General features: G+C 47.7%; 1 protein-coding gene across 1 annotated transcript; it reads left to right on the plus strand.

The window, feature by feature from the left end:
• Positions 1-29,726: 29,726 nt before the first annotated feature.
• Positions 29,727-218,162, plus strand: Tcerg1l (transcription elongation regulator 1 like). The gene is made up of 12 exons (XM_074078038.1): positions 29,727-30,068; positions 32,063-32,209; positions 32,959-33,139; positions 68,344-68,532; positions 153,809-153,903; positions 157,225-157,313; positions 169,163-169,317; positions 178,862-178,931; positions 198,400-198,535; positions 209,718-209,807; positions 213,855-213,973; positions 217,262-218,162. Exons 1-12 carry the CDS (start codon positions 29,730-29,732, stop codon positions 217,416-217,418), a joined length of 1,767 nt encoding a protein of 588 aa, XP_073934139.1. The 5' UTR covers positions 29,727-29,729; the 3' UTR covers positions 217,419-218,162.
• The last annotated feature ends 70,196 nt before the right edge of the window (positions 218,163-288,358 follow it).

Raw genomic sequence — 288,358 nt, forward strand, 5'->3', positions numbered from 1 at the left:
TAGTCTCAGGTAGACCCCTCCGCCCCACAGCCCCTGCACTCCTCATCCCACCACGTCTCACTTTCCCACTTCCAAAACCAGACACTGGCCTGAGAGGCCATGAGATTTCACCGAGACATCTCCTTCCAGCAAGGACAAGTGAGTTTGTTTCTTCAGGATTTATGGACAATAAAAACTCTCACACAGGAAGAAGGCCTCGTGAGGGCCACACGATGTTTCTGCAGCAGAAAAGTCCTCGAGATGTTGATCGGTTAGCCCGGCCCCTTTCACCTCCAGGTGGGCTGTTTTCACCAGTGGTACAGATGTAAATACCCTAGCCCACCATGCCACGGGAGAAGGACCAGAGAGCTCTGGAGGGGAACTGCCACTGTCAGGACGAAGCACTGACAATATCACTTCCAATGGCAACCACGGGAGTGCCACTGATGGTTGTGCAGTGAGGACTAAAGCAAGGTTTCCCTCAAAGGTGACTTGAGCAACTATGCTAACGTCGAACTGATTTCCCTGCTGCAAAACCACGCAGATGAGCACAATTTCACATGGACCTGGCCCAGGCCTTGGGGTGCTGGGAGTGGAAGCTGCAAGGCCCTCTGCTCTGAGCTCAGTGCACCCTTCCCCACTCCCTAGAGCACGAGGCGAGAGTTCAACACCCACTCTGGGGCCGTACCATCCAGGTCACACACCAGAACCCAAGCCCACGCTGGACCAAGGAGCATGCCGGCTACTTTGTCTGGTAGAGCTGCTGCGGGAGACTCCCTGGGAGAAATGCTGCCTCAGAGGAGGGTGAGGTGTTGGCCTGGTCCCTTTGTGCCCTCTTCCCACAAGTCTAAGGGCTGCCTCCTAGCAAGAAAAGCCAGGGTCTGGGGTCTGAGAAGTGGAAGGGACAGACAGGCAGCTGCAACTTAGGGAAGGCTGAACCAGGGTGTCTCTACTGTGATTGACCAGAAGACCTGGCTGCCAAGTGAAAGGGGTTGAGAGGTAGCTCTGCCCTGGAGTTTGGGGGTGGGCAGGTGAGAGAGGCTGGCTTTGAGATCCTTCTTGAACCCAAAAGGCCACCTCACAAGGCAGCATGGAAAGACTGGTGAGAATTTCTCCTAGGAAACAGAGGGTGGTTTGAGATTTTCAAGCAGCAGGAGCTTCTGTGGAATCCTACATTTGGCTTCTTCCAAGGGCTCCCTTCACTCACTCCTACAGAAAGAGCTTCTGCCAGGGAGAACAGAGTACTGTCATATAGGTGACCCACCAGGTGAGCCCACAGGAGGCACACACAGGTGAGCACATAGGTGACATATACTGAACAGGTCAGCATTCCAGAGCTCTCCTTTGACTGCCACATGGCTTTCTTGGCAATACTCCACAGCTTCCCCAGGCCTTGGGGAGGGAGGCTGGCAGGAGAGCTCTGCCCAGATATTTCACAGTTGGGTTGTTATGATACAGCATTGTCATAAGTCTGAGGATCATTTACCCGAGACTTAGCAGATCTCTGTCAGGGTCCTGAGGGACAAAATACCTCCCCTCCCAGGGAAGCCAAAGCAGGAAGCTTGGGCCAGGTGTCTCTCCTGGCCATTGTTTCAGCACACAGTACTGTTAGGGACTCTCTAAGGAAGACCAGGCCCTGATCACAACAGGCATGTAGCTTGAGTTGCCCTCTCTCCAAACAGGTGAGGAGCTGCAGGTGAGCACCAGTGTACACAGTGAGATTGCTTACTGTGCTCACGTTCCTCTGCCCTGGCAGCACAGGTGTGTGCCTCCCAAATCTGGCTCCTTCTCCAAATCCTGTTCCCACAAGCTCACGCAGCTAGGTCAACCTTCTTGGAGTTTTGCCTCAGTTTGATGTTTATACTCAGTAAAGTAAGGGGGCAAAACAGCCCTCCAACAAAGCTTGTGAATGACAGAGACAAAGGCCATAAAATAGTGCCGGGCAGGTGCAAGACTTGTATATACGATTATCTCCAAATAGCTCACCACAAGACTCTGAGAATTGAGTTGCAGTCTCCCTGTATTAAGTGATTTTTCTCTCTGTGGAGTTGGGAAAACGCTGTACTCAAAGCCAGGTCTCTGCACCCTGGGGGTGAGAAAAGCCTCTTTGACTGGCCTAAATGTTAACAGGCTTGTTCATTTTCTTGTGAGTTCATTTAGACCCGGGGAAAGTGGCACAGAGACATTATGCATGGAGATTGCCCTGGTCTTATTCTCACCCTGGCACTTTAAGCTGGTCGAGTCATGTCTTCTTCTTTCGGTTCCGTTTGCACCAGTCATTTTCTAATGCGTGCCTGGTTGGAATACTTCCTGTAATGAGAGAAGGGGACTGTCCCAAGGTCCAGGAAGAAGACTTCTGACTGCAACTCTCAAAACTACAGAAAACCCAGCAAGCAATGAACATCCTGGGGCTCTGAGAAGAGTAGGCTGGGTCCAGTGACACCAATACCTTCAGTCCCTCGGGCCAGTGGGCCTCAGACTTGAGCAGCATCTACCCTGGTAGCTGCGGCCCAGGCCTGAGGCTGCTTTTCCAGCAAACTCCTAGGGGCCCACCGGAGCCCACCAAAGCCCACTTAGAGAACCATTATCCCTGGTTTCTATGGGTTGAGGCTGGTGGGAAGAACCCCAATGGACAATCGAGCTCCACTCGGCTCTGCTCTGGTGGTTCTGGCTGTGCAGGAAGCTGATTTTTGAAGACCATCTTGCTCTACCATGGTGATGTCCTCCTGGAATGTCATGAACAAGAGTGGCAGGAAAGCAGGGTGTTCAATGAACTTTTTATGCCTAGACACAAAGAGCTCGGTCACTTTACCTAATGGCCCGGTCTGTGCCAGTCTCAGCTTCTCCATGTTTAATTCACCCAGGTAACTTCACCTGAACTTCTTAAAGGTTTCAATACTGCAGTTTGACGTTTATAGACTCACATTCACCATGTGCAACAATCAGAAACTCACCTCTAAAGAATATTTCCATCATCTGACACGTGGCTAGGGAATGTAGCCGCAAATCTTAAAGGTAAAATCCATTTAAATGAAGAAAATGTTTTGTCCATCCATATGGTCATTGCGGCCTGCTTGGTCTCTCCTCCCTATTGTGGTCTCAGTGAGCTCCTTCACTCTGGGCAGGGTCTGGTCCCCGGTCTTAGAAATGGTCTTCGGAAGGAAGGAAGGAGTTTGGGAGGGAGGGAAAGGGGTTTGTTAACTGTGGTGAATTCACTGCCTGTGACCTCTAAGAATCTGGTCCCAATCTGATATCCCAAATAGGGTTCAGTAAAGAGTTGTTGAATGATGATATCTGACTGTTCATGAATTGACTTCTCTGTCCCACACTCTGTGCAAGGGCCAGCGTAGGATGTTAAAACCGTCACAATTCCACCTTCTGTGGCCTGGCTTAGGGTCCCATGGCCTGCATCAGGGCTCTCTTGATTGGGAAGACACAGTTTAGCAGGCTTCTGGAGGTTGAGCCTGTCCTGTCATCCTGAGGCTTGGAGCAGCCCAGAGATGTCCCACAGAGGCCCTGGGGCACTGGGCTTGAGAAGGTGGCTGCATGACCTAGGGTGCCCAGATGTCTTGAGCAGTTGTTTTCCTTGGGTCAACTGTGGACTCAATGTGGGGGTCAAAAAATAAGGCAGAAACACAAAACCAGAACAAAATCCAGCAGCAAGCTTCATCCTGTGCTCCTGGAGTGCTCTGATTTGGAAAGTTATAACCACATGCTATTAACATTTTATTTGCTACATACACACATCCATGCACACATGTATTTCTCACAATGAGCCTAAAAATGTGGGATTTACCACTTCCCCTTGGAACTGGGTTAAAATTTTACATGATTAGTCCAACAACTCATATTGAAAGAGCTAGAATTAAAAGCGAGCAGCTGTTGAACCCACAGGGAATTTTCCTCACAATACCAGAGGGCCCTGGGAGCACTGCAGGACACTTGGGACTGCAAGTTCAGTGGGGGGATGGACACGAAGCCTGGTGCTGTGCTGAGCCTCTCTGCAGCGTGCTGCTGACTGGAACGGTGTCTTCACCAGCTTGTGCAGCTGTGAGCTCAGGCACACCCGGTCTTCAACATCCCAGAGGGCAGTGTTGGCTGAAGCTGAGGACGCTCCTTCCTGGGGTTGCCTTCAGGGAGGGTCAGTCCCAGACCACACGAGTGGGCATAGAAGGTCTGGCTTCCTGACTTCCCCCAGCCCAAGACATCCCTTCACAATCTTAGAATGCCTGCCTGTCCTATATTTCCATCCTCCCACTCCTGGTCTTACTCCCCCTGGGGTCTGTCACTCCACAGTCCCTGCTCATGCTGACTGGTGTGACAGTGGGACAGGCCCATGGGAGAAAGGGACCATGACTGTCGTCCCACTCTGGTCTCATGTGCTCTGAAACCACACCTAAGGGCACACGAATCCCACCTGTGGGTGGGAAGGTGGATTCCCTGCTGTGAGGATCTCAACCCTCCCTATGAACCCAAACTGAGTCACAACCAGTGGTGGCAACAGGTCTGAGCAAAGGGGCCGAAGCCAAAGCCCAGTAAGCACTTGCTGGGCTCAGCATCTCAGCCTGAGACGCAGGGAAACAGGCCCCCGCCAACTGTAGGAGGACCAGACATGTAGAAGAAAAACAGATCACTCCCGGTGTTTAGACCCACCTAGTGGCCACCCAACCTCCAGGCAGATGAATGTCCATCCAAGACCAAAGAACCACTTGACCAGCCCAGGGGCCCACTGGATAAGTGAATGTCCACTGTTTTGAGCCATAAGTGTGGAGTTGTTTGTTGCACAAAGTCCTATGACTGATGCATCTGTACTGCAGGTCCAGCACCCTTCTTTCTCTAGGGTCAGGCTGATAACCAAGGTCAGGGGAACTGGGGTGAGGCAGCTACTACTGGGTCCCTCTAGAGGCATCTGCTCCTCCTTGGTGTAAACCCCACCTTGCACAGGCTGTGAGCACTCTGCTTATCGAGGAAGCACCTTTCAGATCTGAGCAGACTCACCTTATGGCGTGTAGAGAGCCACTGACCCATTTGTGGTTTGGAAGATAACATCAAGTGCTCTCTGGGGAAAAAGTGGCCAGAGTAGTAGATCTGCTTCCTCTTGGGAAATGAGTGTGGTGCCTTTCCTGGGGAAAATTGCACTTCCAGGGAGATAACAGACCATTGTCCTAACGGAGCTAAGGAAGGTGCCATTTTTCTTCCTGATGTGCAAGGTCTTACCTCTCTGTAAGTGTGGCTACGTGATTTGATGCAGCTTTATGGTGTGGGTCTATAGTAATCAATAGTAAAGAGATAAAGTGATGCATTTGGACAGTGATGGGCCAGTGAGGAACAGGATTGGCAGAATCAAATTAAACAAAAACCTGAAACAGAAGCAAGATGCTGACTTCCTATTATTTTAGCTATAGAAAAATTCATTTCTGTAAACATTTTTTAAGAAGATTTCATCCGGTTATTTCAGGATCTCAATCACTCTTGAAAATGAGACAACAGGTAATTTAAAAGAGCTTTCTTTTAACTATTCAGCGCTGAAGGAAAGCATGAAGATGACGCCCTCTGAATGAACAAAATGCACAGGCACCGTGACCTTCAAAAGACCTTTGTTCCTGTGAATATACCCAATGGGCATTTTCCTTTCACATAGTTGGTTAACATTCAAACATATCTCTCAGAATCAAGAAAACTATCACATTAATCTTACTTTTCCAAAGAAAGGATGGAAAAAACAAGCAAATGGTGGACATTTCTCATTGATGAGGAACATGAAGTCACATTTCTCCCAGGGCCAAGATCACAGGGTAGAGACCTGTTAAATCAGAGATGAAGTTTCTGGAGATTGGGATTCTTGTGGAGAGTGTGCACCCCATAACTTTCAACATTACTGAAGATTCCCAATGAAAAGGGCCAGGGAGACCTTGAGCAGCACTGGTCAGCCTTATTAAAGGCTGGGATGCTCTAGGCAGATGGGCCACCAGGAGGCAACCAGGGGACCTATGCACTGGGGGAATAAGGGTGTCCCCTGACTGAACCTGACTGTGACTTTGCCTGTGAATGATGATGGAACGATGGCTACCAGGCTGGGCTTTCTGCCTAAATGTGACAAGCAGTCAGTGGCAGCTTTCAGCCAGGCTTCATGCCCAGAGAAGTTCTTGTTTTGTTTTTGCTTGTCTGGTCCAGTTTCTTCCTCAGTCCTTGTGTAAGGCTGGTCTCCGAATTCTGCCTCAGATTTGCAATGCAAGGTCACTGACCGGGTTCCCCATCTCCTCCATGTAAGAAGAACCATGTAGCCATGCTCATTGCCTGCTACAGACCCGTGAGTGATAAGGCAGGGCTCAGAGCCATCAGCAAAGCGCAAATGTATTCATTCATTCATTTGTCCAAGGAACATTTATGGAGTGCCTGCTATGCAAGGACGGAATGATATGAAGTAGTATAATAAAGACATACAATGAGCTGTGGGAGTACACAAGGTATGGGATTAGAAACACCACAGAGGTAATAAAACCTTTTTCATAAGAGAAGACACTTGATTTACACCTCAAAGTGAGGAGCAAAAAATTGGTGTAGTGACCTTCTCAGACAGGGTTTGCATGTGAAAGAGGCCTGTGACATGAAATAGTGATCAAGGGGACATCAACCTGCAATTCACAGCAAGAGACACAGGTAGACATTAAGCCAATAAACATGCAAAAATGTTTTTTTAATGACCCAACCTCAATAAGGATGTGATATTTGTAAATTAAAACTATAAGAAAGTATTGTTGCAAGCAGGTGAGAGGGATTTAAAAATGGTAGCCCTCCATGAGGTTGAGCAAGAAGGGCTGACTGTGCTCATTCCCTACTGACTTGGCAGACGTATCAGGAATTTTAAAAGGGTCTGCACCATTTGGCCTTCTATTATCTAAAGCAAAGACAAAGATCCATACTCAAAGACTGTTATCCAGTACTGCATATATTAGCAAAGATGGAACCCTAAATATTTAACACAAGGAAGTTGAATTATGCATGAATTATTATGTGATAGTGAGAAATCGTGTTTCTAAGAAATGTTTAATGACATGGAAAACGGTGATGGATCAAATAAACATTTACCATACTAAGTGCGGGACACCCCGTTAGCTGTGTGTGAGGCTTTATTCCAGCAGATTGAGTAACTGTGTCTAGACCTCCTTCGACCTCAGGAGTCTATTATCACCCACAGTGAGACACTGGGCAAAGTGTGCCAGAATGAAGACCCAGGACCCCCATGCTGCCCCTTGGACACTTTACTGCTTGGCCTCATCCTCAGGCTTGGTGCCACCTGCTCACAGGATGAATTCAGCATCTTCACCTCACGTGGCTATGTCAGGACATCAACCAGATGTTAAGCAGTTCACAGCTGCTCCTCCTCACCTGTTCTCATACGAAACTCTTTAACCAGCTCCTGGGTGGAGATCATCCTTATAGTCAAGTCTCATTGGCCTTGACAACAATGTATCCCTGCCAAAGTCATTTCTGGATAGGAATGGACAAGATATACCCTTTTTGTCCTTCCTTCTTTTCTTTCGCTTCCTCCCTCCCTCCCTCCCTCTTTTCCTCCTTCCTCTCTCCCTCCTTCCTTTCTTTTCTCCTCCTTCTCCTCTTCTTCTTCTCTCTCTCTCCTCTCTTTCTCTTTGGTTTGTTTTGAGACAGGGTCTCTTTACTTATCCCGGGCTGGCCTTGAACTTGCAATCTTAATCTTCCTGCCTCGTCCATCTGAGTACTGAGATTACAGGCTTGTCTTACCAAGCCAGATATTCTCTTTATAAAGGGAAGAGGAACTTACATGGTGTGGTACAAATGTCTTCTATGCAGCAGTGTAGAGAGGTGAGACCTTTCAGAGTCATGAAGATCTCATGAATTGCATGGTTGATAGACCTGTGGATTAATGGGTTAATATTGAGGAAGTGGCTTTGTTATAACAGTGGACTGCCTCTAGCACTTGGTGTGTCACACCACGTGATGTTTTCTGCCATGTTGTCTTGCAGCAAGAAGGTCCTCACCAGACACCAAGCTGACATCAATGCCATGAGCTCCGACTTCCCAGCTTCCAGAAAATAAGCTGAACAAACATTCATTCTTTCTAAATTACCTTGTCTCAGGTGTTTTCTTATAGTAATATAACATATTAACATGGGGACTAAGACTCCATGCCCCACTAATGCATTACCACCTAATACCTGCATAAGCTTGTATGAGACTGCTTGGGCTGCTGTAACAAAGTAGCACACACTGGGCAGCTTAAGCAATAAGGCATGTACTGTCTCAAAGTTCTGAAAATCCAAGATCAGGCAGTTTGCAGACCTGGTTCCTCCTAAGACCTTGCTCACTGGCTTGCAGATGGACGCCTTCTCCTAACCTCCTCTTACAAGGCCACCAGGGACAATGAATTAGGGCCCCACCTTAGTCACCTTTCACAACCATAATTCCCTCTTTAAAGAACTCACCTTTACATGCAGTCACACCACAGGTCAGAGCTTCAACCTGAAAAACTGAGGGGAGTACAATTCTGTCTACTGCAAAGATCAAGAGCTTTGTCAGCAAGAATTCAATAGAGGGAACTGTCCCCTGGGTTGACATGAGCAATCTTACACAGTAGACCTGGAGTAAAGGAAAAAAGACTCCAAAGTTTAACTGCAATTATCTCTGCATTGTTGTCAAATTAAAGTTTAGTCTAATTTTCTATTGTATACAGTTGCAATTTGAAGAACAGAATGGAGGAAGCTGTATGAAGACCTCCAGGAACTGTCATAGGCCACCCTTTCATATTTTCCTGGACATTAAACTGCAAACGCATAGCATAGAACTGTATAAAATCAGTGAAGGAAGAGATGCCATGTGGCTACAAATTTCCTGAGTCCCAGAGCTCAAGCAGAGCTGGCACTGTTTGGGTTCAACTAGCTGAACAAAGGAGAAGGCCCAATTTAACTTCAGGGAGTTCTCCAAGACAGAAGAAAATAAAAACTTGGAAAAAATGTGCTGTGGAATTTGTCACGTGTGCCAAAGTAAGACAGATGACAATAGCACACAGGTTGGGAGGTGAAAACTGAAGGATGCTGTTGTAGGTTTAGACAGATAAGATGCAGCTGGAGAGCGGTTGAAGGTCGGTTGCATATTTTAATTATGCATGCTTCCTATAAGGAATAATATATGATTATCAAGTGGTAATTATTACCAGAATACTAGAGTGGTTTACATTAAAAAATCAATCATTTTTCTGTGTTTGGTGGTACACGGAAGCCTAGCATGCAAGCGGCTAAGGAAGGAGGGCAAGAGTTCAAGCCAGCCTGTACTAAAAAGCAAGACCCTGCCTTGAAAATCAATCAATTTAATTCATTATGTTAAAACAATGAGAAAAAACAGTAACTTCAATCTATGTGAAAAATACCTTTGATTGGATTCAGCATCTGCCCTGGTGTTAACAAACCACAGACAGAAGGGCGTCTCACCTTGAGTGTGTGCAGAAGATGGGGGACCTTGGATTCATTGACATCACCACATTTACGTATATATTGTCTAATGTTCTTTTTAAAAATTGTTTTAACTCTTCCAGGTATTTTTAATTTTCATCTGATCATACTATCTGATTTTAAAACTTTCATGATAAAGCTATCTTAAAAAACAAAATACGTGATTTGCATAGGGATAGACCAATGGGATGAGAACAGATGAGATGTCGAAGAGTCCTTGAGATGCCTCTTGCAAATGGCCCTGGCTCCAGAAATCTGCCACTCAATGGAAGTAGGGAGAACCATGAAAGAACTGTCAAAATCAATTTTTTTTCAGGACTCTGAAAATTAACTATAAACTTGCAACCATTTTAGCAGCCTTTATTCAAGAAAAAATAGCTGACTCTTGAAATTGCATCCAAAACATATGACTAACTCATATAACTTGATAAGCAGATAAACAATCTGATAAAAAAATGGTAGAAATATTTGAATAGACACGTCAATAAAGCATTATGCTATACACTTGAATTATACACTTTAAATAAGTGCTTTGTATTCTATGTAAATTAAATCTCATTGGACTTGATTTCAAATTTTAATATTAGAAGCTCAGCAAAATATTTGCAGAGACACTTGACAAGGGGGTACATATGAAAGGCCAATGAGCACAGGAAATGTTGCTCGACATCTTCAGTAATCGTCCAGGGACGAATGAGAGCCCCTTTGAGACAGAGCAAGGCCATATTAGCGTTGACAGCACTGAGAATTTTTGGTCAACATGAGAAGCAAATGAAGCCTTTGCAAACTTCTGAGGAAATTAGATCGCTACAACTGCTTTGAAAAACAGTTTGACAATGTATTGCCAAGTTAAATGTGCACTTTTCACGCAATACAGAAATTCTACTCATGATTTACTGAAAAGGAATGAAAGCAAATGTCAACAAAAGCATCACACACAATTATAACACTTGTATTCACAGAGGTCCCAACTCAAAACAACCGAAAGACCACCAGTAGCTGGATTGATGGCCACTTTTGAGCAGTGCAGCAGCGCATACTGACCAAGCAGAATGCGACTTAGTAACAGAAGGTAATGTCCTGCTTATCCTCAATCTCAAAAACATTACGCTGAGCAGAAGAACATGATACAAATATGTATCTATCGAAAAATTGCTTTTGTGTGAAATTCTAGAGCAGCCTGTGTCCCTGTGACCAAGAACTGTCCGTGGTCCTGTCATGGACAGTTGGTGTGTCATGTGACGGCCTGGAAGGACCCCTCCCAAAGCAACAGCTAGCACACACAGAACAGACGAAACATCCCTTTCAGGAAAGTAACTAGGAAGGGGACAGTCTTGAAAGCTAGCCAACAAACGTGCCGGGAGTTGGATAGACAGAGCTTTTGGAGGTGGAGTCTCTGTATTGACTCTCAACCCCTCATTCTAACCTCACCACAAAGCCAACCGTCCTTCTGTTAGTCCATGTGGACACCCAGGGTGGACACCCAAGGTGACATGGGTGGACACCCAGGGTGACAATCTCCTGACCTCAGTTTCACTTGGCGCACAAGACAAAAACAGTGCCAGTCTGAATGTGAGGGCCTACAGCCACCAGCATGGAGCCTAAGGACCTCGCTGGTGGTCTCACAGTGAATGACAACTGGAGTCAGGACCCCAACTCAGGCATCTCCCAGTTAGTGTCCCCCAAGAAGAGCAGTCCTATCTCACACAGATGGACAAGGTACCATGCTGCTCTCTACCATGCCCACATGAAACCATCAACACAGCTTACTGTAATTCATTGAGCTTTATTTTTTGTGAGGTGTAAATTTGCAAGGAATATTCTCTACAGTTGAGATTACCAGCTTCCATCTCAAGCCTCTCTACTTCTCCCAGAGTAGAGAAGTCTTCAGCCTTGCACTCCCACTTCACTAAACCTCAAAACTGCATTTCCCAGACTGCATTGCAAATAAGTGTGGTCAGGTAGCTAAGAGAGGCTCCAAGTGGCTGTGACTGTGACTGCAACCTTCCTTACAGAGCAGCAGGTGCACCTGTTCACTTTTCTTCCCCCTCCTTCATCTTGCTCGTTCCTTGACTGGAACTCCATCTGGGACCCTGTAGGACACTAGTAGTGCTGGGTCCTCAGGGCACCCAGGAGCAGACCCAGCCTGGACTGTTGTCCTCAACACTCCTACTTGAGAGGGACAAAACTCAAATATGAGTGCTAAACCAAACAGTCACATGGGGTAGACATTTGGTTTTGCTACTTGTTTGTTGAAGCTAATATCAACAATTGATGTGAAAATATGTGCAATTTTATTCCTTGGGATTATCCTGAGCTCATCACCCTGTGCAGTGTGGGAAGGACTCTGAGTGGGAGCATTTGCCCAAGGCTGCCTGTGCCATCGGGCACCACAAAGCCAGTGGTAGCATAATCACTGTACTTCCCAGGGAAGAAAATCAAGTTGCAGGTGTTCAATGCCTCACAAAATGTTGCTCAGAAAGTGGTTAAACTTTGATTTTCACCCTGGCAGTTAGACCCAGATTGCATGTGTCCAGAAAGCCTGGTGCTCCACAGCTCAGAAATGGCAAAAGAGAGAATGACAGAGCAGAGGAGCAAGGAGGGGCAGGACATGAGTGGAGGTAGCAACAAAGGGAAAAAAATGGGTAAACCTGATCCCACCAAAATAAAAATCTCTGCATCAAAGGACACACACCCAATAAGTAAAAGGGCAATCCACAAAATGGAAGACATGTTTGCAAATTATATATCTGGTAAGTGGTTATTTCTAGAATGAATAAACAACTTTTTCAACATATCAATAACAAAACAAAGAAGTCTACTTAGAATAGGCAAAGAACTTAGAGAGGCAATTCCTAAAGAAGAGGTACTAACAAACATGTTTTAACTTTAAAAACTGGAGGTGTGTGCCCAGAAGTGCAATTCCTGGGTCATTTGGCAATCCCTTGTTTAAATTTTGGAGGAAACACCACATTATTTTCTGTGATAAGCACACGTGCTCAGTATCACCAATATCAGGGAAATGCCAATCAAAACCACATTGCCCTTTCTGGTAGCTACTATAAAATAAAACAAAAAGAAAAAAAACCCAGTAAACAGCTCATGTTGGCTATGACTTGCAGAAATTGGAACTCCTGTGCACTTTTGGTGACATGCAAAATGATGTACCTGCTACGGAAAAAAGCATAGCATTTCTCCAAAATTTAAGCAAAGAACCACCATGTGACCCAGGAAGTCCACTTCTAGGTTTTTAAAGTTAAAACAAAATGGACGGAGGTACACGGAGACATCAGACCTGGCATTTTCCCTGTGGAAAGATGTCGCAAGAAAAATAAAGCAAGTAGAAAATGCCAAGTTGAAGAAGAACGAGGAGGCAAAGTCACTCTCTTTGGAAGTCTCCAAACTCACATGCATTTTGCAGAGGTGGAATTGGTCAACGAACGCATAGGAGTAACTATAAAAAGGATACGCAGGTACATATACCATTTCTCGGTGTCGTTTGCATCCCACCATCCACCCCCATGAAATATTCTAAATAACTTCTAGTGGTCCACGTACCAACTGTCCTTTACTGCTGAGGCTTTGCACGGCAAACCCTTCTCTGCAATTTGTGAGAAACGATGAAGCAGTGTGTGGGATGATGGTAATTAGTGCCTTAGGAAAAGTCTGTCCTTGGCATGGATTAAGACTCCCTCCTTGCCGGTGGAGGAGCGCAGGCTCTTCTGGGTGCTGGCTATGCAGGGGTGGGTGGGTTTGGCTCGCTTTGAGTCCTCCCACCTAACACCTAGAGCAGCCCGGGGAAATGGCTTTTGCTTTTGAAGATGCCTCTGGCTGGATACTCCATGATATGGTTGCGACAATGTGACTTATGTTTGCTGGAAAGGGTTTTGCTTATAAATTGATAGACTGAAAAGTAACAGGGCCATTTTATACTGTATTTGTTGACGGTCTGTTTTAGATATTTTGTGTCTTCTTGTTTGCTTCTTTTTACATCAGTAATTGTAATTGGTGTGATAAGGGTGTTTATTTTATTAGCCGGTTGCATCCCTTGGCATCTGTTACCTGCATTAGGATGACAATAGCGAACTGCTCCATTCACTCATGCATCCCTAGTCTCTCTGTTTGGTGAACTGCATATGATACTCAGGCACTGCATGGAGTGGGGGGAAATTAAAAATCTTTGGTCTGGGGAAGAATGACCAACACTCTGAGATATTATGGTTACCTGTGTTGAAGCTCTGTGAGCACAGAGAAGATGGTGGCCAGCCCTGGCTGGAAAACCCAGGTGTACAGGAAATGATACCTGGGCTGAGCTTCAGAGGTAGAGAGAGTGCTGACAGAGATGGAGAAAAGAGTGCAACCGACATAGCAGATGGCAGGTGAAGAGGATGGCAAAGTCAAACAGAACCCAATATCCTGCATGCTTGGGGAGGAGCAGGTGAGCAGGAGGGCGGGATGGGGAAATTGCTCTGGAATGCCCCCCTCCCAAGGACCAGGGGACCTTGCTCAAGTTCTGCTCCATGTCTCCCTGCCCTTGGCAGAGCTGTCCTCCTCTTCTTCACTTGACCTCCCTGAGGCTGGTTCACCTCTCAAGGATGCTCAGCCTCTGTTTGCTGTGAGCTCCCGGTTTCACTTGTATTCATGGTTCAAATGGAGTGGGGGTTCTTGTCCCCTGGAAAAAGCCTGTGTTCCTTAGCTTGGGCTGCTGAAGCAAAGCACCACAGGCTGAGTGGAGTAAACAATATACATTTATCTCTCACTGTTCTGGAGGCTGGAAGTTCAAAACCAAGGTGGCAGTAGGGATGGGTTCTGGTGAAGGCTTTCTTCCTGGCTTTGCAGATGGCCACCTGCTTGTTATGTCCTCTTATAAGGACAATTGTCTTTATTACAAGAGTCTGCACCCCCCCACCAGAGGCCCTACCTCTGCGGCCCCACCGGAAGCCCTGTCTGTAAGCACATCACAGGGAGGAATAGGGCTCCCACCAATGGATTTTGGGGAAACACTAGCAATCAGTACACATAAAGTCTTTGTAAGAGGAGAACAGGAGGAAATGATGGCTCTGGAAATCAAATTGGGCCACAGCACTAGTCTTAAACTTACCTACTTCTTGGTGACCTCTAGGGCAGGTCTGCACACAGGTGGCGACCGCACTTCTCTATCAGCATCTTCCTGAGAATTTCACCACCACTTTGTGTTTAGTGAGTGAATTTGTTAGAAAGGGTCTGGGATGAGAGATGCATCATAGACTTGGTCTTGAAGCAACCTTTCCTTCCCAGCAGTGTTTGGGGACATTTCTAATGACTGGGACTGGCAGGGAGAAGAGGCGTTGGTGCTCAGTGGGTAGAGGCCACAAACACTGCTGAGGATCCACAATGGCTGGGTGTTTCCACAGCTCAGGACCGGCCAGTCGGCCACATCAGTAATGCCAAGGGTAAGAAGTCATGTCAGGCTGTGTCCTGCCTTGGACACCAGGGTAGCAGCAAGTGAGTGGGGGAGTTAGGTGAAAAGCAAGTTGAGAGTCATTTACCAGGAACTTTGGTCACACCAAGAGACAGCTGCATCTTACTTTGAAGTGAGAAACTGGGTGCACGGTGCATTATAGAAGTCCCTGCTCACGAATGGAGCCATTTAGGTTGACAATAACCTGGTGGAATAAAGGTTAATTAGCCATTTCATAGCTAAGATAGTGGAGGGTGACGAAATGAAATACCCACAGGAAATATTGTATCAACACAGGCTGTGACATCCAGCTGCTGCTCCTTCTTGTGACCTCCCTCCTTCAAGGTAAATTCCATCATCACCTCTGCTCCACAGAGGAGGAAATGCAGGCTTTCAAAAGCTAAGCCACTTGGCCTGGGGACCTAGCTCAAGTGGTACAGTGCCTGCCTAGGAAGCATGAGGCCCTGAGTTCAAACCTCAGGACTTCCAACAACAAAAACTAAGCGACTTGCCCAGAGTTATGCAGTGATCTTCTGGGGGTGCTGGGATCTGAGCTGGCAGTTCTGTAAACACATTATAGCTTTCTGTCCCTCTTCTAAATGCAGCCTTCCTGCAAGGGGTGAGCAGGTCTCCTTTAATCCCGGTTTCCCTGCACCTAGAGCCCTTGTGTTTAGGGATTCCACCCTCACATCTCATGAGCAGCCAGTGTCTGGCCAGAAGGACTGCGCCCTGACTTCTCAGATGTCACAGTCTTTGACCATCCCAGGGCTCCCCACAGCTACTGAACATTCCCTGTGTGGACTCCAGCCCCAGCCGGGGTCCATCTTGGATGACAGAAGGATGCAAAGTTTCACTGCTCTATTTAATCATCTTCTTGAAAATGTCTTTTGTTTTTTTTTTGATTCAATGCACAAATTGAGTTGTTTATTTCTTTTAAAATTCTTTAAATTTTTAATTGGCACATAATAATTGCACATACTTATGGGAGTAGTATGGCTTTCTGATACATGTATGACATATGCAATGATCGGATCAGGATAGTGGGCATACCCATGTGCTTATCACTTCTTTGTGTAGGGAATATTCAAAATCCTCCTTTAGTTACTTTGAGATATGTGAGAAGTTGTTGACCACAGTCACCTTGGTGTGCTGTAAAACCTAGAACTAACTATTTTCAAGCCTGCTAACCAACACTTCACTATCTCGTCCTCTCCTCTCCCACTCACAGCCTCTGTAACCACAATTCTGGTCTCTTCTTCTGTGAAAGAGTTGTTCCACTTTTATTACTGATTTGTAGGATTTCTTTACACTGGTGGAAGTCTAATGTGTCATATATGCCATAGCAGTTTCCATTATATTTGGAATTGAAAGACAGAGAAGAGCAATACCCAATCCTAGTAAAAGGGTAAATACACCAAAAAGGAAAAGAGCAGAGCCTTGGAGGTCACTGGGACTATGACAGGACCTGACATTCATGGCATTGGAGTCCCAGACAGAGGGCACTAGAAACTTCTCAGTGTGACAAAGTATCTAACATAACAGGCTTAAGATGCTGAGAAAACCACCTGATATGACAAACTTAATGTGCACAAAGACACCTCATAATCAAACCAAAGACAAAGAAAAGAATTCTTGAGAGCAGCTAGGGAAGACCAGCCAGTCACCCACAGTGCAAAAAAAAAAAAGTGACATTGTAGACTATTTGTCAGCAGAGTCCAGGGAGCAGTTGTATAGCATTCTTCAAGAACTAAAAGGAAAGAAGTGTCAGCCTAGAATTTTATATCTGGTGAAAATATTCTTTAGGGATGAAGGAGAATCAAGACATTCACAGACGAAGGAAAACTAAAGCCATTCATTGTCAGGAGATGGATCCTATAAAACAGCGAAGATGAATTCTCTAAACAGAAAGAAAATGATAAAATAATAAACTTTGGAACATCACAAAGGAAGACTATGATAAGTCAATATATATAAACAGTAGATGTTTGTTCCTGCCTTTAATTTTCTAAATTATGTCTCATTTGAAGCAAAAGTGATAACATTAAATTATGTGGTTCTCGATGCATGTAGAGGAAATATTTAAGACAATTGTATTTAAAAAGGGTAAAAGGAATGGATATAGGGAGGTTGGGATCTTTAACACTCATCTGCAGGGCAGAAGAACTCTGGGTGCTTCAGTCTTGCTGGTGTTTGGTTTTGTTAGTTTTCGGTTTTGTTAATTTCAGGCAAAATAGTAGGTATGAAATGATATTTCCCTGGGGTTTTAATTTGCAATTTTCCTGTAACTAACCTTTTCATATGTTCAGTAGTTCATTTATGTACATTATTTTATGGAATGTGTAGTAAGGTGTTTGTTATGGATCTATGGAGCTCTTTGTATGTTCTAGGGATTATGGTCTCTTTGTTAGATCCATGAATTACGAACTTTTTCTCAGTTTGTAAATTGCTTTTTCTATTTCATAGTGGTGTTTTAGGAAGGGAAAATATTAAATACAGTATTTATGGACACCAATTTACCTATTGTTCTTTATACATTTTCTGTGCTCTTTACAGTTTTTGCCTACCCATAGCTTGGGAAGATTTATATGCATGCTTTCAGTTTTTATGTTCAGATCCATACTGCTTGCATGAAGGGAGGGCACAGGCTTGTTCCATTTGCATGGTGCTTTATACTTTAGCCGGTAGTTCCAGTATCGTTTATTGAGGAGTCCTCTTTTCTTACTGACTGGTCATGCTGGACACTCTTGTCTTTTGCATTTATATAATGTATTTTAGAACCAGCTTATCAGGGTCTATTAAAATACCTTTGATTGCATTAAAATTCTACATACATTTGGGAAGATTTGGCAGTTTTAAGATATTGTCTTCCTATTCATAAATACATTCTTTCTCCACTTGTAAGGGCTTTACTAAATGTCTCAATAAAGTTATATAACTTTATCCATAAAAAAGGACACATTTTTGTTAGCTTATTTAACATCTTCTGCAATCTATTTTTTTAATCTATTGTAAATATTATGTATTTTTAAGTTATGCTCTCCACTTACTGCATGCATTATAGGAATGCAAATAACTTTCATATATTGATTTTTACAAACTTGCCAAATCTTATTTTTATTCATTCGGTATTCACTGTAGAAATTCTAACATGCATATTTAATTTGACAAAGTTAAATTTTAATAAGTATCTTTACTTCCCTCCAAATTTACACTCTATTTTTTTCAAGAGCTTCAGTTCTAACTTAAGTTTTCAACCCCACGACGTGTTTTTGTGCTTTGTTATTTGCAGGACAAGGCAGGTCTGTGTTCACGCCTTCTCCATGCCTCCCTTACAACACCTTGGAGCTTCCTCCTGGGATGGTTCGCCTTCCTTCCCCAGACGATGTCACCATGCGGTCTGTGAAGTGAGGGTGTCTTCCTTGCTTTCCACCTGCTCTTGTTGTGTTCTGACCTTTGGATTCCCCAGGTGTTGGGTATTGGGTTCTATTGTTAGTTATCAAAGAAGGTGAACTTGATTCTCTTCCTTTTTGTTTTTTCTATACACTTTCCAGCTTCTTTATTCTTCTGGCCACTGTTTCAGTTACTAAGAGAGATGTGTTAAAATCACCCATCGTGATTATAAAAATGTTTGTACTATCTATCTTTTACTCTCAAAGGTTGTGGTGTTGGTATGTTCCCATACAGAGCTGTTGTATCTTCTTGTTTCACATGCACAGCCCTGTTCATTGCTAACACTGGTCCTTGCCTGGCAGGGTGATGTGCACGGTGTGAACAGACACAGGCCAGCTTTCCCTTGGGTAGAGTCTGTGCTCACAGTGTCAGTGGGGGCCTGGGCAGATCTCTCATGTGGAGCCCTGTGTAGAAATAATTTGATGTTAAAATACAATGAGCACTGCAGCAGAGGTGTAGTGACTACCCACGAGGGGTGGAACCAAGGGCAGGGAGGAAAAGCTTGCAGTCTGGTGGCTTCACTTGCAGATCCTGTGTGGTCCCAGATAGATTTCTTCCTGTTCTGGGCCGTACGCTTTCTCTTCCTGCTCTTTATCAATACATGTGCCTCTTCTGGACAACTCACACCTCCCAACGTGTGGCAGGCAGTGGCACATCCCTTAGGGACTTGTTTGCAGGGAGTCAGTGAGGGGTCTCCTGGCCTTGAAATTTTAAGACCATGTGTGATGCATGGTGTCCTTAGCCCCAGAAGACCCTCCTGGTCCTGCTGCCCTAAACTCTGGCTCTTTGTGGGCTCTCCCTGGAGTTCCTGCATTTCACTGATGGCAAACAGGACACAAGCAGTGTCGCCTAAGATCCAGGAACTGAGTACTTGGGATTTCTGTAAATCATGGAAAAATGGTTGGCCATTGTTTCTCTCAATGTTGCCTGACCCTTCAACTTTCACCCTTCTAGCCATGTGCTTTTCCTACATTTCTTACCCTCTCATCCTAGTGGTCGTAGGTTCTGCCCTGGCGACATTTCAGGGGAAGTCCTGCACATCCCTCTTCCAATCCTATGGTATTCTTACCTTAGTCTAATCTGCTGTTCAGTCCACACCTTGCGCTTTAAAACTCAAACCCTGTGTTTTTCACTTCTTAAAGGCTTGTTAAATTAATTTACAAATTTACCTAGCTATTTTTTTATGATTTCTCATATTTTAGCCCCTACTGTAATACGCTAAAATTCTCAACAGAGCACACTAACATATTTAAATTTTATTTAAATACATCAAACACAGATTTTATGTTCAGTGTCGTATAATTCCAACAGCAGCTTTCTTTCAGGATCTCATCCTTTTGCTTAAATTTTTTTCCTTCAAACTTCAGGCGTTGGGACATGTTCCCCTGATCGTTCTCTGTGGCAGCTCTTTGGGCACTGTGTTTACAATGCATCCCTCCAGAGGTTTCATATCCCACAGTGTTGTCACTGCCCATAAGAGGTAACTTCAGACTCTTCTCTGTCCTCACACTGGTGCCGGGTAGAATTAGTTCCAGGTGTGGGTATCAAGGCTGCATGTCACCAGGAGGCTTTCTTCTCCTGCACCTGGAGTCAGGTGCCCCTGAGACCTGTTCCTGACATCTTTTGTTGCACAACATCATCTCTGAGCCCACCCTTAGGATTTCGCTGTCTGGGGAGCTTTGGTCTCCCTGGAGGTCTCTCAGATGGCCTCTTGGTCTTTATTCCCACAAAGGAAACAGCAGCCTTGGGCACCATAAGCTGAGGAAGGCCCCCAGTCAGATAAGGACCTTGTCTTAATCACATCTCCCTATTTGGGATTCTCTTGTCATTTTTGGTTTCTCAGGATTTTACCTGATTTTTTGACTAATTCAGTCTTGTATTTTTAAAAATGTGTTCCATACAAGGGAGGTTTATTAAAACATAGTTGACAAGTCTATCACACCTCAGGTTCCCAGCACAGCTTATCCAGAGGACTTATGCCTCCTTCCAGGTGAGCCATTGCCCCTTCGCCAGGTGCCCGGGTCCTTCTTGCTGGGGCAAGGAGAAGACAAGAGTTCCATCCAAAGAAGGACATGGCGTGGCCAAGCCAGTTCTAAGAAACAGCTCTCAGACAGCTAGAGAAGTAGATCTGGGTCGGGGTTAGAGAAAATGACTTTGGAAGCTGTGTGACCAGAAGGATAAAATATCTTAGTGCTCCTCTCATGCTGCACAGGTTTGGGGAGAAGTAGGCACTTTGACATTGAGCAGAAGCTGTGGGGTTCTTGGACAGTTGGACACTGTGTTAGTCACTTTTTGTCACTGGGACATAAATAATTTAAAAAAGGAAAGATCTGGTCCATGGTAGTGGCTCCATTGCCAAGGTAGCACATCATGGCAGAAAGGTGTGGGAAGGAGAGCAGCCAGGAAGCTGAGAGACAAGGTGTACCCTTCAAAGGCACGTCCCCAATGACCTACGTCCTCCAGCCAGGTCCTACCTCCTAATGGTCTGTTCAGCGATGAACTCATAAGAGATGAATCGGTTGATAAAGTTACAGCCTTAAGATCCAGTCACCTCTCAATAGCACCACCAGCTGGGGACCAAGCCTTCGACAAATGAGGGGCTCACACTTGAGTTCAAGATGACTCACCAGCCAACTCCCCTGACCTACCTCTGTGTATCTGACCTTACCTGTTGGGACGGCACCATGCTGTCCACAGGTAAGCTATGCAGATGCTGTAGATGGTGCTGGGACCCAGGTGGTGCACATCGGGTTATTAAAAATCAGGAAAACGTGGCCCTGCACCAGCATGCTAAGGGCTGCTCCCAGGTGGCTCTGACAGTAGTTCAATGTTTACTTTCTGCCTGGAGCTCAGAGATTTGAAGGGAAGCTGTGGTAACTACAGGGATGTCCTGTGTCTACCTCTTTGGCCCCAGTACTTTGATGTGGCTGGGCTGTCACCTTGCATGAGTATTTAGCTTCTCCCAGCTCAGGCAGTCATCTTTGCAGCTTCAGGAAAGCAGGAGCGACAACAGAAGTACCTTCTGTGGAGTGGTTTTGCAGACCCCATGCTGGGCAGTTTGGTGACCCTGGCGGCTGGATCTTTTTTTTCCCTGTGGTGGCCCTGTGTGTACCCTCTCTGGTTCCAAACCAGCCTGTCCATCCACAATTGGTCTTTGCTTTGCTGATAGCAGAAAGAGCAGTGGGCTGAGCCAGGATGTTGGCCTTGACAGGAAAGCAGCAGACCTTGGTGAAGAGTGGGTGGCTCCCAGAGACCCTGCAGCCTACTGTCTTGGGTAGGCCAGAGCCCCTAGTCTCCCTGCCCTGTGTGGCTCTTGCTGTCCTAAAGTGAGGCCTTGAGGGTGTGCGGGAGGCCCCAGATCAGGCTCAGCTCTGGACTGCAAATCTGGGTCTGTGGGTGAGGAAGGAATTCCTCTCTGGACATGAGGGGGCCTGAGACCCAGCATGCTTTACTCTCTTCTCCCCCGCAGGACTTTTTAAGTGTTTTCTCCATTCTTACTGAACTGTGTTGAGTAAACATATTCCCTTCTGAGGCCACAGGGAAGCGACCTGTCCTGCACCTGCCCATGGGCTACAGGCCCATGGGTGATTTCAGACCAGGCTCTAGAAGGTTTTGTACGAGCTGCAAGTCCATCCTGCAAGCAGTTGTTGAGGATTCGATCTGGGCGGGGGCACAGACATGGAGGAAAGAGCCAAAGAGCCAAGTATGTGTTGTTAACCACGGGAGACAAGATAAAAGTGAAAGTTTTATCCTCATCAGCCCTCATCAGCTTTCACAAAGCCTGATTACAGCTCAGCCCCTGGAGACCACCCCATAGGCTTTTCCTCTTCGCTTTCATAACAGCCCTGCTTCCATCTCAGGAAACTGAGCCTATGGAGGCAGCAGGACTAGACCAGAATCAGCTGGACCCCCACAGGCAAGCAGGGCCCAGGGTGAGCTTCCAAGACACTGCACTCAGTGTGACAATTGCTCACTTGGTGGTGATGTCCCAATGCCCCTCCATCCTGTGCCAGAGGCCTGACCCCAAACACCCACAGGTGTTGGCAGGTCCCTACCACCTACCTGCCTGGTGGCCTTGGGGGTTGGGCCATAAAGCATTTGCCCCAACAACCCGAGGACATCTCCGAGGTGACTTTGCCTCTTTGGTACCATCACCCCACCCTCTCAGACTGTTCTGACCATCCAACTGTCCTGATCAGGTTCCTCTGAACCCTTCACTCCCCACAGCCCCATGGTCTCATGTACACAGCTCTGCTTTACCCTTAGCTCTTTAAATACTCCAAACTTACGCCCCATCTAATTCCGAACATGGAAAAAGGTTAGAAGCCAGGTGCGCCAGGGTTTGTCCTAAGGTAAGAATATTTCAATATATTTCTTAATGAGTTGGAAGAGTCAGAGAAAGGGTTAAATGGTAAAATTTGCTGAATGTAAAGAATTATTTAAGCTAACTGCCCAGGGAAGAAAAAACACAGACTATCTTCTATGAAACTGTGTATTTTCTTACCCGAGGACCATTTTATCAAGGTGAAAACTATTAAGACAATCAATGGTGCAGAGACCACATTTAGTCTCCTCATTCTTCTCTGTGGAAATAGAATTTACTATTGAGGGTAGAGAATGTGGATTTAAAGGATTATGATTGCTGAATTCAGAGTCTCTGCCTTTCAGGAGTGCATGCTGCTCTGAGATCAGAGGTGTGTGGAGAACAGCTGCCCAGCTCAAGACTTCTCCATAAAGAAGGGACCAAGGAAGGCCATGGCCTCTAGTAGTCACCAGGTGTCAGGCTCACGGGTCTGAATTCCAGCTTGGGGGTGTTGGACACATTGCCAAGTTCTCTCTGACTCAATTTCTTGTCCTTTCAACAGACACAAAGACACTTTTCATGACACTTGAGGGTGGATTTAGTGAAAGGATACTTGGATAGCTTGGGATAATGTCAGATTTATTTCATGTCCAGTGACCAGGTACCTCATTGTTATTCATCTGCATTTACTGACCAAGCTCTCCAGGAATCCTGCACAAGAACTGTGCCCACGCCAGCAATGACCACCAGCAGCTGGATCTGCCAGCTAAGCACCACTCCAGCCTGGTCTTTTCTCTGGACTCAGAGCTCAGGCGTGCAGCCTGCCCTAAGACCTGAGTTTGGGAATTTCTAACATATTGTACAGCAAGCCTGTACTGTGGGCACCACACCATGCTGACATAGGTGCCACTAGCTGGATGATGTGGGTTGGTGAGTCCTTGGTGTCTGGGCAGGTCAGACGCCTACTGCTCAGCTACGGGGAATGGTCCAGACTGCTCCTTTCCGGTAGTCTTGCTCTTCTGCTGCCTCTGCTACATTCTGGACCAAGTCTTGAATTCAGACCTTGGACTTGGAACTTGTGCCAATTTGAACTTAGTTGGAAACCACCACTTCACTGTTTTGGGGACGGCTGATGAGAGGGCTTACTAAGCCAAATGTAACTCCTGTATAGAGGAGGCTGGTCAGCCACAAAGATGAGCAGGTGCTTCTCAATTTGGTGATATCCAGAGGCCCATACCACAGGGCCTCCCCTTGGGTGCCCATTATGCTCCAGACAGAATTCTCTTAGAAACATACTTGCAATCTACATCTTTCCCACTTCAAACCAAGCCACTTCTGAGTTATCTCCAATTGGCGAGTTTGTGACAAGCGTTTCCTCCTTTTAGCCCCACACTGGCCAGCTTCTGTGGGGCACCCTCTGTGTAATTAGACAGAGAAACAGCAGAATTTGAATGTGCTTCTCAGCAGGGACTTGGGTGCTCAGCGACCCCACTCCCTTCTCATCTCCAGCTAAGAAATCAGGAAAAGAACACCTTTATGTCAGACAGATTGGAGCAGGGTTAACAGTTGCTTTCTCTGCTACAAGCTCAACACTATTTGGCATAGTGGAATAAAACTGCACGTGAATATAAATGTTTTTGTCAAAATGGGAAGTTTCTGTGTCTCCCGACTAGCAAAAGTTCTACTTAACACCAGTCACTATGGCTTTCCAGTTGTTGGTGTTTGCTAGGGCTTTGTGGAGAAAATGCAAATGATTTCATGCCTCACAAACCCACAAATCATGTCAACACGTGTGCACTGAGAACAAGGCTGAGAAGTCACCTGGCTTCTGAGGACACTCTGCACCGTTTGCCCTTCATTTCCTTCCTTGTCGTGAGTGCCCTGTAAATCATCTTCTGATAAGATTAAGGACCCCTGTCCCCTCCCCAGCAGCAGGACCATAAATGGCATAGAAGGCTGCGAGGAATAGGGTGGGCTGTGAGTACCCACAGTGCTGGCCGCCTGTGCTGTGCCTGGGACCAACACATAGGCAGTCTGCATGCTAGGATCCTCCCTGAGCTTCTCCACCCCAGTCCACCCTTTCTTCTCTTCAGACCCAGGAAAACAAAACCTAGGGAGGCCGGGACTGCTGTTCCCTCCCACCTGGGCCCAGACAGCTTAACTGAACCAGCAGCCACACTGACCCCAAGATTGCCAGGGGGTGTGGCCTCTCACTGCTGATGGGGCTTCTGCAGAGGCATCCTGTCTGTTGATCTGGTGTCCAGAAGAGAGTGCAGAGAGTCCATGACAGGGAGTCACAGCAGCAAGGCAGAAACCCTGCTCTCATCCCAGACTTCTACAAGTCCTGTGCTACTCAGGGACCAGAGGGCAGAGGCACTCTTTTCCTGGGGCAAGGGCAGGGCCACCGTGGTAGGAGTTAAGAAGGGGCACAGAGGTGGAGCCAGAATGGATGCCTCAGGTTCCTTCTAAACCAACCTGAGTTCCAGCCAGTATGGATCCTGCTCTCAGGGTTGAGGTCCTACAGCCTATCAGATTAATATACAGACTTTTGGGTGGTTTTTCTAATCCACCCCCTTATTGTCCATGACACAAAGGAGAAAGGGGTTGAGGGGGAAGGGCAGAGGAAGAACACATGCAGGAGTCCCCATTCTGGGGGCCCCATTCCTGGAGCAGGCAGGGACCCAGGACCTGCTAAGGGGAGGTCTGTCTGGGGAGCAGTCCTATCCAGACAGATGGTCAGGCTGGCAAGATGTGACACAGTGATATGAATCCAGTCTCCTCCCAGTCCCCTGGGTCTCGGTGGGCTTGCTCTTGATAAGTGGGCTCATCCAGACTTTCAGTAATATGGTATACTGAGTGAAAAACAAGACTATATATGCATAATTGGATTAAAACTACTTGTTATAAAATGCAATTTAATATAAATTTCAATATTACAAAATCCAATATGTTATACATCAGATATATTAAATGTATCTGTATACACGTATGTGTTCATGTTATATGTAGAAGGAAGTTAGCAGGAAAGTATACTGTTGAGGGAATGGTGACACTGCTTTGCCCTGAATAGTTTTGATTCACAATGCTTTTCTGTATTTTCTATGGTAATCCATTTATTGTAATAATAATTATTATACCATTTATCAAAACATAGCCCCACCTGTCCAGGATAGTCCATCCGCCCTATGTGCTTTGTGTTTCTCCCTGATTATTCGGGAGACTCATCATCCCCTGTCACTTGATCCCATGACTGGTCTCTCCTCTTCCCTCTGTGCTCACCATGATGGCTGTCCACATCTTCAACTACCACTCTCAATTCCAGCTCCATCTGACACCTTGCTCCTGAACACAGACTACACTTTCCAACCATGACAAGGACAGATCTTACCGGGTGTCTCCAGGAACCTTCAGAGTTGTTAGCCAGTTTTCAGTGTGAAGGACCTGAGGATCGTGATTTGGTTTGGGAAGATGGCTGGCAAGTAGGTGTGGGCAGGAGCTGCCAAGGGAGGTCTGGGTCCTGAACTGTCTTCTTTGCCTGGTGCTTATTTTAACTCTGCAGGCCTGGAAGTGTTTTCATCTTTCTCTTTTTTAAGATTCATTTCGATCTTACTTAGAGAAACAAAATCTATTTTTAAAAAATACCTTCTCCACCCTGCAGAATCCTTTTCCACGGGTCTCCTGCTAACATCCTCCTTATTTCTTCCTGAACAGTAATACACAATTCAGAGCTCATTAGCATATGTAGATAATTCACATTCTTTCTATGGCTGTGGATGTCGTCCTGCTTACACAGGATTCTGTTCCACCTTAACTGGAAATTGCATTGGTTTTGTCTAAATGTAAGGACAGACTTCAGGTGGTTTTTATTGGACAGAGTTTGAGACTAGCTTGCACACCTTTATAAAAGAAGCTTCTCACTGACTTTTACAGGGAGATAAAGGGCGTGTGTTTATGTGGTGCTAGAGACCTCACCCTCCCTGGGGTCCTGACCAGTAAGTGGATATGCCCACCCTCTGCTCGTGCACATCTCCCTACCTGTGGTCCTCAGCTCAAGGAGGGGGTGTTCTGGCAGTTTCTGGTCTTCAAGGAGGGTGTGGCGGTCAGATTCCTGGCTTCCTGGCTGCACCCACTTGCACTGCCGTCCATGCAGCTTCTTTGCCCTTGCCCTTAAGCCATCCTCATGACACATAAGTGACCTTCACAGGGCTGGCTCATGGAGAGTCCTCTTACACAGTCATTGAAATGACAGTGTCCATGAGAAAACCTTTTGCTATCTATGGGGGTGCAAGGTTGTTGTTGGGTTGTGGGGTGAGGGGCAAACTGCAGTGAGTCCCATTGAAACAAGAGCCAGCAAGAGGGTATCCGCCCCTCTCCTGAGTCCAGCCCCCCATTGCAGTTGACTAGTGGGAATTGCTTTGTCTGTGTCACCCAGTGTCCAGCATGGAGCATGGTGCAGAAGGGGGGCTCAGGGCATTGAAAAACATGGATACAACCGAGCCCGGGGCAGGAGAAAGCAAAAACATGTTGGCCACTCTGAGGTTTTTTGACAGTAGTCTCTTGAATTTTCGCAGCTCAAGAGCTGCCCATGGCATCTTGAACTCAGGGCACCAGGCAGCCCAGGAAGAAACTTGCTGCAGATCCAGTTGACTAGCATAACCACTGAAGGACAGCACTGTGCAGAAATGGGGGTAAGCCTCTCCTCAAAGAAACTGTATGGCTGGGCTTAGTGGCTCACATCTGTAGCAGAGATCAGGAGGATCATGGTTTGAGACCAGCAGGACAAAACATTAGCAAGGTCCCATTTCAAAAAATAAGCTGGACCATGGTGGCTCATGCCTGTAATCCCAGCTATTTGGGAGGCATAGGTAGGAGGATTGTGGTCTAAGGTGCTGGTCTGCACCCCCCCCCCAAAAAAACCTCAGACTCATCTGGGGAGAAAAGCTAAAGTAAATGAGGCTGCTCAAGAGCTAGAGTGTTCAAAGGCCCTGAGTTCAAACAGCAGTACTAGAGAGAGAGAGAGAGAGAGAATCAGCAAAGCATCCACAGATCTCTGCTGTTACCCCGCCCCTGCCTTCCAGGAGCCTGGGGACCATGCAAATAGGCTTTGCTTTTGCACAGGGCAGCATGAAGGCCGGACAAAGCCACTAGGGGTCTTCTGTCCACAAACTCTAAACATCAGAGAAAGGATGACTAACCCCTGCTCAAACAGGACGATTTAAGGGGCACACCAGTCTGCCTGGAGGTGACTGCCTGATACCTAAGTCTGACCGTGCACTTCCAGACAACACGGTCACACTACCTCACACGTGTGCACAGATATACACACATGAATTGAGGTGTAAGGAATGGTACCAAGCCTTCTAATCTGCACAGCGTTCTGATTCTAGGTGAGAAAAAAAACATCTTGCCAGTACTTTTGCATCAAAGAGAGAGATAAACTTGCTAATTGAAAAGTGGTTTGCACCGAAGAAAATAAGGACATGCCAGCCATGTAAATTAACATATGCCCCCATCTGAAAGAAATCACGCCAAGCCAGGAGGAAATGAAGCAAATCAGGAGAATGAGGGAATGACCCTACAAGCAAACCGAAAGCACTTGGGTGCTTCAGTTTTTATCAGGAAGGCCAAGTGGCTGGCCGTGCAGAAGGCGGCCCAGGGCATTGATGTGAGAGAATGCTGCTTGGATCACCCAGGTGTTGTCTGGCTATAGATGAATGGGGACTGACTGCCCCTCCACCCAGGTCAGGCGGGCCTTCCGTTCAAGTTCTCCTAGGCATGGATCATGACACCTTCTTCTGCTTGCTGTGCCATCAGCACTGGTTCATGCGGCTGGGTTTTTCCAGCTTAGTGACCTAAGGAGTCCATCAGCACATGTCCTGGTGTCGGCATGCATTGCCCAGGGTGGCCTATGTCTCGAAGCCAACATTGTGACTGATGTCAGGAGCAGAAGGAGGAGACTGGGCATCCAAGGGACCTGAGTCTGCAGCAGGAGCATGGACAGCTCTGCAGCCCAGACGAGCGCCGCCTGGCGGTGACTGCGTGTGACCAGCGCGGAGCCAGGCTAGGTTCTGCTGGGACCAGCAGTGTGAGCTTTGGGTGGGGCGAGGATCCCTGATGCAAGGGTCTGTCCTTGACCCTGAGCAGCCCAGGGTGCAGCGGTAGAGGCCTCGTGTGCAGAGAACAGTTCTGTGCTTGGGCGAATCCACAGAGGGCGAGCCCACCCACGAAAGGAACGTCTTGTGCTAAGGTCCCCTGGCCACCTGCCTGGTGTTGTGCATCAGAGCGAGGGTGAGGACAAAAGCCGCCAAGGCAGGGGAGAGGCAGAGGAGGGCACTGAGGTCAGCAGACATCTGGGATGCAGGATCTTAGACCTGGTACCAGTGGTTCAATTTTCAGGCTATGGGGTATCCGCCAGTGGCTTAGGAAAATGTTTGGCGTATTTGTACCAGAAAGAAATCGACCCGTGCCAAGTAGTGTCCGGGCGTCCGTCTGGCGTCGGCATCTGCAGCCCAGTATACTCCCCCCACCCCCCGCGCCCTGCGCCTTAGACAGGGATTCAACCAGGTAGAGAGCGCTGCACCGCCCCGCGTGCTGGACGTACCCAGTTCCACCGGGCTGAGCCACCTCAGCCTCGGCTCGGGAGCCGGGAGCCTCCTCGGCCGTGCGCACCGTCCGCGACACCGGAGGCCACCGGCCACGGCGTCGGAGCCGGCAGCGGGCAAGGGTGGTGGGATCCGCGGGACCCTGCCGGGGCGCACCCTCCGCCCTGCGCCCTCGCGCGCGCGCCGCAGCAGGTCCCGCACAGCCTCGCCTCCCCGCGGCCTCCGGGGGTCCAGGGGCGGGGGGCGGGGACTGGAGCCGGGCCCGGGGGCGGCGGCGGCGGCGCGGGCGGCCGCGCTCCGAGGGGAGGGCACGGGCAGGGGGAGGGGCTCCCGGCGCGGGGCAGGGGCGGAGCGAGCGGCCGCGCCGCGGAACCAAGTGAGTTCGCTCGGGAGCCCGCGCCGCCGCCGGCCCGCACCTCGGGCGCCCGCCGCCCCCGCCGCCCCCGCCGCCGCTCGCGCGGGGATGTAGGATGCAGGCGGGCGCCAGGCTCCAGCGGCGGCGGCGGCAGCTGCAGCGGCAACAGCAGCCCCGGCGGCGACAGCCTCTCCTCTGGCCGATGAATGCAGACCCGCCGCCGCCGCCGCCGCCCTGGGTTTGGATGGTCCCCGGCTCGGCAGGGCTGCTCCGGCTCGGCGCCGGGGTCGCGCCCCCGCCGGTGCTGCTCGCCTCGGTCCAGCCCGCCGCTGCCCCGCTGCTCCCGGGGCTGCCCGGCTGGCAGGCGCCCGGCGAGCCCTTGCTGCCGCTCCTGCCGCTGCCCTCTGCGCCAGATCACGCCGCCGTGCACCACTACCCCCCGCTCCACGGACAGGTAATGGTTCTCGGTCCCCTCCTGTCCCCCATCCCGGGCGCGGCCCTCGCCAGGCGCAGGGCGGCTCTGACCCTCCGGTTCGTGCTCCTTCCTCCCCGCGGTGGTCCTCGCCTCCCCCAAGCAGCCAGGACGCAGCCAGACAGCCATGCATCAGCAAGAAAGTTCATGCTTCGACGTCCCGTTTTGCCTTGCAGCAGTTTTTGCAGTGTTTCTTCCCGGGCTCTGCACAGCACGGTGTAGAACCCGCGACCACCCCAGGCCAGAGTCTGGACAGGTTGGCCACAACTTTCGCCCCGGCCCAGGTCGCTGTCCAGAGCGCGGTGCTGAAGTCGCCGCCGCCAGAGCTCAGCGTTGCAGCCGTGTACCGTGGTGGCTGACATCGCCTCTCCAAGTTAATACTTTGACGGTGTCTGCTCGACTTGAAAAGCCGGCTGGCAATCAATCGCGATTGCTGATGATGGTCTGCTTTCCCTCCCCCCGCCCCTCCTTCAAGTAGATTCAGAGCAATGCCTAGGAGAACCGGAACCAACGGAAGTCAGCGGGGAATCCCGGTCTTTAATGCGGAGAAATGCTACCCTGTGGTCTTCCCCTCTGCCCTAGGCCTCCCCGAGCCCCCGAATTCGCTAGCACCATATTCCACTTGAGAAGAGTTTGGCGTTTGAAGCCTGGAATCAAAAAGAAAAGTGGCTGTGCCTTTGAGTAACGTTGCAAGAGAGCAAGGCAGCTTGGTTTGGGCAGGATTCCTTGCTGGCCGCCTAACTATGCAGATGTGTTTAAGTCAGGGGACAACACGTTTTTCGTTCCAAGGATTACCTCATTAGCATATTCAAATGAGTGTTGTGTTAGAATACACCTTTTTGTTAATTTAACTCCAGTATTATCTCGTGAGCGTTTCTAAAGGATATCCTCGATCTCCTCCTGCGTTGGTATTTAGACTGAAGAATACATCGCTGTATGTATGTGGCACTGGATATCATATTTTGATGTGTGATGCGGTTCCTATTGGGTTTTATTGGATAAACGCTGGTGGTTTGTGCCTTATTTTGGAAGGTTGTCATATCCCAGTTCTGCCACTAGAGGTATATAATGTCAAGGAACTACCTTTTTTTTTTTTTTTTTTTTTTTTCTGTATAGAAAGCTGCATTTTCTTCTTTTATAAATTTTAAAAGAAATATCCAGAAAAACTTAGTGTTAGTCTTTTAAATATTTTGTGCTAACCTTGTTTAAGGGACAATATTTAGAACCAGAAGGATATTGTTCTGCATCAGGAAGGTAAACGTGCATTATGATTTTAAAACAATAGATTTTAAAGTGGTCCACGTCATTGAGCAGTCCTGTTCAGTCTGTCCTGATAAGGACTCAGTCGTTTTAACTAGGGAGACTGTCTCCTGTGCCGTCTGCACCTTCCAACACTTGGGGTTTATTCTCTGCCCTGGGGTCTTCAGTTCCGTGATACATGTATTTTCTTTGCTCTAGAATCCATTTGTATTGATGAACCTGGGAAACTTTGAATGATAACTCCTTAGCTATTTTCATTTTGAAATATCAGTTAAGTGTTTTCAAGATGATCAGTGTAATTAATATGGAAAGTTCTATTGAAAAGAATATCATAAAACAGTTCTATGCTTCCTCATGAAAAGAATTACCTGATTTAAAAGAAATAGCAGGTGTTCCTCCTTCCCATATGGTCCCTATATCCCCGGGTAGACCCCCATATCCTACTCTGTCCTTGGTGCTGGGCTTAGAAGCTCTTTCTCAGTATTGAAGAATGCAATGTTGGTAACACTTTGCAATGTTTAAGATGTTAAAGCTTTTATAAGTTTACATTTTTATAGTTTTCTTGACTGGGGAATGAAGGGGTTTTCTCATAATCAAATCCATACATGGTAAGCTCCCCTTTCCCAAGCATTTATTCCAGTATCTTTTGGTACAAAGTAGAGTTGACTGATTTTGGTTAATGAATACTCCCTTCTCTTTCTTTTTGGTGGTTACAGTGGCTGTTTGGCAGTCATTCTCCATCCATAGGACTGACCCCCTCCTCTACAGTGGAGCTGGTGCCCATTTTCCCACATGTCTGTCCTTCTGCTCTACCACTTCCTGTTGGGAAAAGTTGGATAGATAAAAGGATGCCTAATTACAAGGTAAAAGCAAGTGCTTTAATTGGATAACTGTACTTTTAATTACCGTATTACCATGTTAACAGAAAACATTAGGTAGTTCTGATTGCCATAGTTGACCACTGAGTTCTAGAGAGAAATCATTTCAGAATGAGACTGACCTGTTCAAAACCACCAGAAGACAATGGAGGAGGGATTGGGTTATAACTTAAAACTCTTGGATTCCATAGAAAAATCTAACATCTCCAGTTTCTGAATCAGTCTACTTTTTAATTTTTTTCATTTTAAGAATCTATCACCATTTATCATGTGATCATTAAAAATTATATAATTCAAGTTTTAAACTTTAAAAGTGAGCTTTGCTTGCTATGACTGCTTTGAATTTTCATCTTTCTGGTGGTAGTTTATTTTGTCTGCTTAGTTCAAATTTACTGACTACATTTTGCTTACTTGAAAACTAAAGACATAGTAATGTGCTGAGTTGTTCCACAATACATGGAAGTAATGATCTGGTTGGTGATTCTTTAATCCATGAACTGACTGTTAGGCTGGACTTACCAGATCGGTAGCTGAGGAGTAGCCCAATCTTGAACTAGAAGTGATTAGCTAAGAGATGACTGTTATGGCAGCCCCTTTCTTGAAGGTTTAGAAGAGTGTTTCCATAGAATATCCAATAGCAGGATGCCCAGTATGTGACTGTGTAAGACAATATGCAACTGTCTCTTCGTGGTGTGCTTTGCCTTAAATTCAGTGCTTACATTGTTTTTGGACAGATCTTTTTAAATAATTCCTTTGCTCTGGACTCGACGTGGGTACATCCTGAGGAATCAGGAGTGTTCCATGGGCACGAGAAGCCTCACTTGCTGGCAAACCAAGTAGCTCTATCTCTGACCAGGCCAGCTCCTGCCTCCAGGCCCCTCCCTACCGTGGTGTTAGCACCCCAGCCGGTACCAGGTCAGTGCCCAAGTCACAGTGACACTGTGTCTTGTGTGTTTGCTCGCTTTAGTCATATGTTAGTTTGAAAACTGTAATATCTGTTATTTTAATGACATAGTTCTCTTAGTAAATTCCCCTATAATTTATTTCATGCCCCCCCATGAAACTTATTTTAAAAATTAAGTCATGAGAAGCTTATCCACTGTTGTCTTAGACCCTAGGGTCTATTTTTAAGACAAGGACATGACTGCAGGATTTGCAGAGAATTGTACTTATGGTGCTCTATTTTTAGAGTTGGATAAAGTTTTCTGCTGACAGCTTTTACTAGGGGCATTAATTGTTCAGTCCACTCATTTAAAAATGTCATTTATCTGGGATGCAGTGCACACAAGGGTGCTGGCTGGTCTGCATGATGCAGGTACACAGAGGATTTCCACGAGTTTTGCCTTCACGTTGGGGGTGACGGTGGAGATGGGCTATAAAACACCCTGTTTGGAAGATGGATTTTGTTCTATCTTTGGAGTCTAGTGACCTGAAAGAACATTTGTCCTGGAACATACTCCCATGAAACAATTCCTGGATGAAAGATTGTGTAATAAACCTATATTGTAACAGGAGAAGAAAATCATCCTATGAATTTTTAAATTGATTTTTAAAATCACCTTAACATATGATCAGATTATAAAAGCAAATGATGCTGGTGCCAAAATTGTCTTGCAGCCCTTCCATTATGAAATATTTTATGACTTTAGAATGACATTATCTTCCTATAATTTCCTACCTACCATGCTTATCTCAATATGTATCTCTAAAATTTAGTAATAAGGAGATGTTACCATGGATAATACAACACTGGTGTGGGGGATATATTTATTTTCTTCTCTGTCTGCCTACATATTTATCTACTTAGCTATGAATCTTGCATAGCAATAAGTCAGGAAGAACAGGCCACTGTGTGTTTCTCCCAGGTCCTCACAGTTCTTGACTGAAATTGCCTTTCCTTCTCTGTAATTGTGCACCACTGATTAATTGAGCTCTGACTGAGCATTGCACATGCTTACATTTATAAGCATTGTACGTGGAAGGGGTCATGTTTCCTCTTTCATTTAATGGTGATGGACGAGCATTTAATGGCACACGTTATATGAGGCTGCAGTGACTTTCCGTGAGCTTTAGTACGTGAAAGAATAATATGTGAATTTCCTAATGCATTGGCAAGCATCATCACCAAAGTGACTGGCAGGTTGAGTTTTAAAAGTCTTGTGTGTCAACAAAACCTTTGAGTGGACTTCCCTTCTCTGAGCTCTTGGCTGAATGTCACAGATATGTCCCAGCATGCTCGGCCTTCTTCTTAGGAAGCTCCTTCTGGGAATGCTCTGAGCATCCGTGTAGCTGGGACACTGATGGTGACTTTTCCATCCTGTGGGGATTGGTCACTTACTGTACTGGGGCAAATCTTTAATGCTTTTCTCAAAGACCATTCATTAATTTTCCCCTTTCACTTTGGACTAATCTCCTTTAAAAATAAAATTATATTTCTTACAAACATGATCAATAGTAGAATAACCTTTCTTTCCAACCTAATCTACCATTTGTCAAATCTTTGCCTTTTCTCTTTCCTGTTCTTTTTGTTGTCTTGTTTTGTTTCACTTTTGACCTATGGACCACAAATGAATATACCACCTGCAGTTTTTTACTTTCATCTTTTGGGGAGAAATGTATCCACCCCAAAGGCAGCTTAATAACAGTCAAATGCATTTGTTTTCAGATGGAACCTTCTGAGTTGCTTCACTAAAATTTACATTTTTTGGATGAATTTCAGAATTCTTGGAAATTTCCCACTTTTGGAAAGCATGTTTATTGACTGTTCCTCAGTCCAAAGAACATAGTTAAGGTTTTTTTTTTTTTTAAAATAGGTTATTGACTGCTTAACAGAGAGCTTGGGACAGAAGCAAGTAAAGGTGTGAGTAGGGTGAACCCCAAGTCCAGGATTAAAATCATCATCTTAAATGTTATCACAGCTAGCCAGAAAACACTTCATTAAAACATTTGCGGGTAATTTTTCAGATACGTTGTTATTAAAATTGCTATTAAATCTCTATTATTAACAACTTTATTATATTTACATCATAAATTTCTACTTCATAAATGTATAAATACATACATTTATGCAAGTGTGTATTATAGAGAATATATAATTATAAATACACTAAATGATTGATGTATTACATTGATTAATCTTGTTATGCATTTTAGATTCAGAAGTGGCCTGGGAATCAGTGTATTTTATTGATTCCCTTCAAATCAGTCAAAGAAGCATAATTAGAATTCCCGTGGAACTGGAAAAGCGAGTCAGAAGCCCTCATTTTGAACAGGGCTATTAGGCTAGGCTCATTTTCTTTTCTTGGATAGAATAGTAGTTTTCATGGAATACTGATTCTTTAAGTACTTTTGAAATGCACAGGGATCTTCTCGGGATGGTGGCAATTCATGCCCCGTGATGTGTGCCCAGCAAGCTGTTTTGACTGCATAAGCAGGCTGTTTGCTGACCACTTATGGCTCACTGGGGTAGACACGTGTACCCCTCCCCCGCCCTGTTTGCTATTGATAAAGACTTAATTGAATCGCACAAGGGCCCAGATAAAGGAGCATGACTTGAATGGACTTGAAAGCCATCTAATACTTGGTAAATATTACAAAGGACTTTATTTTGATGCATACTGGGATCATTTTTGATGAAAATAATGGTAGACATCCACCACTCTACCCACATCTGGAGAAGCCTGTTAGTGTGGGCACTAGTGGATGACAGTCACATTCTTTCCTTCTTTAGGCAAGCCACCTTTCAGCAGATGTAGTGCCAGGATCCAGGCTATCGGAGGCTCTGCCTTTCTCAGCTCAGGCTGCCGTAATGATAGTGAGGAAAGACAGAGCAGGGCTTGTGTGACTTAAGCAACAGACATTTAGTTTTCACAGTTCTGGAGGCTGAAGTTGGAGATCAGGGTGCCCACGGTTGAGCTATGATGAGGGCTGCCCTGCCTGCCCTGCAGAATGCCCTCCTCTTGCTGTGTCCTCATGTGACAGAAGGGACAAGACAGCTCTCAGGCTTTTACAGAGACCTCCTATCATGGGGGTCTCACCCATGACTTCATTTCCAAATGCCATTTTCTCGGGGGCTTCAACATATAGATTTGAGGGATCACAAACGTCCAGCCACCAATAGCTCTGTTGAGCTCATGGTCTGGTGGGGCCATGCATGTCGGTAGGTAACAATCCTCAATGCCCTAATGTGATCTTTGGAAAGGATGAGGCAATTCCAGGCAGGGCATCCTCAGGGAAGGCCTCTGGGGGTGAGGCCACCTCAAGGCAGAAAGAGGAGAATGGAGTTCTAAACCAAGGGAGTAGAAGTTCAAAGACACAAACACAGGAAAAATGTGTGACTGGAATTATGAGCAGTCAGGAGAGACTCGGCTGCAGAAGAGATGGGAGCCAGATGCTGGAGCAGCAAGTAGGGGGGCCCAAGGCCTCTCTAGCCCGATGCAGCCCATGGGAACCACTGTAAGTCAGTCTCTGGCCAATTTGTGGAATTCTATGTCATCTTCCTGGTTGGGATCGTGACTCCCCCAGGAAAGCACAAATTCACCCCCAGAAACAGAGGAATCTTGTGAAGGCAGAGAACCTTCCACTGACAATATTATCAAGCGCACAGATGCGCATTTGCAATTGTGTTGGAAGCTAAGGTTTCCGATACTAATTAAGAGCCTTTTAAGGTAATTGTCCCTAATGATGGTTTAAATGGGCTGAATCAAGAAATGTAGGACAAATTCATTCCTAGCCCTCAGCAGCTGATTCAGGCCCACCCAGGCAGTAGTGAGGCCATGTGTCCCAGTGCAGTCCTCCTCATCAGAAGCTTTCTGTGTTCTATCCCCTCCATCAGCCTCCCTTCTCCCTGCAGTACTGTGAGTCCCTCTCCTTCCCAGGGATGTGGAGTGGCATTGCATGTTAGGATGCAAGCGAATCACAAGCAGCAGTAGCAGCAAGAATGAGATCAGGGTTTGCCAGGGGCTCCCTGTATCCCACTTCTCACACCAAAAGCTTCAGAGTCCTTCCTGCTATTCAGAAATAAAATTGCTTAGACTGAGAGCATCAAGCAATGGGCAGAGAAGGTCATTAGCTCAGCTTCTGTCTAGTAAAGGCACATGGAATAAAAACACTTTGCTTCTTGCTATACCTGTATGACATTGCCCATTGGCTGAAGATCACATCCTAATCTACTAATTCCATGTTGGGGAAACACAAGCCACCACAACCAACCAAACACTGGCTGTGCCTCTCCTCATTCAAAAAATGACTCACGAGGCCAAAAGGGAGAGAAAACGGAAGGTGAGGTGGGCAACAAAATGTATTCAGCTTCATCTTTGTTCCAGAGGTGCAGGAGAAAGATGGAGTTTTGCCCAGGACCTAGTAGACATTTTGAATAAATCAAGTTTTAATTTACCTGAGCAGGCAAAAATAAATAAGTGAAAGACCACAGACAAGCAGCAAAAGATGAAATCAAATGGAAACCATGAATGGGGAAAGATAATTTGAAGAAATGAAGAAAGAGTACAAGGAAACCTTTGAAAAGTAGCAGTTAAAATCATGGAAAAGAAGAACTGGTGAAAAATCTAATGATAGAGGACAATGTAGAGACATTTCTATATACATACGTAATTGTTACTGTGAAAATGAGATGATAATGAGAGAAGGTGACAGATGTATATGACAGAAAGCAAACAGAACACTCATAGTTACGACCTCCTAAAAATGAATACAATGCAACAGATTCAGGAAAGCCATACATCCTGCTCACTGGGGCCTGGGGCCATTTTGTGAATTGGGGTCATGTTGACATGGCTGAGTAGCTCAGCTCATTCCACAGTATTAGATGTGCTTAGCTTATGGGGAAGATTAGGGTTTAGAGAATTATGACCAAACACATTTGTAAATTTGTGTCCTGTGAGGAGGTTGTACAGGTGCATGAGGAAAGGATGTTCTCAAATGAATAAGGTTTCACCTGAAATTTGATTTTGTCAACACTTGTGTTGGCACCACTCTATTTACAGCTTGCGTTTTGTTTTTCTTGTCAGTTTTTGCCTGGTATTTCAGTTTAATCTCAGGTCCATTGTTTAAAAGCACTATTTCTGCCTTTTAAAAATTCAGTTTAGCATACTTAAATTTTGAGTTATCTGTCACTATTGCCTTACTTTTATGTACTCTTGTTGTTCCCTTGTTTTGTTCCATTTATTCTTTTGGGTGACATTTATGTTTTGTTTACTTTTGTTTATATGGTTACTTGAAATGTGATCCTATTTTCTCCAGCAATTACGGGTAAGATTTATCAAAATCAGACTTGAGGTTATGTTTTCTTAATTTTCAAATTATGACAACACAATTACTTTAGAATCCTTTTATGAAAGCTGAGCTATTTGAGAAAAGTTCAAACTGTAAAATATTTTTTCTCTTTAATTTCTTCAACTAATAGAAATAAAATCTAAGATAAGAATTTGGACTGAGGAAGTCACATTTCACAATGTCTATTACTATCAGCAATTTAAGTTATTCACATGGACTCTATGAAAGCATTTGTTGATTTGATTATGGGAATAAGTGAAAAGCTCCAGCAATTTTCTTGATGGAGAGCAGGTTATTTTAACAAATGTAATAAAAATGCATAACCTCAGATTATGCTGGCCAAGGGAGGAATGTGAGGTGTAAACTTTTTCAAATCCCCTCACCTTTGCTGGCAGAAGGGAAGCAATCAGAAAACTCTTGTCAGAGCTAATTACAAGGTTCCCTAAGACTGAAACTGGACCAGAATCCTTGCCTACTAACCAGCCCCATACCTACCTCCCCTGAGAGGAGAGGAGCTGGGCAACCTGTCTGTGGTGCAGGTGTTTATAATGGCTGGATGCTGGGGCATAAGTACTGATGTTGTCTGACACCCCAAAACTCACCTTGAGCAAAAGTCATCATTAAAGGAATTTAAAGCTTGTGGCCCATTGAAAGCAATCATTGCAACATAATCATACTTATGACATTTTTCTGTTGTTTTACTTATAATGTCTAACATTCTATAAAATGTTGCAAGGCACACAAACCAAGTAGGAAATGGTAATCCACTGTCGAGGTACAAAATGCTCACCAGAACTAGACTCTAAGGTAAAGCAGATGTTGGAACCATCAGACAAGGATTTCAGTACAACTGTGATTAGAGATATGGATATATAAGAAAGTCACTGAAATATTGGAAAAGATAAAACATGTTATCCTTGATTTAAAAATCCCCTTGATAGGCTTATGAGTAGATGTGATACAGTCAAGAGAGGAATCAGTGAAGTTGAAGACAGCTCAATAGAAATTTCTAAAATTATAGCTCAAAGAGAAAGCTAGCTTTTTCAGAGCTGTGAAGTAAGATCAAATGGTTTGAGATGCATGTAGTTGAAGTGCCTGAAGAAGGAGAGAAAATATGGAAGAAAAAGTGTTTAAAGAGGTAATAACAAAATATTCTCCAACTACAGATCCAAGATGTTCAGCAAACCCCAAGACTGAAGAATAGCAAAAATAAAGACAAATTGAATCCAAACACCAGACAAATCATGTTCAAACATCTGATTCAAAGACCCAAAGCAAATCTTGCAGACAGAAAGAGAGGAAAGACCTATTACACAGACAGGAACAAAGATGAGAAGCACTAGGATTTGATTCTTGGAACATGTACAAGCATAACACAATGCAGTGTTTAAAGTACTGAGATAAAAACCTCTCCATTCAGAACTTAAACCAATAAAAAATAACCATAGAAAACGAAGGTAAAATATTCTCCCAAACAAACTAAAACTGAAAGAATTCATTGCCTGGAAACCAGCAGTTGAAATCATTATAAAGAAAGTCTATCAGAAAGAATACAACAGCATAGAGAAACCTCTACACAAGAAAATACAGAGTGACCCATATGGTGAAATATTTATTTTCCTTTTAGCTGGTCTAAAATGGCTGTGTAAAGAGGAAAGAACAGTGTGTAACATTATAGTTCATGAAAAATCAAAGTGAGCGACAACCTTTTCATGAAGGATTGGAGGGAAGAATTGAAAGCGTAAAACTGTCAGACTATTGCACCTATATCTGTATATATTTATTTAATTTATTTATATAAAGACATTGTTTTTATTCATTTGTAGCAGAGCACAGAGCAGGCACCAACATTTGTGAGAAGATAAACTAACAAGTAATAAAACAATGTGGAGGTAGAAATGGAATCATAAGAAATACTCAACCCAACCCCAAAGCTGGCATAAAAAGAGTGAAAGAGCAAAGAACAGATGGAGCAAATACATAAACAAACTGTAAATGGGAGATTTAATGTAAAGGTCTAAACTCCTATTGAGAGGCAAAGGTTTTCAGACTACAAAAAGCTTGCTTTTAAAATGAAGACATAGACAGAATGCAAGTAAAATCAGGGGAAAGATTTACCATACAAACACCAATCAAAGGATAGCTGAGTAGTAGCATTACTGGTACAAAAGTACCACCAGGGATCCTAAGGGACATTACATGACCAAAAATAGGCAAGACAAAATGTACCAAGAAGAACCACAGTTCCAAAGAAAAGCTTCTAGTACATGAGCAAACCCCGGACAGCAGAGCAAGGACCCAAACAATGCCACTGTCACAGAGGAGATTTCAGCATCACTTTCTCAAAGACGAGCAAGAAGACAGGTTTTCAAGTTTTGGAGAGTGGCACAATTCTGTCCACCAACATGACCCGGTCAGCATCTTTAGACACTCCACCCTGTGACAGATGACATGTTTTTATGTGCACATGGAGCATTCATCAGCTCCATATTTTAGGCTATGAAAGAAGCCAACAGAGTCTGAATAATTAACAGCATATACACTTTGTTTTCTGACCCTTTAAAGTTAAGTTAGAAATTACTAACACAAAAAATGTCCAGAAAACCTTCAGACACCTGAAAATAGAACAGAATACTATCAAGTAACACATGAGTCAATGAGACAGAGAGAATTAGAAAATATTTTGATTTGAATGAAAATGAAATTCAACATCAAAAGTCTTGTAGGACACAGCTAAATTGAGGCTTAGATGGAAATTTATACCATGAAAAATGTCTGTGTTGTGAAAGAACATCCCAAGTCAATTATCTAAGCTTCATCTTAAAAAGCTAAGAAAGGAAGAGCTACTTACCCAGAGGGAGTAAAAAATAAAGATAGCAGCAGAAATCAAAAGAAATTAAAAATACAAAAATATAAAGAAAATTGTTGAAACCAAAAGGTTTCCTCCTTTGAGGAGGATGAGTACAACAGATAAATCCCTGACTGCAGAAAGTAAGAAAGCCAAGACAGGCGACATGTCAGGAATGAAAAAAGCATCACTGTAGATCTGAATAAAATGTAGTAAGAAAATATATGAGCTGCTCCATGCCAGTACTTAAACTCTTTGATGAAATAGATAAATTAAGTCACAAATGTTCCCTAAGGAAGAAGTACAAGGCACGAATGATCCATGTCTATCTCAAACATTGAATTCATTGCTGAAATCTTCCAACATAGTTTAAGTTTTTCCTAACCGGGAAAAACTCCAGGACCAGACAGCTCCACTGGTTAGTTCCACCAAACAGTTCAGAAGTAACTCACAGATTTAGATAAACTTGTTTAGAAGAGAAATGGCATGCTCGCTTCTCTTCTGAGGTCACCATTCTTCTGATACAAAACATGGATGTTACATGGAGGAACAGTAACCACCATGGTTCATGAACATAGATGCAAAGTATTCCCAGAAAATGAACAAATCAAATCCAAGAACATATAAGATTGGTAATACATTCTGAGTGGATTTTTTTCTTCTTTGAATACAATGACAAGTCAACATTACAAAATCAATTGATGGTATTTATGGAAAAAGCAAAGAAGAAAAACAATGGGATCCTTTCAGTGGATTCAGGAAATGCATTTAACCCAGTATGGCGACTGACACTTGTAATTCCAGCACTGGGGAGGCTAAGGCAGGAGGATCAGGAGTTCAGGCCAAGTTGTACAACATGAAGTATTCGAGGCCAGCCTGGGCTACATAAGTACCACATTATCTCAAAAACCAAAAGCCACAAATAAAGAACAATGACATCTGAAGGCTTCCTTTTAAAGTAGACAACAGGCAAGGATTTGTGCTCTGAGCACCTCCATGCAAAATTGTACTGGAAGCTGTAGACAGTACAACAAGGTGAAAAGAAAAAAATACAGAAGGGAGAGAGGAAGAGGAAGAAAGAAAGAAGGAAAAGGAAGGAGGGAAGGAAAAACAGATTGGGAAGGATAAACAAAACCGTCTGTATGTACAGACAAACTCATTGCCCTATTTGGACCATCTCAAAAAACCAACAAAAGCTACTCGTACTACTGAGTTCCTCACGGTTGCAGAAGTCAGGGTTAATGTACAAAACTCAACATATCCCTGTATCACTCATGAGGAACAGTTGGACATGAAAATAAAATAACACTACAATTAAAAATAGGCATGAAGTGTGAAATATTTAGAGATTAACAACAAAATATGAACATCCTGAAAAACACAAAGCATTGATGAGAGAAACCAAAGAAGACATTAATATATGGAGAGGGAATTTTTAATCCCAGACTGGATGACTCAGTAATGATGTTAAGACATTGATTCTCTCCAAATATTTAAGCCAACCCAAGCAAAATCCCAGTTTCATAGAAATTGATAAGCCAACTGGATAACTGGTGTGGAAAGGCAAAGTCAGTAGAGTAGCCACAACAGTTTTGAAAAGAAAAGCAAATATGGAGGACTCGAGCATAACTGGTTCGAATGCTTATGATAAGGAACAGAATTAGACTTTTTGTAGAATTAGCAAAAGCATAGAACCAATGGAGAAGTAGACAACCCAGAAGTAGGGACACACAGAGGTGGCCCATTCAGTCATGACAAAGATACAAAGGAAATTCAATAATGGTTTTCTTTTCAACAAGTGGTATGGAGACCTCTTCAATATAATCAATACCTTGTACCATATAAAAATTAATTCAAAATAGATTATAGATCTAATCATAAACCAAAAAAACTCTGAAACTTCTGAAAGAAAACAGAAGAAAAAATTGCGACCTTGGTTTGTGGAAAGATTTCTTAGCTACGACACCAAAGTGTGGACCTTGAAGAAATTTCATTGGTAAATTGAAATTCATGAAAATTAAAGGCTGTTGTTCTTTCAAAGCACATGGAATAAAAAGGCACACTGGGAGAAAAGATTGGTGAACATAGATCAGATAAAGAACCAGTATTCCGATTACACGAAGAACTCTCACAAGTCAACAGTAAAAAACCAAACAACTCAAGAAAAATGGAGAAAAAAAACAAACAAACAGGACCAGACCCATCACCAGCTAAGAAATATGTTCTGCAAATAAGCACATGAGAATATGTTCAACATAGTAGGTCACCAGGAAATGCAAATTAAGTCCCATCCCTGGGAGTCTCTGGTGCCCTATTCACTCTTGTGGTGTAATTAAATGGGGAACTGACAGGACCCAGGCTGTGTGGCTGTGGACATTTCCACAGCTTGCTGGCAGGCAGGCAGCACCATACAGTTGTTTTGGAAATCAATCACCATTCCTATATCGACTTACTACACAACCAGTGACCTCACTCTTAAGGATTTTCCCAAGAAAAATGAAAAGATACCCCCCCCACAAATACCTTTTCACACATTTATTATGGCTTTATTCCTAAGCAGCATCAGCTGTGTATCCAGACTGTGGGCAGTGACGTGGAAATGAAAAGGAAGGAACTTAAATGTGACAACACGATTGGATCCTTAAAGCTTCGTGCTAAATGATAAAATCCAGAATCATTTACTTGATTTACGATTCTACTTTGTGGCATTCTAGGGAAAGTATGGCCTCCAGAGGTTGGGCAGGGAGGACGGCCATGGCTACCAAGGGCAGAGGGAAGCTTTTGGGTCAGTGGGCAGCTAGCCAACTTTGGAGGGAGTTATAGGCCTGAGTTACTTGTTAAAATTCTAAACTATACTCCTGTAAAGAGCAAATTTCACTGTATGTAATTGCACCCAAGTGCACCCAACATTCTTTAAAGAAAGACTTAAAAGATGCCCCTCTCCCCTGCAAAATGTGTGGATTTTATTTGACCTTGGTTTGAACAAACCAAACAAACAATGGAGCTGAGAAGAGAAATCCAAACACCAGCCATGTGTCTAATAAGTTGAGTGGATAAGTGTTAATTTATAGAAGTTTAATATTTCAAAATTTCTTGTTTTAGAGAAACTTTCTGAAATGCATAAAGAGGAAATAAAATGGTGTCAAAGGGTCACTTCAAAACAGTCCTGGTGTAGGGGCTGGGAACCGGAAGTAAAGATGAAGGAGGTGGGCAGAGCTGGCACTCCTGGAAGGAGGGAGAGGGGAACTCCAGCTAGGCACACTATTCCCTGTTAGTGTTGAAAGTTTTCCTCACCAAATTAAAGAACAAAGAGTAGGAAAGTAAAAATGATTAAAACCTGATCCTGCAGACTGCAGCTGTCTGTTACAGTCTGGGATGGGAAGATGTGCGTAGGAGACATCAGTTTTCCTACACCCACTCGTGTTTGCAACATTTCCAGATGTGAGAAAATCATTCCAAAGTGTTGCTCGTGGAATATGCAAGTGAAATTAACCAAGACACGTGCATGTTTGTAACACATGTGTACATACACATCATATAAATGGGATTTAATTTATCCTAAAGTCGCATCAGGTGACTTTATGTGTGTAGTAATCCACACATAGGTCGATAAAATAAGTTCAAAAAGAGTTGTTATATAACAATTTATTACAAAGCTATAATAAAAACATAGACATGAACAGATGACTGCTAGAATGACCAAAAATGATGCTCTCCAGGGAACTACACATTTAGATTATTTAAGGACTAAATTGTTCTTGTTTTGTTTTAGTGTTAAGATTTTAAAAGCGGATTGCAAACTGTGATCAGGAGGATCAAGGCTTGGAAAGTGTGTCCCACGTAGGGACACAGGAACGCTGACACACACGTAGGGGATGGAAGGCCGTGGATCAATGTGTTGGGAGCCTTCATTTTCAGTTGCTGGGACGGGTTAGTCCCTTCATTCCCAACTCCATAATACCTTCTATTTTCCATTCTTAATGAGCAAGTGCTACTTTTATAATCAGAAAAATGCCGTAAATATATGAAAATGCTTCTTTCTCATTCATGTTGTTGACAACCACCTGCTGTCTGAGGCTCCTGTGGCCACTTGGCGCTCACGGAGCAAAGGCAGCTAGTGTGTTTGTCTGTCTGTTCCACAGAGAAGTGGTCTTGCTGGGAGTTGGGGTCCTTTTTCGTGTGTGTGGTACTCAGGCTTGAACTCAGGGCCTATACCTTGAGCCACTCCACCAGCCCTTTTTTATGAAGGGTTTCTTTGAGATAGGGTCTCACAGAACTATTTGCCTGGGCTGGCCTCAAACTGCAGTCCTCCTGAACTCTGCCTCCCAAGTAGCTAGGATTACGGGAGTGAGCCACCAGTGCCCTGTCCTGTGTCTGATTTACACCTAACAGGTGACCCTTCAGAGACTTTCAGGCTTGTGGTGGCTAACTAGGCTTTGCCCATCACCTGCTGCTGTAGTCACATTTCTCTTCAATTCCAGACAAAACTATGGGGAAGCGAATCCAAAAAGTCAATTCTGCCGTCTGGGAGAAGTGAAAAGAAAGATAAAAGAAAACATACCTGCAGAAACATTTGTCCCTCGCCACCGCCTAATCAACTATGCAAGATCATTTTTAGAAAAAAGACACTGCACCATGATGGACATCCTGGGTTCTAAATGGCCTCGGTCATGGGCTAGTCACCTGTCTGGGAAAGTGACTTAACCCCACGTGTAAGGTGGGGTCATTGCAAGAATGAAGCGTACCATTGTTACAATGTTAGTAATTAGAATGGTGATTGCCCACAAAGCACCTCGGGACCAGCCCCTTTTGCGGCCGTTCCCCCCGACACCCCGACCCAGGCACCACTAGACAGGAGGGAGGTGTCTTGCAGATCACCGGGCGGGGGCGCTAGCCATTCGTACCTCGTCTCTGCCATTTCCCCATGTCTAGTCTGCACTTCCAGGTGCCATTTATATGAAAATTGGCTGTGTCCCCACACCCACTGGTAAATTATTCAGCACCCACCTAAACTGAAGTGCCTCCTACATAATTAGAGTTAAATGAAATTATGAGATTTGTGTTTACCAACAAAACTCATCTCATTTTAAAGATCCCGGTGATTATTATTTTCCTGGAATTTATGGGTGACAACCCACAGAATAACAAGTCATTTTGTCAAAAGATGATAGTCCCAACTTACAGCTATGGAGCTGATTCATTGTGTTAGTGCAGGGGTGCTCTTAAGAAGCAACTGAGAAGAGGTCAGAAGCCCAGGCAGCTGCGGGCTTTGATTATCGGTGATCATTCCCCAAACTTCCTCTTACCTGATGTCTACAGATTTCAGTACTTATGTTTAATTTTTTTTTTTGGCAGAGCCTGGGCTTGAACCCAGGGCCTTGCACAAGCTTGATGAGCACTCTACCACGTGAGCTATGCCTCCGGTCCTCAAGTTCATATTCTAAGGCAGAATACAGCACAAATTACACATGGAATTTAAATTTTTCTGATGCTCATATGTAAAAAGAACTTTTGCATATATTAAATTGTACACAATAAGGGGTTCCATCAGGACACTTCCATGCTTGCATACGATGTACCCCGATCATAGTCACCCCTCTATTACTCCCTTCCCGCTCCCCTTGTCCCTTCTCCTTCTGCCTCCCCAGTAGGCTCCTTTTATGTTCATGATTTGGGGTGGGATTTTTCCCTTGGATTCCACATACGAGAGGAAAACATATGATGCTTGTTTTTGTGGGATGGACTTACTTCACTGAACATGAGGATCTCCAGTTCCATCTGTTCTTCCAGCAAATTACATAGTAATTTTACCTAGTAAAATTCCATTGTGTATACATGCCACATTTTCTTTATCATTCATCTGTCGACAGGCTGATTACACAACTTGACTATTGGGAAAGTGCTGTAGTACTTGCGTATATGTGTGTCTGTATAATAAGCTGGCTTTGATTCTTTGGGGTGTACACCCAGAAGTGGTATAGCAGGATCATAAGGAAATCCTATTTTTAATTTTTGAGGACTCTCCATGCTGATTTCTATAGGGGCTGGATTAATTCCCACCAGCAGTGAATAAGGGCTCCTTTTCCCCACATCCTCACCAGCATCTGTTGTTACTATTTTCTTGATGATAGCCATTCTGACTGGGGTGGGCACTCAAATTTTTAAAAGAACAAAATAGCTAAGATTTAATAATTTATCTTATTTAGCTGAATATCCATAACATCATCATTTTAACATGCAATCACTGTAAAATGATCTTTGTTTGGTGCTATCTTTCAATGTGATGTGTACTGACAACACTTTTCAGAAGATCTCTGAAGAGCTGAAAGCAGTACTTGAAGCTAATAACCAGGTTTATTTGTTAGGGTCTCAAAGATCTCCTGCTGAGTGTATTTTAGACTTTCAGTAAGGTTTAAAGATCACCTCTCAAAGAAATTCCCTTAATGTTCACTCTGTGAACAAATTGAACCCAGGCACGACCTCTCTATGTCTCTTATAAGAACAAAGGGTCCACTTAAAACTACATCAAGATCGTGAAATAGTGTAAGCTTGTATGGCGTTATATGCACAAACCATTTGCTTGTTTTAACAAATTTTATTTCCTCCATATAAGAAGAATTCATATTTGTTAGTTACAAACCCTTGGAAATAACTAAAGTATGGAAGGAAGGAACACAAGTCGCCCAGCCCTGGGAAATACAAATCTACTAGTATGTTGGTGTGCTGTCTTATGGAGTTTTGGGGACTACTGCAATGTTTTAGTGTATTTCACCTCTTGATATTAAGAAGTCGTTCATGTCATCTTTAATAAATTTAAGAAACCCAGCTGGTAAATCAGAATTTACTTAACATGAAAACACCAGGGAAAACTATTTACATTCCCTGTACATGAGCACTTTTCAGGAATTTAGCCTCATTTCTTTATAAATCTCCAGGCTTTTAAAACACCTCTTTTTTTTTTCTTTTATTATTCATATATGCATACAAGGCTTGGGTCATTTCTCCCCCCTGCCCCCACCCCCTCCCTTACCACCTACTCCACCCCCTCCCTCTCCCCCCACCCCCTCAATACCCAGCAGAAACTATTTTGCCCTTATTTCTAATTTTGTTGTTAGAGAGAGTATAAGCAATAATAGGAAGGAACAAGGGGTTTTGCTGGTTGAGATAAGGATAGCTATACAGGGAGTTGACTCACATTGATTTCCTGTGCGTGGGTGTTACCTTCTAGGTTAATTCTTTTTGATCAACACCTCTTAATCCAACTTGCCAAAGTATTTCCCGTCTTTTCAGGGACATTGGAAGACAGCTAGCAAGGACCTCTGACATGCTCGTTCAGGGAACGATGTCCTTCTCTCTCTCCATGGTTGAGCTGCTCTCATTACATTTTTTAGACTTCCTGTTACCTTTGCTGTCCAGGGTCTGGGGGATGCTGTGAGCACACCTTGATGGAATGCTGAGTTTTTCACTGTTTTCTTTTTTCTATTAAGATAATCACATTTTTCTTCTTTTGATTGGTTGTTGTGTTGCATGACATTTAAACACGTTGTAACGTTAAATCACTTGCACTTCTAGATAAACCAAAGTTCGTGATGATGAACTGTCTGTCTTTTTTATAAACAGTGCTGGAGTTATAGTTGTTTCTGTGTTTAGGATATTAAATCTCTGTTCTGTGTGAAATTGCCCGGCTATCTGCTTTCTTGTTGTGTTCACATGGCTTAGTGTGAAAGGTACAATGTGAAGTGGGCCCTCCTTTTAGGTTCTTTGGAAGTTTTATGATATTAGAATGAAATGTGTCTGAAAAATGACTTCCAGGGCTTGCCTGGTACAGTCTAGAACCTTGCCCTTCCTTTCTGGAAAGACTTTCATCTACTGAGTTAATGCACTCAAATGCCTGTTCCCACCTTTTACTTCTCATTCTGGTAGGGCTGACAAGTCACACGTGTATATTTTAGAATTCACACTTGCATCAAAGTTTGCAAATTGTCTTTGGTATAAGGTTGTTCGGTATTTGTGTATCTTTTAATGTGTGATGTTATCTATTTTAATACATAGTATTGTTTGTGCCTCATCATTTAAAAATTTTACTTGTTCAACATCATTAAAGGTTTGTCTGCATTATTAGTTAGTTCTTCAAAGAAATGACTTAGACTTTAAAAGTATTTTCTATACATTTTCTGCCTATTGATTTCTGTTCTTGCCTATGTTTTATTTGGGGGGACAGGGTTATTCTGTTTTTTTTTTTTTTCCTTTCTCTAAATCCTGACGTTGTACATTTGCTCATTAGTTCTGGATCTAAAGGCCATAAAGGACCTTTCTCTTTACATAGCATATCACACCTTTCCATAAATTTTAAAATGTGTTGTTTTTATTATCAACCAGTTATGTATATTAATTTTTTTTTGCAGTATTTGGGGTTGAACTCAAGGCCTCGTGCTTGCCAGGCAGGCGCTTTACCACAGGAGCCTCTCCACTAGCCCTCTGTGCTCTTGTTGTTGGTGTTAGGGTCTTCATTTATGTCAGAGCTGGGAGGCTGTTTGTGCTTCCTGTGTAGCTGGGATGCCCAGCATTGGTTGAGATGAGGTTGCTTGAAGTTTTTGTGCAGATTGGCCTGGAACTGTGATCCTCCTGATCTCTGCCTCCCAAGTATCTGGGATTACAGACATGAGCCAGCACACCTGACCTATTTGATATTTTTATTGTAATTTTATAACCTATGGATTTTTAAAGAAAGCTCTCTTTAGTTAATGTTCTCGTTTGTGGGTATGTGTAGATTTTTCTTGTTACTCATTTATAATTTTAACAGTTGTGGTCACATACATGGTCTATAAGGCCTCAGTTTTAAAATGTGTGGGGATTTGCCCTGTGGCCTGGTACATTACTGGTTTTCACCGACGTCTCTGTGTGACTGGTTGGACGTGCATCTGTAAGTGGGGGACTTTACAGTCTCCTTTTGAAAATACTTGAGAATGGCACGGTGGTGGGTTTCTCAAACCGGTCAGTGCTTCTATCTGCTTTGGCAGCACCTCATCGATTTCATCCTATTCTGCATTTTCACAGCTGTATGATGAGTCTTCCTTCTGTCCATCACGGAGTCGTCTGCTCTGGCAGTGCTTTCTCCTACCGTACCCACCCTGCGTCCGCAGACCCCGTCCTCCACAAATCCACTCACACCGCCTGCCTCACTCACATCCCGGCTGCCGACTTCTCTGTGCTGCATCCTTCGAACTGGATATCTTCCCCAATTAGCAATCAATCACACTGATCAGCTTGTCAATTTACACTTATGACTGTCGATGTGTTTTTCTGGTTATTACTTCTTAGTTATACTTCAGTTCCTCCTGAGGTTTCTATTCTCTCTTCATTTCTTTTTTACTTTTCATTTTTGTTCACTTAAAATGTTTAGTGTCTTCTGTTGTTTGTAATTTATGTAACCTGTTTCTATTATTTTAAAAATACTTTAAATTCATTCCATAAGTATCTAGCTAGTTGTGTCTGTAGGTAAGACCATGCTGCTGCACCCCTCCCCCCAAAATAACTCCAGAGTCCTGTGACAATGCAGAAGTGACACCCCACCCATCTTTCTCCACTCCTCCTAACTTAGACACTGGCTCGTGAGATAGTGCCTAAGAACTCTTGTTATTGCTTCTAAACTGACTAAATATTCAGTTTTCTCAGATGATTCTCCTAAGATCACTTTTGTTACCAGATTCGTCAGAATTTCTTTTAGTGAAGCACAACTAGTGGTGAAACCTCTGTTTTTCCTTCATCTGAAAAGGCATCCTTATTTCACTCTTATTTTGAAGGGTGGTTTTCTGATTGGCAGTTACTTGTTCTCAGGCTTTTGAGCAGGACATTTTCCTGGATAAGCACTAATTTCTATGAAGGTTTTCCTGCAGTGTAAATGATGGTCCTGTGTAAGCCAGCTATCTCTTTTCTCTGGGTGTTTTAAAGATTTTAACTTTGACTGTAGGATTTGCAATTTCATCATGCAGTCTCCAGATGTAGACCTTTTAAAAATTCATGCAACTTGTGTGCTGTGCTTTTGTGGGTTGTCTTTCATCACATCTAGGGCATCCTTCAGATGCTGCTTTCCTTCATTTGTCTTTGTTTTCTCCTTCTGAAGGGGGTAAGGTGTATGTTAAACTTTCTTATTCCAAATTCCCTAGCTCTTAGTTCTCCTTTCCCATCATTTTTGTCTTTGCTCTCCATGACTGTTTGGATAATTTCTTTAGCTGTCTTTTCCAGTTTCTAAGTCTCTCTTCATCGATGAGAGAAGAGAGACTTCTCTGAGGTGCTTTTCATTTGAACAAGTATAATTTTAATCGCTAGACACTCCATGATCTTTTTCAAATCCACTTAATCCCTTCTCTGTCTTGACCCTCCCTTCTAAAACATTCCACCCACAATTATTTTGTATTTTGCACTGATGCAAAACTCCTAATGTCCTGTCATTGTGGATGCAGGTTCTCTGTGTATGGTTTTGCTCTCACTCATGGTAATTCTCTTAGTTTGCCTGGAGTTCTTCACCTTCACATTGAACTCTGTCTACCTGCAGAACTGAGGGGCAGCACCAGCCCAGTGCCAGACCCACCCTGGAGGTCCAGCTCCTGCTCAGTCCTAAGTTCCTAGGCTCAGCCCCTGCAGACCCCTGCTTGTCTGCCCTTGTATTTATGGCAGAGCTGTCCCTTCTGTTTGCCACCTGTGGTCCTAAAAGAACTGGAGAGAAGTGGAGTCCTTGGGAACAAGGACTGGCAACCCTTGCCCTGCCTCCCATCTGGACATGCTCTGTATTGCAGTGGAGAGTTACTCGAGAGTCTTGCTCCTAGCACTGTTGAAAACCTCACTCAGTTCTGTTTTTACTGAAAAGACTGGTCAGCTCTGCAGCCTACATGCTTGTCTTTAAATTGCATAGTATGAAATAATTTCCAACAGAGAGTACATTTTGTCTTGAATTATACACACTTCAAGTTTTATACTCTGATATTTTTTTTTTCTTGCACGGAGCCAGAGAAGCAGGTGTGTAGATTCCTCTCAATGCCAGTGATCTCCAGAGTTTTAATTCCTCAGAAAGGGAGGTTCAACACCCGCACAAAATGAATGCATGAGAAGTGATATTCGATAAAAACAGCATGCTAATTGCCATCCCATCCTTTCCTACCTTTGACCATCCAGCACCTGCATCATGCAGGTTCGAAGTTGAGCTCTTGGAGGCAGAAGCCCACCTGTCTTGTTTACTGCTGGTTTCCACACTCTGGAAGAGGGTCTGCTGTAACAAGGGCTTGACAGATATCAAATCAACACATGGTTGAACACCTACCATGTGTCTTGCACTGGGAGAGGTGCTGGGGATAAAATGGACAACACATTCCATGGGCTCACCATTGACTTGATGCTGTTACTGACATGGCATTGACCTGCAGTGGATTGCTAAAGTCATGGAGAAGTGTCCTGTTGGCTGATCTGGTGCTCCCAGTGCTGCAGAGAGGCCCCTGTCCTCTGTTCTGTGGTGGGAAATCAGTTCCCTTCTGCCTCTGGGGTGTCACAAACCTGAACATGCTTTCAGAGATGGCTGCATCAGGAACCCTCAAAGATAATGTCCATCCCTATGATGTCTGCATGTCACCTGCATGCCACATGCCTATTCCCATAGATTATACTGTTTGAATTCATGAGAATGTGACTTCAAATAGAATTCTGAGAAATGTCAAAACTTAATCTAAATATCTGAACATCTGGCTGTTCTGTGTGTGTTAGAGGATGAAGATTTGGGTAAATTTGCTCCTTGTGGCTTTGGAGAAGATGGGTTTCCACAGGTATCAGGAGGTCTTCACTTAATGGGCTGGAAGTGGCAGGCAAGGGCAGACCAGGCTTTTTGGATTCTGAAATTTATACAAATTTAGGGGAAGGCTTTCTTTGAGGATGAGAATACAAAGTTAGCAGCACAGGCCTGAGGATAGAGTCTTGGGAGGTGTCCTGCGGGCTCCACCTCACTAACCTCAAGGTGAACCCGTCTTTGAAGACTAGGAAGCCAGTGATTCCCAGTGAGCGGGCTCTGCACCAGTCTACCCCATAACCACATGGAGGTTTCAAGTTGCACTGGAAACTTCCTGGTTCTCCTGCACCAATATGAGTGCCTTTCCGATGGAGTCTGCTCTCTCTGTGTTAAGGAAAATAAGTACTCACTTGGGGAGCACTGTCTTCAATACAGTGGAGTTTTAAAAATCCAAAAGGAGCTTTGAATCTCCTTTGTTCTAATGCTGTTTATTTACATTCATTCTTCTTGGTGGAGATTCAAACCTGTACATGGATCCCTTTGAGCAGCCAGGGAAGCAGGGGCCCCCTCAGTATGCACTCCTGCAAGGACCAGCACACTGCAGACACTCAAAAAGTGCCTGCATTTCTGTTTTCTGAATAAAGACCAGATGCAATTGGAACTACAGAATGTCGAATTTTACCGTCTGCACTAGAATTGGGAAGGTAGGTAAGTGTTGCTTGTGGATTACTGAGATCAAAAGAGGCACTGATGCAGGTTGTGGATAAGAGGAAAATAATTCCTGCAGAGGGTTACAATGATCACCTGAGAAGTGACTTTTTAAAGTGACATTTTGGGACACACTCTAAAAGGTCAAGATATGAATATGGAGTCAGAAGAGGAAAGTGGGGCCACAGTCTTTCTCAGATAGCTAAGTGATTTAGCTTAACACAACAGTGATGAACAGGCAGGTAGCTGTGGCTCCCAGGAGGGCCTGACTCAAGGCTTTTGGCTGTCACAATGTGGTGGGCTGGGCCACCCACAGTGTCCAGTGTGGTGGCAGGGCTCACTGCTGCCTACCTAAGCCTCTGCGATGCCCTGTAGGGCTGCCTGGGTGTGCAGGTGGCTGTTTGCATGCATCACAGTGATAGGGAGAACGGGGAAAATGGGATGCATTTGTGTACCTCTTCCTGTGCAGGCACAAAGGCCACCTGTTGCTTGATTCTGGACAGTGCACTGGCTTGTGGGGCCCATCACACAAGGAGAGGCTCTCACCACGAGGCTCCCCGAAGACTTTTCAGTGAGATTGGGATGTGTCCACTGAGAGCGGGGAGAGACCGTGCACTGACAGGTGGCAGGGAGATGCAGGACATGGGTTTATACCGAGTCTGCTGTGTTGTCTCTGCCATATGAGATCCACTAAGGCTCTGCACACATTTCTCATTCCTTCAAGTTACTCGGTGCACTTTCCTGGTGCACTCAGGTAAGAGACAGGGAAGAGGAAGGGAAGCAGGAGAGGAAAAGCAAGGGAAGCAAGGCAGGCAGGCAGGAACATCAGTGCTCGGTGTGGTGCATTTCCTCATGGGCATCATTTTAATGAGTGAGTTCATGGCTTCACTCAACCCAGATTCCCCAGAACTCCAGTCACCCTCAGGAGTGGCCCATGATAACCCAGCCTCATTAGGAGCAAAGGGACAAAGTGACATGTGGTTAAACAGACTCAAGCTACAGTACTGATGCTGCCCTGATGGAAAGGCCTCATTAACCCAGAATCTGTGAAAATTCTAAACAGAGGACAGAAAATGGAGGCCAACCCCAGAGGCTCACAGACCACCTAGCTGCTCTCTGATCACCCGGTTTGCTTCCTACTTGGGATGCTCCTGGGCGCAAGAGCAGGCATCCTGCAAGATCCAAAAGCCACTCCTAGTGAAAGGCACCCATGACACAGGTAGGGGAGTGAGGCAGGAGGGACTGGGCAGTGTGGTGAGGTTGTGATCCCAGGGTGCAGAAGCTTTCGGTTGGGCTGCATTTAAAAAGCAGGCAAAGCTCAAGAGCGGTGATGCATTGGAGAGGGACAGCTGCCCTGGAGGGGCGTCTGTCCCATTCCACAGAGAAGAAAGCCCAGCAGGCTCAGGGAGGCGAAGTGGCTGGGCCCAAGGCCATGCAGCTCAGCAGGACAGCAGCAGAGTCCCATCCAAGTTCCCCATGCTCCAAGGGACCGTGAGGCCATGCAGGGCAGACAAGACGGTGGACAGTTACTGGCAAGCCACACTGTGAGCCTCAGGCTCCCTGTGAGCTAGTCTCCAGAGTCCTAACGGGGTTGCTGACACCTTCCATGTGGGCGACTGAAGTCCACATGTGGAATGAAATCTCCCTGAAGTCCCAGGCTCCAGCCCACCAGCCTTTTCCACCTGCTGTGTGGGAGGCCCCTGCACCACTGGCTTATCTGGGCAGTTGACATCTGCACGGCTCATCCTCCTTAAAATCTCTGCTGACCTGACTTCAGAGGCTCACCTGCCTGACTCCCTGTACACAGGCATTGTCCTCAGTGACGCTGACTGTACCTGAGTCCAGGAGGCTGGGGTGAAGTGCCCAAGTTCATGGTCATGGCTGTGGTGGACGGTGTTCCTGGAGGAGGTGGGAGCCCTCTGTGTGGCTCGGGTCTGGGGCAGGCCTGTTTGTTGGCCTGCAGGAGCTCCATCTGTAAGGCTACAGTGACAGGGTCTCTATAGCATTGGGTGTGGACACTGCCCGTTACAAAGGTTCTCCTTGTGACTCAGTGGCTGGGGCTCAAAGGCTGGACTAACATCCCCTCCACACCTTCAAGAGTTTCTTTAGTGTCCATCAGTGTCAAGCTTCTACCGTCCTCACCACTTGCTGCTCACCCTCTCAGTGTTGTACCTGGCCTCTTTGCACTAGGAAGCCCAGCCCTCCCAGCCAGGTCTCTGTGTGGGAAGAGGCACTTCTGGAGCTAGGTAAGGATATTGTTCTCCTAATTCCCAGCCATGCCTTGATTCTCAAGCTGTCATCTCACATGGGGCATGGATTGCCCCAGGACAGACACCACACTGAAGCAGAAAATCAGTGAGGTGCATCCCAGCAGCAGCTGCATAAGATGAAAAATATTTTCTAGCAACTTCTGCTTTTGATTTTCATTCTCAAGAGCTGTGTGTATTCACTGGTGTGTGCATGGTACTAGTCTGGAGGCTGCTTCCTATGAAAGTGTTTGGGTTTTCAGGAATAAAGTCACCGGTGAGGACATGTTTATCTGTGTCCACCATCCTCAGTCTTGAGAGTAAACAGCCATGTGCATTCACCTGGGGCGGCTCGGGAGAGAACCCACTCAGGCAGGTGGTGGAGAGAAAAAACATATTTGGTCTCTCAATTATGAGGCATTCAATCATCTTAATTTCATAATGCAGGTAGGCACAGCAAAGCAGGAAAATTCCTAAAATCTGTCAGCCGGTTGATTGCACTGCTGTCTAAATGTGTCTCCAAAGAGAAAGACACGGACTGAGAATAATTTCCTGTTCTTTATTACTGCCACGGGACATTACAAGGCAGGTAAGAGGTGAACGTAAATTGTGTGTGCGAACATAATGAAGTGCCTAACACAGCTGCCTGATGAGAACCGCATCACTTTGCCTCATGCATCAAAGAACCCCTCACAAAACTTTCGTTGTTGTGCAAACAAATAGGATCTGTCCTGCATCCAAGGTCAGTAGAACCTCCGCCCACTGCCTGTTGGGAATAGAATCTGCCTGCTGCAGCTCCAACAGGGAGAACACGTATGTCAGAGTGAAGGACACTTCTTTGTGCCATTGCATCCTCAGAAGACCCTCTTTTGGGCAGCTCTTTTGGCACGCTCTTCTTTGCTGTTGGGAGCCTCTGTAGATCAGATGCTGCCGGACCCCCAAGAGCCAGCCCTGGATGCCACTTAGCCAGGGTTCGTGCATGTTGTCACATCCTCTCTCCTCCCAGGTACCCGAGCTTGGGCTGCTGCACACCTGGCTTTTGTCTGCCGTGGGGCTGCATTTCAGATTCCAGAAAGGTCACGTCCACCTGAGGTGCTGGCCAGGTGGATGGTGAGCAGACCAAGCTCACTGGAACCTATTCAGAAACCATTGCTGTTTCTTTCTTTTTTTTTTTTTCTTTCTAGATGGGAGGTCTAGATCCTCATTTTTTATTGCAATATATTAAATTATACATAGTGGGGACCTATGTCCCCATTAAGCCTTCCCATACATGCATATGATATGCTTTGCTCATATTCACCCTTCTAACACTATTTTTATGGGGAAAATCATCACCCTACACTTTCTTCTTCTTCCCTTCCCTGACTTGGTTCATTACAGTAATCAGGGTGTTTAGATTACACAATATCAGCGGCAATTTGTTCTTTGGGCTAGTGTAATGAATCTCAAGTTTTAATAAAATGAATATTCAAATTATTGCATACCAAGTTACACGAAATCACAAGAAGAACAGTAAATCAGTGTTCCTGAACTGATGAGTGGAGCTGGTGAATTCTCCACCTTTGTGGCATTAAATAACTCATGTCCTCACCTTGTACACACATGTGGCCAGGGCAGAGGACAGCTTCTGGGTGTGACACAGTGACAGGGCTTTTTGGCTTCTAGCCAGTAGACATGCAGGATGGGATTGGTGCATGCTCATACCCTGTGGACATTTCAAGCTTATGTGATCATCAGCCCTACTCCTTGTAGTTCTTTGGCTCTATGGAAGGCTGTCATGGGGAAAGGGACAGGATTACTCCTGGCTGTGGCCCTTCAACATGAGCTGGGAAAGGTGGGCACCTTTCTTCGTGGGACCAATGACCTGGAGGTGTTCCTTCCTATTATTGCTTATACTCTCTCTACAACAAAATTAGAGATAAGGGCAAAATAGTTTCTGCTGGGTATTGAGAGGGTGGGGGGGAAAGGGAGGGGGTGGAGTGGGTGGTAAGGGAGGGGGTGGGGGCAGGGGGGAGAAATGACCCGAGCCTTGTATGCACATATGAATAATAAAAGGAAAAAAAAAAAAAGAAATGGGTTTACCAGAGGGCTTCCAGTGCCTGCTGGATAAACAACTGCCACTTGCCTGTAGGGGGCGTGCTCTCTGACTTTGAGTAGATGCTAGATGATGGTCGTTCTCCCCACCTCTCCACACAGAGGAAAAGCCAACAGGAGGTGTGAATAGGAGGGTTCTTTCTCCTGAGGCACATGTCTCTACAAATTTTCTATTTGGAAAGCTTCCCATGTGGGGACGTTTTTCCTGTGCCGTTGGCTCTCACTTTGGGGTAAGCCCTGGCAGCTTTGCTTCTTGCCTGGAGGTCCTAAGCAGGGGGCTTCCAGGCACATGTTTTGCCCACGCCCTCAGCACACTTGAGTTTGGTGCCATGAGCTGTTATTGGAAGCTATGCCTGAGCCCGAGGGTTTTTTAGGTCCACAGTGGGAGGTGGCACAGGGACAGGAAATTGTGCTAAAAGGAGACCTGCACTGGATCCCCAACAGGGGTGCTCAGACCACAGGGCATCAGCAAAAAGCCTGGGAAAGATAGACAGTGCAGTCAGGTGTCCATTGCTTTGTGGGCAGGGGACACAATGTGAGGTGTTGGAGAGGCTCTGTGACTGAGTCACATAGGACACTCATATGGTTCTGAAGATGGTGTGGCTCAGTACAAAGGCGACATGGGGGACAGGGAAGGTCTGTGGCACAGTGGATGTACAGTGGTCTGTCATGTGGCAGGAGGATGGGGGAGATCGAGTGGGGGTAAATGTGGGTGATCCAGACATTCCTGAGATCCAGGTGAACCTGAGAAATGCATTGGGGCTGCTGGGAGCTGTGATCATTGAGAAGGGACCCAGGTTGAGGAGGACAGGACAGTGTGCACAGGAGGCAGCCATGAGGCTTATGGTGGTCGTAACCTGAGCAGAGTTGCTGAGTGGAGGAGGCAAATCTTTAGGACAGATGGGCACACTGGGCAGGGCAGAAGTGCCCATGCACTGGTTAGCCAGGGCTTGCTGGGCACCTGCTGTCTGTCTCAACCCAGTGTGAGCAGGGGCAGTGTGCAGAGTTGAGGGGTGAGTGGAAGCTTGTGGGGGTGCCTGAAGGAGAGAAGCAATGGGGTACTATGAGCTGAGAGTGGCCAGCACTGTGTCCCCAGGTGCACTGAGGAAGGAGACCCTGCTGTGGGACCAGGTGTCTCCACAGCAATGGCTGCTGAGGTCATAACAGCAAAACCCAGACACTGGGCCCAGGATCCCCTGGAGGCAAGTGTCTGCTGCAGGCGTTTGGTCAGTGTGGGACTTAAACCCAGGGAAGAGGCTGGGGTGTGGGCAGGACCAGCAAATGGAAACCGCCCTCCACCACTGTCCGGGCCTCCAACCTAGCCACCCAGGCAACACCTGTGGGATTCCCACTGGGGCATCTTCATGGCCTGAAGCACAGACAGTACCTGAGAGTCCAGTCCAGTGATGTCGTTGCCATGGGAACAGTGACCTTCCTAGGCTGAGTCTGGGGGAGGGCAAGCAGCAGAGTGGCCATTAGAGCTTTGAGGATGAGGTCAGGTGGACCTTGGTCATGACCCCAAAAACTATTCTTGTCTGAAAGCCCCATGCCTGACCTTTGGTTTGGGTCCTCCTTTATCCCCACAACTCCTGGCCAGGTCCTGCAGGAAGAGGCCCTGGGGAAGGAGCTGCTCCTGGAAGACCTCTGACCTGCAGAGCCTGTGTTCTGAAAGACTTCAGCTCCTGACCAGGCCTGTGCTTTTGTCCAGTGTAGGACAAGGGTGAACCCTAGGAAGGGGCAGTGAGTGTCATCTTGGTCCACACCTGCTCAGATGGCTCTGGGTGCCTGTGCAACCTTGGATGGAATCTTCCTTTGTCTCCACTTCAGCTTCCTTTTCCTTTAGATTCCCAGACTGTGCAACTGAGGCTCCCAGGCTTATCTCTAGTGTCTTTCCTGGCACACACATTTCAGGGACTAGCTGGCAGTATGCTTTCTCTGAGAAAACCTGCACATACACACCACCAATAGCAGGAGCCACTACTGATCAACACCCCATGACTCTTTAAACTTGTCCTTTTAAGCTCGATCTTGGGCCTCACGGAGGTACAGATGCAGGGAGATGTCTAGAGACACCCACACCATTGGAAGGACCAGGGGGACCCTCAGGGAGAAAGAGGAGGAATCAAAGATGCATGACCCACGCCAGTCATCGAGGGGACAACTTTGATCTCTAAACAGCACTACCTCCACTACTTCACGGCTGGGGAAACTGAGGCCAGGTTTGCTGAGCCTGTTGGGGTCTGAAGCTGACATTGACACCATCCCACACAGCCAGACAGGGCTGGCAAGGCCTGTGATTCCCGCTGGTGGAAGACTGGCTGAGCGTGTGACTTCTACACTTGCTAGGAGGCCACTGCCCACCAGCTTGGTGTGTGGAGCCAGCCCAGGGAAAGGAGGGTCTGCCATCCCTCCCACAGCCATACAAATGGACACACCTTGAGCAGGGGGGCCCCTGCTGCCCCTGGCCCTGGGAGGGCAGGGAAGATAAACACAGGAGTCTGGTGAGATCCGATTATAAAGCAGACTGCTTGGTGAGCGACAGGAGCAGAGCCCATGGAGCTGGCAGATGATCCAGCCCAGATTGTAGGTTTGCTTCCTTGGCACATTCAAACTTGTAACGATACCAGGAATTAGATGTCTCTTTCAGAACAACAACCAGAAAGGAAAAGGAAACATTGGCCACCTTGTTAAGCCACAATTCAAACACAGGTGTGCTAGGTTCCCGTTGGCTTCTCACGCAGACTGAAACCTATCACTTGTCTTCCAGAAAATGCTGGTGGACTTCCTCATTCTTCCTCCAAGCACATAAACACAGTGTTTTTGCAGGATGGGAAGGAAGAAGGAGTCTGTCTGTGATGCAGTCTCCGCACCAGTTCACTTGCACACCCCTCTGCCTCCTGTGCGTCACAGCCCATCAGACTCATCTTCCTGTGACTTCACTGCATGGGTTCTGATGAAGCAGTCATTTGCAGAAATAATTATCAGTTGGTAGAAATAGTGTCTGTAGGATTTCCATCAGAGCAGAAACCATTAGCTAAGCAGATGTCACATTTATGTTTCTTTCTTTGAGTTTGCTCATTGCTCATCAGAGAGAGTGGGACAGTAGGATTTTGCTGGATTCTCCTCTACGGAGGACCCAGCCCAACTATCCTGTTGTGACCTGACACTCGTCTCCTTTGAGTCTTGAAGGTGTGTCCCCATTGGCAGCTATGGCACATTGAATTCTTAACATCTCACCTCTGTCACCCACTGCTGGTTGTAATTCCAAACTTAAGGTCCAATGTTGCCTCTAAGCTTGGGTCTGAGCTGACAATGCCAGCGTGCTCCTCTGGGGGTTGAGCATCCTCCAGCAGAGTAGCAGAGGCTTGGGCCACAGCGAAGTTCTGACCATCCACTCCCTGTCTTCTTCCTGGACCCTCCTCTGCAGAGTACAGGGAAAGACTGAGGGCTGAGGATTTGCTAGGTCTAGAGTATCCCAGAAAGGAACGGAAGGTCCAGACAGCTGTCACTCCTTCATTGCTTTCAGGTTTCACTGCTCAGCCTAATGCCAATGGCTCTGGAACCCCCGTCTGCCCTTCTCTTCCAGGTCCCACAGACATCATCCTTTCTTTCCTTTCTCTCTGGAATCCCAGGAAAGCAAATTCCAGTTGCTGAGTGGGTCCAGGACTTGGGAGACATCAATGGCCATTCTGTCTCCCAGCAGAGCAGGCTACAAAGGGCTGGTTGCCTTCCCTGTGTTGCCACACAGGGACACATAGCTCATAGGGGCTCTGGGGATGCCCAGGAAAGTCTCAGGTGTGTCAGTCAGGGGCAGAGTGTTTTCAGTTAGGGGGTGGGGGGTGCCCCAGTCCCAGCCAAGCAGGAAAGAACTTGGACCTGACATGACAATGCAGCACTGTGGTTTGCCATGGCTGTTGTGCGACTGTCCTAAGCTCACCGAGCTCACTTTCCTTGGTGGCCACCACAGCCCTCAGCAATCTCTGGGTAGCTCTTAGAGGGCTCACTTGAACTAAAACATGCAAGCAAAGCTCCTTTGTCCATTTGGGGACAGAGAAGAAGGAAGGGAGGAATATCCCATCGGGGCAAAGTCTGAGGATGAAGCATTGCGATCTTGAGCCCCTGGTCTCCAACCCTCTCCTCCACCACCTTCAAGGTGGTTCATTACTGTTTTGTTTAAAGCATTGATTCTTATAAGTAATCCTTATGGCTAGCATTTCTGGCTTATCTCTTAGCTGGCTTAACAGGTTTTTTTTTGGCTAGACCTATCTTATCTCACTGTTTATTTACTCAACTAAGGGATTTTTCTGCAGTCCTTCGGGGAAAGCAAGTTATTATCATTATTTATCAGTTGACACAATTTATTGAGTGCCTGCTCATCCTCCAAACTTGGCTTAAGCAGCAGTTCTCAGGGGGAGCAGCTGGTGCTCGGGGCTCTGGTTGGCTCCCTGCACTTGCTGGCTGGTGTCCTCGAGCAGCAGGTACCCAAGGGTGTTTATCTGTTTGCATCGATGCCTCGTGTCCTATCATCTTTCAGTTCCAGAGCTGGGGCAGTCTGGCACGCAGACATACTGGAAGTCTCATTCATGGCTGCAGGCAAGAAGGTAGAAAGGAAAACACAAAGCAGCTGCACCCTTTCATTCCAAGCTGGGCTCACAGAGGGTGTTGCTATATATGCATCAGCCAAAGCCCTCCTCCTTCCAAAAGCAGGGACTTTTGTGACCACCTGCTTTTGTGACATGATGGAGTCTTGGTGGGTCCTGTTGGCCACAGAGGGGCTTCATAGTTAAATGTCAAAAGCTTGGAGCCCTACGAACTTCCACAGTGAGATGGGACCTCTTCTTTCCATTCCATCCACCAATTATGGACACCATGCTGTTGACACTATCAATGCTGTCCCCACTCATCTTACTCACTTGACTTTGTGAACAAACTGGAGAGTGTTGTGTCTTCATATGCCACCAGATGCACTCAAGGAAGGCTATGTTGTCTTCCTGAGCTATTTCTGAGGGAAGATTAACAAGGTGTGTGTATTTTTCATTTCAGTTGACAGGTGGGTGCTTTTTGGTAACAAAAATCACATGATGATAAAAATATTTTCACACTCCCATCTACAACATACTTCCTCTGTCTTGGCATCTGTTTCTTTTGAAACACTTGCTTTCTCTTTCATGGTTAAAGGTCACCTTCATTTTTAAGAATATATCAAGTTTATTGGAAAAAATTCACAGGGTGGCCCATCACTGATCATGAAGGAGAGATACTGGATGGTGAGTGACCACCATGGTGACCACCAGCACACCCACCTGAGACATCCATGACCTCATTGTGCCATCTTTGTACTCATCACAGACCACAGTGTCACATCCCAGAGTGTGGTCAGCCACACTTCTTGACAGGGAAGGCCCCATCCACAGGATGCCCTGTGTCCCATTTCCCATGGTACTTCTGCAGCCAGTGTGGACACCAGGCTGATGGGTGAAGCTCCACATGAGAGGCTAATCCTGTCAGGAGCTCAGGTGAGCAGAACTACCAGGAGTCAGGAACCAGGAACCAGCTACACACACACACACCACACACACACACACACACACACACACACACACACACATACACACATACACACATGCACACAATACACACACGTACACACATTACACATGTGCACACACAATACACACACATACACATGTACACACACAACACACACATACATGCATGCACACAATACACACATGTACACACATTACACACGTGCACACACATGCACACACAACATACAACACACACATACATGCATGCACACAACACACGTGTACACACATTACACATGTGCACACACAATACACATGCACACACATACACACAACACATAACACGCACACACACATACACACAATACACACACGTACACACATTACACATATGCACACACAATGCACACACATACACACAACACACAACACACACACACACACACACACACACACACACGATGGCCTTAACTCTTTAATCTTCTCTCTGGTCCACTACCTCTTCCACAAAACAGTACAAGGTCTAGGGCCAAGTGGTCAGCACAGATGCAGATGTGGGGCCCTGTCATTGTTGGGAATCCCTGAACAGAGGGCTCTTGCCTTTTGCAGACCCTGAGGTGGGGAAGGACAGAGGAAAGGGCTTGGAGTGAACAAAGTGGGTCCTGGGTCAGAATGGGAGAGTGTCTTCAGGGTCACCGTGGTCAGTCCTCCCAGGAGGAGGCCTCAGCTGAGGCCCCTGGAGGTGACCTCTGCTTCAGGCCTTACTCTAATGGAGAGACCGAGGTGTGAAGGTGCCACCCTGCAGGGATGCAGCACACCAGGGGCACAGCTGACCCCCGTGCCTGAGTCCTGGCCCTGAACCCTGCAGAGCCTGCCACACACCCGCCACACTGCCCACAGTGATGTGGGGAGGCAACTGCAGGTACAGTCTTAGCTCAGACCTGAAAGGTCATTTGGTTGTTGGATCAGGAGCTGGGCTCCCTAAGCACCCTCTGTGCACTGACTCCCAGGATGACTGCTCTCTTAACCGTTGAGACAAATGTCTTAAGTTTTCCTTCCTGTGCGTGGGGGCCTTGAACGGCCCCTCCCCACCTGGGAGCCCAGGGTCCCAAGCAGGATGCTGATTCCCAAGCACTTCTCCCTGCTTGCAGGCAGCAGGGTCCACCTCTGGCATGGTGTGGGGGAGCAGCAAGAGAGCAGGGCATTGCTGCAGGGCCATCTCATATGGCTCATGAGTGAGTCATGATGTGAGGACAAGAGTCAGTGACCACAGAGGGCTGGTTCCTGGGGGATCCCTGGGCTGAGCAGGACTTGGGTCCTGGGGGGCAATGGGCTGCACTTTGGTGGCCCGAGGGACTTCACAAATCTCCTGAGCCCAAATTCTCTTTCCAGTGGAGGCATCCAGTATTTTCTGAGATTTAGAGCTCCCACGTCTAACTGCGGTCACCTCCTCTTGGCCAGCCCCACAAGGACTATCCCCTGACATCTACTCCAGAGGCACTGAGCAGAGCACACACTTGATTACGTTCCAGCTGCATTTTCAACAGCTGTGGTGAAGTGGGATAGAAGTAGACCTCCCCAGAGGGAGAAGTCACCGAATAAGAAACATTCAAATGGGGCTGGAAGTGTAGTCCATAAAATTACTGTATTAAACAGACAGCTACGTACACACCTCACAATGCTGACAGTGTGTGCATGCTAATGCATGCAGATGTAACATGTTGACACCGTTTTTTATGCATGGTTGTTTATAGTGGCGACACTGATGCCATGATGGCTCTGGATAAGTGAATATGACACATTTATGTGGCACTTCCCTTCCCTGGAATACAGGACTCTGGGTAATGGTTGGACTTTTGAAAGCCATTTAATGATAAAGGAAGGGTTTATTTTGTAATATCTAAAGAAAAAAGCAAGCATGCTGTGTGACTCATCCCAACACAGTCAACCATGTGACCAGAAAATGGCCACAAAACAGAAGATGGTCAGTGTTGAGGCAGGGAGGCCAGAGGTCATACACTTACTCTTTTTTATAAATTTTCTGTAGCGTGTTTGGTTATTAAGATGGTATATGCTGAGTCGTGCCTTTTTTTCTGACTTTAAAATCTCTCTATGACAACATTGGGATTCCACTGCACACTGAGTAGAATGGAACAGATCCAGAACACTGGTGACACCAAATACTGGAAAGGATGTGGACCAGCAGGCACCCTCCTTCCCTGCTAGTGGGGGTGCAGCATGGAGCCGGCACCTGGGAAGGCAGCCCGGCAGTGTATAAAAGAGCTGACCATCCAGGTAGCATGTGATCCAGCAATTACCCTGCAGTGTTTACCCACAGGAGCTGGAAACATACATCCACATGCAAATCCGCATGCTGATTTTCATGTTTGTAACAGCTTTAATCCTAACTGCCCAAGCACCCAAGATGTGTGTTCTTCAGCAAGTGAATAGAGAAAGAAACTATTTTGTTACATAATTGTAACAAAATATTATTCAGCAAGAAAAAGAAATGTATTACCAAGTCATAAAAAGACATGAAGGAACTTAATGCACATTGCTAAATGTAAGAAGTCAATCTGCAAGGCTACATAATCTTTGGTGCCAGTTATATGACTCCTAAAAGAGGTAAAACTGGCCACAGTGATAACATCTATGGCCATGAGGGTTGGGGGAAGAAATGGGGCAGCTGGAGCCCAGGGGCTTTCTGGCAGTAAAGGCCTTCGGTGAGATGCAGTGATGGTGGAAACTGACCATTCATCAAACCCGCGGGATGTGCAACACCGAAAAAGACAAACCCTGGGCTTTAGTCCATGACAGCAGCTAGTGCAAGTGACCCACCTCAGTGCAAGGTGCTAATAAAGAAACTGTGGAGGGGAAACCCATACTTACTGCTTAATTTTTATGTACATCTTGATAAAATTTAAATTTAATTTTAAAAGTCTGTGTATGCTCGATATAGAGAGTTTAGAAAATATGGAGAGACAGGAAAGAAGGGAGAAAGTCAACCATAATTCTGCCATCTTGATCTATCCATGGTCACGCCTTTCTTTCATTTTTTCATATACTTTTTAAAACTTATCTGATACCATGATATTAAATGCCTTCTGCATTCCTCCGGATTTCTCTCTCCTGTGTGAATGTTTTCTTGAGACCCACATCCAACAGGTTCTGACACTGATCCCATCCAGAACTGAGCCCTCTGTCCCCTACCTGTCTGTCCCCAGACAGAGCCAGGATTACAACCTCATGAGTATCAGACAGGCCCATCCACTCTGCACCCCGCACCCTCCCACAGTCTACCTCACGCTCAGTAAAACCTGTCATCTCCACACCTGTGTCCACCTTCTCAGCCTGCTCATCCCTGACTGGCCCCGTTTCCTCATCTCCCCATGTCTTGTCCCTGTCCACTTCACCCCAATCTCCTTGAAGCTCCTGGAACACACAGGGTACCATCTGTCCCACGGCCTTTGCACTTCCTGCTCCTTCTCCCCGAACCTCTCTTCCCAAGTGCCAGCTTTGCTCCACTCCTTGCCTCTGGTGGATTTTACCTATGTGCCCTTCCCAGGGAAGACTTTCCTGGGACCCACCCACCAGCTCTTGATCCCTTTTCTTTAGTCCATCAAGCAATAACATGAAAAAAAAAAAAAAAAAGAAAGCGACACATGTACTGAGCCTCCTTCCTAGCTGGGAGGTGCACTCCTGAAGACAGACCTGACTGGTTCTCTGCTCTGTCCCTGAGAGCTGGGCCTGCTTGACACCTTGTCAACCACATAAAGATCAGTTGACAGAGTGACCCTAGTGTAGACATTTAAATGTTTTTAGTATATTTTTTCCGGTACTGGAGATTGTTGAGTGAGTGTTCTACCACCTCAGTTATGCTCCGCAATTTTTCTTTTTAACTTTGTTTTGGCCTCGAACTCGTGCTCCTCCTACCTCCATGTCTCAAGTAACTGGGTTTATGGGTATGTGCCAACATGCCTGGCTTTTAAATGCTTTTGAACTCAGGGCCCTTTGCTTGCCAGGAAGGCGCTGTAGCACTTGAGGCACTCCACCAGCTTTAAATGCTTTTAAAATCTGCTTTATTCCCTTACTCTGATGAGCTTTGAGCTCCTGTGTGGCTTTCATGTCCCCTGGGTTCCACATTTGGAGTCTGAGTCCTCACCTGGGATGTTGATTTTTCCTCTGAAGTGGAGGTAGTGGCTGGTCACACCCTGCGGTGAGAAGCTGAGCCCCCTGGCACTCTGGAAACCCTCTTGCCCTCTCCCACTGCTGCCCCTTCCTGCAGACTGTCCCCCATTCTCTGCATGCCTGCCCTTGGCTGTCCCAGGCTCTGCACCGGGGAGTAACAGCACGATCACTTCTGATGATGCCTGCCACACGTGTACATGGAGTTCCCCATTAAGGTGCACTTGTCCTAGTGACTGTCATCACAGCGGCACTCAGACCGTCACATAGCCATGTATTTGTGCAAGGGACAGGCTAAGAATGCCTCAAAAGCATTTATTCAGGGAAGATGGCACCCATTAAAGAGGGCTGGTGCTGCTCTGGCTTGTTTATTGGGAGCTGTACCTTGTCCTAGAGAAACAGGCATCTGGGCCCCCTGCTGACCTCACATTTCTTTTCCACAGGTGGTTGCCATAACAGTCTTAAGCCAATCAGCAACAGTCCCACCATTGCCATCGCCGCCGCCGCTGCTGCTGCCATGGTCTCTGTAGACCCTGAAGGACTCCGGGGCCCATCTCCCTCCAGCATGCAGCCGTGCCACTTTCTGACGTTGACACCCATCAAGATACCCCTCCGGGCTGCCCCATTCTCAGGTAGGCACAGAGTGCCATCTCGGGGCACCATGTGCTGTGTTCAGAATCCATAGTCGGCCGATTAGGCCAGTGGCTATGTGTGTGTGTGGAGGGGGGCGGGTGGGGGGACACGGTTTCCTGGTCACTGACTCAGCCTGGATAACTGTGCTCTGGGATGTTTGAGTCTAGCTCCAGGGAGGGCCATTCAGTTGGGGTTTGCTTGAGGTGAGACTCCATAGGACACTGCTGAGCCAGGAATCCTGGTCTTAGTGCTAAGATCTTGGTAATTTTCTTGTGTGGAGTAAGTTAGAAAGCAAGGGAAGCTCACCAGAGAACACAGGTGACAGAGCTGGGGACACACCAGATCTCAGTGCTGGGCCACAAGAGGCTATCCCTAGGCATCCTGATGTACATGGGACAGTGTGGGATGTCCCCCACCAGACAGGCTGGGTGTGAGAAGGGTGCTGGCTCAGAGCCATCTCATCTCGTGAGCTCTGTGGGTGGTGTCCCTCCTGAAGAATCCCAGGAGAAGGTGTTGGGCATTCTGAAAGGTACAGAGGTTCCACCATCCGGGCTCAGGAGCGGGGTGGAAGGCCAGCCTGGACAGTGGCAGAGCTTCTGCCCCTGAGCGTTCACCACCGGCTGTTGCCTGGAGTCAGCATCCCTGTGCAATGCTGGTTCTCCAAATGTGTCCATAGCAACATTGATTTGGAATGGCACAGAGAAAATCATCTGTTTCTGTGGGGCGGGCGCTGTTGTAGCTTTCGTTATTTACGTAATACGGTAAAACTTAAGTGAAAAATCCATGGATGACCACATTAGTACTTGCTGAACATCCTAAATCCAAAAATCAAGAATCTGAAGCAAGCCAAAATCCAAAACTTTACCACCTAACTTTTCTTACATGACGTCACAATGGGAAATTCCATAAAACATTGACTCCGGCACAAAATTATGAAAATGCTGTATAAAATTACCTTCAGCTAATGTGTGCAATGTGAATATAAATTAATCAAATTTCATGTCTAGATCTGGGTCCTATACCTAACATGTCTGATGGCTATGCAAATAGCCCAGATCTGAAAGTGTTTAAAATCCAAAACATATTCCTTGTCCCCAGCACCTTGGGTCAGAGATGCTCACCCACCTCACTGATCACTGGATTATCACATACACACATGTCCCCATACACACACACACGCACACGCACACATACAAGTCTCACTACTTGCCAATTCTTTAGCGTGGTTTTGCTTTGTTGACTTTGCTTCTGGTAAATTGGATGTGGTCTTTTTCAACACTGGGTCCTTGGCATTTGCTTCCTTAAATCAGCTTGACGAATCAGTCGATCGGCAGGATGTATTCTCAGGAATGAAATCTTATTTCTACTTCTGCATGTCCATGAACTTGGATGTGGATGAAGAGGAATAAATTAGACACATTGCTGGTCTCTGCAGGGAACCCATTTTACAACTGCATCAAGACATTGGTTAAAACCTGTCAGTCCACTAACATTTATGAAGAGTGACATTATTTTCCATGGAAATTCATCTTAGACCTGAAAACTGCACCCCAGGGTGGCTCTCCTTTGCATTTTTCATATGATTTATAAAACAATGTGAGAACTCGGCACCTTTTCACATTTGCGTTTTTTAAGTTTCTGAAGTCAAGTCAGTCACACTGGGCTCTCGTTGGAAGAAGATAAGGGTTGGTGTTGTGCACCTTGTATGTTTCTGCAAGATGGTGGTGTTGGCATTGGTCCACTGACTCTGAAAACCCTGCACTAGAGGACAGAGGGTAAGCTGGAGCAGAAACCCAGTTGGGGCCAGGTCAGGACCAAGCCTACCCCTGAGTTGGTCACTGTATGGACACTGCTGGTGTATGTGGCTCTAGCCAGGGGCACTCCACATGAGGGCACTTCACATACCTTCTTTGGGAGGTATGTCCACCTGGCCGTGTGGTCCTGGGCATCCCCCACCCCAGCCCCTTGTGTAGAGGCCATTGAGGGAGGCTGGTTGTGTCCATGATGAAAACCTGCATTGAATTCCCCTTGAGCACTTTCTGCAAGCCAAGGTGAGGAGAAGCTGAGGGGATGGACAGCTACCTACTGCTGCTTAGGGCATCTCTGACCAGTCTTAGTAGCCTGTGGAAGGAGCGAGATGAAGAAATTGGCTGTTCTAATGAGCAGCTCACTAGGAAATTCTAGACGCCCCTGGAAAGGTTGAACCAGGCTGGAGACAGATGGCGGACAGTGCCTGTGAGGGGAGAAGTGGGTAGTGGAAGGAAAAGAATGGTGTCAGCAGTCAAACAGGCTTTGGTGGGCAGAAAACTCAGTCTTCTGCAGTTTGCTCAGGACTGCAGGCCCAAGATCTAAAAGCCTGCGGCCCTTGGTTTATCTACAGGTGAGAGATTCAGCTTTAAATTGGAAGGTAATGATTCTCATTTTAGACAAGTGAGCTTGACTATTTTGTTTATACCCTTGACTTGGTAATAAAAGCCAGATGGCCTTTGAGTCCCCTGCCCCCATAGTTTGGGCTAATGACTCTCCACTGGGGACAGTTTTCCCCTGGGATATTTGGCTGGAAGTGGTTTTGATTGTTAATGTGAGGAATTGTACTGAGTGGGGGCCGAGGAAGCTGCCTTATGTCCCACGCCCCACAGGAGAACAGTGATCCTGTCCCAACATTTATAGTGCCTCGGTGGAGAAAGCCTGTTTACATGAGGAGAATGCCATTGAAGGGGCTGCAAGTCCCTGTGTTGGGGTGCAGATGAGCTCACCTGGTGGCGGGAAGGGGGCATGTTCCATTAGCTGAAAGAAATAGCTCAGAGCCAGAAGAATTCCAGCCCCTTAATTCCGTGCCCCAGTGTGTCTGGAGTTCCGAGGAAGAACCCTACAGATGGCAGCTGAGTGACCAGTGCCAGGCTGGTATAATGAGCTTGTCTTCTTCACCATGCAGTGTCCTGGCCAGAGCCCCAAGGCTCGCCATAGGCAGGACTCTAGCAGCTTTGTGCTCATGACAGTCTGTCCACATGCCTGTCCCCTCCTGGCAGCACACCCCCCACCTGCAGGGCTGTGTCTTTTTGCCCCTGCTTTGCCTGCATGGAGCACAGAGCTCAGCTGAACTCAGCATGTCCTGGATACAGAACTGCTGTCCTCATGGCAGGGTGGACCACAGACAGTCTGCTCATTGAAGTAATTTCTGATGCTGTCACTTACCTGTCCACTCCTGAATCTGGGTGTGAGGCAGAATAATTTAGGATGGAGGACAGGCTCATGTGAAGACATGCTTGCTGCCTATCCTGCTGACTGTGCAGGCTGGGACAGTGGGACAAGCCCCCAAGGAAGGGAGAGCAGAGCAGGGCCTCACCCATCATTGGCCACAGGCAGGTCTTGACCACACTCAGTTCACCTCACTCTGCAGGGTGCCTCTCTGCCCCAGGGCTTCAGATGACAGAAGGAACTCCTTCAGGGGGAAAAGCTCTCTGGTTCAAGGAGAACTTGTTGTTTATCAAGAAAGGACAGGTAAAAGGAGGAGTCCCCTGGATGGAGACTCTCTGGCCTGCAGTTTGTGGACCATGTTTCTGTTCAGATCCTATGGTAGGAAGGACAAAGTTTGTGCTTTGGTTTGGAGGAAGCTAACATGGTGACAGTACCCATCTGATTGGATAGGATAAATGATGTGGTTCTTCTTTGAAGAGTGGTAGAATTTATTTTTAAAACCTGGCCCACCATTTCTGCAGCAGTCAAGTGAGAAAGGTGAAATATGAGTGAGTAGTTACGGTTTCTAGTTGTTCAAATTACTATCAAATACAAATATTAAAAAGTACCATCTGCCTTGGAGACTATTTGCCACCTGTTCTTTTGCTTCTAGAACTATTTAATGGTTTAAATTTAACATGTTGTCCTGCCATGGAACAGCTGGGGAGTGACTATTTTCTTTTTCTACCAGTAACTTGCCAGCCGAGCCACACACCAAGTCAGGGAAGTCTCGAAGCCAGAAGGCCGCCCGCAGCCTTTCATGTGGCTGACGGCTTCCCTCATTAGCAGTTCTGCAGCCGCTGAGCCAGTTCTGTGACAGCCATCCAGCCATTCAGGGACAAAGCCATCCCTTTTCTTTTCTTTTTAATCCAAAAATCGTTTCCTCCTTCACTATCATCAAACATGTCACAATTCATATTAACATTTTAGAGATTTCTAGATACAAAACTACTGTAACTCTGTAACAGCATAATTACTTACACCCCAAAGTGCCTGGAACTCCGTCTGGCTTCTGAGAGGAAGACATTCATTTCTAACCAAGTAGAAATATCATCGGAACTAAACAAACAAACATGGCTTCTCATCCATGATGAGTGAGCTCATATTCAGGTATCAAGAACTCAACCAGCAAAAACCCTTGTTCCTTCCTATTATTGCTTATACTCTCTCTACAACAAAATTAGAGACAAGGGCAAAATAGTTTCTGCTGGGTATTGAGGGGGTGAGGGGAGAGGAAGGGGGCGGAGTGGGTGGTAAGGGAGTGGGGGAGAAATGACTCAAGCTTTGTATGCACATATGAATAATAAAATTAAAAAAAAAAAGAATTCAACTGCAGGGCTGAGGAGTGGCTCAAGTGGTAGAGTGCCTGCCTAGCAAGTGTAAGGCTCTGAGTTCAAACCCCAGTACCTCCACCAACAAAACAAAACAAAACTACAAATACTCAATACCATTATGACACCCAGGCTGTAAGGGCAGAATGTTTTACAGGGTGAGCCCATGTTGGGATCCCAAAGCTAGAACTGTTTGCACACCATGTCCTTCCTGCCAGTGTGGTCCAGATGGCCCACCTGAAAGGGGTGCTTCTTTGACCTTGTGTCCCCTCGGGCTCCTGTCCCTGCTACCTTCCCTGGGCAGCACCCAGCACTTGCCAACACCAGCCATCTCCACCGTTGCCTCCGACACACTCTTTGCAAAGAAAAACTAGAAATACATCCTGCATCCAAAAGTGTGTACATGTTTACACCAAGCGTAAAGAACACTAACACAAGACATGCAAATGTCCCCCCTCTGAGAGGAGAAAGGAGACGTCCCCAACCCCCTATCTTCCCAGCAGCTTGGCTCCTCCTCGCTCAGAGGCAATCATGCTCCTGCTTTGAAGAATATGTCACGGGATTCAAATGCATCACTGCCTGGTGGTGTGTTGCATGCTTGGGCTCTCATGAATTTTGCACACCCACGCTCTTCCCTGCTTGCCTTCATGCACGCTCATGGGTTTTCCTTAGCATTGTCCCCAGAGGCTTGTATTGCAGTGCAGCTGTGTTCTCGGCTGTGAAGCGGAGATATGGCCCAAGGTCGGGGAAGATGTGATGGGTCCTTCCTGCAGACACAGAGCACCTCCTTTCTTCAGAGGTGCTTTCCTCTCCTGACTCTGGACCCTACTCTACTGAGGCCACTCCTCAGCTCCTTGCCAGCTTGCTAGAGCCGGATCCCTCCATCTTCAGTGTCACTGTGGCCTTCTCCTGGATAATAAATGTCCCCTCCGAGCTCCAGTGAGTCAGTGGGTACCTGTGCCTTCTGATGGGTGCTTCACACCCCACTGCTCTGGAAGGAAGCATGTCCACTTGAAAGACAAAACCACACTCCCACGGTCTCCCAAGTGAGCCTACCCCCAGTGCACCCCAGTGCAGGAAATGCCCCAACATGCTGAGGAGTCTGAGCCCAGCCCTTGGGGTACCCTTGCTCCTGCCTTTGGTCTGACACCTCAGGTGCAGTCTATCAACACTGTGGTCCTTCCTCTACAACCAACCCTTGGGGCCACCATGCCTCGCTGTCCTCTGCCACCTTTCTCATACAGGCCCATGCAGCCTGTGGACTGAAACTGCTGTTCGCACTTTCTCTGCTTCTGTTCTGCCCCAGATCCCATGTCAGTCGAGGCCGTCCCCTGCTTTCCAACTTCAGTGCCTGCCTCCCATGGAACTTATGGTGACCCAGATTCTTACTGAGTCCCAGATGCTCTTTGTGACCAGCCTGTGCTGACCACCCTCTAGTACCACTTCCCACTTGATGGCCAGGTCTCACTCAGGTGATTGCTGCTGCCCTGGCTGTTGTCCCTCTATCCCTTAGGCCTCAGCTCTGAGAGGCGGCCTGAGTATTCCCATTCTCTCATGCCCCTGGAATAAATTCCTCCTCATTGCTGTGCATTCATTTTGGAGCATTTACCAAGGCCTGGAATTATCTTTGCTGTCTATTTCTGACATGTTTCCTCTCCTCTCACTGGAGTGCTGGTCCATGGTGCCAAGACTCCTGTGTCATTCATCTCTGGGTAGAACTATGCTTGAGATTGTCAGCTCTGGCTAGCTCTCTGTAGAATGGACACCACCACAGGAGAGACAGTCTCTTCCCTGCAGTTGGATTTCTGAGTGCTTCTCCTCTGAGATGCATTGGGGCCGTGGTCAGCATATTCTCTGTGAGACAGTGAGGAGGTCTTCACCTTCCTCCAAAGACACTCTTCCTACTTCCTCGCCCTGCCCAGCCCAGTATCCACAGATGAGTGAGGTCATAAGGAGGGAGCACTAGCCTCAAGCCCAGAGTTGTCCTGGGTACAGTGACACCATGCCTTCACTCCAGAGCTGGTTCCTCAGCCAGGTTCCTCAGTGAGAATCTGTAACCCAGAAACTCAGGCAAGGACCTGAGTTTCAAAGCAGTGGTTGAGCCCAGATCACTGTGTTTGAGTGGGGTATGAATTTCTGGGAGCCCAAAATTTTCAAACTGAAAGTCCGGGGGAGCCCATGTAGTCTATGCCATTAGGTAGAGATCAGAGACAGAGTCAGAGGAGGGAGGAGACCCACTCGCCGAAGTCCCAGTGCTGGCAAAGGGCAGGGTGAACCAGAACTCAACCACCTTTCCCTAGGATTGCAAGGATTTCATTCTCAGATAAGAACCAACCCTCTTCCAGTCACAGTTCATATTGAGTGATGGCGTGTTTGCCAAAGTCAGTGGCCCTGTCGCTAGGACTGTGGCTTGCCTGGCCTGCAGGTGCTGAAGGGACATCATTGGCCAAGCTGGCTTAGGCCAGAGCCTGCTAAAAGTTGGATCCCTGTGGCACTGGGGTCCTTGACTGACAGTCAGTGAGCAGCCCAGGCAGGGGAGGCAACCTGGCTCCCACACACAGCTACCCTTGCCACCATCCCTGCCTGGGTCTTTCTGGTCTTCAAGTTGGGTCATCTTTAGAAGACCCTCAAAGGACTCTGAGAAAACTGGGTTGTACTGCAGACAGAGTTGGAGAAAGGCCACCATGGTTGCTGTAACGAAGACAATCCCTGAGAGGGTGTAATGTGAGTCTGTGCCCATAGCCCAAGCCAGGGCCTTTTCCTCACTTACTCCAGTAACAAGAGCAGTTGCCTCCTAGAGAATGGGCCACTCACTTAATCTGTGATAACAGAGTATTGGAAATGGTGTACGTGACTGTTGACCACAAGAGACAGTGACAACGACTTCTAGCAGAGGACACAGAGGAGGAGCAGGGGCTGTAATGGGCACTCACTGCAGGTGGCTGGCCAGTGGCTTGTGTGTGTCTTCACATCTTAACTCTCAAACAGCCACTTTGGTTCATCAAGACCAGTGCCACACTGGGGACTGTCCTGTCCAGGGGCATGCAGACCTGTATTTATACAATGGCCTGAGCTGCAGGGAGTTGACATTTTGCTCTTGATACTTCCGTTTCTATGGCCCATGTGGGAGTTGCTTTGAGCAAACATCCCAAGGCAGCACTGGTGGCTCAAGCCCCTCCTGATGTGAATAGGATAGCTGAATAGCAGGTCTTGAAAAGCTGACCATGAAATTGTCATAAGACCCAGAAGTTTGCTTCTGGGAATTTACCCAAAGGGATTGAAAGCAGTGTCTCAAATAAATATATGTAATCCATTTTATTTGAAGTAGTCAAGGGGTAGAAGCAAGCCAGTGTCTGTTCACAGACAAATGGTGAGATAAAATGTGAATATACATAGAATGGAATATTATTCAGCCTTAAATAGGAATGAAATTCTAACACATGCTACAACACGGATGAACCTTTGGGACATGATGTTGAAGTGAGAGGTCCCGAGCATAGTCAAATTCATAGACACAGAAAGTAGGCTGCAGGGGCACCGGGGGCTTGGGAGGGGCCTGCAGAATTGGTGTTTATTGGGGATGAAGTTTCAGTTTGGGAAGCTGGAAAGCTCTGGAGAGGGGAGGTGGTGATAGCTGCACACAGTATGCCTTTGCTTTTGGCACTGAGTTGTCCACTTAGAAATGGTCACGATAGTGACCATTTATGTTATGTATCTGTCACTACAATTTTTAAAAGGGAGGGGACAAAGCAGCCCTGGGGCTTTGTGACCTGGTGGCACTGGCGTAGGTGGACATCATTGCTGTCCATCTGGGCTCTAGCAGGTCCCTAAGTGATGGAAGCATATTTTCATATGCACAAGCAAGATTTGTAACAGGGAATTTGAAAAGTGCCAGAAGAGCAGCATTAACTCAGACGTGGGAAAAGACTGATCACTGTGCCATCCTTGTAAGTTAAGTTTCTGACCATCCAGCCCTGGCGTCCCCTCTGTCTCAGATCTCCTGATGGTCATCCTTCCCACAGCCACATTTCAGGCAACGTTAGCCATCAGGGACATGCGAGGACTGAGTTGTGAGGAGGGAAGGAGGCCTCTGAGCCTGGTGGGAACAGCTGGTATAGAGTCCTGCACTCTCTTGGGGCAACTGGACAGCTTCAGGTGGGAATTGCCGAGATGTCTAAGCTAAGGTTCTGTGCCTCTGGAGAAGCCTGGCTGTCTTGAGCTGGGATGGGAACAAGACAGCAGGAGGTGCAGAGTGAGGGTAGCCCCATAGGGTTGGAGTTGGGTCTTGGCAGAAAGGGTTAGAGTGATGACCAAGTGGCTGGCGACCAAAGCTGAGGTTCAGAGAAACACCTGTTGCCACCATGTTTTCCTGGCACTTTCTGTACACTGAAGACTGGGATTCCTGAGGTGAAACTGTTACCTGAGAACATAGTGACATCCTGACTTCAACTGCCTCTGGCACAGCCATCAGGAAGCACAGGTGGGAAGTGGAGCTCACTGCTCGTGTTTCATGTGACACCTGAGAAGAGAGCAGGGGTACTGTGCAGGGTGACAGTGCCCTGCATGCTGTGGACCACCCTGGGTCATGAGAAAGAGAAGTGAGTTCTGGGGCTGGAAGGTTTCACAGTGGTTAGCGCTTGCCTAGCATGGGTGAGGCCCTGGTTTCCATCTCCAGCACTGAAGAAAAAAAAAAAAGCAAGGGCTACATAAGAGACACAGTGTCAATGCTCCGTCAACAGCTTGGAGTTCTCTGTAAGTGATGATTAGGAGTTTGAGCTCATTGCCTAATAGCAGGCAAGAGTCTCCCTCCCTGAGAAGTGGAACAAAGGCTGTTCCACCTCCTATTGTAGAGAGAAGAGGGAGGGAGGAGGTTGCCTTGACAGCACCTCCCCTCCTTTCCCTGCAGCCCAGTGCAAATGGGGGTGCTGCTGCAGTTGCAGGTGACAAACTGGTTCTGTCCCCAATGGTGCATGTCTCCCTAGGGTTGTCAGGCTCCTGGGAGGAGATACCGACACCAGGCACACAGGTCACGTTTCCACTTGATAGCTCTGACTTCATGTGTGTGGACCGTTAATATTCTCAGTGGACACTTACCCTGTACTGAGTGAAATCCTGTCTCAGTGTCACTCTGTTCCTCTCCCTTCCTTCTTCCATACAGTGCTGCAACCCTGCAGGCTCTCACAGGATTTGGTTGGGAAGGAGTAAATGCTGGTCTGTCCCCTCATCAGAGGTTGGTCTTGGAGTCCCCTTAGGGCCATGAGGTCCAGACACAGAAGCCTGGGAGTTTCCCCAAGGCCACCTGAGATCTCAGAATGCTTTGGGGACAGAATTGTGGTGGTGTGACCATGAGCTGCATGTGACCATTCAGCCCACTGACTCATCCTCTAGAATCCAAGGGGAAGACTGGGTGGGAGTTACAGAAGGAAAGGACAGCTTTCCTTTTACGGATGCCAGTACTCAGGCCCAAGGCGGTACAGTTATCCTGGCAAGCTGCTTCTTCACAGGTGCACTAGCCATACCCTCTGCCCTGGGCTGGGTCCCCTTTGTTGGACCTGCATGCCCTCCAGTTCTTGGTGCCTGGTGCAGCAACAGTGAGTAGGGCCACCTTGTCTCCCCTATAGCCTCTGTCAGGTGGCAGTTCATGCCCTGTCCTGGGATGTTGAAGCTCCCTGTGCCTTGTCATGCCACAGAGTGGGCCCACCTGCAGGGAAAGGCTGTAGAGTCACCCTGGTATGGCAAGAAACACAGAAAGAAATACTGTAGGAGGACCCATGGAAAGGAACAGGGCGTGATGTCAGACCTACAATGTAGATTTTAACAGATGGTGCCTGCTGCCCCATCCACTGTGACGGCCTTTTCTGGGATTGCAGCCTGGTTTATAGAGTCCACATGGAAGCTGACCTTGGCCCACAAAGCCTGCCTTCATCCCTCCAGTCCAGCAGAGCATTTCTGCCTTTGCGCTCCTCCCCCAACCCTCGCCTCACTACCCACTTCACTGATAGAGAATCATTCAAATGTATTCAATTAATGATCACTGTCAGAGTGTCCACAGGGTGGGGGCCATCATGCTGTTTGTGCAGACGGTCAGGGCTCACCATGGTGCCAAGTGTACCTTATACTGCCAGGAGAAAAGTGTGTACCCCAAGCTGACTCCACAGCTAGAGGGAATGTGCTGACTGCCATTAGCCAAATTAGACTAGATCTTTAAATTCCTAAAGCTTCATAAATAGCACTTCCCTGTCTATACAGTAGAGACCTTCCCTTCTCAGTAATTAAGTGAGTTCAGTTCTGTTGACTGAGGAAAGACATTGCCAAAATCATGGGGTAAGGTTCCTGAAGAAGGCACCTTCAATGTTTCCATTTGGTGACCAGGTCCTGGTCCCCCAGCATAGGTACAAGTGCAAAATGTGGATCCTACTGATCTCCCTACACCCCCACATCCAGCCGCATCTCACTGGCTTTCTGGGGAGGGAAAAGCACAATGTTCCCATGCTATAAAACCTATATGAGAGCTCAAGTTTTGAGCTGGGATATGCCAGGACATTTGGAAGCTGCTCTACAATGTCCAGACAGATGAACCTACATTTTCAAGGGGCTGGCAGGAGGCTGCAGGGTGCTATTTGCTAAAGCAAGAGCCAGTCATGCAATGGGGAAGCACCAGTCCAGATAGCAGGGTGAGGGGAGTGCAAAGCTGGGTGGGCAGAGCTGAGTTCAAGGGGAAGAGGTCTGGGCCCAAAGAGGCAAGGCAAAGGGAAATTGGCAGCTTCTGCCTAGGGAAACACATCTTGCCCTTCTGGAATAAAGTCCAGAGCCCCAGCCCTTGCTCTGCCCACTGTGCCATGCTCACACCATAGGCCTTTCTGTTTTCTTCTTGGGTTAGGTCCACTGTCAGCACCAGCATAATAGGAGATCACTTCCTTGGCCTGAGCAATCTTGGGCATAGTGTCCAGTGGTTCCCTTCCAGATGGCCCATGTTGCCAGCCTCCTTGTCTGTGTAAGATCCAAATCCACCTGACTGAAGAGTGAGGAATGAGGCCATGGCAGGAGTAGGGTGTGTGTGACGGGGATCCATGGGGGGCCCAGTGAGCTCAGCCTGGAGGGGAGCTCTTGGGTCCCAGCTCACCATGCCTCTGCTCTGTGCCAGCCCCAGAGTGGGAAAGCCACTTCTCAGTGCAGGATTTAAGTTGCCCCACAACCATATCCCCTGAACCTTCTGCACAAACTCCCAAAGGTTCATCCATGGGTGGCTGATACGCATGTTTTGAGTTAAAAATCATGTCACATAAAATGCACCATTCACCATTTTGCAGGGTCCAGTTCATTGGCATTTTGTATGTAAAGTGCTGTGTGATGTCCCAACCATCTTCTTCTGGCACCTTCTCCTCACCAGAAGGAAACCACACCTGTGAATCTGTTCCTTCTCCTGCCCCTCCCTGACCCCTGGGCAGTCACGAATATGTCCCTGTGGACTTGCATTGGCCAGAAATTTCATATGAGGGAATCACAGGACCTATGGCCTTGTTTCTGGTGTGTCCCTGGCTGCAAAATTAAGTCAAACTCTGTTTTATTTTGAAAGGCTTTCAATAAGACTTATGTAAATCTGCTTCTTGAAGTCAGAGTCCTTCTGTAATCTCTTTGCCTCCTTTGTTGAAAGATCTTTAATTATTTAATATTTTTTTGCTAACTATGTGGTGACAAGTTTTCTATATTCTGACTCATTTTGGAAAATTTGTTCTTTCTGAGTAATTGTAATGGAATCTGTCCATGTCTTCTAGATTTTCAAATTTACTGATACCACACTACTCACAGGATTCCCAGAACTTTGAATTTGCTGCTGTGCCTGTGTAGACCTCTTCAACAAACAAGTTTTCCTGTAGAATGATCCAGCCCTGCCTTCCAGTCCCCAGGCTCCTCCTCCACACAGGCTCTGGGGACATGCCAGCCCGGTTCCACCTCTGCTCCTCTGTTCCCCTGGCTGAGGCTGTTGAGAACGGGGGTGTGTTCTTCCTGCTTTTCTCTCTACTGCTTAGCTCAGGCTCACTCAGAGCTTCTTTTAAAATGTTTAATCGTCTATATTGAAGATACGAACACGCTGTTGTAAGATACATATTGATAGTAAAATGGTTACCATATGTCCTCTCACAAAGACACTCATTTATCCTCCCTGTCACAAGGCAGCTATAATCTACCTATTTAGCAAAGCTTCTGAACAGAACACTGCCATTACCTACAGTCCTCTTGTTGTACAGTTGATCTTTAAACTTGGACCTGCCTATCTGCTACTTTGTATCCATGACCTATATCTCTGCATTCCCTGCTGCTCCACAGTAACCACAGTTTTATTCTCTATCTCTGTATAGTTAACCTTTTCCTTTCTTTTTGAGATGCCACATGTAAGTAAGGGCATGCTACACCTTTCTTTCTCTGTCTGGCTCTTTTCACTTAGCACAATGTCCTCCCTCTCTCTGTGTATACACACCAGTTTCTTTTGTCATTTAGTCGTTCACTATCTTGGCTATTGTGGACAATGCTGTAATGCACACAGGAGTGTGGGTATCTTTACAAGGTGGCAGCTGTGTTCCTTGGGGTACATTCCCAGAGGAGGCATGGCTAGGCCATGTGGAAGTTGTGTTTTTCATTTCTTTGGGAACCTCCATACTGTTGTCCACAATGGCTGTACCCTTACATCAGCCAGCAGTGAGCAGGGTTCACTCTGCCCACACTCTTATCAAATGTTTGCTCTCGCCTGTCTTTCTGTTAATGGTCATCCTAGCAGGTGTGCTATCCCCTGTGGTTTTGCATTCCATCTCCTGATAATGAGTGATGCCTAGGGCCTTTCATACACCTGTTAGTTATTTGCATGTCTTTTGTGAGGAACTGTTCATTCAGGTCCTTCGCCTCTCCATTAATTGGGTTATGTTTTCTTGCTATTTCTTGTATGAGTTCTTCAAAATTTTGATGACAACCCATCCTTGCACAAATGATTTGCAAAAACTTTCCCCAAGCCACAGGTGTGTTGATTGTCTCCTTTATTTTAACAACTGGTAGAAGGCAGGGAGGGAGGAGATATGGGGTCTTAGTTTGAGACTGTGGCAGTCCTTGTAGAAGGGGTGGGGAACTCAAGGAGGTGTGGGTAGCTTCTCCCTCAATTGCCAGAAGGAGAAGAGGCCAAGAAATTTGGTGGGTATGGGAAGTAGGTGCTGTGAGAGTTGGGGGAAGGCTGCAGGACCAGCAAATATGATTGGTGTGGGGTTTAGCTAGAACCTTGGAAAAGGATGGGATTCCATGGAGCTCAAAGTTAGCCGATGTGCAGGACCATGGCAGCAGTGGAAGGCAGCAGCTTTTTCTGCAGGGTCTGTGATGACTGGTGTGATGGTTGTGGGTCCCTAAGCAAACCAACTGCATTCAGGGACTTCCTGGGCATCTAGTCAGGTGGGAGCAGGGCCTGGTTTTCTTTCTTGATATCACTCAGGAACAAATGGGAATCGGCGAAAAAGCCATGAAATGGGGGTCATGCCAAGGTTTTTGCTTCCTTGAGGCAAACTGACTTGGAATTCAGGCTGCTGGGCTGATAGATTTTTGACATTTTTTCCTTTTCCTTAGTTCTAAGGAAAATTTTAGGGGCAAAAGTCACTGGGGAATGAGTGCCACCTTGCCACTCCTGGCCTTGAACTAAGTCAGAGAACAGGGTCCTGAGACTCACAAACACACACACACACACACACACACACACAGTCACACACAGAAACACACACACAGACAGACACACACACACGAGACACACACAGAGAGACAGACACACACACACACATAGACACACAGACACACACACAGCTTGTCTTTCTTCTCTGTCTCTATCTGTCTCTCTCTGTGTGTCTGCCTTTCTCTCTGTCTCTCTCTCTCCCTCTGTCTCACTGCCCCACACATTCACAGTCTTTCTGTGTTTCGATCTCTCCCTCATTCCCCACCCCCACTTACACTCTGTCTCTTTCTCCCCCACACACTCACACTCACACCTGCCGATGTCAGGGAAGCTAGGGTCAGCCCGCTCAGCCTTGCGAGGCCTCACATTTCCTCACTTTGTAGCTCCCTCTCTTCTTTGCCTCCACCTAGCTCAGGCCCCAAACTGGCTGTGATTCCAGGTACAGCCGAAAATACACACAAAAGATCAGAATGCCTTGGGTCATCTGTCCCTTCATGGCTGCTACATCCTGGTGATGGCCTAGATCTGCAGATGGTGACAGCATCGTCTCTGGCCCCTGTTTCCTTTATTATAGCATCCACAGATCCCCTAGGATTGATGTAACTAGTGCTCCAGTGGACACTGGAGAAAAATGAATTAGACAATTAAAATTACTCCAAGTCCCTCCCTTCAAGCACACCTCTGCAGACCTTTTAAATGTCCCCTTTCGGCATGGGCAAAACAGATAGCATGTTCTGCTCTAAGAACTTGCAATCCCCTTTTACCCCTTTACAATTTTAACTGCCAGGCCCCTTGAAGACACCCCATGAAGTTGACCTGTGTCAATGGCCTTGTGTGGATGTCTCTAGAAGGATTGCATTGGAGCAGGTGAGCTCTGCCAGTGCCTGCTTCACCTGGATCCTGCTTCTCATCTGACCTCCCCTCATTGGATAAGACTGTGTACTTTCCAGGAGCCCTGGCTGCACAGAACCCGTGTTGACTCACTGTGTCTTTCCTGGGTGCTTGGCAGGTGTGTGCTGTTTTTGTAAGCAGAGCTGTCTTTGCTGGGAGAAGGCTCGTGTTTGAATTGTGCACTGAGCAAAGCACAGAGCATTGTTTTCTGTTCCCAGGTTCTTATTTGCCAGGTTGAATGAATGCTTTGCTTCCTGGGATGGTTTAAAAAGGAGGGGAACCCTACCTTTGTGCTCACAATAAACAAGCCACTGGTATGTGTAAGGAAGTGTGTGTGAGGAGGCACCCACGTGAAGCTCCTAGCCAAGCAGAGCTGGGCGAGGGCGGGGCCTGATTACATCGTTTTAGGTTGTGACTGGGGATCTATACAGTTTGACAATGTGCACAATTGGAAAGAAAGCTTACATCTGAGGCTTTTCAAGAAAGAATTGCGATTACAATGTTACCAAAGTAAAGAAGCATGCTTCTCCTGCCGAAAGGACCCAGTGCGTTTGTATCTCCAGAAAGGGTGACACTCATCTGAGGGTTGTGGGCTCCTGGGGTCTTGAAAGCCCAAAGGCTGGGGGTGGGGGAACAGGATAGTTTCCCAGAACTATCTTCCTTGCTGTGCCCTCTGTCAACTGGAAAGTGTCTGTTAAGGTGGCAGGACCATCTGCTTACACCTGCTCACTATAACAGGCTCTTCAGCAGCAAAAATAGGAGAGAGAATCTGTTTTTAAGTAAATCACTCGCTTCTTTACCCACTAACAGCTTAGCAACCCACCTGTCCCAAGCCCTTTTCAGGTGAGGCTCTAGGCACTCAATATTGAGAACAGAGTGGCCACTACTTTCCAGAAGGAGCCAGATCAGGCCCATTTCTACTCATTCCTGCCCTTCTCTGGGGCTGGTCAGTCCTGCTGAGAGCTGGCCTGGTATATAGTCCAGGAGAGGGCTTGAATCTGAGGGACTCCAGGGGCCACACAGGCAGGAGGTGGTGGTGGCTTGGCATAAGCAGATGGTATTAGGTGTTGAGAAGACAGATTTTTGATCTGATTTGAAGGTACAGGCAGGTGGAGTACTTGTGACATGAGAGAAGGGTGGAATCAAGGATGACCCTCAAAGGCTGTGTCCTAGGCAGATGGACTGTCACTGCCCATGGGGGAATCTGAACTGTCAGCCATGGGAGCCAGGTCTGGGTTCTTCTCTGATCCTGCTTCTTCCTGTCACCTGTAGACTGCTTCTCTGTTCTTTAAACAAGACCCTTTGGCAGTCAAAAATCTCTCTTCTACTTTCTTTTGAATTCAATCCTGGCAGACTTTGACCTGTCTCCATTCTTCTATAATTCCTATCAAGATGACAATAACTTGCATGTTTCTAAGTCCAGATAGTACATTCTCTGTGTCCCTATTGGTTCCTTTTGTTGGCATGACAGACTCAATCACCTTCATGTTCTTAAAACTTCATTCATCCCTCTCTTAACCCTGGCTCAGTCCTGGGCTCTTCCTTTCCCAGTCCTCACTCAGGTCCTGCCATGCAATAGCGTGAGCTCTGGGTGCAACTCCCAGGGATGCTGCCCAGTCTCACAGCTCCAGTGGTTACCTCCACATTGCTGCCCCCGGAATTCTGCCCAGTCCAACTCCCCTAACCCTGGGCCTGTGTGTTCAGATGTCTCCATGGCATTCCCACTTGCATATTTAATGTCCACATTGCATTGAACAGATCCCAAGCTATGCTCAAATGTCCCTGTAATTTTATCAAATAAGCTATAGTTTTTATTGTACTCACTTATGTCAAGGTAACATCTGGAGAAAGAAGTACAGAAAGAGATCTCAGGGTGAAGAGTGGAAATAGACACACTGCAGAATGCAGGGTGGGACAGGGGTACTGGTGGTCACACAGGCAGGCTTCTGTCTCAGTTCCTGGACACTGAGGATGGCCTTTGTTCCTGGAAATGGATCTAGAGACTCATGTGAGGCCTGTGTCTAACAGGGTGGAGCTTGTGGCCATTATGCAGCCATGGGAGGGTGCATTGTGGATCTGACGGAGCTGTCATTTCCTGTGGGTTGCATCCAGGTTTATGAAGTCTGTGAAAGATTCATTTGGACTTAGTTCATGGGCAAGACAAGCAACCAGTTAATAAACAATCAACAATCCAAATCAACGTTTCTTGAAGAAGACATGCAGATGGTCAGTAGGCATAAGAAAAGACGCTCAATGAACATTAGTCATCAGGAAAATGCAAACCAACACTGCAGAGATACACAAGTACCTAACATACTAAATAGAATGACAAGTACTGGTGAAAATGTAGAGAAACCAAAGCTCTCACATTGGTGGGAATGTAGAATAGTACAACCCTTGTGAAAAGCATTCTGGCAGTTCCTCAAAGTTAAGCAGAGCTATCATATGACCCAGCAACCCCACCTCTAGGTAAATACCCAACACAGAAGCACGTGTTTACATAAAAATATGTACACTGGTGTTTACATACAGTTCACCATAGCCCAAATGCCAGTCAACTGATGAATGGATGAATTGAATATGGTCAATCAGTACAATCAGTATTATTCAACACAAAAAGAAATGAAGTGCTAAGCCATGGACGAATGTTGAAAATATTATACTCAGTAAAAGAAACCAGTCACAAATCCATATAGTATGACTCTGTTTATGTGAAACTCTGAGAATAGGAGAACCACAGAGACAAAGATGAGTATTTGCGTTGGGTGATGAGGTTGGAAGGGGATGGCTGGGCAGAGAAGGGAAATGCCTGCTGATGGACAGAGGGTTTCTTCTGGATGATGAAATGTCCTGAAATTGATGTGCTGATGGTTGCACAGCTCTGTGAATCTTGTCCAAAATCACCGAATCGCACACTTTAAATGAGTGAATTTTATAGTATGTGACTTGTAGCTTAAACACCCATTTTCCTTGGGCACCCTGCGTGCATATTTGCTGGAGAAGGTGCAAAACTGCAGGTTAGATTGTTTGAGAAAACAGTGGGGAGAGTACTTCAAATCCTAACAATTAAACATCCCTCCTGGAGACAAGAAGGCAAGAGTAGTCCTTCACAGACTAGTTTCAATAACATTCAATTTAAGTACACCTTTAGGTCATTTTCATCTCTGGCTGGCAGCTTAGAAGATCTGTATAACCCATGGCCATGAGGCCTGGGGCCATTCATGTTGGGAGTGGCCTGAGTGGATGTGCAGCATCCCTTGGGCATTTCTGAGCGGTAGAAGGGCATGGATGTGCTGTGATGCCCCAAGGGAGCACTGCAGGCTGACCCTTGGGCAGTGTGCAGCATGCAGCCAAGGTCAGGCTGCTCCCCTCCTCTTCCCAAACATCCTGCCAGCCCCTGGGTCCTGCATTTTGGGCTCTGCTGGAGGAATACGCTTTGCTCTGCTGTGTTTGTCTACCAATCTTGGGGTCCCCTGCCCCTTATCAAGACCAGGTTGGCTAGAGAGGGGCTCATGGGAATCTGCCATTGTGCTCATTTGAGAAAAGAATCAGGGTTCCTGGGAGAAATATAAGAAAGAGTGAAACCCAAAAAGCCATTTGTGGGATCTTGGCGTGGAGTGAGTCTGGAGATACAGCAGAGGGCACAGGGCCCTCGGCTTCACGTTTCTTGACTCACGTGGAAGCTCCATCATCACCAGCTGCTTCTGCTCCAGCCTAGGGCATGTAATAGGTGGGAGCTATGGTGGATCAGATGCCCTCATGATGGTAGACACAGGCTCAACAACCAAGCCCAGGTATCCCTTGTTAGAAAAGCATCGTCTCTTCATGAAGGGGCTTTCCTCTGGATCCATGGCTGTGTTTCAAGGGCTCGGATGCTCATGTGTACATCGTTCAGGAGCAGCTCTGGGAGGTATGGTTCCATGGCCTTCAAGATGCTGAGACCACTGCCCATCAAGGGCATCTATGCCGTTGAGAGCTGCTGAGGAATTCTGAATGCGGCGCCATGACCCCAGACACCTTAACACTGTGAGGGAGGATGACGGGTGACCAAGTGAGGTCGTGATCGGCCATGCATGCATGGAGAGGCTCAGGCTGAGTGGGAAGGGATGGGGGAAGGGAGGGATGGGAGCTCAGGATGAGAAGGGAAGGGATGGGGTAGGTGGAGGGAGGGATGGGGACTCAGGATCAGAAAGGATGGGCTGACTGGAAGGAGCGATAGAGGCTGGCTGAAGGGAGGGATGGGGACAGAAGATAAGAGGGGTAGTCTGGCTGTTGCAAAGACAGGGAGGGATGAGTCAAAGGCCTGGGCATCAGGTCTGGGCCGCTCCAAGAGCAGGGTCAGGATGGACATCTTCCTCAGGAGGAAGATGCTGACCTCAGCATGAGAGCAGTGCTGGGCAGTTCAGGCCTGGAGATGTGCTTTCTCTCCTGGTCTCTTTCTGCAAAATGAGTCATTACCTATTAATGCTAACTGTTCTGGGGTCTCCTACACAGTAGGGTGACTGTAGTTAACAGTATTAGGTTGTACATTTCAAAATAGGCAAAAGAAAGGATTTTGAAATATATTGCCACAAATAAATGATAAATATTTGAGGCAATGAATATACAAATGATTCTGATGTGATCATTAAATATTGCACACTTGCACCAAAATATCATTATCCATAATGTGTAATTATTAGTGCATTAAACAAAATAAGCAAATAAGATAAAGCACTTAAGTAAGAAAATAAGGTAAGAGCAGGGGTGGGGTGCTCAGGAAAGGTAATCCAATACTGGATCGGCTGAGTCTACAGCTCACATGTGTGTGCACACACGTACTCACAGACATGGAGAGAACAGGTCAGTTATGGCTTTAATGTTGACTTTGTTTTTTCCCAAGTGCATATAAATTATTTAATGCTTTCATGCACGTTTATGGTAGTGGCTTCTCAAATCCCTTTGCTGTAGTGATTCCATTGGAGGTTGATTTATATTCTACCTTTGTTTTGGGTTTAATAACTTCCAGATGAATCCTCTGGGAAGTAGAGCCAGATCCCCACTGCCTGACCTCCTTTCCCTTATCCATGTTCCAAAGAAAGGACCAAAGCATGAGAACTGGGGACTTTGCCTTGAGAGAGGCCTGAGTTCACCATCCAGTTTTCGTTTATTCCTTTTTGTTTTTAAGCCGAAGAGTTGCCTGCTCTTGTGTCTCCCTCCATCCTCCCTTAACTAGTGGTGCGGATGGGGCATATGTGCTGTGGGCTGTGGTTTGACTTTCAGTGGCTCCCACTGACCCTGGTGAGCAAACGCAAGGAAGGCGCTCCCAGGGCTTGGACAAGCAAAGACTTTAGAGAGCAGAGCGAGGGTTCAGAAATCACAACCTGCTCTCCCTGAGCAGCACTGGGCTGTCCAAAGGCCTGGGCCAACTGGCTGCAGCCCCTCGTGGAGTGCAATTGTCTCTGAGCATAGACAAAGCACTCTGTGCAGATTCCAAGCAGCCTTTCTCCTCTGGACAACCTGGTGCTCAGTAAGTGCATTTCCTCATGTGTGAGCCAGAATGTGGAGGTTTCTGCTCTTTTAAAGGCTGAAAGGATCAGAACACACTTTCCCCCCAAATTCATCACATTTCCTTGGGTTTGCCTAGAAACTTGCACATGCAAACACATGCGTGCATGCGTTCAAGGTTGTGGGCTTGTGAAGTGAGTGAGCCTGTGGGTGTGAGTGTGAGCTTTATAAGCGTGTGTGACCATGACTGAGGCCTGGCAGGGGCCAGGTGAGAGCGATGGTGTGGCAGGGATGAGGAGATGAGAGCCGTGAGGAAATGGTCAGGGACAGGACTTGTGCCTCGATCAGGGTGGACTACGTGGAGGACAGTCAAAGATAACCTGTTCTAAGTCCCTTTTTGTTGCGTTAGTGTCTTTGAGTTTTTTCATTCATCCATGGTTTTTTTTCCTCATTTTTGTTACATCTTGTCCTTCCCAAGTGGTGAACTCCTCAGCTGCAGGAAACTTGTCTTCTATCTGTGTGCCCAGCGTCCCAGCCCTCAGGGGCCTGTGGGCATTAAGCAACATCCACTAACTGACTGAGACATATAAAGAAATAAACATGACCCATGAATGGCAGAAGACACTCCCATACTCGTGTTCCAGAATTTGGTAATGGTGAGAAAGAACTTGCAGATACCACTTGCGATGGCTAATGCATAAGGTAGATATGCAGCACCTAATTCATTGTAAAAAATGGAGAATATTCACACTTCCTTAACTTCTCTATGGATCTTCTCCAACTGGTAAATGCTGGTTAGGCTTGCCTGTCCTTTTCCTGGCCACTCAGAAATTGCAGTGGCCTGGCCTGCTGGTCTCATGCTCTCCATCACTGGGTCCTGACCTGGCAGCAGACCCTTCTGCTCAGTAGCTGCTCCTCTCCAGAGTGCCCACCACCTCCCTCCTCCCTCCATGCTGTTGGTCCCTAGCCTTGGTCTGTGGAGCTCCCACCCTCCATGCAGCTTATGTCACTCCCAAAAGGCTGTGCCAAGAGCAGCCTGCTCCACTGTCCTTGGAGGTGTACCTAGTGCTGTCTCCCTACTGAGTCCTGAGCCCAAGTTCCCCTTCCGTCCATGCCTGGCACAGGACCAGCACCTGAAGGTATCAGATAGCCTGTGTTTGCAGTGGATATCAGCAAAGGGCACTGTATGCTTTCCCCATGGAAATGATCAGAGGGCACTGTCTCCTTCCCTCCATTCTTTCAGGGGCCCCAGCACTCGGTGACTGCTCACTTCTATTGAAAATATGGATGGTGTCCTTAAACCGTTAACCACCCTGGGGTTGGATCAGGGCCTGGGCCCTGGATCTTAGGCCTTGCTTCTGTGCTGCCTTTTCCTTTAGGTTCCTGCCCTCTGCTCATACTAGGGACACAGAAAGGATGGCTGGCATCCTGAGCAAAGATTGTGGTGACCCCAGCCTTAGTGGGGGCAGAATATTAGCCTAGAGCTGGGGTAGTTAGAATAAGGGGACTAAAACAAGTAGACTAACCATGGCACCCATGACGTGGTGGCTGGAGCCGTTCACTTGCCCATCAGGTAGGGACCTCTAAGCCAGGTCTCTGGGGGATTCAGCCTGGCCCTCTCAACCCTACCACATCAAGCTCCCATCCCAATAAAAATGGCCCCCCATGCTGGGGGCCCCACATTACAGTGGCTCATGCCTGTAATCCTAGCTACTTGGGAGGCTTAGATCAGAAAGATCGCGGTTTGAAGCCAGGCCAGGGAAATAGTTCATGAGATGCTATCTCCATCTGGTTAGAGCAAAATAGACTGAAGGTGTGAATCAAGCAGTAGAGTGCCTGCTTTGCAAGTGCAAAGCCCTGAGTTCAAACCCCAATCCTACCAAAAAAAAAAAATAATAATCCCACATCTTTCCTTCCTTCACACAACACTTCTGCATTCCTTCTGCCAGTTCAGCACACGGACAGCCCTTTATTTGGACAAAATATTTAACCCTTAGCTGGAATCTATCTCACCAGCCCTTAGGAAAGCCTCGCCCTGGTCCTTTCTGTAGTAGGTAGAGGGTGCCGGAGGAGCTTGGGGTCCCTGTGGCTTATGGTTGTCTGGGAGTCAGAGCTGACAGCCCTGCCATGCTTCCCACGTTTGCCCACTGCCTTGGATGGGCTGAGGTGCACACAGGGAGGAGAGCTTTGAGGAAGGAAGGTGCTGATGCATTCCACATGAGATGACGTGGCACTTAGGAAATGAAGCCAACATCCACCTCTTGTTTATTTTTTAATTTATTATTTTAAACCTATTAACAAGCTATAATGTTGACTGCTATTCCCCAAAATAATTTATCATAGACAAACTCAAAGAATTCCAAAGAGGTTAAGCTGGGCAACCCCGCCTAATGAATTAAATGTTGTAATTAATATCGTACCAGCGGAGGCCTGCTCTCATTCGGCTTTTTAATTACGTTTTGCCAACTACTTTTCCAGCCCATGGTGGAGTCACGGTGGCTGCTCTGCAGGCCGGTGGCAGTAATACCAATGAGCCCCTGTGGGAGCTCAGGGCCCTGGCAGGCTTCATCAGCACAGGTCCATCATCAAGAAACTCCTGATTCCTTTGGCAGGAGGATTAACTGCAGTCAAACTCATTTTCAGAGGAAGCATATAATTGAGAATGACACTCCCGTGGTGTGGCCCATTTCTGGGGCTGAGGCATGGGCTTCTCCAAGTGCCACTGCCATAGTCCCATGGGATCCTTTCCCTCCCTGTGTGCTGACTCCTCACCTGGGTCCTGCCACACACCTGTCTCTTTGTATTATTGCTGTGCTCTTCCTGATCCCCAGAACATCTGGGGCAGGATGACACCTGGCCACCCTGTTCTACGAAAGTTTGTGCGCTAAGTCCTTCACAAAAGAGTAGCCGCTGAGTGCCTCCCTCAGCCAGGACACCTGGATATTCGCGTCCACAGGGCGGCTTCATCCAGAGGGAAAGTTCTTTCCAGCTGTGCTGTGATCTCGGTGATCACAAGCTGTTGGGAATCTCCCTGGCGAGGCTAACCCTATCAAGGTGCCCACTGCTCCCCGACACGCCTGAGACCAAGGTCTGACTTCTGCGGGCAGGGTTGCACCACTGTGTGAGCTCACTGCACCCCTGTACTCAAAACACCCAGGTGCCCCGAAATCACCTCTGCAGGCTGCTGAGAGCACCTGCCATCAAGTCCCGCAAACCACGTCCCCACGATGCATAGCCCGCCCTCTAGAGCTCGCCCCCTGCATGTAAACCTCTGTCTCTTTGTGAACAAACTCTGAAGTCCCAAGCCTGTGGCATGGCAGAATGTGTCTGACACTTCCACTGCCTGATAGTTCGCCTGGCTCTAATTTCACAGCTTTTTATTTTATTTTTATTCATGGCAGAAAATGGATGATGAAGCATGAAGGTCTCCTGACCCAAGAACTCCTTACCCCCTTAAGGAGGGGTCCTTGTTCACTTGGTGCTAATCGTATTGTATGTTTTATCTTTTTGTGAGTTAACTCTTCCATCATACCTGGACAGCTAATATCTTTATTTCTTGAGTTTTCAGCTTTCAACTTTGGCATTGACACAGTATTAGTGAACTATTGCTGCACAAGGGGGAGTTAGCTTCCACTGAGTACCAAGCATCCCCAGCAGGGGCAGGGTGGCCTAATATGATGGCCATTTGTGTAACTCCTGCTTTTATGGCTTGGCAGTGTGGGTTGGGCTCAGCCTGGTGGTCCTTCTGCTGCTATCAACCTCAAAAGCTTTGTGAGTTTGTTGATATTCCATTCAACAAAAGCCACCCCTACATGTGTTTGAGACATGCCTCTATTTTAGATTTGCAGCAACTGTAGAGCTAGACTTTTTGGGATTATGCTTGCGAGATTTCTTGGCAGCCATTGTCTCTAGCTGAAGGACACTACCTTGAGTTTTCAGAGATCCTACCCAAGTGTTTTATGAAGCATGTATTTGGCCTTTATCCCAAGCCTCCTTCTACTTTGAGGATCATTTGCCAGTTGAGGAACGCTGTGGTTGGATCAAGGTTTCACGTAATAGTGGTTTGGTTCTCAGTGTTGTGGTGTGAGAGGTGGTGGGACCTTAAAAAGTGGAACCTAATGAATGGGGTAGTTGGGTGCTGCTCTCAGAAGGACTCATGCAGTTACAAGAAGACTGGAGCCTGTCTCTCTGGCTTCATTCTCCATACAATCTCTTGTGATGCCATCCTGCATGATGTGATGTGGGGAGCCATCACCAGAGTCAGCTCCATGCTGTCTGGTCTTTCAGCTTTATCCAAATGTTCTAGGTATTTTGTTATAGCAATGGAAAATGCACAATGACAGAGAGATTAGTAACCCAGCAAGTCTTAGCCCTCTTAAGTATACTTGCAAACTGAACAATTCCTTCTGTAGTTTATTGTGTTCTCCTCAAATCTTATCATGAGCAATACAAGGAGACAAGGCGGCATCCTTGGTATTTTTCTGAAATGTAGGGTTTCTGGGCTGTTCCCCACTCTCCAACCTGCTCCAGCAGGAGTGTGGCTGGCTGTCTCAAGACTGCCTCACATGGAGCTCTTTTCTTACTTTTGGGTTTTCTTAACATGTTTTCAGATTTGCCAACAGTTTCCTCAAATTTCTAGCATTCACTTCCTGCCTGGTCCTGAAAAATTCCTCTACTAACGTCTTAGGTCTTTGCTTGGGAAGCCAGTCACCCACAGCTGCAAAACATGGTTTCTTCCAATTGCCATGTGCTTAGCTCCTACTTGGGGCTGAGCTCAGCCAGCAGTGCAGTTCTCTTGTTGTTTCCACTGCCTTCCTTCATGCTGCAATCAATGTCAGCTGCCATTTTGCCTGGAGGTTGAATGACTGGGATGGTGTCACTTACCAGTGTATAGATTGGCTGAAGGATATACCAAGGACATGTTTCTCACATGGAGGTTATGATACCAAGTGAGAGAGATGAGATCTGTCAACACGGGAACAGTAGAGATGAGACCAAACCAAATCTTGTGAGAAAAAGACAGGCAAAGCTTTATTGGGACTTCAGCCTGAGCCAAAGGAGACAACTGTGATCAAGTGTGGGGGGATTAGACTGCTGCTTCCTGAGCAAAGGAAGCAACAAATTTTTATTGATTGGCTGGGGGTGGGCTGAAACTTAGGAATTTTTCACGGGTCATGGGCATGGTATTGAAAGATATTTTCCTTGTGTGTGCCCTTACCCTGACCTTGAGGCTTGTGAGCTCACGGGAGGTGACTTAACCCAGGATCTGCTGAACTTCCCTTTTGCTGGTCTTGCATAATGTCCTGGATTTGAAGTTGGTCTAGGTCTTATGGTAAGACTTTCAGTTCTTGAGTGGCTGAAGAAGGCGTGAAGCCTGGTAGAAAAGAGCACATACCAGCTCCAACTGACAATAGGTCAAGTTAGCCCTGCATTATAGTCTTGGGCAAAACCTATCGAATCATTAATATGTCTACATGCAGATCGAGGTAGAATCTGACCCAAAAGTAAGGTAGTAAAGGGGACAGAGACAATATAAACATAGAGGTGCCAAGTCTTTTATCCCATTTTGGTAATCTATCAGATATTTGAAGGTCCATGTCAAGTCAGTGTTTTCATCAAAAGTGGTCCTCACATTTCTGCAATGTAACCTAGGCAACTATTATTGTAACCCATCCATCAGAAGTGTTATCCAGCAAGCTATTGGGAAGGTAATAATGTATTGCCCAGCTGTGTGACTTCCAAAATTAGTGATTTTTAGGTCAGCTAAGAGCAAATGCAGTGATTTTGCTCTGACAGAGTGTCTGACATCTGAGTTGATTCTGGAACTTACCAAGGGCATTTTATGAGGTGAGGGCTTTCTTTGGTAACAATTCCCACTTGTCTTAGTTTAATTGTCAGTACTGAGGGATTTTGGAGCTATTGGAGTTCATTTGTGTGGCCATCTTGAACCCTATCAGTTTTAGCTGCTCTAGTCACAGGGATTCTAGTCTGTCAACATTCTGGCCTTGTGGCCTAATCTGGGGCTTTATGGCAGAGCTGTTAGGAGAAACCAAGGATGGAAGAGAAGAAAACACAAATCATGCTTTTAATGGGTAACAGAGTAAGGGCTCAGAGTGTAACTGATATCTTGCTCTTGTGGTGCTCCTGACCTTCTCAGTGCAGGTGGTTCTGGGGGTGGTAAGAGAGGGCCAGGCCTAAGGTGCATGCCGGTTTCAAGCCTCCACTTAGGTAACACGTGCCACCGACTCGCACAGATGTCCTGGCCACACCCAGGTCAATGAGGGAAGGGCAGGAAAAGGGAATGGGCCAGGGGGTCTGAGCATGTTGGAAAATTAGTTAAAAACAAATGTTCTTTGAGTAAATTGTAATGTATATAAAAACTTTAACCTGACGTTTTTCTCTCAAAAAGTGATGAGTTTCTTCCACAAATGGTGATTCTCTTTTCCTAACACTAAGATCTCTAGCGTGAACCTCTCTTTTCTATTATAAATCTGTGTTTCCAGCTCACTTCCTGAGTCTTAACTTCTGTCCACTACATTTTTACTTTCATAGCAAAGAGTTACAGAATACCAACAAATTTTATGGTTTGGGGTTCTACAAGTTAATAAATAAGTAAATAAATTTCCAATGATGCAATTAAGTGGATGTTGTGCCATTGAGAGGCCCAAGCCCCAGGATAGTGTTTCACATCGGGGGACGCCTGTCCTCACGGCTAAGTGCGTCCGTCTGTGTAGAGGTCAGACCAGGGCTTCGCTAGACACTGCTTGTCCTGCTACCCTCTTGTGCATCACCACCACCTCTCAAACTCTTCACAGCACTTTTCCATTCTGCTCCTCTTGCTTTCCTGTCACTCCTCCTTCCCCAAGCCTCTCTGGCTGGCACTCCATGTCCTTGCTCTGCTGACATGAGACACAGTTTTGTGAGCTGTGTGACTTCTTCCCTACTTACAGCCATCCTCTGCTGTAGCACATCCTCAAATAATGTCCTGATCGGGTATGTTTCCTATAACCATTTGATGTTTAAGTCCTGATTTTGCCTTCAAACTTGATTGAGAAATTGTCAAGTTGTACAATATTAGCAAGTTGAGTTGTTTTTCCCTCAAAACTTTGAAGAAATTTTCTACAATCTGAACGTGAGAAGAGAAAGACTCATTTGCATTTGTGTTGCTGTATAAGCGAGTTGTGTTTTCTTTTTAAATGCGCCACAGGGATGGCATTTGTTGAGGCTTGGGTGTGTCCCCAAAGGCACGTGTACTGGGTGGAGTGCACGCTGTGACAGTAAGAATGTGGAACTTGAAGTGGTTGGAACTTGAAGTGGTAGGTCTTGCGGGGAGGTCCTTGGGCCACTGGGGTGTGCCCTTGAAGGTGGTTCTCCTGGGACCCTACGTTGGTCTCCCAAAAGCAGTGTGTTTTAAGAGTGAATCCGGCTCCGACTTTGCTCTCTTGCTTCTTGTTTGGCAATGTGATCTCTCCTCCCTCGCCTCCTGCCCTTGTCTTTTCTTCCAACAAGGTCGTCACCAGAGCCCCCCTGATGTCAGCACTGTACCTTTGAACCCCTCACAGCAGAGTTAAGTTAACCTCTTTTCTGCATCAGCTATACAGCCTCAGGTGATTCATTGTTGAGATAAAAACAGACCTGTATGGTTTCTTTTTGTATTTTCTATATTCCGTGATTTTTCAAGGCTATCAGAGCTTTTAAAAATAGTAAGTCTGTGAAAAACCCTGTGGGCATTTCTAACCCAAAGATTCATGCTCTTCTTCAATTCTGGGAGGTTCTCTTCCTTACTGTATGCAAGCACACGCAGAGTGTTAATATATTGCATATTTTTTCACCATGCTAGCTGCTGTGCTATGTATTGTAGGGATGTTGTACAGTACACATAATACCTTGCACTTCCCCCAGCTGTTACATTGCATGTTATACGGATGCTCTATGGTCCACGTGTGCGCATTCCACCTTCTTCCCCCCATTGCGAGCTGGGTTCCCAGGGTCCCCTATCAGTAGCTTCCCATCACCAGGATTGTCCTTCTGTTCCTCTCACTCTGTTCTCTCTTGTTTTTTCCTCTTTGACACTTTTTTCCACCTCCCGAGTCACTTCCTTTACTTTGCACAGGCTGTCTGTGCTCGTCTCTTCACTCTGGGCTGCATCAGTGTCTCCTCTGCTCTCTGCATGCGCCATTCTTCCCTGTTTCTTTCTCCCTCCTGCGGAACTCCAAACTCTCCCATCACATCTGGGCGGGTTTTCCTCTTGCTCCTCTGATCCTTTCAGTGTCTTCCTTGTTCCCCAAGAACCAGGCTGCTCATTCCTGGTTGGGACAAGGCTCAGGGCTTGTGCCTCCTCTGGTCTGAAGTATCTGTGCCTCAGGCCTCTAGGGCATCTACCAGCCTGCCCTCCCTCCCTGGAGGGGACACTGGTTGTCAGATCTCTGTACCTTTCATTTCCTTGCACACACATCCCCACTTCTCACTTTCCAGAATCCTGAAGAGACCCCTCATCTGATGGGACTCCCTCCCCTCACTTCTGTTCCTCACCTTTCACACCTCCTCTATCTGTGCCTCCAGAATGGCCACAGAGGTCTGGCCAAGCTCACTGCTGTCTCCCCACTGTGAAGGGCCAGGCTGGGCACTGTTCCTCAAGGATGCTTGAGCTCTGTGAGCTCTGGCAGGTGAGTGACTGTGCAGGCACCTGGACCAGCCAGCCTCACATCCTCACTCAGTGGCCCACTCACTAGTCACTCATTGAGGACTTAGTGAGGACCAAGCTATATTCTTCACACTGTCAAATTATGAAAGAGCCCAGAGTCCCAGTTCAAGAAGCTAAGGACAGATGAAAGCATAAACCAATTCCAAAAGTGTACTCTGGAGGTGAGTAAATGGGACAGTGTTGGGTGGGAGGGAAATGGTGATTTCCCAAGGTCACCGAGCCCCTACTGCCCAGAGGGAGGCCATCAGTGTCTGGCCATGTTGCTGTCTTGGTCCGTGGAGTCTGACGTAGGGTTCCCGGTGCCTGCTCTGGGCGCTGTCTGTGCTCAGAGCCAGGCATGAGAAGGAATGCTTGGAATGTGTTTCTGGACAAGGTTATGTGATTCTGCACAGAATTAATGACATGGGGCTGATGGCTGCTGTGGGCTCCAAGGATGGGTGGCTATGCACTAGGTCAGTGTCCTGTCACAGGGGCCAGTGTAGCCATTCATGGTGGCCTGAGCCCTACCCAATTCCAGTGATCCCATTTCCTGACTCCTCTTGGCATGCACACATCTGTTGGGGTTGCTCTCCTCACACTCTGGATTGCTTTCAGAAGATATCACACCCTATTCTAGGACACGAGGACCTGGCAGGTCTTGGCTCTGACCAGAAGCTGGTGCTGACGTCTCTGAACACTAGGGAGAGGACACGGTTCTCTGTGTACAGGAGGCTGGGCAGAGAGTCAACTGGGAAGATTTCCATAGCCCTAGAAGCAATCTCTGCCCAGTGTCCTCGGTGTCTGAGGCCCTCAAGGTCAAGCCTATAAAACTCCTGTGCTTTGCTGCCCTGCCCACCTCCCCTGACCTGTTATCTCTGGCATGTTGGCTCTGAATGGCTGACATGTGCCCTTCAAACCAAATCTGGAGCTGAGAGCCATGCTCGTGATCGAGACCTGATAACCAACAAACTTGTTTCCATCATCTGACCGCTTGTCAAAATCTGCAAAAAGCTTTCTTTAAAGACAACAAACAGACAAACAGATAACAAGGGACACATTCCTTTTTCAACTCAACTTTATTTTTAGGAGATAAGATGCGTGTTTGACATTTCATTCTCATTTTTATTCTGGGCAGTTCTAAAAATGTCTTCTGCAGGAGGTTCTCTTCTATCTGCAGAGCTTTGGCTGCCAAATCAGCAAACAATTTATAGGCTGTTGTTTATTTTTTTTTAATATCCAATAAACTCTGCACCCAAGTGAAGGCATAGAGTTACACTTCAAAAAGAAACTATAAAATTCCTTCTGGTGCTGGGTGGGAAGGAAAGGGCTTGTCCAGGCTCCACCCTCAGTCCCATCAACTGCCAATGTGCAGTGGAAAAAATGCATGTTTTGGGGCTTTGGCTTGTGGGAGAATGCATGTTCTCAGAGCCCAAGTATATGGCAGGCAGAGAGGCAGAGGACAAGCAGACCCGTCCCCTGCTGAGTGGGACATCAGCATGAAGCCAGGCTTTGCCGGGGACAGTCCAGTGACCAGAATGACAGCATGTCCTGGTACGAGACCAAGAGAGGGTTCCAGACCCTTCCGTGCTGAGTCAGAGCTGTGGCTCTGCCCACGTGATGGACAGGAGGGTGGGCCTGTCTGGGGAGGCTGCAGGACTGTTTCCAGCATGACGCCATCAGCACCTCAGAGTGATCATTACCAGGTTGCTAATAGAAGGAGGCTTTTCCCACTCACAGAGTCGGGGGACGCTGAGCACACTGGGACAGTGGCTGTAGAGGTGCCTCCAGGCAGGCACACACAAAGCTTCCAGAAGCCTCTGCTGGGGTGGGACTTTCCCTGTTGCTTCGTGGTGGTGATCATGCATGAAATAAAGCTCGCAAGTGATGTCACCATCTTGTCCTGCATGTGGACAACGGGACAGCTGGCTTTTGGGTGGCTTTGGGCAGTGCATAGGAGATCCCCACCCAGAACATTGCGCCTTCTCTTTTAGTCTTTTGGGGGGAAAGCTGTGTATCTTCTGCAGAACTGTCTCCCAATATTACACCTAGGAAAGCAACCATTGTTCTTTGTACTCCCATGTGGCTTCCTGAATAAGATGACCATGGTAACTGGACGGCATGCCGAGCTAACTGCCACCTCCCATGCTGGGGGAGCCAGAGGGGCAGGCAAAGTTGTTCTGCCCCAAGTAGCGGATGAAATTTGGCTCGAGAGGCCAGAGCTGTGAACACAAAGTGAATCAGCAGATCCTGTGGATGCTGTCACTGATGGTTGCTTGTTTTTTCTCTCTCTCTTTTTCTTAAAAAAAAAAAAGCAGCATTTTAATGGAAATAAGGCAATTATTGCATGGTACTTGGGTAGGGAATGCTGTGCTGTAGAATGTGGGGGGTGGGAGAGCCGTACAAAGGCCAACTGAAAAATCAATGCAATATTTAAACAAGGAGCACAGGAGTGAGCAAATGGCTCACCGCTCAGGAAACCTGACCAAGGACACTGAGACTTGCAAACACTTAGGTGTCACTGGGTTGAAAGGCCTTTGCCACCTGCTGTGGGATTTTAAGGGGAGCAGCTCAGCTGTAGAATTGACATTTTGTACCCCGTTGACCCTTGACTCTTCCAAAGAGGCATCTTTTATGGAAGTTTTTGAAGGTTACTGAAAAGGTGACCACACAGCAACAGGCCCTTAGGAATCCCACCCCGGCTTACTTCTTTTTTCTTCAATATCTCAGAATAAATCCAGGAAGCAGTCGAATCTGGCTGCACTTGCTGTAAGGCTGTGAAGGGTTTCCAGGTGAGCTGATCACTGCCCTTGACCCTCCTCGTCCCTCTGGACTCTCAGGAGGACAGGAGCCCAGCCCAGCATGTAGTACCTTCAGTTCCCCATTCTCTCCACAAGGACTTACTGCCCCTCATGCCAGACCTGTCTGCAGAACACCCCTGGCTGTGCCCAGCACCACCTCAGAAAGCCATCTGCAAGACCCACTTCAAGTGTACCTGAAGATGAACCTGTTCCTTTTGGGATCATTATCATCCTTTTCAAGTACTTTATAAATGATGAAATTTTATGTATATCCCTGAAATTATCCATCTGCAATTTTACAATGAAACTAAGTTATTAAACTAGTAGGTGCACTAACTCACTCTCATTTGCTTTTCATTCACTCTTGCACTCTTGCAGGTGTGAGAAACTCTTTGCTACTTGAAAAATCTTGAGAAAAAAGGGCTTCCCTAGTAGGAGAAGCACATTCTGATGGTGAGACAGGGTATGTGGGTGAATCACACAGGGTGTTAGGCAGTAGAAAATGAGCATTTTGGAAAATTAGCCCTGTAGACAAGAAGAAGAAGGCTGGGGGTGCTGTGCTGATAGGGTCGAGGTGGACTCACTGATGACATGACCTCTGGACCACAGCTTGAGGCGTTCTCTGCATGGCTCTGCAGGGTTTGGAGTAGACCAGACCAGAGGGCATTATGTCCTCCAAGAATAAGCCACTGGGGGTCAGTTTTGACGTGGAGTGTTGATAGAATGAAATGCACGGGAATGAAGAACTGTTGATCCCCACAAAGCAAATGGGTCAAATAAACCTTTCATTCATACAGCCTGTAGGGCCCAGCATGTAGGTTTTTACTTATCTACCTTAATACTTATCTTCCCGAGTGTAAGCTCCTGGCAGAGTCTCATTATAGACACAATTACCTCCCCTCAGGGTCCCCACTTCTGGAAAGTTGGCAGCTGTGTTCCAAGATGGGAGAGGGCTGATGAGAAGACTTGTAGTTCTTGTACACAGTGGGGAATAGGTGGCGTTCTTAATTATAAGCCAGCTAGCAGGAGGACATGCTGCAGGTACAGTGGTAGGTGGACTGGAACTTCACCTTCAAGGATGGCTCTGTAGGCAGTGGTGGCCACGTGGCCAGGTCCTACAGTCCATTGTCATTTCGAGGCTGATTTCTATTCTTGAAGACCAAATGGATATTGTAATTGTTCAAAAACTAGCCATAATAAGTAACCTACTGAGAACCATCGAATGGTTTCGGGTTGAATGTATGAGATCACAGATCCAGGCAGAGGAACATGGTGTTCATATGTGGTCATTGAGGACTAGTGTCCCCTGCCCTGCAGGAATGACAATATACAAAGGCTGAGTTTGCATTTAAGCAAGACCAGTGTCTTGGGAGATCAGAAAGAAAGGACAGTGGAGATTTGGTGATTTGTGTGGCTCATTGCCTAGCACAGTCACCCAAGGGGACCCTACTGGCGATGGAGTGTCTCTGTCTTTTATTTGTTCAAAGCAAGGACACTGTTAGCTCTATAATTGTGTTATAGTTACGGTACAGTTCTCTAATTATAGAAAGACTCTAGATGAATTTAACTGTTGTTTTAAGTAATGTGCATGTTTTCATGTCTTAAGACATACATTTCATGTTAAGACTCACACAACAGAAATTATGTTGTTTGCAAGTAAATGGATGAAACTGAAGCAAAGAAAGCCAGGCTCAAAAAATCAAAGGTGTATGTTTTCTGTCATATGTAGAAAATAGACCTGTAAGTTGAACGCATATATAGAAACATATATGATTATATGTTAGCTTGTTTGTGAACCTTCAAGACAAACTCCAAAAATGGAGTTGTCAGGCCCAAAGCAAAGCTCTTTCCAGAGCTCTGCCTCTCACTCTCCCCACTGGCAGAGAACCCACTTCCCTCCAGTTCTGTGCTTCTGGAACAGTCTGAACCTCATGTTTCTGAGGTCAAATGCCATGGTTTGGTCATGTGATCAGCACTGAAGTCGTCGTAGAAAACAGCTTTGTAAAAGTGAGCTATGCTAGGCACAGGCTTCGGGTGATGATTGTTAGTTTAAATCGGCCTTGGTCACCACTGTGCAATCGGCACATTCAGGTGCTGTGTGCGGCGTGCTGGGCCCTTGCTGAGGCTGAGTTCTCCCCACGGGATGCCCTGCCTCACTTAGCAGCCCCCCTCCCTTCCTTTAGCATGACTGCCTGGAGCTTGGAGGACCAGCAGGGCTTCCCAGTGACTTTCTCCTTTGCCATCCAATCAAGAAATGTGAGAGGCGGACTGCGGTGTAGCTTAAATGATAGAGTACTTGCTCCCATGTGGGTTCAATCCCCAGTACTTAAAAAAGAAGAAAGAAGGAAAGAAAGAAGGAAGGATGGAAGGAAGGAAGGAAGGATGGAAGGGAGGGAAGAAGGGAGGGAGGGAGGAAGGAAGGGAGGGAGGAAGGAAGGATGGAAGGAAGGAAGGAAGGATGGAAGGAAGGAAGGAAGGATGGAAGGGAGGGAAGAAAGGAGGGAGGGAGGAAGGAAGGAAGAGAAGAAGGATAAATATGAGTGGACTCTTTCTCTCATTCAATGACCCAGGGCTAACTTGAAGTCGGTGCACTTGGTCCCTTCAAGCCAGGAATCACACATTTTCTCAGAACTTCCCCAAGGAAGGCTGTCATATTTTTCTCCACCTGTTTTGTATTTAGTCCACCACTTTCAGAATTTGGGTGGCCTAACTAACACTTAGTGAAAAATTGCAAACTCTTTATCTGCTACAGCAAGGAGTCATGAAATTACATTAGTAAGATTGGCTCATTATATTCTGAAGGATCTTTCCAATGGCATCTTTAAGAGGCCGCAGGGATCTTCCAGGTACAGTGACCAGGATTGATTGGTGCAGGAAATAAAACCAAAACACAAACATTGACGATTTGCATCCAAGAAATTTTAAGGAGCTAAGTAATTTCCTAAATGTTTCCTAAAAGTGGAGAAGAAAATTACAGGGTGTCTTTTGACCATAATATATTTTGATAGCTTCACAATTTATGCTTTAATTTAACATTGAAAAGGAGTTTCACTATTTTTAATGAAACATTGAAAATGAGTCATAAAACCAGGCATGGTAGCTCACATTTAAAATCCAAGCCTCTCAGTCAGAAGGACTGTGAGTCTGAGGCCAGGCCTGACAAAAGTTAGTGAGACCCTGTCTCAAACACGAGGGCTGGAGGTGTGGCTCAGGTGGTTGAGTGCTTGCTTAGAAAGTCAAAGCTTCTAGGTTCATTCTCAATATTGAAAAAGAGGGACTATGTAAAAACGAGAACTAACTTCGGAAAATATGCTAAGGAAAGAGGATGGTGAAACTGTAGAAATGAAAGAAAAAAGCCACAAAAGTCAAGACTGAGAAATATAAATGCATAGTCACAGTGTGTATGTGTGTATGTCTGTGTCTTATAAAGATGTAATGTTTGTGGAAAAGGAGTTAAGAGAGAAAAAAATACATGAGTTCATAAAAACACAGAGTGAGTGCATAAGCAAAGGGTGCAAGATGTAACAGTGGAACGTCAGTCTTTTACTGCACAATTTCCCTCTTTCTTCCCTCCCTCTCCCCCGCTCTGTTCCTTCTGTGTGGTGACCCATACTGCAGAACCTGTGACACAAACAGAGGGACAGAAAATGCTGATAGCAGACTGAAGTCTCGTGACTTCACCTGAGTCACTGGCTTCGCACCTGTTGATGTCCTCTGACCAGTGACTCTTCATACGGGAACTGAGCCTTGGCGCAGGGACATTTCCTCTGGGCAGAGCTATTTGTGGTGTGATAGTTGCTGTCAGTTACTTCCCAGCAGCAGCATGTATGTTCCTACTGGAAACCACTGTTCTATGGAGCCTTTGAGAAAATGGTTTGCACAGGGTACAGAGTCATACACGCTGATTCGAATGCACAGCTGTCCAGAGGCAGAGGCTGGAGATCGTGGGGACACTCCAGGCAGGAGTCTGCTGCTGCCTGGCCCTTGTCTTCTGGGGGTTGAAGAAAGCTAAAGGGAGGGTGGTAGTGAGGCAGAACAGGGGCGAAGGGCTTCCGTACCTGCTGTGGTTTGGATCTGCAGTGCCTCTCAAGGGCTCATATGTGGATGGCTTGGTCCCCAATGCACCAGTGTTCATAGGTGGGGCCTTTGGGAGGCTATTGGATCACGAGGGCTCTGACCTCATCAATGGGTTAATCCATTCATGGATCCATAATTCGATGACTTTTTCAGGAGGGGGAACCTAGTTAGAGGAAGTAGGTCATTGGGGAGGTATATGCCCTTGAAGGGTATATCTTAGCCCTGTCCTTCCCCTCCCCCCACCACCACAGCTTCCTCGCCATCATGAGGTAAGCAGCCTCTTCTGCCACGTGTTCTGCCATAAGGTTCTGCCTCACCTCAGGCCCAAAAGCCATTGGCCCAAGTGACCGTGGACGAAGACTTCTGAAACCATGGGCCAACATAAGTCTCTCCCCCTTTAAGTTCATTCCTCTTAAGCATCCTGTCACAGGGATGGAGCACTGACTTGTGCAGGACTCACCTTAGCAGCTGTACCTGGCAGTGAGCTTCCAGTTCTGCACATTCCTGAGAATGGCCTCAGGGAAACAACAACTTGGCTTTGGGCAATTTTTCTACACACTTCAATTTTGAAGAGGAAGAGAAAAACCTATCAAAACTTTTCTCAAGACTCATCAACTCGTGTTTTGTGAACAAAAATTGGCAGTAGACCAAAGCACCTGTGATCGGCTGACTAAGCCTCCTGTTGGGGTGTGGATGTTGGTCCTGATCTCCACTCCCCATGGTACTGTGTGACAAATGGCATGACCACAGTGACAGCTGGCAGCAGCATCTGCCAGTGCATCTCAGGTTAGCTGAGTAGCTGCCTCTCTTGGTGGGGCTTCCCCAGGGAGAAGAGGAGGGGGCATTTGTCCCACCAACTGAGTTATCTGTGCTCATCTTCCATGGCATGGTCCTGTCCATGGGTTAGGCACCCTGAGCACCTGAAGACCCTGCTGCTTGTCACTGCCAGAAGTGTCCAGGTCACTGTGCTATAATCGAGGTGGCATTCATGGGTGGACTCTTTGCAGGGCGCTCACTTTTTGCTTGGATCTAGGGAAAACACTTGGTAGTTAATTTGCCCTGGGTTGGCAGGTCAGACCAGATCTGATGATCATACTGGAGTCCTCTTCTGAGTATACAGTTTTGGGGCCTATTCATTCGTGTTTTGGGGAGTGGCATTTGGGAAGTGTATTTGCCAGCACACAGCCTCCCACAGCACCCTCTGTGTTAGACAACAAGGGGCACACTGCCCCTTAGGAGTGGCTGCAGTGTCCTGCCAGAGCTGCCTGCCTGAGGCTGGTGAAGTGATGGTGTCACTTCCTGATACTCAAGTACCTTAAATGCTTCTGTGAGGTGTGGCTCTGAGTGGCTGCGAGGGGCCATAGATATGTCTGAGGTTTAAGATGGGCTGCTATCCAGCCAGCAGGCATGCTAACAACCAACTGTCCCTCCAGTCCTGATTTCTGTTGCATGTGGACTGTTCTGAGCCATGTCCCTGTCTGTGGTCTTACTCCCACAGGCCTGGATTTGCTGAGATGTGATTTAACATGGCTTTAAGGATGATCATTGAGGATCACGTAGAAAGAAGATTCCTCTGGCTTTTGCCTCCTGGCTGTCTACCCAGAATCCCTTTGTCTGCAGGACTTGCTGCATGGGAGCTCTGGCAGGCTGGGTGCCTTCAGCAGGTTTCAGCAGGTTTGAAATAGTACACACTGCAGAAGAGTACTCATAGTAAAGATGGAGGATGGTCTCTGGATGTGAGTTGAACCACTGTCCCAAGGATACCCCGTGCTGATAAGGGTGTGATGTGCAGCCTCTGCACAGTGTCCTGTGGAGACAAGCACCCCGCCAGCCCTGCACAGTCGATAGCATGTTGTTACATGTTTGGTGTCCAGTTGTACAGAGACTTACAGGTCTACCATCATTGCCTTGGAGTTTGAAGAAACACAACTCTGTATGCATATGGGTCTAGTAGTCTCTGTAGTGATCAAGATCAAGGTTTGATCATGGCTCCATGGATCAGTTTCCCTGCAGCATTTGAGACCGGAGACCTAACCCTATAACCTTGGGTTGTTCCACGTGAACAACAGAGAGTGAGACATACAACCAGTGAGATGCAATTGGTTAAGACTATGTCTTTATGCCTGGCTCTGCTCAATCAGCAGAGCTCTTTTTGTTTTATTATTGGGTTATTAACTAGAGTTAAAGCAGGTCCTATTTGACAGCTCCTAGCTTTGTCAGAAGGCATCGAGCACCGATAGAAAACTGTGCAGAGCCTGTGCCTTAGAGGCAGGAAAGGTGTTTACTAGTTCATAAAGGTGACCCTGGAGAGGATGGGATAGACAAGAGTCTGGGAACAGGACAACATGCAGGTCACTGGGAAACACATTTAGTACATAGCCTGTCACCTGCAGGCAGTTGAGCTGTGACCTACCACACTCCAGCAGCAGCTTCCTGGTCAAGGAGGGTACCTGCTGCTAGCAGGTGGGTCTCCATGGCTCTGCTCTCTGGCTTCCTGGCATTTGGCTGGGGTCCAGTGAGGCGCTCTGGGATGCTATAGATAGAAGGCAGATAATGCTAAAAGCAGCTCCGAGTGGAGTACCATGACCACCACCTCACTGTGCCCAGTGCCAAGCTCCTGGGTTGCCCAGGACTGCTGCTCCCCTCTGGCTTCATAGAAACCTTAAGCTCAGAGCTGTGTCTGTGCAAGACAGCCTGACAACTACTGATAGACTGTAAAATGCATTCACCTCATCCTGGAGTCAGATTTGCACCATGTCAGGGTTACTCAGCCTCTTGCTTTATTGTTAGCTGTATATTTGGGTGTGCTTGGGCTTGGCTGGCCTGCCATCTACCAAGTCAGTGTCTGGAAAATCGCTGGTTGTTTGTGGGCCAGTGTTAAAATCAGTGTTTAGTAGTCATACTCCGTTGACGTGTTTCAAAGCAGAGCCAACTTCTGTGGACAGTCAGAGACCAGGGAGGAGAGATCTGCTTTAACCAGAGTATGTGCTCTCAACACACAAGTTCTGAAACCATGATGCTGACCCCATAGATGCTGGTTAAGAATATTTATTGACTGTATATTGGCTAAGAATCAAGTGAGAGGCCGAATGACCTTGATATGGTACAAGTCTGACTCTAGGGCAAGGTGACTGCATTTTACAAGGCTGAGCAGTAGTTGCCAGATTGCTTTGCACAGAAATGGCTCTGAGCCCAAGGTTTCTTGGCTGATGTATGTTTGTATATATTCCTAGCCAGTATATTTTACTGCGGAGTATCCCCTTATATCACGGGCTCTTCTAGGATTGTATTTACCTCTCATTGTGCTAACTGGCAATTGGCATTGGCACTTGACATTCTGAGCCTTTGTTGTCTCTTTGGCCCTCACAGATGACGCGTGGTTTCGAGGCTGTTGCAGGGGCTGCATGCTGACCTATGCAGTCAGTGATGGGTCTGTGCTAGTAGCAGGAATGTGAGACTGGTTGCTGCTGTGGCCATGGCGCATTCTTCTAAGGACCTTGATGCTATAAACTAAGGTGTTTAACTTCCTCCCGGACATCTATTTGGAAAGAACTGAAATATCCTGAAGTTCTAAAGGTAGATTTGGCCTGAAAGGCTCTGTCTTCCAGGCCTGTCACACTGGAGACATGTGGCCCCGTCTTGGCCTTGAGGTGATGATGACTCAGAAGTTAACCTACAAGTAAACTCCCTGGGGTTCAGTCTCCAAGGATGTGCAAGCAGTGCGTGACACTTTGTGGGATGCCACTAAGAAAGGAAAGATGGATGGAAATGGGGGAGCGGAGGAGGTGGCCTGATAGGAAGAGACCATGGACGATGGAAGTCAGGTGCTGGGAGGTGGGAAGGGATGGCCAGTGGGTGAAGGCAGAACCCAGGACAAGTGAGCCTGCAAGTCACCGAGTGAGAGAAGACTCCAGACTGCCCCAGAACATGGACCTGAAAGATAACTGTGCTCAAGTACAAATTTAAATATTTGACAGAGACCAAGAGAAGCCTTTTCCTTTCCCATTTAAAAAATAAGAAAAGAAGTATGTCGTTTGTGAGTGATCAATGTTTTAACGAACATGACTGCATTCTTCTGTGTAATAATCAAAATACAGCCTGTAGGCTCACATCTGCAGCTCATTCGTCTGTTCAGTCTGAAGTGGCCAATTCAGGGAGGCAGTGGCCTGACTGATGAAAGCACTTTGGTTTGCCTGGTGGTGTGGCTGAGCCACACACCAGCTCCATGGGAAGCTGCAGGGTGTGCCTGGAAGAGCATCCACCGTCAACCTTCTGTGTCCAGGGGACAGCCCTCGAGGAGTCACTCTCAGATTTGCACTGGGTGTGGGGTGGGGGGAGCCGTTCACAGACTCAGGTCCTGCCGCAGCAAGTACCAAGGATGAATGGGAAGTAGCCGGTCTGAGGCTTCAGGGTAAGGCCAGCTGTTCAGCTCATGGCCTTCCTAGCTTCCTCGGCTCTTTCAGTTTGCTGGCTCCACGCCCAGCCAGGGAGCGTGGGGACTAGGTCCCTCATGTACAGGTCCAGAGTGGGAGCTGCCCTGGGGTCAGGCACTGGGGTGGGATTAGACTGACCCTCTCCTCTTCCACCTACAGTAGTTGACCCTTCTTGTGTCCAGTGACCACACCCATGGAAAGTTCTAGAGATCTCTGAATGGCTTTTCTTTCTTGGGGCCTGTGGGAATGGTCACGGCCAGTGTTCAGCCTTGCTGGTGTGAGGAGGACAGGGGCAAGGATGGACCAGGGAGACCAGGCAAACCCCTGCAGGGCCATCCTCCCTGCCCAGCAGCCCTTCCACCACTGGGCGCTGAGTGATGCCAGCAGGAGTGAGAACTCTCTTTTTGCCTTTGTTTGGCTATGTGTTCTTATTTCGAAGCACATAAATTTCCTCTTTATCTTACACAAACATAAAAATACAGCAATTTGTCTGTCCATCTGTCCCAGGCGAGCACAGGATTCCTTTTTGTTCAAAAGGAACCCAGTTTTTGTTGTCTGAGCTTTTAAACTTCTACACTATAATTATTTTTGATTACATGTATTTACTATGTGACTAATTTACCTTGAATGCCTCGAAATTGAATTTGTGGGATGTACTTCCCGCTCTTTCACACCAGCTGTTCCATTGATTACTTCTACTTCCTGTAGTTGTCAGCCTAATAAGACCACGCTTCGGTTCTTTGCTGAGCAGAAAGCCCTCTCCTTCTGCATGCTGGATGTCATGGCTGCAATCCTAATGTTTATACTTCTGCAAGAAAACTGGAAACCAATCCAGTCTTGGATTCACCACCATTCTGGAAGGTGGTCACCTGCTCCTAACACCAACTTGCATTCTGTTGGGTAAAGAACTTTCTAGCCAGTTATGTGGAAAGGATACTGACCCCTGGGGTCCAGTGCGTTGGACTGAGGGTCTGTGCTTTAAGTACCTTCTTTGTGTTAAGATGACTTAAAACACTCACTAATTCTGTTTATTTTTTTATTACTGTTGTACTGGGGAGACATTGTGACATTTACAGGAGTTCTTACAATATATCATAGCTGATCTCCATCATTCTCCTTTATGCCCCCTTCCTCCATACCTGGAACAGTTTCAACAGGTCTCTTTGTCCCATTTTTATGCATGAGTACATAATGTTTTGACATTTATCCTCCTACACCTTTTCCTTATGTCCTCCTCCCTCCCACTGGTACCAACCGCCAGACAAGACTTGTTTTACCTTCCTGTTCTCCATTTTTGAATAAAAAAGACATTCCTGTTTGTTTAAGACAGCTACACAGGGAGTTGCCTTGCAAAGCCACTAATTTTGAAATGCATCCATGAAAGCCAACAGCACTGACATTCAGCCTATAGCTACCCTGGGTGTCATTCCACGCTTGGATCATATGAGGGTGTTGTGCGGTTCTTGGGGCTGTGTGTGGATTGAAATCCCCCTCTGTGCCCACGCTGCCTGAACTCAGGTGCATTGAGGGGAGTACTTTGTACTAGTTGTGAGACTGGGGGTTTGCTTTGCTTATTGACATTAAATGGTGACTGGGTCTTGTGATCCGTTAAAATGCATCCCTGGAGTGAAACAGAAACAAAAGTGTGGGTGTCCCAAGGGCAGTGAAAGCCCAGGCACTGTGCAGTGAGCTGGTGTCCTGAAAGCCATCGATTCTGAAAAGTGAGGAAGCCTCTATTCACTCCTGCTTTGCACATGGGTAGCATGCTTGCAGAGGAGGCAGAACCGTCTCCTCTAAGCCTTTGCTCTTATCCCTCGCCAATGCTGCTGGGTTAGGGTAGATTTTCTGTCTGTTATCTGGACTTACTATAGGACATGCTCCTCTGGTGTGTCCTTTCTCAGAAGACACTCTAGCAGCTGTCGTCATTTTGCTCTCCTCTTAATCCTCTTCCTCCTCCGATGAGCTAATACAATGCATGATGTGGAAAGAACTCCAAGGCCTCACTCCCAATGGCAATGAGTTGGAATCCTGGTTCTGTGGGCCCTGGCCAGGGGCCGTGCACCCCAGAACCCTGTATCCATCTGCAAAGTGAGTTGTTCATGTCTGACACTAATAAGCAGAAGTGCCAGCCCCTCCGGGAGCACAGTGCACAGTTCATTCACATTGCTGTCCTCCGTGATCACACCGTGTTCTCCTTGTTCCACTCAGAATCCGCAATGCCCAGGCACGGTACTTGGGCAGAAAATGTGTTTTCATCAAGATTTGGACTCGCCAGAGCTGGTTATTTTCATCTCTACAGATGGTTGGTGTTTTCTTACTTTTTACCTGGGAGACTTGGGGACAGGGATCATGGCAGCATGGCCACCAGGAACGGGGAGGGAGCTGTGCCAGGTGTTTAACAGCCTGGCCTCCGTGAGTCCTCTCAAGTACCTGGGAGCTATGGCATTGCTTATGCCTTGAAGGTGGTGAGTCAGTGTCGTAACTGCACCATTGTGCTGAGCTCAGTAGTGGCAGAGGACACACAGTCATTTCAATGCCAGTGAACTGGGATATCCACCAGTGAGGTACATGATATCCCTCCCTGGAGTCTAAGGAAAAGCTAATTTAACGTGCATGTCTGGGGCTGTGGGGCTGTGGGGGTAAGGGTTCAAGGAGGCAGGACTCGAACTCAGCTGGAAGTTTCAAGGGAGTCCAGAGGAACAAGGAACAAGGAAAGTAAACGGAGCGATAGCTGGGCTCCAAGTGGCCTCAGACAAAATGCGTGAGGGTGTTTGCAAGTGAGTGTGTGTGCATGGTGATGGTGATGTGTGCAGATGCGTGATGTGTGTGCAAGTATATCATACTTGTGTGTGTGGTGACACGTGCAAGTATGTATATGTGTTGTGTGCAGGTTAGTGTGTGCAGTGACGTGTGCAGGGGTATGTATAAGTGAGTGTATGTGCACACATGTGCTTTCTTTTGTTTTATCTTTGTAGCTGTTGATTTGGAGGTGAAAGACCTGAGAGATGTGTTTCTATGCTAAGACAAAAGTGCTGACAAATAGGAAGAAACGGGGACCAGGGAGGGTGGACCTGGAAGAATATTGAGTAAACATGGGGATGCTGACTTACCCTCCCTGGAGCAAGATGCAAAGGGCACACCATGCTGGGAGACTGAAGGAGCCCTTGGTGAAGGAGACGCAGTTAGGGCGACAACAGGGGCAGGGCAGGACGTGCTCCCCGGGGGCCTGTGGGTGGGCTCTCCTCTGTCTGCTGGGACAGGGCTCTGCTTGCCAGTTGCTGGGTCCTGACATTGCCAAAGCTAAAGGTCATGGAGAGCGGGGGGGCATCATTTGCCGGTGAGGATCACTGACATAGAAAGGGAGTGTCCCCGGGGGTGCCCGCACCTGGTCTGTGCTTGGTCTCTGCTTATGTAGATATGGCAGTCAGTTTCCTCTCCTCTGGTTGATTCAGAGAGAAATAAGAGTTGTGCCCGGGAAGAGGCTGAGCCAAGTCACCAGCAAGCACAGCACTCAGCAGACAGGCCCACCTAGGTCACCACCATCCTCACCAGAACAAAGCTGATGTCTGGCTATTTGGAACGTGAGGGAGTGGAGGACGGGGGAGGGTGCAGCCACCGCCATGATTGATGCAGACTTGCATTTCTTTGTGACTTCAGGAGGTTCTGACACGGGAAGCGACCTTTCCACTCTTGAAATCCCATATGAGAGGAGCCAGGAGGGCAGCAGGGGCATGCCCACATCAATGACAGTGTCCAAGGCTGCACGGACCCTGTGCTGCCTGTGGTGACCCCAGACACTCAGTCCCCACCATTATCATCTCAGGGCGCCTCTGTGGAAGGTCACTGTACCGAGGAGCCAACCTGAGGTCTGGGAATTCTTCTTCCTCATCTTGGAGCCCTTGGGGCCTCCTGGAGCTCAGAGCAGTGCTGAGCTGCCCTCTGAGTTCCATGTCTGACAGTTAAGATGTGCCATTGCAAGGAGGCTGAACGATGGTCCAGTGGCCAAAATATCTTTCAAACTCAAGTCCATTAAGAATAGCAACTGAGGCCAATAGGAAAAGGGGACCAGGAACTAGAGAAAAGGTTAGATCAAAAAGAATTAACCTAGAAGGTAACACCCACGCACAGGAAATCAATGTGAGTCAACTCCCTGTATAGCTATCCTTATCTCAACCAGCAAAACCCCTTGTTCCTTCCTATTATTGCTTATACTCTCTCTACAACAAAATTAGAAATAAGGGCAAAATAGTTTCTGCTGGGTATTGAGGGGGGGAGCGGGAGGGGGTGGAGTGGGTGGTAAGGGAGGAGGTGGGGGCAGGGGGGAGAAATGAACCAAGCCTTGTATGCACATATGAATAATAAAAGAAAAATGAAAAAAAAAAAAGAATAGCACTAACTCAAACACGAATGGCAAGCGGTGTGTGGCTCAAAATGCGCCATCAATGTCCAAACGGAAGCGTCATATGTGGGTGATTGTGAAGCATTTGTCATGCTGGGGCCTGAGGACGCTGGGTATGCATCAATAGTGCGCTCTCTTGATGGATGATTGTGTTTGCCAAGCTAATGCTTCCACGCTGCAGCAACACAGCATCTTAATGGCTCAGAGCTTGTAAGGCCACCTGTACGGATGGTGTAATGTCACAAGGCTTCTTTCTGGAGGGCCCGGGGCCATTCTCTCACCAGGTGTGGACTGCTAAGGATCATGGGTGACCCAGGAGTCAGAGATTTGCTGCACTCCCACCATTTCCTGAAGTTCTGTAAATTTCAGGAAATAAGTGAAAGTGGAAATACCCAAGACCACAGTCAATCTTGTCCACTGCCAGTTGGAGGTAGAGGGCCCCATGAGCTGGGATGTCCAGGTGTGTTCTATGATGCTCACGTCCTTGCCCCAGGCAGGACAGGGTCCCCTTTGATTGAAAAGCAGCAGCACGGTGAATGCAGATGCATTCATGAGCCAGGCAGCGAACCCCAAGCAGAAGCCTGCCCCCTGCCCCGTGGGAAATGGTACTGGACACATCTTTGGGGAAGAGGTCTACTCTGTGTTTCATGAGCTAAAATAACCAACGTAATTGTAAAGCTATGCCTGGCGTATTTGGAAGTGGGTCCTCTTCTGAGTTTCATATCCTTAAATACATCTCACAGCAATCCCCCATTCAGAGCCTCGCAGCCCAGGAAGGAGACCCTGCTGTCTTTCTCCAATTGCCAGCCATGTGCCGTCAACCTGGGGGATGTCTCTCCCTGCTGCCTTCCCTGCCTGTCACCTCAGCTCAGCCCTCAGGACACCCACTTGGCAGTTCCTGGAGAAACACCAAGAGGTCAACCCCTCAGTCTTGTTCGAGGATATTCCCAGCCCAGAACCGCCTCGACAACCAGCAGTATATCTTTGTTAGAATAAAACTATTTCTGGATGTACGACTAGACTAGTTTAGCATAAAATAAGAACCATGGCTAAATTTCAAAAATTAACAAGAACTACATGCTTCGGGAGCCTTTATGAATTAAAGGCATACAAATATACAGTTGGTATCACCAATGAAATTTGCCTCTAAAAAGGATGATTTCTTTGATAAAATTTTAACATGCATTCTGTTCAAATTGTCTTTAAAATGCACAGAATCGGGAACTCTGATGTGTTCTTCCTCTAAACTCAGACAATGGATTCTGGAAACAGCACATTCTTTGGGCTGCAAACTCTGGAGAATTAGGTCAAACTGGACATTTGGGTCTCATTTTCAGGACAAAATCACTCTTAACTCACTACCTCCTCTCCTAAGTGACTTGGATCTCTGACCTCACCTGTTACCTGGACACAGGTAAAGAAAGGAGCCAAAGCTGTGGTCTGAGTCTTCAAACACCTCCCAGCACACATTCTTGCCCACAAACTGCATACGGTCTACAGGCCAGGGTTCTAGTGTCCAAGAAGAGGAGACTCACCCTGAATGGCCCTGTGTTGGTCATTCTCTGGCCAGCCCCAGCCTCAGTCACAGTCTTTCTTTTTGGGAACTTCAGGGCAGCTGATGAAGGTCAAAGAACTTTAGGATACCATATGTGTGTGGCATGCCTCCCTGCCAGGCCTAGCCTGTGACCACACGCATCTCACTTTTTGATAAGTGCATTGATGTCTATCTGACTGTGTTCAATGCAGGAGCAATCTGGAGGCCCTGGGCCAATGGGAGGCCATTGTGTTATCTCTATTTCCAGTCCCTCTCCTGTTCTATCCCTGAGCTGAGCCCAAACAAAGAGGATGAGACACATAGGAAGAGTCAGAGGAGTCAGGTCTGTCCTGCTTCTGGCTGAGGAGACTCAGACCATCCTCTTGGTGATGCAGGAGAATAAAATGGTGAGACTTACTTCAGAGTCCCCAAAACAGGTCTGTGTCCACCTTTCTCCCCAAATTCTCTGAAAGAGGCAAACTATGTTCCAAATCATAGGCGTCTTACAGTGAAAAGAGCAAGAAGTTTCAGTGTCTATGACATTGATGGTGGGAATACCAGGCTTAACACCTCCAGAGTGGCACCACAGGCTCTCTAAACCCCACTGTACCCCAGTCTCTACTCCTCCCTATCACCTTACTTCTGTCACCAAAACTCTATTAGGAAAGAATTCAAGGAAAGACAGAGGAAGTTTATTTTCAAAAGAGTAAACAGTGCCAACTGGGGAGGTTGGCCTTTGGAACAAAAGGAAAACACGCTCTGAAGAATAAAAGAGGAGCTGGCTACCATCTAGAAAGTTCCTGCCCAGGTTCTTACTCAGATCCATATGCAAATGAGGAATGCAGTGTGCTGGAAGCACTGGGCCCTGATTTCTGATTGCAAATCACAGCTCATCGGTCGGGCCTGGGCAGCAAACTGAGTCATTCTGGAGTCTGTTTCCCTTGCAGATGCACAGGGAATGTGGCTCTTCCAGGCTCATAGACACCTGTGAGACCCACTACCAGCCAAGGGCCTCAGGCTCCACTCAGAGTCTAGGCCCAGTTGCTCACCTGGGACCCTTCTTGGAGGTTCAGTTTTCCTTCCAGTTGCATGCCTGGTCCACTCTGCCTCTGCCACCCCTCTGCCCTACTTGGCTGGGATGTTGTTCTATTTCTCCATCTTAAATGAGAGCAGCTTGAGCCAGAACTGGCTCACTGGTGACTCCTGGCTGGATTCACCGGCAAAGAACATCCAGGCAGCTGTGTAGTCACTCTTCCTGACTCTTGCTGGAACACCTCCGTCACTTCTGTATCTCAGGGAGGGCAGACCATAGGCTCCATAGGGCAGGCAGACCATGGCTTCAGGCTTGTATTTCAGTAACTCAAAAAATGCGCTGCTCTGGGCTTTGAGTTGCATCACTACTTTTCTTGGTTGTGTAATTTTCCATGGAACTTGCTTTCATGTTTCCCTGTAACAGAAAAGGGCACTTTTTCAGCTTTGATCCTTCTGGGGTCAGAGTAAACCCTTGGCCATGACTGCCTTCCTTCCCCGTCTTCAGAGGCTTCCTCTAAAACCCTGGGGCTTTGCCTGCTCTGCATGGCCCCCTCTCTGGCCATGGGCTCAGCCAGGCCCTTCTGAGCCTGTGTCTCCCATGCCGCACTCCTGCCAGGCTGCTCTCTCCCCTGCCTGGGATTTGCTCTTTACACACCTGCACAGTGTGGACCTCAGAATTTCCATAGTTCAGGGCCCCTCAGTGACCTTGAACTCAGAGCCTCTGCTCACAACTAGGCTTTCAGAGCAATGCCTGCCTGGTTTTAATCAAGCATTTCTACTTAGGCTTCAATCTGCATTTAAGGTAAATTTCTCTCGGCAGCTGCTATGTTTATTTAGTGGTGAGTTCCCCATTCCCAATGCTGCCTTTGACTTAAAAACGCTCTTCCCTGATAACCATTCACCTCCAGCTCCCCGTGGGGCGATGCAGTTGACCTGGAAGTCATAAGTGTTCAGGTTGGAAAAGAGCTTTGAATAACTTACGGTCTTCAGGTTTTCAAATGATAAGAAGTCAATGAGGGTCAGGACTGCTGACCCTCATTAAACCACGCAGCACCAACTGGGAAATACTGGGGCAGAAGTGGCTCACACTAGGGAAAGGTCAACGCCAGTCCTGGCCTGGCTGCCCCCACTGCTCCCCTCACCCTGTGACCTTAGACAGGCTGCTGACACCAGCTCCGAGCTCAGCTTTCCTGTCTGGGAATGGGGCACGTACCCACGCACACCTGCAAGGCCGTGAGAGAAAGTCACATGATCTTTTTTCGCATGGTACTGCATTTTGAACTCAGGGTCTCACGCTTGCTAGTTGTGCACTCCATCACTTGAGGAAACCTTGTTGCACTGGTTATTTTTGATATTCAGTCTTACCTGAGCCAGCCATCCCCGTGTAGTGGGGATGACAGGTATGCACCACCCTGCCCAGTCATTGGTTGGGATGGAGTCTCAGCTTTTTGCTCAAGCTGGCCTGAGACTGTGAGCCTCCTGATCTCTGCCTCCCAAGTAGCTAGGACTACAAACTTGAGCCACTGTGTGCAGCCACCGATGAGCTCTTTGTAAGGCTTAGTGGAGTGTTTGCCCAGCATTAGTGTTAAGTGTGCTTGTTAAATAAACAAGATAAATTGATTACATATCAGCAAGTGCTTGCTGGTTCCCACTGTCAAATGTCCTTGTCACTGGCATGTGGTCAGCAGGCTTGATAGTCCAGCACCGTCTCGTCCAGCTGGTCATCTGTGACCCAGCCTTCTCAGGAGCTCTACAGAGAAACGGATTCTCAAGACTGCCAGTAATGGAGCCAGCGCGTCACTGCGCTCCTTCTATTGTTTTGTTTTCTTTTGTTTGAGCATGAAAAGCCTTCCCCTTCTTCACATGAGGAAGGACCACTGCCAGGTTCATCAGACTTCTCGGTATCAGAGCTGTGCTTGGTGGAGGACAGACTGACTGTATGAGCACTTCCCCGGGATCCCTACTGAGTGCATCCTCCTGGTCAGGGTCTTCTTTCCTTCCTGCTTGGCCCCAGTTGCTGGATCAGAGCTGGCACACAGCTCTCCACTCTGGTGGAAATGAATTCACCCCTTGGTGTGTCCAGTGCTCTTTCTTTTCTGGAATTTCTCAGCAGAACCACTGGCGAGCAGGAGACCCAGACACCTGTCACCTGTTCTGCTCCAGGCTCACCTGGCCCAGAACCTGGTGTAGGTGCTTCACACAGATGAACCCACTGCATCTTCATCGCTGTGCTGGACACAGCCATCGACATACCCCACCCCATAGGTGTGGACACCGAGGCACAGCCAGTCAGATGGACAGAGAGTGGCCCTGCTGAGCTGGAAACCAAGCTAAGGTTACAGCATTCGCAGACCTGAGTGCTTAGCTGTCCACTGATGCTTTATGGAGAATTTGGAGGACAGAGTCACTTGAATTTCCTCGTGAGTAGGGGATGAGCTCAGTGGTACAGTGACTGCCTAGTGTGTACAAAGCTCTGGGGTTGGTCTCCAGCATCAAAAAAAAGAAGAACCAAAAAAAATAACAAAAGAAAACTTCTTGAATATCTGGTCCTGGTGAAGCTTGATTTTGTAATATGAATTACTGTTCCAGTTATATCTGCTTTTTCTGTTTGAATTTCTGCAGAAATGTCCAGTAAGTGAGCCCCTGGATAGCAAGTCCTCACATTCATGGGAGAGTCTGGTGCAATGCGTGTTTTTGAAGAATCTGGGCTTCCATCTTCCCTCTGTGCTCTGTGCTTCGTCCCAGGGTCGAGACAGAGGGCTGGTGGAATATCTTTCTTTCAGGAGCCAAGCCAGCCACGGGTTCTCATCTCTCCTCTGGAGGGAGGCCTGCATCCAGCCTTCTGCCCCGGTGCCCAGCGTCTGCCTTCTTGTGGCTGCTGCAGCCTGATTGAGGTTGAGTAGGGGACATTTCTTGGCCACCTCCCTCACAGGGACTGCAGGGGGCATTTAGGCTGGTGAATGAGTACAGAGCCTCTGAGTACATACAGGTCAGGGAGCTGAGAGGGTAGCGATGCCTCTGGAGCTTCCATAGAAGCTGTCCAGGCCCTGTCCCAGACCCCTGTCCCCCTCACTTCTCCTGCTGCACACACTGAGGGCCTGCACCATCCTGGCCACCCAGGCCCTCCCTAGCCATTTCTGTCTCTTATAAAATGAGCTTTTATTTGCGTCTGTGCCTGCTCACTTGCATTCACAAGTGAATTAGTTGTTTTATTGGTCATAAAAAGGCCTAATTTGGTAGGCTCAGGTTTAATTAAGAATATCAAACAGCAGCCTTGTGGATGTGCAGACTAGAGTGGACAACTTCAGGGCGCACCAATCCTGCGTGTATTTGTGACATCACCTGGAACCTCACCAGGTTTATTTACCATTCCACTTTGGAAGCTAAATTTAATTACACACTCTTTTGGTAAGGCCCAATCATTTTGGTCATCATTTTTGGTAATCATTTTGGTAATCAAGGCCAATCATTCCAAGTCTAGATGAATGTCGTCCTTCATCATGCGTTTGACATAACCCTTAAGTTCAGGCAAACGATGTGGACGCAAAAAGGATGAAAGGACCATTGCCTTCTAGACCTTTGCATCACAGCTTGGCCAAATGGACTGTGAAGGCAGCGGGGGAGCTGCTTCCTTGCCTTCCGGTGTCTGAGTCAGAGTTAATGTGTAGCCAGCGAGGAAGAATGAGAACAAAGAGGCAGATGTGACCCCCTTTGTACCTGGGCGCCACCTGCACCCAGGTAGGAGAGGGTCTTTCTCATCTGCCCAGAAGACTAGAGTGATGTGACACCCACACAGTCACTTGAGTCACAGTCTCTGTGCCTCCCATCTTCGAGTTCTGCTAGATTTAGGGTGGAACCCAGGGCTACACTCAGCTGGGAGGTTTTAGCAGAAGGCCACTGTGAGCTTTCAGTCTGGAAGTAAATGATTCTAAATTGCTCCCCGCCCCAACAAAATCTAGATTCCCTGTGTATTTGTTATCTTTTGACTAATCCAGTCAGAGAATAATAATAGTAGCCGAAGCAATTACCAACTTGTGCCATGAGTTAGGTGGGGTTCTAAATACAGTGGTCCCCCTTGCTATGGTTTGGATATGGTTTGTTCCCCAAAGGCTCATGTGCAAGGGGGCTCGGACCCAGTGTTGAGGTGGAGGGACCTTTTAGAGGTGGGGCCTAGTGGGAAGTAATTAGGTGATTGCGGATTACCTTTGGAAGAGGTCAATTTAGTTCTTGCAAGACCAGATGAGTGTCCCTGTGAAGAAGTTGTTATGGGAGAGCCTTTTTAGCCTTCAGAACTGTAAGTGAAACAAGCCTCTTTTTATAACATACTAGTCCCTGGTGTTTAGTTACAGAAGCTCATCCACAGGGGATGGGTTTCAAGACCTCTGAAGCCTCAGTCAGTTCCCAACTCTACGCTCACTGTGTATTTCCTCCACACGCACACCTCTGATGAGGTTTAATCATAAATTAGAGATCGTCAATACTAGATAAAATAAAATAGAGTTATAAATGCTCTCAAAATATTTTACTGTGAGACTCTCCCCTCTCTCCTTGGGGTGATGTGAGGTGTTGCAGGCCTGTGTGATGGGGTGGTGTGTGATGGGGTGGTGTGTGATGGGGTGGTGTGATGGGGTGGTGTGATGGGATGGTGTGATGGGATGGTGTGATGGGGTGGTGTGATGGGGTGGTGTGATGGGGTGGTGTGATGGGATGGTGTGATGGGATGGTGTAATGGGGTGGTGTGTGATGGGGTGGTGTGTGATGGGGTGGTGTGATGGGGTGGTGTGTGATGGGATGGTGTGATGGGGTGGGGTGTGATGGGGTGGTGTGTGATGGGATGGTGTGTGACGGGGTGGTGTGATGGGGTGGTGTGTGACGGGATGGTGTGATGGGGATGGTGTGTGATGGGGTGGTGTGTGATGGGGTGGTGTGTGATGGGGTGGTGTGTGATGGGATGGTGTGATGGGGTGGTGTGATGGGGTGGTGTGATGGGATGGTGTGATGGGGTGGTGTGATGGGGTGGTGTGATGGGATGGTGTGATGGGGTGGTGTGATGGGATGGTGTAATGGGGTGGTGTGTGATGGGGTGGTGTGTGATGGGGTGGTGTGATGGGGTGGTGTGTGACGGGATGGTGTGTGACGGGGTGGTGTGATGGGGTGGTGTGTGACGGGATGGTGTGATGGGGATGGTGTGTGATGGGGTGGTGTGTGATGGGGTGGTGTGTGATGGGATGGTGTGATGGGGTGGTGTGATGGGGTGGTGTGATGGGATGGTGTGATGGGGTGGTGTGATGGGGTGGTGTGATGGGATGGTGTGATGGGATGGTGTGATGGGGTGGTGTGTGATGGGGTGGTGTGTGATGGGATGGTGTGATGGGGTGGTGTGTGATGGGATGGTGTGTGACGGGGTGGTGTGATGGGGTGGTGTGTGACGGGATGGTGTGATGGGGATGGTGTGATGGGGTGGTGTGTGATGGGGTGGTGTGTGATGGGATGGTGTGATGGGATGGTGTGTGATGGGGTGGTGTGTGATGGGGTGGTGTGTGATGGGGTGGTGTGATGGGGTGGTGTGTGACGGGATGGTGTGATGGGGTGGTGTGATGAGGTGGTGTGTGACGGGATGGTGTGATGGGATGGTGTGATGGGATGGTGTGTGATGGGGTGGTGTGTGATGGGATGGTGTGTGATGGGGTGGTGTGTGATGGGGTGGTGTGTGATGCGATGGTGTAATGGGGTGGTGTGTGATGGGATGGTGTGTGATGGGGTGGTGTGTGATGGGATGGTGTGTGATGGGATGGTGTGATGGGATGGTGTGTGATGGGGTGGTGTGTGATGCGATGGTGTGATGGGGTGGTGTGTGATGGGGTGGTGTGTGATGTGTTGGTGTGTGATGGGATGGTGTGATGGGATGGTGTGATGGGATGGTGTGATGGGGTGGTGTGATGGGATGGTGTGTGATGGGGTGGTGTGTGATGGGATGGTGTGTGATGGGATGGTGTGTGATGGGGTGGTGTGTGATGGGGTGGTGTGATGGGGTGGTATGTGATGGGATGGTGTGATGGGGTGGTGTGTGATGGGATGGTGTGGTGTGTGAAGCAGGATCCTGTTGGAACCAAAGGCTGCTGCTGACCCGACTCTCCTCTGCTGAGCTCCTGCATAGACTCAGTGCTCTTTCATGCCACAGGCTGCCATCATCAAAACACAGCTTCATTCACTCTTCCACCCTCAAATTGCATCTTAACAAAGCGCTTATTCCTTGTGGTTGTAACTTTTGCAGTTTGAGGTGCACCAGCAAAGCTAGCAGGAATTTCCTTTTCCCTCTTCAGAAATTCAGGGATAAAGGATATGTTCCCAAGCAGACTTGGTATATGGCTTTGTTTTTCTCTTTTCTTTTTTATGTTTTTAAAAATTAGGATACATTCATTATGCAGAGGCGATTCATAGTGACTATTCCGATTAGACTTACATAGTACATTATTTACATCACCCCAATCTTCTCGCCTCCTCAACCCCTCAACCCCTCCCCGCCCCACTTAAAGCAATCATAAGAGGTTTCTTTGTTCTATTTCATATAGGTACATGAAGTCCATCAACCATATCCCTTATCTTAATCTCCTTCCCCTTTTCACTTAAAGGAAGGTTTTCTTTGTGGCTTCTCTTTGTCATACCCAAATTGCCAGCATTATAAATCTTGTACATTGGGGCCATTGCTGAGTAAAATAAGGGCTACCGAGACAAGCGCTGTGACATCCCAACACCCCACCTGACAACAGAGACAGCTCCCAAGTGACTAACAAGCAGGTAGCATTAGCATATGGACAAGGGGTGATTCATGCCCCAGCTGGAACAACTTGCGAGTTCACCACGCTACTGAAAAGGGCTTCCAGCTGAAAACTCATGAGTTGATTGTTTCTGAAGCTTTCTGCTTGACTGTGGATAACTGCACGCAGGGATGCAAAACTGTGCATGTGGGATCGTTTCGATCTCCTGGTGACCCCATGGAGGAGGGACTGAGAGGCACTACTGCGATTCCCTCTCCAGATGGTGAAACTGAGGCACAAGGAGGGTATGCATCTCTCGTGGGGCCACACAGCTAGAGAGGCAGAGTTTGTCCTTGCCTCCTTCGCTCCCACAGAGAGAGAGTGGATCCACACACATGTTCATGAAAGCGTCTGCACTCACCTTGTTTTGCCATTTGCTCTTGCTTCGTAATCTCGAAACACAAAGAAAACTGTCTGGGGTGGTCTCACATCGTCTCAGCCACAAGAAGGAGGATTTACACAGGGACCAGTGCCGGAGATGCCTGTTGATTTGCTGGTCTGCCACTCTTGCTCACGTCTCTTCTGGTAGTGGATGCTGCCAGCTGTGGTGCATTTGGAAGGTGGCTGAGGGCCAGACATCTCTGTGCTCCTAGTGGAGCCGCTACTCTGGCCTCTGTGAGCTCAGGGCCCTCAGTGCTATTGATGCTGGCTGCTTGTGAAGCAAAGCATCCTGCACCATTTGACCATTTTCCTTCTTTGCCTGCAACTTCTGCTGTCCTGGCCCAGGCTTTGCTTTCACATGACTCCTGGTGGGTGATGAAGATGCACTGACTGAGGACATTCCCTGTCATGGGAACTTACAAACAGTGAAGTTCTAGAAAATGTAGCCCCTGCCATGCCATGATTGGGGCCCAAGCACCAGGAGGGGCTGTGGTGGGAAGCCTGTGCCTCACCTAGGGCAGGTGAGGCAGAGTGGAGGCTGGCCACCCATTCAGGTGCCCTGTCATGCCTGAGGCTCAGCGGACAGCATGCTGATCTGAAGCATCTAACCTAACTCTAGCTCCATCTGGGGTCCTGAGGGTCCAGCATGGACTTTTTCTTTCACTTGTGGGTGGGTAGAGGCTGTGGTGCCTCCAGCAGAGAGAGCCTTGTCCTGCTGCCCCACCCCTGTCCCACCATCAGGAGGCACTGATGGACCCTCTGCTGCTGTCCACAGTTGGGTAGGCTTACTGGCAGTGTCTGAGAAGGAATGTTTAAGAGATTCTCCAGTGGGTGGAGGCACAGCAGAGATGGAATCACATCTTTAGATGTTTCATTTTGATTAAAACATTAAAGTGTATGGCAGTACTTCATGGAAATTGTAAATCTTTACTGGAGGAAAATGAGAAAATAGCAACATGGTGGAAAAATGGCTCAGTGTTCCTGTGGTCTGCAATGCTTACTTGATTTTACACGGGAGACCGTATGCTGTCTCTCCGAAATTAATTTTTGGAAAATGAGTTATTGACTGCAGATATAATTTATTACTAATAAGCAAAATATGCTTGTAACCTGAGCTTGATGGAGTGGGTAGCAAAGCAGGAAGATGGAATACTAAGAAGGTGGAGGAGGAGAGGATGGAATGGCAGAGAAGGGAATGGTGGAGCAGGAGGAAGAGGAGTTGGGCTCCTCTGGGATGGATCCTGCCAGACACCCTCTCTTGCTGCAGTGGGCAGCAGCTGTTCCTCTGTAGCCTTCACTGAGCAGTCTGGAGGTTCAAATAACAGCACAGCTAGGTCACCATGTGTGGTCCTGAGTGTCCACAAGTGGCACTGTGCCTAAATAATCCTCTCACCTTGTTCACCCTTGGTGTTGACCTTGAGTGCTGGTCCTTTGGATGTCTCCTGGTGGGGGCACTTTGGAGAGAGGACATGCCAGAGGAGCTCTGCTGCAGCGGGGACCACTGTGAGGGTGATGTGATGGGTGGGTGTGGGAGGCATTGGGAAGAGGACCCAGGACTCAGAGGATTGGTGTGAGAGCGACACTACCATAAAAGGCTGTGATATTGGGGCATGACATCCCTCCCATTGTCAGTTTCCTCATCTATGGAATAGGCATCGATGGCACTTCCCATTGTTATTTCAGACATCATGATAATATGAGAGAGAGAGAGAGAGAGAGCCCAAATGCTTGAAAAATCCACAGTATGGCACTGAATTTCACATCAGAACTTTTTATTTAAGGACTTTTATTTCATTCCAGGTGATCTTTATCTCACTTATGTTTCTTGTGCAGCAAAAAAAAAAATGCATTTTTGTAAAGTAGGAAAAGTATTCTCTAGACTTAATTCTCACTTCTGTTGGAATGGCCACCCCTGTGCAATTACCACAGCCTTGTGATGCGGGCTGATCAATGAATGCTCTGTTCCTAGGCGAAAAATGTATTTGTCATCTTGCTATTTTAGGTGTTGCCTTGTTAAAATTCTGATATATTAACCAATGATATTTTGAAAGCATTTATGTTTGGAAATTAATATTAAAACATGAAGACTTTTGTAAGCTTCAAATTATTTAAGCAATTACATGTATTTAGATAACTATACAATGCTTTATTTCACAACTAATTTTAATGACTACTTAAGTAATTATAAAACATAATTATGGCCCAGCTACGATCTGGGGGTTATCACTGTGGTGGGAAGATAGATGGGGAATTGGGTGCTGGGTCTGAATGAGAGTCAGAATGACTATGCAGAGGAGGTTGGAAGTCTGGAAATAGCAACAGCCATGTTTTATATTTGTCAGTTCATCCACATTTGTATAATATGAACTATTTTATTAGTCATGCCATGTGCATTGTAAGAAGTTCTGTTCATTAACATTCTAACAGTGATCCCTATGGCCTTTAAAACAAAACTCTTATTTTAAACCATAATTTCAGAGCACAAGTATCTACTCTCTCAGGGCTGACTAGAAATTATCCATAAACTTAGTCCACATTTCTATCTAAATGATTCATGAGTTTTCAGATTTTAGATTATTTGCTCAAGCCTGGCTAAGAAAGAATGTTTTTTTGGTTTTATTTTTCTCTTTTTTTTTTAAATTTTATTATTCATATGTGCATACAGGGCGTGGGTCATTTCTCCCCCCTGCCCCCACCCCCTCCCTTACCACCCACTCCACCCCCTCCCTCTCCTCCCCCCCCCTCAATACCCAGCAGAAACTATTTTGCCCTTATCTCTAATTTTGTTGTAGAGAGAGTATAAGCCATAATAGGAAGGAACAAGGGTTTTTGCTGGTTGAGATAAGGATAGCTATACAGGGCATTGACTCACATTGATTTCCTGTGTGCATGTGTGTTACCTTCTAGGTTAATTCTTTTTGATCTCACCTTTTCTCTAGTTCCTGGTCCCCTTTTCCTATTGGCCTCTGTTGCTTTTAAGGTATCTGCTTTAGTTTCTCTGCATTAAGGGCAACAAATGCTAGCTAGTTTTTTAGGTGTCTTACCTATCCTCACCCCTCCCTTGTGTGCTCTCGCTTTTATCATGTGATCAAAGTCCAATCCCCTTGTTGTGTTTGCCCTTGATCTAATGTCCACATATTAGAATGTTTTACTGTAAGAAAGGCAATGGCTTTATCTCTTCCTAAAAAAGGTGGCAGGGAACAGAGTAGAAAGCTATTAGGACACCAGCCCTGCTCTATGATTTGAGTCCACTAAGGAGAATCTGGCAAGTCACAGGGGAGGTGCCACCAAGCAGCAGGAAGTGCAACCTTGGTGGGGTGACCGGGCCCTACCTCAGCACCATGCAAAGCTTGGACTCCAGACGTAGCCATCAAGTTCAGTGGTCTCTGGACAATGCTGTGGCCTAACTGAGAAAGGCCAGGTTGGCAGAGTCCCCCAAGACAATGTGTGATTTGGTTAGTTGGGGGGTGACAGGTGACAGGCACCATTGTGGTTGGAAGGAGAGCAAGACTTGTTACTTGATGGAGGAAAGGCCATGGATTGGGCCTCAAAGGAGGTCAAAGAGGTGATTTGTGAAGGTCATACTCACTGTGTCCAGTTCTGTTCCCTCTTCTGGCCTTCAGGATGGTGGGTAAGGTTGCTTGAGGAAGAGGTGGGCTGTGTGGAGCTGACCCATCTGCAGCAGCACTGTTCAGGCCCCTGTATCATCCCACCCAGTTCCACATCCTTCTGTGTCTGACCTCCTGGAAACTGCCAGGACTCTGGGGCTCTGGGAATAAACATGTCTTCTGATGATGTTGGCAGCTTCTTCTTTCTTTCCATGGGTACCCATCTTTTCCTTGGAAGAACCACTGAGGTAGGGCCTGGTGGACATTTCAGCACTGACCAGTGGGAAGCTGGAGGTGTTTGGCGGGATCCCTGGTCCCTGGGCCTAGAGAGCTCAGGCTGCAGTAAGGTTGGCTCAGATGGTGCCCATTGGGCCACAGGGCACGTGCTGCAGACGAGGAAGAGGATGTGCTTCCCTGGTCTACATAGCACTTTGCCTGGACGCAAAGAGCATCTCCATCTTAGGTTTTGCTCCATGAATGTTCTTAAACCCGATGCAGCTGTTCCTGCTTGAGTGCCAGAGAATAAGAAAGATCCTGTCCTGAGGTGATGCTCTCCTTCCTTCCTGGGTGGTCTGGGGACTGGAGGCCTCAGAGGCAGCTACATATCTCCCTGTGACCATCTCTATCCCCAGCCCTGTGTTCCAGTGGCCTCTCCAGTGCTGGCCTCCTTTGCATTTCTCTGCTCAACGCCACTCCTGGTTGACAGCCTGTCTGTAGCATTATCACTCCTACTACCTTGGAACTTCTTTGTGAGGATTCTCCTTGCTGATCTTGACTAGCCCTTAGGTGGGCAGTTCGGTTGTCACCCAGGGTGTCCTTTAAGTCCTGCTCCTATTTTTTATTCTGGGATTCAGAGCCTGGAACTCCTGAGGGCTGTGTGTCTACAACATCCATCACTGTCCTCAGAGGTTCCCAGGGTTCTTAGACTCCTGCAGAGCCCTCAGGGTGCGTGAGGTGGGATGAGAGATGCTTCCTTGGCTCCAAGTCACCAGCCATGTCCTCGGCTCTGTGTCCACTCTGGGGCTCCAGGGCCTGCAGCCTCTTGTGCAGGCCCTTCTTTCTCTCAGGAAAGCTCCATGAAAGGCTGGGCTTCCAGGACCAGCTGACCTCAGCAAGGTGGCCAGGGGGCTGTGGACTTTCCAGGAAGAGGCCTTTGAGAAATCAGAATGCCCCATGATCTTAGGCCTAGAACATTCCACTGGAGAAGGCCCCAGAGGGGGCATCCAGTCAGGGTTTTCCTCCTAAGAAAAAGCCCTGACTGGAGCCACTCAGGAGGAATTATTTTTCTTTATAAATGTTCAGCCTGTTAAAGAGGTTTGCAGTGAGACACAGGCTGGAATGAGGCAATTCCACAGAGAAATTACCACGGGAATAACTCACATCTCATGTAGTTTTGTGGAGGATGTTTTTTCTAGGATTTAACTTTTTCTCCCTTTTTCTTTCAGTTTTTTATTTTATTGCCATTTTTTGACATTAGGAGAAATTGAAAACCCAGTTAGATCTCACAGCATCACATTTCAGAAGTAAGTGACAGAGGCAATGGCCAGAGTGTGTCTAATTTGTGCTTTTCACAATGACACCTTGACATCCCTGTTTAATTATGGGGCACTCCACAGAGGAGAACAGTTAGGATAAATTGCTAAGATTAACATTTTCTTTCCCTTTGTACGGAACCACTTATCGGTCTTAGAAGGCAATAAAAGCTGATGATGAAATTGGATGGAGAGAGAATGGGTTTGATTTTGTGACGCAGGATGCTTGGATCCTCAGAGCAACCAGAAAGGGCGAAAGGGAAGGCCAGGGTGAGGTTAGACCCAGAGACAGAGGCCTGAGGCCGGGCCTGGCTACAAGCAGAGCTGAGCCCTCAGCCCTCCAAGGACCCTGACTTCAGGCAGAGAGAGCATTGGATTAGAAGCCCGGGATGAGACAAACTTTGCTCTTGATGAACAGCCCTTCCTCCACCCATTGGGAAATGTAGGAAGCAGATGAGATGCATTCCCAGGGTTTTGTTTTGTTTTGTTTTGTTTTTCTAGGATAACAGGCCTAGTGACATTTAAACATTTGAGTATCTCAGTCTGTCCACTTGTAACCATTCTATCCTGTGACTCCCTAGTGGCTTCAACTTGTACCAACTTAGAAGCAGGAACTATACTTTATAGCAACTTCCACATACAAATCTATTTCACAAATATCCCAGGTTGCACAGAATGCCTCAAATTCACTCCACCCCAACCTCATCCTGTCACCTTATTTGGAAATAAGTTCTCTTGCAAATGATTAGAGATTCTGAGATGAGATGATCCTGGATTTATGATGGGCCCTAAATCCAGTGTCTGGTGTCTTTGTAGGAAGTGGAGGAGACCCAGAGGCCAGGGATCACATTCATAGTGGAGGTCCTTGCCTAGGGGCCCCAGGAACTACTAAGAACGAGAAGAGGCGGGAGGACCCTCCTTCAAGGGATGTGCCCTGTCCTCACCTTTGTGTAAGGCATCCGGCCTCCAGAACCATGAGGAAATGAACTTCCGTTGTTTTAAGACATCATATTTGAAATGAGTTGCTGTGGAAGCCCCAGAAAACGAATGCACCTGGCAAGGTGACTTGCAGGTGCTTAGGGCATGGTGCATGACGCCCTCCAGCTCTTACGCACAGGGATCCCCATCCACACAGCCACTGGCTTGCTCTGGACTTGCTCACCCTGGGATCTGAACCGGGAAGGGGCTGATGGAGGTGGCCCTGACCAAAGAGAGGGGGGCTCTTTTCGGAGGAAATTTCTGCCCTGATAAACAAATTCTGCCACAGTCTCTGTTTTATTGTAGGCGTCAGAGGCAGAACCTCAGACAAATGTCCCTTTATAAGGGCATGCGTACTGGGATAGCTAAGCTGACCCTATGCCTGACCCAGAGCTGCTCTAGTTGGTTGCATACCCGAGAGCCCCTAGGGTGCACTAACCGTTCATCCCCATTGTCTGTGGTGCCCATGTAGGCTGAGCAGCAGGCAAATGGCTGCCAGAGTTCTCCAAGCCTGTAGTGCTTGGTCTGGGTCAAGAATAGTGTGCTTTCCTGTCCTCCTGGCCCTTCTCACTTCCCCGATCCAGACCACAGCAGTTCCTCAGAGGAGCTGCTCTTGAGGCTGTGCTAATCACCTATACAGCTTGGACCCACCGATGTCTTCCTCCCCACAGTGAGAGGGTCAGTGACACTCTGCAGCTGAGCTGTTTGCTTTGTTGGGGTGTGGACAGCAGTGACAGTGACAGCTAAGAGTTGGAAATGACATCAAAATTTAAAAGGAAAATGCAATCAGGTAAGACATCCGGTGTGCCAGGAGCCAACTTCATCAAGATATTTCACTCCTCTCTGGGATGGACTGGAATCCACTCTCAGTGGTCGCAAATGACCCAATCAGCATGAATGAGTGTTAACTCTCTCCTGCAAAAACAACAGTGTGTGGGGTCTCTCTGTCTTCCTGAGGGTAATGGTGTGAGATCAGAGTCCTTCAGTTGAGCCAAGGGCCCTCATCCCGGATGCCCAAGGCCCCCCTGGGACTCTGATAGGGAGCCCACAAAAAGTTACCGAGGTGTCGAGAAAGGGAGTCTGGAGGAGCTGCGCACCACCTTGCAGGTAGAGCTGGTCACAGGGCCTTTTTCAGGCCCAGCGTGCCTTGTTAGTCAAGTAAGCCCCACCCTAAGCTGTGCTGCCTTAGAGATGTGGCTGACCACTTGGGACTGGCCACCCCTCCTGAGAAAGTAGGGTTGTAGTTGTAAGGTGCTGGTAGCGTCAGCAAGCATTTCCTGCCCTCTTAAAGTGGAAGGAGGTCTACACCTTGGCGTGAGTGTGGACAGTTCCACCCAGTGTGAAGGTGACATGTGCAGGGGGGTTTCACCCCCTCCCTGTGGTGGTAAGGAAGGGCAGGGGCCGCCCCCACCTCATGGCTCTTAGCACTCTCTGCATTCTGACACTCTGAGACCCTGGGAACAGCAGAGCCCCCAAAAGGAAGTAACCTCGTCCCCAAATCACTGTCAAAGACATTCTTGGTCTTTACACACGTGAAGCTCAGCTTGAGTAATTTAACAATTAGAAGGCTTTCATGGCAGAAGCTAATAAGTCAGACACATGCCTTTCCTGAAACTAGAAATGTCTGCATGTGCTTGGAGCCAACTTGAATATTCTTGCAGAAATGGTTCATCGTCTGTTAAAGAGCAATTCTCAGTGCATTGATCTCACTAGCCATCCACCCTGCACCGGAAGAAGCTGGCAGTGACCAGGGAGCAGGGAGAGCCTCACTGCAGTAAGTGTTCAAAGTCCTAAAGTTGAGCAAACCACACAGGTACAGAGGAGAGAGGTAAGCACAGCACGAGGGATGCTGGCCCAGATGGAGCTGAACACAGTTCTCCTTGTGGCTGCTCCTGCTCAGAAACATGTCACTGCCTTCACTGCAAACCATGAAGGCTGCAGTTCTAAGCTCTTGAATTTGCAAGAGGAATTCTGGCAATCACGGGATAAACCAGGCGTGCCAGACTCAGTGTGGCCTATGACCTCTCGCTACTTAACCTGTGAACCAGAATAAACCTCTTCACCTGGAACTTCCGCACAGGAGCGTGATTAACAAAATCACAAAGCAAGTGAAAACGGTGGTGTATGTTTCTGTACAGACTTAATTATTTAAATGCTTATTTTTTTCTAATTAAGCTGTAAAAAATGAACATACTCTATTTTTAAAACTGGAAACGATTTAGAAGCACATAGCATCTACCTCCTCCCCTCTGTTCTCGCAGAGGAAACTTGTCGTAACAGTTTGGCGTCAGCAATGAGTGTGGGTGACAGTGGGGAGGAGTCTTCCACTGCACATCCTTTAACACTTAATTCTGTCTGGTGGCTTTGTCCTCAGCATCCTGACTTGCAGAGCGAGCTCTGATGGTAAACTGATCTCCGGTCCCAACTGCTCCATGTGCAGGCACACACGCTTTGTTTGTGACTGGGACATTAGGCTGTCTCTAGGGTGAGGCCTCAGGGGGCTGCTAGTGATCCTTCCCCACGCATGTCCATGCAGCTGGTGACAGGTTTGCTACAGTGTTTCTGGGAATAAATGGGTTAATACAAGGCGTGGCTCCCAATTTTACCCAGCAGTCCTGGACAAGAGGCTACATCCCAGAAACACTGTCAGCAACTCTGTCGTTGGGTCTAGATCCCACCAGACCTGGGATGGACCAGCTGTGTCCCCACTCTCTCCCCAAACTCTGGCACTTGTGCATCTTTTCTGGCATCTGGATCCGTTCTTTCTTCACTGCCAGGGAGGACCGATGGGCTCTCTGTGCACCATGGGTTTAGACATCAGAACAACTGGCCACGTAGGTCATTACAGGCCTCAGAAAATGATGCATAAGGACATTCCAAAGAATGTAGCTTAAAATGGGAAACTCAGAAGGAAAAAGTTCTGAATGCCCAACAGTGAGTCTGAGTAAATTGTACTTTATCTGTTTGCAGCCATTAAAACCACGTCCATAGAGAGTTGTGGAGAACATGGAGAATGTGTGTGTTCAAAGACCAAGGGATGCAAACAACCCTACATTTTCAGCGATGGGTTAGACAGAACTCTAGTGGCCTCAAACTCTGAGACTCTTCAGGCGCTCCTGAAATCCCGGGGCAGTCCCAGCATGGTGCTGCATGACCACGCACTCCTGCAGGAGAGAGAACAGTGTCTCTTGCCCAATCCAAGCCACTTCTGCTTCCCCATGGCTGTTTCCGTCCTGCTGAGGGTGCAGTGTTTGTGGGCGGGATCCAGATAGGCGATGCAGGTTAGGGTCATGAAGTTTGTGAGCAGTAGGGATGTTTGTGGGGGTTACTGTCACTTTCCAGTAAGGCATCCCAGCCATGCCAGGGTGGGCGTGGCCTGCAGGGATCCCTCACCCAGTGTCATGATGCAGGGTCCCAGGTTCTGTTGTGACCAGGATGACCCTGCAGCCCTTGGCATTGCAGGAGCAGGTAGGGGGCACTGGGTCATGCGGGGATCAGGGGAAAGTGTGAAGGGTCTGAATCTGGTGGTGAGAAACTCACCCCATCACTGGGTGTGTCACACTGTAAGGGGAAGAGGTGTTTCTCAACACTGAGAGTCTATGTGAAGGAAGGGGGTCTGCAACTCCCCCCCATGCATGCCAGACACAGGCGTGGGAAGCAGTCATGCCCTCCAAGGTCTGTGAGGTGCCTAACCCTAACCATTGTCTATTTCATTTTAGTTGCTTGTAGACACACAAAGGATTATTAGAGTGGTAACAACTTATAGGGTGTCTGGTTCCTGGTTATTGCAATATATTTATTTCAATTTTTGGGTTGGGTCTTACTATGTAACCCAGCCTGTCCTCAGACTCTCCATCCTCCTGTATCCACCTCCATGGCCAATCCATGTGGTGAATGGAGGGGATAAAGGAGGGTGAGTATGGTCAATGTACAGAACACACACACACACACACACACACACACACACACACGAGGAAATCTGTGCAATTCTTTTTGGCCAATGCAACAACGTTTGAGGACCCTTTTTTTCTGTTCTTCTTTTTCCCTTCCTTCCTCCTCCTCTCCTCCCCTTTCCTCCCCTCCCCTTCCCTCCCACTCCCTTCCCTTTCCTATCTATAAACTTAGCCCTCTTGGGTGTCATTTCAGGAGCACTTATTCTGGACAAATGGAGTTCATGGTTCCCCTGAGTGGCCATCCTCATTCAGGCTCCTGTTCCTACGTTGGTGAGCCTCGTCTCATCTTGTAGTCTGGTAACACCACTGGCCACATTTGAGTTATCTCCTGTCAAAATACAACCCCACACATAGAAGGGAGCAGAACTCCTGTGCCCCAGGCAGCGATCTTCAGCAATGACACTACAAACCTGCCCATGTACAAGGCAGCGTTGTTAGGGCAGGTTTTGAGGATATGAGCCAGAAATAACTTTGATCCATGATGCTACAGTAAAACCTTAACTATATTTCCATTCTTCCAGAGAAAATGTTGCAAAGTTGTTTTTGTTTGAAGAAGCGTTTGATGAGAACAAATACCAAAAACGTAGGAGCCAAAGGTAACGTGGAAATATGGCAGGGTGTTCTTATGCTAGTTTTTTTGGGCTTTGTGATAGTTAAGGGTTTTTTTTTTTTGTTTGCTTGTTTTTTAAATATTTGGAATATGTGGTGATTTCTTGCCCCATTTTCCATGAAGGTTCCCACTTGTATCTCATTTTGTTTCTGAAACTTCAGATTGTTTTTTGAGAAGAAGGCTCCTGCCTGTTAGGACTGTGGGCAGCCTGCCTGGCCATCTGTGTAGGTAACTTCTATTCCAGTCCATCTTGTCTGGGTGAGCCCTGCATGTTGGTTGGTAAAGACGGGAATCTAGTGAAACACTCAGGGTTACCCCTGCTGTCCCCTGCTGCTGGCTTGGGAATAATTGTGTTTTTGCTTCATTTTGTAATTTGTTTCTTTACAAAGTTCCTGTAGTTTGTGTCAGAAAAAAAAAAAAAAGGAGGGCAGAGGAGGAAAGGAAACCCTTAGCCCATACATCAGGAGAGGGACAGAGCAGATCACTGGCTGAGACCTGAGATGAAAATTACGATTTCTGATATACAGGGACCACTCAGGAAAGACAGTGTGCAGAATGGGCCATCAGGCAGAACAGGGTTCTTCCAGCCTGGCTGTGCCTTTCACCGGCAGCACCGCCCTGTCTTTCTGCTTCCTTGGGGCTTCCCCTCCTCTTTTGAGGTCTTCATCCCCATCCCTCATCCTGCCTCTCATATTAGGGTAGCTCAGGTGCCCTTTCTAAGTTCCTAATTATCTAGAAGGTTCTTCCTCTTCTCTTTGTACAACTGGGATCAGCAAAAATAAAATGCAAGCTTATATGAAGAGGTGACTGGCAGACAGCTTTTCATAATAGCACAGACAATTGAGTTTTTTGTTTCTAGATTGTTTATTAGTTCAAACAAGTTGCTTGATAGTGGCATCTCCATTTGGGAAGCAGAAAAGCAGAGACACTGGGTAGTGTCCCCAGGTATGAGAAGGTGAGGTCTTGACTCCCTGCTCTTTCTGCCTTACTGCCAAACTACACAGTGAATGCTCACTCCAGGCATGTCACAGCAGTGACAGTGGAGCTGGACCTCCAGTGTTCTAAGACCAGGATGGTAAAGGAGACTCTGCACCTGGAGGGCTTGGTTGTGTGCATGGCATGAGTGTGAAGTTGGCCCAAATGGGAGAGGCTAGACATGACTCAGGCCTGGTTCCTGGCTGTGACCAGTGCCCTCTGACCCTAGTGCTTCATCTTTCTATGGAAGAAGCCTGCAAGCCCTCCATCTACCCTCTTCGTGTGTGCAACCATGGGTCTGCCTGGTCTCTGGCTCAAGGAGGGACAATGTTCACACACTTTGAGACACGGTGGCTTCAGATGGTGCATCACCTACTAAGAATCCCCAGTCCAGGGGCAGAAGTCAGATCTCCATCTGCATTTGACAGATGTTGAACATTTTATCAAGATCCATTCATTTCCTTTCTTTTTGTTTTTGTCCCCTGCAATGTGAATGCCATATGTATTGGGGTCTCAGGGGGAGGCTGATGGGAACAGGGACTTCAGCAGGAGGTCAGGGTGGCTGGTGGAGCCAGCACTTCTTTCACTCACCCAATTCTGTGCACCCCAAGTGCCAGCCCAACACAGGCTCTGCAATGAGCTTCCCACATCCCAGTGACAGGGTTCTTCGAGGAGCCCACAGCCAGTTGAAGCAAAGGAACCATGGCTGCACTTGCCCTTCACTGTGCTGAGCAAGGGGTGACAGAAGTATCTGTGCTAGAATGGACTTGGCCCCAAGTGCAGGAGACTTAGCAGGAGCACACTGCGTGGCTCTACCAGAAGATAAAGAAAACATGTTGGGAAGGGGTAGGACATCCCAGCGGGGTCAACTAAGGATGGGCTGTGTGCCCAGACTACAGCTCCCAATGTGGGGGACTCCTGACATCTGAGGCAGAGGAGTCCCTACCCGGTCCCTGGTCTTTTCTGTAGAAAGCTTTGGAGAGGGTACTGGGGAGGTGCACAGGAGGTGAACTCCTGTGGCCAGGTTTAGAAAGGATTCCAGACACTAATCGTCCTTGGGAAACTCGATTTCCTCCCTTTCTGTTTGATTTCATAAGCTACCTCCTAGACCCTCAGGCAGAGGGGTTCAGTATACTTGGCTTACCCATCCATGCATCTGGTTTCCGGCCTGGGATGTGCCCTGCATAAGGGAGGCAGCCACCCCCAGCATGTAAGGGAAGTAAAGGCTGACCTTTAGGCTTCAGGTACTCAGTTCTGGTTCTAGGCCTGCTTGCTCTTGTGTGATGCTCCATTTATTATCAAAATATGATATGTAACAATATCTTCCTGCTCCCATGTCACCTCTCTTTCTCGTGCCTTTAAGAGCAAGTCACGAGTTTGCTCTCCCCTGACGCATGCCTGTGCTCTGGCCAGCAGCGGCATTTGGATGCCAAGGGATCTTAGTCCAAGCCCTCGGTAAATGGCACATTGAAACCTTCGCTGGATTTTGTCACATGTGTACATCATTACTCAAATGTCACCATCAACCTCCATGGCTCTTTGATGTTAAAATAGCATGTATGTACATGCACAAAAGAGTCTAATCTCTGTAGAAATGTGTGCATACATGTCCAGGAATGGACTCAGAGACTTTCAGGTGGTAGCATGTGACTAGAAAAGCATTTCAATGAAGAAAACACAGCACCCACCTGATGAAATACAAGGTCCAGGTGTCATGAAGAAAATGAAGGAAACCACAAGGCATCATTGCCTGCTGGTGAGTGAGGAAGCCCTTTCCCAGTACAGCAGAAAGTCAAGCCTTCCTAAAGACAGGGATGGAAACCACCTGAAAATAAAGAGACCTGAAAACAAGCAAAGCCAAGGAAAAGAGGCTGGTGCAAGTCCTGTCTTAGCAAAAGGTCCTAAAGCTGAAAGGTGAACAAATGCAGAATCTGAAAGGAAGCTGGCAGGGGGCATGGAATACCAAGCTCATGGAAGAGCCTATGCATGTCCTTCTAACTCTTGGGAACTCTCACTGGACAGTCGGTGAGGTCCATGGGGACAGGAATTGTACCTGTGTGTCTCCTTCCCTAACTCTCCCAGACCAAGAACCATGCCTGACACACAGCAGACACTCAACAAATATTTGTGAAAGGAGGAAAGAAAAAGGCAGTGAATTCTTACTGAGAGATGCATGATCATCTCTTAGATTGACACAGGTCAAAGTTCAATGCGTTGCTGTGTGGCCTGGGTAGGAGGCCAGGCAGACCTCTCAGGTGAGCGTGTGGTCAGGAATTAGGAATGAGAGACATTGTGAGACATCTCCCTCCCAGTTTGTCAAAGGAAGGGTAATCAGAGACCTGTGTGTCTGGACCCCACCATTCTCCTTCACAGATGCTCACAGGAGCTCCCTGGGGTGGGAGATGAGGTGTGCACAGGACTGCTCTTTGCAAGAAGGTCTCTTAAGTTCTGGAAACAATGCTCCTGTCTATTCATGTGTGGTCACATGCTGACCCTCCACACAGGGGATAATGGAAACCACGAAGGAGGGTTCTGTGGCCTATGTTTACCTGGATTTCAGAGATGTGAGATTTTGTAAAAATATGCAAATCAAGTGTATATTACCGTGCATTTGTGTACAGAAAAAACATTTGCTGTAAATCCATAAAACATTAAGGAAAGCCACACATAGATTAAAACATTCATGGCCTCCTATAAGAGTCCTGTGGGTGGATTTGGGAGTGGAGGGGACATTTCATGCTATCTCCATCTCTACATTTGGAGTTTAAATCATGTGAATAGAAAAATATATCTGTTAAAATTTAAATTGATGTTTTAAAAGTATACAGAGTCTTGGCCCAAGTACAAAGTGATTTACACATGTGAAAAAGAAAATCCAAAGTCAAAACTGTTTAAGCATTTGTTTAAACATCTTTGGATCTTTGCAACTTTCTATAATGGCTGTCCTGAGTTAATGGTAATCGTGTGTCCCTGGTTGAAGGTAGCAATTGCTTTGTTTCTGCTACCCTGATTAGGCATTGGGGGGCTGCCTAAAACTTACATTGTTTGTGTGGATTCTTGCCTTTTGCCCAGACTGTCACTTCTCTCACTGCTCTGCCTGTCTATTTCCAGTGTACATTAGGTAATGGTACAGGCAAGAGGGATCTTTGATCTCCTGGTGAGAACTCCGAAGCCCGTTTTCTAGGTGTTCTGCATGGAGACTAGCAGAACATTTTCATTTTTATTGTGTTCTATTGTGTTAGGCAGTACTTTAACTCCTACTATTTCAGCTCATAAACCTTGCCATCAATGAAACTAATTGCATCAGAAACAGCTAGGGAACTTCACAGGCATTTGAAACACATAAATAACACCACCAATTAGCCGCCAAGGCACTGGAGCTCTCCATCTTCTTGTCAAAAGCTGGTGAGCCAGTTGCTCTAATTGTACCCAAAGCAGGGAATAGTGAAGTCCCTTCCACCCTTGCTTGGGAAGTGTGCTGGGGACAGGGAACAGAGTGGCTGCCTTTGGGAGGCAAAGGGCATCTTAGGATGGAGGGCATGCATTCCATTCACTTCCCAGAAGCCTTCTTTTCATGAGGCACCAGGCTAAAGAGGTGAATTAGGGAGTGGGAAGACACTCACACTGCTCCCCAATGTGTTCTTTCTCCCCTCTCACCAGTTAACACCAAGTCCCCAAAGCAGTGTTTGTGAATCAGGACCTCATGGGTGACAACTGCACCAGCCTAGTGTGATAGCTCCATAGAAGACAGCAGTCCCATCCCTGCATCTAGGGTGGAGTTGTGGCTGAGGACAGTAGAGGAGGCACCAGGAACCCTGGGAGATCCCATCACCCAGAAAGAGCAGGTGTTTTTCACCTTGGGTTTTCCACCATGGAGTCACAAGGGATGAAGTATGGCAGTGACCGTGATGTCCTTGCAGATCTTTGCCCTGTGAGCACAGGACTCAAGAGCTGTCCTGAGCAAAGCCATCAGTTTGGATATCAGGAGTGGGGTACCAGACAGAATGCTCCCTGTTGGGGCCCACAGACACCCACCCTCAAGTCTAGGACAATGGAGGGAGACCTCATGGCAGGGCTTTGGATTTGCTGGGACCTCAGGGGACATAAGTATCTATATAGATATGACAGGACACACAAATGTGCACAGGTGTAAAATTTCCTAAAACAGTGCTCTCTCATCATTACTTAGTGGTGTGCTTGTGCCCTTCTCGAATTCCTTGGGGGGCACCAAAAAGTCTCTGAATAGACCTGGTTAGGACAGGGTGTGTTTTCCTAGCTGTAGTAATATGAGGTCCACTGCTACTTGTTGCCCGGTTTCCTGCAACCATCCTTGTTTCTTGGAGAGACCTGCTTTGGTGTCTAGCAATCCTTCCTGCCTATTCACATCTTAGAATGCCAGTTCCCACTGTGGTCTCCATAGACCAGCTGCAACCCAGTTTTCCCTTGAGATTGGCACACCGGGAGCCTGCCCTTGGTAGTGGAATCCTTAGATGACTGGGGGTGGGGGGAAGGCTTTGCTCCGGGATGGAAAAGCCCACTCCAGCTGCTCTGCTCTTGCTAAGCACTGCCTCAGTTCCTTGTTTATTTTTTGGTTTATTGTTTCTCTCTTGCCAATTGCTCTGCCTGTGGGAAGAGCAGATGATAAGCCTGTTTGCCTTGGTTCACTCTTTTATGTGCACATTCAGTCAGCCATACAGCATTTATGAAGCAACTATTTTGTGTCGATCACAAAGTTGATTTCAAATAAATTTAAAGATTAAGAGACATAACTTCTCTTTCCACAGAGCTCACAGATAGGAAATGGAGCATTTAAGTGTGATGTGCTAGAATGAAGGCATGTATAAGGTATCTAAAATCACAGAGGGCAGTGCAGGCTTTGCTTGGCGAGGCAGGCTGGGGGCTGGGTTTGCAGGGGATGGGGTATTTGGTACCCATGATGAGAAGAGGAGAAAGACTTCTCAGGCAGAAGGGGAAGCAGATTTCAAGAATTAGAAGTTTCTCTCTGCGCAAAGACAGAGACGGCGCCAAGTTTTGAGGTAACTACATGCAAAACTGTAGGCCAGCCCAAGGAAGGTGCTCAAGTTCCAACTGTGTGGAAGGATTAAGGACAAAAAAATGCTGGAGATGAGGTCCCTGTCTTCCAAGAAAGGAAGACACAGGAGCCAATAATTTTAGTATGATCTCTTCAGAGATGAGAAACACAGAGCGGATGGCAGAGCAGAGTTCTGCCTTCAAAGCGGGAGTCCAGCAAGCCAGGAAGGATGAGTCCCCAGGTCAGCTTGGGTCAGTTGGAAAGAGAGGGGAGTGTTTCTAGAAAAGTGGGAACATAGAATTGCTGCATGTGGGGTGCATGCTTGCTAAGAGGTGGGGCAGAGCAGTGGAGAATTCCTGGAGAACAAGATACCCTTGAGGGAGAAATGGAAAAAGCTTCTGTACTGCAGAGGATGAGACAAACCAGTGAAGGGTAAGGCAGGGTCCAAGGTCAGGATTGCTAACAGAAGTTCTGGCTTGTGGGCCACAAATTCTGATTTTAGTTGGCAATAAGCTGGCTTCTTCGGGAGAAAAGGGGAAAGGCAAATCCCAGAAAGGAACCTTTGTGTGTGTGTTTCCCAAACAAAGGGTCTCTTTTTACCAGACGCTTCACAGTAAGTGTAGGATTGATTGTTTTAAAATTTTAATACCCTTAAAAGGAAAAGGCATTTTAAAATGTAAGTTCCCTGGAAAATGTCTACTGTACTCTAAGGCAGAGCAAGCCCTTATTGTGGCCAGTGGCAAAGAGAACATAGTTGTTTTGGGCCTCTTCCTCCCCATCGTTTGAAAAATGAGCCTGTCCTTGTCATAAAGATGCATTCTGTGTGTACTTGAGCTGGGCTGGCTTCTTGATGCCTTGGCAGAGGAATCATTCTTTCAAATGATGGGTGGTTTGCTTTGAAGCCAGCCCAAATCGGATTGTGCAGGCTGACATTACAAATCAATGCTGTGCACAGTACATCCTTTAGCACAGACCGGCAGTCCCAAGCCTGTGTTCGTTAAAGGTTATGTTTGCCTTAAACTAATTAAAGCCATTTGTATCAAATGACTAGAATAACTTTCCTTTTGAAAATAGAGAAAATAACCAAAAGAAGTTGGTTAAAAAAGAAAGTCTGAGTTAATTTCATCAACTGAGCAGAGAACTGCACTATTAATTTTATTACATCTAAACGTGAAAATAAATCAGTTAGGTGAGGATTGCATTTTCATGTAGATTAGTCTGTGAAAGTCAGCACTGACTCCATCCCAGCTGTCTGGAGAGCGTGCCGTGCACACCCTGAGGTTTTGTGCGTGGAAATCAAAGGCAGCCCAGCTGAACATGCCAGTTCCTGGAGCTCCCCTGAAGTCGCCTGTTGTTTCAGTCCTGTAGAGAATCCCCACAGTGAAAGTACTCTTTTGTGCATTGGGCACACTCCCTCCCCGTAAGTACCTGCTCATTTAAAACATGCGCATGGCCGCATTAGGAAGAATTCATCAGGACTCATGATTTATGTCTAAGAGAGTGTTACTTACACACACAAAGGACACACGAAGACACTGGCCCCTGGTGGTGAGCTGGCTTGGATGCATTTTGCCCCAGTAATTGCTAGGATCCCATCATCTGAGCCCCCATCTCAGGCAGGTGTTGACGCAGGACTGCAAACCAGCATCTGGAGCCACAGCCCGAATCTTTCACGCTGATGGAGAAACTGAAACTCAAGAAGGCAAGTAACTGTCCCCACACTTCAAGGCTAGCGAGTGCTGAGGTGGGTATTGACTCCCGGCCTCTCTGATCCCAAGCTGCAGCCCAGAATCCTCCCTGAAGCTGACGGCTGATGCCCTGATCCCTGATCCCTGATCTCCCAGACCAGGTGGGGGCCAGGCCACTGGCCACTGTCAGCTGAGCGTGGCTGCAGCTCTCTCTTTCTGGCCTCAGTGGTCCTCTTGCTCCAGGTCCAGGGAGAGACGTGAAAGGGTCATGTCACCTCGGGACCAGGGCAGCAGAGCTTCCCAGACTCTAGGGCCACTTGCTCATGTCCAGTGGGCAGTGCAGGGGGCAGGAGCGGGTAGGTGGTGCTGTGCCTGTCCTGACCTGAGTCCCAAAGTTTCCCAGTCATGGAGTGGTGCACCAGGCTGGTGCACCTCCTGAATACAGCATAGAACCCCAACACCCAGAAACCCCTCCCTTCTAGGAAAGGACAGCTAAAAACCAGGATTTGCTCAGTGATCACAATAACCCTGTTCCAGAAACATGAGTTTCACAAATCTTCTTTTTATGCTACAATTGCTTTTAACATTGAATCCTATTTTTAAAAAGTGTTCCTATTTGATAAAATTTAATGATGTAATTTAGAAAATGAATATTCTTAATCATGCATTTCTCTTCTATAGTTAACCGAAGGCTACACAAAAAGGTACTTTGAAGATAATTTTAAAATATGCAGTTATGAATACTCATGCTAGGATAACTGAATAGTTAAGCAGAGTGGCCACACTTTATTCTAGCATTGTCAATTCACACATGAGAGAGGCCCTGGCCCCTCTTGAAGTCCCCTTTCTTCTACGAAATAGAGCTTTAAAAACTCTCCAATGTGAAAATAAAATTTAATTGTTCATTTCCTTATATTTGTAAAGCACTACAGAAGATGCTATGTGAAATATATTCTGAGCCCTAACACTAAGCACTGTATTAACAACTTAGTAAGTCATTGTCTGCTCATAGTTTTAGCTCTTGGTCTCTCTGGTGATGGGTAAGATTTGGGGCCGCTCACTTGGAGCTGGGCTCTGGTCCTCTCTTGCCCTCTTCTGTCACCTGACCCTGTGTCATGTCACAGCTACCTCAGCTCTGGGACACTGCACCCATAAAGCCTTGCCTCTGTATCACTGTATGTAGAGACAGAAGCATATCTATTCTGCCCTTTCTGATCTCTTCCCCATCCTTGGGTCTCCGTGTAATTGTCCTGTCCCCCGCATCTCAGGTTATGTCATCTTTAGAGTTGGTTGGTCACTAGGCACCCACAAGACCAGCAAGACTGTGATTTTCATTGCTGTCTGTCCCCCTGGCTCATTCCAAGTTCAGAGCAGGCCCATGCTTCTCACTGACAAAGGAGGACAGTTGTGTGCCACGACCTGAGGCAAGCTGCTGTCACCGACACAGAAGGGAGAATGCTGACCTGTCTGTGGTCCTTTCTGTGGGTCAGTCCAGAAGCAGCTGCTGGAGTTGCGGGTATAGGGTCTCCACCTCACAGAAGGACCCCAGTAGCAGTGTGGCAAGACTACAGTGTGCAGCCATCCTGGCACTGTGGAGTGTGGTTTCAGGTTCTGGTCCTCTGCTGTGGAATGGCAAATTTTCACTAACCTTGAAACCCAAGTCACAAGATGAGAAGAAATGACTGGAGCAGCTTCTGCCCTCCATGGAGGTCATGCTGGGGGAGGGGTCTTGCCTGCACTTCCGGGGTCATATGCCAGGCTGGCTCTGTTCTTGGCTGCTGACCAGGCTGGAGAAGGTGGTGCCCAGTGGCCTCCAAGGGATGGTGGGCTTTGCCCCTTAGACAATCTTCAGCCACTCCTCATTCCTCTGGTAGGACATTCTGGGACCAGAAGGAAGTTTTAAAATCCAATTAAAGTGATGTATGTTTTGATGCTTCTATTTTTATAGTTCAAGCCAAGAGACCCCACAGTTTTGTCTCTTACTGTGTCCTAGGTGTCCAAATGGCCACCTTCTAGAGGTGGCTTTGTGCCCAGAGGCCCAGGTGGGGCCACCAGCCTACCATGCAGTGTACCATTCTGGCTCATGCTGCAAGCTCTCGCTCCCCTCATTGTGTACATTTGCTTCTCTCCCCACGTGGAGGAAAGGAGCAGGGGTCCCCAGAGCATGACCCCAGTCAGTCTCTCTGCTGTCAACAGAGGCAGTGAGGCAAGATGTCACCATCATGAGCCAGAACCTCGGATGACAACAGCCAAGCGTGTTGCTCTAATGAACACATAAGAGTTATCTGATCTGTGAATCCAGAGAGGTGGTTAACTTGGCTCTACTGGAATTGCTTGGTTTTCTCATTACACAATTAATTTGTGGCTTTCTGGAGTGTATGGTGACATCCCATCTGTTGATTCTGTTATTTCACTTTATGAAAGAGAAATGTCACTGGTGACTAGTCAGCCCCTGGAATGGGGACTTCCAGAGCAAGTCCTGAGGATCCTGGAGGGCTCCAGAGTGGGGGCAGGTGTCAGTCCAGAGCCATGTGCTGCTTGGGACCACAAGTGTGATCAAGGGTCACTCAGGGGTTGGGGAGACCGCAGATTGGGGTCTGTGGAGACTCAGGTCTCTTCCCCTGGCCAGAGTCACATTCAGGAGACCTCCCTCCTCCAGGAAGTCCCCAGAGCATACACGGTGCCATCTGCTGATCTTTCCAGCTGTCTGAAGACCACGGGGACTTCAGGCTGAGATGCTTATGATCCCATTTCTCAAAGCTCAGCTGAAAGTAACAAGAGACATTCAAATACAAAGCCATGGTTGCCTTTTCCTAAGCTACGTCAAGGGCGCCAGGCTGTCAGCTGACTTCTTTCCTACATTAGCCCAGGAAAATCCTCATTAAGCTGCTGTCATTTTGTTTTAAACACACAATCTTATTCAAAATGAAACATGTGACCTGCAGGGCAGGGTTGAGACACTGCCCCCTGGAGACCACAACCTCACAGCAATTTCCAGAATCCCCTGTCTAAGGCTGTGTGGCACCACGTGGGCAATGTGGTGTGGAGCCCACTGTTCGGATTCCATGTCACCTCCCTGGGAACAAAAGGAAGGGAAGAGGCTCAATAACTGTTCAAGAATGTAGAGGCCACTCAGATGAAAGGGGCCACTCAGTGCCAGGGGCCATTGCTAAGGGTAAAAACTAAGTGGGAACAGATCTTAAAATGCAGCAGGTTGGAGAGGCCACGGGGTGGAGAGGCCTGCTGCTCTGGGCTAGACCTGGAAGTGAGCAGCAAGCAGGGGAGGCTGCACACAGCCTCTTTCATGAGGCTAAAATCATCATTCTATCTGCCTCTGTGTGTGTGTGATGTGTGTGCACGTGGGTCTCCTTGTGTGTGCACATGAAACGTGCCCATTTGTGCGTATGTGTGTGCCTGTGTGTCTGTGTACCCATCTATGTGTGTGCACACAAGTCTGTGTCTGCATGTCTGTACCTGCTGGTGCAGTGTGCCTGTGTCTCTGCGTATGCACACCTGACTGTGTGTGTATGTGCACCCTCAGGCTGTCAGATCTTGGGCACTCAGCCCTCTGGCGTCAGCTCACATTTCAGGGTATACTGTGAGGAGCCCACTGTCCCTTTCATGACAGACTGTTTGGAGAAGTACTGAGTACCAGGTGTACCGGCTCTAGCACCTGCGGGGTGTGGTGGGCGGCTGGGCCTTGTCCTTCTTTCAGTAGTGGTAATTCTGCAATGCCTTGAGCAAGGGGCATGGCTTAAATAATAGCCTGATACCAGGAGGGTTTAGGCTCTTTGGGAAAAGGTGAGTGCTGCACTTTGCCTCCCACCAGAGTCAGAGGAAAATGCCTTGAAGGATTGCCTCAGCTTTATATGAATCTCTTCCCCTCTTCCTGCCCCCTTCCTCTCTCCATCTCTCTCTCTTTGTCCCTATCTGCTTGTCTCTCTCCCCACTGCTCCAGCCCAACTCCATTTATCTGTCTTCTTCCCTGGTCCAAGCTTGTGATCAGGTCCTACATGGCTACCCTGTACCTGACACCAGAATGCTCACAGGATGTTTAATTTCCCATAGAAATTGTCTGATTTAGTGAGTCTTTCCCTCTAACATCTCTACTTTGGGATGAAGAATACAGCTTGGGTTGAAAGGTTTGAAATTGCAAAGTAATTACCAGGAGCTCATTCATTCACTACTGAATGCATGTTCATGGAGGCCAGAGAGGGGGCTGGGACCAAGATCTCTGGGACCCACTTCCTCTGGGCACAGCAGGACACAGCCTGCACCCTGCACTTGGGGTGGGTGGCAGCAGGCTATGTGACTTGGGTGCAGCCCTCTGGGAGGGATACAGCAATGGACAGTCCTTGTCGTGGATTCTGACATGCAGTGGGAGCCTTAGCACACCCGTGTTCTTCTCATGCTGTCCTGTGGGAGCTGTGCTGTGCTCTCCTTCCTGCAGCCAGCACTGAGTGCAGTATTCCTGCTTCTGTAGCCTGAAGTGATCCCACCTCTTCTATGGCCGGCCTGCTTCAGAGGCCAAACTGCTGAGGGTTCTGGAACACTGCAGTGTAATGACCTGTCACCTCAGTGCTTCTGTCCAGCACTAACCTAGGGTCCTCATAACGTCAAAAGGGTCAGCAGAGGAACTGGCTAAGTCAAATGAGTGTATTACAGGGGTGGCACCACCCTTCAGGGCTGGGTAACCATACAGTGCTCACCTATTGAGTGCCCCACCGCCTGCCCTCCTGTCAGAATGTTTTACTGGCTCAGGGGAATCCAGGAAGAGAAAAGTAGGTGGAAAATTAATTTTCTCTTCTGCTTGTCAACTCTGAAATCATGACCTGTGAAAATTTAAGAGGACTCAGAAGTGATTTGCGTTTCAATGAAAATGATTGCCAACTGTGGTGGAGTCCATGGAGGACCCTGGGTTTCGCCTGCCAGCTGCTCTGAGGAGCAGGAGGCCAGGGAGGCCACAAGACCCTTCCACAGCTGCTGGCCAGGAGCTCTGACCTCACCTCTTCAGGGCCTGCCATAGAGCCTCGGCCGGCCCCTTCACATAAGCAGTGGTTATCGTATTGCCTTTGCTCCCCAGGAGAGGCTGTCTGTGGGCACTGCCAGGTGTGGCTGCTGCTGTGATCCCAGTTCTATGTCTGAGTGGTGTTGGGACTGTGTGTTCTGCAGTTGGGTTCTTAGTCAGAAGGTCAGCGACTTGTCCAGCCCTTGGAGCTGTGCATCAGAGGGATTGGTCTGGCCCCTACAGATGTCAGGCTTCATGTCTGCACTACAGATGTCTGGTTCCTTTGTCTTGGCTGCATGTTCTGAGACTTTGCTGCATGGCCCCTGGGAGAGGAGGGAGACAGAGAACTCCAGGCTCCATAGAATCCCTAAGGCATGGCCACCCTCCCCTATCCTGTAGCCAAAGTGCTACACTGTGAGAAGTTTCTCTGGGAATTCATTTCTGCCCTCCCTTTCCTTCCAAATCCTGAATTGCTGTGTGGGAAGCCAAGGACAGCTGCTCTGTTGACCCATCCTACAAAGTTCTCACTGAAGGGCTTTGCCTCTGTGACATTATCCTGAGGACAGGACTCAGTGGGGTCTGAGCTATGATCTCTGCCTCCAGGTCTAGGAATGGGGGAGGGGAGGCTGACAGAAGAAAGGGATTTTAGGAGGGTCCCCATCCACCCTCCTGCTTCATGGATTCCTTCTGCCAGCTGCAGCCAGCTTCCCCTCCCCACCCCCCCACCCCCCATTGCAGTAGCTCTAGGCTCCTGGGCATCTCCTGTCTTTATCCTCAAAATCTGTGTCTTCCAGCTCCCGCCACTGCCGGGGAGGCAACTTCTACAGTTTTCAGCTCAGGTAGCGTTAGGACTGGACTAGCATGTGCCCTCCCCAGGAGGCAGTTCCTTTGATGTTTCAGTTCTTATTGTGCAGGTGATTCCGACATCAATGCGCTCACTGAGTGTCATTAGAAATACACAGAAGATCCCATGTGACGTTTTTACTATCTTACGCATGAACTGCATTTTCCCCTTATTTTATCATCAGCTTTTCAAAGGAGCTCAGTGCCACTTACACCACCAAGCAACGTCAGCCCTCCTTCCTGGATAACTTGTAACCTGGAAAACTGAACACCTCACCTGCCTTCCCCTCTTAGGTGCAAATGAGGTCTTTGTGTCTAATTTGCATGAGCGCCCTGGGTATTAGTTTAGAATGGGGCTCACTGGGAGGCAGGGCACAAGACTAAATGTCCTTGCTAACAGTTCTCCTCAGCCAGTTCTGTAAGTAGGCTAAGCCACTTGTGGTCTCAGAGGAGGAAACAATCATCTGTGGAAACTGAAAACAGCTTCAGAGACTCCAGATGGTCATCCCTACCTCCCACCTGTCTGGCTGGGCCTCCTCCCCAGGGCTGGAGGTGGCTGAACAGAGCCTTGGACTTCCTAGTCCATTTCCCCAGAGTTGCCTCTTCCTTTCCTTCCAGTATCCATGTGGTGCCATGTGGTGTTTAGTGTACGGATTTCCTTTGTAATCCCTTCTCATAATGGCAGTGCCTTCTCCCAGGGAACTCATGTCATCATCCCCTTCTCATCAACTTCCTGAACACCTTGAGGTAGTCACTGTCAAGGTCATGTGGTGGCATCTTTCTGTGGATCGAGGGTCCTCTTGGTCTAAAAGCAGCGGGTTTCCTGGCTAGTCTCAATGTCATTAGAGGAGGTTGATTCCAAAGGTGCTCTGTAGCCACCAATGGCTTTCAAAACAGAAAGACTGACTCTCTGACCTGTCCTTAGAGTCTGTCAGAGCCCTATGAGGTGAGGTGGACATCCTCAGGCACCAGGGTCTAGCCACAGCTTCTATTTCTGTGGGGCACACTCCAAACCAATGCCCCTCACTCTTAGAATGACTGAAATAGAGGAGACTGAAGAGACCCATTCCTTCCATTGAATGGAAACTGAGGCCATGGGGGAAGAGGTCAATATTTATTTCAGTAAAATTAGATTGACTTTCCTTTGAATCATCCTTTGAATTGGGAAATGCTTATCTATTTCTTATATCTTTCTGACCAGGTAGACAATTTTGCCTTTCCTGTGGAAGCTTTGCATTTTGATACATATTTTTTAATTGTTGGTACTTTACTCAATGCCAGTAGCATTTTCTGAAGTTAGGCCACACAGTTTCTGAAAAACCTTGTTGACCAACAGGATTTCAGCTGCCTCATACCGTCTTTCATCCCAAGACTAATACCGGATGACAACAGAAACCTTTGAGTCTTTGAGATTCTCAGAGAACAGGTAGCTTAGGCCTACATTAATGACCAATTTGAGAAATGCCAGAACCCTGAGCCCACTTACTTAGGACACCAGCCAGTCACTTCCCTCTCCTTTCAGAAAACAAGATTGATTGCTGAGCTCCAAGAGTTTGCAGAGCTAAGTCATCCCAGGAGATGGAGCCTGGTTCTCTCTCCAAGCTGTTTTCCAGGGAGACAGTTATGGCCACTGGGCAAGGCCAAGGGTTCTGCTAGTCCCTTCTCATCTACCCATCAGTTACTGCAGCTCTCAGGGAGCCCTAACTGCTCACATTGCTTCCTTCACCTCTCCCTACAAACAACTAGACTGCCCAGGATCCTGTGGGCACTAAATAAACAACTGCCAGTCGACCTCCCCCTTGGCTTTAGCGTTTGCCGCGTTAGTGCTGATCCTCCCAGGCTGCCATGGGACTTCCATTTCTCCTTGTCGCTCAGCACTACCAGGAGGAAAATCCAAGTGAGGGCCATTGGGGAGCACTTCAAATCACAGAGTCAGGCTTGATCAATAGATGGATGGCGGGGAAGATATTACCATCATGCCTTGCACTCAGTGTGGAAATATATCCTGTGCTCCCTCAGGTACGTAGGGGCCTGAAGTCTTACAACTTGTTGATTTTCCTCCATAAACTAGTTCTCTTTGACACTCTGGGGGGTACTTTACAACATCATCAGAGTTTGTGGAGAGGCCCAAAGCAAAGAGTACTTAAGCATGTCAGAGTGGGCTCCGGAAGTGGCCCGTGGAGAGCCCTAGAGTGAGCACTTCCAAGGTGGAATGGCCGAGGTGCAGACCCAATTATGTGTGTGAGCCCCAGAGCCTACCACCCACCTCCACGGGCCTGCAAAATCAATGGCTGCTAAAACGTGCCAGTGATGAAGGAAAACACTCAGGGCGAGGCACAAATATTTGTCACAGGTATTCCAGGGATGTGTGCCTGGATCAGAGGCTTTAACATAATCTTCAGTGCTAGCTTCTCCAAGATGTACTTGAGAGGGGCAAGGTAAATCCGCTCTTTGCAAAAGCCAGGTCTTAATAGCTGAATTTTATGAAGATCAACTCTTTTCAATAAAAGATTTTGTATGTTCTCTCAAGATAATGGGGGATAAACTTAAGCGATGCTACATTCATTCGAGAACAGAATTACAGGCATGTGGCCAAGCTGTCAACTTCCCTCGTGCATTTTTGCCTTGCATATATATTTCTGTGTTCTTGGGAGATGCATACTTGCCTGATGATATGACTGCTATCTTCTGTAGGTAGCCACTGTGCTGCGAGCACAGTCAGAGTCAGCTTCATTCCCTCCCGTCTTCTCCATGGGGCTGGCTCTTTGGATAAAATCCAAATCAAAGGACACCAGGCTTATTCTTGATTTCACTTCCAGTCACAGAATAAATAGATCCCAGGTCTGTAGTTAAGTATGAGGAATCTAAGACAGTAGTCAAAGTGTCCACTTTCTTATGAAGTTTGGGTTTTCTCCTCCTATCCTTAGGTCCACTCTGGGGTGGGTCACCATGGGGGAGGAGGTGATTTTAATTTATTTTTTAACCCCTCAGCATGAGGCAGAGGGTCCTGAGTTCCCTCCTGGCCAGCTCTGAAGCTTCTTTGACGCTGGGCTCCTGGGGCTAGTGGTGTCAGGATAGCCCCCTTCTGTCCCAAAAAGCTGCTTTGTGGCTGCTTCAGACACGCCCTCTTTGTGACTCACATGAGGTCCCCTGGATGTGGCTGGCCCAGACCTCCTGTGGTGACTGTTAACATGCCCAGACTTCACTCCAAACCTCTGCTGGTCCCTTTCCCTGGGCCTCGCCCCTGCAAGTCCTTCCCGGGCAGCCTCTGCTCTGGTGTCTCACTCAGGGTCCGACTGAGCTCCCTGGCTTGCAGGTTCTAGTTGTGTGCTTGTGTTTCGTACAGTGAGTTGGGAAGAAGAACGTACTGTCGACCTAACTGAACACCTCACTCTTGCATTCTGCCTTGTCTCAGAAGAAAGCTTTGTTGCTGAAGGCTTTCAGGGCTGAGTCTGCACTGAGGACGGGAGAGAGGAGGTAGCAGGTGGGGAAGCATGGACAGAAGTGGCTTGGAAGCGGGTGTCAGTGAGCTCTGGACTAGGTGTCCCCACACAGAACATGAGACTTTGGGGAAAGCGTGCATGTGATTCCAGAGGAAACTTCCTCTCCCAAGACCTCTGGCTCCAGAGCCAACTCGTCCCTTTGCCTCCACATTTCCACTTAAGTGCTTCAGTTTCTGTGCATTTTTCCTCAGTGTCATTTGGCAAATGACACTTCTTAACCATTTCCTGTGTCTTAGCCCTTCTCTGTAATGTACATTTTGTGACCTGCTGATTCCACTTTGTGGAGGAAGATGCAGAGATGACAAGGGGACAGAATTGCCCAGCATGGACTCAGGACAGAGACCCTGTCCAGCCTCCTCCACGCACCTTGACAAAGAATGGGATTTGGGGAGTAGTTCCATGGAGTTCTGGAAATCACGATGTGCCCAGCAGCTCTGTGTAGCATCCTGAATGATGAAATATTTCCTCTGCCTTCAAGTTAGTTTCTTGACTTAGGTTTGTCCATCCAGTTTGATGGAAAGTTGATGGCTTCTTCTAAGGCCCACCTTTTTTTTCTTTTCTTTTTTGCTTATACTGGGGAACCAACCCAGGGCCTCCTATATGCTAGGCAAGGGCTCTTCCAGTGACCTGTGGCCAGGCCTGATATGTGTGGTTGTTTGCTGTCCTGTGGTCAGCATATCAGGCTTCTGCGTGGAAGGAAGAGGTCTGGGCAGAAGCTTAGCCTTGGATATACTTGTAGAGATGGAGTGACAGGAGGACACCATGATGTCAGGGACACATGCTTTGTTTGTCTGCCAATAGCTTGAGATAAGGGCAATTACTCTTTCAGTAGCAAGGACCATCCCCTGTTCCCTGCAAGGGCCTGAAGGTCTGGCAGTGGAGGATAAGGGCCCTTGCTATGACCTTGATGTCTGCTGGCTACTCATCCATCTAGTCGTCGTCAGATGGAGGTGATGAGCCAGACATGATGGTTTGGCTACTGCCTGGTCCAGATGCACTGCCTCTGGGGTACAGGGGATTCAGTGCACGTCCAGCGCTGCCCAGTTCTGCTGCTCCGTGTCTAAGCAGACGCTAACTGAGCATGCTTAGTTGAGGGGCTTTCTCCCCAACACTCTGTAGAAGGAAGTCCTGCAGCCATCCACTCTGCAGGTTCAGCCTTCCAGGTGCCCACAAGGGTCATTATGGCAACCCCATATAAGGTCCAAGCCTGTGTGTTCCCTTCCACAAAACTTCACAGAATGTGAGACAGAGGGTATGGGGTCAGCAGTAGGTTGAGGAGGAAATGATGAAAGGTGAAAGGTGCCAGTTTGGCCTCCACCTTTGCCCTTGCTTTCCAAACCCTCCACACACCAATGTGTGGGCTCCAAAGAATTCACTAGATGCCTTTTCTCTGTGTGTGTTTGCATGTGTGTGCACATGTGCTTGCAGGGGTTTGTGTGTTTATGTGTGTGTTGGTGTGCACAGCTGTAAAGTGATTGTCTTGCTATTTCCCCTCCCTCCCTTTTGTGGACCTTCCCAGCTGAGCTGGACACTGGGAGATCCAGGTCCAGTGTTTTCTGCTTCTGAACCATCCTGTCCCTCAAACCCACAGAACACATGTAGGTCTTTCCCTCGTGATCTACTCATTTATTAGGTTGGTCTGTGGTTAGACGGTTTGGGTTTTTCTTTCCATTTCTGGTGTTAAAAGAGTGATCACTCTTGCAGTCTTTCACCAAAAGTGCTGCTACTTGCACCATTTTGAAGGTTAAGTAGATTTTTTGAAAAAAATGAAAACTTAAAATCGTTTCCATATTTGGAATCCCATGCTTTGCCTTTCTCCCCCTTCCCTCACTGCACACACCTACTTTTGAAAACGCTGTCTAGTCCGGCTCATGGAAAAGTCAGTGTCAACTGGCAATGAACAAACCCTGCCTGACCAGCCTGGAGCCCCCCTGTCCCCTACAAGGCTTGGCCAAGGATGCTAATAATGGCTACCAACTGTCAAAGCCTCAGCAAGGCTGGTCCCACTGAATTGTGCTGGTCTCTTGTCCTTCTTGGGGTAGACCTGGGTCTTATCCACTCACAACCCATTGTGGCTTGGCCATGAGGTGTGGCAAAGGGTGATCTATGCTGAGTACAGACCTAGACAGAGCTGGGGGCAGTTTGAAGTCACTGAGGGAGCTCCTGACTGCCCAGGTCATGGGGGAGCCTGGGAATTCAAGAGAGCAGCCAGAGGCCTACAGGTCTTGGCACAGCTCCTCTGCCCTGAGTCTGCCTGGGCGTGGGCCATGAGCAGTGCCTGGCCACTTTCTCCTACCTCCACCTGCTTGCCGAATCAGCAGGAGAACTTTCCCCCATGCTGGGTGGTCCTTGTATGGAGACAGCTAAGTCCCTCCCTAAGCACCACATTCCCTGTGGGTGTGCTCCCTGAGCATCTCCATCTAAGAGGCTGTGGAGTCAGGCTGGAGCCAGACAGTGCTTTTGAAGACAGCACTGCCCAGAGGCACAGGCGTGCACTTTGGGGGTAGACAGAAGGCTGTGTTGGAAAATGGCCCAGGTGTGATCAATACCCCCCCAAGTCAGGAAGAGGCTTTGTCCCTAAATTGCCATCAACAATGCCACAACTTTACAACCTTCCTGCAGAAGGCACAGGGGTTTTCCATCCACTTGAATTCTAAAGCCACATTTTCTCTTTGCTCAATTTTTCCAAATGTGACTGATGTAATAAATGGAGTATTAATGACAATTCTTTTGTTCAACAGATAAAAGCAAAGAGCACAGCCGAGCACCCCACCCTCCTGCACTGATGCTGCATGCTGCAGAGAGGAAGAGCCGGGCTGAAGACAAAGAGGACAAGGTAGGTTTTGGCACTTGGCATGTTGTAGACACAAAATCCCAGGCTTGGAGGATGGGGATCGGGGCCAGGACGCCCTTATACCTGTCTCCTTCATGGATTTGTGCAATGGCCAATGCCTCCCTCCTGCCCGAGGGAGCAGAGGGCCTGGTGGGGCACCACAGAGCATCTGAGAACACAGCCCCTGTCCTCACCAGCTTGGTCTGCACTCAGGTTCCCTCTCTGTTGAGAGGGAATAAGCCTAGCTTCCCATTACCACCACTATGCCCATTTTCAGAATTAAGATTTTACATTCAGATTTTACTGTTGAAAGCAAACCTGGGACACTTTTATTTTTCCTAAAACATTCAAATTTTAGGCCTTTCTCTTTGCCTGTTTACCAAACGGACCTTTAAAGACTGAGCAGAGCAGTGCTGGATGTATTCTTTACAGCACAGTCCTTCCTCTGAATAATCCAAGGGGGCCACTTGTGCTGCCACCTTTGAAAATCGCAGATGGCACGCAATCTGCCCTCACCCGTAAGATGCCTGGAACCTCTGGTCCAACTCAACATCTTGTTAACATCTCTCCTGCCTTACCTTTCTCAGGTCTTCCTGACTCCTGGCGCTGTGAGTTTTCCATTGTCCCTGGCCTATGCTCCCTATGAGCCTTAGCTGAGGACATAATCACCACGGCTCACCTTTTCCAGGGTCAGTGTGGAGCAGTGAACGTCCATCACAGTGTTAGCGCAGATAAAACTCTTGCCTCTGACGTATGCCTTTTCTGTGGGAGATTAGCCTCCAGCCAGAATTACATCTGAATTACACAGAAAGCCTTGCTAGTGCCGTCCACAAATACTCACTTTATCACTCGGTTCTGGGAGTCAAGTTCACTTTTATTACTTTCGTGTGAAGCAGGAGTTTTATGCCATGATTAGCCATTTCTATCACCAATAGGAAATCATAACCCGCGTGCGCCTCACACAGAAGAACTTGGTAATTAGCCGGAGGGAATCCTAGCATTGCCAAATTGAAATGTTCGTCCCCATCACAAATTACACCCTTCCATATTTACGTGAATAATTAGCAGAGGTAATCTGGTACTCAGAGGCTCCTCGTTGAGTTCTATTATTCAATTAACTTCATAGTGAAAATTCCCCCCCACCCCGTTTTCCTAATTGGATTAGTAATATAAACTCTGGTCTTAATGTACGGTTTTTTGAGACGAGTGTTTCTGAGTACTCCCCATTCAGCTAACTATTGATCCTGACCTTATTTTCTCACTGGAAACAAAGATATTTGCTACTACCAGAAAATCCTAAAAACAAAACCACACAAAACTGTTCTTCTTTTCTTATAAACATAGGGATGATTGTATAAATCCCAAATCCTTTATTAAATGCTTTTAATCTGTCAGGATGAGAAGAGGCTGGGAGAGCCCTCAGTGAGACCTAGATGAGCACACAAGAGTGTCTTTCCTTGTCTAGGTAGTTGTCCTTCTCAGGTCCACGCTCCTACAGAGACAACACAGGCACTTTTCTGGCCCTGTCTGATCCCCATCTTGGGACTTCTCATCCTTCTGTCTTGGTGGGGGTCTTCCAGACTGGCTACTCCTCATGGATAAGTGGTCAACAAGAGGCAGCTTCACTCTGCTATCGAGGTTTTGCCAAAGAGCCCCATTTGACAGCATTAACTCCTTAAGATTAGTTCAACTCTTGGCTCTTAAATTTTCTTAGCATTCTTTATCCTCTTTTCTCCTCATTTTATGCTTCAGTGCTTCTGTAATTTAGCGCTTCCTTTCCAACTATGAAAAGTGACAATGAAAATAAACCCTGGCCACAGTATAGACCTGGGACCCTGGTCACCTGTGCCATCTCTGCCTGGCCTTGGTTGGGGCCCCCCACCCAGGGCCTGAAACATTGGCTTCATTTAGATTTGGTGGATCAAATGATTGATTCTCTTCTCACATACACCGTCTCAAAAAGTACTAATATTAATGCTGGTAGGCACAGATTCTAAGATGTTAGGATGTTATTCGGTTTATAAAAAAATCTCAGCTCAGAACTGGATTGTTACTACCCTTTAATGTCTCACCTGATTTTCCAGAGAGAGAGGACACAGTGTCTGTCCCAGTATCCTAAGCTTGAGATTAAAACCATGCAAACAGCTGGCTGTGTTGGTACATGGCTGTTCCCCAACACTCAGGAGGCTGAAGCAGGAGGACCTGAAGTTCAAGGGCACACTCGGCTACATACCGGGACCCTACCTCAGAAAAACGACAACAACAAGCAAATAAAACACACACCCCGCAGCTAGACAGCTGGGGAAAAGGAAGGGCTCTTCACTACCAGAATGTATGCTGTCCGCTGTGCCTCCATTTCTTTCTTGCAGTCAAACTTGTGCTGTTGACTTTTGACCTTTGGAAACTTCCTCATCCTGGTTTTCCACTAGTAGAGACCGGTTTTGTCAGCACAACAGATTGCTTGTGTTTGTCACCCACTGGTGCAGCTAAACACGTCAGTCAGATTCCTGGCTCCGTGTTTAGGGGTTAGCATTGTCCGTGTTTTCTACCTTCAAACAAGGTTTGCTGCTCCCTGCAATCTACTTGTAACTAACACAAATCAAGTGTCCTAATCATAGTTCCTTTTATTGGTGGAGAAATCAAATCTTTGTTCTCTTCTAGGTGATTCAATGTTCAAGCATCCCTGTCTTTCTAGATGGTGACAGACAGAGTGGCACTTTTCAAACCTAGCTGGACACATTGACAATGATGCCCTTGGGTCCTGCCCCAGCCAGGTGCTCCAGAAAGGCAGGGAGAACCCAGAAACTGTAAGGTCCCTGCCCTTACCTAAGGCTGTGGGCTTATCATTTCCTCCTGCCCTAAGGGACCTGGGTATGCCAGTCCCAGCTGTGTGTAGAACCCCTCTCTGCTTCAAGGTTCTCTGCCACTATACATGGGTTTTGCTGGCAGAGTGACTGCAGCTGCTGGTCAGGCTTGTCTCTGGAGATGAATCCATTGGGGTTTTCTGCCCCCAAAGCATTTGGCAACTGAACCATCCCATGACTCTGCACCTGTCTCTGGCTATGGAAAGACAATTCAGGCTAATTAGGGGGTGCCTTTGTCTGAGCTATTCCACACAGTCTGCTGTGTCACCAGTTCTACATCTTTGGCAGGACTGCCCAGCCAGACTGCTTTGCTCTTCTGAGCTAAGAAGTCAGTTATCCAGTGGCTGCTGGCTACAGACAGGTCTCTCTGAGGAGGCTCAGTTACCACTTACTTGTTTGCATAACTATGGATGAGTCTAGAACTAAACAAAGTGCTCTTTCCTTCTCTTTCTGTTGAAAGGAGCCTCCATCCATGCTAGTAAGAGGGGAGGACAGTGCAGCAAAAGGCAATAGACCTGTCGCCTCTACCCCAGTGCCTGGATCTCCCTGGTAAGTAACCCCAATCCCAAGAGCAATGAGAAACAGTGTTGTCTTATCCCAGATTCTGCTGGGAACAAGAGTCTGAAGAGAAAATGCTCCTTAGCAAATAATGCTTTAACAAATGAACTTGAAACTCATGGCAGGTGTAATTCTACACTGATGTAACATTCTGCAGAAAGAAAAATGGCACGTAAGTGATAAGTTCTCCTGCTTTGATAGATTTGTGAGCATGTATTAAAACAGTAATACTGTTGCATATATACCAGCAAGAGATAGTGGCTCAAAGTAATGTAGCATGCCGTAAGCTTCAAAGGATTTTCTTCCCTGTCCTCCCAGCAAAAGCATAACTGAACGGCTGTTAATTAAAGCCATGTCTGACTCTCTCCAGTTGCCCTGTGAGGATTCTGATCTCTGAGTATGGCTTGCTCAAAATACCCTCCATGAGGGAGCTACGGTCTTTGGTTTTTAAAAATGCCCTTTTATAATGGAGTAATTTGGAACCAGGATAAAAAGGTTATTATAGTAAAAATTAGTTTTAGAACCTGAAGATTAGAGTGCAGTGTGCAGCTGGGAGGAACAGCTACTAATTTAAGAAACAGAAATAGCAGCCGCTCGCGTCAGTGCCTCTCACCATCCAGGCAGAGAATGGCCCTCTGATGGTTTCAGCGTCTCATCAGCCTTGCATGCTAAGTGGGAACCTCCCACTTGGCCAGGGCCTACTGTACTCTGTGGCTGTGCCCTGGCCACCTGTGTATGATGGTTGACCTGCTCCTATCTGGAGAGGCTGCCCATGGCTGGGTGGGGATCAGACCTGTGCACTGGCCACCTCACACTGCCCTTTATCTGAAGTTGTCCTGCACCTGACAGTGCCTTCCCCAAACCTACCAGGTCTCCAGAGCTCTGGGTGTGTGTGATTCAGCCAAATCCAGACTCCAGCTACCAGGGGTTATGAGTTGGCATAAGACTGCATGGACTGAAGGTTCAGTCCAACAAGACTGCCCCATGGAGAGGCCAGCCCAAATGGGGGTCCCAGCAGGCTACTGCATTCTGCCTAACTCACCACAAGTTCAGGGGTCCCTCCACTTCCCCTCGGCTATGTTTTCAGGCCTCTCACAAAGGCAGCCAAGTGGAAGAGATGCACAGAGAAAGATGGTGGGGTGCGGGCCTGAAATGTCAGGGACAACCAAAGACACTACTCTCGCTTGGCAAATCCCAAGAGTCTTGGGAGCTCTGTGCCAACATCTGGAAGAAAGACCATCTGTGTGTGAATGTTTATCCACCATAAAAGCTGTTTGGGACCTTGCATGATCAAACTCAAGGCTTGAGTGTGCTGCTAAGGCAGCCAGTCTTGTTGAGGGGTTGGGATGGCTCAAGAACAGTGTGGCCTGCCCTCTGGGGATTATAACTGTGTAGAAAACATGGCCTTCCTCCATATTGTGCCACCATGCAGAATGCTGAGTGAGAAGTTAGCAGGGTTCCTAAGCTGTGGCCCTCCTCTCGTGAGCTACAAATCATCCAGTGTCACCTGATCCCTGATTGTGCCATGAAGGAGCTGCAGCAGGTGCTCAGGGCAACAGAATGGGGCTTGGCCCAACTGGGTTGGAAGGCCCTGACTCAGGAAAAGAGTCTTTTATGGGATGTTGTGGGTTTCTGAGGGTGGAGCAACCAAGTATAGGCTACTTCCAGAAGATGGATTGACAAGGGTGTGGTGCAGGTGGTGGGAGGGCTGTTGGATTAGCAGGGGTGGCTGAGCACGTGGCCATTAGATGAAGGTATAGTTGGAGAGGGCTTCGACCTGGAGGGAAGAGGCAGAGCCACAGAGGCCCCACCAGATGTACTAACATCCTGGTCTTTGGGAGGCTGCTGGTGTGATGGTCCTGCACCTCTTCTCTCTGACTGGCAAGACTGATGGAGAAAAGGAATCCCTGACGTAGCCTAGCTGGGCAATGGCCTAGGGTATCACACCATAGGAGGAAAGCTACATTCCCATAAGTGGACAGAGGAACTCCATCTGTGGAGATCAACACACTGTGTGAATCAGAACCAGTCATCTTGGCTGGGACTTCTGCAGTATCACAGAGGCAACGAGGACATGGCTAATGTTTATTTCTTATGCATTCTTCATTTTGTTATGCGTCTAAGCTCAGTTCCAGAGCTCCTAGCTTTGCTGAGCAGCCCTTGGGCTACGTTTGTGCATGTTGGAAGACCCCCACCAGACCTGAAAAGGGGATCCACACTTCTGAAGGGTGGAGGGGACCTGGACACTGCAGGGTGAGGGACAGGTGTTGCCATGGTGCAGTTGAGAAGGGACTTAGCCTGTGTCTGGAACTCCATCCTCATTAATCTTGGCATTGCAAACATAGAACCCTCAGGGTCCCCATCTCCCAGGGATGTTTCTCCTCCATGGGGACCTGCGACTGTCCCTTGATTAGCTCAAGCATCACTGCCCTGATGCTCCTGAAGTTCACAAGTGTCAGGCTTTCCCCAGCCAAGTTGGTACTTGGGGGGACCTCCAGGGGCTCAGGAGATAAGAACATAGCTCCACCCTCTTCCTTCTCTTCCAAGGCCCATCTGGAATGGCAGCTGGCTGTGTAAGGGCACTCTTGCCCAAGTAAGAGTATTCCAGGGGCAGTGACCACCTTGAACTTCTGCTAATCAACTTCATTCAACAATATGAAATTCGTTGGTGGGCTGTGCACAGAGCCAGCAGGAGTAGTGTTGGGCGGTTCTCTAGCTGCAGATTCTGCTTCCGGGGCAGTTGCCCATGGTGAGCTCTTGGTGTTTAGCTCAGCAACAAGATGGTCAGGATGAATTCACCCCTGTGTCAGTTCCACAAAGCTCATACTTGGCTGGTGGGCTGACTGCTGTTCACCTGTTTGCCCAGAGCTGATGGGAGGAAGTCCTCTCCCCGTGTACCCTGACCCTTTATGCCACTGAGGCCCTGAAGCTGCTGTGACAGGAAGCAAAGCAGGATAAGGTCCTGTACTTTGGGTCAGGCCAAGGTGATCCTTTTGGAAGTGGGCAGAAGAATGGTGACAGAGCTGAGACTCTGGGAGTCACAGTCCAGACACCAGGTTCCTTTGGGCACTGCCAAGAGGCAGGATGAGCAGGAAGATGGAATAGCCTTGATGGCTCACAGACTGTCTCTTTACCTCTCATGGCCAATTGCCTAGAGCTTCCTGCTGGAGTCCAGGGTGGGCTGGGGCGTTCTTACGGGCCCGGGGCAGTTTAGGTCAGATCCCGAATGAGACACTGTGGCAGCAGATTTGAGACCTTGGGCCAAAATTCTCCTAAGGAAACCTGACTGCTAAATGATTCCATGTAGATGGAGCTATTATGGGCTCGGAGAGGATGCCCATGAACTCACAGAGCTGGCTGGATGCAGCTGAAATCACAGAAAGGAGGTAGGAAGTTTGGGAAGCTAGTCAAAACAGGGGAAATGCAAGTCAAATTGTTCCTACTCTTGGTTAACGTTTCATTGTAGCTGAATATTTGATCAAATTGGAGTTGAGAAATGGGATGTTCTACACAGGACCCTAAATCTCAGTGTGCAGTGGAAGGAATCACAGGCTTTTGAAGGTGAAAACTAACAGCATTTTTGTGATTTGCCTCCAGTCTATAGAGAACAACCCAGAACGTGGTAAGGATGTAGAAACTGGCTTGAAAGTGTGAGAGGAGAAGGGGTGTTTTCCCCGTCCTCTGCAGGGCCGCTCTGTGCTAGAGCGCAAAGGGAACCCAAGAGCGGTGACAAAGGCAAGCAGCAGCATCCCCAGTCATCCCCCACTGTGTGATTCCTCACATTCTAACTGCCAAGAGAGGCCAGACGCATGGTCTCCTCGGATGTATCAATGCAATGCTAAAAACATAAACACGAAGTTAACCCTTGACGGTGAACCAAGACAGTGACAGAACCGTCCCCTTGTTCTCTTCACTGTCTGTGCCAACCTGATCATTAAAGATGGCTTCAGAGTCCAGAGGCACATCCTCTACCAACTCCACAGTTCAGAAACACATGTAGCCCAGGACGGTTGGGTGGGCTCAAGTATTCCAGAATGGAGGCATGGCACTTAAAGAGGAGAGGAAGTGGAGAACATCTCTAAATGACAAGGCCAGGCTTGCGAGGCCATGGACGTGCAATGGCCTTCATCTCTTGAGGCATTTCTTCTTCTTCTTCTTTTTTTTTTTTTTGTGGTACTGTGGTTTGAACTCAGGGTCTACACCTTGAGCCACTCCACCAGCCCTTGTTTGTGACAGGTTTTTTTTCCATATATGTCTCAAGAACTATTTGCATGGGGCTGTTTTTGAACTGCGATCCTCCTGATCGCTGCCTCGTGAGTAGCTACGATTACAAGTGCGAGTCCCTGGAGCGTGACTCCTTCTTCTTTCTATAACCTGCATTTTTTGACCCAAATGGTACTCTCATTGGGATGTAATTAAAATGTTTTCTTGGAATTGTTGATGACGTGGGGAGATTTCAAAGGTAATTTGTAAAAATGTAAAGTCTAGGAGCTTTTGATTTAAATGGCAATAAATGTCAACATCAATGATTACTTAGTATCTTAGAGGGTTTTTTAAAATATGATGGATTTATAAGTAATAACTGTTCTTGTGAATTTTTTTAAAATGTATTTTGAACATTGGTTTTCCCATCACATCATTATTTTAGAAGGTCCAGATTGATGCCACAAGTCACCTATTAAAAGCACAACACCACGGTCTTTGCCAGGTGACTTGGGAGAGATACATTGTTCTTTCAGGAAGACAGTGGATGTCTCCTAGAAAGATGGAAACTCCTAGCAAAACCAACTCACACTTTTGTCCTAAGAAGGAGAGGTATTAAATGGCACGAGGCTCCTGTCTAAATGAATGTGAGGCATTCCTCAGGTGTGGGTACCTGGTGTCACCGAGGGCACCAGTGGCTCATTGCTCATTTCTGCAGAGGGAAGTGGGCAGGATGGGCAAGCCGTGGCACATGAGAGATGGGCATTGGTAGAACCACGGCATATGTTGAGCACGGTGACATCCTGTGAGCAGCAGGGTAGTGTTCGAAGTCCCAGGCATTCTCCTTGGTCCCCTCGACTGTATTTGATATTTTCATACGTGTTGATGACATCTGTTGGTTACTTTGTAACTATTGACTTCCTGGGTATAAAGTAGATTCTCTGGATTTGTGAAAATACAAGCACCGAGACTGACTTGAAGGGAATTTGTATCAAAGCATGCTCTTTGGAAGGTGGCAGAACAGTTCCAGAGAGAAAGGAACAGTTTCCTGAGGCGTGACACAGATGTGATGCTTGACAGAGAAAGGTGATTAGGCATCAGGGTTTTTAAGAGACGTGGGCTCGGCCACATCAACCCATGTCTATTTGTCGTGCTGTTGCTTGACATGTGGCCATACTCGCTAAGCTTAGAGACAACACCACATCACTCTTCTTTGAGTCCATATCACTGAAAGGAAACCAAATGTCACTTTGTCCCCTTTGCATAATTGAGTCTTTTATTATGTCAGGGAAGGGACAGGTGAGGTGTTACTACCAGGTGGGGAGAGTAATTCTGAGTTAAATGTCAAAGTGCTTAGTTACAGCAGACAGAGGAAGAGGTACAAGTAGGCTGCCACTTAGACCCATGCTTAAGTGGCCTCGGAGGTGGCAGCCCTAGGACAGATGGAGAAAGGAATGAGCCACTTCCAGCTCACTTGTTTTATTTGTCTCCTGAAAGCCACACTTTAATCGTGAGACAGTGCCAGACCTGGAGGATCCACTGTTGGTGGCTCACCTGTGATTCTGTCTCTCCCAGACCGAGGAAAAGAATCAGAACAGCAGAAGAATCAGGCTGGAGCTGTTGTGATTTGATGACAGCTGGGGCCCTGGTGAGCGAGAGCAAAGCCAAGGTGGCCTCATATCTCCACACGGGCAGATCCTCCAGGAGCTTGGCCTCAGGCTCCCTGGAGCCTTTGGTTCCTTGGAGATGATCTGGGTAGTGTATTAACACTGAGGGTTCTGCATCCACTCTTGGAAAGTCTGAACAGACAGTAGGACAAGGCTGAATGTGTCCATCAGCTCTTGCTGATAATGGACTGTGGTTTAGGCTACGCAGTATTTGAAAATGAGAAAATAAGAGGACATGAAGTACCTAGAGATGGACAGCTGCAACTACCTAAGGGTTTATGCAAGGAAATAAAAAGGCCAATGCCTAGGCTCAGCTGGGTGCACCTTGGGGAGTGGCTCCCATCACCTTCCGGGTGCTGCAGTGAGAGCACAGCTGAGTGGCAGGCAGGCACACCCAGCCCTTTCTTAGCATGTCTATCCTTTGACCTCTACTCCAGAGGGAAGAAGTAGGGACACTGGCAACATGAAGGGCACCCAGTCACTGCTTTCAGGAGCTGAGGCCCTCACACGAGGGGATAAGATGCCCATGTCCTGAAGCTGAGGGGTGTTGCCCCAAAACCTAGCGCACCCTGGGCACAGTACTGCTGACAGTCACGATGGCTGCTTCCATGGCTGGTCTGCATCCCTGTCCATTCATCAGACAGAATGTCCTTTACCCATGTGTGCTTCCTGGAATAAAAGGTGGTGAAGGAAGCTGTGGCCGGCAAGGCAGGTCTCTCCAACTTGAATCTTAGGGAGTCTGCAAGCCCCATGGTCCCCTTGCCCTACCTGCCAAGTGCGCTAGATAGGACCGCGAGCCCTGCCCAGGTCAGCCCCTTCTGAGGACCAACTCCTGGACAGAGCGAAACAGCGAAGTGCACAGGGGAGCTGCCTGTCCTTTCTGAGGGGTCTCTGCACAGGCAGGTGTGACCCAGTGCACTCTGGGCTTCACCCAGTGTTCAGGACTCCTGGGACAAGCATGCAGGGGCAAAGTTCAGAGCCACGAGCCTCAAAGTACCTTTGGTAGGAGCAGATAAGTAGATGTGAGAGGCCAGGCCTGAATTCGTGCCCCCGGTGGGCTGTGGTGAAGTTTGAGAGCAGAGACTGTTCTACCCCTCTGAGCTTGTGGACACAGAAATGTGCTCTTTGAAGGGAGATTGTGACAATCCTTTTCTACAACAAAGCAATGGAGCAACTCCCGGCTTTCATTTGATAAAGTCTGTATCTTCGTGTACTAGTACCAGACTTAAATAACGGACACACTAATTACATCCTCTGGGATATGAGGACATTTAGAGACAAGAGGAATTATGGCAGCCATCCAGGAATTATGCAGCATGATTGAAAAAGGGGAGCTATCCGTGTTACTTAAAATGGGCATAAAATGATACATAAAATTAATTTTGCATGTTATAGCTGGCTCCGTCTAGTTGAAACCGACCGTGACAAGTGGATGGACAGATTTCTCTTGGGAACCAAGTTTATTTACCTGCCACCAGCCCTGAGGTTCAATTCCTCTCACCTCCCCTGGGCACAGGAACTGTTTTTTTGTAAGTTGGTTGTAAATGTGCACTGTGTTAATTGTCCCCTCCCAGTCCCCAGCACTAATGCCCTATTAAGTCCCTAATTAGCTGCTCTCCTCCCTGGCTTTAGAAGTTAGGTGTTGGCAATGTTTCCTTGCCTTACGGCATACCAGAGAGCCTACTCTTCAGGATTAAGATGCGCCTCTCTGCACCTGAGCTCCAGGAAGTAGAGTCAGTGATCGAAGGCCGGGGATATGTGTCCAAATAAATATCAATCCTCAGATATAAAGCCTTTCTCTTAAGTTAACAGCAATGCTGGGAGCCAGAGGGGAAGTGCCTAGGAGTGCAGTGAGGAGTGGGGCTTCCATCAGACGATTTTGTAATATCACCTCCCAAGGTCTCCACACCTCTTACTTTAGGTAAAGAAGCCTCCCAGGTACAAGACCTAAGGCCACCTGCAGAACTTTGTGGAGACTCTGGCTCCCTTGACTTGCTCTAGTCTTTGGTGAATGTTTGCTTCCCCATGGAAAACCAGGGCACCTGGAGTAATTCTGGCCACAAGAGGCCAGTGTAACCTGGGAAGCCCTGCCTTCCCTCCCTCCTCTACAGGAGGTCACATGCCTAGCAACAGGTGTGTGAGAGGCCTTCTGTGGAACTCCTAGGCCATCAATGCACAGCTTCCTGGACCACCTGCACTGATCTGCCTGCCAAGATGCCCCTGTCCAGACCCACCTTTTCAAACCCACCTTTCAGATCCACCCGTCCACCTGTCTGCTTTCCCAGACTCACTGACTTGCCCTCAGCTGAGTATCCAGTTGAGAGGAGAGCTGGAAGTTATTGCCTGGAGCCCACAGTTGACATCTGTTGCTCCTAAACTAGCAGTACACCACATGGCTCCTGCCCATCCCACACCAAGCCTGTCCTCGCTCACCTGTTCTCAGCTTCCTATTCCCCTTGGCCCTGTCCTTCCTCTGACCAGAGCCTTTTCAGAATTCAGTGTGCTGCCTCAGCTAGCAAGCAAGGTATCACAAACCACCTAGGGAGGCCCATCTGTTCCGTATTAGGAAAGCCTGCCAGTGTCTGGTGGGAAGGACTTGGATTAGGTCAGGCCGAGTCCATCTCTGCCTCTGAGGCGCTGACTCTATGCTTCTTCTGGGTCCCAAGCCCTCCCCTCAGCATCTGTGTGCCACAGGCCTCCAGCATCTTAACAATTCTCTCATGAAACACCTGTCCTTGGTGGCATAAACATGCCAGCAACTCTCAAATCAGTGATTTCAATTAACTGGGCACTCCTCAGAGAGCATTTCTTATTATTACCTCTGTCTTGCCAACGGCAGGCCCTGCTGGGAGGGCCTGGTTCTTGTGCGTGAAAATCCAGAGCACGGGTATTTGGTAAGACACGCCTCATTCCCTCTAGGCTCCTGGAAAGCTTTCTGCCAGTGCTCTGTACACTTCCCTTCCACCAGGCTCATCTTTGGGGGTTCCCCCAGACATAGCACCTGAGACAGAGATGCAGATGTCTGCAAGTTACTGTCCCTGAGGAGGACCCCGGGAAAGAGGAAGGAAGGGGACCAGACTGCCTCAGTGAGGGCGGGTAGTCTCAGCTGGAACCCAGCTGTGCTCTGGACCATGATGTGCACCAGGCACTTAGCAACCCCATTTACTGTCCTCAGACAGTCAGGGCCTGCAGGAGCCCAAGCAAGCCAATCTAAGACCACCATGATGGATGCCCCTAGAGGGTGAAGTAGAGGGGCCCCAACAGTGACCATGACCAGGGTTCTGACACCTGATCAGGGACCAGGAAAATTCAGAAAGAAGACTACAGCATTAGAATTAAGGTTGGAGGGGCTAGTCCACCAACCTTCTTCTACAAACGAGAATGCTGAGGTCCATAACCATTGCTCCATTCCCCCATTTTTTGCAGAATCAGGAAAAAGCTCTCCAAAGCTGGAGTCCTAGCCAGGAGCCCTCTGCCTTCAGACACTCTAGAGGAGGGAAGTGCTCATAGGATTGGGGTGCGGTGCCCAGGTCACAGGTGTCTGTGGATGCTAAGGTGGTACGGCCTCCTTACAGGACAGTGGTACCCATCCTGCCTGTCTACTGTGGCTGGACCACGAGAAGCTGCCCTTTGTTCTGCTGGGGACCTCAGACTCCACATAACAGTTCTCAAATCTTTAGTGGACAGACAGTGTTGCAGAGAACAAGAGATGCTTCCAGAATTTCCCCACTCAGGCCAAGTTCAGTCAAACATTATGAAGAAAAGATAATCCAAGCAAGACTTGCAAATGGACCACTAGCTACCAGAGCTCCAGTCTCAGGCCATAGCCCAGGCCAGGAAGCCTCCTGAACTATAGTCTGCATACGGAGGCTGGGGTGGAGCTTGCTTCTGTCCCAACAGCCTGACTCTAGGCAGGAACCACCACGTATCAGTCCAAAGAGTGCAGTTTCAGTCGAGTGTAGTCAGGGCTAAGAAGAAGCTCTGGAGTCCACATAGGAAGCCCTCCATCACCAGCTCTGTGTCCCAAGGGAAGGAAGGCAACTCCCAATAGGGGTCTATGCTCTCTGCTGGCCACACTTGGTCTGGGGAGTCCATGGAGCAGCTGAATAATATACAGCATGGCACAATTACCCTCAATTTTTTTATGCCAGTGGCTGCTGTACTAAGCAGGCGTGCAGCCTCCCTCCAGGCCCCCAGAGGATAGAAATCTCCTGTCCAGGCACCTTGGGGGACAGGAGGATTCTTAGATTTGAGCAGGGAAGGGATCTGACCTCCTTGGCAGGGATCCTGGCTCAATTAGCTGGCCTTCCCTTTGTCTGTCAGCCCCTGGTACAGGCCTGGGCGGTGTGAGGGCAGAGCCCTGGCATGGACACGACGCTCTTCTGTCCTGCTTCTACTTCCTCTAGTAAGGTGGGCAGTCAGAATGAAGCAACTCTCAATTGCTTTCCCCACCTGCAGGATGGTAGCGTAAGACCTTCTTAGCGTTCCCAGAAGGTCAAGTCATGCCCAGTGCTGGAGGTTATGCCAACCAAGAAGACAGGTCACAGTCTTCTTCTAGGAGTTATGGCTAGGCCACTGTGGTCAGTGCTCCTGGCACACTGACGAGGGTTTAGGGCACTGCTATTGGCTGCTGACACCCCACCAGACTGAGGTGTGATGCCCATAGGTTAGTGTACACAGTTTGACTCCCTGAGGTTCTGAAGGTCAAAAGTCCTTAGCAGTTGCTGGACAAGGTGGCTATTTAGTATTTCAGCTGCTGGAGAGTCATGACCTGTGGACTTAGGTGTTCCTTGTTAGCCAGGCATGGCAGAACCAGAGAGGTTTCGGGAAATAGTTTACAAATGAGTCCATCCCTAGATCTGGGCCGAGAGATGCCCCAGAGGGCCAAGGTCTGAACTCAAATGTCCATGTTAACACTGGGATAGTTGGAAGTACATGAAAGAAATCCGCCACTGGGAGGTTGGTTCCTTCAGGAGAATGAAGGGGAGACTGTGTACTGGTCTTTCCCAGTTCTGGAGGGAAGCTGCCAGTGACACTCTCTGCCTCTCTGTGTCTCCTCTGATTTCATCCTCAGGTTTTCTTCACAGCCTCTGGTTCTTTGCCTCCCTCCTATAGGGATCATTAAGGTCCTACCTGGATGGTGCAGGCCATCTCCCCTTCTCAATATCTTAATCAAATCACATTCACAAGTCCTGGGGATTTGGATGTGGACATCTTTGCGACCATCATTCTGTGCACCACACCCCGGACAGGACAGCAAACGCAGTGGACTTTCTCAGGGTCATTTCTGAGAAGGGTCCCAGTCAGTCTCTCCAGAGTTGCCAGCATGCAGAGGCCCAACCCTTGGGCCCTCTGCCCATCCCAAGGAACGTAGCTAGCTGGGTTGGGCATGGAGTGATTTTCTCTGTGCAAAGTAGAGTAACCTATATTAGCACAGACCATACAACTGCAGGCGCAGTGTGTGGCCTTCTGGGGTGGGATATGAGCAAGATGTTGGGGACATGAGCAGTAATGAAGGACACTCCCACTGCTCAGTGATCTTCTCTTAGAGGGAAGCAATAGCTGAAAGTTTTCTGCATGTGTGTTCCTGCCCATTGCCATGTGAGAAGAATCATGGAGCTAGAGGGACCCTCAGAGGCTGCTGCCAGAATCTGAGGTCCAGGGAAGGGGGCCTCAGAATCTGAACTAGAATATCATTAAATTGACATCAGAGCTGCAACCTTGTGTGGCCTCGTTGAGGTACTTAGCTTCTCGAATTTCAGTGTCGTTGCCAGTAAATGGAAGGTCATGGTAAGTCAGCCTGTTAATCAAATGAGATGACAAAACACCACAGAAGCACTGGTTTGTTGTCACAAGTGACCTTTGTGACCTGGAGAGTTCAGTTTTGAAGGTACCTTGAGTGAGGGGCACATGAGTGGCTTTTAAACCAAGTGTCTTCGGGAGTGACTGAGGTCAGTTTTCCTCCAACAGGTGCGTGGTCTGGACGGGTGATGATCGGGTTTTCTTCTTCAACCCTACAATGCAGCTGTCAGTCTGGGAGAAGCCCATGGACCTAAAGAACCGTGGGGACCTCAGGAGGATCATGGAGGACCCGCCCCATAAGCGCAAGCTGGAAGCCTCAGCAAGTAACGAGGGGCAGGCTGTGTGACGCTCTTTGAGGGTTTACACTTGCTATTTCTAAGGGGGCATGGAGTGGGAGCGTGCTTTTTCTGCTTCTGTTGGAAACTGATTAAGGAGTCATGTTCACCACTGTAGAGTCAGTAACTAAATTTTTGTACCACTTTCTGCCCAAATCTTGACCTTGCCAAGCAGTGGGTTTGGGCTTCCCCTTGCATCATAGGTGAGGCCATAGGTGCAGGAAGGTGCTCATTGTCTGACCACTTGCACTTCCTGTCCATATGGCCTCTAGCCAGCCCTTTGCTTCAATTCCAAATGTCTACTCATCTCCACTTGAGAGGCAGATGTGCACAAATGGGAGTGCATTTCCTTCTACCCTGCAGCTCTCTCCAGCCCTTGGACCATGTTGGTTGGCACATGGCTGTGTTTGAATGGAAGCCTGTGCAGGAGGAGCAAGTATCCTCTTGGGCTATAGAGGAATGAGCTGCTGGGCAGGGAGGCAGCTGCTTCTGACTGGGGCTGTAAATCTTGTCTCACCAAGAGTCAGAGAAGAGCGTTCCACCTTCTCAGAAAGGCTCCCTTCCAATTAGAGCCGATACATTTTTTATGAGCTACTTTGAGGGGAAGCCCAACTCCCCCTACTCTCTGAGCACTCAGATTAAAATAGCTTCGCTCCACCAGAGACATGTGCAAGCAGCAGCTGTCTCCACCTTGACAGCAGCACGTGTGACTGAAGGGCCAGGCTGGTGGACATGGGATCTTGACTCTTTCGAAGAAGGTGTTTGTTTAATTTTGTAACAATATTTTTGATTTCATATTATATAGGACTAATCCAGGATGACATCAGCCTATACTTCCAGTTAATCCAGAGGCATTTAGAAGCTGGTGCAATTAAAGCAACAGCGCCAAGAGTCAGGGAAATGGTTGCTCTTGCAAAGCTGGTATTAGTCTTTTAAGACGGAGAGATGACAAGTTCAATACATTTATTTCAGTTCAGATAATAAGAACATTCTCCAGAGAGCTTGGGTCAACTGATGTTGGGAAAAGAAAATTGTTCTATGTGCATTTTTAACTATAAAATCTATAAAAATGTTCCCCTGTTCAGAGACAGTAAGGGCTGGATTTGGCAATTTCATTTCTTCCTTGGATCAAATGGTATTCTAATGTATATTAAAAAGATGCTTTGGAAACCATTGCAGAAAACAGTCTCTCAAGGTCCCTGGGCAGCAGAATAGTGCACAATTTAGGAAGAACAAGAGAACTTGTAATTCTACAAGACGCATTAAGGTACAGTTTATCCTGACAGTGACTTTGTTTGCTTGGTAAAGGCAAATAATGCAGTATGTGCCTTGCTCCTTTCCTTACTGGTGTTCTTTCAGATGATTGGTTGCTATGTCTTTTTTTCCCAAAGAATTAGTAAGAATGTGAAAGAAAAGAAACTTACTGAAAGTTAAATGCACAACTGCTCTCCCATTTCCATTGTGTGGAACACATCGGGCCAGGTCTGAGCAGAAAGAGGGAGCTGTCCCCAGGTCCCACAGGGCTGGTCATCTGCTCTCTCGAGGCCTGGGGACTGCAGACCAAAGACAGGACCCCGGATTGTATGAATCCCAGGTCAATTCTCCACTTCACTGTACAAACGAGAGTCTCATTTCGTACTGCCAAGTGCAGGGACTAAAGTCTAACAAACGCAACAAAAATGTCTGATCAACTTAATTTAACCTATCATGGTATTTTTGTCTACCACCAACTTTAGTATGTAGAACTACTTACTCTAGGCAGATAGACATGTAATTAAAAAAATACACACAATTACAAAACCATTTTTACTTTACTTCTCTTATAAAGAGAAGGAAAGATGGTCTTAAATCAGTCAAGTTTTTATATAATTCTTCAAGATATTCGAATGAGTTCAATTCTTGATATCTAGTTGCCAGGGTGGAATAAGAACATAACTCCTAATTTCCTGAGATCTACCCGGAGAACTTTACAGACAGACAATTAGAGAAGAGGGTATTTCTGGAGGACTAATTAGCTACAAGGGGCAGAGTGGACAACCTCCAGCCCTCAGCAGCCAGTGGCATTTTCCCTGGCTGGTCATTCATCGTGACCTATCAAATGATTTTGCCCTCATTATTATAACAGGGTCCGGGGAGATTGCTCTTGGTTGGGAATTTTGTTTTCTCATTTTGTTCAAGTGTGAGCCATTCTAGATTTGAGCATATTAATCCCTGTTTCTAGTCCGAAATGGGACAATTAAGTATTCCAATTGATTCCCATTATTTTTCAAGAGGCAAATGCAACAAATTGATGTTGTAAAGTGGCTGCCCCATTTAACTGCTGTTAGGTCCTGTGTGCGTGGGTGTGCGTGCGTGTGTGTGTGTGTGTGTGTGTGTGTGTGAAGCCATGGAAGTGGTAGCTTATAGTGTTAGGGAGTTTACAGGGTACAGGATACAGAACTGTCTAAAGTGCTAAGCCATTCATCACTCAGCAGATAAGGAGGGAGGCTGCTTTTTCATTCTCCTAGCATTGCTGAGGGGTACGAGTGAAAGCCTGAATTATTTTCTAATTACCTTACAATGCATCCAGATTTTTTATGGCTCTGTAGCTTTGCCGTTAGTTGGGAATAAGTGCCTGTTGAACTGAAGTGAAATGAGAAGCGGCAGTTTCACCCCAAGCTCATGCATTACACACTGACATTCAGGGCGGGGGGGGGGGTGCTATGAGCTCTTCAGTTTAGAAGATACTTGCTTCTGCCTCTCCATCAGGTTCTGTGTTCCTCAAGCCTACTAGGGGTGCGTCCTTTTTCCATTTTTATGGTAGCGGGAAGATGGCTCTTCCTAGAGATGGGGAGGACTGTCTCAATAGTCTGGCTCATGGACCTGCAGCTTCATCTCCTTGAACCCTGCCTGCACTGTCCTCAGAGGTGCATCCCATTCCTGCACTGGGAGGCCTGGTGCAGCCTGGTGGGAAGTACAGAGGTGATGGGGTACCCAGCCATTGGGTTGTTCCTCTGGGGTGGAGAAAAGAGGCAGAGAGAGGTAGGCAATAAACACCCCACCTGCTGTCTCCTCCTCCTCTGTCTCCGGCCAGTGCTTCCCAGTGGCCAAGGAAGACAGGAGGCCTGGGGATAGAACTGAAGAGGTGGGTATCCACCCAGCTGGGAGGGTGGAGCAAGGAACTGCCACAATTGGCTCCCTGAGATCCTCCCACAGCCCTGCAGGTGGCTGCCATGAGTATTGGGTACCAATTGCTGGTGTAATGAATTGTCTAAAAGGAGGCCTAAAACATGACCAATGGACTGGCTCACTTTCTGGAGGACAGAAGTCCAAGGTGAGTCTCCCAGGCATCAGCAGGATTGTGTCCTTTCTGAGACCCTGGGAGAGATTCCCTTTCCTCACCTCTTCCAGATTCTAGAGGAGCCGACTGCCTCTAGGGACCCCAGACGCTCCCTCTATCCTCAGAGCAGCAGGGTAGCATCTTCCAGCCTCTCTCTGACTCTGGCCCTCCCTCCTCTCTCCTGCACTTGCAAGGGTCTTTGTGACTATACAGGGCCACCTGAATGATACAGGATGACCTCTCACCTCAAGGTGAGGCTGCTTAGTAACCTTGATCCCTCTTGTCAAGTAAGCTAGCACATTACTAGGCTCCAGGTTAGGATGTGACATTGGTGGGAGGGAATTTCTATTCTGCCCCCCACAGTCTTTATTCCCACTTTACAGAAGAGGGAATTAAATAACATGGATGAGTCAACTTGCTAAATATCATACTTCCATCACGTGGGGATTTGCAGCTCAGTGAACCTGACCCCAGATCTGAGGAGGTCAACCTGGCCCAGCCTCCTGATGGCTGCTCCTTGGGCCTCCTAGGAAGAAGTAGGGACAGGCAGCCTTGGCCTGACACTCCCTCGTCCCCAGCCTGTGATGGAGATGGCAAAAGCTCACTTGGCTTCAATTGCTTTGCAAACATTTTAGTCATTTATATTCATGACAAATGTGAATTCATAATGACATTCATTTTACTAAGTAGGATATAAAATCATCCCATGAGTAAACACAGCTGTGACTAGTGAATGGGTCACTTTCCCAAGCCTTGTTTGGCTGAGACAGTGTATACTGGGGTCCCCACATCACAATGGGACCAGATGGCTGGGGCTCAGCAAGACTGGGGTCTCTGAGATGCAATACCAGAGCTTTCCTGGGTGTGCAGAGTGCTTCAGGTCAACCTGGCAGGCTCTCCCCACATGGAGTCCGTCCACTGGGGCTCTGTCCTGGGGGACCTGACCCTCACCTGGGAGCTATTCTCTGTGTTGGGTGCCTCCAATGGCGCCAAGGCCTCAATCTGCTCTTTGCACAGCCATGGCACTAGGCGCTGTGTTTTCTAAGCTCCATTCCAGTGTCCACACTGGCCAGTCTCTGTATGTGACACCAGATGATACAGGTGATCCTTCAGACTCGTGCCTGTACCCAGGCAGGGTGCTTGTTTGATGCTGAAGGATTTGCTGGGTGCCTCTTGCTGGGAAGCACCAAGTCCAGTGTGTGCTGGCCAGAGGGGTCTTGAAGTTCCTCTCTGTCCAATGCTTAGTTGTCCACCTAGGCTTCAACATGGTGGAGGTGACATCCTTTGAGGAACTTGGTATAAAGGCCACTTAGCCCACTGTAAGCCTCTTCAGTGACCTCTGTAGACACCCAGAGCTCCTGCAAGCTGCACATCCATGTTTGCTCAGATCCCCGGATCAATCCTGTGTGCTCCTGGGAGGGCTGCTCCCAGACCCTAAAGTGGAGCACGAGTCTGGGCTGCCCAGCAGAGCCTGTGGAGGTGCAGAGTGTGGTCACCACCCGAGAGGGGGCCTCAGCCTGAAGGAATGAACTGGGGCTTTCTGTCCAGTTCCTGGGTGGTGAGTGCTGCTGCTCTGGGAAATGTTGTGTCCTGTAGGAGTTACTGCCCTCTGACTTTCCAAGTCGTGCCCACCTCGGACTCAGGTGCACCCACACACCAAGGATCTCACCTAAATGTATGCTTGCCTCACCCAACACAACCCACCTCCACGGTTCCTCAGGAAGTTTCAGCCATAGACTTTGCCCACCCTTCCTAAAGGGCGAGGCTTGAATGGTGTAACCCTTTCCATGTCTGGAAAGGAAGATGTTAGGCTCAGAGTCTCAGGGGACTTTGCACTGGCTGATCCAACCTCACTCCACAAACTCAATAACCTAAAAACAACTGTGTATGTTAGTGTATATGTGTCTCCACATTTTTGCAAGCACATCTATTGTGTAATTTAGTGTTACTGGAATTGCCACATCAAAAGGTCCATGCGTCTTGAATTTGTGACCAACACTGCCAGTCTTCCTGTGAAGGGACGAAGCAGCTCTCGCCCCCACTGACGTGCGCCACTCATTCCTTGTTGCTGTTGGTATTTCTTTAATTTGGAGTGAAATGGAACTGTTTTTCACAGGTTTCTTGGGCATTTGCTTGCTTTGTGCTTCGGTGAAATACTTTAGCACTTGTCTTTCTATTGTGTTAAAAGAGCTCTTGTAAGTCAGGACATCAGTGTGTTTGGGCTTCCGGTATTTTTCCTTGCCTTTTGATTTTTTTTTCTTTTTTCTTTTTGGTCACAAAACAAGTTGTTCTTGAATTTTTTCTTGCTGTGGTAAAATATAAATGACATGAAATTTACCATGTAACCATGCTGAATTGAAGTGTGCAATTCAGTGGCAGAAAGTGTGTTCACAGTTTTGTGGGTCCCTCCCCACTGTGTACTCCTAAAACCTCAAAACACCAAACAGAAACTCCCTAGGCCTCCTCCCCGTGGCCCCTGGCGACCTGTCACTCACCTCTGCCTCTGTGGACTTGCCTCCTCTATTACATGCCTCAAAGGAGCAGAAACAGACCATCCAGGCTATTTCACGAAATAGAGTTTCTGCAGGATTTATTCCTAATGTAGCCGGTATCAGCAGGTCCCTCCATTTTTGACTGAGTGATGCTCTGTTGTGTGTCCATTCCACATTTTGTTCATCCATTCATCTGTCCATGAATGAGCAGATGAGCTATTTGATAACACTTGAGTACTTTCCAGGTTTTGGATATTGTGACTAAGGCTGCTATAAACATCGGCACACAAACACCTGTCAGACACCCTGTTTTAGAACTGCTGGCTTATGTGCTAATTCTTAACTTTTTGAGCAGTGGCCAAAGTGTTTTTCACAGTGGCTACAGTATTTCATGTTCCCATGGGCAATGAGCAAGGCATTCACGTTCCTCACCTGCTGGATGACATTCGGGTTTTCTGTTCTGTGTTGTCAGTGTGTGTGTTAATAGCCATCAGAGAGGATGTGAGGCATTTGATTTACTTCCCCTTAATAACATTGAGCATCTTTTCCTGCATTTCTGGGCCACTTTGTATTCTTCTTTGGAGAAATGGCTATTCAAATCCTTTCTGCGTGCTGTGTGGCTTAAGTTGTGTGAGTGGTGGGAGATGATAGATAGATAGATAGATAGATAGATAGATAGATAGATGGATAATAGATGATATATATAGATAGATAATAGATGATAGATAGATAGATACAGACAGAGCTCTATCTATAGATCTCTGGGTCTATATCATCAGATATATGATTTGCAAATATTTCCCATTATATGGGTAGTCTTTTCCCTCTGTTGGTAGATTTTTTGAGTCACAAAAGTTTTTCAGGTTGATTAAGTCCAACTTACTAATTTCCTAGTTGAATGTGTTTTCAGTGTCATATTTAAGAAATCTTGTGAAGTCCAACATCTTACTTCTCTTCTAAGGGTTTATAGTCTTAGCATTTTAGTCTGTTAGAAGCCTATTTCAAGTGAATTTTTTTGTGTGGGCTTCCTCAGGGATGGTTTCTGTTCGGTTCTGTTTACCAGGTGAGTGGCCATACTCTCCTGTTTCTTTGTATTTTTGGAAACTTTTGTTCAACTAAGCATTTGGGGCACTGTAAGGTGAACTGTGGACCTCTTTTTCCTACTTCATGGTGATTGCTGACTTGGCATGTTGAGGGCTGGAGTCATCCACTGTGACTTTTCAAGTGGCCTTTATGAAGTATGTCGTCTTTGTCATGTGTAGTCTCACCTGTTTCTGTCCCTTCATCCCTGGGGGTCAGCATGATTAGAAGTGCCCAGCAGGCCCCAAGCTCTGAAGCAGTGGACTCCAATCATCATTCTAGCTCAGTGATGGTTGTAGTGGAAGGACTGACCCTGACAGCTCCATTTCCTCTCTGGCCTTATAGTTTTAAAGTTAGTCAAATTTACAAATGTTTTCCTTCATGGTGTCTGGATTTTACATCTTGACAAAGAAGACTCTACTCATGTTGAGATTATTCAAAATATTTTTTTAAAAACCTCTTTAAATAATAACCAACATTACAAACAAATTTCTTAAATATCTGTGTAATTGTATGACCTCATTTTTCACATTTCAAGAAACTTTCATGTTTCCTGTTTGACCTCCCTGGTGTGTGTGCTGGAGTATGGCAAAAGGAGGGATTTGGCTCATGGCTTGTCTTTGTGTTTCTCATCTCCTACTTCATCTGCCTGGAAGACAAGTAGATGCCAAAAACAATTCCAGTCACTCTTGAAAACCAAACCAGAATGTCACGCCTCAGAATGCACCAGCAGAATGCTCACCCAGGGAAGGATTTTCAAGCCATGAGGTGTGGCAGGAGCAGGGGGGATATGAGATCCCACACTCCAGGATTAGGGGACAAAGCAACAGTGAGAGTGAGTTTCTGGAGTGTCACATGGAGGCACACACATGGACATGGAGGTTGAGACAGTGCACAGAGGTGAACCCAGTGTGACTGTGCTGGACTGGGTACCTGTGGAACCTGAGACATGGGGCTAGACAGGAGTGGGGCTCGGGGAGCAAGGGGACTGAATTGGGTCTTTGGGGGGTCTCTGGCATAGAAGGGTTGAGGTGGTCCTTGCTGGAAGGTTGTAGACAATGAGGCATAGACTTTCTGAGCTTCCTCCCCAGTCACCTAAGTGGTAGAAAATGTTTTCTTCACTAGTCCAGTGGCTTTCAACTGGGGTTGGTGCTTACACTTCTGGGGACGTTTAGCAGTTTCTGGAGACATTTTGGTCTTTAGACTTGGAGGATGCTGCATGTGGTGCACTGGTAGGATCAGAGACACTGCTAACCATCTTCTAGGGCCTAGGACAGCACCCACAGTGAGGGGTGACCCACCTGGATGCCAGCAGGGCCAAAGCTGCGAGTCATGATCAGAACCCTGGACACACCTGTGGCCTTCCACCCACCTTCACTTTGGAAAGACTGGTGCTGCCTGCGACACCTCTTCTGGTAGATACTCTCCATGATGTGTGATGGAGAACTGATGGCCGCCCTGGAAAATTCCCAGGCAGTCTTGCCCATAGCAAGGCTTAGGAAGCCCCCGGTGGTCCCTAGGCCAATGGATGACTGTGCGTGTGTAGGAAGTGGGATGGGTAGGCTGTCAGAGGAATAAGGCTGCTAAAAGGATATACGGTAGGCTTAGAATGAGCTGGAAGCCTCCAGAATCTGTACATCTCATCTTACCAACAGCCCCACACCCTACTAGAGAGCAGAACCATAAACAGATTGAGTGCCTGTAATTGAGGAACTAGGATTCCAAACACAGGACATGCAGAGAAGTGTTGGGTTTTAAAAGAAAAAGCAAGGAAGTCTACATGGTGTGGAATTTGCTGTCTTCCCACAAATGCCACACTCATCATGAGTGGATTTTTAAGCCTCCCAGGAGGGAGATTGGAGACAGCAGCCCTGGGAGGGTGTGACACTGGTGGCAGGTCTCGCAGGCATGCTCTGTCAAGCCCCTTCTTTTCACCACTGACTTAGGAGCAGGTGGCTTCAGAGGGAGGCAGACACAGGAGTACAGGCTGAGTGGCTCTTAGGATGCTAGGATCATTGATCAGCCCTTCGGTTGACAGGTCACGCGTGACGAGGCTCCAGGACCATCTCATATTCCTTCTTCTTTCCATCTTAGAGCCGTAGGAAACATCAAGGCACCTTTCTACATTTTCATTCCAACATCTCATGAAATGTTTGCAGGGCCACCATCTTCAGGATGGGAATAAAGGATAGGGTGTGTCTTCTAAACAACTTGATTTTGGAGCAGATGCAGTCAGTGTAAAGTGCACACAGCAGGCAGAGGACCTATTACTGCTGCTGTGGATGGAGAAAATCCAGGAGCACTCGGGCCATTCTTGATTTCAGGAGCCCACTCTCAAGAATCTCCCTCTTCACTATCCAGTTAGCATCAGGACAGCCCAGGAGGCTCACCCAGGAGAAGGTGTGGCAGACGGGGGAGGGAGGGTGCATCCCGAGGGCAGGTCAGAGAATTAGGGTTTCTTTGCTACTGAAATATAAAAGAATGTGTGCCAGGAGAAAGCCAGCTATACAACTGATACCAGTGTTTAAGAGAAGTCTGTTTTTGTAATTGCAGATGAGCCTGCTCGAACGTGAGCTGTCTGGTGGCTTGTCACAGTACTGAGCACTAACTCTCAGTTGTATTAATTTGACTTTTCTTTCAGCCGACAGCAGTGATGGATCCAGTTCAGAAGATGGCAGGGAAGACCAAAACGTGAAGACCAAGAGGAATCGGTAGGTGGTGGTGTCCTTTCCTAGCTTCTCTGTTCTTAATGGATACTTAGCTGGTGTAAAAAATTGTCTTGACTACATTGATTTTGTGCAAAGAACTAATTTAACCACTACCAACAGCAGAAGACCTTGGATTTTGTCTTGGCACCTGTTCTGGGCACCTTGTTTTTAGATTTTTTTGTGTGTGACAATGCTGGGGATTGAATCCAGGGCCTTGTGCATGCTAGACAAGCACTAATTTCCCACTGAGATAGTCCCCAACTGTGAGCACCTTTTCAAAGCAAGTGTCTGTAGGCTCTGCACTCAGGGGGACACTGTAGCCAGTGTTGGGCCTGTCGTATCCTCTGGATGCCCCCACGTTCAACCCAGGCTCTGCTCCTGTTGTCATGTTGGAGTGGTCAAGGTGGTCTCAGAGCTCAGAGCAGCCCTAAGTTTGGGGAGGGCATTCTGGCTTGATGTTGCAGCTCTGTGTCTTGCTTGCTCAGTGACCTTGGGAAATTAATCCAGCCCTGCTCTTGGGGCTCTCACTTGTAAATAAGATTAAATGAATCCTAACAGTACCATGAGGGGCTGGCTACGTGAGATGCTGAATAACTGCACATGATCCTCTGTGACAGGAAGCTCTTCACCCACGCTGGCTCGTCACTGTGGGGCAGTGGTGGTTGCAAATACAGGATGAGAGAGTCCTCTTAGGCTAGGAATGACTTCCCCTAGTTTTTCCCACAAGGCCACTGGTCTGTTCCACTTACACTCTGCGATTCACATAAAGAGACAACATAAGTGTTTAGGTTCCTCAGAGCAGGACAGATGGAAGGAAGCATGTGGCAGCTGGTTACCATCTTTGGAAAAGAATGGTGAGTTTGGATCTAATGGCCAACCCGACAGCATGTCTCCCAGCCTGTGTCCTGAGCTCAGTTGTTGGCCCGGGCGGGACCTGGATGATCGTGTGGTTGGAACATGGGTCTTGCCTCTACCTGGCAGGTGTGTGTCTACTCGTGCACCTGACTCCTTTATAGGGCCTTTCACAAAACTCCCATTTCTATGGCAGAAATCCCACTGGTCAAGCATATTAGCAGTGTAGGCATTTTCTCTTTTAAAAAATGTATTTTAGAAAAAGTATTGCTTTTGCTGGGGCACACATTTGTTATAACAAAGAACAAAATGAAATTTTGACTCAGAACTCATATCCATTTTCACCTCCTCAGTCCTTCACTCTGTGCTGTTTTAGCTGAAGACAAAGGTGAGACCAAGAGCCAGGCTAGCATGTGCCTGACCGTGGAGCTTAAGGTGGACTCTTCTCTCCAGTGGATGCCCCAGCTAGGCAGCAACAAGATTTAAGTGAGTTCAGAGCCAAGCAGACACCCACAGAACTTTCCAGAACATTGTGGAAGGCTAACTGCTGTCATCTCCAAGGTCTAGAGACTTCTGGCAAGAAGTAGGGTCTCCTCCTCCCTGGGCTTCTGCCACCTTGGCCATAGCACTCTGGAGGCGGTGACCCCTGTGTGGAGGACTGGCTGCCACACGGCAGGGGTAGGGATCTGTGTGGTGCTGTGGTGAGTCCTTCTAGCCAACCTCAAGGGCATCCTCTCTTGCTGCCCCACATCTCCTTAGGAGGTCACTTTGGAGGGCCAAAGGGCACTAGTGTGGTTACAAGGAATGAAGATTGAATGTTTTTGATATGGGCAGGGGCTCCAGGAATAGGCAGAAAGGGCTGCCTCTTGGCTTCTATGTCCCCGCCATGGACATTAGCCTGTACACGTCGACACTGAGGGGAAAGGGAATCAAAACAGTGGCTTGATAGATTGAGGCTTGTGTAGAAAGAAAAGCTCTGTGGATCCAAAGCAGCCCATATGTCTCCTACATCACCCAGCCATCCCAAGGGACTGCCTTCACATTCCCAGCTGATGGCATTTAAATTACATCAAAACATTAATTTTGTCTTTAGTCATCTGAATGACTTGCAGAATTGAAAACTGACTTTGGCACAAGCACAGGTATTTTGCACAGAGCTGCCCCAGTTTGGGCAGTTCTCTGTGTCCATGTCTGTCACACAGCTTTGAAGAGTGTGTGAAAGAGGGATGCATGAGCACATGCAGGTGTCCCTCCGTGCTCACCTGGCACTCACCAATGGCCGCTGTGGTGAGACTGCTCTTCTAAGAAGCTCTTGCAAGAAGATGCTCTGCAGTAGCTACTCAGTCAGGTGCAGGGCCCCACATGTTCCACCAAGTCCTTTCTGTTCGTTCGCGAGCCATCGCACAGAAGCCAGGCCTATTCCATTTGGGACCTGCACCATGGAATGGTTTTCCCAAAGCTTGCTCTGCAGGGATGATCTGTTACTCCTGCCTCAGTGAACCCCTGGGCAGACCAACTGCACTTGACATTTTGACTCATCTTTGGGAAGGTTATTGTCAATGAGGTCAAGGCCTCTCATGCTTCTGAGAACTTCATGTATTTTATGCAACAGAATCTGGCATACATAGTAGGGAACATGCCTCCACAGCGTCTGCTGAGATCAGTCCACTTTGACATGCCCTTTCTGTATAAATAACAGATTTTTTTGCTCATCACAAAGCACTTAAAAATCCCCCTGTGATGTATGACTGCTGGGCAGCTGTTTTGCAATGTTTGAGAAACAAGGGAATGAACTCTGAGGACAAAGGTTCTGTATGCTAATCTCCACTCCTGTATTTCTTATGAGCTCTGGCACAGTTAACACATTTGGGGCATTCATACACATGGAATTACATTGATTTTTACAAATAATGTATGCCCAAATGATAATTTTCCTAAAATTCCCTTGGAGGAGAAATATGTCAGAACAACAAGCTTTCAAACCATGAAAATGTTTTAAACTACCTGATGAGTGCCACTTCAGAGCACTCATTATTTACTATTTAGTGGAATGTGTTCACAATGCAAGACCATCCATCTTCCCTGGGACCTGAAAATTGATTACCTGTTGCTTGTCCATTTTCTGAGCAGTGCCTGGAGCCTCAGCCAGTTTCTGAAGTGAAGGTCTTTTTATAGTTCGGGCTGCATTTTGAATGTGCATTCTATTTTGGGGAGTTGGGCTTTTATTTCAAATAATTGAATTATTTTAGGGACTCAGCAAAAGTACGTCGTTCGGTTTAAAAATAAGAATGAACGTATCCACAAAATATTTTAGAGAAGAAATCACTGTGAGTATGCACCACTTCTAGCCCCTTCATGAACTATAAGGTGTTACCAGTTATGGGTGAAAAGCTAAATTGAGAGCTTTTCATCACATCAGAGAGTGAAGTTGCTCTATCATGTTTTCAATTATCGTTGGCCCAATGACCATGTTAACATATTTATATCTCCATAACATTGGTGTGGACTTCTTGTACTATGAGTGACCAAAACACCTCTCCTGGTTTGGGTTGTTGTTTATTATGGTGGTTTGTAAATTGGGGGAAGTCAATTATTGGCTATGATGAGCATGGTCAAGTTGACCTCCTACCATAAAACCGGAATGTCAACTAGTCAAATAGGCTGGTTTCTTGGGGTCATATAGGGCTCTTGCTGAAGACCCAAGCAGCTGGAATGAGTAAGAGGGGCCGTTATGCTTTGCCCAAACCTGCCTCCATTACTCTACTCTTAGCAAACCAAGGTGTCTGCATGATGCCCTGTGCAGACCTTCTGGGGCTGGGATGTAAGGGAATTTCAGGCTTCCCTGAGGAGGTAATTCCCACAAGAAGTTCCCCTTTCCTGATGTCTACACTGCTCCTGAGATACCCTCCAAGGAACTTTGTGGTTATGACCCATCTACCTGGGGTTCTGCACTCCACCTGGGCACATTATAGGGCAAGGTGGGTCCTTTCAGAGCAAAAGAAGAACATGACTATCCAAAGGACAAATGCAAGGATTTAATGCTAGTATTTGATCCTTATAATATAAGACCAAGTGTGGAGGCTTTGCAGCTACCACCCCCAAGACTATCCCCAAGTAAAACCCACATCTGCATAGAGTCAGCTGTGGGAGAAGAAGAAAGGAGACACCTCCTGTACATCCAGAAAGCTCATCACCTGTGAAGAGGAAAGTAATGGTTAGTGAGCAGGCACGTTCAGCAGGCAGGAGGGTCTGCACATTCAACCCCTGTTCTCACAGTGCAAGATGAGCCTTTCTTCCTACACCAATGGTTTCTAGAATGACAGAAAAATTAAGAATTGAGAAGGTGGGAGACTTGAAATGTTATAAGATAATGTAATAATACAAGTGTACTCCAAATTAAGACTTATAAGTCACATCTTTAATTTGTCCCTGGATAGCAACAGAATTCTCTCCATCCTATCTCAGCCCCAGAGTTTTGTCTAGTTTCTGGGGACATTATGAGACAGGAGATGCAAAGGACAACAAATCACTAACCTTCACTTTTCTTTAAAGTTATTCTTTGTACTTCATTCATTCTTTTCGGTGATCAGTTGGTTCTACATAGAGACCCATGGCTTTAAAAATGGTATTGAGTCTGTGCCATATATCATTAGGGCATTTTACACAGGACCCTTCATTGACATCTGTCTATGAGAAGACTGAGAGCAGGAGCAGCGATTTGTCATAGGATTTTAATTTGTCTTTTCAGGCTGAAGCATGGATACTCCCAAACATTAATTTTTTTTTCAAAAATGGTCATGAAACTTGTCCATCTCTGAGAGGAGAGAGCACAGTTAGGAGAAGCACAGACACAGCAGAGGCTGCTTCCTTGCAGGTGGGGACAAGCGGTGTTCTCTTCCAGGCTCCATGAAGCATTTCACTCAAATAGAGAGAAGTCTTAAATCTGGCTGCCAGGAGGCCAGTCTAGAATGAGGTCTGGAGCACTTGATCCAAGTGTTCCTCAGTGATCTCTGTCTTCCACTTCACTTGACTCCATTGTGTAGTAAGGCCTTGGCCTTCACTGTCATCATATCTTCACACAGTGCAAGCAGGAGCTGGTGAGCCTCCTGGGGCCCATCCTGGCTGGCAGCAGGCTTGAGAACCCGTGAGAGAAAATCACGATGTCCACAACAGTTCTGATGCTCCTTTTCATGAAGGCGAGGGCCTGTTGCAGAAACTCCTCCGTGAGGGGGCGTCTGTTCACCCTGTCCATTCATGCACCCCAAGTGCCCAGTGTTTGCTGGGGAACCTGGGGCCTTCCTGGGCTCTGAAGCACAGCCCCCCACATGTAGGCAGGTCCTTCCCTGTGGCTGAAGAGCAGCAGCAAGCCACTCTCCAGTGGGAAGAAAGGAGGCCATGTTTCTTGTCCACCCCTGAGGTCTGACGCACCATCTCATCAATGCTGTGTGCAGAGCCCCTGTGTGGTTCGGATCTGGGCACTTCCCATCCCCAGCTTGCTCGTGGAATGGAAATATCTGGGACACCGTGAGGTCCACATCTCCTGCCAGCTGACTGTGCAGAGGAGGCTCTGCCCTTCCATGAAGGAAGGGTCAAGCTGTGGGAAGGCAGGCAGAGTGGACAGACGAATAGCTACATTCCACAGTATGTGAATTTTGCCTTCTCAATGTGTCATGCACCGAACAAATGTCTATCACTACCCAATGTTTGCGGGTCTCGGGGCCACACAGACCACAGAACAGGTGCCGTTCCATGTTTCTGGGAGCTGTTTTCCAAGACGAAGGGAATGTTAGAACTGGGTCAGGTGATCTGTGGTCCTGTACTCACTCTGCCCAAGCATCCTAGAAACTCACAGGCCACAGTGCCGCCATGCATGTCTGTGGGCCAGGCCCCTTCTCTCCTTGGTTTGGTTGCCCTGGTGCCAGCCTATTGCAGTCCCAATGTCTATGTCTCCTTCCCCATGTCCCATGGTCCCACTGTCCCCATCCAGTCCTTGTTCTGTGTTTGCACCAGCTCTCTCACTCTGCAGGAGCTCCTGACCCAGAGCAAAGCACATAGGAACCACAGCAAACAAGGTCTCTCATCATAGAGACCTATGCCCACCCCAGCCCTCAGCTGGACCAATCCCAGTCCTGTGTGGGATCACGGCCTCTCCTTAGGTCCCTGGGTGGACAAGCATGGGTTTCTGTCTGATTGGGACTGCAGTTGCTTTTCTGTTTCAGTTCCTGTGCCTGGATGAGGAGGGCCCCAGAAGTCAGGTGTCATTGAGTTGTCACCACAGCTGTTGTGCACCTGTCCACATTGCACTCCATAATAGAGCAGTGTCTATTATGATGTTTGTCTTGGGCTGAAATAGAGAGTGGGGCCTGGACAGGCTTTTCAGGGAGTTGTTGAGAAGGAGGGGCGGAGGGGACGTGTGGATCTTGGCTTCTCCTGAAGACAAGCCCCCAGAGTCCTCTTTAGATTAGAGCTGGCAGGCAAGAGCAGAGGCCACTGACCCACCTGAGAATCTGAAGTGCTTCCACTCTACATCTAGAGCTGGCCCCAGCTCTAGTCCAGAGTAGGACAATGAGCCTCTCTGGAAATGGGCTTTAATTTCAGCTGACAGTTTTAATTTCCAAATCTACTTGATATTCTCACTTTTGGAGTCTGGGGCAAGTCCTTTCTTCAGAGCTCCTCCATCCCAGTTGGCTGTTCATGCCGAGAGGAATTACAACTGCCATTTATCTCCTTCCCCTGGGAAGGAGTTGATGGGCCATCAAAGACCCGAAATGGTGGCCCACTGACAGCTATGATTTCTGAAACTGCTGCAGCTTTTGAAGTGGAAAGACATTTTCTTAAGTCACTTGGTTGCTCGAGAGGGTGTGCCTGAGGGGTGTGAAGCAGGTGTCGCCAGCATGTTTAATGCTCACTCTCTAGAGTACTCGATCACCTCACTTCCTGTCCAGAAGGAGGTCCACATTCAGCAGTCTTCTCACAGAATTAGGTTAGCCTGTATTTGTTGTGTGATTATGTCTCTCAGGGGCTCTATACATGTCACCCCAAGGATACAGAACAGTCTTGCTGGGTGGGGGAGGAACATCTCAGCACCTTCTCCATGAGTCTAGTTATCCACCACGGAGCTCCTCCACCCTGGAGGCATTAGAGCAAGGCGAGGTGGTTTTCTCCTCTCTCCCTGAAAGGCAAGGCTTTTTTCATGTGTTGATGATAGTAATCATTTGGTCTGATTGTTATGAAGACTGCTGAGCTTGGATGAGGCAGGTGGAGCTGGTTCAAGGAGACCAAAGGCCAACAGGGAAAGGAAACATGGTGCCGGTTCCTGAGGGGTGAACCAGGGTGAGATGGAAAGAAAGCCAATAGGTGAGGAGAGTGTGACGGAGGTAGACCAGGTACATTCAGAACACCCAGTTCAAGTGAAGTGATTTCTATCTAAGCAAGCGCGTTGTAAGCTGATGGAAAGAAGAGGACTAAGCACTTACCTAGCTAACACTCTGTTAAAGAAGGTCCAACACAATGGAAAAAACAAATAAGTATACACAATTGTGAAGTCATTGTTATTTTAACTATTTTAAAACTTTTTATTATAGAAGAGCACAATATAAAAAAAAAAACAGCCTACTTAACCCTCAGTACCCATTCATCTCTGGTCTTTAGTCCTCCAAGATTATTTGAAACAAACCCCACCTTATCCTGTACATTTCGTTTGGAAATATTTTAGGATCCTTGATATTATCAAATAGGCTCCCAGCCATTTCAAGTTTCCTGGACTGTTTTATTTCCTCTTCCTGTAATTTTTGGAATCAGCATCCCAATCAGGATCAGGCACTGTACTCTTTTGGTGTTTCTCCTAAGTCTCTTGCAAGTTTCTCTTGTTCCACTCTACTATTTTTAATTTATTTGTTCTTAAATGAGAATTTGTCTCTCTCTTTCTCTCTTTTTTTTGGTAGGACTGGGGTTTGAACTCAGTGCTTTGTGCTGGCAAGGCAGGTGCTCTATCACTTGAGCCACAGCTCTGGTCTACTCTGATTTGGTAATTTTGGAGATGGGTCTTAAGCTCTGTTTTCCTAGGCTGGCCTCAAACTGCAATCCTCCCAATTCCAGCCTTCCAAGGAGCTAGGATTACAGGTGTGAGTCACCACTGCCTGGCAGAAATGAGATTCTGTTTATAGCACAGAGTGTCCCATGGTTTGGTATATATCACTGCATCCCTGTGGAGTGGTTATTCACCATGTTTTTCTGTCCCCTGTAGTTTTTGTAAATTTGTGATACTTTGTAGATCAGTTAGGTCTGATTCTTGTAGGGCAAGAATATTCCACAGTGGTGATGAGTTCCTTCCAGCGGGAGGTGGACCACAACTGGCCCTCTGTCTTTCTGCAATGTAAGCAGGTGATTTGCCACCATCCTTTATTTCTTTCCAGATTGCTAAATGCATTTCATTTGCATTTTCTATCGTAACTACTTTTATAAAGAGAAATTTATCCTCATAAATGATTTGATTCCCTCAGGATATAGTTTGAACAGAAAACAGAGGATAAATGCTTGATTCTTTCCTTTCAATACCAAATTCCAAATGATGTACTGGTTCCCTAGCACCCTCCAAAGAGAAGCACTTCATTAAGAACTCCTGGACTTAAAGATGGTTGAACTGTTTTAATTCATGTGAGTTACTACCTTTATCCTTTAAAAGTAATGCTAGAATGTGTGCCATTCTTAGATGTTATTGGATAATTATCACAGGTGTGAGGTACACCTTAGCAAAATGTAGGTGAACATCTTTTTTATATAAGGAAGTTTTCTGGAGTTATGTTTTACTGTTTCTTCTGTTTTATTGTTTGCATTTTCTTGTTGGGAGACTCAAAGCTTACTCTTTGACTCTTCTTTTTTCTGTACAAACAACAATTTTTAAAATTTTTTTTAAGAAAGGAAAAATACAATGACAATATTTCATAATATATGTTATTAATGTATTAAAATTTTCATAACATAAAATTTCCAGTATTTTCCTGTAAAAAGTCATATGTGAATTAATAGAAAGATTTACTTCAAAGCAGTTCTTAAGCTTTAACCTTTTCTAATAAGCACATCATTTAAGCATTGTCTTGGATATGGGTCTATGGTGGTGTGGGCAGGACAGGTCTATGGGGCAGGAAGAGAGAGACGTGAAGCACTGTTAGTGTAATCATAGGTTACTTATGGCCAGGACATTCCCAGAGATATGTCAGTCTTCTTTGTCTTTGTACAACTATCATGGGCATACTTACACAAACCAAGATGGCTACCATGTCACCAGGCAATAAGGAACACAAGGGTGTATCCAGTCCTTCGCCAACTGAGCATTGTTACTCCGCAGGGGACTACAAGGGTTTTTAGTCTTTGACTCTTCTTTACCCTTCTCTCATGCCATCTCCTGTGGATTCCCAGTTTCTTCCCTTCTCCCCTTGTACTTCCGTAAGATACCTTTTGTGGCATCGATTCACTCTTGGTCTTTATACTTTAGCTCTCTTCCTGATGTTTCCCTTTTGTTTCTAATTATTTCCTGGATTTTCTCAGACCTTTTCTTTCAAGTCTTTATTTTGTCCAATATACTTTTTTTTCTCAATTTTTCTATTCTGAAACATGTTCTTTTGTAGTATCCCTCGTGTTCCTTAAAAAACTGAGCTTATTTTCAAGAATTAAAATTTGCATCTACTTTGGGGGCATTTCTGTTGGCCTTGCCTCTGCTGCTGCTGGACACATCACTTGGTCCATTATTCTATTATTTCTATAATAGTTGTGCTTGGCACTGGGATGCAGTTGTCTTGGTTACCCATGTTTAAGTGAAGTGGTGATGAGGGGGCGGGGCCTGGGATTGTACTCCTGGATGCTTGGCCCTGGTCCCCTTTCAGAAGCTGGGGTGATGGGGTGCTGTGTTTTGGAGATCTTTGCTCCAGAGCCTCACTTTCGTGTAGCCCTTTCGCTGTCACTGCTGTCCCTACCTGTTTAATTTATGTTATGTTCTGGTTTTGCTTTAATGCCAGGCATTGCCTTGGAAGGGAGAGTTCAGAGGCCTCACCTCTCCACCCTCCATCCCTCCTACATTTCCTGGATTCACCTGAAGATTGGATCCTGGAAGACCCCCCGCTTCAGCTGCTGTGCTTGTGAGCTTCTCAGTGGTGAAGCAGGGTGACTGCTAACCTTGAGACCTTGCTCACAGTGGCATCTGTTGGCTTGCTAGTGCTCAGAGCCTTAGGCGGTGCCTTCTCTGTCCCCTCTCCACTGCCTTGAGCAGGTGCCAATAGCAGACAATCTGTTTAGGTCTGCGGTCTGCTGTGCCCACTCCCAATTTGAGATCTTGGGGATGCCTCTTTGGCGTGAAGATGTTGTCCGAGGCATTTTGTTCTGTTATTATTACAGCTCTGTTTGCTTTTGCCTGTGGGTCTGTGGAGGTTAAAATAGCCCCCTGTCTTTGTTTTATTTAGCACCATGAGGTTTGTTTTTCTTTTAGGCCTTAGAATTCCTTGGAGTCCTGCATGCTGAGATGTATGTGACTGGACTGATTTCTTTCCACTTGGAGGCAAGAAGAAGGTTTTTTGTTGTGGGATCAAACCCAGGGTCTCGAGCATGCCAATCAAGTGCTACCACTGAGCTAGGTCTCCAGACTGTTATTACTGGTTTGTTTTTTTTGAGTTACTAATTAGTAACTACCAGCCTCATTTCAAATGCTGAGGCCTGAGGTTCCTGATCTTCCCTGGCTCAGGTGCACTCTGGTTGAGAGCACCACTACTCCTATGAATGCCCCTAGAATCTCAGACAGGTTGGTACATGTCCTCTCAGGCTGGAGGCCTAGAGAGCCCATGCTGCTGGCAGGTGGGCCAAAGAGGCGTTAGCTCCTTGGAGCCACCATAGTGAGTTCCCAAATGAAGACCTTCACCAGCTATGGTTCAGAAGCACCTTCTGGTGAGGGGCTCAAAGGCCTCATAAACACTGGGGGAAGCTTCCAGGTTTGGCCAAGCCAAGCACTGAAGCAGGATGGACATGACACCTGGTAGAGCGCAGGTGCTATGGCCAGTGCCCACTGCCCAGTCAACAACAAGGCTGAGCTCCATGATCCTTAGGATTCTGCCCCAACCAGAAGAGCTCATCTACCTTGAGCAGCAAAAACACCTTTGGACAGGTGCTGCACTGCCCAGGTTACCGTGGCCTCCTGAGAGGCAGAGCTGGCCTCTGAGAGACGAAGGCTTCAAGCACATCTGCCAGTGGGCCATCATCACAGTGCGAGAGTCCAGGACTGCGGTAGCTAATCTCATGGCCCCATTGCTGCTCATTTGCTCTCCTCTACAAGACAGTTCCTAGCATGTGATTTTTTTCCATAACCACGTGGACAGCAAATACAGGTAGACATAGGTAAATGTGACCCCTTTGAAGACACGCAAGGAGCCAATCAATGTCATGGCCTGATTGTCCTTGGGCAGAGGAGAGAAAGGGTTTGGTGAACATTCCAAGTGGGGACCATCCACATCAGGGACCAGTGGGGAGGCCAGGGCAGAACTCTGAGGGCTGAGGACAGCAAGGCAGGAGCATAGGAGGCTGGTGGACAGTCAGAGGTCAGTCAAGCGGAGTTGGAAAATAGCAAGGTTGAAGCCAGTGGACAGGCACCTGGAGGTCCTCAGTCAGCCCAGACCTGCTATTGCAGGTGGATGTTGAGCCCTGCCTCTGTTCACTGGGTAGGCTCATCTCTGTGCAAAGGCGGGGGGCAGCTGTTGCTGCCAAACTCACCCAGCTTCTTGCACCATTCCTGCTTGGGGCCTGCACCAGGACCCCAGAGTCAAGATTTTGCCCATGGCCATGGTCCATCCCAGGGCAGTATCCATCCTGCTGCCAGCATTGACTTTGAATTCCCACCTAAGTGGTGCAATGTGGGCAGAGCCAAGGCCCCTGTGCTCAGATCTTGCCCAGGGACCCACAGCCCTGACTGATGTGCCAAAGTGCTTTGCAGTCACTAGAAGCATCCCTCTGCACTGCACAATGTAGAGGCTAAAAAAACCAGACAATACCAATTTTTCAAAGTGTGTCTCATCTGAGATCATTTGTTACAACCACACAATAGGATGTCTGAGGCCCCATAAGGCAAAAAGACTCACAGAAACTTTGATTCCTGCAGAATTTTATATTGTGTCTAACACCAGAGTTACAGGCTGGTGGTATTCTGATGATAAATTCCCAGCTCTCTTTGCTGGAAGACAGAACAATTTTCCCCTTCCATTAAATCAAATGAAAGATGGTATGTCCCCCGGATGAACTGGGAAGAGCTGGTGTGGATGAAACCACCACAGACAATGAGAGCAAAGACTGAGTATCAACATCACTGTCACCACATTGGTACTGTTCTCATGCCAGCCCTCATGCTAAGCAATTTAAATGCATTTATCTAATTTCGAGGGGTTGCAGCACAGAGCTGTAAATGACTATCAGGTGTCCTTATTTCATTTAATTCTTAACAAACAAATCCTAAGTGGAAGGTGCTGTTATTATTTCAAGTTTACATATGAAATAAATGGAGAGGCAGTGAAATGAGGTCACTTGCCCCAGAACACATAGCACCTGAGTGCAAAGGCCCAGGGTCTTTGTGACTGCAGAGAGCAAACTTTCAATTAGTGCCAGCATCCTGCATCTATGTTCCACGATATAGGATCCTATTCTTTTTGCTGCCATTCTGTGGATAAAGAGTGAGGTTGGAGGGGTTGGTGCATATCCATGACAGACAGCTCTTGCGAGACTGATGGGGCTTCCAACCTTGCTTGAGTCCCAAGGTCTCACTCTGGATCCCGAATGTCATAGAGCAGTGATGATCAGAACCAGAGTACATGTGCAAAAGCAATTTCCCGTTATAAATGCCTTTGGCAACCCTGACCAATGAGAACAGAACTCCATGGCCATACATTCTGAAGCGTTTCACAAATGTGGCATGCTTGACAAATTCTGTAGTCACCAATCTGCAGTGCCCAGGGAAAAGCTGGAATGGGGAAAGACCGTGAGTACTAGGACTTGTGGACACTGTAGGAAGGACAGCTGAAGACTGTGGCCCCTGTTCCCTTAACAAGGGAGACCTAGACCTCAGCTACCTTTAGTGCATCTCCAAGGAAGTTGCAAGAAATAAACTCAACCACAAAATCTAATCCAACAAGCAATTACTCACTACTTTTCGGGCACCAAAAGTAGTGCCCAGTACTGGTGATGGGCAACAAATAAGCCCTTCCCTTAGCTGCCGTCAGGGACCTAGCAATGCAGTTACTCTCAGAGGCATATCTGAGAGTGACTTTTGAAGAGATGCTTGGAGCATTGCTACCACTGTGGGAAGAACATGCTTTAGGAGTTTAGTGGCTGGGCACTCAGGGTGGGTGCCACCTCTCAGGGAGACAGGTGACCAGGCAGAAGTTAAGGTGGCTCTTGTGGGTGGACAAGGGGCAGGAAGCCCACATGAGATGAGAGCTTCATGGCAAAGGCACAGAGATGCCCTGGAGGAGCAGGAGGATAAGATGACAGAGTAAGTTGTACAGATCAGGTCAGTGGGAGATGAGGACGTGAAGAAGCCTGTGGTTCTGCCAAGGCTGTCCTGAAGGCATGGAGGAGGGATCAAAGACCTGGCTCACAAGGCCGGACCACCGGACATGGAAGGCCTGTGATGATGCAAGGGCAGAAGACACCAAAGGGAGGCTCCAAGGAGCCTGCAAGCAAGCAGAGACCATGTTGTGGAGAAGCAGAGACCTCACATAGCCAATGGGGAATGTGCCCCAAAACCCCTTTGGGGAGGGACGGCACTGCCCTAGTGGGACCAGAAATGTCCTGTCCTGAGTGCTACACCCAGCAAACACTGGGCTTCTGGTTTACAGCCTCACATCTCTCGTTAACCACAGGAAGGAGCTGGGACAATCCTGAAGATGCCTGGCTTTCTTGGCCAATAAAGACAGACCCTGTTATGGTTTGAGCTGCTATGTTGAAGGAGGGCAAGTTGAATGAATGTGACACTATCATTTCCTAGCTGGCTTTCCACAGCTTAGTGTGACATAACAGGGCCCTGAAAATATAGTCTTGTTGGTATCCTAGAAGTCAAAGAACAGGGTCAAACATTCACCAGAGGGAGTAGCATGCTATGTCAATGTGCACTGACCATTTAATGTCAGTAAGCCAAAGAAAGAGAAGTGCTCTGGGTTTAGGACGCATGACCGAGAACGGCATGCCTCACCCCCAAGAGGGCTTCAGCTCAGGCCCAAGGCTGTATGACGTGCTCCACATGCAACCCTCAGCTGGCTCTGTGTGTCACTTGGGATATGGATGATTGATTTCAAACATACATCAGGAAATGGTCAGTCAGGAATCACTTCATGTCTAGGAAAACATGTCAGAAATATGTTTGAGAGATGCTGAGTCTTTGGACAGCATTGATGGAATAGCCATATGCCCTGTGCAACTCTGGGAGCCCTCAGAGGCTCCCACAGGTACCGTCAATTGCTGACTCTATGCTGAACTCATAGCTCCCAAGTGGGGAGTCAGGGCTGGGACAGTCCCTTATATAACAGAGCCCTGGGTCTGGGATGTTCTCCTGCGTGCCCGTGGAGTTCCTTCATCTTTCTCCTGCATTTGCTCTTGGTGTCCTGTGTGTGCAGAATAGCCCCAGATCCTCCTCTAGTTTTCCTGGGTTTCTTTTTTAATATCTTAACTATATAACCCCTCCAAATACATCATCCAATTTCTTATTAGCTGCTTGTTGTTATTCTCGGCCCTCCTTCCAGTAAGTCAGCCTGGGTGGGGAGGGCCCGTAGCCCAGTGTCCAGAGCAGGATCTCCTGCAGACACCAGCAGATCATGCTGAAGAGGGTCCCATGTACCCCCTTGCTACCCCTTTCCCATCAGGTCAGTGATCCTGGTCAAGACACAGGATGGCTGTGTTGGTTGGGAAGGGGCTCTAGAGAAGGAACCTGCAGCTAGCTCAGAACTGAAGCAAGCTGCCCAGGCTCAGGAAGCCTCCAAATGTCTGAGGAATAGAAGCAAATCACTGGATCTGAGTCCTGACATTTCTGACACCAACTGAGTGCTCCATGGTTCTGTCCAATTCTGCTACCAACTACCTTGAGATAGTGCAGGTCCCACAGGTCCAGGGCTCTGTCCCTAGATAGCTACATGTGGGTTTCCACTTGTCTTTGTCCATTGCCTGTTGTTATGACTGAAGACCACTGACTCCGGGGTAATTAATAAGGCATAGCAGTTTATTCAGCTAATGGATGCAGGTCTAAGGTTGACTTGGTGGGGCCTGCCTGCTGGTGCGGACTGCAGCATCCTCAGGGGCACAGGACTTTTCATGGGGAGGCAGAGCAAGCCTGTTAACTTGGGTCTCTTCTTATAAAGGCACTATTGCAACCATGAGGCCCTACTCTCATAACCTTCTCTACCCCTAATTCCTTTTCCTTCTGCCTTTTTTTTTTTTTTTTTGGGGGGTGGGACTGAAGTTGCTTACAAAGCAGGTACTCGATTGCTTGAGCCACACCTCCAGTCCTGAGCTTTGTGATGGTTTCATTACAGAGGAATGATTGATTAATCATTGGCTGAAAGACTGAATTCTGTGGCAGCCCCTTTCCATGGGGAGGGAAGCAGAAAATCCCAAGCCTCTACTCACATGGCAGGCCAGCCAGCACTCCTGAGTCACCTCATTAGCAATACCTCAGGTGAGGTGTGGTCCCAGCTATGGAAAGGGTCTCCCTGTGAATAACAAAGAGTCTCTTATCACTCAGAACATTCCAAGTGTGTTCAAAGCTCTCTGCCAGGAAGTGGGGACAAAGACTGGATAATGTGCTTTGCTGTATCACAGGCCTAACTCTTGGGGTTCCAGGCCACTTACTCTTTCCCACACTGCATTTCTCATGGGCTCTGGAGAGGCTGGCAATGTGTGGTCCTGTGCACTCCAAGTGTGACAGATCAAGAGTAACACATCTGTGTGACACAAGCTGGTATAAGGGGCTGCACAGCCTCTGGATCTCTTTCTTCCCCCCACCCCCTTGCTGGTGGTTGGCAGGGCCCCGGGAGTCGTGTGGCACCTGCAAACTGACACCTGTGAAGGCGGCCAGGGTGTGGGCATCTCTGGCACTGTCCTCTCCAGCCAGGATGAACTCACTGACTACCTGCAGGGCCCTGGCTGGTGGGACCTGCTGGAGGCTTCTGCTTTTGGCATTTCCTGCTGAACATTTTTATTGAAAAAGTTGGATAAAGACACAAGAGGCCTGTCTATCAAATTTATAGGAACTGCAAGCTTGGGAGGCAGAACTGATAAATTGATGGCAAATGAAGATGTTCAAATATTCAGCAGGGTGGAATGAGTAGAATTACGTGGGCTCGTGGCACAGTGCTACCATGAGGCATTTTCAGACCATCTTGTCCAAACCATGTGTTTTACTGCAGATAAGGTCCAGAGACTTTCCATAGTGTGGCTTGTGGCAACTGCAATTCATCTTAACCTGTGAGGCTCAGGAACACCTGAGTTTGCCATGACGTGTTTACAGTGGACCTCTCTTTAAACACGACACATCTGAGGTGGAGCTCCTCCTTGAACCTGAGTGGCCATGGTAGGCCTGTCCTCTCCCTGCTCAAAGTGGTGCACCATGGCCGCAGGACCCTGCTCTGCCTGAGGCAGCCTTCATTTCTATTCTGTTTCGTTCTGCCTCTGGGTACCTGCCACCCAGAGTGCCTTCTATTCCTGCAAAGCTGCTTAAATGATAATTTGGTGGGACTCCAACTAAAAGACCACCCCAAGAGGACCTGCTACTGCCCTGCTGCTCAGGGACTCAGCTCTGACTCTCTGGCCACAGCTGTAGTTTGTGTGCATGTGCCACTCTTCAGTCCAGACCCAACCAGAATACGCTGCAAGGTGTTTTTGTGTGTGGGGCAGGGGGCTCCTGGCTTGGCTGAACCTCCCCTGTGCTTGGTACAGTGCAGGTCATATTGTACACATGAGGATGCTGGGAGGAGGAGGCAGGAGGAATGGGTCTGAGAGAGTGACTTGCACCACCTCACTGGACCCTCCCACAGATTCATGACATTGGTGTATGGGAGCCCTGGCCTCCATGGTTTGCCCAGCTGAGGTTTGAACTGTGATCCTTCCAGCTCTATAATCTGTGCTTCCTCCTATGTGGGTAATACAGAGATGACACACACAGGCCTTGCCACTTGAGGGGATGGGTGGATACCTTGGACTTGAAGTGAAAACTGAACAGGAAAAAGCCAATTTCTTTTCTCTCTTGTCTGCAGCAGGGGGCTGGTGGAGAATTGTCATGTCTGGGCCAGGGCACCCCACCCCCGCCTCTGGATGGCTCTGTGTGGATGGAGGCATGTCTAAGAGCTCAGCATATCCTCTGGGCTCAGGCAAATGTGCACAGAGGGCTGGGCTGTGGGGCAGAATTGGGAGAGAAGAGGCCGTCTGCAGGGGTGGGGATGGTCACCACAATGCCTCCATATCTTTAGGTGGGTGGGGGTATTGAAGACAAGAAGTGCACAGTATCTCACTGTGAGGAGGTCTGGGTTTGAGAAATAACTGCTGTGAGTGACAGATTGGGCAAGACCAATCCCTTTCAACCTCTAAGCATCAGATTAGAAAACTTCCCAAGGCAACGCATCGATTTACAAAGGTTTCTGGAAAACCATGGCCCACCCTGTGGGCACCAATCGGTTGCCCTTCACCTCACCAAAAGTTGGGCTTGAACTAGCTTTACTTTTAACAAAAAAAGTGTTAGAATTTGCCTTGTACTTATAGGGTACAAAAGTCATTAAGCCAAAAGAACAAAAAATATACTAAGCAAGTTGACCTCGCTTCTGTCCAATTCCAACCGAGCTGTAACTGAGCACTCTGGAAGGCATTTGGCAGCTCTGAACAAAGTATTTTGTTGGATAAGCAATAATCTGGGCTCATCAATGCACCTGCGATGTTCCTGTTTATCTTATTTCACGTGACAATGATGCAAGCCTTGTATCTACACTTCTGTTTTCACCTAATGAAAATTTATTATACAGAGACCATAATTCTCTATCTTTGCAGTTTGATACAATTGCAAATCCACTGGTAATCTTTTTTTTCCCCAAAATTCCACATAATTGCAAGAACAAAGAATGTAAGTTCTCCTGAAAATAGTTGGCCTATAAATTAAATTCACTAATGGACAAAGCAACTCTTTTTGTTCCTTTGCACATTTTGTGTTAGTGTGGAATTCTCCATTTTACAGCCTTGGTAGGCAGAGACCCCTGTGTTAGACATAGAACATTGGTTAGTCTCAACATGGGCTAAAAATGGAAACTGACATATTTCCACAGTACCTGGGTCAGTGTGTCTGGCCTGAGTGCTGTCTGTCAGGTGCAGGCAGTTTGCAGCTGTTAGCCACATGGCTCCTCTTCATGATCATGAGTCAATTTGACCGAGTCCAGTAGAGACAAGAGTGTGCAGAACAGTGGCTTGGTGCTGGAATTGCCTGGGAGCCCCGACCACACCTGTTGCTTTGAACAGTCACTGCCGTGGGCCTGGCCATGGGCACGTGTAGGACAGGACCAGGCTGAGGAGTCACTGTGGCCAAAGCAAGCTCTTTTCCAGGCAACGTAGGCTGAGTCTGCACCACAGGGAAGACCAGATGCATCCTCAAGGTTGGGTGGCACTGACCCAACCCTGGACCAGGTCAGAGAGAAGGAGCTGGCATTAGAGTGACCATTTCTTATTTAGCAAATATTTTCTTGCAGCTGTAACCACCTAGGATATTAGAAGGAGGCTTCGAGATACTTCTAGAATAAGGCAGAGAGCCATGAAGAAATTTGTCCAGAGTCAGGTTACAGTGATGCACACATGGAGTGTGATTCGGAAGGGCTGAACTTTCTCCTTCCTTCCTGGAGAGGAAGGGCCCTTTCACCCCATGGAAGCCGCACAGGGAGCTGTGGTGAGCCACTCAGCCTGGCCAGGCCGGCTCCACAGGTCCTCCCACCATGCCTTACTGGTGAACCCCCTCCCATACACCGTGTGCTCCCTCCAGTTGCAGCAGCTGTCCTGGGGTCATGGCTGCACCATCCCTCTGCTGGAGACAGACTTCTCCAGGGACCCAGAGGTTCTGCTCTCTACTGTCCATGTATCCTGGCCACCATCTTTGTCACTAAATATGTATTATGGGCTTGATTTCAGGACAGGGATTTCTGGACCAAGGAACCATTTTCTACACATATGTCCAACAATGAAGGGAATCAATGAAAGGAGCCATAAAAGTGCTGTTCCCCACCACTCCCCACCCCTCACCACATCTGTGCAGGGACATGTGAACCTCATGCCTCGTCTTGTGGGCTGTGATCAACACAAGGACCTGATTGATGTGAAGGTGCCGTCTGCAGGCACCCATCGTCTTCTGCAGCTGGTGACTGAAGTCCACTAGGACTTCAATATCTACCTCCCCACAAGACACAGCAAACAGTTTGTACCCCAAGGATGTAGACTCCACCTTTGCCACCAACCACATCTGACTGTATTTAAAAAGACACTTTGTTTATTATCTCAGAAGAATTTTAAAGGTTGCAATGAAACCTTGGGTCTCCCCAGGCATGGGTAACTCTCTGTATCTTGTGTCCCAAAGGACAGAAGGCTGTGAGTGTCCTGAGCCAGATGAGGCACAGCAAGAGGACAAGGACACGCGGACACCGCCTCCCCAGATTCTCCTGCCCCTGGAGGAGCGCGCGACACATTTCCGAGATATGCTTCTGGAGAGAGGGGTAAGGAAACCAGAGCGACCGCCCAGGCTCACCACCAAGAGGGGCTTCCTTTTTCCTGGTGGGTCTGTAGTCAGGCTGAGTGACAGTAGGTGCTGAATGATTTGAGGACATAGAGCAAACCAACAAGAAAAAGGAGCTGCTTCCAGTCTTAGAGGAGAGGAGAGTAGGGGGTCCACAGGATGGAGTCAGCTGTAGCAACGAGCCTGCCTGTGTGGGGAAGACTTGGGCTAAAGTCAGGTGAACTCTGCACAGCCCCAGCTGCAGTACTGAAACCTCAGAGATGTCCCCTATGGATTAATGTGACTACTTTTAAATAAAGTTAGGATATCTTAATTGTGGTTGACTTCTGAGACCATTTTGAGTGGAGGAGGCTCTATTTGATTCTCCTTCCAATGACTTTTATTTCTCGCTTTGGCTTTTGGGTATAAAATGAGCCAGAGACAATATTGTGGCTTAGTTGGATTTCTTCACAAAATGAGGCTGAGCACAAAGGTAGCGAAGGAGCCTCTGTGTGAGAATAATTATAATGGGCACATGGCCTCATGAATACAAGAGCACCCTGGGCTCTTTCCTGCCCAGCCCAGGGCTGTGGGAAGACAGCAAGTGTGGTGCTGCCCTAGACCCGTGGACGTCCCTCCGAGAGCAGGCCAGTCTGAGCTGGACTCACCCACAGCCAAGCTGGATGCTGGCTCTGGGGACAGGAAGAACCCAGGCAGTCCCACTTTTTTGGGAGTCCTACAGGAAGGAGTTCAGGTCTCCACTCAAAAGACCTCTTTTCCTTCCCACCATGAATTTAAATGTGCACATGAAACAAAAGCAAACACTGCTATTAACGTCAGGAACTAGAAGGGGGATGTTTGAACTGAACAGTGGTGTCAGGTGAGAGTGGGCTTAAAAAATTTAAGCTGGGCCTAGAAACAGCAAGTCTGTTGCACATGTCTTCATCAGAGTACTTTCCCAGAAGGCCCTCCGTAGGCTGCCCTATGATACTCTGAGTGGCTCCCATCCTGCCATGTTGCTAGTTCTCCTGCCAGGCCAGGCTCCCTGGGCTGGGACTCCCAGAGCCAGCTGAGTCCTGGAGGATGCTCCAGATAGGGCTGGCGTCTCGCTCACGTGCCCCTGATCTAGCACCACACTACTTCTAGAGTCACCCAAAAGCACGAGGGGAAGGGTCTTCTAGAAGCGCTGCTGTTTGCTTTCCCTCCCTTGTACTCCTGCTCTCACAGACCCCTCTAGGGCAGGGTTGATGGATCATCAGGGAATGAGGTGGCACCACACCTCTCTTTCCAGAGCCAAGGGTCCTGTGCTGTGCCCTGGTGGGTGGAGTCCCCTGGGATTCCTGGAGGAGGGTTCACTGGCCCTTAGACTGCCTCACAGAGCTCCTTCACGACAGCTTCCCACTGCAAGGATGTTGTAGAAAGACACATAACCGAGTTTCTGCACTGACCTGGCCAGTCTGGTCTACTTGCATTTTATGGTAGACTTCTTTCTCTCATGAAACCAGATGTCATTATGAACTCTTGAGAAATATGAGCAAAAGATTCACTTCATCCCATTGTCTAACTGTTCCATCTCTTTATTTTGGAAACCAGCAAGCCCAATTTACCAACACAGTTTATACCTAAACTGCAGTGGGGATTAGTGCTGCCTTCCTGGGCAAGGAGGCTGGCAGGCTAAGCTTATAAGGGCTCTCGAACTTATTCAAATGGTCTTGCTTGACGGATTTTACTAATGAGATTTGCAGTGCATTCTTGACTCATTGGGGGTGGGCAATTCATTTCATTCTTTGATTCTGAGATTGTATATGAAAATCAGCAAGGAGAACAGGCATAGAGAGAGCAGTAAACACAGTGCCTGGCTCTCCCTGAGTGTGCCCGCACACTGGCCCCTGGGGCTTTTAGGAATCATATACAGCTCCCGGGTAGAGAAGCCCAAGCTACCATTACTACCATGTCATAAAGCAATGCCACTGCTTGCAACATCTGGACTTTGTAAAATATGCTGGCAGATTTCATAAGTTGCTCGTGTTCATAAGGATTTGATAGCTGAACTCATGAGATTTCTAGTTGCTTAAAGAATGAGACTTAGAAAGGTCACTTTTCATGGACTGAGTGATTAATAAGATTTTATATTGCATTTGCTCAGGACTTCAGTTCAGAAAACCATGTCGTTATGAAGGGTGAAGCCAGGCCCTGGGGATGTATAGTAGTTAAAAGGACAGAATTTGAACTATTCCAGGAGATTGTGGATGGGAAAGGGTTGTGTGTTGCTGTGGCAGGTAAGAGATGGGACAATGTGAGTTTCTGTTTCATTTATTACTTTTTGTACTCGTACAAAACACAGTGGACTTTCTCTGAAAACTTTCATCTACAAAAAGACAAATTTAACTGTATAGAAGTCATTAACTTAATTCTGCCTGTTGAGTAAATCTGCTGGGAAGAAGGAATATGTTCCTTCTTCAGTGTCCTTTGAAATAGGTAGGGCTTATCCAGGGGTAGGTAGCAAAGTCCTTTTGAGAACACTCGATTTTATTCAGGAACTCAGGAGCTGCTTCCAGATCCTCTCAGGTTCCCCCAGACTGACCCTTGGCCAGTTTTCCAACAGGGATGAGCCTTGGGGACACTGGTTGACACTGTGACCAGCTCTATGAGAACCCCTAGGGTTTGGACCCACATCTGTGTCAGGATGAGGAAGAAGTTCACAAACCATGGTGGTCTGTGGTCTCTACCTGGACAGAGACAACCACAGTCAGCACATGGTCAGCATGAAGCTGGTACAAATGACGCAAAGACTCCCTATTTGGGTCCTTGGCTAAGAGGGCAGAGGGCACCTTCACCCAGCTGTGGGAAGAAAGAGTGCCTTCCTCCCCTCAACACATAAGCACCATGACCCTCCCTGTTCTAGAGCTTTGGCAGGCAAAGCTGGCCATGCACTGGTGGCCCTGAGGTCCGGGCACCTATTCTGTCTGCTCTGTCCCCTACTCTTCCGGGGGAAGCTTATTTTCTCTATGCTCCTCTGGCTGTTCTTCCAAGTCTCCCAAGGCACAGATTGACAATTAAATGAGATAGTATTGCAAAAGTAGTCCATGCTTATCAGATAGTCTGCAAAGCATGAATACACAGTTTTTATTTGTTAATGAATGAATTAATCAATTTACACAGATATTAGAAGAAAATCACTGCAAATCCTACCCCAAGAGGCAATTATTAACACCAATGGGGTGCCTTTCCTTCCACACCTTTTTAAAATAGATTTTTAGGGAATGAGGGTGTGGCTCAATTGTGGAGGACTTGCCTGGCAAGTTTTAAAATTAGTATAAACTCTTGGAAAACACTTTGTGTGTGCGCAAGTGTGTGTGTGAGGATGTGTGTGTCTGCATCTGAGTGTGTAAGGATGTCTGAGTGTGTAAGGATGTGTGAGTGTGTCTGTGTGTGTGTATGGTGGGAGTGGCCAGCACAAATGCTGATCAAATGCTCTTCTGCTGAGCTATACTTCAGCTCTTGGAAAATAACTTTGATTAGGGTCCAGTATTCCATTCATTATCAGTTTAAAAATCCTACATTTCAATCACTTATATATTTCCTAACTTTGCTATTTTAAATAATACACTGATGATCTTACATGTTAGTGTGCGTATGTATGGGATTTGTTTCCTTTAGGCTATAAGCATTTGATTTCAAGTACCACATTGTTTTTGAAACAGTTGTTTTAATTCAGTGTATTCTCCCACCAGCAATGTTTGAGAATATCTGAGGGTTTGTTTTGGCAACACACTCTACCAGCACTGCATAATAAGAAGGTTAAATATTCACTGCTTATTATTTTTTAAATCACATTGCTCTTTTCTTCCATTTGTGGATGCTCCATGCCAGGAGCACGGTTCTCTTTCCCAGTTAGCACTTGGGGTGTGACTCTGGTCACTTCTCTAGCACAGAATGAATCAAGTTCTAACCACAGAGCTGTGCCTTCCCTTCTGATTTCTAAATGGGATAATAACTGTCCCTAGTGTGAAAGTAATGCTCAAAAGCAAATGAAGTCAATTTAGCATGGTGTGGAATAACAGCTTAAAACTATATTAATCTACGAAAATAGAAAAAGTGTTGAAATTGGCAAAAATCTTGGAGCATCAGAGTGGGTATGTACCAGGGAGGACAAGGCTGGTGACAAACACACCTTGTGGCCTCCTGGCTTACTTTGCATTCATCTGCAGTTCCTCTGGGCTCAGCTAGGCTCAGGCCACTTTCTGCATAGCAACCACTCCCATCTCTAGTGCCTGAGTGCAGCCCTGACCCAAGAAGGGTCAGTGTCAGAAGGGAGGACTCCACTTCATCATCCTTAGTGAGACAAATCTTGGGCAAATTTGGGTGTGTTCTTCGTGAGTATCCCACATAGCCACCATGGTCACCTGCTCATCTATGCACTCTCATTGGCCCTTGTCCTTCTGTGTGACAATTTCTGGTACTGTCTTGAATCACAGTTGTACCACCTGTATGTAAGCCCATGTTGCATGGCTGCTTCTGGGAGATCTGAAACAGTGACCATGGCCTCACCTCCAAGGATGAGGTAGGGCCTGGCCTTCTGTACCAGCCTGGTTCCTTCACCCTGGGGTGCGGCCACCTTTAATCACCAGACACAAGAGCCAGAAAGAGAAGTCACATCTGTGTGCACCGAGGAATGGGGTACAGAGGGAATGGGGCCCCTGCTCCCCACACAGTCTGAAGGCCAAGTCAAGGGGCATCAGAAGGGTGGGAAGAGGATGTTGGAGAGGGATAGAAAACAGCCAGTAGCACCCCAAAAATGAAGCTGTTCACAGAGAACTGGGATCTCTGTGATTGGTGAGAGACACCAATGGGGGCCTGGGAGCTGAGAAGGAGAAAGTTCTGGAAAGGAATCAGTAGGGCGGGGTGGGGTGGGGTGTCTGGTCTCAGAAGGCCTCGAGGAAGCAGAGAGTCCTCTCCAAGTGCAAGTGTGGAAGAGAAGCCGGGATACAAACCTGGACAACCTCTGGACAAGGGGCAGTCAAAGCCTCAGACACCCAGCACTCTAGAAGCCGAGGTCAATGGGCTCAGCCCCAGGGAAATTTGTGAGCCCTCCTCTGTGTGGCTGAGTGTCACCTGCCCTCAGTGGCCTCTGCCTACCACCTTACCTCAAGGAAGACAGAACTTCCACGTCCTGACTGAGACTGAGGCTTATGGTCTGCTTCCCTAGATCATGGGGACAGGCAGGGACAGGGGAGATGGACATGCAGACAGCAGAGAGGGTGCCCACATGCTGGGCAGATGCTAAGAGGGTGAGGTACACATCAGTGCCAGGGACCCAAGGGGCTCTCTCAGCAGCTACCAGGACAGGCCACTCCACATGCATCCTGAGATGTCTCACCTGTCTCTTTTAAGTGTGTTCTTAACACAACGTAATACAATTTGAACTATTGTAACATTACAAACGTATTCATTTGTTTGCATTAATAGAACCTAGGAAGGGACCAAGATGATCAATTGTGTCTTGTCCCCACCTCTGTCTGTGGGACACAGGCTGCAGGGAGTCTGTGACAGGGCTTCCAAGTCCAGTGTAGGGTCAAGAGATACAGTGCACTTGAGAGACATTGCTCCTTCCATAGGAAGTTTGCACTCATAGAAGGAAACATCACTTCTAATTTGATTAACAGTTGATGTTCAGGGTTTAATATGGCCGTTTTAACACACCAAGGAAGTAAGAGAACAAACTCATTTTGCTCAAGTTTAGTGAGAGTGTTAGCTTCTGAAGTAATTGAGTTTATGTCTGAGATGGAATTCAGCCACGTGGGGAGACCCTGTTGAGAGCCAGCTCCCGATGACTTGGCCGGACAGCAGCTGCTGTCCCTGGGACATCCTGGGAGAGCACAGGAGCTCAGGCACTAGCCCTGAGGATGGCAGAGAGGCTAGTGCAGACAGACAGAGAGATGGTCACAGACTCTTGCAGGGGCACAGGAATGATGATGTCCCAGATATCACAGTGAGTAGATGCCAGAAGCTCTGCATGACTGTGAGGAGCTCTGGACTGCGCTTCCTCATGGGTCTAGGGACCTGGGTCAGGGATTTGTCCTCAGGGCAGGGCTTGGCATTCAGCCTTTCCTCTGGCCCAAAACCTCTGATCTTTTCATGATTCAAGGATTGAAAATACACAAAAACTGCTTTTCAGATTGAAAAGGTGGTGGGGGGGAGGGGCAGGTAATGGTGTCCCTGGATCCTCCTGTCTGCCTGCCCAGGTCTGGCCGGGTGGTGGTGGCCCCAGGTGACTGCCAGCCATCCTGTGCTGATAGGGCTTGTGTGTCATGGTCCTTTGAGCCACCTCTGAACTCTCTCAACCACTTTACTTAAATGAAATCCACTTGTCTCGAAGCTGAACTGTCCCCTGGAGCCACACCGAATCCTTTTACCTTAGTTCCTGGAGAGGCTCTGGAGAAGCCGGGCCTGAAGGTGGAACAGCTCTCTCTGTCTGTCTGTGAATGGCCACCACCCAGGCAATTCTTAATGCACAGGACCTCAGTCACCTTCTGGAGGGTCTGACAGAGGCTCACCTCATCTCTTCACAGGAGGAGCCTGACAGCTGCCATGTATGGAACACACTTTGGGGACTCTTCCCCTCTGCAGAATCCCTCAGCCCAGTGTGGATGTGGATGCTCGGAGGAGGGTGGGAGTCTCGTGGGGAGCACCTCAGAGCCCAGCTGGCCAGAGAGCAGCCACCTTAAAGCTGGGAGAGGACCTAGGGCACAGTTGAAGGGGTGAAAGAGGAAGAAGGGCCATCCCAGACCAGTTCAGGGGACCACTGTCCACACTAAATAGTGGGTTAAATGAAGAATGCGTGAGGAGGGCCAGAAGCCCTCAAAGGGGCTAGTCCTCAAAGTGTCCCACTGAGAACACAGCGACATATCACCTGGGTGGTGGACAGAGACAGCCAGGTGTCCTCTGGTTGTCAGAAGGTGCTACAGGGATAACAGAGCAAGACTGGGGAGGGGTCAGAGCCCACAGTGACAGACAGCTGCAGGGGAATGACTGGCTTCTTCAGGAAAGGGTCTAAAAGTGACTGAAGGATCCAGTCAACTGAGGACCAAGTCACTAAATAGATAAAATGCCAGCAAGTCAAAGAAGAATTAGGTGAGCCCTGCCAGGAAAAGCAGAGAGAAACATTGGTTGTCAGTCTGGGAACCTGGGAATCTCAAAGGTGGTCGCACATCCTGGACAGCCCCTCCCTTGGATGTGGGCGGGGCCTTGAAGAGGGTGGATGTCTCCCCCTGGAGATGCTGCAGTGTCACATCCTCTGTGTGAATGTGGCAGGGACTTTGCTCTGGTGGAGGAGCTACAGGTGATCTCTCCTCTCTGGGCTGAAGAAATGGAAGAAGTCAGTTCCAGAACTCAAGAACCAAATCCTCTGACATCCAGTGAGCCTGGAGGAGGAGTGTCAGAGGAGCCAGATAACTCACGCTTAGACCTAGGAACCACGCAAACAGGGATAATCGATGGGAATCACTTTTACCTGCCATCTGTGAGCACTGATTCTGCACTGAGGGAGAACCTATGTGTGAAGTGGGCTCACCGTGCCCTGGTTACTGGCTTGCCTGAGTCCAGTGAGACTAAACACCATGATGCTCAATGCATGAAGTAGGTTTTTTACCTACAGAGAGCTGGCTGGGGACCACAGAAGACTTAGGACCCATGCAAGCCCAGCCCTTGGGCTTAGGACACTGTCTGGGCAGATGGAGTCTTATTTGCATGTGTCCCACTTGTAGTGAAGTCCCTGCCCAGAAGGCAGCCACCCTGGGCTTTCTACCCTGAGCGACATACCATGCTGGGCTAAACTTCAAAGGGCACCCTGCTTGTAGGGCCGGAGACAGTGAAGTGCCCAGCTGTTCTGGGCAGCTCCCTCCTTATCACAGGATTTCACACTTCCACACCAACAGCTCTTCTCAGGGAAGTGAGGGTGAGGAGGGGGAGAACTGGAGCCCGTGCCCAAGGCCACCTGGAGAGCCATGCTGCCACACAGCTGCCTACCTCCTGGTTAAAGGAGACAGCACACTCGCTGCTTACCTGATCACTCTGCAGTGTTGATGTGTGTCCGCACACGTGTGTGATGATGTGTCTTGTGTATTTGGTGCATACATGTGGTGTACATGCGTGCCAGTGTGTGTCCATGTGTGTGAATCCACACACATATGTGTGGTGTGTACATCTGTGTGGGTTTCATGTGCCCCTGTGTGCCTGTGCGTTTGTGTATGAGAAATATATGCGTATGAATGTTTGGTGTGCGTGCTTATGTGGAGCGTATGTGTGAATATATGTGTGTTTATGTGTGTACGTGTGTGCTGTGTGTGACTCTGTTTGTACACACAATCTGACTCCTAGAATGGAACTTCTGGGTAGTGACTGTAATGCACAGGCTGAGGGAGGTCGGGGACTCACAGGATCCCCTCTGGTCTCCTCGTAGGGTGCAGCCTGAGTCCACCTCACCTGGAGGGTGGTACAGGACTGTTCCACACACGACTGTCCAGCCTTCCCTTCAGCTGTGGCCTCTGTCCCAGTCCCACTGGACTCCCTCCAACCCCTGCACTCCCTCCTCCACCGAATTCACGGAGGCCTGTCAGCATGAACACCGGTCACATGACATAGGTAGTTTATCACTGTAAATTGTATGGGCACAGATGTCTTTTCTTCCCTTCCATATAGATCATAAGTTTCTTTAGGGACAAAGTTTATGTAGTATTTTAAAATTTATTTTATTATACCTCTAGACTTTCAAAAATTCTGAAAATGCTGGTGGAATTAGTTATATGACACCAATTCCCAAGCATCAGCGGCCCTCCTCCCAGCCTTCACAAGTCCCTTCTGACTGAGCTGGGCAGGGGCGGGCCACAGCTTCTGTGCATCATGGCTCCAGTTGCTTCTGTGGGCAAGTGTCCTCTGTTGAAGCAACATGGGACCATTCTGCTCCAGCACTTTCCCCCAGGCCCCACCCCCACAATCCACCAAGCACTCACCTACCCGAAGAAAACTCCTGAGTGGAGCCCAGGCTATCCTACCCAACAAAGGAGCTCATGGGTGTTACAAACAGGGCCTTGATTTTGACTATTAAAGACAGAAATTGTCAATTAAGGAAATCCATCTGTGATGATGTACTAGATAAGCGCTTTTATTGGAATGATGCCACCCCCAGGAACACTTGGAATATGAATAGAATTTTGGTTTTGTAAACTTTCAGTTAGCTTTGCCTCCCCTCCCTGTGCAGGAAACCATCCCCTGCTCAGATCCAAGAGTGGCCTTTCTCCTCCCATTGTACTCAGGACAGTGTCCAGACTCCTAACCACGTCTTGGACCTTCCTGCATGTGCCTCTGTCCCTCCGCCCCTTCCCAGCTACACCATAGGCGCCTTCACCTCCAACCCTCACCCTGCACATGCTCAACTCCTTGTGATGACTGCCTTCCCCACAGTTCATGAATCTCCACCTTTGTACAGATGGACAGCTCATCCTAGAATGTCCTTCTAGGCCCCTTCCAGAGCCAGGAGAAGTACCTGTGTTCCAAAATGGTCAGCATCCCAGACATCTTCTTCCGGCTGGGATGCTCTGAGTCCCTCAGCACCTTGGTGTGCCTGCTATGAGGCAAATACCCTCGTGAGTGACCATTAGTTCCTTCATCTGTCTTACTCTCTGCCAGGGGCTTCCAGATGTCAGGGCCTTGATTTATTTTCTCTCACTCTTCAGCACCCAACATGGGACCTGAAGGCATAGTTAATAGTAAGCCAATGATTTTAGTGAATAAAGTATTTAAAATGGGTTTCACGTTCCCTTGCTCTATCAGCTGAGAATCTGGAAGCAGAAACACCTCAATAGCAACAACCCAATTCCCAGCTGATGGGATTCTGTTTGTCTTATAGAAGGAGCCAGGGCTTCTTGGAGGGTTGGCTGAGGGGAGGGCTAAGGCAGGGAGTGCATAGATGAGCCTGCATTCCTGAGAATAGCCAGAAATGAGGAAGTACTCAAGGCAGGACGTGAGCACAGAGTTAAGCAAAGAGCAACCAATAGCTGAAAAGTGTATAAAACAGCACTGAGTGATAACCCAAAGCATCGACAACATGTGTGTGTGTGTGGGGGGGTGCAATGATAGAGAAATGGTGGAGTAGAAAAGTCAAGTAGGTTAGATGGATAAATAGCCCGTCAGAAGCCCGTCAGAGCGTGCTCTCAGCTCCTTGCACGGAGTTGCACTTTGTCGCCTCCTTCCAGCATGCAGCATGCAAAGGGGAAAAGAGAAACTCCTGAGGAGATGCCTGACTGACATGCACCTTAGCCAGGGCCCAGGTCCCCCCTCAGTGGTGAGTTGTGGGGATAGTGTGGCACAATGTGCTCAAAGTGACACATTAGCTCTGTGGTCATCTTCCCCAAACTTGTAACCCTCTCCCAATCCTGAGCAAAACCTCAGACAGCTCCTAGTAAAAAGGCATCCTACAATAGACCTGACCAGCACTCCTTCAAGGCCATTCAGAACACGGAGTCAGAAACTGCCCCAGTGTAGAGAAGCCTGAGGCAACGCTAGACTAAGTGTAAGCTGAGGCAGGGGAGGAAAGTCAGGTGAAGATGATGCATGGTGGACCCCGAGGCCCACTAACACAAGATGTTCACAACACGGGAAGCTGGGAAGGGGCATGTGGGAGCTTTCTGCCACATTCTAGCAAATTTTCTGTAAATCTAAAACAACTGCAAAATAAAATGCCTTACTTTAAAAAGTAACTTACTTAAAAACAATGGCTAAATGTCAGTAAAAAACATCAACTCAAATTATGCTATCCTGGCCTATTTACAGCTGTTACCCTTGGTTATGGCTTGTGGGGTTCTAGGAACTTTTACAAATATTCTGTCCCTTTCTGTGAAGTGATACTAAAGGGCCTACCTCCACAGACACAGCAGGCTGTAGGGCAGGGCACAGCCCGGGGAAGACACCCAGGGAAGAAATAGTGCCAGGAGCCTAGAAATTAAATTTTCTCATGGTCATAGTATTGATTTTCATGGAGGCTTGAAGTGTCCCACGCTTTTATGCAACGCTGGATCCTGGAATCCATTGCACCTCAATGTTCTGATTTTACCATTGATCATTTCAGCAGACTCCAGGCTCGGCAGCAGACACTAATAGCAGCTCTATTGAATCTCTCTCTCCAGGTGTCAGCATTTTCTACGTGGGAGAAAGAATTACATAAAATTGTTTTTGACCCACGCTATCTGCTTTTAAACTCTGAGGAGCGGAAACAGGTAATGTCAGTGCGAGGCAAGGTTGACCACTCTGGAATCCATTTGGTCCTGAGGGGAGGGAGCCTGGCACTGCTTTTCAGCTGGGGAGGCTGAGCCAGTCAGTGCCCCAGTGTGAGCACTGGTGACAGCTGGTTGGAGGAGCTGAGGAGGGTCATGCAGGGAATTGTGGTCTTCTGACCATCTGGTCATGACCCCTAAGAAAATACTCAGACTCAGAGATGAAGAGGCAAGTTTTGGGAAAATTAACCACGTTCCAAATGACTGCAACTGATACTTTACCGGTGCCATACGTGTAAGGTTAAAATTATATAATGATGGTCAAGTAGGAGACGCCCAGGAAACAATCCTGGTGTAAACAAAGGTCCCAGAAAAGCCAGGGCTGAAGGGACATGGATGCCCAGAGGCTCTTCTAAAGAGGAGCCTATGAGGGTCTGTCCCTGCTTGTTTGTGAGCGAGGTCACAACTCTACTTTGCAGTGAGGCGGACAGAGGGACTATGGTGACTGTTCATGGAAGGGGAGTGTTGAGGGCAAGGAGGGGCTGTGGGCACTGGGATGGGGGGGGTCAGTGGAGCAGGACTGAGATAAGAGTGGGAAGGACAGATTTCTGTGTCTCCAGTCCCTGCCCCAATCAGACTCCTTCTGTGAGGCTATGTCTTTCCTCCCTCAGCCTGTGAGTTCAGACATGATGCACTTGGGTCACACACAACCGTGGAGAGGAGGGTTCATTGCCAAGGTTGGCTTGCTGGGTGTCCCCTGGCATCTCAGCTGGCAGAATTGGACCTAGACCCAGCCAAGAGTAGAGAGAGTTGTGATTTTGTCTCTAACTCTGTCATTGGCTCACGAAGCCCCGTAAGTAAACATGAGAGGAGGCTGATGAGGCACACCCACGTGTTCTCAGCCAGGGTCCAGGAGCCTCCTCTGTCCCACAAGGACTGGAAACCTGCCCTCTGCTGGCCCCATGGTGAGGTTGGAAGAGTAAGGGGTCATGGGATCACCACATTACAATCTGGACTTGAAATTAATTCTTTTAGCTGAGTTTCACTTTCCAGAAAGAACAGTTTTAAAGTTTGTGGAACATGCTAGCAATGGCACCAAATAATGCCAGAACCCAGTGAGCTGAACTTGGGCTGTCTATATATTTTTTTTCTATGGGAGAGAAAAACAGTGATTTTAATAATTGATAATATTTCAGCCTTTTGCTGAATTATTAAAAAGCAAAAACTCAAGTTCTTAACTGTGAAAGAAAACACACAGTAAGAAGTTTGTTTATTTATGTGACAGAGTCGTTTTGAGCCATGGTGAAGATTCACAGGCTATTAAATGCCAAAATTCTTTGTAGAATCTATGGATTGTGCTATCACTGATGTGTTCTTATCATCAATTGTTCTCTCTGGGATATTTTTTTAGAGCCAATTATCCCTTTAAAGCAAATTGAAGAAGTCCATTCCCACCCTCCAAAGAAAAGCCCAACTTCCAGTGAGACCCCTCCAACAACCCCCAAGGCTTAAATCACCTCCCTCAGGAGGACTGGGAGCACAGGGCCCATCTGCTTGCCAGAGTGAGTTGACAGCCTCCTGGTGTCTGGCCACAACCCCCCTGCCTAAGATCATCTCAGGCAGTAGAGAAGCTGGACCTCTGTAGGCCATGGTCAGAGAGAGCAGAGAGTAACCCTCAGGGACTGCGCCCCTGGACCTGCAGGGAGGGGACGGGGTTAGTCCTGTGCAATAGAACCCTGGACCTGTCCTGTGCAGATAGGTCAGACTGGCTAGTCATCTCACATCAAGGGTCCTTAGTTTCGGGAAAGCTTTCTACTGTCCCTGTGAAATCATTAAAACATCGTGCAATATGGTGCTAGAAGGTCTGGTGGGAAGAGAAGGAAGCTGACCATGCACTGTGGCCTCCAGACAGCACTCAGGTCAAATGCCTGCGCTCACCAGTGGGGAAACACTGCAGTTTTATAAGGAGTGCTGCCGAAGCTGAACTAAAGGAAGAAACAGTGTTTGGGTTCTATTCAGAAAGCACAGTTTGATTTACAAATACACGGCGCGGGGGGGAGGGAGGGAGCAAGAATCACATATAGACTCTGTGCAGGACCTCCTACTGGGGTTTTCATGGGGAAGCTAAGGCACGAGGTGTGATTACCAAGAGCTGGAGAGGGCACAGAGAGCCTAAACAGAGAACCGGGGGGGCCAGGGAGAGCTAATCAGGCCTGTTTCTATGGTAACAAGCAGTGTTTCATTTTATTATACTGAGCTTACAGTAACGAGATAATGACCAATGCTATCTCTTTAAAAAGTCATGCCCCACTTTGGATAAAACTGGTATAATTTGTAAGAGGGGAAAAATTCCTGCTATATTAAATTACAGTGGTATAAATAAAGCAACAGAGAAAAGGGAGAGGAGAGAAAATTTATATTAGTTGGATAAATGATTCTGGGCAGAGAGGGTTGAAGATATTTCTTGCCAGCTCTGACCCCACTGCCAAGCAGTCTTTCTACTCATATTTAAAATTAATAGAGCAAACCCCCAGCTATTGATGTGGCCACACACATCTATTTGGAGAGTAGCCCTGCTTTCACCTTTTTCTAAATTATTTTAAGACAACTGAAATGTACCTTACTATTTGCCTTGAAGATAAAATAAGCCAATCATATTCTACTTAAATATATATGTGTGTGTTCCAAAATTTAAGTCCTATTTGTGCATATTTTACTCAATATCTTGAGTCCTCAAGAGGTGAGTAGTACTTTGATCTTATAATCCTATAAAGGTTTTCCATTAAAGAATGGATCTGAAACAACAAGACAAAACCAAGAGACAGCCAGGGTCAGCTTTCCTCCACCAGGCCTTCCCTCTCCCTCTTCCATTCCCCAGCAGGACACAATCCACATCCACATGCTTGGGTCAGATCTGAGGTCTTCACGGTGCACAGTGGCTACCTACTGACCATGTAGCATCATATGTGGATTTTATTGGCATTTTAATTTTTATTTGCATACATATTTAAACAATTTCCAGTTTATTTTTTAATGTTCTGAAGGCGTGGATGGTGTTAAGAGTGAGCATTGGCCTTTCTTCTGCCTGACTTTGTAGTCTGTAAGGGACAATTTTTCTAATGTGAGAACAGACAGCAATCTTACTCTGACAAAGAGAAGCATTTTATGGATGGTAGCAAAGAAAGATTTTACCTTTTTCTCTGGTCCCCAGTTTCCAAGAGAAAAACCTCTGGAGTCGTGGGTGGATTTTTTTCACCAGGTGATATTCATATGCTCGACACAAGGGGACAGGGTTTCCTTGGTGGGTCAGCATGCAGAACCCACTTCTTTTCAAAGGTGGGCAAGTGAGTGCCCAAGGTCAGTTCTCCTCCTTGGTCATGGACACACTGATTCATGTCATCCTGGACTCCCCGGAGGTCCTCTAGGGAGGCCCCTGGTCCACCCTGAGCCTTCCCTCGAGCATCAGGCTCCATATTCAAAAGTGGGATTTTTTTGGAAATGGGAGAGTTGAAATTTCAGATTCACTTTCTGTTCACAAGTACAAGTAATTTTGGGAGAATCAAAGGACAATTACAGAACCATAGGAAGTGAGTAGCACAAAGTAAGTAAGGTGTTACTGGTGCTTCAGCAGTGATGTGAACATTGACAGGCTACAGGCTACGTCACTCCACTTGCTGCTCCCAGTCCTACGTGAGAAGTGTGGGGGCATTTAGACAAGATCTCCCAACTGAGCAAGGCTTCTGTGACCCCACAGAGAGGGCTCAAGTCCTTCCCAGGACTCCTGGAGCAGCTCCCTAGGTGGGTGTCTGACCCCGAAGAGGGGCCTGCATGTGGGAGAAACACATTGGACCTCTTGAGAATCTGGGTCAGGTACTTACACTTCTCGGTCCACACAGAACCCCACAATGGAAGGGCTGCTGCATGCAGGCCCAGCCACCACAAAAAGAATGCTGCGCTCAGACTCTTGCTGGCTTCTCAGGCTGTGTTTGGGATACAAGACTCTGCTTCTGATTTGCAATTTCTTAATACTTTTTGTGTATGTGTTTTAAGATCTTTGAACAGTTTGTCAAGACAAGAATAAAACAAGAATACAAGGAAAAGAAAAGTAAATTGCTGCTAGCCAAAGAAGAATTCAAAAAACTTCTAGAGGAGTCTAAAGTGTCACCCAGGTATGGAGGGAGATGCACACCGGTGTTTCTGGGCTGGAAACTTACCAATTATGAGAGGAGATCTTTGAGACTATTTTGCTGACCCATCTGTCCTAGTGCTCTGTAGACACTGAAGGTGTTAATTTAAAGACCCGATGGGGACCACAGTCTCCCTTCTCTGTCTTGCTGTCACTGAGTGAACTTTGAACTTTCTGCCAGTCCAGCTGTAGTCATTGCATTCCTGCATTCCTCCCCATGAGCATCAGAAGGTCAGCTCACTGACACCATGGCTCAAGTCACCAACCCATGGTGAGCACTGATGGGATGAGGCCCAGCTTCTGATCTAATGACCACCCCATTAGATCAGAACCCTCTCTTGGTTCCAGATGGACCAGCAGGAAGCCCAAGTGAGGGCAAAGGACAGACTCTCTAGGACTGGTGACTTGAGTAACTGTGGTTGCCAAAACTACTATAACAAATAAGGCATTATCCCATGAGACAAAGACAAATAGTAAGAAAGCTGGTATTTGTTAGAAATTGCAAAAACACATAAGCTGAAATCTTCTATAAAGTTAGCCTCAATCAATTGAATCCTTAAAAGTGCAGTGAACTTGTGCTATTTTTAGAACTGTAAAGCTGGACGTGGTGGTCACACCTATAATCCCAGCACTTAGGAGGCTGAGGCAAGAAAACAGAATTATAAAAGTAAAGCTTTTACAAGAATAAAGATGATTGATTTTAGTATATTTTCATTTTAGGTGGGAATATGCAACACTATTTTTTAAATGGACATTAATTGATCCTTTCTACAGTTTGATCTGAAATGTGCACGGTCAATTACTGGGTGATAAGATCAGTGGTGGCTAGACAATCCTCTTAGGTCCTCTCCCTCTATTCAAAGGGCTTTTCTGGAAGAGAAAAAGTGAGCAGGAATTATCCCCACCATGAAATGCTCGGTAGGAAAGCCCAAGTATCCAGTCATGGGTGACCTGTGGTTCTAGCAGCGTGAGAAGTGGGCTGCAGCCCTGGCTTGGTGGTGCCTGCCCGTGAGCAGCTGTGGGTGGGAGGCAGAGCAAGACTGAGGAACCTGGAGGCTACCTCAGTTTATGCCCTGTTGAGATGAGTGGTAGACTCTCATGTGCCTCTGTGTCCTTATCTGAATAGAGGTGACCTCTCCAACCTCACAAAGTGACCGGGGTCATGTGTGGGGTCCTTGCCGCCCGGGCCAACAGGAGTTGCTCAGTGAATGACAGCTGTCGTGATGGCCCTCTGCAGTGATTATTGAAGACTTTCAACTAATATTCCCTTTCCTATCTATTTGTAAAATGTCTGCAATGAGCCAAAATCTTCCCTCCCATGGATTTGGGATGAAGACACACCACTCACACAGCATTGGTACACATACCACAACATAGACCCCCAGACACTCTTGGCCAGGTGGCCAGATCTGCGCCATTTTCAAAACTCTTCTTGGTGTCTTATCTCCATCTTCCATCACTGGGTCCAGAGAGACCTGGTAAGAAGTGGGCAGTTCAGACTGCAGGTAAGACAGTGGTTAAGCACAGCCCTGGAGCACCCTTAAAAGCAGCACCTCAGGGCTCCATTACTTCCTGCTGTCATCCAAACCAGTCCTGTCACCTGTCTCAGATCCTTGCTGAGAAGTCTTTGGGAATGGTGGCACAGGGTCAGTTCTGTTCTCCTAGATGCCCAGCCTAGAGCACCTCTCCACTGCCCACTGTGGGATGGACACTGAGGAATGCACTGTATCCTCCTCCTTCAGCGCAAGCTGGTGGTGCTAGGCCCAAGGTGCACTGAGGACACCCAGCTGCCTTCCCGGCACCAAGATATTTAGCCAGAGCCAGCAGGCTTGGCATGGCTGAGGAGCACAGAGCTTTAGTGCTTCCCAAACTCAGGGACATTTCTCTGCAAAGGTATCTTTGCTTGTGTTGGCATTGCCTCTGCACTGCCCCAGCCAGAAGATGCCCAGGCTCCTATGCAGACAGGTGGAGGGAAAAACAGACCTGGATGCTGAAATGCAGGGCAGGGAAGGAAGTGCATATAGGAGTCAGCCACATGGCACCACAATGGCTAAATCAGGGAAGGAAGGAGGAAGCAAGGGAGCTGGGGGGAATCAGAGAAAGGCACCTTTCTTTTAGAGAAACACGTAAACAAGCACCCCATAGGCAGAACAGGAAGATTCCAGTGGTGGAAGGAGTAGGGCTCAGGGCCGACGAGGAGGAGGGGTCAAAGGAAGATTCATCTTGTCTTCCAACAGCTGCATCAACATAATCTTGTCATATATAAAAATGCTACGAAGCTATTAGAATGTAGAAGGATAATCAAGTATTTTCAGGAAAGTACAAAAATCCTCTGTAGAGAGAAATGGGGAGGGTTGGAAAATAACAAGAATCCCTCTAACAAAGAACGAATGAATTTTCCATGCACCCTCTGCTCCCGTGGCAGGCAGGACAGAACTCCTCTGTGGCTGAGAGGAGGAGCTCCTTGGCTCTCACCAGCACCTGGGGCCTAGCCACTATCCCTGGACAGGACAAGGCTATAGCTGTCTCAGGGTGCTGAGCAGGTGTTGCTGCAAAAGACTGGCTGGTCCTTTTGCTCATTGCCCCAGCAGTGAGCATAGTCTTGTTGGTCAGCACTGGCCTCTGAGATTTCCTCCAGGTGGCTCTATGCCCTGGCAATGATGGCTTCCCTCAATGGATAATTGAGTGCTCCCCACCTGCCATGGCCACAGCCTGACACTAAGCATGGCCAGCGGAGGACAGAGCAGATAGGCATACCTCCATCCCAGTGGAGAGGCTCAAGTTAAGTTGTGCATCAGTGAACAGGATCACAACTGTGGGCGGGGCTGCCGAAGAGCCACTCATGGTTCCCTGGGCTCTGGAGAGGGTGAGTGTCCCAAAGAATGCACGCCAGTCCTGTTTTCTAGGAAGGAGTGGGAGAAGAAAAGAGAGAAGGGCCAGGTAGACAGAGCAACATATGCAAAGTCCCATGGCAGGCGTGAGCAAGAGTGAGGACAGGGGAAGACTGACAAAGACTTGCACAGTGGCAGTGGTCTTGGCGTTGGGAAACTCCAGGCTAGTTAGTGTAGAATAAAGGAGTTTGCAAGGGAAGCCAGAAAGAGCCCTGCAGGACCCTAGTGAGGGTGATGCCCAGTTTGGGGAGCAATTGCCTGTTGGCTTGTGGGTGTCCTGCCCCTCAGGACTTTCATCACCTCAAGCAAGGCTCCCTTGTGGTCAGGAACAGTAAAGGTTCCTTTCGGGAAGACAGCTCAGAAAACGCTTTCTTTTTCAGGACCACATTCAAGGAGTTTGCTGAGAAGTATGGCCGGGATCAGAGGTTTCGACTCGTTCAAAAAAGAAAGGATCAGGAGCGTTTTTTCAACCAGTTCATACTTATTCTTAAGAAGCGGGACAAAGAAAACAGACTAAGGCTAAGGAAGATGAGATGAGTTTGTGAAAATGCACCAAGATGGTGGGCAGCAAAGTGCCAGCTCCGAGCAGACGGGTGGAGGTGGCGGCCAGCCGGGGGTCCCCACAGCCAGGTGGCTGCAGGCACAGCGGGGTCGTTCTCAGAAGATTACTGTTTCATATTGAAGCTCTCTTTTGTACAACATTCCGAGTTTGATGCATTTCTAATTGCCATGATATGTGGATCCCTTACTTGTTTTAATTATGCAAATTACTTGTAATATACACAAATTAAAAATCCACTGCAGGTTTGTAACTAAGCAGAAACAGACACCATGGATAATGGGCTCCAGTGTTTTCCATCACTTCAAAGGATTACCTACCACTCCTCTGATCTTTACGAGTAACTTGACTGACTTCTGCAGGACTTCCGTGGTGTTAAGGGACTCTTACTCCAGTGTCCCCAAGTCTTGGTCTCGTTTCCTGAGTAGTAGCAATAGAGTTTCATCATTCGTCACCATGACAACTGGGCATTCAACATGAGGACCGTGGACCACACACAGGTGGCTAAAAATGAGGGTCACATTCTTTTTCCACAGGGGCATCCAGGCCAGGAGAAGGGAGTCGTGCCTGCTGCCAGAGGTCTTCTTTAAAAAGAATTATTTTGTACAAACCATCATATTAATATTTGAGTTATTTTTATTGTATGCCCAGAGTTTGCATGAGATTTTTCTCATCATCTTTGTATAAAAATTTTAAATTTTTTTTAATTATTAAATATTTTAAACCAGTGTGGTTTTGTAGCTGAGACTTCCTTTGTAATAGCAAGCAGCAAAATTCTTTCATAATGACATCTGGGCCTGGGGTGTGGATTGAGAGTGTGAGGCCCTGAATTCAAACTCCAGTACTGCTAAGATACCCGATGTCATGATTACACGTAGGGCTGTGCAAGCACTACTCACACAAAATCTGACTGTCACACACTCTCCAGCACAGGCTTGAACAAGGTAGTAAAATCTTAGCTAATGAGCTATGTTATTTAAAGTATTGGATATCCATTAACTTATTTCAAGACTTATGGAGTATCTATTTAGAGATACTCTCTCTCTCTGTTCCCTAGGGAGCCTCCTCTATTACCTTCACCTTGATCACTCATAACATGTTAGAATGTAATTGGACAAGGTGGGCCCACCTTTCCCGGATGTGCTGTGAATGCACCATCATCTTGTCCCACAATTGGGGAGGGTCCGTGTGAAGGACCACTGCTTGGCATGTTTGCTCTCCTGGTAGAGGCAACAATGTGACCATAGAATGTCAGGTGACTGCAACCTGAACTGCTGTCTGGATCATCATCTCTTCCACTCAACATAAAATGGGATTGGCTGAGCGTGTGAGCATTTCCTGTGAAATGGAAGCAGTGTGGACAAGGCTGGGCCTGAGCACATCAGGAAGGCACCAGTACCTTGCATCCCCTGGGAGTGCTGCCTGTACTGAGGCCTCTTCTGCCACCCCACCTCTGTCCCAACCTGCTCCTTGTCATCTCCCAACAGAACAGGAAAGAGGTGGGCCGGGACCCACAGTGGGATCTCGCAGTGCTGATCCATCATGGCCCGCTTAAGACAGGCTCCTAGGCTATGGGGAAGGTCAGCCTCTCAAGAATGGAACTTAAGGCTACAGAAGATGGCAGCTGTGTGATGTGTGTCAACGGTGTTGTGACATGGGGGCTGGGGCTGCTGAGGCCAGTCAGGGATGTGGAACATGAGACTGCCACAACAGTGACAGAAAGATGAAGGGAAGGCCATGTGTTTGTCCATTTCCCGTTGCTGTAACACAGTACCTGAGGTGGGCTAATTTGCAAAGATGTTTATTTAGTCCTTGAGGTCCCAGGGCATGGTGTTGGCTTCTGTGCAGCTCTGGGGAAGGCCTCGTGGTGGGTGGCATCACAGCAGTAGGAGTGGGAGGAAAGAGCAGATCACACGGTGAGGCAGGAAGCCCGAGTGTGGGGAAGGACCAGCCTTACTTGTCTACAATAATCCTTCAGCAGGAGCTACCTGGGCTTCCATGAGAACTATGTTAAGCCCTCTGTGGGCAGTGCCCTCCTCTGTAGCCTAATGTTACAGTTTAGACCTGAAATGTCCCTCACAGGCCCATTTGTTGAAGACTTTGTCCCCAGCCCATGGTGCCTTTGGCAGAGTTGAGTCCCAGTGAAAGGAATTTAGCTCTCTGAGGTGTGCCCTTGGAGGGGATATTGGGACCTCAGCCTCCACATAGTTCTTTCTTTTGCTTCCCAGTTACAATGAGGTTAATAGACCTCCTCTGCCATGTGTCCCCACCATGATGTCCTGCCTCACTAAAGGACCCAAAGCAATAGGCCAACTGACCATGGACTGAAACCTCTAAAACTATGAACCAAAATATATCTTTTATCCTTTTAATTTGATTCATCTTAGGTATTTTATTACAGTATCAGATCATTGACTAAGATACCAAATAAATTCCCTCTAGTCCTTACCTCTTAAAGATTCTACCACAGCTACACTGCCCACTGGGGACTAACCGTCACCACATGATCCCCATGGGGAAACACGGTCAAACCACATCCAAGCTGCAGCACTGGGGATGGACACAGAACGTGGAGCTGTGTATATCCACGCACTGTGGGATCCACTTCCCCAAACTCTGTCCAATGCCAGGGTGCACGGTGAACATCAGCCAGCGTCTTTCCCTCGCTACCTCAGATCTTGCTCAGTGACCAACATCAAGATGACTGTGATGGCAGGGATGCAGAGACACATGTGTTCCTCCACACTGGGCATCACGGCTGGTGTGGCTAAGGCCACCATGGCCCCTCTTGCTTGTCAATCATGGGGTTCTGTCTTCATTGATCTGATAGCAAGTTCTCATCACAGAAACACCAACCTCAGATGCAGAATCCCCTTCCCTGCTGGAAACACTTCCATATCCACCATCCCTGTACATGGAGATGAGCTGATATGGAATCCTATCCTGTGTCTTCTTTAACCAAGGAATTCATTGGAAGAGAAAGTTGTTGCAACAATGAGCTCGTGGCCACTGTCACTGGCATCCCCATGTGCCCTCTCACCCAGATTCAGCCAGCCTGACAGAGTCTGGAGGGCCTGCAGGAGGCCTATGTACAGTGAGCTGGTGCTGTGCCACAAGACACAGTGCCTGCCGTACCCCAGATGCTTGCTTATGGAGCTGCTTTTCTCCGAATCATGTGTTCAGTCACCAAGAACTGCAGGAAGGTGACCCCTCCTTCATCATTAAACTCACTGACCCACTTATGAAATTTAGAGCTCATCAGCCATGGGTGTGGAGAGCTTGGAAAGCCTGCTGCCCAAGGGCAGAGTCCACCTCCATCATGATCCTCGTGGGGTCTGGGACTGCTCTGAAGCAAAAGGTAGAGAAGGTGGTTGCTGAGCTGGCTGGGGTGTGACCCCAATTATTGGGATATAATGTACCCTAACTCTTACTCAGTGGGGACAGGCAGGATGTGTCTGGAGTCTCTAGGATTTGCTGGAGACTTAGCAATGCTCTTAGTGCTTAATAATGGCCAACAGGAAGTCAATCAGCTCCATAAAGTCAGTTGGTGAAGACTTGAGAGAAAGTCGGGATCACCATCAAGTTGGAAAGCAGGGAGGCAGGCTGGGAGAGGGTGGAAGGAGGCTGAGGTGTTGCTGGAGCTTGGTTATCTTCTCAAGTCTCATCTCTGTCTCTAGTGGGCCCCATAGGATAAGTCTTCGTGATTTACGTTAATTGCCTCTCCCTCCCCTCCCCTATTATCTCCAATGGCCATGACTACTACTTCGGGCTTCCAGTGAGCCACTGAGGCCGACTCACCTCACAGTGACTTGGCCCCCATTGGATTTTTCCAAGGGGGCTGGCCGTGCCTCATACATGCTCCTCTTTACATGGGATTTCCACACTGTGAGCTACGGGGCTCCCTTTCCTTCTCACTTTCTCTTGGTTTGGCAATGGGAGGGAGCAGCAGGAGACTGGGGATAGAGGAGAAAGTTTGGGGTTCATTCATCCCCCTCCCTCCTCAGCCTCGTTACCTCAGGCTGTGACTCTGTGTACAGCCCTCCCATAGTAGCGGCCAGCTGGGCCTCCCTAATGCCACCATTCCCGCTCCTTCAGTGGCTTGTCCATCTGCGTACTTTGTTGGTCCTGGCTTTCCCTTGGTGCTGCTCTGTTTCTGCCTGATGAGGGGTGATGTGTTTGCTGCCAGCCCCCGACCCCCGCATCACCATCATCAGCATCTCTGTCAACACACTCAACGGTGGCATCACACACCACTGCACCCAGCTACACTGGGCCAGCATTTGCAGGGCATGTGGCAGACCACGTGACCACTGCCTTGGTGCTGGATGCCCATCCCTCGGCACGAAGGAACACAGGGGCCTGGGCCCCGTAGGAAGCTGCTGGTGTTTTTGCTTCTCTTCCAAATGTCTGGAAATCCACAGTTTTGTTCACATAATCAAGATCACGACTCAAGAACTTGCTTAAATTGTGGATAGATGACAGATAATCACTACATCATTTTTACCTCCTCTACCTTCATACCTATCTGGGGCTCAATCGGCGCGTGTGATGGAAGGCAACCTCAGGTGTAATCAGGGAAGCCCCAGGGAGAAAAATGAGCTCCACAAGCTGATATGAGTGTGCTTGTGGACGATATTCCAATCATTTTCCTACTTTGTGGCTGCAGATGTGATTAACTTTTTCAGTCTTGTGAATATATTTAAAGCATTACAGAAAAACAACAGAGTATTTGAGAAGTTTTAAGTTAGTTCCCTTCCATTCTGCATGTGTTCATTTTAAATGCTATGAACATAACACAAATGAGCTCAATAGCAACCTCCAACTGTTAAATAATAAATAATAATAAATAATAAATACTCTGTCAGAGAGTCAGTCAGCTGACACCGAATCCCCACAAAGGATGTCAGAGTGCTGAGAGGAGAGAGGAAAGTCGATCTGTCCTTGATCACTGCATGCAGACCTTATCATGCTGCAGTGGCTGTGGCCTGGGTCCCACTGTCCCCCTGACCTCCAGGCAGGCACGTGCCTCTGACTGAGCCTCTCTGGCTTTCTTCCCATAACTTCCCTGAACTCTGCTCCTCTGCTCTTGGCGCTGGGTCCTCAGCTGACAAGTTTCTGTCCTCAGTACCCTTTGCTCATCTCCACTGCACAGTTTTCAGCTGCTCGTTGGTTGGTGATATCAACTTTGTCACTTTGCTGGCACACGGAAACTTCCTTGCCCAGCACACATGTCCCTCTGCAAAGTCAACCCTTAGATCCCCAGATGGTCCTCAGAGTATGGTCCCTGGGCCCATCCTGGCCTTAAGCAACAGTGACCAGAATGGGGGCTCGGGAGACTTTGGCAGACAAGCTAAGATGAAAAATCTGAGTGGATCTGTGACCCTGTTGCCTCCTAGTGGGTGTGGATGACAAATCTCTTAGTCTTGTTCATTTCCATATTCAGAGTTACTGTTCCCACCACTCATTTTCTTGCTGTTTCATTCAAATGACTGCTCCAAATAATTCGTTAATTCTAGGGGAACAATTTCATTTGCATTACTTCTAAATGCTTAAACTTGCCTAAATTTTCTCCATTAAGTATTTAAAGGGTGGCCCAGATCCAAGAGTCAAGATTATTCATAAAATGCTTTGGGATAATTAACTGGCAGTCTTGCTGGGGTCACTGGTGTGTGGCACGCCTGAAGCAGGACAGCTCTGTAGCCGCCATGCCCCACTCTACTAAGCACAGTGTTGGGGTGGGCTGTCCACGTAAGAGTGAGAGCAGGGCAGGGCTGGAGGGGTGGTGTGATGTGGGGAGAGGACAGAGCCACAATGAGGGATAGAGGGAAGAGACCATTGCTCAGGAGAGTAGAATGTGTTTGGGTGAAATTTTAGGGTTTCTTTTTGTCATGTGACATAACCCCTCTTTCCACCTTCTGTCTGTCTGTAGGACACAGTATTTGCAACATACATTACACTTGAAAACAATCCACACTACTCTAGGAATGGGAGATCAGTGTGGGTGTGACCCTCCTAAAGTTTGGGGACTTTCCACCGCAGGGCTAAGCAACATCTACCTCATCTTGGTGCAGGATTGGTTGTGGCCCTCGTTAGTGTACATACACACAGTCACACTGAAGGTCCCCAGCTCCTCTTTCCCTATGTCTGAAAAGGGTTGGTTCTCATTCCCTCCCCCTGAATCTGTGATTGCCTCTAACAGTAGAGGACAGGAGTGACCCAGTTGTGATCTGCCAGGCTAAGCCCCTCCTCCCTTAGGATGACTCCCTTGGGGAGCTGCCATGCTGTGAGGGAGGACTGGCCAAGGTAAGGCCATGTGTCCTGTTCCAGCTCTGTGACCAGCGTCATCAAACAGGTGTGCAAGGTAGCAGCCTTCTGATGGTTCCAGCTCCAGCTGGGGAGGCCCAGCTGAGTCCCAGGGAGCAGGTGCCAGCCTGTGCAGATCACAGGCTTAGAATCAAAATAGGAGTTGCCAATACCGGAAGCATACGACTCAGGGGCAGGCATGGGCACTGCAGCACCTGTGGCTGGAATCTCTCCTTCTGCAAATGATGTGACCTGGATGTGTAAATAACCCAGACAGCAATCAAACACCCCCTGGAGAGCAGGCACCCTGCTATGTGCATCCACCCTGGCCTCACTCAGGCCTGTGACCGGCCTTGGAGTCAAGGGCCAGCACATCCTCCCCTCACAGTACTCCAAGGCTGAAGAAATGATCCATTTGCCCAAAAACATCCAGAGCAGCACAACCAGCCCTTGTCAAGTCTACTTGACACCCAGTCTTCAAACTACTACCTACCTGGCCCCAGGCCTCCGAGGGCCCTGGGCACGAGCAGGTGCTCCTTCTTTCCTGCACTAACTTGCTTATTCCTTCAGTGTTCATTGCACAGCTTTGGGCCAGGCACTCTGGAAGCCAACCTCAGGAGCCTGGCGTCCTGAAGCTTAGAAGCTGGAGACAGGTTGGTCCCACCGCTGAGAGCTGGCTCACCGTGTGACAAGTGCTGCCAGGAGCAGGCAAAGGCAAGGCTGCCAGGGGCAGATCCTCATGGACTGTGCCCCTTTTCTGTATCCTCTCATGCTTGTGCTTTTTGCCTACTTCACTATGCCTAACTAAGCTAGCCTCAAACTAAAATCTTCCCTATCTAGGCCTCCAAAGTAACTAGGATTACAGTGTGAGCCACCACTCCTGGCTTGTTGGTTGAAATGGGGTTTTACTAACTTTTTGCCCAGACTGGCCTTGAACTGCCAAGCTATGAATGTCCTGAGTAGCTGGGATTACAGATGTGAGGCTCTATGCCTGGCTCTTGCATGATGGATTTGTGACGAATGTCACAAAAAGAGTGGCAACTGAAATGGAGGTGCAGGTGTGTGTGCAGTCACTGGGGTTCACCACACAGCAAGAGGTGGGAGCTGAGACAGGTCTGGGGTGCACAAATGTCAGTACAAACTCAGCCCAGCATGGCAGGACCAAAGGGAGGGGCTGGAAAATGAGTACTCACACATCGTGTACCGCTGTGAGACGACAGTGAGCCTCTGAGCCTTTAACCTAGGACTGTCCCTCCCTGGAATCATCCCATGAGGACAGCCACACCAGACACCCACAGGAGACAGCAGCGTGCCCACCTCTATGTTAACCATCTTGAGTCATGACCCTTGCATCTCAGACAGAATGGTGACCACCTGGGACATATTACCCCAAACCACAGAAAGTGGAGGTCAAACAAGCTCTTCTGGTTAGCATGCCAGCCAGAGGGTCACACAGAACTCGGGGGAGGGCGCCGTGGTTGCTGACCTCTGCCCTGCAGTTAGGGGTCCTACACTGGGGATTCTGATTGTCTGAGCTTCTGTCTCTCCCCATTTGGGTAATGGGCTACTGGAGTGGTAGAGAGCAGAGTGGAGACTCTGCTGACCCACTGGTAATCTTCAGCCTCAGCCTTCCTCACAAGACACAGAGAACAACTAGGGGATACTTTGCCCACTGTCCTGCAGAGATGAGTGCCTGTGAGACCCCTGGTTACTTTGCCGAGTACCTACTCAGAGGAGTTGAAATGATGTGAGTCTGGCCCTCAGCTGAACTGTCAGGCTGGGGACCCTAATGTTCACCCTTTTGGCTGTTGGGGATGTACTTCATGTAACTTCACAATCTGAAATTAACTTCCTTCTCTCCTTCCTTCCTTCCTTTCTTCCTTTGTTCCTTCCTTCGTTCCTTCATTCGTTCCTTCCTTCCTTCCATCATGCTGGGGACACAACCCAGGCCTCATATAAGATAGGCAAATGTTCCCCCACTGTGCTGCATCCCCAGCCCTGATAGCTTCCTTTCAAATGAAGAGTGGCTGTCTCAGCAGCCAGTGGGCTGTCCCTGTCTGTGTGCAGCTCTCTCATCCTAGAGGAAGAAGCATCCAGTCTCTCATCAAGCACCAAGCAGAGCAGAAAGAACACCTCCTAGAAGTTCACTTGGTCATAAAGGGCAGCTCTGGTCTGGCCTAGCATCTCTGTCACAGGACAGCGTTTTCCATGAGCCCATGGTCCTCAGGGACATTAGCCAGCTCTTGACTCTGGACAGAAGTTAAACTGCTCTGTTGGTATCTGTCCCATTTCTCCCCATTCTTCCAAACCTCCCCCTTCACATTCTCCCAGGTGCATCTTTCTTTAGAAGCACAACCACTTCCATCATAGTGGAGCCAAGTGTCCAGGCTGCTGACCACTGTCAGCAGTGACTTTAAATTTCTCATTCTTGAACCATCACCTGTAAGTTTATTCCATATTTAATTTGGGGATCTGTTCTGGGGACATCTTCCCACCCAGTATCTCTGGGCCTTCCACCCTGCAGGACCAGCCCAGTGGTCAGGATGTCAGCCTCTGGAGCCAAGAAAGCAAATGGGTGACTTTGTTTTGGGGTGTTTTTAGTTCACAGTTTTTGTTAACACATATTCTCGTACAATGTGTGTGTGTGTGTGGGGGGGGTCATTGCAATATTTCCATACGTGCTTGTGATATACTTGGATCAAGTATGAGACACCAGCTGGAAACTTGCACCGTAATTCCATTCCTGCTCTGACAGCCCCTCATTCACAGGACAGATGACAAGAGGGCAACTGGCTGAGTGCCCTCTATCCTGCCGACTTAGCACACAGGCCTGGATTTCCCAACACAGCTGTGTCTGGCAGTACTGGCTGAAGCCATCCTGAAATGATGAATCACTTCCAGCCTGGTCACCTCGCCCAATGTTCTCACTATGCTGTGACCCCAGTTTGCAAACCACAAATGAAAAAGGCTTTGCTCCTCCACACGTAAAAGTTTGTAATCAACAGATTCCGCCAGCTCATTCTCGTCAAAGCCCTGCGCAAGCATTTTGCTCCAGGAGCTGATAGAATAACCCACAAACAGAAATTGTGCTCAAATGGAGAGCTCACGTAAACAACAACTCCATTTCCCTTGTCCTCACCATCAGGCCACCTGCGCAGGCACAGCCGCCACAAGGAACCTGTGGCATCTTCGCCTGATTCTCCAGGCTGCCACCTGAAATCCAAGTGTGTGTTTTTAAGAATGGCTGAAGCCACTGGGAGAGTTCTCCTGGTTCCTGGTAGCTTGGGAGTATTGGAGGAGTAGGGTGGGGTTGCTACATCAGCAGTCGGGATTGGACTAGAAGGACATCATTTTTCCACTTTGCCATAGTTCTTAGGAGCCTTGAATCCAATCTATTCCAAGAATGGTGAGAGAGTTTTGTTTGTAGGGCTGGACACAGTGGCTCCCATCTTTAACCCCAGCTACTCAGGAGGTGGAGATCAGGAGGAATGCAGTTCAAAGCCAGTCCAACACTTCTTCTCCATCAATAAGCCAGGCATGATGGTTCTTGCCTGTGATCCCAGATTCAAGGGATAAATCAGTCTGAGGCTGGCCCCAGTAAAAAAGCATCAGATCCTATCCACAAAATAACTAGAAAAAGGAAAAAGGGCTGGGGACACGGTTCAAACCCCACTATTGACACAAAAAAGAATGTTTTGTTTGTAGAGATTGGCCCTCAGTGTTTATCTCTCTTCCTGCTACTCCCAGCATGGGATGGGGTCCAGCCACTACCCATTCTTGTGGATCCAGTTCTCATTCCCAATGCCCCAAACACCTTCCTTCACAGCCCAGTGCCCCTTCCCAACAGAGCTGCACCCAGTAGGCAAAGCTTCCTGCCAGCAGCACTGTGCCTGCTCTGCAGCCACCAGCCAGGTGCACACTGCCTCGCACAGTCAGTCCTCCTGCCTGCAGTTGTCCCACCTGCCAGGACAGCTTTCAGAGGACTCTGTCTTGGGCACACCTGCAGTCCATCAGACTTGGTAACTAGAACTTACTCTCCTGGTGGGGAGGTGCTGGACTGCAGGGCACGGTGCCGTGGCAGAAAATAACCCATCCGGGAATGAGGTGATCAGGACTTTCTTGGAACACAAAACTTGCCATTTGCTGTTTTTATATTTTTTGGCAGAGCTAGGATAGAGAGGAAAGGAGAGAAGAGTTTAGAGCCAGAGTCCTCATTCTCAGGGATGGCCCAAGTGACCCTTCTGCTCTGAGGTGGCCAGTAGTCCTGTGTGCCAATTCCTCTGTTCTCACCTAGACACCCCATCTTGGACCTCAGACCCCAACTACACAGCAGCCTTACCTTGCTTTCTCCTGTGGCCAGGCTGCAGGGCAGGTGCCCCAGTGTGGGGGCCACATGGAGCCAAATGGGGACATTGACTGGCAAATGCTCCTGTGTTGCGGGCCTGCCAGGATTCAGGATACACACTTGTGGATGGACGGTCACAGGTCAATAAGAGACCTTCCCCATGCCCAAATTCCTCTCCCTCAATCCAAACACTGCCTCCTCCCGAGCTTCCCCAGTCTCCATCTGCTGGCAGAGCTGGGAACAAAGGGTCCCAGCCTCAGCCCTGTGCTGAATTCACTCCTGGACAGAGCATCTCCAGTTGCTCATAAGGGCACATCCCTTCTGCTGGGCTCCAGATGTTGGGGCACAAAGCGATGTTCCCAGTCATGGTTTATACCACTAAATAAGTGCCTTCTTCACCCTGCTTCCCCTCATCCACTGTCAGTGCCACATTGCACTGGGCCATGGAACCTTGACTTAGGAGGAACTCTTGGTTTCCGGTTTTGGCTTTTTAGTTTCCTCTGCCTTTTATGGCCTGCTGCATTTCCTGGGATGTCTTAAGGGTGAAGCTCATTGGATGCAGGTTCAGCAGTAACATATACTGTTCCTGCCACTTTTGTCATGTCCTGTAACGGCAACCAACCTGTTACGCCCCCCTCCTATCACCCTAACAAGCTAGAGTCAAGTAAGGCAGAGGCGGAATTGGGAGCCTGTTGGCCAATTGCAGAGAGAAGACAAATTGTAAACAGAGATTTTCACTCCAGGAGGGTTTTGCTGGAGTAGATGTCCCCTCATGGTAGTGTGACCTTGAGGACAGGAGCTGGAATTGAGTGTTGTGTCCCCAGTGTCTGATGTAGTTTCTAGAACTGAGACTGTGCCAACAAAATGAGCATCGAGCCAGCAGGGCAGGTGTGTGTCTACTGAGGTCTATGCTGGAGGATGGATGGGACAAGTACAAGTACATGCGCACGTATATGTATATGCACATATGTGTGTGTGCATCTGTGTGTTTTTGAGTCCTCAAGCCTCTGAAATAGCCTCCTCCTCCCTCTGTGGGTCTTCCACATTTGCTCGTGTCTGGGTAACTCTTTCCCCATTGTAGGACACATGCCACAAATGGAACAGTGAGGGCATCCACGCAACCACAGCTGGACATGTCTACCTGTGACCTCTGTGCCCTGCGTAGTTCCCAAGGGATGTAGTCTTGACCGTGCATGATCATCATTTGGAGAGGTAATCTCCACTGGAACAGAGAGAAGTCAGGGAAATGAAAACAAATGGGATGAAGCCTCCCCAGAGAGGACAAATGACTTCCCTGTACCTTCTGAGGGAGCATGGCACCAGCTTTGTGGGGATTTTGCTTCATTCATCTCCACATCCATTGGAGACACATCTCTTCATTTTACTCCACAAATTCTGCCATGAAGCTGCGAAATGTGGGGGTCCCATATGCTTGTCCCAATAAATCACCTCTGGCAAAGTGTGCTGAAGAATGAATCATTTTTACTACCATTCCCACTTCCTGTGCTTCTGCAATATTCGCATTTAATAACAAAGCCAGAGATGTGCACCCTCATTTTGTGCAGCTCAGGTTAACAGAATTGAAATGCTCTCTGATTCAAATGCATTTGCAAACACACAGTCTTCCTTTATCTCTCCTCCCTGCACTGCACTGCCTCACCTTCACTGAGATGAAAAGAGAAATCCTGATCTACACGAGGCTCGCAAGTGAGAAATGCACATGTCACCAGAGCTGTCATCTGTCTGGACTTCAGCAGAATTCCTCTCTGTGGCATCTATTTCCTGTTCAGTTGGGACTCCGATTAGAACAACGATGATAGGACGGATGTTCTGGACAGCTGTCCAGAACAGCTCAGCTCAGAGTCAGAGAGAGCTTCACTGTAGCTCAAATCCACTGTCACTAAATTTTGGCTAAATCACAAGCCCGGGACCATAATGGGAAGACATAAAAGAGGCCCACAGAACACTCTGAATGTTTAGGTTTTATTTAGGATATAAAAGAAATATTTATTGCCATCCTACACATAATAAATATTTATTGCCATCCTACACATAATAAATATTTCTTGCCGTTTGCATCATGGCTGTGCGACCTATCCTATATTTTAGAAATGGAAATGGCCTATAAAGTCCCCCACTATTCCACGATGAATGTGCCCATGGAGCTTGGAGCCTTGGATGCAGATGAAGTTCTTTGTGCCCTTGTGTGGCAGCCTCGGGCATCGGGCCCAGCAGTAAATTGCTCCTTGTGCTGATTCTCCCATCTGCACTTCCTTGGCCAGCCAGAGCTCTGGAGGCTGGCACATTCTCTCAGGAGGTCAGGACTATAATTGCAGGTTGATAAGTTAGGGGCACCTGTCCAGGCTGGGGTTGCTTGGATGCTGGACGTCCCCACTGCCACCTTATCTCCAGCTGTGAAGCACAGAATGATTAAGTCACACGTGCAATTTAGAACAACTGCTGAATACGAACTGAGGACGTTGAGGTAGAAATGCCCCAGACTCAGCCCTTGGCCTTGCAGAGCTCCCAGAGAGGAGGAGCAGAGTAGAGAGGGACTTCTCTCCCTGACAGGCCAATACTGTGGTGGGGTGTGGATTATTCTGAGAGTCAGGGAGCAACTCCCGTAACCCTTATGTGACCGAGGAGCACCAAGTGACTGCCCCCTTCTATAGATGGATAACTGAGTCATGGAGAGACTCCAGGATGGGCATGGAGCACCAGCAGGCTGCCTTGAAGACGTCAGTGGCCAGTGCTGCTCTGCAGGGTCCACAGCAGTAGGCAGGAGGTGAGACCCACCAGCAAGCTTTTGCTGGACAGGCACTGAGCTGTGTCCACCTTCCCAGCACCCACAGCACTGTGAGGGCCACTCACATGCTCCTTAGAGGCTCAGGAGAAATGACTTTGCCAGGCACACATGTGTGTTACACACCAGACCTCAGTTTCCCTCAGGGCCCAAAGAAGAGTGAGAACTGTTCGAAGATGGAGTCTGTGGATCAGAGAGTGCAGGTGGGGGATGGGCAGCTTGGGAAAGATGTATGCAGTCCCAGAACCTGGGGTTCTTCCCCCACTAAGTTGTACTTCCCACGTTCTAGGGGCTGCAGGGTGGGAGGACCAGGGGTGGAGAGGCTCTGACTGGTGCCGTAGGTACCGCCAGGGACAGCTTGTCCTCCAAAGCACTGGGGTCACCTGAGGAAGGAGTCTCCCTCCAGCTGTCTGGCATTTGGAGGCAGTGGCGGGGCGGGTCTGGTCGGGAAGCTGGCAGGTGGCAGGGAGGGGACTCAGCCTCCAGCAGCACGAGCTGGGACCAGGCCAGTTTGTACCGCGATGGCAATTGCTGTGTTTAATCACCCCTGCAGAGGTATTACGATAATCTCGCCTTCTTATTTTTCAGACTGAGATAGGACGGAGAATATATAACCTGATCATACACCATATAATGTATTAAGCCAGGAAGACCTTAAAATTAAAACATTTAAAAAGAGCTGTCTAGGGAGGTAGTTAAAATCCATTTAAATCCTTATCAAATAATGAAAATATCTTCAGAAAAAAACATCAGCCTCTTAGCTATGCGTTCACCACCATGATCATTTGTATTTTTAGCATGAGTCAGAGGACAAAACGTTGAGGATTTAAAAGTTCTTTTGGCTATATGCTGAATAAGCAGGCTCCTTAAAGGACCTTGAGCCATGCAGGTGATGGGTGGCTGTGGGGCACAGAGGGGGTAACCCTGGGCGTCGGGGGTCCACAATGCCCTGTCAGTCCCTGACCCAACCCCTACCCAGGCACACTCAGGGCCAGTGGGCAGCGTTGATGGGTACCAACTGGGCCAGTTTCTTCCCCTGAGACCAAGCTGTAGCCACTATTCCCAGGACTCCAAGAGAAGCTGTGTGGCACCAGGAGTCATCTCAGCCTGAGCCCCATGTGATTGCAGGATCACCTGTGAGAAGTGTACCCACCTAGCTTCACATTCAGCCACTCCTGCCTGTGGGTCCCCAGCCAGGAGTTTTGTTCTGCTTTTCTCTATTATCTGGGCATTATTAGTCCATGTGGCCTGGACAGCAATGGCTGGGCCGTGCTGGGCAGTGGGTAGGTCAGGGAGGAGGCCTATGAGCCAAGTGTAGTTTCCTGGGATGCAGGGAAATCACCACAGGCAAGCATGGACCTGCTTAGGTGTTATGAGTGCTTATGGCCTCAGAGCACAGATGCTGCAGGGCACACCATATGTGTGAGCAGCACGAGTTAAAAGTGCAGCACACCATGAAGAAGTGCTGCGGGGGCGAGGACACGTGTACACCCGTGTGTGCACTCGAAGGCTGGGGCCGGGGGGCAGTGAATTTGTACAGTGGAGTTTCTGAGCACAGCAGCACCCAAGATTGGCTCACAGGCAAAGGCAGCACGGGGCCTGAGGTCTCCCAATGGCAAGAAGGTCTGTTTTCATTCATTCTGTCACCGTGCCTGCTACCTTCCATTCTGGAAAATGCAAGTGTTTGACAATTTGGGGCCCAGACCTTATTAAATGCATAGTGTAGTTTTGAAAAATTATGTTTACTTTACTATATAAGTGTTTTAATGAACACATCGACAGGGAACATCTTGTAGCTGTTACGCAAATGGAGAACAGAGTGTTATCACCAGGGTCACGGCTATTCTTGAGAGGAGTGTAGTTGAGGGACAGGGAAGTTCTGAAGGCTCGGCTGTGACAGACGAGGGTGGAGGGCAGTCCTCATGATGTCTGTGGAGCCTCTGCATCCATCTCCGACACCCTCCCACCGTGCTGAGGGCCCTGCGAGGTCAGTCCTGCCCGGGCACTTACTTTTTTGAGAGGTTCTGTCTTTTCAACCCTAATGGGCTCTGCCTCATCATATCAATCAACCATATCAGATATGAGTGATTAAAAAAATCAGATGGCCCATTGTACATGTAATTGTTTGCCAAATTTCTATCTTTAGAAAAGCTGACAAATGACAGTATGAAACCTCATCTGCCTTTACAATCCTGAGTTTTCAGCATGCTGTCACATTTATGTTCTGCTGCATGAACAGTTGCACACATGTGCTAACACACATGTGCATTTTTTTCTAAGCCATTTCAAAGTGCCATTATGACATCGTGATATTTTATCCTTGAATACTTGATGAGTATCTCCAAATAATAAGAACTCCCGCTTGCCTCCCCAAATACCATTGTCACACTCAGGACACTTTAATGCCAACTCAATAGCAGCATCACCAGTCATATTCAAATTCCATCTACTTAAACAACTGTCTTTTATGCAACTTTTCTCCTCCAGGATCCACCATGTTTTGCTCATGGTGTTTGGTTGTCAGCATTTTTTGGACATTTTAAATTCTGCATCCCCTTCCCACTCCCCGCCTCCCACATAACACTTTGCTTTTTCATGGTATGGGTTTGTCTTAAGTCCAGCACCAGCCCTAGGAATTACCATTCTGAGACAATTAGCTCCAGACAGGGCATCTCTGCCCTAAGCACACAGTCGAGTTGTGTCCTCATACCTGCTGGTCAGGAGGCCTCATGACGTCACAGTTCCCTGTGTGTGACACATTTGGACAACTTCCTCGTTCTCCCTGGGAATATAACTCATTTCCCTTGTCTTTGTAATGAAGCTCTGACTCCCAGGACACTGTGCCCCAACCGCCAGCCCTCTAGCACTCGGTCATAGTGTGGTCCCGATGGTCCTTCATGTGAGGACTGCTGCCCCCAGCACAGAGGGGATTTGCTTGTGTGTGCCTGCACAATGTCACTCACAGAGGAGTGTCCCCTACTGCCCCTCTTTGTATAAGATGTATTTTTGATGTGATGTAATCCATCACAATCATGGTGGTTTGCCATGCCAAAATCTCTCAATTTGTCTGTCGGGGGGGCCCTTGAGGCAGGCCCCAGTGTTCTCTTCCCTTCATTTGTCTTTGGGTGCCTTTTTGTTTTCTGGCACTGACATGTCCCAGGCTCACCAGCCCGGGAACGAGCGTTCTTCAACTGAATTTGACTCCTGTCAGGGGATGAATATTCACGCACATGTGCACAAACACGCATCCTGCTCACACACAGTGCATGCATGCACACTGCAGTCCCGCTTACACACACATCCTGTATACACACCCAGTATACATACCTAGATATATCGTTATTTAGAAAGGTACAGAATTTCATCTATGTTTGAATTTTTGATTTTAGAAAAAAAGTATACTTTTTAAAGCTCTATAGCAGTGGGTTCATACTGATAACACCAATTCAAAGCCCCACTCAGGTTTGTCAAACACCTGCCTTTCAATATTTGCATCCCCCTCCTCCCAAAGTGAGAAACTTCATTTCCAGTGTCATCAGTATTTATTAATTTTCTCTGTTCCATAATACACATAAAATAATTTCAGAGCTGTTACATCTTATCGCTGCCAACAACATACCTCATTAAAACTCAAGACTTTTCTGCTGTTGTTTTCAGAATATGTCCCAGTAAAGGAGGAAAAAGTATTCTAAAAGACATAGGAATTCTTTTGCTATGAGATTTTGTTATAAATTGGATGTACACTTTGGTCCGTGTATGCTGCTTGAATTCAATTTCATGCCTTGCCTTTTTCTCACCCTCTCTCAATTAATTTTGGGGATTTTGAATATGTAAATTGTAAGAGATTATCCTGAAAGCCTCATACCCAGTGCCATCCTCACCCTGCTCCCACTCAGTTACCCTTCCCTGGGACCGTTTTGTACATCAGTGGCAGTGTTCCACTAGGTCTTGTTACACCTTGCTTTTTTTTTAACATAAAAGTAGTCAATGGTGATCCTCCTCTTAGTACAGAGGCCCTGCACCTGTCCTTCGGGTGTAACTGGACACTGTGCCCACTCTGCGTGTTTCCAGCACTTCGCTGACACAGATAAACTGCAGTGAAGAAACGTGCAAATGTGTTTCCTATTTGGGACATCATCTCTTAGGGACATGCCTAGAGGTTTCCACGAGGTGAAAAGTGCATCTATGGGATTTCCTTCGACATGGTGCAATGCCTGTACATGACATGACATGGCAGTGTTGATGCCACAACCAACCAGGAATGAGGAGGCCCATGGGCCAGCTGCGCATGGCCGATGTGAGGTCTACAATTCTCCAGGGGGGAGACGCGTCAATACGCAGCCTTCACATGACGTCCTCCCTGCAGATGCGGAGCGTGTTTGTGACAGCGGAACCACGCTATGGAACTCAGGGACAGAGGGGAAGGAGAGAGAATGACAGGGCAAGAGTAATATTGCATAAGATGGGAAGGTAGAGGATGTAAGGATGTGTACTGAAAGCTGTTGAAAAGGGGGGTGGGAAGTAAAGGGGTGAGGGAGAGCAAGGGACGGGACTGAAAAGACCAAAGTAAAGCACACCCAGAGCAAGGTCACATTGAGACACCCCTTTGAACATTAACTTAGACGTCAATAATGAAAGACAAGACTGTAAAATAGGTACTGTGGGGGGGTTACAAGTAGGGGGTGAAGGAAGGAGATTAAGGTGAGGGTATACGGTAGATGGACTTCACATACCTGTATGAAACAGAACTAAATAATCTCTCGCAATTGCTTTAAGTGGGGTGGGGAGGGACCTGAGGGAGGGTGACATGGGGGCAATGTAAATAACATACAACAGAAGTCTATCAGAATTGTCACTATGAATCCCCCTGTATAATGAATATACCCTGATAAAAATTTATAAAAATATTTCCTCTCCGTTTCTCATTTAGCTCTTCAATGTGCTTATAATAAACATTACCATGCAATTTTTTTAAAGTATACCATGTCGCTTATCAGTCTTTTATTTTGTTGCTTCTAGATTTCAAGTTCCAGTTAGTCAAATTTTTCCCATACCCGGATTAAAAAAATTCACCCATACTTTCTCCTAATGTTTGCACATGCCTACACTGTACATTTAGCACCCAGGTCCATGTTAAATTTGTTCTGAAGAACAGCGTGAGTTGAGGATCCAATTTTTCAGGTGATTTGAGTTTTTCAGGTTCCACTTTGAAAAACTTTGTATTTTACCCTAAGATTTGAGAGATGTCTCCTTTAGTGTATGCTCATTTCCACTCACATTTGGGTTCATATATGGAATTCTGTCTTCTCCCATTGGTCTGCCAGTTGTCTGCCAGTTTAGGTCCCAATAATACAGTATTGTCATCATAGAAACTTTATTGTATTTTCAATGTCTAGTTAGTCTGCCTTCATTGCCTCCTTATGTATTTATTTTTAGATATTTTGCATTGGTTTCCATGTGAAATTTAGAAAATATTTGGTTCAGATAAAAACATTAGCATTTTTATTGCTATCACATGAAATGTATACAGTAACCCTAGGAAACTGATACTGCCATTATTTTAAGTAGTCCTATTCAAGAAGAGGGAACGCCTCTCCATTCAGACAAGTGTAATTTAAAAAAAATTTTACTAACTTTTTCCTTGGGCCGGGATGTAGCTTAGTGGTGAGTGCTCACCTAGTCCTGGCTTCCTTCCCCAGCAACTCAAGACACTCAATGCACAGAGAGACACACAGACACAGACACACACAGGCACACATACAATAAAAGATTTTTCTCGTATTTCTTTCCTTTTTATTGCCAGATGGTGTTTTTAATCCACTGTGTCTTTTATTTATATATACATATATATGTATATATACAGAGACATATATGGGATTATATATATACATAAAGGCCATTTATCCTTATGCTAATTTTATATCCTGACCCTTTGGGGATTGAACCCAGGGCCTCTGCATGCTAGGAAGCACTCTAGCAATTGAGCCATGTCCCCAGTCCTTTTGTTTTCATTTTGTTTTTGAGACAGGGTGTCCCTACCTTTTTGCCTGGGCACGGATGGAACTTTTGATCCTCCTGCCTCTGCCTTAGTCGCTGAGATTACAGGCATGCACCACTCTGCCCAGCTCCTTTGTCTGAATTCCATACCTTGTTTTGCTCTTGTGGTTCAGGGGGCACTTTTAGCTTAGTCCTTTTTGTTCTCTCCTTCAACACCTGTCTTTTCCGGAGATGTGCTTGTCACCTGCAGCAGAGTTTCACTTGTCCTTCTCTTGTTTTCTCCTGTCTGACTGCAGTGGCTGACAACGCGGGAAAATGGACCACAACTGCAGGATGGTGTGCAGCCTGGTCTCATGCTGCTTTCCCATTGGCTGTGAGACTGACTTGGCTGAGGGGTGTTTTCCATTTCAAGGATGTGAACTGTTATCCCCTTTCAGCTGAGTGCTTTTCGTGTTTTAATCAGTAGGGATGTTGGAATTTGTAGAAGCCACAAACTTGTAGCTTTCAGGCAGAGCCACCCCAGGCCTGTCCAGAAACTGACCTTGAGCACTCCCTCAAAGCTGTTTCCCTGGACACCTCAGGGTCAAAATGAAGCGGAAGCCAGGGCTGTCCCAGGTGCTGGAGTCCACTGCAGCGTGGGCTTGGGAGCCCGGCTTCCATCCATATGCAGGACTTGGCTATCTGGCAGAAAATAATGCAAGATTCAGAGGGCAAGGCTGCAGTTTCTGTGTCTCTGCGGTGCACATGTGACTTGGCTGTCATCAACAGCAGCTGGACAGGCTGGGCCCCAAGGACACTGAGTTCCTTCACTGCAGGAGAACTAAGGGAGGAAGGTGGCCCTGCACTGCAGCTCTGCACTGCACCCTCCTAAGGTGCTAAGGAAAAGAGGATTGGGTTAACATCCACCGACTGCTCAGCAACCTGACTGCCAGCTGAATGCCGTGATGCTTAGGGGCTAAGGCCTTTTAAAATCACACAAGTAATGGCTAGGCTCAGTGCTATCTTCTTACGTCTTCAGTTATGGGCTCCAGCCTTGTGAAGTGGTACAGGGCGAGACTGGCTAGAAAGGTGACCAGTAGATTCCTCCCTAGCCACACCCTGTCCTCTGCCTGTTCTTCTGGGCCTTCAAGAAGCAGCTATGACCACTGTCTGTACCCACTGAGAGTCTGGTAGGGCATCCTTAGAAGGTCGCTGGCCCTTGCTGTGCAAGAGGGCCACCAGTATGTGTGAATCAGCAGCGACCGCAGGGCACCAGGAGGCTGCCGGTGAGTACCTTGCCGTAGTGAAATCCTGAGGTCAGCTGTCTAGAAACTTAGTGTAAAATCGCAGAGACAGGACCTACCCATTCTAACTGATCCAAGAAAGATAAGAAGCAACCGAGACTATTTACTAATTGTCTTCAGGGAGCAGAAACTCCAAGAACGTGACTTCCTACTGCCAGGGTCTCTTCCTGTGGGTGCCATGTCTGCTGTGGGATGTGCTACTGGTGAGTGTGGCTAAGAGTGGAGGCCTGGGATTCCGGGAGGCCACTCATGGGCCTGTAGCTGCTTCCTGGTCAGTCACCTGTAAAGGAGAATGTCACACCTCCCACCTCATTGCCCAAGAACCAAAGGAGACAATGAGTGGGACTGTCACTTGTAGACAGGGAAGACCTGAGTCACACAAGGGACACTGCTTTCCATTCATCCATGGAGCCTCAGCAGATGTACCCATGTGCAGGAACTGGGGGTGACAAGATGAGTGAGAGTAACGGTCCTGGCCTTGTGAGCTCAAAGTCCATCATCTTTTTATTTTTGTTTACCTCTGGGATGGGGTGGGAGTGGGGGTGGAGAATCACTCAGGTGATTGCATTTCAAATTCTCAACATAATATGTTGCATTGAATTTAAACTCATAATCCTGAATTTTCCTCCTTTAAAAGACACTAAGGATGTACACAGACTACGTACACAGGCTCCTGTTTTTTAAAAATCCTGTTACTTTGCTGGAAGACAGTACACAGATGGACTCTGTATTCAGTATAGATTTCTTAAAAGAATGTCCTGGGTTTCTCAAAGAGAAACCATGCATGGAAAATTCTTAAGGGTTATTTCCTCCTCTGTCTATCGTGAAAGAAAGAAGGCTGAGGCTGTTTGAAGTAGAGTCGTAGAGTCAGGAGATGGGAAGAGGAAGGCGCTCAGACCTGCTGAAGGTTAAACCACAAGTGTCTCCACCAACCTGGAAGAGCAACTGCTGCCAGCCCCCCTGCTCTGTCAGCCTGGGCTCTCCAGAGGAATGGACACAATAGCGTATTTACGTAGTTATACAGGGGGAGGGGACTGAATGGGTTCACAGGATCAGAGGCTGGATGACTCACAATGGCCATCTGGAGGCTGGAGAGCCAGGGACCAGTAGTTGCTTAGTGCAAGAGATGGGAACCTCAGATCAAGGGGGACCAGTGATGTGGCCCTAGTCAAAGGCTGAAGGTCTGGGAGCTCCTTGGAGAGGTGCTGAAGAAGCTGGAGTCTGATGTCCATGGGAGATGGCTGAAGGGAAGAGTTCCCAGGTGAGAAGAGTTGAGATTGTGCACATAGAAGCTTCTCCCTTCTCCTACCTTTTGTTCCACCTGGACTCCCATCAAATTGGATGGTGCCACCTGCGTTCAGGGCAGATCCTCCCCACTCAACTCACTGACCCTTGTGCCAATCATCTCTGGAAACACCCTCCTTCACGTCTCTCAACCCAGTGAAGTTGACAACCAAGATCAACCAACACCCAGCCTTCAACACCTTTCAGCTGGGAGAACCCTAATTGACATACCAATTAGAATAGGTCTGCAATTTAGGATTTCTAGCCAACCAATGAACAGCCTCCAAAAGTTGCCTATAAAACTCCTCTCCTTCATTTGCCTTGTGGGACACTGTTCAGGGTTTCCCTGATTCTGTGTACACAAATTAAAATTCTTAATTTCCCAAATAAATGCAATTTCCTTGGAGCTCAGTACCAATCTCCTGCTGTTTTTAGTTAGTGTTATATTTACTCTGGTTACTTTCTGATATCAGAAACAACATTTTCCCAGTCTACTTTGCTGTCTGGGCCACTGAGACACTGTGTACATGAAGAGAAATGGTGTTTGTCTCTTTGATCCATTTCCTATAGGGTCAAGGAGTAAAAGAAGTTCCCAGCATGCATTGTTCTTGCATCTAGATGGCCCTGTCCCATAAGCTGTGATTTTCGAACTTGGTTCTGGGAACTCTGAAACCTGTTCTCTGGTGACAGTGTACACTCACTCCCTGTACTTTGGAGGGCACCGGTTGTGAGGGCTGGAGCAGAGAAGGCCTGTCACGATGAGAGTTGCCATAACAGAGTGGGTGGCTCAGTGGGCAGAGCACCACTGGGGCAGCAGCTATGTCTACAGCCTCTTGTTGGTTGACTTAAGAGCTGGCCTGGATGGCCTTGAAGGTCCATTTGGTGCCAACATTCCACTCCCATGTGGTTGCAAGTCCATTGCAGAAAAGCAATTGCAGCAAAAAGGGAACAATGCTCATTTCATTCTTGGAGGTCTACGGACGATTGCTTCAGCTTGGGTGTTGGGAGATATGTACGTGAATAATGAACAGGTCAGAACCACTGACACAGTTATGAAATAGTCTTAAAATGCTATAATCTTATAATAGCTGGAATAGAGTGATACTGTTGAAAGAATTGAAAGAGCAGCAGAGCAGAAACCAGAGTGTAGAAATAGCCCCATCTGCCACGGGGACTTCACATTCTATCAGGGAACTGCAAGTCAGTTAGGAGGAGATGCAGTAGGCAAGGGAACCAATCGAGGGATTTTGTTCTTTTGAGGGGGGTGAGGTGGGATCCTCACATAGCACCATATCCCGGAACAAAAGCTAAATATAAAGCACAGAAAAGAAGAGGAAAAACAGCGGACGAATTTAAGAGACTGCTGTCTGGTATCTGGATGGGAAGAATGTTTGGCTGATACTTATGTGGTTGTTTATAGTGTAAAACAAACTTTAAAAATCACCACAAGTTATTGTCATCTGGATATGACTACATGGATATTTACTGATTATTTCAAAGGCACATTAAATGATTTGGAGCCAGGGGCCTGGGGTTAGGAAAGAGGACCAACATGAATGCAACAAGTAAAGGCTCTGTATGGCATAAGTAAAAGTTAATTTCAAAAGTGATGAAGACTGAAGAGAAAACAATAAATTTAAAGTATTTTATTTTCCCTAACAGAAAAGGAGAAGAAATGAGTACATTATTTGTAAAGAGATTATGAGCAAATTAACATAAAATTATTCAAATCTGCTGGTAATTAAGGAGGGAATTTATCTTAAAGTAAGATCCTAGTTACTTATTAAATTAGAAAAAATGTCTAAATAATAATAGTCATTGCCCATTAGGGAAAAATAAAACAAACATGCTCCTGATTCTGACAGACTATGAATTGACTGTCTTCTTGACTTTCATAATTTTCAAAAATTCCTTTTCTTAGTATCTATTGTAAGAAAGTCATATTGATGACTTATTTGCAAAAATACTGGTGACAATATTATCTATAATAGTGAAAATATGCAAAAATCTTATGTCCAATAATGGGGGAGTAATTAAGCTGTGCAGTATTGTGTAAAAGTAATTGCACAGTCATTAAAATGCTTCTCTAAAATTGCCAATGACATGTAGGAAATTTTACGACACTATATTAAGCGAAAAAAATCAGGATATAAAATTGTACATGCATTATAATCTCAATTATGTAAATATATGTCCGTGGGCAGGAGGAAGACGCAGAAGGATCTCACAAGCGCTTCCCCTGGAGTACACAGCATGGTCTTTTATACTTTCCCTGACAATGTGTCACTTCCAAAAATAGTGGCAACGACAGGGAAAACCAAAAAGAGAGCTTTGGAAGAAGGAGCAGAACTGGGCTCCGCAGGCTGACTTGGTGAAATGGAGTTTCAAACTCCAACATGGTGATGGGAATTGCATGGCTGAGTCACAGCCTCCCTCAGCGTCTGCAAAATCAAATATCTCAATTCTGCTCCCTGTTGATTTAAAGGAGCCACCCGTTGTACGTCATCACACATTTATAGAACACCAGTTTGCAGGGCTTGTTTTCCCATTCTTGGTTTCTTACCATTCAGTTTATTTTATTCTTATGGTGAAATCACAGTTCCATTTCCTTTATTTTTCTCCTCAGAAAGTAAACATCTGCCATGGGAACGTGGCTCCAAGTCTTTCAAAGGGCAGAAGGAGGAATGACGCCCTCTGTGACCCCACCAGAATGTTCACCCTGTGCCTCTGCTGGCCCAGGCTGGGCCTTCGAAAGTCTGGGGACACCTGGGCCGCTTAGGAAGGGGAGTGGCTCCCCCCACTGAGAACTCTTCCCCTCCTGCAGGACCACCAGCAGGAAGGAGGGGGCTGCAGGAGCTCAGGGTGAGGAGCTGCACAGCTGGGCCAGCAGCCTACCAGCTCACTTGCTGCCTCTGTGAAATGCAGCACCTCCAAGAAGATTAATCTAGGTGACACATGGGCTGGTGTTTTGTCACATTGGAGACGATGCTGTTATGATGCAGGAGGTGGTCTTGTGACTCCAGCGAAGACATGGAGGTCGCTCTGCCAAACGAGGCTGTATACCTTGCAAACATGCCTTGCGCAAGGGATGGTGCCCCCAGTCCTGAAGCTCTGTCCTTCCCCACACAGGACAGTGGGTCATCAAGCTGGAGGATCCTCAGCGAAGCCTGGAGAAAGTCCCCTCTCAGAAGACCTGGGTGCCAACTGCCAGGAGGGTGACCTCTTCTCACTAGCCAGCTGGACCATTGCAAGAAGGTGGGCATGGTGGGGGCAGGAAGGGGCTATCATGGTAAGTGTGGGGACCTTAGACCTGTGCTAAGGGTAGAGAACTGAACCCCAAACTCTGGAATCCCTTGCTTCTGACGATTCTTTTGTCCCTGCTGTCCTACCTGACCTCTACTCTGTTTCCCAGGAAAGAGGGAATGGTGAGGTTGAGGGTGTTGGGGTAAGCCACAGGTGCCAGAACTCTATGCCCCAGAAATTAGCACCATGGACCTGGCAGGCAGGGAACCCTAGCCTATTTAAACCAGTGAGCAGGTTCAGAGGGCCATTTAGTCCCCACCACAGTGTGCTGTGTCTATGGACATCCAGCTGCTGAGATAAACCACTGTCACCAGCACCAATGGCAAGATCTCACCTGGCCAGCAGTTGGGCTGGGTCTGGCTCCTGGATCTGGATGGGGACCCCAGCCATTTTCCTCCGCTCCCTCCTTCTCTTGCTATCTTTCTCCCTCTCTTCCTCCCTCCCTTCCTTCTCACCTCAAACCCTCTTGCATGGGGGTCAAACCCCAGCTGCTAGAGACCCTCACCTGGAAACCTTCACCTGGACACCAACTGGATGCAGAGCTGGAGTCAGGCTTCCTCATGGGTACAAAGATCCTCTTCACTGCAGCCAAGATCTGAGCAGAATGTCCTGAAAGTGGCAAAGAAGACTCCAGGCAGGCTCATAGGCAGGGGATAAGGGGAAGACTTTAAAGTAAGGTGATGTTTGATCTGGGCCTTGAGACACAAGCAGGAGTTTTTCAGGTAAACAAAGTCATGTGGGAGCATGGGGCTCAGAAGGAGGCCATCAAGAAGGAGGAGGGGCACCCCATGTGCTTGGGACCACAGGAGGAAGCAGGCTTGGGAGCTTTGTGACTGAGTCACACAAACTGGCTCTGTCTCCTTTCTTAGGGGATACTGTGTGTCCTGCTGCCCTCTCTCTTCTTCCCTGCCCTGAGAAGATGTCCAGCTGCCAAGAAGCTCTGTAGAAGGTGACTCCAAAGCGGGGTGGTCCAGGCAGGCGCCTCTGAGAGAGGGGCTATCTATATTATCTGTGTATAGGTGGCAGAACTTGCAGTCAGGACTGGCTTCTGAGAAGACCTCTATTAAGTGTGGGGGCTGATCCTTGAGCCCCTGAGAGTGCAACCCTGTGGTGAGGTCCATGGTGTGACTGACACAGGGCAGGGGCGACTTCCATTTTGCTATGCTAGGCCCATCTTAGGCACCGTGTGCTCAGGAAATGGGCTCAGCACTGCCTGGTTCATTCCTGACCTCTCTAATAGAGGGGAAGTCATCATCTCAGGACCCAAGGTCCAACGTTACACTATGAGCAGAGGACTCTCCTCTCTGTGACAGTCATCACCAAGCATCAGACTTGGCCAATTATTCATTCCTGCCTTGCTTTGAGCTTGAGGAAACCAAGCTCTCATGTCACACTCTCTCTGGGGGGGAAATTCTCACCTAGAGGTAATGCTTTCTCCCTTTGATTTTTATGGCTGGCTCATTTTCAAATAGAGGCTGACATCAGTGTCCTGGAGACCAGCACATGCTGGCTGGGCAGTGTGCAGGCTGGGGGACACCTGGGCTCTGGGTGAGATCTGCTTCAATCCAACCCTCAGCATCACCATCTTCTGAGGACCACACGCCTTTGTCTTCCTCTCTTCTGCTAAAGCGCAAGCTATTGAGGTGGTATGAAATTCGCTCTTCAATAATTCCTTTAAGGAATTCACTAGCAAAAGTTATGAAAGTCTAGAAGTTCAGTGGTTCTTCACTTTCTTTTTAATCAGAGACCTCTGAGGATCTGAAACAAGTTCCCTTCTACCTAGCCATCCCCCTCAGGTCCATTCTCTAGCAAGTTGTGCAAGGCTATGTTTTACCACATCAGAGAGCACATCCTCCAGGAGGACAAAATGCTAAATAGTGGACATATCTTGAATCTGTCATTTCCACATGCAACGACCGACTCCCAGACCTTGTGAAATGATTGCAGCGAATCTTAGTTGGGATCAAAAAATAAATAAATAAAAGGTAAAATTTTTGGTCAACACACGAGAAAGCGAGGCTCCAATTTGAGGTCAAAGCAAGAGAGGCTCTGGCGTGGCAGCTGTCACCTTTGACATCTCATCGATGTGGACTTTCATTTTGATAGCCGTAAATACTGAAAAAGCTGAGTTGCCAAATTTCCACTTACGAAAGACTTAGAACTTACAGAATTTGATTTACTAGGCAAGAGTCTATTTTTTGTCAAGGAGCAAGAAGGTCTCTGAGTTTAGCATGGGTCAAATTGTCCCGTTTGTTCTCCTGTCAACGTGGTCATAAGCTGATGACAGCCTTGCTCACAGCCAGCCTGCCGGGAATCGGCTGCGTAGAAACAGTCACTTTGCTATTGTGTCACTGGGCAAATTGTGCATCACAGGAGCTGGCAGAGTTTCTGGAAAGCGGCAGATTATTTTTGTTTCCTTGTGTAAAGTTTTAATTAAACTTCATTTTGAAGAAGTGATGGGTTGGCATACAATTTTAAGACACAATACTGGAAGATCCTGAGTGCCCCTAGCACTGCCTCCCCCAGTGTCACATACTTCAAAATTGTAATCAATGTCACAACCAGGACGTCCATGTTGATGCAGCGGACGGAAGTAATGCCTACCTCTCACTCTTGCCTCTTCCTTCCCTGGGTGGCTGGCAGATTAATCTCCAGCTTTGTCCTTTCAAGGGTGTGACATAAGTGAAGTCACACCTCATGCGTCTTTGGGGATTGATCTTGTTATTTTTCCGCTGCAGGCTCATCCAGTCCATGTGTGTGTCGGGGGCTCACTCCTATTTCATGGTCAAGAGGAGGTCCACAGAGTGGATGCACCAGTTTGTCTAACCAGTCCCTCATCGAAGGACGCCTGTTTTTTTTTTTTGTTTTTGTTTTTCTCATTTTGGGGCCATTACAAGAAAAGCTGCTATGAGCATTTGGACACATTTTTATTGTTTTGGGTTTTCTGTCTGTCTGTCTGTTTTGAGACAGAATCTCTCTATGTTCACTATGAAGCCCAGACAGACCATTGACTCATGATCTTCCTGCCTCAGCCTCCTGAGTGCTGGGATTACAGGCGTGTACCAACACACCGAGCTCTCGGCATGGTCTTTTGTGTGAACCTAGGTTTCCATTTCTTTGGGGCAAATGTCTGAGAGTGAATCCTGGACCATATGGCAGTGACCATGCAGTTTGTTTTCTCTTGCCTGGGAAGACACCAGCAGTCTATTATTTTTGCATGCAGTCTTGGGGCCCATGTTCCCTTTCTCTCTAGCCACCCCATTGTTCCTTCTTTCACTGTTTACTTCCTGTTTGTAGTGTTTCCATTACTCATCCTTTCCAAGTGGGCCCACTGGTGGCAAATTATCCTGGTTTCCACCACCTGGGAAGGGCCCTTGATCCTGTGAGGCTGAGGATACTTTCATTGGGTACAATATTTTAGGCAATGCTGTTCTCTTCCAGTGTGCTTTCAACATGGCATTTTCTCGCAGCCACTACCATCACTGATGGAAATCTACTCATTCGTTGTTCTCCCTACAGAGATAGTGTTCAAAGTATTTCCTTTGTCATTAGTTTTTGTGTTTGACTATGTGGTGTCTTAAATGGGGGATTTTTTTTGTTTTGTTTTGTTTTGTTTTCAGTTTGTCCTGTTTGGGATTGTCTTTGCTTCTTGAATCTGTGTTTTGTTTTTCCAAATTTGGGAAGTTTTCATCTGTTAATTCTTTGAGTACTTTCTCAGCCCACATTTCTCCTTCCTCCCTTCCAGAACTGTTGACACAATGTCAGCTTTTTATGCTTTTTGCCCTCCAGGTCCCTGAGCCTCTGCTGTTTTTTAACTTCGGTTGTCCAGATTATACGCTTCTGTTGGTCTGGATTCATGTTGCTCAGAACCTTCCAGTAGAATGCATGCAGACTCTATCCTCTTCCCCCTTCATTTTCCTGTGCTGTGTTTTAATTTGTTAGTGCATTTTTCAGTCCTCAAATTTCCTCTTGTTTGTTCTGTAAATCTTCTATTTCTGTTGAAACTTTCTGTTTTTCACTTGTTTTAAGCATGTTCACATTGCTCACCGGAGCACATGTATGATGGCTAATTTAAAATCTGTGTCATAGAATCCTAACTTCAATGTCATCACAGTCTTGCCACTCTGACTCTGTGTTTAATTCAGTTTGGAATACTTGACTCTTGGAAGGAGTGATTTTGTATGAAAGCCTGTCGCCGGGGTGTGCAGAGGTTCTGGCGTGGTTTGAAGCTGTCTGGGCTGGTCTCCACTCCATCACCCCACAGGAGAAGGGAAGGGGCCTCTTCACTGCATGCATTCAATGGGCTTGCAGGGTCCTCGGATGCACTCAGGGATCCTCATCACATCTTGGGTCTTGGCGTCCCTGGGCCACCATGGATATCTCCAAGGCTGAGAAGGACATGTATCCCTTATTGCTGCTCTTCAGTGATGTCCACTGACAGTACACTGGAGTGGCCGTGTTACCCTCATGGTAGTGACCATCTTGATCCTCACCAGGACTCTTCTGATTCCACATGGAGGGCAGAGCACCAACTGATGTTGCGAGTCCAGCCGGGGTGTCCACTGGCAAAGTGGCTGGGGAGGGGGGAACAATTGAGCTTCCTCCAAATGTGGTGAAAGTCTCAAAGTCTCGGCTCCATACTCGGTCTACTCTGACACCATCCTGGTGGGGGCAGGGCACCTCACTGCAGTGGGTGAGTGTGGGTGTCTCCTGTGCCTCTTCCCTGGTTTGTGGCTAGAGGAAGGGGGCTTCCTTCCAGGCTTTCTTTTCTGCGGATACCTCAAGGTTGCTGACTTTTTCCTTATCTCAACCAGCAAAAACCCTTGTCCCTTCCTGTTATTGCTTATACTCTCTCTTCAACAAAATTAGAAATAAGGGCAAAATAGTTTCTGCTGGGTATTGAGGGGGTGGGGCAGACAGGAAGGGGGTGGAGTGGGTGGTAAGGGAGGGGGTGGGGGCAGGGGGGAGAAATGACCCAAGCCTTGTATGCACATATGAATAATAAAACAATAAAAAAAAGAAATTAAAAAAATTTAAGTCTTAGATGTATGAGACCAAAAAAAATTTAAAAAGTAAGAAACTCATCCCATGTCCTTCCCCAGGTCTGAGGTTCCAGCATGTCCCTCTCTCTATTGTCAGTCCTCCTGTGTCTGCTTTACATATGACACCCAGGCTTTTGGTTGTACTTAGTGCTTTCAGTAGTACTTACTAGCCTGCTCCATCTTCTGGAAACTGGAAGCTGTGCCCCATCCCCAGCTTTCTTCTTAACGAGGAAGGTGAAGAATTCACCTGAGCTCCTGCCTGCAGAAGGTGTCAGAGGCGGCTGAGCCTTGCCCCGCAGGAGTTCCTGCGGCACCTCTAGCAAAGTGACCAAGAGGATTCTGACATGTGTTCACCCTGCCTGGACATCATCAAAGCCACACCAGGAATTATACCTTCCCTGTCACTCACTCCCATAGTGGGTCCTCTTTGTCTCCCAAAGCTACATTTGTGTATGTAGCTCAAGCAAGCACTTAAGAACTTATTGTCTGAAAAACAAAAGGATTTCTGTGCAGAAAATCTGATATTCTACTTCCATTTTGTGACAAAAATCTCTTGGAAAGTAGTAATTCAGGACAGTGGCTCATGAGTTCTGTGGTCGTAGATGAGACGTGTTCTGGGTTATTGACAGTCTTTGAGCGCAATCTGGGAAACATATCGGCTGGCAAAGCTCCTTTTGCAGCAAAGCAGTCCAGGCAGATGGGTTGCCAGACGTGGAGGCTTTCTCTTTGTGTATTAAATACTAAGGGTTTAAAATCGTCAACATTACTCTTGCAAAAGAAACTTTCCAAGATTTCAAAGATATATGCATCCTTTGAAGTTCAAGAAAGAAGCAGGACAAGGAAGAGAAGGACAGACAGCATAAGACTCTGTGATGGAGCAGATGACATAATGGGAAGCAGGAGCCAACTATGGCAAGAGACTCTGGTAGGTTCATTTGGTCACAGGATGCAGAGGAACCTGCCTGAGACCATGGCGTGACATGTCAGCAGTTCTGAGAAGGGCTGCATCATTTACCAGGAATGGTTTCCCTCCTCTCTCTGCTCCAGGCCATACCTCCAGGGCTCTCTCCCAGGACCTAAGCTTTTGTAAGGTGTCCCCATTTTGATGTGGCCTCATTGGTTTGGCCTGAAATGAGTAGCTTGCAGGACTTGTCTTGACAAGTCTGATACTGTGAGACCAATCTGAGTTTTGTTTAAACCACAGTCCTTTCAAAATAGAGCAATATTTTCCCCCAAAGGACCCACTTTCTCCTAAGTACTTACGCAGATGCACAGAAGGCAATTTCTTCATGAAAACCTTCATGAAAATCCCTTGCCTTTTGCACTCCCATTGCTCCCAAGGATAGAAGAAAATTCAGCAGACACTGAATTTTCTTGTGTGTTGTCCTTTGTGTGCCTCAATTATGTTAAAAGAAATGCCAAAGAAAAGCAATATTAACAGCAATGTGGTTTACTTTAATCCCTGCCATTTGTCATAAAGGTTATGGAGGCTATAACATAACAGTACTGACTGCCCATTCCATACAGTGACGTCCCAGGCATCAAGACCACAGGGAACGAACTCCTGTTATCCTGTTTGGAATAACATTCATATGCAAAGAAAAATTTTCTTTAAAATGGAACTCAAGTAAACAGAGCTGCTGAAAAGTGATACTTATTTTCTCTCAAAAGCCAATGTAAATAGAGGGGGGCGGTGTTCACAGAAGCTGGAAACCTAGAGTTCTGTGTCGAAAATGGCTTACTTGAAATCTTAGGGCAAACAGAAGGCAGTTCAGGAGGAACTTTGAAAGACATTTCACACATTAGTTAAAATCATCGAGAGTCATAAAACTGGGAACAGCCCCACCTGCAAGGAAGCTCCTAGGTTAGGGTGCTTTTGATTGGACTTTCCATCCCAACAAGAAAGAATGACAAACCTGGAGTGATTTTCAGGATAAGCCTTCAGAAGTCTTGTGCAGAGTCTGTCTTCTTCTGTAATGTAGCTTGAGTGAAATGAAACAGTGACGGGCAGGGGACCCAGAGTCTCACAGGAATCTGATCTTTCTTCACCTGAAATTGTGATGCATGCTGCCCAGATGTTGACTTAGACAACCAGGGGAAAATACTATCTTTAAGCTCAAAAATATATCCATTATTAGAATTTTCTGTGTCAGATTATTTTTTCAAACATATGTATGTGTGAATTCCATCCCTTTCCTTGTCCTTACCTGAATAAAGAGGTTATGATGTCATCTTCTGTGACCTTACAGGGACTATATTCCCCCAGTGACTTTCGGCATATTTCTGACAATAATGAACAATGAAATGTGTGAGCCTGTGTAGGACTTTTATTTCATAATCATAGAAAGAACTGTGGACTTAATAATTCTTGATATACTAGAGATGACAGTGAATATGACTCAGTTTTCTGCATGTGTGGAATAACTAGCTGTTGAATAATAAACAATGCATCTGTTCTTTATCTCCTATTCCTAGAGAGCATCTAAACCCTTGGGTTTCCCAGTGGGGGCCAGTACTATTGCTTTTCAGAGTAGGCCCTTAGGGTTGCCTCTGAGTTCATGCTAACTGATGACTTAAGGAGGGTCCCAGATAGTCTCAGGTGTGGGGCTGACTGTGCCATGAAGACCCACCCTGTGGTTATAGGGCTGGGGCTTTGAGCCAAGTGCTGGCAGATTGATCAGCGAAAGAAGAGGAGAACAGAGGATTGAGTTCAACAAATCATGCTTGGTGGCTGATTAATAATTTAGCTAGTCAAGTCCATGCAATGATAGTCCAATAAAAACTCACACATTGGGGCTCTACTGAGCCTTCCAGGTGGGTGAACTCATAGATGGGCTGGGAGTGAGACATGCACTAATTCTATAAGAAGACACTCTGTCTGTATTTGGGATCTTTTCTGATCACACTGTATGTCCCCCTTCATTTGACCAGTCTTGATTTGTATCCTTTATAATTTAATTGCAGTCCTCAACATGCAGTCCTAACCTGAATTCTATGACACTTTCTACAGAATTATGGTAGCTTAGAAGATCATGGGTATGCTCAAAGTTGTAGGCTTTTGGACAGAAGTGTAGGTGGCTGGGGTCTTCACTGGTACCGTAATGAAGTTCGGTCTTGAAGGGGTGCCCTTTACCTGTAGGCTCTGCACAAGCTCTAGGTCACACTGCAGAATTTTACTACACATGACTATTTGTCTCTAATGACACAGCTGCTTGGACTCTCTGTGCTCAGTGAGGACTGCAGTTCTGGGTCCAGCAGTAACTCATGAAGCTTTCTCCTGGATAATAAACAGTTGTAAGCATGCAGTCCATGACTCAGTATGAATCACACTGGATCCACTAGAGTTTCAGGATCTACAAAATGTATAGATACCTATGCTTGAAAACAAATAGCATGAGTCAAAAGACAAAATGAAAAAGAGAGATTCAGTCAACAAGTTTCAGGACATTTTTGGTATGGTGTCACAGTGAACTTTTTAATGAGAAAAGCATAAGAGAAATGGTAGGAATTATATAATAAAGGTCAGGGGATGGGTGTGAAGGCAGTAGTAGAAATGGCCAAAGTGGTGGAGAATGGAGCCAGCAGGTGGGCAGATGTCTGGGGTGGTGGGGAAGTGGATGACTATGATGATGGCTTGGTGATGGGAACTGACTAGGCTCTGTGCTAGTCCCTGCCTCAGGGGTCCCTCAGTGTGTCCACAAGTCAGTCTTGCAGGTGGGAAAGGAGCATTGCAGCACTGCCCACTGGGCCCCATGAGTGCTCCTTTGAGCACTGCCATGAGACAAGAAATACGTCCCATCAGCCCCATGAACCAGATGTGGTTAAACACGCATGTATGGCTGAGCAAAGTAACCCTTGGAAATGTGGATCCTTGAAGATGCTCAGAGGTCACCCATTTATGAGGAGGCATCTCAGGATTTTATCCAGATGGTCTTATGCCATTATCCACCATCTTAACCAGAAGTGTGGGTGGCCTGAGGGCCTCTGCACTGTGGTTGGCCTCTCCTGAGAACTGAGCCCTTACTCTTCAGAGTTCTGGCTGGTCTCCATCTTGGTATCAATGGAGGAGGCAGTGAGAGCATTGCAGACTCACGAGCAGACTGCCTGCGAGGACTGAATGCTGAGCACTTGGTTGGTGTGGTGGACATCCATCCCGGAATTACAAATCCTTAGCGTGAAATAAGTGAAGCATTTCACTATTCATTTTAGATATATTGGGTTAAATAAAACATTGTTGAAATTAATAACACCTGCTTCTTTTTTAAAATGTGACTGCTAGAATTTTCTTTAAGACTTACATATGTGGTTTGTATTATTACATTACAGGCATGATTGTATTGTATTTCTTTTGCTCAATTCCTATTTCCCAGTAATGTGCTGTGTTGAAGAATCAGCCTGGGAGATGGTGGGTGAAGAACCAGTGCAGGGCCTGGAGAGAGGAGCCAGGTGCCCAATGGCAGAGGCAGCACCAAGAGTCTGCAGACAGGCCCTCCATGCATGGGAAGTAACTGGAAAGTCATGCAGTTGGCCTGTCCTCTCTCCCTCTGCACCCGATGGGCCCCTCCAGATGACGGCACTGCAGAGGAACTTGTAACATGGTAGGTGGAGGAGTGGCTTGTTAGCACATGTGCGATGCTAGAGGGGTGAATTCCTGCTCTTCCTAATTCACTTCTCACTGAATTAGTGAGCAAAGAAAGAGCATAAAAAAAACAACCTCTGGAGACCTCAGTCTTTAACTTTAAGGGCCAGTCAGTACGTTCTGTAGTGGACACAAGTCCACTGCTGAGCCAATGTGGGTAGCAACCCTGCAGCCTTCATTATGGATCCATAGAACCACGCCTGGGGTCATCACCATGTCCACAGAGCAACTGGGGACATTTGGATTTCCATCCTTACTCATGATGGAGGTCAGTGCTAAAGCACTGGACCCTGAGTAGGTGTTGGTGGTGTTCACTGTCATTCCTTCCCCTTTATGCTGAGCCTCAATTATCTGCAACTCAGAGTCCAAGGTTACCCCAGGCTTGGGAGCTGAAGGACAGTGGCCTGGGCAGCTGGCCCCCCTCTGTCAGCAAGGTTTTCCTCTGGGGACTGAGATGTCGCTGAAGCTGGAAAGGGAGAGTGTTGTTTCCGTGATGCTAACCACTCCTTCACGATACCCTCCTCGTTCAGGTAAGGAAGGCAATGCATCTTCCCCATCATGCACCATCTTTCCTCACACAACAGGGATGTCTGTCTCCTATGGGAACTCACTTGATGCTATGAAACCTGTGCTTTCCCTCAGCTGTGGTCAACTCTCTTCCCTGTCATCTTGGAGACCTTGGAATTCAGTCAACATTCCTCGTCTTGGCCATAATTCCCTTCTTTATCCAGAGTGACCAATATCTCTCCAAATGGGCCCTCTAGATGACTGGCCTCTTGTCCCTTGTCCTCATCACTTTACCCTCACCTCTATCATCCGTGAGCCACCTGCACCCAGGTGACCTTAGAGCAGGGAATCTTTGAAATCTTAAGCCAAAACTCCCTCTCACTTGTCCTGGAGCCCATCCTCTGTTCTTACTGAGTTCTCGGGATTTGATGATGACAGTGCTCCAGGTCCTTCTCCCTTGTCATCTTCCAGCTCCTTCTTAGCTCCTTCTCCACCTGCTCTGAACTGCATAGCACATCCTCAGGAGCCCTGTGCCCTTCCATTTTCCCCAGGAAAAGCCACCTTTTTTCTTGACTACTGCATCACCTGCCAGGCACTGCTGGGAAGTGGGTGGGGAGAGAAAAAAGAAAAACTTCAGAGAAAGTTTGCAACTGAAACAGAATTGCAACTGTAAGTTAGATACAACAGCGCATATTTATAATTTCAAAAGAAAACCCAATAAACTAGAATTCTCAATGAGAAATAACACAAGTATCACAACAAAAAGCCTCCTACGTGGATCAGCTGCCTGTCAGAGTTCTTACACTTGCTGCATTCTTTCCTGTGTCTTCAGTGGCTCTTCACGTGGTTTACACATGCATTGGGTCCCCCAAAACACCAACCTTCCCCCACCACACTCTTACTGAAGGTGGTGTGGACTACTTTAGCGTTTGCTTCCCGCTTCTAGGCACAGTGGTTCTTCCACATGTCTGGCCACCTGTGCTCATCCTGATTCTTCCTGCATCCTGACCACCTCAGAACCTGCAGGAGTGGACAGGAGCCAGACATGCGCAGTTGGGCTGTCTAGTCTTTCTTATCCAATGAGGGTGCGTTATTTTTCCTGACTTCTTTACCCAATAAGCGTGCTACTGACATGCTGCCGACTGTCTTCGTGTTCATCAGTGGATGCTGCCCACTGCACTTGTGGGTGGTGGGGAACAGATGTAGTCCTGGGCTCCACAATGACAAGGCTGCTGTGTGCTGGGGACCTGTCTGATCCTGTGCCCAGGAGACTAATGGCCGCCACCTAGCATGACATCTGTCCAGGTTGAAGTGGCAAGACTGAAAGCTTCTGGGATCAGCGCTGTCCCCCTCAGGGTGATGGCCCAGAAAGGAGCTCTGTTCAGCTCCTGCCTTCCAACCCTTCCTGTAAAGACTCTAGAGATCAGATGAAGATTTCCTGTGATTACAACAGTGACAGAACTGATGCTTGTTGTTCACGGAGGCAGAGAGAAAGGGAAGGTTGGGGCTGAAGAAGAGAGAAATGAATGAGGGGGAGTTGGTATCTAGAGGCATTATTTCTATTGTTTTGTTCTTTTTTTTGTGAAAGGGACTTTTGGGGGAGCTGCCCATATTTGGGGAGACAATGAGGAGATTAAAAGGTAAAGAGAACTTGGGGAAATTTTGCTGCATATCCCACGATATGACTTCTCTTCACAGACCCTGAAGAAAGATACTAGTGAATATTCATTTCACACTGTAAGACTTTTTGAGTCAAATTTACTTTTCTTGGATGTGTAACTAGGTTGAGATGGACCTTAAAGCAAGTAGAAACGCCACACAGATTTATGTGGGTTTCAAAATAACTTGGAACTAATCTATGACTAATCTTGGTGCTTAATGGGGAAAATATGAATAAGAAAAAAAAAGTAACAATCTATATGCATTTGCATAATCTTACCAGGTTACTAATTAACTTAATGTATATCCGCTGGCTAAATTTTGTCTCTTCTGCCTGGGTTCAGGTCTCTCCTCACCCCAGAGCCCACAGGAGCAGGCAGATAAAAAGTGGAAAATCTGTTCTACTTTCTGGGTCACGTCTGAAGTTATGAATTCTCTCTGTTTGCCAGTCGTTTCTATAGAATTTTCACAGTGGATAGAGATGGTTTCATCTCCAAGGCATACTTCCAGAATTCTCAAGTAAGATGCTGAGGGTTGGGAAATCGAGCAAGAGCTCTACCACTTCCCCTCTCCTTCTCTTCCTTCCTTCTCCCTATTTTCCTTCCTTCTTCCTTTTCTAATGAAGAAGGAAATGGTGGCCTTTGCCAAGTGTTAGAAACTGCTCTCAAATAATTGCACAGTCAGGGCTGGAATAAGCCCTAGACAGGGGGCAGGAGAGCTTACCTGCCTTCTCCAAGCTGGCACCTGGCCTGCTGTGGACTCCCTGCAGCGGCCTGGATGACAGTGGGCTCCACAGACATTGGCTTCGCTCCTCCTGATCTCATGTCCCTCTACCGTGGTTAAAATTCATACAGCATAAGGATCAGGGTTTAAGAGAAGCTCAGTCTCACCCACACAGGTGCTCTGATGGGGGAAGGGGGAGTCCATTTCTGTTGTGATAGCCATGGCAAGAGCCAGAGGGAGAGAATCAAGTTGTACGTTGCTGATGTCTGATGGAAACTAGAACCTGCCTATGGCTTCTGGGCATCGTGAGGCAGGGGACAGGTGCAGCTCTGCATGACACCTTACCTGAGACAGAAGAAGGCTTAAGAGCCTGCAGGCTGGGGCCACTGGTGGAGTACCACCTGAACACCACAGGCAGTGGTGTCCTCCCACCTTGCCCCTTGAGACATCTGTCCTTTCTAGAAGAAATAGGCACCAGTGGTCAGTACCAGAGCCTTTCAGCAGCATGCAAACATGGCAGTGTCCAGGTGCATAGGCAGGACCCCAGCGATCTTCTGAGAGGTTCTCACACCCACTTTGTGACACCACTTAATGGGTGGCATTGGCTCCTGGGACCAGGTGGACACACAATGGCAATCTGGAGTCTCCCACCGTCCTCCCCTCAGCTTGGCACGGAGAGTTGGAGCTGGGGCAGGAGAGAGTTGGGCACCCTGGCAGCCATGAAATGATGCTCCTCCTACATACACTGTGTGCCATGCTTGGCCATCCACTGTGAGACTCAGCCAGAGGCTGCGAGTCCAGTCCCTTTCTCCCCGGATACTAGCCAGGCGTTGGGGCTAGGGGATTGTGGTGGGGGGGTGCGAAGGGAGCCAGAACTTTACTAAGACCATGACAACTTTTTCTACCACTATGGGAGAGTGACCCATGACTTCCTGACCCTTCCATGTGTCACAGAACCATCTAGGAAGGAGAGATGAGGCACTGGAGACTGAATTTAATTAGCCTTCTTGCTGCCCAGCATTTCACTCAGCTGCTTTGCTCACTGTGCGATGAGGCAGCTGTCATTTACACACCAGGTGCCACCTCTCTTCAAAGACAAGAGAGCAAGCAAGACCACACTCCCATCCTCCCCCTCTACCACACTCCTTGCTTCTGCCTGTGTGACTGCACTGGGTGACTCCTGGCCCTGCTCACCAGGCACCAGGACTGCTGACCCAAACCAGCCTCAGCTGCTGGCCTGCTCTAGTGAAACTCTCCAAGCTTGGAAGACTAGATCAGCTGAGACTGGACTCCAGTCCAGCTGCTGCGTCTGGGGCAGTGGGCATTGCCTTGGGAAGGATACACAGGTCCCCTAGAGCTCAACTGGGAAGTGTGCTGTGGACAACTGGTGAGTGACACTTGGGGATGGGGAAGAGGTGTGGTCATGAGGCAGTCTCAATAGCCTCTCTCCCTGGACCTGACCCTAGGCCTGCACTCTGGAACTTGGCTTCGTGTTCTTCATCTTATGACTTCAAGTCAGACCCTCCCCTGGACAGAGCAGCACTGCCATTGAGCCTATGGCTCATGTTGCCTCCATCTTTCTTCTTCCCCTGCTCCAGCTCCCACCTCCCCCTCTGCCCATTCAAAGTCCACAAATCTTCCAAGTCCGCCTCAAGGGCACAAGGAGGAGACAACCTTCTTCAGTGTATCTGGACAGATGAATGAATGACAGAAATGGAGAACACTTTTCTCCATCTCTTTCCTGACTTGAACAAGGCTTCTAGGCACTAAAGTGGCTTATTGGGCACTGATGTCCCCATGGACAAGGTCTGTCAATGTTCCCCTGGGGAGCAGAACCTAAATGGTCCTGCTTCTGAGCCCCTTTCATCCTTTCATTGAAACAAGGAACTGCCTCACAATCCTTTGTTGTCCTTTCTGGACACTTAGCAGACAGGTTTCCTCTACCTGATGCAAACCCGCCAAGTCACAGGACACATTCCTGGCATGACAGTGTGTCAGCCGACATCGATAAGGAGCAGGTTGGCTTCTACTCTTCCTGGTCTAGCTCCAGAGCCAGTAGCAGGGAGACAGGAAAGTGTGGGCACCTGAGTGAGCTCCAGGGCACCCACCACCCCACACCCCAGTGAAGCCCTGAGTGGACAAGTGCACCCTCAGAGCCTGTGTCCCAGGGCTACGGTAACCAGGGGTTGGGAGCCCTCTGAGATGGAGTTGGCCACTCCACCAGAAAAGCCACCTGGACCAGAAAAACTGCCAGCCAAGGAGGAAGAGTACAGAGCAGGTGGTGGAAGAGCGCAGAACTGTTACAGCCTTGTATCCACAGTGGCTGGAGCTGTGGGCACCTCTAGAAAGTGTCTGTGCCTGATAGAGAAGACTTACTCTGAGGACAAGTAGACAGAGCAGTGCAAGGCAGAGACACTGGATGTCCCAAGAACATGGGACAGACATGGAGCCTTTTCCTGGCTGATACATGTGGCCCCTAGTGGTTTCCAGTCTCCAGGCCAGCCCTGTTTGTGCTCGACTCTCCTTGCCCCACCCTAACCTTGCCTCACCCAGACTCTCGAGAGCAATCCCCACAGTGTATCAACGGAATATGCACCCTCCTCCCTGTTCTAGGAACCAGGTGTGGGCCAGTAGCGGAGGAGGTAGCAAACCAGTGGTTCAGGGAATTTATTGGGTGGAATCTTATGCCTTTGAAGTTCTTACACCTCAGAGCTCACACACAGCTCTCCTGATGCAGAGAGAGGCGATCAGTGCGCTCTCAGCCTCCTGCCAAGGCAGTTTCTATGGCTCTCCCAACCTGGTTTGTTGTTGTTGTTGTTGTTGTTGTTGTTGTTATCAGACACACCACTGAGTCTAAAATTAGGAACATAGAGTCTGATTACAAACTTTTGGCACCATTAGCATTAATATTGAAAATGTATTCCCACTGAATCTGCAAAGTAGTCTAAATTGCACTGTGATCGCAGGCCCTGTGGTCTTTGGATGATGGACATGCTGAGCTGAAGTCCCACAGGGCATAGTCCCTGGGGCATCTGTCATTTTCATAAATATTGGCCTGTGCCCACCACGTTCCCGTTAGCCACAATTAACCACCCAGTGAACCCAGCACTGCATCTCTGGAGCTGCAGCGTGATTTGCAGAGAAAGCTCAGGCTGGAGCCTTCAAAAATCCATTTTAATCATCCAATGAAAGGGATTCCAGCAGTGAGCTGTGCTGTGGTGTGTGTTGTTCCACAGTGACGGGGGGGTTGTGTCTGATAGCTCTGCTGGATGGCCATTGCCCGCGGGCCAGCTCAACCCTCAACACGACCGTGACCATCTGAAGCTCTCACATTTCAGTAGAACAGAAATTGGTTCTTGAGTTCGGGAGTGCAGTCATTGATGAGCTGTGGGCTCTGCTTCATTTCGTACAGCTGGAGCTCACCAGCCCTTCTGATAGGTATTTGTTGGGAAATGCGCAAGAGAAGTTTCCTCTTTTCCTGGAGGGTTATGGATGTGGACACTTGGACTGACAATTGATGGACACTAAGCACTGCATTGACCAGGAGCCAGTGCCTGTCAGCACGTACTACTCACCCGCAGGAAGGAGAGGCCCTAATAATGCCATAAATTATAGGTCATTTGTCATTTACTTACTAAGAGGTCTGGAGGCACTGGGTCTCGAGCTTGGCCTCGTAACTCCCTTCTTTCACTCCCTCAATCTTGTCCTGCCCATTCTCGTCCTATAAGATGCTATTGTTGGTGAGATAAGGTGTGGGTGGTCAGAAACTCACTGTGTATGGGGCAACTCTAAAGCTATTTCAAAGCACACACATATTTATATACTAATATGTAATGTAAATAGATTGTGCGAAATATATATTTATATACTTAAAAATAGCGCCAGGCTGACTTGCCAAAACTGGGCCACTGCACCTCAGACCCATCCTGGGTAGAACTGGAACAGATAGAGTCATTTGTGCCACTTCTGATCCTTGGGGGTGTGAATGTTGCCTTTCCCAACACAAGCAGGTATGCTACAAGAAAGAAAGTCAGGAAGGGTCCTATACCTTTGCCTGGATTCCTGAAAGGGGCAAATCTCATACATAAAACTGTGACTGGAGGGAAAAGGCTGAAGACCAGCCATTCTGGAGGGAAAACAGAGACCGTACCGAGCAGGGTTTCTCATTGCTTTCCACACTCATTGTGCCCAATGTGCAAAGGCCCATACTTCTATGTGGGAGTAAGGAAACACTTTTTGAGGGTGTGTCCCTGTTGGCTGTCCAGTGACAGCTCAAGTCAAGGTACCCTGTCACATTCAGCACATCAAGAGTTGCATCTCCAACAGAGATGCAAAGCAATTGACTGACATGGACCTTGTCATTGTAAGGGCAGCTTCAGGCACAGCTGGATTGAAGGGCTCAAATGATGCCTTTGGAGTCTCTTCCCCCTTCTTGCTCTGCATCCCTTAGCTCTCTTTTCAATATATCAGTGAAATCTTGAGCTACTGGTGGGATAAGATGCAGAAAGAAAAGACAGTTGTTGGTGGCCAATGTCTTTATCCTTGAGTGTTCTTCTCTGCTTCCCAGGAAGATCTCTGAAAGGACCTGCTTGGGTCCTGTGCTAAGTCCCACGGGTCCCTCTGAACCACACTCATGTGCTCCTTCAGCGTTTATGGAGCCTCATCTATGAGGTGAGCGGGTGTATAGGTGCCGATGTGAGGGCCAGAGACAGGATGGGGATTGTTGCTCCCCAGACAAGCAAGGAACTTTCCTTCTTGGGGAGATAGGCCATATACAAGATAAATAACCACCATGGATGGTGTGCCAGGGAACGGCTACCAAGGAGTAACCAGGCAGAGAAGGTGATGGACAGCTTGACAAGGACTGAACTGTCAGGAAGAGAAGTGGGGAAGGCTTTTCTGGGTAGAGGATTTCTGAAAAGACCTCCTGGAATGAAGATGGGAGGGGTCCCAGACCCAACCAGGGTGCAGCATACCGAGCACAAGGGGAAGCTGCTCAGTACTGAGTTCAAGGTAGAACATTCACCAGTGCTGGCAGAGATGGTGGAGTGTAGGACCTCAGCAGCATCTAACTTTGTCTTTGAAGGTGAGGTTGGCATTGAGTCCAAGCGCCTGCTGTCTGTTCCTCCCCATTCCTGTCCTCTGAGCTCACCTGTGATAGAAAATGAGAGTTCTGAACCACTGTTCAGAGAAAATATGTCCCCTGCAAGCCAGCTTGCATGTCACACACTGTGCTTCCAGGCTGCTATGGGGGACAACCAGAGTCAGGGTGGGGCCTGCCACTGGTGTGGACACACAGATGCTTCTCTGTGATAAATGGTGCCAGCATTTGAGGAGGGATTTCGCCTGACTGCAAAGAGGCAGTGAATGAAACCAGGAAAGATCGTAAATTACAAAAGGACACAGTGGGGCTATGGGGTTTCTTCCCAGTTGCCAGGGCCTTGGAGCCCTGGGCTTATTTTAAAAGGTGACTGCTGAGAACTGAAGAAAATGGACTTGTGATTTGCATGTCCTGATAGAGCCCAGGTCCCCAGCCCAGGTCCTGCCCAGACCATTTGTTGACAGAAGCTGAAGAGTTCAGCATCACACCCGTGGACATTGGGGGAAGTGGGGACTTTTGCAGGTTCCCACCTCCCTGTATGCATTTCCAGAGATCAGAGGATTCCACCTTTGGCATAAAGACTCCCCAGCTAGCTAGGTGTGGAGGTTCATGCCTATAATCCCACCACTGGATTTGCCACAGAGGCAAAAGACTGCTAATTCAAGGCCATCCTTGCTACATAGTAAGATGCTGTCTTGAAAAAGCAAAAGGAAAGTCTCCCTGACTGAGGCCGCAGCAGTCATCTGTCTCCCCTCCCCTACCTGTGCTGGCTGCAAAGAGACAGTCCGCTTCCTCCCCACCATCTCAAGTCCTTGACTTCTGAACAGGATGGGCTGCTAGGGTATGATTCGATGCACACCATTAGCTTCACGTGCAGATCAATGACACATAAAATATAGAAGGAAGAAGCCAAGGAAACGCAGCTAGGCTCAAACATAATTTTCAAACATTTCTGTGTGTCAAATAGAACCAAAACAAAGGAGGAAAAGAAACAGATTTTTTAGAGGTCTCACAATAATTTGGGAGAAGTTTTTTGGACTCTGGGGATAGGGAAAGATTTCTTAAATAAAAATATAATGCCAAAATCTTAGAAGAAATAAAAAATGTGTAACATTGAGTTCCACATTTCCAATAATAGACGATACCATAAAGCAAACAAAAAGAGGCTTAGATGGGGGATATTGCAATGTTAAATATAGTCACCCGATCAACAGGAAAAGAAACCTCACAGGTGAGGAGCAGGCACAGACAAGAATATGTGGTAAGTTTTCCTTCCTGAATCCCCAAGTAGTAACCAGAAAATGCTGACTGACTGAGAAGCCTTTCTATTTACTGGGTCATAAGCACGTTTGATGAGGAGGTGGAATGACAGGAGCCACTGTTCAGTGACAGAGGGGAGTCAGTTGTTCAACCACATTGGAGAAAGATTCAGGAAAAGCTAGTGAAGCTGAAGATGCCTCCAGACTGCATTTCTAAGCAAAGACCCTTTAGAAAGAAACTCTCCCACACGCACATGGAGGCACATATCAGAATATGTGTTGCTGCATTGTTTGCAATGGCAAAAACCTGAGAATAGTTGAATTTCCATAAATAAGAAAATGGGAAGATAAATTGTGGGAGGCTTAAAGTGAGGCAAGATGGATGAGATAATAGTGAAATTAAAAATAATTTTTTAAAAATATGGAAATGGCCAGACTCAGGAAGTAAATCAGAACCTGGAAATAAAGGCTGATGTAGCCAGCTCTCCTCCAGTCAACTCCCTCCTTTTAGATGTTATATAACTTGCAAACTTAGATAAGTAGGGAGACAGAGAGGAAAAGGCCATGTCTGACGAATGGATTCTCTGGCCAGAAAGGAACGTCCTAAAAATGATACCTAATTTACCCTGTGTTTTGGGTAGGCTAGGGCATCAATTTTTTCTATGTCTTAAGACTGTCTTGGCCATGCTTTGGGTTATAGGCCCCACTAAACCCATTATCTCTATGCTTGGAAACTTGGGAAATGATTAGGGCTTGCTAGGTGATGTGACCACTTGTCTAGGTTGAAATTCAAGATGGAGTCCCCAGAAAAATACCACACAACAGGAACCACCAATCTGAGTCTTTTCACTCCATCTCCTGCATGTGAAACAGAAGATATTTCTCCTTTTCTTTCCTATCCTATTTCTTCCTACTTTATCCCATTGAATTAAAATAAATCCTTGTTCAGCTTCCACCTTGTGAGACTCCTTTTTGTGAGACCCTCAAAATGCTTTCCATCGTCCTTTCCCAGTAACAATAGGTTTTACTACACATCACACTTAGAATAAGCAACTTGGAGCCAAAAATGTCAACATGGGTAAATACCCCAACACAGCAGGTTGTAGAGAGTACGGAGTGATATTGACATAAAACATCAGAATGTGCAAGTTGTGTTTTTATGGGTTTATATGTAAATCACAATTCTCTCCAGACATGTACAGCGTGTCTGTGCTGAGAGGACAAGGGACACCTCCAGCCAGACAGACACCTTTAATGGCAGCTGCTGTATCCCTGGAAGGACCCAGCTGCAGGGCTTTCTGGGAACTTCTCTGTGGTCCCCACTCAGGTCTGGGCCAGGTGCTGTCCTGTGAGATACAGCCAGCTAAACCCCTGTCAGCCCTGATATGACATATATCCAAAGCCATTTGGGACATGAAATGACAAATTCAGGAGGGTGGGACCTCTGGGGAATAGAGCAGTGAGCAGCCTCAGGAGGACCCTCCAGGGCCTCACTTACATCCACAATGTTTGATTTCTTAAAAACCTGAAGGAATTATGGCAGAGCATTAAAGCTGTGAATGGGTCCCTGTGTTTTCATTATAATAGTCTCTGCACCCCTTTGTTTTTTAAAACATTGCCTAGCCTAACAAAACAAACCTGCAAATGCAAGAGCCCTCATAATAGTTGAGAGATTCTACCCTTACCTGTCCATTCTCTGTTTCATCCCCATCCCTGCCCCAAGACACAGGTCCAGGGACCCCTAGTGCCGTGTCACCCTGGGGGACAGTGGATCCAACTTGGCCTCCTAGCCTCCATCTGGGCTACCTGTTTCCCTAGAGGATGTAGAGTAGCCAGGGTCCAGTGTTCTGCATGGTCATTGCTACAGGTGGCCTGCTGGTTCCACCTGCCTTTGCACCTTCTCAGGAGGAGGACACCTGTTATGCACATTGACATGTTCTTGGGAGAGGGGCACTGCTGCCACTGCCATCCTGATGGCCTCTTTCATAGCTGAGTGCATCAGGGTAGCGGGCAGGAAGCCACCTGAAGCCTCCTGAGCTTCGTTACACAACACAGGTGCACAGGACACCTGTCATTTGGAAGAAGTACCTTAAGCTACCATTACCCAAGACTGCACCTGTGCCTCTCCTCCCAGACCCCTGATGGACAGCCCTCCCCAGCCCTCTGCCTGTCCACACTCTATCCTATGTCCTGCGTAGACAAGTCTTCACTGACTACTCACACTTGTCACCTGTGAGATGTGGCCCATGTGATCCCAGGCAAGAGTGAGAGCATTTTGTACCCTCAGTGGGACCACCTGGCCTCGCTATTCAATGGGGCCACATGGCCTCTCTCCTCAGTGAGGCCACATATTTCTCCATGGCACCCTGCATGGTTCTGGACTCAGTAAATGCTTGCATACACCTCCTACCTTCATTCTTGCACACACACAACTCTTACTAGTTAGTCTAATCTCTCTGGTAAGATCTGCTGTCCTTGGGACAAAGCCCCTGTTCCACTTCCTGTGGTCACTCAGCAGCTCTACCTGCACAGGTGCTGCACATCCAGGTGTAGACACAGGGGCTTTCTCCAGATATGCCAAGGTCAAGATGCCTCTGTGGTCAGGCGTGATTGCGATGTCTACCAGGGGTCCTCCATCTCTGATGGTCAGTGGTCTTGGGGTCCCAGCAGGGAGAAGAATCCAATGAAGCCACCACACTAAGCACAGATTGGACCATGAACAGAGTTAGCATGGACTTGGGGTTCTGCATGGAGATGCACACACCAGCTCTGTGTCCTTGGGTGAGTGGCCATTGACCCTGATGCCCCGAAAAAGGCAACAGGAACTTCTGCTTCCAAGGGTGCTCTGAGGCAGAGGACACACTGTGGAGCTTGCACACCCTCATAAGCATCTGCTCTCTTCATACATGGCAGCAAGCCCCACCCGGTGCCGTCCTCTAGACAGACGTGGAGGAGGAACTGATGCCTTATGAAGTGCGGATTGTCACGCAGTGGGGTCAAGGGTTCTGATTGCTTTTAGATTGTGGCTGTGCCAGTGAAGATAAATGAGCATAAAATAAATTGTCCTTGAGCAGCAGCAATGACAGGGGCGGGCTCATGAAGGGCTCCTGTCTTCCTCACACCTCATCTCTCTCCTACTCCACTCACCAGCTCCTGACTTAATCTGGTGTTGGTCTATGATACAAAACTGGGTCAGGAGGAAGTGGGAAGCCAGTTGCATTGCTGCTGGGAGAGAGGAGAGAAGCAAAAGCTAGGTTCCAACAACATATTCCTACTTGTGCTGAGTAAGAAATCATGTTTAGAAATCAATCTTTAGGTGTTACAAATTTTTAAATCAATAGTGGAACTACAGATGTGGTAAGAGCTCGAAGGTGGAAGAGCAGAGAGAGCAGCCCTGCCCAGTCCTCTGTGTGGCATGTCAAAAGGCATCCTCAACAGAGTGTCCTTCCTGGTTAGGCCCCAACCCAGGGTACATCCTGAAGGTCAGGTATCTGGATTTGCATGTCAGAGGAATCGGATAGGTTCAGCTTTGAGGAAGGATGAAAGGGGACCTGTGTTCCTGCCTTCTCTCCTGCCTTTCCTCCCGTGAGTCCACCTTCCCCTGGCATATGCTGTCCAAAGGACCAGATTGGTTATGTGAGTAATGGGTTTCTTGACATGGTAACAGAGTAATTCTGGGGACTTGAGAAGAACACAAGAGGAGGTGTTTGGATTCCTCCCGTGACAGGATTGAGCCAGACGGCTCCCCGTGTGCCCCTGAACTGCAGTGTCTCCACAGAACAAAGTTAATTCATATTTATACTAAGGCCTCCACCACTCATCTTTATTTAAGAACGTTATGTAAACATTTCTCATTCCGTTTTTATTACTATCATTCTATATATAACAAGGGGGACCAAAGTTTAAAGAAACTCAAAGACCCAGGGACAGTCTGGCTCCTTCATAAGACCACAGGAGGCATTCTGTGCTAATTAATCATGAATTCTGATCCCAAGTTCCTATTTGTGGCCTACCTAACTCAGGAGTCTAGATTGTATTTACTTTGTGGTCAGTTTGGAGTTAATTTGTGCACGTGCATGTGTGTGTTTTATGCAGGTGCGGGTGTGCCTGTGTGTGTGCATACACACATGGATTTCAGAGACTGTGAGCGGCAAGTGTGTGTTCACTGTCCTAGACAAATGACAATTCATATCTCACTGACTTCTTGCCCATGAGGGAGAAAGTAGCTGAATCTGCAAGTGTGATACAAAATGCTGTGTAACAAGAGAATACAGAAGTTCACCAGCATGCAATCACTGGACATTGCACGTTGTTTGGCTCAGTAACCAGTTTCCAGGAGAGACATCAATTAGCTCCACTTCAGAAATGCAGAACTTAAACTGGGTCTTGCAGCCCACTAAGCCTGCTTCTCCCACCGCCTCTTTGCAGAGGGTTTGGCTTCTCTTTGTTGCTGTCCCTGGATCTCTAAAAAGCTTTGCTGGCCCAGGCAGGCCTGAGTATGCAGCCTGAGTCCTGTCTGTGCTGTGATGTCTCTCTAGTAGTCCTTATTTTTGTAGGGTCCCCTTCCACAGTGTATGTGATTTTGTTACTTGTGCCTCTAACAAGTCTAAAAGCACATACATTGCTTTAAATAAAATGAATTCATGTCTATTTTCCACTGGAGCCACATGTATGATGAGGTCAGAGCTGCAGTCAGGGCTCTCAATTAGGGTCCCAAATGAGGCTGCAACTCCCAGCACCCAGTCAGGCACCTGTCTGCCTCCTCCTCAGCCTGTGTTACTGGCGTTGCAGGGCCTGTCATCAGCACTGGGCCAAGGCACCTTGCTGCCCATCCTGGCCTTCTCTGCCTGTGCTCTTTCTTGCTCAGGTGGACCAGGACCCCTTTGCTGCAGTCAAGACTCAGGGGACAGGTCTCATCTGGAGTCTGGTGTGAACACAGGTTTCTTTTGCAGTCTGAGGCTCCCTCTGCCTCTGGGGTGGGCTTAGCCTCTGCTGTGGGCGGTCCTCCAAGCAGCTCTGCCCCAGCCTGGCTCCCCCTCACTGTACTGTCTGCTGTGTAGGAAGGACAGCTCTCCAAAGATGACAGCTGAGGCAGGTCCTGTGGCCCCTGTTCCCAGCTCTGAAGTGAGCTGATGGCTGAGACTAAAAGAAAAAAGAGAAGTGGTCAGGCTTGTGGTGGTCTTCAGAGGATCATCAGGACAAACAAGAACTCTAACCACAGTCCTCCAGCTCAGGCTTGTGGGAGAGGAATGAGCTGCTGCCCATGTCAGTGCAGAAAATCCCTAAGCTGGCTTGGGCGACGTCCCAGGGACCAGTCTTTGCCTTAGCTTGCTACTCCTGTGCCCTGCCCTGGACAGGTGACATTGAATGAGTTGATGTGGGACAGACTACAGGGAGCCACATAGCCTATAGGCCACACTGCTCCCAGATGCTACTTCCCACTGAGAGCAGTCCCTGTACTGTCCATTGCCCTTAAAATATAGAAGAAGCATTGCTACCTACAGTTTTCTGTTTACCTGTAGAGACTCAGGTTGCATTTCTCTAGTAGGAAAATCTTCCCGTGTGACTAATTTGTCTCTCCAGGCAACCACAGTGATACAGTGGTGCTAGGGTCTGAATGTGCCCCAAAGTCCACATGTTGGAAACTTTGTCCCCAGTGTGATGGTGCTGGGAGGTGGGGATTAATACTCGCCTATCAGACTGCCATTGAAGTCAGCTTACTCTTTCTCTCTCCTTCCATCCAGGGAAGACACAGGAGAAAAGCCCTGACTGGATTCTAGCACCTTGATATTGGACTTCCTAGTCTCCAAATGTGAGAAATCAATCCCTTGCTTCCTAAGGAGTCCAGAGTGTGGCATTCTGGTTTAGCAGTGCAAAGCAGACTGAGGCAGACGGCCAAGCACAGCCCTGCCACACTGTCCACAAAGCAGAGGTTTGCCCAGCTCCGTACTAAGTCCTCTCTGTGTCTAGCACCCACCTGCTCAGTGAGTGGTGTTCTTTAGTGGTGAGTGCTGGAGAAGTGACCTGCCCTGTAGATGTGTGGCACACTCTAGGGTCAGCTCCCTGAGGTTACACACACCTCCCAGGAGAGACTATGTCTCATTCCAGGGGTGTGTGTGTGAGTCAGGTGTGAGGCAGCCCTGCTCCTCCCTCCCTTCGAGGTATGTTATGTCCAGGGCATCGCCATGGTTGCAGGTGCCCCTTGATTGCTGAAGGTGGACATGTCGCATGATGCATTTGCGTTGTCAACATCACACTAATGCAGGCTAACAGTGAGGCCCATCAATCCTGTTGTACTTCTAGTGATTGGTGTGTGCAAGTGGTGAGAGCAATGAGGTTTTTACGCCAAGCTTTAAGACACAATGTCTTGTGTACTCATGTCCTACAATCAGCCTTAAAGGTGAATTTCAAATGCTGCCCTGTCACTGTTGCCCCAGGACTAAAGGTGGCAGAGTGGACACAGGCCCTGTACAGGGGCCCTGACTCAGCTCTGAGGCCTTGGCAGTCTTTGAACACTTCTGAGCTGGGCTTCTTTTCTGTAGAAAGCATCACAGCAGTCGTGTGTGCCATGAGGAGCACACAAAGTCAGGTTAGGATTAGTGTGACCCCTTCTGGGCACTGATGCTGACTGTGGTCTCCATCTGGCACTTCTGCAGCTTCCCCTCCCCCCACACTGCTCACTGCAGGTGAGCAGAGTGGAGGGCATCTCCTCACCCAGGAGTCCATAGCCACCAGCTCATGCTTGTGGGAACCTTAGGAGCCCCAGGTCTGAGCCAGTGGCCATGGTTCTGCCTGGAGCCAGGTGGCATACATGGCAACTAAACAGGTACTCTGCAGGAAGATCTGTCACTTTCCCAGAGAGGCTGAGGGTGACCCCAGCAGCCGGAGCAGGACTGAGGAAGACAGAGCCCTGTGATGGCTCCTAGTGTGGGTATGGCAAGACCAGGGACTTGTGGCAAAGAAGGGGCATCAGGGAGGCCAACAGAAAGACTCAGGTCCATACTGGGTGCTGGAGAGCTCCAAGCTCCCTTAGGCAGGGGCAGGAAGGAGGAACACTCTCATGATAATATGGAGAGGAAGTAAGGCTGGACGTCCGGGGAGGACATACAAAGAGCAGAGGCCAGGAGGCCAGCAAGATGCCATAGCCACAAGCCTGAGCCCTGAGCAAAGAGGGTCTTCTATGTGAGCCCCACAGGGTGGTAGGGGTGGGAAGTACAAGAATGAACAGGTTAGAGTGCAAACAGCATGGATTCTGTCCCAGGACCACCCTCCAGAGAAACGATCTATGTCCCACATCAGCTTAGCTTGACCCTAGCTCTGGACCATTCCTGTTGGAAGAGGAGACAAGGAGTCTTGGCCTCTTCCCATCTCTACTGGTGGCCGTCCCACAGTCACATGTGAGATCCATAGCACCAATCCACACAAAGCCAGCTGGCCTCCACAGAGTCCTCAAATTCCAATGTTCCTGCCCTGCCTGAGGCTGCAGGTGGTGGTGGGGGCAGGTAAATCACCACGGGGACCTTGGATGTTTGGATGTTTGGGCCTGGCCTGGTAATGAGGCTCCCTCAATGTGGATGACTAGACACAGACCCGTGTCCCAGGCAGTGAGGACTTCTGGGCAGTGCATCTTAGGCCTGCTCTCACATGTGTGCGATCACTCCGGTGCCTCCCTGGCCGGTGCCCAGTCCTGTCATGCGGGAGGGGCAGCTGGCTCCCTAAGCATCAGTTTAAATGAAAACTGAACATTCCCTCCTGAGCTCCAATTCCCACTCTCCCAGTGATACCCCAGGAAGATACCAGTGAGAATGAATTAGCTCTGGTATGATAGATTAAGAAGCTGCTGGGGTTTGAAAAATGACAAAGCAACAATTCAAGGTCCTTTTACCGAGACTAGCAAGCACAGGGTGAAACTATCACGGAGAAGTAATGGAGTGCTGAGCTGTGGGCTGCAGCCCGCACTGGTGTTCCGCTCTCGTCAGGGGAGACGGAACGGCTCTGCTCTGTGAACCCTGTCTCCACCATTGATCTCCATCCCAGAAATGCTGAACACCTGGAGCAGCCCTCAGCGAGACCCTCAGTGCCCCACTGATGGGAGGACACAGTCAGACACAGCTGCAGTCACAACCGCAGCTCTCACTGACCGGCAGGGAGAACAGTGAAGCAGGACCAACCCTAAAGAGGGAAGCAGCCTTCCTGCTGGGGCTGAGCTGTCTGGTGCTGAGCGGGGCAGGGTTGAGGCTCAGAGGACATTTCCTGGGGGCCACAGAGCCTCTGTCGGGGAGGAAGTAAAATGCAGATAAAACACGGATGGAGGGGTATTGACGACAGCCTCTGCATGCTGTGATTCATTTCCGAAGCTCTTTCATAGTCTTCATCTTATTGGAAAATAATAATAATTAAAAAACAGGAATTTACCCACTGTGAACTGGCTTAAGGGAAATTCTGCAGAGCTTAGAAACTCTGTACCATGCGAGGCTGTGTAAACAGTTAATTTGGAGGGGGGGCTGGCTGTCATTGGATCTGTAATGGTTTCTTTCCATGGTCTTAAAAGGTGGCTGAGGATGATGGGACTGGGCACACAGCACTAGAGCTGAGGATGAGAGGACTGAGCACACAGCACCAGGACTGAGGACGATGGACTGGGCACACAGCACTAGGGCTTGGACCATGCTTGAGCCATAAGGCAATCTATACTCCAAAATTTCAAATGTGCTTGGTGTTTCCAGCCATCCCAAAGAAGATGGGGACATTCACGTGATGTGGTGTGCAGACATGGGTGGTGACTTCTGCAGGTGATCGCACCCGACCTCCACTTCCACCTGGTTGATGTGCAGGGATCCAAGAGTTCCTATTGGCTCTGCTAAGACTCGTTATTTATTCCTCCCACAACCCCAAAAGCCAGGTATGGCTGACCAGCTCTGTGTTGTCTATTGTATGCAACTTATTTCTACACACTCTGCTCGAGTTAACTCACACCACTGCTTCAGTGTCTGGGGGTCAGGAATCTGAGCACAACACTGCCGAGTTCTCCTGCAGATGTGTATCGAGGTGTCAGCCAGAGCAAGGATCTCACCTGTGACCCTACTGGGGGGGAGGGTATCCCTCCAAGCTCACACGTTTGTCAGCTCCATTCAGCTCCTGGGGCTGACAGACTGGGAGCCTCAGTTTCTTGCTGGTTCTTGTGACTGCAGTTCACCTGTGCTCCTGGCTGTGTGGCCTCTTCGTGGTGTAGTTCAGCCTGAGCATGGTGGCTTGTTTCTCCAAGCCTGTGAAGGAGAGGCCTTTGAGGGGGTAGATGTCCCAACATTAAGGCATGCACGGTGCTCCCTTTGCTGTACTCTACTGGCTAGGAGCAAGTCACCAGTCGCACCTACACCTGGATGGCAGAAACAGCATGGGGTAGACATGGGGAAGAGAGGGTCTAGCAGCCACCCATGAGTCTTCCCACCACACCATCATGACATGTGCTTGGAGCTAACTTCTGATTTTGGTTTGTTAGTATCTGAGGGCTTTTCCATTTAAGTCAGTTGACAAGTGGCCCATAGGCTTCGAGAAGCCACTTGTAGTACTCCAGTTGCTCAGCCTGAGCACTGAGTGTATCTCTGCTCCTTTCTGGCAGTCCAAAACAATTGCCACTTCCTCTCAGGGCCCACAGTTTTGTGGAACCCTCCAGGCTGGGCAATGTCATCTGAAAGGATTTCTCCTCTTGGAGATTTCTGTCATCAGCAAAGCTGATAGGTGGGAGAGAGCCCTGTCCCATGAGAGCTTACCTTGACTTCTCAGATGCTGCCCACCTGAGGCATGACCTAGGCTAGACAAGAGAGCATGAGGAAGAGTTGAGGGTCAGTCTTTAGTGGTGGGTACTCATCTATCCCTTCCAGCCAGGAGGGAATCATTGGGTCTTCTGCCCAGCCTGCAGACCACCTTTGGGGCAAGCAAAGACGGAAGCCCAGCCCCAGACTATGGTAGGTATTCTGAGTTGCCTTGCTTCCCGCTCACACATTAACCTTTGCTCAAGGTAATCCTATTTTAGCTCTTCACTGGAAATGGGTTCTAATCGTTGTGGGTTCATGAATACTGTGTCAAGATTTTCCCCATCTTGGCTGGATAAGGTGACTCCAGCCTGTCATTTTATTGGGAGGCAGAGATTGGGAGGATCATGATTTGAGGCCCAGGCAAAGAGTTCCCAAGACTCCATCTCAACCATTAAAAGCTGGACACAGTGGCATGTGATTACCATCCCAGTTACTTAGAGAAGCACAAATAGGAAGACTGTGGTCCAGGATGGCCCTAGACCCTATTTCAAAAATAACCAAAGTAAAAAGGGCCGGGAGCATGGCTCAAGTGGTAGAGTATCTGCATAGCAAGTACAAGGTCCTGAGTTCAACCCCCAGTACCACCAAAAAGGAAAAGATTTTCCCTGTGTTTTCTCCTAGGAGTTTTATACTTTCAGGTCTTACACTAAGTCTTGACTCCATCTTTAGGTGATTTTTGTATGTGGGGTAACAAAGTGTCTGATTTCATTCTTTTTCTTGTGGTTATCCAAGTAACACCATTCTAAAGAGGCTGTCTTTTTCCCCATTTTGATTTCTTGGTGCTTCTTGACGATGTGTGTCTGGGCTTCATTCTTGGGCTCCTGTTCTGTTGCATTGCTGTGTCTTCCTGTGCCAGGACTGTGCTATTTCACCCCTATAGCTCTGAGATCATTTAACATCAGGGACGGTGATGCCTCCAGCTTTCTTTTTCTTACTCAATGTTGCTTTGGCAATTTGGGGCCTTTTGAGATTCCATATAAATATCAGGATTTTTTTTTTCTGTTTCTGTGAATGGTGCCAATGGAGCATTGATGGGGAAGGGATTAAACCTGTAGTTTGCTTTGAGTAGTGTGGACACTTCAGTGATCTAAAATAGACTATTAAAAACAAAGCAAATGGATGAATTTAAGGTTAAAATGGAAAAAGCAGAAGAGGACCTTTAGTGATGTAGGAGAAAAACTGAAGAAATGACCTGGATGTATTCAGGAGGAGAAGGAAGGAGAGGAAGAAGAGAGAAGAGACTGGGAGGTTGGAGTGAGAGGTTTTGAGCCAGATTCTCTTAGAGACGCAGATGGAAGTGACCTCAGGAACAAGAAACAGCCATTCTGTGGGGACAGCTAATTATTTTCTAAATTATTAAAAGCACATTGGGGTCACAGGTATTTTAAAAGCAGGACTAACAACAACAACAAAGGCCACATCACACCCAACTCGGTTACAGGGAAATCTTAGGAACCGCCAGAGAGAAGCTGCGTGCAAAGGAAGGGCAGGTGTTAGGCCAAGGGCAGGTTTCACGACCAGAGAAATGGAAGGTAGAAGACCAGGGAAAGTGTCGTCACAGTGTTAAGAAAGAGAAACTACCACTCAAAATTGTAGACACAGCAAAGTTATTGTTCCAAGAGCTGCACTGAAATGAAAAATGCTCTCAGAAGCATAAAGTCAGATGGTTCACCCCACAGCCTCCTCACTGTGGGGAATTCTAAGGGACTCCCTTGCACTGCCAGCAGAGGAAGTTGGCTTGGAGGAAGGGCTAGGATGTCACCAGCATGCTGTGTGACAAAAGAGGCTAATCCTAAATAAAGTGGACATGTGGCAATGACAGACACACTCGATCTCTGGTGGTCAGAACATTAAAACCAGAATACAGCAGCAGCATATAACTGGGAGGTGGGAGCGAGTTGAAGTTCTTTAAGGACTAAATGCTGTTGGGCAGAGGTAATCCATTCTCAACTTCAGTCTCTATTCAACATCAAGTTAAAATTTCCAGGATAAAGCAGGGGTACTGGAGAGCGGACAGAGCTCTCCATGGGCTCTGGGCATTGTCAGGTCCTTCAGTATGTGCTCAGGAGGGGGGCGAAGCCTGGACCTCAGGCTCTGCCAACAGATGAGGACACTGTGTTCCAAGAAGAGCTGCTCTGGGTGTCTTCCGTGGTGTGTTCCCTCACCTTGAGAATGCAGCTGGGTTTCCTTTGGTAATATAACACTAATGGTTGCGTGTTATTCTGCAGCACAGCACCCATCCCCGAGCTGTTAGACAGATACGCTGACCTCAGAACTTCAGCTCTCCCCCCAACATGCATCCCACCACACCCTCCTCCCCACTTCCGTGCTGGTTATTGGTAGTACAGGGAATGGAGTGAGTTCTGTATTCTAGGGTTTGTGAGCTTAAAGGACAAGGTCTTTCTCTTCTTCCCTATTAGACTTGTCAGTGGCAAAGAAAGACTGACAACCTAATAGTCTTTCACAGGCCATCAATAGTGACTGCAAAGGATTTGTGTGTGTGTGTGTGTGTGTGTGTGTGTGTGTTTATATGTATCTATGTGTGTATGTGTGTGTATATATATATGTGTGTGGATGTATATATGTGTGTGTGTGTATGATTTGTAGAGTTAGAAGTCTTCTTCAGTTTTCTGGGTCCTGAAGTGGTCTGTCAAATTCTCAGGGTGTCAAAACCTTAGTTTCAACTAAACTCTTTTGTATTTAATCAGGAGCTAATCAACTTTAATTATTGTCAAAATTAATTTCTCCCTAGAAATGTAATTTATTTCTTCAATTTCCAGCTGTCAATACAAGTGGCTTGGAAACTGGAGGACTCAATGAGTCTTAGCTTAGGGCAGAAGAGAAATGGGATGGCATGAACGAGTGATTTTTATGTTTGATGAAAGTCACATTGAGACTGTGGACAAGAGGTGGATGGAGTTCTAGGAAATGTTTCCACTGGGAAGAAATGCTGTTATTCTTATATCTTACCACTCAGATAGATACTGTCTACAGGACTTTATATATTTGAAATCACTTTGTTTTTTCTCAGTGAACAGAGGATAACACTAACCACATCTTAAAGGGCTGTCACTGTTCACTTTCACTTTACAATGTAAAGAGGTGAGTGTTCTCATGCTAAGTGTCTGGTGATACTTACAAATAATTTATTTTGACATTTTTTTATCATGGCTGCTTTTAGTATCCAAACATGAGCCAATTAATAAGTATCTTATTTCAATCAGTCCTACCATCAAGTCATCTTTTGATTCTGAGGAGTATCTACTTCTCCATGAGGCTGTCACAAGGCATCTGGGACAGAGGAAGACTTCCCATGTGGGTGACAACCACTCTGTGAAAGAAAAGATTTTGTAAATGGTGAATGACTGTCACCATACACAGTCACCAGAGCAGCCCAAGAAAAGTGGCATGGCACAGCCAGCACATGCAGGAGTAGTAAGGAGACAGCAGAGGGTGACCAGGTACAGAGGCCAGGATCTGTGGCTCCCAGGACCAGGCACAGAAGGAAGTTGAGTGAGTCAGCTTGCTGCACAGCAGGGTGGTGGTCCAGAGAGTCCACACTACAGAGGACCCATGTCTAGGAGAGTGAGCAAAGGCCTGGCAGCCCTGGCAGTGCCTAGCCACCACTGGTCAGAGGACAGAGTAGAAGGACAAATGTTTTCTAGCAATTCAGCCAGAACAGACTCAGCTCAGAAAGGAATCTGGATGGGGAGCAGCCCAGGATGCTCAGTGTGAAGCCTCCCTGCTATTTGTGGGTCAGACGTCGGGGGTCCGTGAACACCTGTGTGCCCATGCTGGTCATTTTCCCACCATTCTGCAAGGGAAGTGCTTTGGGAGTGGTCCAACATTGAACAGCAGGATGAATGAAAGTCACCAGTGCCCAGGCAGGCCAGGCTGTAGAGTGGGGAGAGGAGGAGTCATAGGTGAATGAACTTGAATGAGACCATAGAACACCGTGCTGAAGACCCCAACCCCATGCCTTCTGGTCCCTAATGGAGCCCATCCTGAGACTGAACCCATCCTTCCTGCCTGGAGTTCCAACACTGCAGTTCTGAGCCTGAACTGAAACCACGCAGGGTGAGCACAGTCCTGCTCCCCAGAGACCCGTGGGCCTGCACTTTCTCCAGAAAGTGCCACACTGTGGCCCGTCCCCTTTCCCTCCATTCATCTTACACTATGTGTACGGAGAATGTGAGTCACCTGCTCTAATCTAGAGCCTGCACTCTGAACACCATGTGTGCATCCACACACATGCAGGTATGTGTATTGGGGAGGCCGAGAATAGCTCATGGCTGGGATCCCGGTGGGGAGTGGGTGCAGGAGGCTCCTCGTCTTCAGGAGCCTGTGCTTGAAGAGAAAGTTCAGGAGCAGAGCCTTTTCCCTGGGCAGAGCAGGAGAAGCTGGATGCTGGAACAGAAGCCAGTCAGGTCCCAGAACTGAGCGTAGGGTGTGCCAGGCCACAAAGCCAGGGCCCAGGCACCGAGGCCACAGTGAAATCAGGGCCTCTGCTCCTGTCTGTCACATCTAAGAACCCCTGAATGCCTGGGTGGTGATGACCTAAATTTAAGGCTCAACGTCACCTATAGTGTGGACATCAGAAGCTGGAAGACCTGGGAGCCTACGCAAGGCACCCCCAGCTCTGACTCACAGAGTGGGTCCTCTCTCCAGGACACCCTCATCAAATGAGTCAAATGCATTTCTTGCATGTCCCCAGTAGCAGCTTCCACCTCATGGAATTATTCAAACAACCAGTCTCACCCTCCTGCAGCAACCAGGGTATGGTCCTTCTGTCACTGAAGCATGGGCCTCCCCAGCCCCTGATGGCTCACTCTGTCACCTTGCCTATATCTATTGAATGCTAGGAGAACCAAGCAAACAGAGCAAAACCAAACCCAAAAAGGATACTGACAAATAAAACCCCTGCACCGTGTCTTCCCAGGATCAGGAAATGGGCAAGGGCTCCCGACAGAGCTCTTGAACCCCTGACTCCACTATTCACCTTCCTCGTGGGGTCATTGACTATAACAAAAGGGCAGGAGTGACGCATCCCTTCCAGATCCTTCTCACCATGCTCAAATGCCTTTCCTTGATGTGTGCATGGGGAGAGAGAACTCCCTCTCTTCCTGTTCTTATGAGGCCATGGAACTTACTGGACTGGGTCTTCACCCTCATTTAACCTTAACTACCTCCCCAAACCCCTATCTCAATTCCATCACCTAGGCGGTTAGAGTTCCACGAATTGGAGGAGAACACAATTCAGTCCACAGCGGTGACAGCTTTATTAGGACATGCCACCATTTTTTCCTGCTATATTTGTGTCAGGTTATTTTTATAAGAACCTGTGAATCTATCATTCAGAAATTACAATCTTGACCTAAAACATCTTCTAACCTATCACTCTTCACCCCAGAGTAAACATCAATCATAGTTCATTGTTCTTTTGTTTTCCTATTTATATATTTTGTAGATTTTTCTCTAAAATTATATGATTTTCACTATTTTTGACTTTGTGAAATGGCATGCTCTTGCGTGTCACCTTTAGGGACTCGGTTGCTCACTTTATGTAACTGGCTGATATTAGGCCACATTGGGTGTGCCGTCACACTTGCTCTTGGTTACTCTGGAGTATTTCCCCATGTGCCCTACCATAGCTTATCGATCCCTTCTACCGTGGCGTTTGGCCTACGTCCACGTTTTCATTATGGCAAGCAAGGTTTCTAGGAATGACCGTCTGCGTCTGGTTGCTCAGGTGAGCAAAGGACCTCTGGGTGTTCACCTGGCAGTGGGACGTTTGAGGCGTGGAGCTCGTGCATATTGGACTTCAGGAAGCCATGTCAAGCTTTTCCATGGCGATATCCTAATCGCTCTGCCCGCCCACCAGCCTTGGATAAGAGACTCTGGGATGCGCCCCTCGCAGGCCCGGTTCTTGCATGGGCACTTCGTGTGCTCACAGCCGAGAGGGGGAGGGTGCCCTCCTGAAGGGTGACCTCCTCTCACAGCAGAAAGGCTACGGTGGCCATCAGGTGTGAAGTGGGGCACTGAGCAATGCACACACGGGGTTTAACATGGCTGAACAACCCGTGAAACAGGCATGTATGGAGAATTTTCACACTAAGCCTTGTGTTAGGATCCAGCGTTTTAAAATGAGCATGCTACATGATAAAAGCGAGAGCACACAAGGGAGGGGTGAGGATAGGTAAGACACCTAAAAAACTAGATAGCATTTGTTGCCCTCAACGCAGAGAAACTAAAGCAGATACCTTAAAAGCAACTGAGGCCAATAGGAAAAGGGGACCAGGAACTAGAGAAAAGGTGAGATCAAAAAGAATTAACCTAGAAGGTAACACACACGCACAGGAAATTAATGTGAGTCAATGCCCTGTATAGCTATCCTTATCTCAACCAGCAATAACCCTTGTTCCTTCCTATTATGGCTTATACTCTCTCTTCAACAAAATTAGAAATAAGGGCAAAATAATTTCTGCTGGGTATTGAGGGGGTTGGGGGGTGGGAGGGGGCGGAGCGGGTGGTAAGGGAGGGGGTGGGGGCAGGGGGGAGAAATGACCCAAGCCTTGTATGCACATATGAATAATAAAACAATAAAAATAAATAAAATGAGCGTGCTAGCTCCTGCCCTGGGGAATCCCAGTCTACCTCAGATTCTCACTGTCTGTGTAAGCCGTGAAGTAGTTCACAGGATTTGTAAAAATCCACAGGTGCTGCAGAAAGGCAGTGAAGGTATAGGTTCTAGTTCCACAGCTCCCTGAGCAGCCCTGCCTCAGTTTCTCCTCTCCAGCATGTGGCCTTGCTCTGCAGGTGGGGGTCACAGACAAACAAATGTTTTATAAACCAGCTCCAACAGAGGTCTTTGATGATAGTTGGGACACACTGTTTTGCAGGAATGAAGTGAATGCAGGTCGTCGGGCAAAGACCACCCCCGCGTGTGTCCTGTGCTCGTTGGGGGCAGCAGACATGGCCTTCCTATGCCCATATCACCCAGTGCAGTGAGCATAGAACACCATGCGCTCCAGGCTTCCCCAGGGCTCAGTTCTTTTCTTCTGGAGCAAAACTCTGATTTCCCTTCTCGTGGCTGACAGCACAAACCAGGCTCCTAATAGCCATAAATATCAATTTAATTTTGCTGTATTTGTGCATCATAGAATTGTGATTTAGATGTGTCTGTTTGCCAGTCTCTGTGTTTCCTTTGCAGCGTCCACAAACCACTCCACATTTTAGCACCTCAAGGTCAGTGAACGTGTAATTTAACATCATAACACAATAACATATTGATTAACACAAAGAAAACAATCTTTCTCAGAACAGGTTCTTATTTCATGTTGTAAAGATGGCCAAACGCATAAAAGCGGCTTGGTAGACTAGCCGGGAATGAGGTCCACAGGAGCCGCTGGAGGAAGAGTATTAACAAATGACCTTTGGCCACAGAATTTCCAGCCAGTAACTCCAGCAGCTTAAGAGGAATAATGGGTGCTCAGAATTCCACTAGCGATCCTGGGATCCTGGATATGTTAAGAGCCTGGGAATTTCCATCAACACACAAGGCCGTTATCTTTATCTGATCATCCTCAAAACCAGGGCCAGATGGGTGTGAGATGATGAAGACCATTTGAAGAACTGAGATTGTAGCTCTGAGAAGGAAAACTCTATCAAGCCGGTTCTGGGGTTACTTTAAACCACATTCACAACCTTCATGGTTCTGCCTGCAGACAGAGGGCTTTGTGGGTATCCTCTGAAGCGCTTTCTCAGCACCAATTCTGCATTGTTGAGTCTCCTGCAGGTCCCCAACTAGCAACTAACAGGATCGGGATTGGGAGCTCCCTGACATGAGGCAGCAGCAGAGGGGTGCCTATCTACTGTGGGATTTGTACAATTCACTTTGACGACACCCCAGTCTGGACTGTGTGTGTGTGTGTGTGTGTGTGTGCTGTGTGTGCTGCTCAGAAAAGCAGGATTTGCTGGAAAGATCTGCAATTCAATATGCTTCCTTCATACTTGGCTGTGAGACCAGATTACATTTGTGTGTGAAGCTAGGATGCAAATGGCTGCCCATGGTGGCCAGGCTGGCTGGAGAGCAACAGAAGCCATTGTGATTAGTCTATTGGACTCACAAAACCCTGCAGTGGAATTTGTGTTTCCACTCAGTGCTTCACCAGAACTCACTACCTGCCGGTGTCTGCCTTGTGTTTCATAAGTGAAAACAAGATGGTTTGCAGTCTTTGTTTTGCTTATTTCCTCCAGAGTCATTAAGAATACAGCTTTATATTCTGAATGCTGAGTTGTAGTTTCAGGCCAGCTGTTGAGGCCCACCATGGGACAACCTACAGGAGGAGGGGCCTCTGTTCTCTGCAATTCCATCACTACGTCCTGCCACTCTTTGGCCAGATGCTTGCTGCTGGTGGAAGAAGAGTGCCTACTCATGCAAATGTTACCAGCTCACTTGGAATCAATAGTCCCAGAGCCTCAAGAATGACTGTGAGAAGGCTGGGCACAGCAAGTCGTACCTGTAATCTCAGCTACTTAAGCATCATGGTTGGAGACCAGCCTGTGCAAAAATGTGAGTGAGACACTATCTTAAAAAATAAGCTGAGTGTGTTGTGGTGCACACCTGTAATCCAGCTATGTAGGAGACATAGATGCTCCAGACAGTCATGGTTAGAGACTGGCCCCAGGCAAAGGGAGACATTACCTGAAAAATAAACTAAAACAAAAAGGGCTGGGGGCATAGTTCAAGTAGCAGAGCAACTGCCTAGCAAGCACAAGGCCCTGAGTTCAAACCCCAGTCCCACCAAACAAGCAACAGCAAAAAAAAAAAAATTAAGAAAAAATGACTGAGAATTCTGGAGGTGGCCTGCTGCAGGCAGCAGAAACTAGAGGCTCAGAAGGCAAATCATTTCATCAAAGCCCTTCCAGCTGCAGGCACTGCATTCTCAGTAGGGGCTGGAGTGTGTATGCTGCTCAGGAAACAGGAGTTTCTGAGAAGGGGTCCCTAAAGGGTGTGAAGCAAGCCTGAAGGAAGCTATCATCTCTGGGTTCTGGGTCATGTCTATTTAGCCGGGAGAGCCAGGATAAGTAAACCATTGGGCACCTCCTCACCCGTCTGTCCTCATCTCACTTTGACACAAACTCTTGCCCATCCCTGGGGTTTAGGAACTCCTCTGTGGCCCACCCTTACCTGGAAAGTTGCCCTAGCTCAGCGAAATGGACAGCAGAAAGACCCACACCTGTGCCAGATGTGCCTAGAGCAGGCTCACAGCAGCTTCCACACTGGCCAGCAGGGTCTCCGTTATTTCTCTTTGTCCTCGTTGTTTGTCCTAAGAAAGCTGCCGGAGTCTTCCCATAGCTTCCTGATCTACTTGTCAGCAGCATCATAACTGCTCTTTAATTCCATCAAAAGGGTGGCACATTTTGCTGTCGCATGATTGACACGTGCACCATCCACACCTCCTTTTGTCTCCTCCTTTCCAGTTGGAAGCAGCTTCTCACCTTTTCTTCCATGTATTTTTCACTATCTCCACTCTGTTTTCTTTCCTCCTTTGCATCTCATTTTCAGCCACTTTCCTCTAATTCAGGTAGTTCACAGTTTTATGAGGTCTGATTGTTGCTTAGGTTTTCAGAATACAACTCCCTTTCTTTTTGGGTCAGATGATTTTTTTTAGAGGCTCTTGCTGCAGTATGTTGTACCGTTTCCATGTTTTGGTTGTTCTTAGGTATGGACCAATGAGGTCAAGTGTTAGTGGGCAAAGCACCAAGATTCCTTCTTGCCCCTTTTCTCTGCCCATTTGCTTGGTGACCACACTTCTTTTACAGGTGACAGCAGATGTGCACGACTCCCAGAGAGACCCTGATTCCTATTTCAACAGACTAACAACCCAGGACAGTTCCCAGGCAAGGAGCCATGTCTTCCTTCTTTGCTTCTGTCTGGCTTCCTGACCCTGATTTGTACAGAACTCCCTTGACAGGGCCTTCTGTAGTTTGATCAGGGCCTCCCCTGTTCCTCCCCACCCGTGTGTTGGGTACCCTGTGTCTGCCAGGACACAGTACCCTTCTCCATCCCTCCACCTACTTCTCTTCTGGTTGTCAATCATCTTACAAATGAAGGAGGACATGGAGGTGTCTGGGAGGTGATGGAGAAATAAAACCCCAGGGGCCGTATCCAAAAGTGTGTGGGGAGGTCCACAGGGTGCGCTCACTGGCTCAGGCTTCTGCCTTGTGAATCAGGAGGCTGAGGGAGGCAGGGACGCTTCACAGCCCTGCTATCCCCCAGTAGGTGAAGATTCATTCTGGGTTCTGGCAAAAGAAAAGTCACAGGTTTTGGTATTTTTTTTGCAATTGGCCAGAATTGATGGCCATCTAATTTAACACCAGCTGGTAGCTTCGTTTTCGAGGCAAGCTTCAAATAAGCATAACCCAAGTGTCCAGGATTCTGGGTTCCTTGAACTCTTCAACTGGCCTAAATGCTTATCAAACCCTTGGTCAGGAAAGGACTGGGTATTCCTGTCCTGTGAAGTGACACAAGTCACGTAAGACGCTTGCTTCTCCACAAGGCCAGGGAAGGGCCTGAATTCAGGGAAGGGTCACTGAATACACAGATGACTGCCTAGGGGGTCTCCCTGTGCCTGGGATCTTCTGCTCCACCCTGCACCTGCCTTTTCCAGTGGCTACCTGGAAAGTCCTCCCTGCAGTCTGACCATGGCACTGAGCTAGAATGCCTGCCATCCCGGTGCTTCCAATTTATGGCAGCTGAGCCTGGTGAGGACACTGAGCCTCCACGGATCATGTCATAGGCAGGAGGTAAAAACTCCAGGCCTAGTCTTGAGTGGGGATTATGTCTGAAATGGGGTACAGTTGGGGTTTTGGAGCACCAGAGGTCAAGAGGGGTCACAGCTGTTGGAAAAAGGATGGTGCATGTCCCACAAGGTAGGAAATAAAGCCAGCACCAGGGGAGGAAGGGCCAGTGCCCATGGCTGTGCCTTTGCCCCTAATATGCAGCTGAGGGGGGGCAGAGAGCATGGCGGGGAGAAGGGAAATAGAATCCAGTCCTGTCCATGCTCTGACTTTCCAGCACACAGGCAAGGACATCCTCTCAAAGGAGCATCCCAGGACCTCGGGTCTGACCCAGGCTGGCAGTGGCAGCTTCTGCACCCCTGCAGCCCCCAGCAACACTGAAGGCCAGCATTCCCTCCTTCTGCTTCCTTGTCATTTAAGGCTCTTTCTATTCTGACCTCTTCCTCACTGTGTAAGGGAAGATCTCATCTATCTTTGAAAGAACAAACAGAAAGTATACAAAACCCCCAGCAAAAAGCCACATCCCTGCCCCCTCTGCTCCATGCCACCTGTGCTGGGGATTCTTCAGCTCCTCAGCAGGGCACATAGCTCACACATGTGCCGTCTGTCCATCTCTGAGGTCAGATGCCCGCCTCCCTGGTCCTTGTGGCTGTGTTGATCCACCTGGTGCTCTATCAACGGCCCGAGCTTGCAGTCAGGCAGGAGCTCTGAGGCGCTCACAATTTAGCATGGTTCTGAGTTTCATGAAGTGTCAGGAAGTATGTGGACCCTAAGAGCAATCTACCAGCTCATTAGGTAATGTAAATTAAGGAGCGCAAGTACCCTATTAATTGACAGAATAATCTCTGACATGGTTTGATTGAAACCCCAGGGAACTGTACAAAAACTCACCAACAATCTTTTATGGATACAATAATTATAGCCTGACTTTAGTGCCTCAGAATTTAGTCACAGAGGGATTCTTTAAGGTGACAAGTGGAATAAGTGATTAAGGCTATTCTCACCCTCCTGTTGAGCTTTGGATTGGCTGAAAAACACTCTTTAACATATTCTTAAGAATCAAAAACCAGTGTTTCTTACCTAGATCTTTACCAAAACCCTTTTAGAGACTAATACAGAGAAGCTTAGCCAAACTAACTCTCTCACAGAGAACAGTTACAAAAGCTGGACTTAAAAATTGTTGGGTTTTGCTTGTTTTTAAACTCAACTCTTTATAAGCTCTGGGGAAGACCCAAGGCAGGCAGCACCCCTGCGGAGCTGGTGCTCAAAGCCTGAACTGAAGTGGTTGAGGTTCAAGAATTAGAGGTCTTCAACTGAGGACAGTTGGCCGTGGTACAGCAAGTTGCCAGCAAGACAGTGACTGAAGATGGAATTTGGAACTGGGTTTCCATACTGTGCCAGAAACTAACGGGGCAATCATGGCTGGGAGGGAGTCACCATCAGTGGGAACCCTGCATAAGATCAGGAAAATCTCAGGCTAATTGCTGAACTAACATGTGTGGGGAGGAGCAGTGCATCAGCCAGCCTTCCATCACTGTGATAAACTCTCTGAGAGATCAACAAGTTAAAGGTGGAAAGATTTGTTTTGGTGAAGTTTCATGGTCTCTTGGCTCCCTTGTTTCTGAATCTGTGGTAGGCAGGACTCGTGGTGGGGGCAGGCCTCAGGTGGGAGAACAAAACTATGTATGCCCTCTGCTGGGACGCAGAGGGAGAGGGAGAAAGAGGGGTGGGGAAGCAGAAAAGGGTGGGGGAAGTTCCTAGGGACAAAATATTTCCATGCCAGGCTCCCATGACCGATTTCCTCCAACCAGACCCTGCCTCCGAAAGTTTCCACCACCTCTCAAAAGCTTAAGAAATGATGACTCCTTCTGTGAATGAATCCGCTGGAGCAGTCAGAGCCGTCAGGATCCAATCTCTTCCTAAGGAGCCCTACCCCTCAACACCACTGCACTGGGGACCGAGCCTTGACACATGAGCCTTTGTGAGACATTTCAGATCCAAACCATAACAAGCAAGACCTGGCAGAAAGACAGGACTAAACACTGAAACAACTGAGTTGCTACTTCCACTCTCCTCACAGAAGAAACAGAGCCTGTGGATCCATTCCAGCGACAGTACTCATCCTGTAGAACCAAAACCACTTTTCCAAGCAGCACAGCAAAGGCTATAAAGGAATAAAAGAAACAAAGAGGTTATAAACCTAAACCTGAGTCATGAAGCCATGTTTAGGAAAATCAAACAGACTAGCACATGTATTATAAATATTTATTAGTATATATATAATATATTACATAGAAAGAGTTATAGAATGAAACCAAGGAAAATGGAGAAGAAAATATATTTGCAAAAATAACAGCCAAAACTTTCCAATGTTGTTGAAGACTGTTGATTGATTTATAGATGGATGGCATTCAACAAGTGCTAAGTAGCGGCAATACAAAGACAACTCTGCCTGGGCACGTTTGGTCAAATCCTATCCTGCAAATATAAGGTAGAAAATCTTAATCATCCGAGAGACCAGTGGGCCTCATAGAAGGAGAAATGCACACAAATGCGAGGAAGGAAAGAACACAATGGAATACCATCTTTAAAATGCAGGAGGGAAAAAGTCAGAGAAGGTATTCCGTGCTCAGTGAAATAACCTTTCAAAAATAACGGTGAAATAAGTTCTTTTTTTTTCTTTGCATAAACAAAAAAGTGGGAGAATTCATCAGCAGCAGATTGCTAATGGAAGTTGTCTTTCAGGATGAAGGAAAGTGATAGAAGACAGTAATGAATTGCATCAGGTATGGGAAGTGTTTGGGAAAACATGACTCTTTAAAGCAAGCAAACATCAACACATTGTTCTGAAATATGATGTCTGTAAAAGTGAAATATGTGACACCAAGACCACAAAGGACCCAGGGATCTTAAGACAGCAGGGGCAGATATAATACTATTTCCATGCAAATAGAGCTTATAACAAGAAGTGCTGTAGAGGTAAAGGAACATCCCAGAATAATGAAAAGGTGGAGGACCTAGCAATAATAAGTGCATGTGTGTGTGACACTGCAGCTTCTGAAGTCTGACAGAAATGAAGGGAGAGGTAGACAAACTGTAACCTGCTCTTAGCTAAAAGTTAAATAGGGTAGTGATTTCAGGGATCAAAATACATAATAAAACACAATTATACAGACTGACCTGTGGCAGGTCACCCATCAGTACTAATTCTAGCTTCTTCTCTTACTCTGCATGTTCTCCGTGCTTCTGAGCACCGTCCTCACTCTCAGGCTCCCTCTGAACAGAATCCGATGCAGTGCCAACCCAGCTTTCATCAGACGCCAAGGCCCTCAACCCAGTCGTGGGAAACTCATAACAAGAAATTGCCCTGGACTCCCAACACCTGCTACTCTGCACTTGACTTTAATAATCTAGGGTTACTTTCCTTCCCAGGTGCCTCATCTGAGCCCTGCAGCCTGAACTGCATTATTTGATTTTTCAGTATAATAACATATTCTACATTAATGTGAGATGGCACAGAGGACTACAGATTTGTGATTAGAATAAAGAAAATGTCTCATTTCTGCTGTTTTGCTCTCATTTTAAAATTTAACCAATGGAATACTGAAAGCTGAAATCCTCAGTATAAGTTGACTAGATTCATGGGTTTGGTTCCGCATTTGTTCATTACTGAGGCTGGGTGAGGTCACTGTAAGAAGGACAACGCTCAATGCCCAGCACCTACACAGAGTGCTTGCTGGAGGCCAGGCTCCATCTTCTTGCACAGTTTGTAGACTGGGTCATCAGAGGAGACCCCTCTCCTTCCTCTGCCCTCCCTTCATCCCACATCTGCACGTGGGTTCTAGTCACAGGATTCGAAACTCTTCCTCTCCAATGGTCTCCACTCTCTCTCCACATCCAGAGCTGCCTCCTCTCCCTGTGGGCTGAGGGACAACAGAGACAAGTCAACTCACTCACAACCCCCAGTATTTTAGGAACCAGAGGTCATAGGCACTAAAATGAGTTGAATGGTGCCCCCCCTAAAAAAAGATGTGCCCATATCCTGCCCCTGCACCTTTGATTGTCACCTCATTTGGAAATAGGGTCTATGCAGATCCAATTAGGATCTTGAGATGAGACCATCCTATCTGTAGGTTGAGCCCCAAATCCAAGGCTCGTGTCCTTATAAGAGAGGAGATTCAAAACTCAGAACACAGGGAATACACCAGGCAAAGAAAAGAGTTGAAGATCAAAGTGACATTTGTATTACCCAAGGAATGCCAAGGATTTCCAGATGAGAGAGTCACAGAAGGGTTCCCCTGCAGAAGGGGCACAGTTCAGTGAGAGAGCACTTTTTGCAATGACCAGAAGTGCTGACATGGTGTAAGCTACCTTTCTATTACTGTACTTCCGGAGATGAAAGTCCTCAGGAGAGCAGAGAATCTGAAGAGAAAACCCAGGGACACAGGCAGGAGGGTACTGGCTCCACACCAAGGACCTGTGTTCAGCCTCCCCCTTTACTGGAGCATTGTGTATTCGGGTCATCTGAGAGCAGAGACAGACCAGCTCCACAGGGAGATGAGTGACCACAGCTGCCTGCATTCAAGGTTCAAAGGTCAGAGTGAGTAGAGAGAGCACCTGTGAGGCTGAGGAAAAGCACAGGAGCAGGGAGAGGCATCTCAGGTGAAGTCTGCCCTGGCTTCTTCCCCTTTCTGCTCCCAGCAGTGCCTGGATACTTGGGAGGCCCTGTCTCTAGGATGAGGTCACCTGTTGTTTAGTTTCTACTGAAGGTCTCTTCCCCAGTTTACCCTTCATGGTTAAGCACTGTGAGCTACTCTGACACTGCCGCCCCTTCTTTGTCTTAACCTCCAGCATCACAGGTTTTGATGGGCCTGCCTGTGCCCTCAGTTCACCTTTTTCCAGCTCTGGACTTTCCTGGTGTAAGGTCGAATCAGAGTCACTGCTACTGAACACGGGAAGCATGACCTTGAGCTTTGACCAAAGTAAGTGTAGAATTGGTGCATATCACCTCTAGATAGAAATGTCACAAGCCAATGGCATTTTCACATGCCCCCTGTCCTTCCTGAGCAGCTGGAAAGCATGAGGGCAAGACCACCTGAGACCCAGGGCAAGGATGGCAGAGCAGAGCTTGCATCCGCTCACTCATGCATGAATTGCAGCCCATACTGTTTTGTTTGTGAGGTCTTTGAGGGGTTTGTGACAACAGCATCACAGCCCTGTGACAGGTGCATGACAGATCCATTGTCTCATGGAGTTGTCCCACGGTGGTTCGAAAACCCATCCATGTCATAAGTTGGCTGGTCAGGCCAAGCTGGTATAAAACGTTAGCTACTGAGACACAATTACAGACCAAATTTTAAGTGAGAGTCCTGATTTGTTTACATTTAGAAAGAATACAAAGCACTTTTCAATACTTGGGGAGGAACTGAATTGATGAAACACCTTCTTGAGTTTTGTGAATCATAAACAACTCCCTTTATGGGTCTCTTGCAGACATTTCTGATATGGTCACATTTAACAGGACCAGGGCCCCTTGGCCTGATAGAATAAGGGGGGTGAGCAGTGAACTCAAATGCCCGGCTCTGTGACCTCGGGGGTGGCAGTGTCACTGGTGTGTGGTCTCAGAAGACCCTGATGGAGATCTCAGGTCCTTAGCATACCAAATAAAGAACTGGATGGAGACACACAGGTTGCAAAGCAGCAGCAGAGTTTTATTGCAGAAAGTACATTCCAGAGGGAGGTGGAGTGGGCTGTGAGACAGGTGGCTTAAGAGCAGCACCTGTGGCTCAAGAGTAGCGGTGCCTTTGTTAGGATGGGTATTTGTACACCTCAAGGGGTGAGCAACAGCAGGGAGATTTGGGTGGTACTTAGCCGTGACACTTGGTAATTGGCAGATTGGTTGTACATGTGAGTGCACTCGTTATAATTAAACACAGTTCATGTTTATTAGGCTGTAATTAGGGGCCCCCAGTTTGGGTCCACATGAAAATTCTCTTTCAGAAGTGACATATTGGAGTCAGGTGCCAGTGGCTCATGCCTGTAATCCTGGCTA

This window comes from Castor canadensis, chromosome 7, assembly GCF_047511655.1.
Source record: "Castor canadensis chromosome 7, mCasCan1.hap1v2, whole genome shotgun sequence".
Lineage (NCBI taxonomy): Eukaryota > Metazoa > Chordata > Mammalia > Rodentia > Castoridae > Castor > Castor canadensis.

Bases quoted from the DNA above. Each gene is read 5' to 3' on its own strand.
- Tcerg1l (XM_074078038.1), top strand. From the start codon at position 29,730: ATGCAGGCGGGCGCCAGGCTCCAGCGGCGGCGGCGGCAGCTGCAGCGG. The intron at 33,140-68,343 runs GTCAGTGCCCAA...TCTTTTCCACAG, and splicing joins AGCACCCCAGCCGGTACCAG to GTGGTTGCCATAACAGTCTT. The intron at 157,314-169,162 runs GTAAGTAACCCC...TTCCTCCAACAG, and splicing joins CCAGTGCCTGGATCTCCCTG to GTGCGTGGTCTGGACGGGTG.